The following is a 288,358-nucleotide window of genomic DNA, read 5'->3' on the forward strand; positions in this document are numbered from 1 at the left end:
GGAAAGCTAATAGAACCCAATGCAACTAAAAGTGGTACATAGAGCCCACTTACCAAGAACCTGAATGAGTAGGTTCTTCCCGGAGGTGGAGGACAGATGTGAACGGTGCCAAGGAGGCCCGGCCAACCGCACCCACATGTTCTGGTCTTGCCCCAGGCTTGCTGGGTACTGAACAGCCACCTTCGAGGCAATGTCCAAAGTGGTGGGGATGAGGGTGGAGCCATGCCCGAAAGTGGCAGTCTTCGGGGTATCAGACCAGCCAGATCTATTCCTGGGGAGGAGGGCGGACGCCCTCGCCTTTCCCTCCCTGATGGCCCGCCGTAGAATCCTGCTCGGCTGGCGGTCAGCACCACCACCCAAAGCTGCAGACTGGCTGTCCGACCCCTCGGAATCTCTCCAAATGGAGAAAATCTAATTCGCCACCTGAGGGTCGGAAGATGGCTTCCTCAAAACATGGGAGCCATTCACCCGAATGTTCCGGGACTTGTTTGTGGCCAATGTGTGTACATTTGTAAGTATATCGTGAATAAAACCCAACAAAAACATTTAAAATAAAAAGGAAAGCGAATAGAATGTTATTGTTTATTGTGAGGGGAATTGAATACATAAGTAGGGAGGTTATGCTTCAGTTACACAGGACATTGGTGAGACCACATCTGGAGCACTGTGTACAGTATTGCTCTCATTTAAGGGATGATGTCAATGTGTTGGAAGCAGTTCAGAGAAGGTTTACTGGACTCATACCTGGAATTGGAGGCTGGTCTTATGAGGAATGATTGGACAGGCTGGGCTTGTGTCCGATGGAGTTTAGGTGACTTGATTGAACCGTATAAGATCCTGAGAGGCCTTGTCAGGGTGGATGTGGAAAGGATGTTTTCTCTTGTGGGAAAATACAGAAATTTGAGTCACTTTCAAACTAATAACTCGTCCATTTAAGGCAGAGGAGAACTTTTTTCTCTGAGGGTCGCGAGTCTTTGGAACTCTCTTCCTCAAAGGGCAGTGGAAGCAGAGTCTTTGAATATTTTGAAGGCAGAGCTGGATAGATTATTGAAAAGCAAGGGGGTGAAAGGTTATCGGGGGGTCAGCGTGAGTGTGGAGTTCAGGTTACAATCAGATCAGCCGTGAACTTATTGAATGGTGGAGCAGGCTCGAGGGGCCGAGTGGCCTACTCCTGCTCCTAATTCGTATGTTATCACATCCTTTATAATAGATTGTAGCATTTTCCCTCCTACTGATGTCAGGCTAATGGGTCTGTGGTTCCCTGCTTTCTCTCTCTCTCCTTAAATATTGGGGTTACATTTACCACCTTCCAATCTGCAGGAACCATTCCAGAATCTATAGAATTTTGAAAGATGATCACCAATGTATCCACTGTCTCTACAGCCGCCTCTTTCAACACTCTGGGATGGAGAGCATCAACTTTTGGGGATTTATTAACTTTCAACCACATCAATTTCTCCAGTACTGTTTTTTCACTAATACTAATCTCTTGTAGTTCCTCGTGCTCACTGGTCCCTTGGTTCTCTCGTGTTTTTGGGATGATTTCTGTATCTTCCTCTGTGAAGACAGACACACATTGTTTAGTTTCTCTGCCATTTCCTTATTCCCCATTATAAACTCTCCTGTCTCTGCCTGGAATGGACCCACATTGGTCTTTGCTAATCTTTTCCTTTTCACATTCCTATAGGAGCTTTTCCAGTCGGTTTTTATGTTTCTCGTCAGTTTGCTCTCATATTCTATTTTCTCTTCATAAGTTTCTTGGTCCTTTGCTGAATTCTAAACAAGTTCCCAATCCTCAGGCTTACAGCTATTTTGGCCACTTTATGAGCCTCTTCCTTTGATCTAATGGAATCTTTAACTTTTCTGGTTAGCCACGGTTGCATTTTTCGTGTTGTATTTTTGTTCCTTAAATTAATCTATATTTGTTGTATTTGTGTGAAAGTTGCCGAAGTCCCAGAGGACCATAGGCTGCTCTCCCCTTTGAGAGAGAGAGAGAGAGAGAGCTGACTGGTGATGATTTAACCTGAGGGTCACCACACCTCAGGCGAGGGGCAATTTTGAGGAGGCGGGGCCTTCATGGATAACCTCAGCCGGTACGGGAGTTGACCCTATGTTGCTGGCGTTGTTCCACATCATGAACCAGCCAACCAAGCGACCCGATTCCCTTGAAAATATGCAATAATTCCTTAAATATTAGCTATTCCCTGTTTTCCATCAGTTTCCAGTCCACCTTAGAAAACTTGCCCCTCATACCCTGATAGTTTTCTACTGTGAGGAACACCCAAATAAATTGAACAAAATAAAACATGTAACCACCAGGGCCCATCTCCATGGCAATGTGGCATGCTTTGGGGGTTGCAAACAGAAATGGGAACTAAATATCTTCAAACTTCCAAACACTCTTTCAATCTGTGATCCTTGTTTAATTTAGAATCAGGTATTAGCAACAAGGCTCAAAGAGCATCAGCCCACTGGAGGTAAAGTTGTGAGACCGGCCAGTCCAGCAGAAAGAAACCCTCCGACCCTCCCACTTCACCAAGTGTCAGAATGAACATGGTTCAGTCCTGGATGTGATTAACAGCAGCAAAAACGGCAGAATCCAACCCCTGTCATCACTTGTGAACTCGCTGGTGTGTCAGCAGGTGAATTGAATCACAAAATCCCTTCCCACACAAAGAGCAGGTGAAAGGCCTCTATCCAGTGTGAACTCGCTGGTGTGACTTCAGGTTGTATAACCGTGCAAATCCCTTCCCACACTCAGAGCAGGTGAACGCTTCACCCCAGTGTGAACTCGCTGGTGTTTCTTTAGTATGGATAACTGAGTAAATCCCTTCCCACACTCAGAGCAGGTGACTGGCCTCTCCCCAGTGTGAACTCGCTGATGACCCTTCACTATGGATTGCTCAGTGAATCCTTCCCGCATACAGAGCAGGTGAATGGTCTCTCTCCAGTGTGAATTCGCTGGTGTTTCACTAGTTCAGATGAAACATGGAATCCCTTCCCACACTGGGAGCAGGTGTACGGCCTCTCCCCAGTGTGAATTTGTTGGTGTCTCTGCAGGGTGGATGAATATCTGAATCCTTTTCCACACTGAGAGCAGGTGAACGACCTCTCCCCAGTGTGAATTCGTTGGTGTCTCCGCAGGCTCGATAACTCAGTGAATCCCTTCTCACACTGAGAGCAGGTGAATGGTTTCTCCCCAGTGTGAACTCGCTGGTGTGTCTGCACGTGGGATGAATTACTGAATCCCTTCCCACACTGAGAGCAGGTGAACGGCTTCTCCCCAGTGTGAACTCGCTGGTGTATCCGCAGGGTGGATGGTTTACTGAATCCCACCCCACACTGAGGGCAGGTGAATGGCCACTCCCCAGTGTGAATTCGCTGGTGTGACTTCAGGGTGGATAACACAGCAAATCCCTTCCCACACTGAGAGCAGGTGAACGGCTTCTCCCCAGTGTGAACTCGCTGGTGACTCCGCAAGCTGGATAATTGAGTGAATGCCTTCCCACACTGAGAGCAGGTAAATGGCCTCTCCCCAGTGTGAACTCGCTGATGTATCTTCAGGTTGGTTGAATAACTGAATCCCTTCCCACACTGAGAGCAGATGAATGGCTTCTCTCCGGTGTGGACTTGTTTATGTGCCCACAGGGTGGATGATTTACTGAATCCCTTCCCACACTGAGAGCAGATGAATGGTCTCTCCCCAGTGTGACCTCGCTGGTGTGACTTCAGGGTGGATAACACAGCAAATCCTTTCCCGCACACAGAGCAGGTGAACGGCCTCTCCCCAGTGTGACTCCGTCGATGAATCTCCAGCTCTGACGGGGCTCTGTATCCCTTCCCACAGTCCCCACATTTCCACGGTTTCTCCATGTTTTGTGTCTTCTTGTGTTTCTCCAGGTCGGACAATCAGTTGAAGCCTCGTCCACACACAGAACACGTGTACGGTCTCTCCCCGCTGTGAATGATGTAATGTTTTTTCAGGCTGTGTAACTGGTTAAAGCTCTTTCCACAGTCAGTGATCTGGAACACTCTCACTCGGGTGTGTTTGTCTCAGTGCGTTTCCAGCCACACTGATGGTTAAAATCTTTTGATGTTCACAGATCGGGCAAACATTGCTCCTTCTGGATCAAAGGCTGAAGATATTCAGGCCCCGATGAATCGAGTGGCTCTGGAAGACTGAGAGGTGAGGATTGAGATTTCTGTCTGTAATCCCTCCTCTTCTAATATTCTGGAAAAACAACTTACAAACATTATCACAGTCAGCACAGGGCAGAAATTCAGAACAGACAATTCTAGTTTCTATAGAACATTCTTTCCTCTCTCATTCCCCAATACCTAGTCTTCAATACCTATTCCCTACACCTAGTCTCCAGGGAGCGGAGGAGGAGGGGCAGAGTATCGGAGCTGAGAGTATTAAAACCTTACCTCAGGGATACGCAGTCTCGTCCCCAGGAAGCGGCCTCAGAGGGGCATAATAATAGTAATAACCTTTTATTGTCACAAGTATGAAGTTACTGGGAAAAGCCCAGAGTCTGTCGGAGCTGTGAATATTAAAATCTTACCTCGGGGATTCACGGCCTAGTCTCCGGGGATACAGAGGGGCAGAGTATCAGTGCGGAGAGATTAAAACCTTACTTTAGGCATTTTGCAGTCTAGTCTCCAGGGAGAGGACTCGAAGGGGCAGAGTATCGGAGCTGTGAGTACAAAAACCTTACCTTGGGTATTCACGGCCTAGTCTCCAGGGAGACGCCTCAGAGGGGCGGAGTATCGGAGCTGAGAGTATTAAAACCTTACCTCGGGGATTCGCGGCCTAGTCTCCGGGGAGCAGACTCGGAGGGGTGACTAGCGTAGGGGTGGAGTATCAGTGCTGAGGGTATTAAAACCTTACCTCGGGGATTCGCAGCCTAGTCACTGCGAGGATGCGCTGAACAGATGCACGGAAGATCGTTCTCCTCCGAGGAAATCAAATTTAGGCAAATTCTATCCAAAATGGAACCGAGGAAAAAAACTATCACCTCCAGCCGACAAAATAGCTGCACCAGAGGCTGCAAGGAAACGAGAGGCACCAGGAGCCTGGAGAAACCGGTGAACGAGACGGCAGACCCACGAGGCGAGGAAACTCTGGCAGCACCTGAAGGAGAGGGACCAACAAGCCGTGCAAGGCCTCCCCAGAGAGCTAAAGGAGGACACACGGCTGGGAATCCAGGCAGCGGTCAACGTGGAGGTCACAGAAGCGCTGGCCGCCATGCGGGTGGCCCTCGACAAAGCAGAGAGGCAACTAGAGGCCCAGGGGAGCCCAATCAGGGAGCTGGAAGAGGCCTCCACGGACAAGAGTGCCTGGATCGTCGGCCTAGAGGCAGAAATAGCAAAGTTGGTGCCGACCCAGGGAAACAGTAAAGGGAAGGCCGAGGACCAGGAGAACCAGTCGAGGTGCCAGAACCTCAGAGTAGTGGGACTGCCGGAGGGAACTGAAGGCAGGAATCCCACTGACCACATGGCCCAGATATCGGGCCCCAACCGTGGGCTAAATTCAACAGAGCAAAGTGGGTGAAATTTGAGATGCTGTAACCAGCCAAGCTATGGGGACCTTCCAGGGCAGGGAGCATTCTTTTACAGTCCCCATAGAAGCAGACGGGTTCGTCCAAAAGAATGGGCTGGAGAAGCAGCAGCAGGAACCTAGGTGAGGATATCACTCTGAGAGATTGAAAGACATTTAACACGGGACTGTACCCCCCCTAGCTCTGAAACCGAAAGCTAAGGCCACAGAAAGGAGGGGGTGAGGGCAGCGAAACGCGGGAGAAAGAGGAAGAGGAGAGAGGGAAGAAAATCAGCGGGCGAAGGAAAGGCTCAGACCCCCCCCCCGGGAGAGGTTAGCACGCGACGGGAAAGCTAGCACCAGGAGGTACCAGTGAGGAAGGGGGAGGCTGCGGTGCATCTCCCGCGGGGGAGGGAGCGTCTGCCGACCCGGGGGGGGGGGGGGGAGAGGGAACATCACAAGAGGGGAGCTAGGCAGAGGGGTAGAAATGGGGGAGGCAGAGAGAGGGGGAGTCACTGGTAGGAGTGGGGGGAAGATGCAGATCGAGAGGGGGAACAAAGGGAGAGGGGGCAAGGGCTCAAGGCTGGCTACAACAGGCCCCACATGGCAACAGGGAACAAGATGGCACCGCAACCAGCCACTATGGAGGGTCCCCAAACAAAGCGAAACCCCGGTGTGCAGGGGCTCACCCACATGGCCTCCACATAGTTGGTGGCCATGTTGGGTGGGCCCTGGACAAAGGAAAACCCCAGAGCACAGGGAACTAGCCTCATGTGGTAAACCTCTGTGGAACCTGTATTAGGTGTTGTACGGTAGGACCTGTACTACAGGTTCGCCGGTAGTCCCTGCCTACTGGCTCCGCCCAGGAAGCGGGGTATAAATATGCGTGTCCTCCAGCTAGCAGCCATTTTGCCAGCTGCTGTGGGGGGCCTCACATCTGACAGCAATAAAGCCCCAGTTTGATTCAACTATCGTCTTAGTCGAATTGATCGTGCCTCAATTTATTGCTACTAGTTTCGAAGGATGGACCTCCGTATCAAACCGGATCGCCTGCAGCTGGATCTGCACTCAAGCGACGCCAGAAAGGACTTCCAGCACTGGCTAGCTTGCTTCGAAGCGTATATCAACGTGGCACCAACCCCTGTTCCGGAGGCTCAGAAGATTCAGATTTTATATTGCAGGTTGAGCTCCAAAGTCTTTCCGTTAATCTAGGACCCGCCGAACTAGGCCGAAGCCATGACTCTACTCAAGGACAACTACGCACAGAAAACGAACACGCTCTTCGCCAGGCAAGCACTCGCCACTCACTCTCAATTCCCTGGTGAGTCCATAGAAGACTTCTGGAGGGCCCTAATCCCACTAGTCCGGGACTGTGACTGTCAGGCCGTTACGGCCAAGGTGCACTCAGACCTCCTTATGCGGGACGCTTTTGTGACTGGAATTGGGTCGGATCTCATACGCCAGCGGCTCCTAGAAGGGGCCATGCGCGACCTCGCAGAGACTAAAACGCTAGCGCTCTCCATGACGGTTGCCCTGCGCAATGTCCAGTCCTACACCCCCGGGGGGGGGGGGGGGGGGGGGCTGCCCACCCAATACGCCTGCGCTGCACACCAACCAGCGAACCCCGGGGGGCCCCCGATGCTATTTTTGCAGCCAAGAGAAGCACCCCCGCCAGCGCTGCCCTTTGTAAAGCCTGCGGGAAGAAGGGCCACTTCTCCGCGGTGTGCCAGGCCCGCTCAGTCGCCGCTATCGCCCCCACCCCCTTCGGTCACGGACAATGCTCGCCGCCACCCCCCCCTCAGACCACGTGCGGCCAGTGGGCGCCGCCATCTTCGCCTCCGCGCAACACGTGCGTTTCATGGGCGCCACCATCTTGTTCCACCCCCGCAACGTGCGTTCCGTGGGCGCCGCCATTTTGTAACCCTCAAGCTCTTCGGGCGCCACCATCTTGTCTACCGCTCAGCACATGGGCACCACCAGTATTCCAGGATCCGGGCTCACCAGCCGCCCCATTACCCGATGACCAACCAAGGCTCGCCTCCATGTCACTCGACCAGTCTCGTCCGCATAACCTGACCAACGCATCCACCAGCGTGAAAGTCGACGGACATGTAACCTCCTGCCTGCTGGACTCCGGGAGCACCGAAAGCTTCATCCACCCGGATACGGTAAGGCGCTGCTCCCTCACGATACACCCCGCCAACCAAAAAATCTCCCTGGCCTCCGGATCCCATTGCGTAGCGATCCGGGGTACTTTACGGTCACACTCACGGTCCAGGCCGTAGAATTCACCGGCTTCCGCCTCTACGTCCTCCCTAACCTCTGCGCTGCACTAATCCTCGGCCTGGACTTCCAGTGTAACCTCCAGAGCCTAACCCTGACATTCGGCGGGCCCCTGTGTGCGGCCTCGCAACCCCAAAGGTCGACCCACCTTCCCTCTTTGCCAATCTAACTCCAGATTGCAAACCCGTCGCCACCAGGAGCAGACGGTACAGCACCCAGGACAAGACCTTCATCAGGTCCGAAGTCCAGCGGCTGCTTCGGGAAGGTGTCATCAAGGCCAGCAACAGCCCCTCGAGAGCTCAAATGGTAGTGGTTAAAACTGGGGAGAAACACCGAATGGTCGTGGACTACAGACAGACCATCAACCGATACACGCAGCTCGACGCGTACCCCCTCCCACGCATACCTGTCATGGTTAATCAGATTGCACAGTACCGGGTCTTCTCAACGGCAGACCTGAAATCCGCCTACCACCAGCTCCCCATCCGTAAATCGGACCGTCCATACACCGCCTTCGAGGCAGACGGCCGCCTATACCACTTCCTTAGGGTCCTCTTCAGCGTCACAAACGGGGTTTCGGTCTTCCAAAGGGAGATGGACCGAATGATCGACCGGTACGGTTTGCGGGCCACCTATCAGTACCTAGACAACGTCACCACCTGATGTCATGATCAGCAGGACCACGACACCAACCTTGCTAAATTTCTCCACACCGCTACTCTCCTAAACCTCACTTGCAACAAGGAGAAGTGTGTGTTCAGCACGAACCGCTTAGCCATCCTCGGCTATGTGGTCCAGAACGGAGTTCTGGGGCCCGATCCGGACCGCATGCTTCCCCTTCAAGGAGCTTCCCCTCCCCCACTGCCCCACTGCACTACGAATACAGAGACAAAGCCAGCCGGCTGCCTCACCAGCTGAGAACACAGGGAAATAGCTCAGGTTAGAGACAACAAAGGCAGACTAGTAGCAGAGCCAGGAAAGGTCAAAGACACATTTGAGGCCTTCTACTGGGGGCTGTACACCTCTGAGCCTTCAGAGGGGGATTTGAGGATGAAGCAGTTCCTCGATGGACTGGACATGCCAGTCGTGGGGGAGGATAGGAAGTGGGGGGCTGGAAGCACCATCAGAACTGGGAGAAGTCATGTAGATCATCAACTTCATGTAGGCAGGGAAGGCACTGGAACCAGATGGATTCCCGGTGGACTTCTACAAAGAATTCATGACAGCACTGGCCCCGCACCCGCGGGAGATGTTCACAGACTCGCTAACAAGGGACACCCTGCCGCCAACGCTGGCACAAGCCTCAATATCGCTGATGCCCAAGAAAGACAAAGACCTGATCGAATGCGGGTCTTACAGACCCACCTTGTTACTCAATGTAGCTGTGAAAATACTGGCCAAAGTCCTAGCCAGGTGACTGGAGAACTGCGTACCAGAGGTGGTGGCAGAAGACCAGACAGGCTTTGTCAAGAATAGACAGCAAACATTGAACATCAGGCGTCTGCTAAACGGGAAAATGACCCCATCCAGGGAGAGAACATAAGAGGTGATCATCTACCTGGACGCAGAAAAGGCCGTCGACAGAGTCGAGTGGAAGTACCTCATCGAGATACTGGAGGGGTTCGGGTTTAGAGCAGGATTCACAACATGGGTGAAACTTCTGTATGGAGAGCGTGCGGACCAACACCACCAGCTCCAAGTACTTCCCGCTGCACAGAGGCACAAGGCCGGGATATGCCTCTTGTCCCCGCTGCTATTCACCCGGGCAATCGAGCCTCTAGCGATCGCGTTCAGAGTGGCGAAAACTGGAAGGGGATCCGGAGGGGAGACAGAGAGCACAGAGTCTCGCTCTATGTGGATGACCTGCTCCTCTTATGTTGCAGGCCCACAAAGCAGCATGGAGGGAATCATGGCGCTCTTGAAAGTAAGATCTGAGCAAAAGTAAGATCTTCACGGTGAACCGCCCAAGGTAACAGGGCAGAGCTGGAGGGACTGCCGTTTAAACAAGCCCGAAACAAATCCCACTACCTGGGGATCCAAATTAGCCACGACTGGTCACGATCCACAAATGGAACCTGGCTGGAGGAAGTAAAAAAGGGCCTGCAGAGGTGGGACACACTCCCACTCTCCCTGACGGGGAGGGTGCAGACGATCAAGATGAATGTACTGCCCAGGTTCCTCTTCCTGTTCAGATCCATTCCAATCTACATCCCCAAGGCCTTCTGTAACATGGTGGAAAAAATTATTTTGGCATTCGCACCAGCGAAAAAGATGGAGACAGGACGGGGGACACACTGACAGTTAGTGACTTCTACACGGACAACAGACTGACAACGCTAGAAGAACTGACGGAGAGGCTTCAACTGACCAGGGTTACGACACATGGAGGTCAAAAACGTCCTCCACAGGGAAGCGAGGACATTCCCGCGGGCACGGGGCCAATCACCATTAGAAGAACAGTTAGACACGGGCGGGGGGGGGGGGGGGGGGGGGGGGGCTGTGGGAACTTGTATGGGTGACTGGTGGGATAAAGCATGCTTCACACTGGACAAGACATGAGAAAAATGGGAGGAAGAGCTTGGGATTGAAATAGAGTGAGGACTCTGGAGCGAAGCACTGAACAGGGTCAACTCCACCTCCTCAGGGTGGAGGTACAGTGGATGTCCAAAGAGACTTGGGGGGTTCAGGTGCACAGATCCTTAAAATACCAGGAACTAGTGCACAAAATAATTAAAAAGGCGAATGCAATGCTGGCCTTTATATCTAGAGGATTGGAATATAAAGACACAGGGGTTATGCTGCAGCTATACAAAACCCTGGTTAGATTCCACTTGGAGACTGTGAGCAATTCTGGGCACCACACCTTAGGAAGGAAATTTTGGCCTTGGAGGGAGTGCAACGTACGTTTACAAAAATCATACCTGGATCACAGCGGTTGAGTTACGAGGAGACCTTTTTTCGCTAGAATTTAGAAGGTTAAGGGGTGATCTGATTGAAATATTCAAGATATTAATAGGGAAAGACAGGGTAGATAAAGATAAACTAAAAAAGTTTTTAAAATGGACTAAACCATTCAGGAGAGATGTTAGAAAGAACTTCACTCAAAGGGTGGTAGAGGTTAGGAACTCTCTCCCACAATCGGCAGTTGAAGTTCGATCAGTTGTTCATTTTAAATCTGAGATAAAGAGGTTTTTGTTAAGCAAAGATATTGAGGGATATGCAGCACGGTAGCATTGTGGATAGCACAATTGCTTCACAGCTCCACAGTCCCAGGTTCGATTCCAGCTTGGGTCACTGTCTGTGCGGAGTCTGCACATCCTCCCCGTGTGTGCGTGGGTTTCCTCCGGGTGCTCCGGTTTCCTCCCACAGTCCAAAGATGTGCAGGTTAGGTGGATTGGCCATGATAAATTGCCCTTAGTGTCCAGGATTGCCCTTAGTGTTGGGTGGGGTTACTGGGTTATGGGGATAGGGTGGAAGTGTTGACCTTGGGTAAGGTGCTCTTTCCAAGAGCCGGTGCAGACTCGATGGGCCGAATGGCCTCCTTCTGCACTGTAAATTCTATGATATGGGCCAAAGGCAGGTATATGGAGTTAGGTCACAGATCAGCCATGATCTCATTGAATAGCAGGACAGGCATGAGGGGCTGAATGGCCTACCGGTGTTCCTATGACTCCCTATTAACTCAGCAGGTCACGAAAATTTGAACGTTTGCAAGGCAGAAGTTGTACAAGTTTGGGAATAAATACCTGGCCTGTTTGACAAAGATAAAGGCCGACTTTAGAGCGATTCCCTCTGTGCGGCTTGGGGGAGGGAAAAGGGGCGTGAAGACGGAGGAGGAAAACAGGGATTTCGAGGATTCGATGCTGGATTCTATAGATTCGAGCAGTCTGGTAATAAGTTGATGGATGTGTAACATGTTGACCCTTCCTTGAAGCTTCTGGAGGCCTCAGAAAGCCAGCGCGAGGCTCTTAATGCTCCCCTTTCTAGGGAAGAGGTGTCAAAAGCCATGAAGGAGCTGCAGCCGGGTAAAGCCCCGGGACCGGATGGCTGTGGGTGTGAGTTTTGTAGGGAATTTGTTGATGGACACGTTGCTGTGTATGCCATCACTCTTTTAACTCGGAGATGCTGCCACTGACACTTTATGAGACTAATATCTCTTTGATTCTGAAGACGGGCAAGGACCCAGAGGAGTGGGCCTCTTATCACCCAATCTCTCTTTTGAATGTGGACCTGAAACCGTTGTCTAAAGTTTTGGCGGGAAGGCTGGAGGACATCCTTCCTACATTCATGTGGGAGGACCAGACTGGGTTTATAAGGGAAGAGTTTCCAGTAACAATGCTGGAAGGTGATTCAGGCTTTTCAGAAATATGCATTGGATGGGCTGGTGATCTCCTTCGATGCAGAGAAAGCTTTTGCTCGAGTCGAGTGGAATTATCTGGTGTATCCGCTGCGAGGCTTCGGGTTGGGTGAGGATTATATTGAATGGATTCAATTGTTATATCTCAGATTTGCAGCAACAATGCTCACAAATGGTATAAGGGCTAGAAAACTCTCTGCGGGAAGAGATGATTGGAAATATATAATGTAGCAACAGTACATTATTGCAAGACTAGAAATAATAAATGTTCTTTATTACAGAACCATAAATAATGTCTAATCTGTAACATATAGCAACACTAGACATTTCTCTGTCTGATATTAATTTACTGTCCCTTAAATGTCAGCCATCTCCTGGGGAAAGCAGCCCTTTAATTGTGAACATTGGGAAAGAGACCATCCTTTTAACCAGACAAATAAATGTAACAAGCTGAGGGAGCAAAGGATGTCAATGTCTTTAAGAGAGAGAGAGAGACCTGGGTCAACCTTTGTTGAACCTTTGAAAGGATGTCCCGAAGCGTGGTACATTGGCGAGACCATGCAGATGCTGTGACAACGAATGAACGGACATCGCGCGACAATCACCAGGCAGGAATGTTCCCTTCCAGTCGGGGAACACTTCAGCAGTCAAGGGCATTCAGCCTCTGATCTCTGGGTAAGCGTTCTCCAAGGCGGAACTTATAGCCAAGTTCCGCACACAAGTGCGGCCTCAACCGGGACCTGGGATTCATGTCGCATTACATTCATCCCCCACCATCTGGCCTGCGAAATCCTACCAACTGTCCTGGCTTGACACAATTCACACCTCTTTAACCTGGGGTTACCCCATCTCTGGATCTGTAAAGATTTAATCACCTGCTAATGCTCGCATTCCAAGCATTGTCTGGCATCTTTGAATCTGTCTATATCGATGTTTCTGGAACATACCTCTTCATTCACCTGAGGAAGGAGCAGTGCTCCGAAAGCTAGTGATTGAAACAAACCTGTTGGACTTTAACCTGGTGTTGTAAGACTTCTTACTGATCTCACCCCAGTCCAATGCCGGCATCTCCACATCATGGCAACCTTTCCAGAGTCTGCACCCTCCCTGGATTCACTTCCTTTCACTTCAGTTGCTGCAAGTGACCAATTGAAGGTCAGAATGAGAAAAGAAATGGAAAGGGGGAGAAAAGAAAGTGTTTTACTCACAGATGTTGGAGACGGGGAAGTTTCAGTCTGTGTGAAGATCAATCTAAGAGCAGCAGCAGCTTTTCTGGGCTGGAATCAGGTCAACAAGCTCATTGTCCAATTTCCGCAGTCAGACAATGGGGAGCTCTGATTGGCTGACGGAGAAAAGTCCTTCCGGTCCTCTCAATTTCCCATTGGTCAAAATCTTCTCGCTCTGGCCGGAGCCGTCAGCCGGTTGCCTGGAAACCTTGTCTGGAGGACGTGGAGGGGGAAACAACGGGTGGGGTCGGGGCTCCCTTGTCTCCGCGCCGGGCCTGCGCACTGGAGCCGGGAGACGTCACCGCGGAGGAGAGTGAATCCTATTGGCTGATTAGGCAGGGCTTTATTGTGACGTCACAATGTGGAGGTTGGACAATGAGTTTCCGACTGAAACCGCCTCCTCTGGGCAACATCTGGGAGGAAATCAATGTCTCCCCCTTTCCATTTCATCCTTGTCCCCGTTAAGGAGCAAAGAAATCGAGGCTTCTGTGAGGGTCGGAGACAATGAACTCTGAGATAGTCAGTCATTAAACATATCCAATATTTAAGGTATGAGCTATTCTGAGAATCTTTTGTAAAATTCGACCGGGAAGCCATCAGGACCCGGGGCCTTGCATCAGGCCAATACATTTTAAAATCTCGTCCTGGTGTAATGGGGAATCCAATTCAAAGTTCTTGCCCACTTCCAACAGTTGGGATATGTAGACCATCCAAGAAGGCAGTCATGATCAATTTGTCTGCAGGGGGTTCTGACTTAAACAGGTTTCATTAATAAGATCGAAAAGCTGGGCTGACTTGGAGAGGGGCGGAAACAAAATTGCAGTCCTCATTGCATATCCGAGGGATCTCCCGTCAGGCTGCTTGGCATTTGAGGCGATACCGCGCGGGCTGGGACTGCGCATGTCCAAGGGAGAGGGGTAACCGCGCATGTGCGGGTGTGTGCCCACCCCCTGACCTTCACGCCAACGTGTTGACCAATGGGACGGGTGGGAGGACCGGAAGGACTCTGTATCTCCAGCCAATCAGAGCGCGGGCTTTGTGAGAATGGCGATTGCGCTCACGCAAACGGAAACTTCCTCCTGTCTCCAACATCTGTGAGTAAAACACTTTCTTTTCTCCCCCTTTCCATTTCTCATTCTGACCTTCAATTGGTCACTTGCAGCAACTGAAGGGAAAGGAAATGAATCCAGGGAGGGTGCCGACTCTGCAAAGCTTGGCCCAGGTCTCTCTCTCTTAAAGACATTGACATCCTTTGCTCCCTCAGCTTGACACATTTATTTGTCTGGCTAAAAGGAAGGGAATGGAAATGAATCCAGTCTGTATAATTTACATTTTTGTCCAGGAATATAGACATATATCTGGCAGCCTGCATCAAGATTTTCAGGCCTCTGTCCAGGACAGGAAGCAGTGAGCATGGATCTGTCAATCCGTCTGAATCAGCACCTTCAGGAGAATTGGGAGGGCGGATATTAGATACAGCAGAGTGAGAATGGAGGGAGATTTACAACTTTTGGGGAATGAGAGAGGAAAGAATGCTCCAGGGCAATTAAAAATATCTCTTCTGAATTTCTATCCTGTACTGACAGTGATAACTTTGTAAATTGTTTTACAGGATATTAGAAGAGGAGGAATTACACACACAAATCTCAAACGTCACGTCTCTGACAGAGTCTCTCAATTCATTGGGACCAGAATATCATCGGCCTTTGAATCTTGAAGGATAAATGTTTGCCTGAACATCAGTGTGCCTGGAAAAGCACCGCCGCACACCCGAATGTTCCAGTGCACTGACTGTGGAAAGAGCTTTAACCAGTTACACAGCCTGAAAAAAATCATTGCACTATTCACAGCGGGGAGAGACTGTACACGGGTTCTGTGTGCGAATCAGGCTTCAACTGATTATCCAGCCTGGAGACACACAAGAATACCAGCACCATGGAGAAACCATGGAAATGTGCAGACTGTGGGAAGGGATTCAGAGCCCCATCTAAGCTGGAGATTCATCGACACATTCACACTGGGGCGAGGCCGTTCATCTGTTCACAGTGTGAGAAGGGATTCACCCAGTTATCCAGCCTGCAGTCACACCAGAGAGTTCACACTGGGGAGAGGCCATTCACCTGCTGTCAGTGTGGGAAGGGATTCAGACATTCGTCCACCCTGCAATCACACCAGCGAATTCACACTGGGGAAAGGCCGTTTACCTGCTCTCAGTGTGGGAAGGGATTCAGTGATTCATCCACCCTGCGGAAACATCAGCGAGTTCACACTGGGGAGAGGCCGTTCATTTGCTCTCAGTGTGGGAAGGGATTCACTCAGCAATCCCACCTGAAGTCACATCGGCGCGTTCACACTGGGGAAAGGCTGTTCATCTGCTCTCAGTGTGGGAAAGAATTCAGTTGTTCATCCACCCTCCAGAGACACCAGCGAGTTCACACTGGGGAGAGGCCATTCATTTGCTCTCAGTGTGGGAAGGGATTCACTGAGTTATCCAGCCTGAAGTCACACCAGCGAGTTCACACTGGGGAGAAGCCGTTCACCTGCTCTCAATGTGGGAAAGGATTCAGTGACTCATCCACCCTGCAGAGACATCATCGAATTCACTCCGGGGAGAGGCCATTCACCTGCTCTCAGTGTGGGAAAGGATTCACTCGGTTAAGCAGTCTGCGGACACACCAGCGAGTTCACACAGGGGAGAAGCCGTTCATCTGCTCTCAGTGTGAGAAGGGATTCACTGAGTTATCCAGCCTGAGGTCACACCAGCGAGTTCACACTGGGGAGAGGCCATTCATCTGCTTTCAGTGTGGGAAGGGATTCAATAGGTTAGACATTTTGCAGACGCACCAGCGAGTTCACACAGGGGAGAGGCCGTTCACCTGCTCTCAGTGTGGGAAGGGATTCACTCACCAATCAAACCTGAAGACACACCAGCGAGTTCACACTGGGGAGAGGCCGTTCACCTGCACTCAGTGTGGGAAGGGATTCACTCAGTTATCCACCTTGCAGACACACCAGCGAGTTCACACTGGGGAGAGGCCGTTCACCTGCTCTCAGTGTGGGAAGGGATTCAGACATTCATCCACAATGCAGAAACATCAGCAAATTCACACTGGGGAGAGGCCATTCACCTGTTCTGATTAGGGGAAGGCATTCAGTGATCCATCCCACCTGCGGATCCACTGGCGAGTTCACACTGGGGAGAGGCCATTCATTTGCTCTCAATGTGGGAGCAGATTTTGTGTTTCATCACACCTGCTGAAACAACAATTTCAGTGTTTACAGGGATTAGCTTCTGCTGTGATTGTTTTTGCTGTCAATCCCATCCAGGACTCCATTTAATTCATGCTGTCAGTTGGTCAATGATGATGGTCGGAGGGTTTCTTTCTGCTGGACAGGCCACTCTCGCGACTTTATCTTCAGTGGGTTGATGCTCTTTGCGTCTTGTTGAGAATACGTGGTTTCGGATTTCATGCGGACCACCGAGTGAAAGGGTGTTTGGCAGTTAAAAGTCATTTAGCTCCCAATTCTGCTTGGAACACCCCAATACATGCCAATTTGCAATGAGTATGGGCTACGGTGGCACAGTGGGTATCACTGTTTCCTCACAGCGCCAGGAAACTGGGCTCCCTTGGGTGACAGTCTACAAAGTCTGCACGTCCTCCCCGTGTGTGTGTGGGTTTCCTCCGGATGCTCTGGTTTCCTCTCACTGTCCAAAGATGTGCATGTTAGGTGAATTGGCCATTCTAAATTGCCTCTTAGTGTCCAAAAGGTTAGGTGGATTATTGGGTTACAGGGATAGCTTGGGGGTATGGGCCTAGGTAGGAGGGTCAGTGCACACTTGACGGGCTAAATGGCCTCCTTCTGGAGTGCACCTGCTGAGACACCAACAAGTTCACAATTGATTACAGAAGTTAGATTCTGCTGTTATTGTTTCTGCTTCAATTACACACAGGACGACATTTTATTCAATCTGACAGTTGGTCAATGGGGATGATTGGAAAGTTTATTTTCGCTGGGCTGGCTGGTCTCACGACTTTGTCTCCAGTGGGCTGATGTTCTTTAACAATCAACTGGTTTCATATTTCATGAGGATCACAGAGTCAAAGGGTGTTTGGGAGTTGGAAGATTTTTAGTACCTCTTTCTGTTTGGAACACCCCAATGCATGCCAGTTTGCCACGAAGATGTCCTTTGGTGGTTACCATGGCTTTATGAAAGGGAAACCATGTCTGACTAATTTATCAAAGCTTTTCAACGCTGTCTAAACCAGAGTGGATAGAGGGGGATCAGTAGATGTGTTGTATTTAAACTTCCAGAAGGCCTTTGACAAGGTACCTCACAAAACATTAAGTCATGAGATAAGAACCCATTGTGTTGGAAGTAGTATTTTGGCATGGATAGAGAATTGGCTAATGAGCAGGAAACAGCGAGTGGGGATAAGGGGTTCTTTTTCAGGTTGGTGACCTGTAACCAGTGGGTTTCCACAGGGATCATTCCTGGGATCGCAACTGTGTACAATTTGTATTAATGACTTGGAGGAAGGAAGCGAACGTACTGTGCCCAAATTTGCAGACGACACAAAACAGGTGGAAAGGCAAATTGCAAGGGGGATATAACAGTTTGCAAAGAGACATTGGGAGGTTAAGTAAGTGGACAAAAAGTTGCCACATGGAGCATAATGTGGGAAAATGTGAAGTTTGTTTTGGAAGGGAGAACAAAAGAACAGTATTATTTAAATGCAGAAAGCTGCAACATAAAGGGACTTGGGGGAACTTGTGCACGAAACACAGAAAGGTAGCAGACAGGTGCAGCAGGTAATCAGGAAGGCTAATGGAATGTTGGCCCTGATTCCAAGGTGGTTGGAGTATAAGAGTCGGGAAGTCTTGCTGCAGCTGTACAAGGTGCTGGTGAGACCACATCTGGAGAACTGAGAGCAGTTTTGGTCCCCTTATTTAAGGAAAGATGTTATTTCATTGGAGAAGGTTCACTAAGATGATCCCTGGAATGGAGGGATAATAATCTTATTTGTCTTATGAGCAAAGGTTAAACAGGTTGGGACTCTACTCATTGGAATTTAGAACAATGGGAGGTGATCTCATTGAAACATACAGGATTCTTAAGGAGCTTCACAGGGTAAATGCTGAGAGGATGTTTCCCCTCGTGGGAGAGTCTAGGACCAGAGGGTATCGTCTCAGAATAAAGAGGTGTCAATTTAAAACAGATGAGGAGGAATTTCTTTTGAGGGTTGTGAGTCTTTGGAACTGAGAGAGCTGGGGGGGGGGGGGGGCGCAGAGTCCTTGTGTATATTTAAGGCTGAGATAGATTCTTGATCAGTCAGGGAATCTAGGCTTATGGGGAAAGGGCAGAGAAGTGGATGTGAGAAATGTCGGATCAGCCATGATCCTATTTAAAGGCCAATCAGCCTCTTCCTGTTCTTATTTCTTGGGGTATTATTCTGGTCTTACCCCCACCTACCCTCCCGATGTCCTTTCACCCACTTGCTTAACAAGAATCTATTCAGCTCTGCCTTCAAAATATTCAAAGACTCTGCTTCCACTGCCCTTTGAGGAAGAGTTCCAAAGACTCCCAATCGTCTGAGAGAAAAGAGTTCTCCTCTACCTTAAATAGCCAAGTTGGTACTTTTAAAGGGTCTCTAATTTCTAGATTCTCCCACAAGAGGAAACATCCTTTCCACATCCACCCTGTCAAGGCCCCTCAGGATCTTACACGGTTCAATCAAGTCACCTAAACTCCATCGGACACAAGCCCAGCCGATCTAATCATTCCTCATAAGACACAAGCCCAGCCTGTCCAATCATTCCTCATAAGACCAGCCTCCAATTCCAGGTATGAATCCAGTAAACCTTCTCTGAACTGCTTCCAACACATTTACATCATTCCTTAAATGAGAGCAATACTGTACACAGTGCTCCAGATGTGGTCTCACCAATGTCCTGTATAACTGAAGCATAACCTCCCTACTTTTGTATTCAATTCCCCTCCCAATAAACAATGACATTCTATTAGCTTTCCTAATTACTTGCTGTACTTGTATGCTCGCCTTTTGTGATTCATGCTCTTGGACACCCAGATCCCTCTGAGTCTCAGAGCTCTGCAATCTCTCACCATTTAGATAATAAACTTTTTTATTCTTCCTGCCAAAATGGGCAATTTCACATTTTTCCACATTATACTGCATTTCCCAGGTCTTATCCCACTCATTTAACATATACTTTTTAACCTCCTTAGGTCCTCTTCACAATTTACTTTCCTTCCTATCTTTGTATCATTGGAACATGGGAGCAGGAGTTGGCCATTCAGCCCATCGAGCCTGCTCCACCATTCAGTACGATCATGGCTGATCATCCACTTCAATGCCTTTTTCCCCACACTATCCCCATATCCCTTTGTGTTATTGTTATTTAGAAATCTGTCAGTCTCTGTCTTAAACACACTCAATGACTGAGCTCCCACAGCCCTCTGGGGTAGAGAATTCCAAAGATTCACAACTTGTAGATCAAACCATTTCCCAGTTCTATCCCGGTTCTCTTTCGGGTTATTTCCCTCAAGTACCCATTCAAATTCCTTTTGGAAACATACCATCATTTCTGCTTCTTCCTAGGGGTGAACGGTAGGTGAATTGGCCACGCTAAATTGCTCCTTAATTGGGAAAAAAAAAGAATTTACACTGTAAATTTCTATATATAAAACAAAATCTCTGTTTAAACCCCCACCATAGGAAATGGGTTCCAGGTAGTTACCACTTTCTTCAAATGCAATCGAGGCTCAGAGGGAAAATAAGGAGGCCATTTCATCCATCGTTCCCATGCTAGCTCTTTGAGGGAACTATCTATTAGTCCCATCACCCTGCAAGTTTCTTTACCTGCAGAATCTGTCCAGTTCCCTTTTGAAAGTTACAGTTGCATTTACATCCTGCACCATTGTCAGGCAGTGAACCCCAAATCACAACAACGCATTCTGGTTTAAATCTAATAATTTCACAATATGCTGTGTTTGAATTTTTACAGTGGCTTTCAATTGGAGTGGAAGGCATGGTTGTTACACAAAATCAAGATTCAGCGTTTATGAATGATCTTCATGAGTGTGATATACCCAAGCTTGGGGACTAGTTCTAAAAACAAATTGCATTTCTATATCACCTTTCATGACCACAGGATCTCCTGAAGGGTTTAACAGCCAATGAATTACTTTTGAAACATAGTCACTGTTGTAATGTCGGGAATTCTGGGTATGTCTCAGTCATAATATTTAGTTTTTAAATCAATCACTCTTCCATCTTCACTGATATAAGTAACAAGGTCAAGGAGGGCCTGTTAAACTCTTAACATGTGACTGAACCATTATTTTAAAAATTAAGACTGTACAAACCAAAATGTTTCCAGAAACTGCTGAATGAGCAGAAATTATGTAAAGTAACAAATTGTTCCAGAATTTTGTAAAGCTACAGGGCATCATATACTGCCAAAGTCTGGCTCAAGTCTCAGACTCATTGTTCAATCCAATCTAGGTTAGGAAGAAAGGAAGATAGTGGGCTGGGTTCCCCACTCCCCGACACAAAGATCGCGTTTGGCGAGGCGGCGGAGAATCCCTGATCACGCCAAATTCGGGGGCGGCACCGCTTTCGCGATGCTCCACCCCCTGAAAAGCGGGGTACTCTAGGAGTATGCCACGCCATGTATCCACGGCCTCAGGCCATTGCCTGAGCCCCGCCCCGCCCCACGACGCTCCATCCCCGACAGGCCAAGTTCCCAACGGCGTGGGACTCTCATGGTCTCACCTGTCGTGAACTCAGCGTGGCGGCTGTGGACTCAGTCCGGTGCCGCTACAATCGGGGGAGGGCCGATCCACGGGGGGGGGGGGGTTCATTTGGGGTTGGGGACACTGGGGCAGGCGGTCCAGGGTGCGTGAGCGGCCAAAAAGGGGTACTATTTTTGCGGTCCGGGTCCGCAGGCTGAGTCTGCCATGAAGCACGGCGCGGCCGCGGCAGGATGCGCGACGACGGATCCGGAAATGCTCAGGGCCGTTTCAGCAGCTGGAGCTGGGAGCTCTACGCTACCTCCCTGCTAGTCCCCAGCAAAACGGCAAATCGGTGCCCATTTTGCACCAGTTTTCCTGGCGTGAAACACCACCGTTTTCACGCCAACGTGGGGACTTAGTCACCCAAATGGAGAATCCAGACCAGTGTCTTCCACAGTGTATCTTGTATTAACCAAATGTATTCATTCGAAATTATTGTTTTAATTAGCTATCAGTCAGTAACAGATGACTGAATAAGTAATGAGCCTTAATAATGAATCAATAATGAATCAGTAGTTATAATGAAAGACTGAGTTTTATTTGCTGTAAAATAGTAAACACTTAATTGCTGTGTATAAAGAATGTGCAGTGAGGAAAAATGTACTGGCAAGAGAGACCTTCAAACTCTGATTAGCCTCAACATTTGAAATCTTATAAGGGATTGGATGGACTCAGGAAGCCATGTTAAACTCTAACATGTGACTGGACCTTTATTTGAAAAATAATACTGTTTGACCCAAAATGTTTCCAGAAACAGCTGAACTAATGGAAAATGTTTAAACTAACAAATTTTACCAGAATTTTGTAAAGCTACAGGGCATCATAGACTGACAAAGTCTGACTCAAGACTCATTATTCAATCCTGTCAAAGTTAAGAAGAAATAAAGTGAATGTTTTTCACAAAATTGTCTCTTTGAACCAATGTATCTTGTATTAATCAACTCTATTAAAGATTACTGTATTAATTAGCTACCAGTCAACAACAGATGATATAAGTAATGAGCCTTAATTGAGTTACAATTAATGAATCAATAATTAATCGATAGTTATAATAAAAGACTGAGTTGTATTTGCTGTTAAATGCTTAATTGCTGTGTATGTAAAGAATGCAATGAGGATAAATGTACTGGCAAGAGAGACCTTCAAGCTCTGATTAGCCTCAACATTTGAAACTGCCTGAATAAGGTATTGTATAGAATCAGATAAAGGGATAGTATGAAACAGTTCTATTGTATTCCTGTCTAAGATAGAGAGAAGGTGGTGTCAGTAATTGGGGATCCAATTAAATTAATCTAGTGACCAAATTGACCAATTATGTTACAACAGATTGTAGTTTAGTCGGGCAGTATGGTCGGCACGGGCTTGGAGGGCCGAAGGGCCTGTTCCTGTGCTGTACATTTCTTTGTTCTTTGTTCTTTAGACCCAACTCTGACGTGAGGTAATGGCCACTTTGGGGATAAAAGTAGAGGTTCTGAAGGTCTTCCTTGCTGGCCAAGTACTGAAGATTCCCGAGGCCGAGTTCCAAGGAAATTACTGTCAAAGAAGGAGCCTGACTCCCAAGGCTGAATGCCACAAGAATTACTGTCAAAGGAGCCAGAGAGGGTTACGCTTCTACAGACTGATCACCCACATGAAGTTGTAAAGGTCAATGTCTTAAAGTTGTTCAGTAAACCTTTTTTTATTGAATAAACTTCTTAAATCCAGATTTTGCCTTAATTGGTTATTTTATTAAATGGTAAGTTGGGGGTGGCTGGAATCATTTTCCAGATAACAAGATCAGATAACATAAACCTTTGATTTAAAAACTTGCATTTATAGCACCTTTCACAACCACAGGATGCTCCCAATGTGCTTTACAGCCAATGAAATACTTTTGAAGTGTAGTCACTGTTGTAATGTAGGAAACACAGCAGCCAATTTACACACAAGATCCCACACACAGCAATGTGATAATGAGCAGATGATCTGTTTTTAGTGATGTTGATTGAGGGATAAATATTGGCAAGGCCTCCAGGGACAAGTCCCCTGCCCTTATTCAAAGATCTTTTACATCCACCTGAAAGGGACAGACCAGGCCTCAGTCGAACATCTTATTTGAAAGGTGGCTGTTCTGACAGTGCAGCAGTCACGGAATCCTGGGACAAGGAACATTGGATTTTGTCCTCAGGGTCCTGGAGTGGGATTCGAACCCAGAACCTTCTGACTCACAGATGAGAGCTGCCCACTGAGCCACACCTTACACGAGACAATTCAAAGTTAGAAAGGGAAAGTTACCCTTTAATACCACATCCCACTTTGCCTCCATTGCCTAAATCTAATATTACAAACCCCAGTATAAATAACATGGATTTGACTGACAAATGTTGAAGTGTTGAAAAAAAGTTTAGAGACACAAGTCTCGACTTCCCATTTGAGCCTCGGGCACCTTTCTGTCTATTGGTCGTGTCAATGACAGACAGGCAATGGGCTGAATTTAGCTGAGAATAATGGGCGCTGTGCCCCAGTTGGGAAACTGCCATGGGTGTCGCACTAATAGAGAGACAGGAAGGTGCTGGAAATGGGTCTCCAACAAATTGTATCCGTCACTCAGAGCTAAAGAGAAAGCCATTTCATTAAATACATATACAGGGAAGAGGCTGCAATGAAATCTGTCCCTTTCAATCTGCACAAAAGCAGGAGGCTCAGATTCAGGATCAGGCTGCAGGACCTCATTCAGCCCATTGTGTCCCTGCTATCTCTTTGAAAGGTTTCTGATTCATTCAACTCCTCTGTTCTTTCCCCTTAGCCCTGCATATTCTTCCCTTTCAAATGTTGGGAAAGATACTATTGAATCTGCTTTCAGACAGATTTTTTTCTCCAAAAAAATATACTTTATTCATAAAATCTATCATAAACATTACAGAACATTTCGAATTGTCTTGACTGTACATTTCCATCAGAGTTACACATTCCTTTGACTTTCTTCCATTCAATTTTGATAACATTACACACATATCGCTCTTTACGTTACAATTCCTTCTTAAACATTTACATTGTCATGTTTCTTTTATACATTGGAGTGTTGGTGGTCCAGACCGAGGGGGGGTTTACACTGTTACCCGCCCCTCGGTGTACATTTGCTGGTAAGACCTTACACAGTGGTCATTCCCCATTGCACCTTGGTGGCAGCTGCCCCAAGCTTGAGTGCGTCCCTCAGCACGTAGAACAACTCGCTGTGTCAAAAAATAAAATTAAATCTCATCTCCCCCTCTGGCTCCTTTGCCAATTACCTCAGAGGGACTCACTTTCTGTTAAAGAGCCTGTCAACCCCTCTCACCCACTTTCCCTAAAGTGCATCAATCTAATCATGAAAAGGCCAGAAAAATCAAATATTTTTACTTATAAAAGTTTATTAATGAAACAGAACATGGTTAAAAAACACAAAATAACTTGATGATCAAAGACAACCAAGACCACGCTTTGATTGGCTGAAGGACCAGCGTCCTTTCAGTCCTCCAATTCTTCCCATTGGTCGGAAGCTATGAATCAAAACTGCGCATGTGCATGACTTTGACAGGCGTGCACAGGCATTCGGGAGGAATGCGCATGTGCGATGGTGAGGCTGGGACCGGGACAAAGCCGGCGCACTGACCATTGTGTGTCCGGGTCTTCCAGCCTTTCCCATTGGACAACAGCTCAGCGCGGCTGGAGGGCAAAGTCTCTCCCACCCCCACGTGGGGTTCCGCCCCTCATTGTCTGTCTGCGGGGGATTGACCAATTGGGAAATTGGGAGGACCGGAAGCACTATTCTCCTCCAGCCAATCATAGCTCCCCATTGTCTGACTGCGGAAGTTGGACAATGAGCTTGTTGATCTCATTCCTGCCCAGAAAAGCGCTGCTCCTCTGGCGAATGAAGATTGAGCTTCACACAGACTGAAAGTTCCCCGTCTCCAACATCTGTGAGTAAAACTCTTTTCACCCCCTTTCTATTTATTTTCTCATTCCGGCCTTCAATTGGTGACTTGCAGCAACTGAAGGGAAAGGAAGTGAATCCAGGGAGGGTGCAGACTCTGGAAAGCTTGGCCCAGGTCTCTCTCTCTCTTAAAGACATTGAAATCCTTTGTTCCCTCAGCTTGACACATTTATTTGTCTGACTAAACGTATGGTCTCTTTTAATGTTCACAATTGAAGATGGGCTGTGATGGTTACATGGTTCTTTTGTTTAATTTATCTGGGTGTCCAAAAGGTTAGTTGGGGTTACTGGGTTGCAGGGATAGGGTGGAGGTGTGGGCTTAAGAACGGTGCTCTTTCCAAGAGGCTGCAGACTTTATGGGCCGAATGGCCTTCTGCACTGTAAATTCTATGATTCTGTGAATTAAAGGGCTGGCTTCCCTAGGAGATGGCTGACATTTAAAGGGATAGTAAATTAACATCGGACAGTGATACTCCAATGGTGCATATTAGATATATTATTTATGATTCTGTAATGAAGCACATTTATTATTATTTCCAGTTGTGTAATATTGTGCTGTAGCTACGTTATATATTTCCAGCCATCTCTTCCCTTAGAGGGTTGTTGGTCTCAGGATTTCTCTTCCACAGGGACCAGTGGAGGCCGAGGGTCATTGAATATACTCACGGATGAGTCAGACAGATTTTTAATATTTTTGTTACGTTTTTTTGCCATTTTTTTAAACAATGAATGCGACAGAGTAACATAAAAACTGGTACAGAGCAGAACAAGAGATATTGCTGACATAGATATAAGCAACACATGGCAGAATTAATTCACAGCAGGATATTTGAGGGGCCAGAGCCTCGAGATGAAATGCCAGATCAATTGAACTAGTTAACAGGTTAACACAATGAGTGGGGAAAGAGGGTAAGATTATAGAAAACAGAAGGATAACAATGCAGGTTGCACACCCCAAAATATTACAAAACAGACTAACAGTATAATCAAACTAAAATGAATAACATGACACAGATGACATAGAACTCCAAAAGTGCAGAAGGAGGACATTCGGCTCTTCATGTCTGCACTGATCTCCAATGAGCACTCCACTGAGGCCCACTCCCTGCCCTATCCCCATAACCCCGTGCATTGATCATGGTCAACACACCGAACCGAACATCTTCGGACACTAAGAGGCAATTTAGAACACCGAACATACAGTGCAGAAAGATGCCATTCGGCCCATCGAGTCTGCAATGACCCACTTAAGCCCTCACTTCCACCTTATCCCCGTAACCCAATAACCCCTCCGAACCTTTTTGGACACTAAGGGCAATTTAGCACGGCCAATCCACCTAACCTGCACGTCTTTGGACTGTGGGAGGAAACCCACGCAGACACGGGGAGAACGTGCAGACTCCGCACAGGCAGTGACCCAGCGGGGAATCGAACCTGGGACTCTGGCGCTGTGAAGCCACAGTGCTAATCACTTGTGCTGCCCAAAATTTAGCGTGACCAATCCACTTTAGCTGCACATCTTTGGTCTGTAGGAGGAAAACGAGGAAACGCAAGGATACAGGGAGAATGTGCAAACTCCACACAGACAACCAGCCAAGGCTGGAATTCAACCTGGTCCCTGGCACTGTGATGCAGCATTTCTAACCACTGTGCCCCACTGACCTCAGTTGAATTGAATTCACTCATGGAAAGCCCAGGAGGACTAAGTCAGCCAAATTGGAGCCTATGTATTTGAGACAGGGGTCTCATAATTTAGTTCATACTTAAAATGAAGTTGAGACATTAAAAATTCCATGGGAATGCATTCCAAAATCAGCCAAGCTAGTTTTGGATAGAGGGAGAACTGACTGGCTTGCTTCTATATCAGGCTTGATGGATGTTGGGTCCATCCTAACCCAATCCCTTATTAACCTTAGACGAGAGGCCAATTAATAGAGCCTGATATTTGGAAGATCCAACCCTCCCTGAGCTCCTGATGATTGGAACTGAACAACTTGAGGCGAGGTTTCTTTTTATTCCAGATAAATGTACTAATCGTTCCATTAATTTCCTTAACGACTCTGGTCGACAGCAGTATAGGCAGCATCTGCAGAGGGTACAACAGTCTGGGCAATGCATTCATTTTAATGAAGGCAATCCTCCCTCACCATGAAATCGGAAGAGCCGACCACCGGGCAAGATCCCACCTAATAGTCACCATCAGCTGTGTAAAGTTGACCCCTTATAGCTGTCTAAAAGAGGGGGGGGGCATTGACATTCCCAGATATTTAAATCCCGAGGGGGGGGGGACCATCTGAAGGAGAACTTGGCAAGAGGAGGGGGCTTACCCCTCAACACTGCCGGTCTGTGATCTAACTATTCATTCCACTCAATATAATCCTCACCCAACCCGAAGCCTCACAGCGGATACACCAGATAATTCCACTCAACTCGAGCAAAAACTTTCTCTGCATCGAAGGAGATCACCAGCCCATCCAATGCATATTTCTGAAAAGCCTGAATCACATTCAGCAACCTTCTAACATTGTTACTGGAAAATCTTATAAACCTAGTCTGGTCCTCCCGCATGATTGTCAAAAGGATGTCCTCCAGCCTTATCGCCAAAACTTTAGATAGCAGTTTCTAGTCAACATTCAAAAGAGAGATTGGGCGATAAGAGGCCCACTCCTCTGCATCCTTGTCCGCCTTCGGAATCAAAGAGATATTCGCCTCACAAAGAGTCGGTGGCAGCATCCCAGAGTCAAAAGAGTGACAACACATATATACCAACGGGTCCAACAACAAATCCTCAAACCCCCGATAAAACTGACAGCCACAGCCATCCGGTCCCAGGGCTTTACCCGGCTGCAGCTCCTTCATGGCGTTTGTCACCTCTTTCCTAAAAAGGGCAGCATTAAGAGCCTCACATTGACTTTCTGAGGCCTCCTGGTGCTTCAGGGAAGAGAAATATCGCTCCAGACCCACTCGCACATTTGGATTTGGGTTTTGAATTTAAGTTTATTGTCATGTGTATGAGGTACAGTGAAAGGTATTGTACTGCGTACAGTCCAGACAGATCATTCCATACTTAAAAAGAACAGACGTTAGATACACAATGTAAATACATAGGCTTTGACATCGGGTGAAGCATACGGAGTGTAATGCTACTCAGTAGAGAAGATGTGTGGAGAGATCAGTTCAGTCCATAAGAGATTCATTCAGGAGTCTGGTAACAGCGGGAAGAAGCAGCTTTTGAATATGCTAGTGCGTGTTCTCAGACTTTTGTATCTACCGCCCGATGGAAGAGGTTGGAAGAGAGAATTACCGTGGTGGGACAGATCTTTGATTATGCTGCCCGCTTTCCCAAGGCAGAGGGAGTTGGAGACCGAGACAGTGGATGAGAAGCGGGTTCGCGTGATGGACTGGTCTGCGTTCATGACTCTCTGTAGTTTCTTATGGTCTTGGGCCAGGCAGTTGCCACGACATAATTCACTCCCGCAGCGTTGAGTCCCCTTCAATCGAAGCCTCGATGCTCCGTTTGTGCGGCTGCCGAAAAGTCCTGGAAGAAGGAAATCCTCACTCCCTCATGGAGCCGGGTCCCACCTCACCTTACCCGTCTCCAGGACCCTCTGGTGATCTTTCAAGTTGTGGAAGTGAATCACTACAGGCCTGGGATGAAAACTATCCCTCGGCCTCAAAGACAGATGTCCTTTCTAATTTGAAACACCCAGGCTTCACATCCAGCTTGAGAAAACGTGGCAGCCGGTCCTCGAAGAACCATGTTGAAAAGGCGGATCCACCCCTGCTGAATCCACCTTTTATCAATGGATTTCTTGATGTTTTCAGGCATAATCTTACCAAACTTAATTCTGAAGTCTTCCAGGGACATGACAACAAATATTAATTCAAGGATTAGGAAGATAAGTGCCGGGAAATTAGGATAAATGATGGACTTTAAGCGAGTGGTGCCAGAACCTGCGGAAAAGCAGCTACTCCTGCGCCCGCTTCATGTGGCCCTCCCCAGAGAGAGCTCTGCTTGACGAGGGAGGGGGTACCAGAAGATGGGGAACAGGCAGGAAAATGGAGAGAAAGCTGAGATGAGGAGGGATTTCGTCACTCGAGCAAATGAAATGAAATGAAAAATGAAAATTGCTTATTGTCACAAGTAGGCTTCAAATGACGTTACTGTGAAAAGCCCCTAGTCGCCACATTCCGGCGCCTGTTCGGGGAGGCTGGTACGGGAATTGAACCGTGCTGCTGGCCTGCTTTAAAAGCCAGCGATTTAGCCCAGTGTGCTAAACCAGCCCCTATGTGGTGAAGCTTTGGAATTCTCTACCCCAGAGGACTGTGGAGCCTCAGTCATCAAGAAGGGTTGATAGGGTTCTAGATATTGAAGATATCGAGGGGATATGGGGGAAAGTGTGGGAAAATGGTGCTGAGGTAGATCGGCCAATGATCTCACTGAATGGTTGAACAGGCTCGATGGGCCGAATGGCCGACTGCAGCTCCTATTTGTTATGGTTTCTGAGTCCAGGACAGGAAGCTGTGAGCATGGATCTGTCAATCAGCCTGAATCAGCACCTTCAGGAGAATTGGGAGGGTGAATATTAGATACAGCAGAGTGAGAATGGAGGGAGAGTGTGTGGGATGGAGATTTGGGGGAATGAGAAAGGAAAGAATGTTCCATAGAAACTAGTATTGTCTGATCTGAATTTCTATTCTGTACTGACAGTGATGTATTTTGTAAATTGTGTTTACAGGATATTAGATGAGGAGGAATTACAGACAGAAATCTCAAACGTCACGTCTCAATCTGACTGAGTCTCTCAATTCCTTGGAACTGAGTATCATCGGCCTTTGAATGTAGACCGAGAAATGTTTCCCGTTCTGTCTGCTTCAGAAGATTTTAAACATCAATGTGACTGGAAAAGCCCCGAGACACACACACCCGAGTGAGAGTGTTCCAGAGCACTGACTGTGGAAAGAGCTTTAACCAGTTACACAGCCTGAAAAAACATCGCACCATTCACAGTGAGGAGAGACCGTACACGTGTTCTGTGATTGGACAAGGCTTCCACTGATTGTCCGACCTGGAGAGACACGAGGAGACCCAAAACATGGAGAAACCGTGGAAATGTGGGGACTGTGGGAAGGGATTCAAATTCCCATCTGCGCTGGAAGCTCATCGACGCATTCACACTGGGGAGAGGCCGTTCGCCTGCTCTCAGTGTGAGAAGACATTCAGTGATTCATCCACCCTGCAAACACACCAGCGAGTTCACACTGGGGAGAAGCCGTTCACCTGCTCTCAGTGTGAGAAGGGATTCAGTCATTCATCCACCCTGAGGAAACACCAGCGAATTCACACCGGGGAGAGGCCATTCACCTGCTCTGACTGTGGGAAGGGATTCTCTCGGTTATCCATCCTGCAGACACACCAGCGAGTTCACACCGGGGAGAAGCCGTTCACCTGCTCTCAGTGTGAGAAGGGATTCACTCAATTATGCAACCTGCAGACACACCAGCGAGTTCACACTGGGGAGAGGCCATTCAACTGCTCTCAGTGTGGGGAAGAATTCACTCGCTTATCCAGTCTGCAGACACATCAGCGAGTTCACACTGGGGAGAAGCCGTTCACCTGCCCTCAGTGTGGGAAGGGATTCACTCAGTTATGCAACCTGCAGACACACCAGCGAGTTCACACTGGGGAGAGGCCATTCACCTGCTCTCAGTGTGATAAGGGTTTCAGACATTCATCTGCCCTGCAGATACACCAGCAAGTTCACTCTGGGGAGATGCCGTTCACCTGCTCTCAGTGTGGGAAGAGATTCAGATATTCATCCACCCTGCAGATACACCAGCGAATTCACACTGGGGAGAAGCCATTCATCTGCTTTCAGTGTGGGAAGGGATTCAGTGTTTCATCACGCCTGCTGAGACACCAACAAGTTCACAATTGATTATAGGGGCTGGATTCTGCTGTTAGTGTTTCTGCTCTCAATTAATCCAGGACTGCATTTTGTTCATTCTGTCAATGGGGAAGGTCGGAGTGTTTCTTTCTGCTGGACTTGCTGGTCTCACGACTTTGCCTCCTCTGGGCTGCTGTCCTCTGAGCCTTGTTGCAAATACCTGGTTTCAAATGCGTTTGGAAGTTGGAAGGTATTTTGTCCCCATTTCTGTTTGGAACACCCAGAATTATGCTACATTGCCATGAAGGTGGGCTATGGTGGTCACATGGTTCTTTTGTTTAATTTATCTGCATGATTCTCACAGAAGAAAACTGAGGGGCAGGTTTGGACTGGGAAACTTCATTAAATGGTATAGTGGGAGACCGGTAATAGCTAATATTTAAGGGAATGGTTCAGTTGTCTGCATGGCTGGTTCATGGTTCAGAGCGACACCAACAGCATGGGTCGAACTCCCGTACTGGCTGACGTTATCCACAAAGGCCTTGCCTTCCTTTTTAAAAATAAATTTAGAGTACCCAATTCATTTTTTCCAACTAAGGGGCAATTTAGCGTGGCCAATCCACCTATCCTGCACACCTTTGGGTTGTGGGGGCGAAACCCATGCAAACACTGGGAGACTGTGCAAACTCCACATGGACAGTGACCCAGAGCCGGGATCGAACCTGGGACCTTGGCGCCGTGAGGCAGCACTGCTAACCACTGCGCCACCGTGCTGCCCAGGCCCCGCCTTCCTAACATTGCCCCTCTGCTGAGGTGTTGTGACCTTCAAGTTAAATCCACACCAGTCATCTCTCTCTCAAAGGGGACAGCTGCCTAAGGCCCTCTGGGACTCTGATTTCACATGTACACAACAAAGATAGATTCTTTTCAGGGATCAAAATCCAACAGGAAAAGTGATGCCACCATTGCGAACAAGAAATGTTTCATCAGATTCCATTGGATTAAAGGAAGAGGCTCATAAGTGACCAAAATAGTAGTGAGCCTGAGGATTGGGAACTTGTTTGATAATTCAGCAAAGGAGGACCAAGAAACTGATAAAGAGAAAGTAGAATATGAGAGCAAACTGGGGAGAAACATAAAAACCGACGGGAGAAGCTCCTATCGGAATGTGAAAAGGAAAAGATGAGCAAAGGCCAATGTGGGTCCATTCCAGGCAGAGACAGGAGAGTTTATAATGGGGAATAAGGAAATGGCAGAGAAACTAAACAATGTGTGTCTGGCTTTATGGAGGAAGATAGTGTCACGGTGGTCGCACTGCTGCCCCACGGTGGCGAGGACCCAGGTTCGACCTCAGACCTGGGTCACTGACCGTGAGGTGTTTGCACATTCTCGCTGGGTTGGTGGGTTGACGACACTAAATTGCCCCTTCAATGGAGAAAAGTAATAATAAATCATCCAAAAACACTAGAGAACCAAGGGACCAGTGAGCACGAGGAACTAAAAGAGATTCGTATTAGTGAAAAAGTAGTACTGGAGAAATTAATGGGATTGAAAGTTAATAAATCCCCAAAAGCTGCTGCTCTACATCCCAGAGAGTTGAAAGAGGTGGCTGGAGAGATAGTGGATACATTGGTGATCATCTTTCAAAGTTCTATAGATTCTGGAATGGTTCCTGCAGATTGGAAGGTGGTAAATGTAATCCCAATATTTAAGGAGGGAGAGAGAAAACGGGGAACCACAGACCCATTAGCCTGACATCAGCAGGAGGGAAAATGCTACAATCTATTATAAAGGATGTGATAACATACGAATTAGGAGCAGGAGTAGGCCACTCGGCCCCTCGAGCCTGCTCCACCATTCAGTAAGTTCCCGGCTGATCTGATTGTAACCACAACTCCACAATCCTGCCGACCCCCCCCGATAACCTTTCACCCCCTTGCTTATCAAGAATCTATCCAGCTCTGCCTTCAAAATATCCAAAGTCTCTGCTTCCACTGCCCTTTGAGGAAGAGTTCCAAAGACTCACGACCCTTGGAAAGAAAAAGGTTCTCCTCTGTCTTAAATTGGATTGGATTTGTTTATTGTCACGGGTACCGAGGTAGTGAAAAGTATTTTTCTACGAGCAGCTCAACAGATCATTAAGTAGATGGGAAGAAAAGAAAATTCATAATAGGGCAACACAAGGTGGGCAAGTTATTACTTTTGAAGTGACTCCAATTTCTAGATTCTCCCACAAGAGGAAACATTCTTTCCATATCCACCCTGTCAAGGCCCCTCAGGATCTTATACGGTTCAATCAAGTCACCTAAACTCCATCGGACACAAGCCCAGCCTGTCCAATCATTCCTCAGAAGACCAGCCTCCAATTCCAGGTATGAGAACAGTTAACCTTCTCTGAACTGCTTCCAATATAGGAATAAGGAGCAGAAGTAGGCAATTCAACCCTTCGAGCCTGCTCTGTCGTGGCAAGGTAGCATAGTGGTTAGCACTGTTGCTTCACAGCGCCAGAGACCCGGGTTCGATTTCCGGCTTGGGTCACTGACTGTGCGGAGTCTGCACGTTCTCCCCGTGTCGGCGTGGGTTTCCCCCAGGTGCTCCGGTTTCCTCCCACAAGTCCCGAAAGATGTGCTGCGAGGTGAATTGGACGTTCTGAATTCTCCCTCTGTGACCCGAACAGGCGCCGGAATGTGGCGACTCGGGGATTTTCACAGTAACTTCATTGTAGTGTTAATGTGAGCCTACTTGTGACACTATTAAAGATTATTATTATCTCTTCCTGGTCTCAAATTCGCCCCCTACCTGTTCCCCGCATCCCTTTAACAAATTAAAATATATATATATATATCTCTATCTATAACATAGCTATCTCCTTCTTGAAACCATTTAAGACCACCGCACTATGGGGCAGCGAGTTTCACAAATTTACCACCCTCTGCGAGAAGTAGTTGCTCCTCATCTTAGTTCTAATCGACCACCTCTTAACCTATATCTATGACGTCTCGTTCTAGATAGCCCTGTAGGAGCGTTATCAGGGACCGACTATTGAGCTGACTTTTACGTGGGGGATCCTCCCTCTTGGTTATGGCTCAGCTGAACACAAAGACCCGCGGAGACAGCAACTTTGGTTAAGACGGCTTTATTTTCCAAGCTTGGTCAACGTACAAGGGAGAGTGATTTGGATAAGTGCCAAAACCACTCTGCTTTACATTGCTTTAGGTCCAACAGTTATACAATTTCCAAAAATCTGTCGCCCACCCCAGTTGGACTCGATCCAATCCTTGTAGCTGTTCATTTGACCTCGACCAAGGAATTTTACTTTATGGAGCATGGTAACTGTGTGATCAGCTCATGATTTAAACTGATCCTGTTCCTGGCCATCTTGTTTTCCAGGACTCTTGTATCCGCTATATCTTGTTCTCCCCTACTCCCATTTTCCCTTATCTCAGCCAGTTCCTGCCTGTATCATTGTTTGTCTGGGCGCAGGATGTTGAAGCTGGTTCCTCTTTGGACCATGGTTTGTCTGAGCACAGGATGTTGGGGCTACTGATAAGAACTGTTTATTGAGCTAGCTATATTATTGCTGATCACATCATTTCTACCTGATTCTATTCGTCTTGAGAATATGGGCAAGTTAGCTAGCTTATATAAATGATTTGGAGGAAAATGTAACTAGTCTGATTAGTAAGTTTGCAGACGACACAAAGGTTGGTGGAATTGCGGATAGCGATGAGGACTGTCGGAGGATACAGCAGGATTTAGATTGTTTGGAGACTTGGGCGGAGAGATGGCAGATGGAGTTTAATCCGGACAAATGTGAGGTAATGCATTTTGGAAGGTCTAATGCAGGTAGGGAATATACAGTGAATGGTAGAACCCTCAAGAGTATTGAAAGTCAAAGAGATCTAGGTGTACTGGTCCACAGGTCATTGAAAGGGGCAACACGGGTGGAGAAGGTAGTCAAGAAGGCATACGGCATGCTTGCCTTCATTGGCTGGGGCATTGAGTATCAGAATTGGCAAGTCATGTTGCAGCTGTATAGAACCTTAGTTAGGCCACACTTGGAGTATAGTGTTCAATTCTGGTCGCCACACTACCAGAAGGATGTGGAGGCTTTAGAGAGGGTGCAGAAGAGATTTACCAGAATGTTGCCTGGTATGGAGGGCATTAGCTATGAGGAGCGGTTGAATAAACTCGGTTTGTTCTCCCTGGAACGAAGGAGGTTGAGGGGAGACCTGATAGAGGTCTTCAAAATTATGAGGGGCATAGACAGCGTGGATAGTCAGAGGCTTTTCCCCAGGGTAGAGGGGTCAATTACTAGGGGGCATAGGTTTAAGGTGAGCGGGGCAAGGTTTAGAGTAGATGTACGAAGCAAGTTTTTTACGCAGAGGGTAGTGTGTGCCTGGAACTCGCTACCGGAGGAGGTGGTGGAAGCAGGGACAATAGTGACATCTAAGGGGCATCTTGACAAATACATGAATAGGATGGGAATAGAGGGATACGGACCCAGGAAGTGTAGAAGATTGTAGTTTAGTCGGGCAGCATGGTCGGCACGGGCTTGGAGGGCCGAAGGGCCTGTTCCTGTGCTGTTCTTTTCTTTGTTCTTATATCCCATCATACACTGAGGCCACTGCTTTTAGCAAGAGTTGAAATGCTTGTCACTGCTATGCTCTAAGAATACATGTTTAATGGTTAATAATGATTACTGTGTATACTTTCTATGATTAGTCTCAATCCTCAATAAACTGACTTATGTAGAACTATCCTAATGTTACCCTAGCTATCTGGTTTTATGGGGTTGGTAGATTGATAGATTGGCTGGATCTCTGTGTCTATTCAGAACCCTGGCTGTGCGTTATCCCTTCTTAGTTCCAAATAACAGAGATTCCAGACATACCTTTTTGGCAAAGTTCTTTGAAACTTTATCCATCAGCTTTTTAGTGTCCGCTGGTGATTTCAATTTCAGTACAAAAAATTTTTAATTTAAAAGAAATATTTATTTTCATTAGGGTATTTGCAATTTTTATAATAATAACGATAACAGCGACATAAACATGGTACAATAAACATTTCCACCCCCATCACAATCTTCACACACCCCAACCATAAAACAACAGTCTGCCCCCCGCCCCCAACACCTTTGGCATTCTTGCTCTTCTGACACTCCAAAATCGCCGCCCTGGATTCAGCACCACCCGTGTTTGAGTGCTGTGGTCATCACCCTAGTGAAACCTTGCCAAAACCCTCTAAGCTTCGGGCATGCCCAAAACATGTGGACATGATTTGCTGGGCTTCCCGTGCACCTCGCACACCTGTCCTCCACCCCAAAAAACGTACTCCTCTGGGCCACTGTCATGTGTGCCCGGTGGTCTACCTTGAACTGTATCAGGCTAAGCCTGGCACATGATGAGGATGTATTAACCCTGCTTAGGGCATCCGCCCACAGACCCGCCTCTATCTCTCCTCAAAGCTCGTCCTCCCAATTGCCATTGAGCTCCTACACCGGAGTTTCCTCCGATTCCAAAAGTTCCTGGTAGATATCTGATACCTTCCCCTCTCCCACCCATGTACTCTGTCCTGTATCCCCCGTGGCGGCAGCAGCGGGAAGGCCGGAACCTGCCTTCTCAAGAAGTCCCGTACCGGCAGATACCTAACCCCATTACCTGCTGGCAGTTCAAATTTATCCCCCAGAGCTTTCAAGCAAGGGAAGCTCCCGTCTATAAATAGATCCCCAATCCTCCTAATTCCTGCCCTTTGCCATTTCTGGAACCCACCGTCTAGCCTACCCGGTACAAACCGATGGTTATTATAAACCGGGGTCCAAACCGATGCTCCCTCCACTCTCTTATATCTCCTCCACTGCCCCCAGACTCTCAGAGCCGCCACCACTACCGGACTTGTAAAGTATCGGGCCGGCGAGAACGGGAGTTATCAGTGCCTCCAAACTTGTGTCTTTACATGAAGCCGCCTCCATTTGCTCCCACACTGACCCCTCCCCAACTACGCACTTCCTAATCATGGCTATATTAGCCACCCAGTAGTAAAAGTTCGGCAGCGCCAACCCACCCTCCCCCCGACTGTGCTCCAGCAACACTTTCTTCACTCGCGGGGTTTTACCCACCCCCACAAAGCCTGAAGTAACCTTATTTACCTGTTTAAAAAAGGCCCTTGGGATGAAGATGGGGAGGCACTGAAAGACAAACAGAAATCTGGGGTGAACCGTCATTTTCACCGTCTGTACCCTCCCCGCAGTGATAGCGGGAACATGTCCCATCTCTTAAAGGTCCTCTTTTATTTGTTCTACGAGCCAGGATACGTTTAACTTGTGCAGTGCCTCCCATTCACGAGCCACCTGAATTCCCAGGATTTCGAAAGCGCCTTCCTACCATTCCAAATGGCAGCTCTCCCAGCCTCTTCTCCTGCCCTCTTGCCTGGATCACGAACATCTCGCTTTTCCCCATGTTCAATTTATATCCCGAAAAATTATCAAATTCCCCTCGGATCCGCATAACTTCCCCCATCCCCTCCCAACGGGTCTGAAATATACAAGAGCAGGTTATCTGTGTAAAGTGAGACCCGGTGCTCTCCTTCCCCCCCCCCCCCCCCCCCGCCACCCCCCCGAACCAGCCCTTTCCAGTTCCTAATTTCAGTACAAAATTAAGAGAGAGTTCCAACTAGCCTTGCAGCAAGCTAGTCAGATCGAGTGTCTTTCGCAAATACGGTAGTTGTATTCGAAATACAATAATATTTCTTGGTAATTTCTTCAAATAGAGATGTACAGCACAAAATGACTGAGTGATTTAACCAGAAGAAAAATGGCGATAGCAAAGGCAGCAGCAAGATATAGGTTTCAGAAAGTGATAGATTGTTTCCAGAATGAGTGTTCTCATCCCGGCAACTGATCTTTTAAGGAGATCATTACCTTAAGGTTTCACCCTATTTCAAGCTGTGATTGGCTTTAACTAATTTACAATTCACTCAATTCGGCTGAATTGTCTGTCCGTCAATTTAAGAAATAAATGATTTGAGTGTGGTTTTGTAATTTTCCATACCCTGGCTTGCCAATTATGCCTCTAACATTAATTAGATTAACACAGTTTTCGAAACGTCATTGTGACCCTGACTGACTGTTACCATGGAAACGGAACTGTCCAGACCTGCAAAGGCAGCTGCCTACATTAAAGTCTTTTGTTACTGGCCTTGGATTCTGGCCAGTGTCGAACAATTGCAAAATATGGACATTTTAAGTCTTATCTGATTAATTCCCAGTTAGTCAGCTTCTCTTACTCTCATGGTTAGTATGATTCAGTCAATTACTCCCAATGATTTCTTATTTAAACCCCCTATCTACCTCATCTATAGCTAACCACAAAATCTGATTTCTATCAGGGTCTCATCTCAGAACCCCCCCTTTCAAGCCTCACAAGGGGGAACATTTGGTCCACGTTCACTTTATCAATCTCTTTTAGTATTTTATACACCTCGATCAAATCCCCTCTCATCCTTCTAAACTCCAGTGAGTGTAAGGCCAATCTGTTTAACCGCTCCTTATACATCAACCCTTTCATCCTCGGAATCAATCTGGTGAACCTCCTCTGAATTGCCTCCAATGCCACCACATCCTTCCTCAAATAAGGAGACCAAATTGGACACAATACTCCAGATGTGGTCTCACCAACACCCTATACAATTGCAACAACACTTCTCTACTTTTATACTTCAGTGATTTTGCAATAAACAATAAAATTGTATTTGCCTTTTTAATTACATGTACCTGCATACCAACAACGCATTTACATCACTCTGTAAATGAGAGCAATACTGTACACAGTGCTCCAGATGTGGTCTCCCCAATGTCCTGTATAACTGAAGCATAACCTCCTTACTTTTGTTTTCAATTCCCCTCACAATAAACAATAACATTCTATTGGCTTCCTAATTACTTGCTGTACCTGTATACTCGCCTTTTGTGATTCATGCTCTTGGACACCCAGATCCCTCTGAGTCTCAGAGCTCTGCAATCGCACCATTTTTTAAATTAATCCTGCCAAAATGGACAACTTCACATGTTCCCACATTATCCTCCATTAAGCAGATCTTTTCCCACTCACTGAACCTATCTATGTCACTTTGTAGTCTCCTTATATCCTCTTCACAATTTACTTTCCTACCTATCTTTGTATCATTGGAACAGAGGAGCAGGAGTTGGCCATTCAGCCCGTCGAGCCTGCTCCACCGTTCAATATGATCATGGCTGATCATCCACTTCAATGCCTTTTCCCCCACACTATCCCCATATCCCTTTGTGTTATTGGAATTTAGAAATCTGTCAGTCTCTGCTTTAAACACACTCAATGACTGAGCTCCCACAGCCCTCTGGGGTCGAGAATTCCAAAGATTCACAACTTGTAGATCTCTGTAGATCAAACCATTGCCCCGTTCTATCCCCGTATCCCTGTTGGTTCATTTCCCTCAAAAGCCCATCCAATTTCCTTTGGGAAATATTCCATCATCTCTGCTTCTACCCCCCTCGTAGGAATTGGGTTCCAGGCATTTCCCACTTTCTTCCAGTGTAACCAAAGCTCAGAGAGCACAGAAGGAGGCCATCCCGCCCATCGTTCCCATGCTGGCTCTTTGAACCAACTATCTAATTAGTCCCGTTGTTCTGCAAGTTTTATTTCTGACGGAATCTGACCAGTTCCCTTTTGAAAGTTACAGCAGAATTTACTTCCTGCACCATTGTCAGGCCGTGAATCCCAAATCACAACAACTCGTTCTGTTTTAAAACTAATAATTTCACAATATGCTGTGTTTGGATTTTCACACGGTATTTGAAATGGAGAGAAAGACATGGGGCAAGATTCTCCATTTCTGAGACTAAGTGTTGACACCGACGCAGAATTGTGGACTTTCACGACAGCAAAACGGGTGTCGAACCTGGACCGATTCAGCGACTGTGGAGGAGTTAGCACTGGCACCATGCGGAACACAATCGACTCCAAAGAAAACTGATGCGGGATTCTCCGTGTCCGTGATTGACACTTATCATAGAATCATAGAATTTACAGTGCAGAAGGAGGCCATTCGGCCCACCGAGTCTTGGAAAGAGCACCCTACCCAAGGTCATCACCTCCATCCTATCCCCATAACCCAGTAACCCCACCCAACACTAAGGGCAATTTTGGACACGAAGGGCAATTTAGCATGGCCAATCCACCTAACCACATCTTTGGACTGTGGGAGGAAACCGGAGCACCTGGAGGAAACCCACGCACACACGGGGAGAACTTGTAGACTCCGCACAGACCGTAACCCAAGCCGGAATCGAACCTGGGACCCTGGAGCTGTGAAGCAATTGTGCTAACCACAATGCTACTGTGCTGCCCCCATTTGGGAGGCTGACAAGCTGCAGCTGCACATACACATTACAAACCCCACACACACTCACCCCACCCAACAAGATGGCACTAGTCGTGCTGGAGTGCGCCCATCCAGCTGATGGGTCAGCTGGGGCCAGAGGTGGCCTGGAGGCCATATACGACCCATGGCCCTAAGTTCACAGTGAGCTGTCAGCGGCTTGCACAGCTCCATGGCTGCCGTTCCGGCTGCGGCAATGGTGTCCCGTGTTTGTTCACCCCGACCCCCACAGCCCCCTCCTGGCCATCCCCCTCTGCTCCCCCTGGCCCTGTCAGACGGTCCCTGGGCAGAGGCAAAACTGTCAGCAAACTTTGCGATTTTGGTCACTTTCTGTCCCCCTCTCCCACAGCAGGCACGATGCCAGTTTCACCATTTCTAAAAGCAGAAGTGAACTGCGCCATCGGGAACGCAGCCCATCAGGGGTGGAGGCGCGCTGGTCAGGCCCACTGATGATATGCAAAAACTGTCTACTATAGTGGGCAGCATTGTGGATAGCACAATTGCTTCACAGCTCCAGGGTCCCAGGTTCGAATCCCGGCTTGGGTCACTGTCTGTGCGGAGTCTGCACATTCTCCCCGTGTGTGCGTGGGTTTCCTCCGGGTGCTCCAGTTTCCTCCCACAGTCCAAAGATGTGCAGGTTAGGTGGACTGGCCATGCTAAATTGCCCATATGGTCCAAAATTGCCCTTAGTGTTGGGTGGGGTTACTGGGTTATGGGGATAGGGTGGCGGTGTGGACCTTGGGTAGGGTGCTCTTTCCAAGAGCCGGTGCAGACTCAATGGGCCGAATGGCCTCCTTCTGCACTGTAAATTCTATGATTCTATATGTACATTCTGGACCACATTGACGCTGCTGTCAAGGTGACGGAGAATAGCGATCTGGCGTCAAATCGGTGCCCGCTGCGATTTTAGCGTTGGAACCTATTCTCCGCCCAATTGTGTTTCACAATTTTGGCATCGGCCAACGGAGAATTCCGCCCTTGGTTGTTACACAAAATCAACACTCACTCTTTATTAGTGATCTTCATGAGGGGATCAAGTGTGATATCCCCAGTTTCAGGTCTCGTTCAAAAATGAAATGACATTTCTACAGCTTCTTTCATGACCACAGGATCTCTGTAAAGTTTTTTACAGCCAATTAAGTGCTTTTGAAATGTCATTGTTGTAATGTCAGAAACTGTCGGGATGCCTCAGTTATAAAATTTAGTTTTTAAAATCAATCACTTGTTACATTCAAATGTGAAGACGGACAAGGTCAAGAAAACGTGTTAAACTTGAATATGTGACGGGAGCTTTATTTTAAAATTAATACAGCATAAATGTTTCCAGAAACTGCTGAAATAGCAGAAATTGTCTCAAGTCACAAATTGTTCCCGAATTTTGTACAGCTACACAGCGCCATGTACTGCTAAAGTCTGGTTCAAGCCTAAGGGCGCGATTTTCCGGCTGTGTTGTGCTATTGCTTGAGCGCAATGCGGCTGGAGAATCTTGGGAGAGGCCTGTAGCGAGCCTCCTGACAGCCTCTGCGCCTCGTGGGATTCACCAATGTCCCGCGAGATGTCGGAGTTGGAACTCTGCCCTAAATGGTCGTGATCAAACACCGCTCCCGGCAGTAGGTCATAAACTTACTTGCAACCTCTATGCCCAGGATCGACTGGTCTCCCTCGATTCTTCGGCCTCCCCAGAGAGGCTGCAGCCGGGCGCCGATTAGTGCTGGTCCACACAAACGTGGACTAGGCGGAACGGCACGTGGGGAGGGGGGGGGGGTCTCCTGGGCCATCGGAGACCCCTGGGTGATCAGGGTAAGTGCAGGGTGGCTCCCTGGTCCTCCCCCTGGAATGTGGGCACCTTGGCACTGCCCAGCTGGTGCCTTGGTACTGCCAAGGTGCCTGAATGGCGCTGCCAAGCCAGCAGGAGTACTGCCTGGGTGCTAGTGCCAGGGTGGCACTGCCAAGGGTCAGGTGGGCCCATGCCCATGAAATGAGGGTGGAGGGGAAGTTTGAAGGGTGGGGGAATGCAAGGCAGGTACGAAGGGGCCTCTGGGAGGTTGGAGGCGTGATGGGTGGGGGTCCTGGAAGGGAGGGAGTGCTGTAATGGAGCTCATTTAGAGATCAGGGCACCCTTTCAAAATGGCGGCCTGATCTTGAATTCAGCTCCCCAGTGTTAAAACAAATTCTAAATGTTGGCTAAACCGGGAGAAAACTCCAAGGGCCCAAAAAAGTGTAATTGAATAGCGGTGGGGAACTCGCCGTCAGAGCCAGTGGGAAACTCCCTGAAAAACCCACCATAAATTAACTTCGAAATTTTGGGGGAGAATCGCTCCCTCAGACTCATTGTTCAATCCAATCAAGGTCGGTAAGAAAGTGATTGTCTTCCACAAAACTGTCTCTTTGAACTAGAGTATCTTGTATTACCCAAAATGTATTAATTAAAGATTGCTACAGGTGATTGAATAATGAGCCTGAATTGAGTTACAGTTAATGAATCAATAATGAATCAGTAGTTATAGTGAAAGACTGAGTTTTATTAGCTGTAAAACACTTAATTGCTGTGTATGTAAAGAATGTGCAATGAGGCTAAATGTGCTGGCAAGAGAGACCTTCAAACTCTGATTAGCCTCAACATTTGAAACTATATGAATAAGGGATTGTGTAGAATCAGATAAAGGGATAGTATGAAACAGTTCTATTGTATTCCTGTCTGAGATAATGAGAGAAGGTGGTGTCAGTAATTGGGGATCCAATTAAATTAATCTAATGACCAAATTGACTAATTATCATGTAACAACAGGCCCAACTCTGACGTGAGGTAATGGTCACTTTGGGGATAAAAGTAGAGGTTCCGAACGTCTTCCTTGCTGGCCAAGTACTGAAGACTCCCGAGGCCGAGTTCCAAGGAAATTACTGTCAAAGAGGGAGCCAGACTCCCGAGGCTGAATTCCACAAGAATTACTGTCAAAGGAGCCAGAGAGGGTTACGCTGCTACAGACTGATCACCCGCATGAAGTTGTAAAAGTCAATGTCTTAAAGTTGTTCAGTAAACATTTTTCATTTAATAAACTGCATTTTAAATTTACTATCCAGAGAATTCTGCCTTTGTCTTAATTGGTTAAAGTCTTGTCTAAACCAAAGTGAATTTATTAAATGGTAAGCTGCGGGTGGCTCTAACAAGATCAGATAACAGAAATCTTCAATTTAAAAAACTTGCATTTCTATAGCACCTTTCACAACCACAGGATGTCACAAAGTGTTTTACAGCCAATGAAGTGCTTTTGAAGTGTAGTCACTGTTGTAATGTAGGAAACGCAGCAGCCAATTTACACACAGCAAGATCCCACACACAGCAATGTGATAATGAGCAGATGATGTGTTTTTAGTGATGTTGATTGAGGGATAAATATTGACCCGGAAATCGGGGATAACTCCCCTGCTCTTCTTCAAAATAGTTGCTGTGGGAACTTTTACACCCACCTGAGAGGGGCAGACAGGGCCTCAGTTTAACATCAAACACTATCGACAATACAAAGTTAGAAAAGGAGACGGAGCTGAGTGCTGAATTTAACTGAGAATAACGGGGCCTGTGCCCCAGTTGGGAAACTGCCATGGGTGTTGCACTAATAGAGACAGGAAGGTTCTGGGGCACTGACTGGGAAATGGGCCTCCAACCAATTGTTATATCGGTCACTCAGAGCTAAAGAGAAACCCGTCTCTTTAAATACATAGACCGGGAAGAGGCTGCAATGAAATCTGTCCCTTTTAACCTGCACAAAAGCAGGAGGCTCAGATTCACAGGTTGCAGGAGGAGTCCATTCGGCCCATTGTCCCCCTGCTATCTCTTTGAAAGGACTCCAATTCATCCACCTGCTCTGCTCTTTCCCCGCAGACCTGCAAACCCTTCTCTTTCAAGTATTTACCCTTTGGAAAGATACGATTGAATTTGCTTTCAGGCAGATCAGAACAACTCGCTGTGTCAAAAAATAAAATAAAATCTCATCTCCCCTGTGGCTCCTTTGCCAATTACCTCAGAGGGACTCACTTTCTGTTAAAGAGTCTGCCAACCCCTCTCACTGCGGAGGCTCGTGGCCTAGCTCACAAAAAGTCCATAAGACTGAAATATTTTTACTGATTAACATTTGTTAATGAAACGGAACATGGCTAAAAAAAAAACACAAAATGACTTGATGATCAAAGACAACCAGAGTAAAAAGATGTTCACAATGTTTTGGAGCCAAATGGTTTCTCTTTAATTCAGCCTGTTCCCTGCCCTCTTTGTGGAACACCTCCGCTCAGTCCACAAGCATGACCCTGACCTTCCGCTTGCTGCCATTAGAATTCACCACCTTGCTCTCAGGCTCACATTTCTGTCCTCGGCCTGCTGCAATGTTCCGGAGAAGCCCAACACAAGCTGGACCAACAGCCCCTCGTCTTCCCATGAGGCACTTTACAGCCTTCTGGACTCAACATTGAGTTCAACAACTTCAGACCCTGAACTCTCTCCTCCATTTTGATTTGTTTTTTTTTGCCGCGAGCCATTGGTGCACGATCAATTACGTCGAGACGAGAGTAGAGGGTAATCGAGGCTTTATTACGCAGAGATGTGGAGCCTCCCGCAGCTGCTGCCGAAATGGCTGCAGCTCGGAGAGCCCACACATTTATACTCCGCCTACTGGGCGGAGCCAGCAGGCAGGGATCTACCCCCGTACCTGTAGTACAGGGGCCTTACCATAATACCCTCGTATGCAGTATATACAATACAACAGTGGTGACTGCCACAGCCGGTCTGCATCTTGTTTCCCTGTTTTTTGCTTCCAGGCGGAGCTGTCCTTTATTCTGCCATTAACACTTACTCTGGACCAATGCTTTGTTTCTTTACCACAACCATTACCTCTCCCTTTGCCTTTTGTAACAGGACATTTTTGTCATTTAATCTCACCCACCCTCTAACCAATCCCTGACTTTCTCTTTTGTTCTACCTGACCCTCCCTCTTTCTCACCAGCATCAAACCCATCACATTTCTCCCTCTCTTTAGTTCTGAAGGAGATACATTGGACGTGAAACGTTAACTCTGTTTCTCTCTCCACCTATGCTGCCAGTCCTGCTGCGTTTGTCCAGTTCTTTCTGTATTTAGGTGAGATAAGTGGCAGAAGGTAGAAACTCATAGAATTTACAGTGCAGAAGGAGGCCATTCGGCCCATCGAGTCTGCACCGGCTCTTGGAAAGAGCACCCTACCCAAGGTCAACACCTCCACCCAATCCCCATAACCCAGTAACCCCACCCAACACTAAGGGCAATTTATCACGGCCAATCCACCTAACCTGCACATCTTTGGACTGTGGGAGGAAACCGGAGCACCCGGAGGAATCTCACGCACACACGGGGAGGATGTGCAGACTCCGCAGACAGTGACCCAAGCCGGAATCGAACCTGGGACCCTGGAGCTGTGAAGCAATTGTGCTATCCACAATGCTACCGTGCTGCTCATAGAGGAGACATGAGGAAGAACCTTTTACACATATAATAGTGGAAGTCTGGAATTCGCTGCCTGAGTTGGTCGTGGAGGCAGAAACCCCGAAACTCTTTTGAAAAGTACCTGCACCTGAAGTGCTGTAAGATCCGGGATATGGACCTGGTGCAGGAAGATGGGGTTAGAAAGGGCACCTGCGTGTCTTCGGGCTGTAATGCACAAGTTGGGCTGAACGGACTCCTGCGCTGTAACATCTTTATGCTTCTATCTGTCTGTAGTGCAGGAAAAGCTCTATTTACTATCTAGGCCAAAATAAATGTCCTTTGTCAGCTTTTGTGGATCATTTCAGTGGAAATGTGCTCTCCCAGGCTCAAAGAGCATCAGCCCACTGGAAGCAAAGTGGTGAGACCGGCCAGTCCAGCAGAAAGAAACCCTCCGACCCTCCCACTTCACCAAGTGTCAGAATGAACGTGGTTCAGTCCTGGATGTGATTCAACAGCAGAATGCAACCCCTGACATTGCTGGTGTCTCCGCAAGTTGGATAGGTGAGTGAATCCTTTCCCACTACTGGTGTGCCTGCAGACTGGATGATTTTACTGAATCCCTTCCCACACTCATAGCAGGTGAATGGCCTCTTCCTGGTGTGAGCTTGCTGGTGTACCCACAGGTTGGATGACATTTTAAATCGCTTTGAGCAATAAGAGCAGCTGAACGATCTCTCTTCAGTGTGAATGCGCTGGTGAATCATCAGTTCCTGAGACATTTTGAAACCAATCGCACATTCAGAGCATTTAAAGAGTCTCTCATTGTTGTGAGTGACACTGGGTGGGATTCTCCACTCCCGCGCCGTCGTGAACGCCGTCGAGGTTCACGACGGCGCGAAACGGCCCCGGTCCCGACCGATTCAGGCCCTGACAATGGGCCAGGATCGGGGCCGCGTCATCGACACGCGCCAGGCCTTGTCGCCCGCGTAAAAGCGGCGCCGCATAGATGACGCGGCCGGCACCGCATAACGGGCGTCATCCGCGCATGCGTGGTTGCCGTCCTCTCTAAGTCCGCCCCACAAGAAGACGGATCTTGCGGGGCCGTGGAAGGAAGGAGGTCCTCCTTCAGAGAGGACGGCCCGACGATCGGTGGGCACCGATCGCGGGCCACCCCACATTCCAGGTAAAGCCCGGTGCAGGATCCCCCCTCGCCCCCCACCCACAGGCCGCCCCCCCCAGCGTTCACGCACCGCCCACGACTGCAGCGACCAGTTGTGGACGGCGCCGGGGGGGAACCCGCAGTTTTGGCCTGGCCGCTCGGCCCATCCGGGCCTCAGAATCGCGGGGGTGCCGGAGAATCGCCATTTTCGGTGTCTCCGGCGATTCTCCGGCCTGCGAAACTCAACCGGGCCGTTCCCGCCGCTTGGGAGAATCGCGGGAGGGCGTCGGACCGGCGTCCCCGGAAATTTTGGCAGCCCAGGCGATTCTCCCAACCGGCGCGGGAGTGGAGAATCCCGCCCACTGTGTCTCAGGAGGGTGGATTGCTGGTTAAATTCCTTCCCACACATGGTGCAGGTGAACAGTCTCTCCCCAGTGTGAACCCGTTGGTGCCTTTGCAGATTGGAAAGTTGTGATAATCCCACCTGTGGTGAATGTATTGCAGTAACCATTCACCATGTATATAACTGTGTCACGCTGTTGCCCATGTGGGCTCCACCTATGGACCATTGTAAGGTATTACCTGTAATGTATCATGTTGGTACCTTGTGGGCTCCGCCCCTGGCTCCACCCATTGAGGGGAGGAATAAATAGTAGCCCTGTAGGCGGCTCTCACTAGCAGACCAGTCGCAGGCAGGCACTGTTCTAGTTGATTTAAGCCACAGTTTACTTCTACTCCTGGTTTCGCGTGAATTGATGGTCATATCACCACCCCACAGGGAGGGATCTACACCTCCCGCTGCCTGGGGAAAGCGGGCAGCATAATCAAAGACCCCTCCCTCCCGGCTTACTCACCCTTACAGCTTCTTCCATCGGGCAGGAGATTCAAAAGTCTGAGAACACACACGAACAGATCCAAAAATAGCTTCTTCCCCACTGTTACTAGACTCCTGAATGACCCTCTTATGGAACCTCGTAGGGCGGCACGGTGGACATCGGTTAGCACAGTTGCTTCACAGCTCCAGGGTCACAGGTTCGCTTGTCCACTGGGTCACTGCCTGTGCGGAGCCTGCACGCTCTCCCCGTGTGTGCGTGGGTTTCCTCCGGGCGCTCCAATTTCCTCCCACAGTCCAAAGATGTGCAGGTTAGGTGGATTGGCCATGCTAAATTGCCCTTACGTTAGGTGGGGTTACTGGTTTACGGGGACAGGGTGCAGGTGTGGGAAGTAGGTACTTTTTCCAAGAAAAAAAAGCCGGTGCACTCGATGGGCCAAATGGCCTCCTTTTGCACTGTAATTCTATAAATTCTATGATCTATGACCTGATTAGGACACTCCTGTATGCTTCACCCGATGCCGGTGTCTATGTATTTACATTATTGCGTTGCCCTATTATGTATTTTCTTCTGATTTTATTTTAATGCACTAAATGATCTGTTTAGCTGCTCGCAGAAACATATTTTTCACTATACCTCGGTGACAATAAACAAATCCACAGTCATAGCAGGTGAACGGCCTTTCCCTGGTGTGAACTCGCTGGTGTTTCCGCAGGGTGGAAGAATCACTGAATCCATTCCTACACTCCGAACAGGCGAACAGTCTTTCCCCGATGTGAGCTCTCTGGTGTGTCAGCAGTGTGGGTGTCACTCTCAACCTTTTTGTGCAGTGGGGGCAGCTCAGTGGTCTCTCATCAGTGTAAATGCGCTGGTGGATCATCAGTCCCTGAGAGCTTTTAAATTCACTCCCACAGTCAGAGAGTATGTACGGGGTGCGTGGGGTCCTTAATTATGCTGGCTGCCTTTCTGAGGCAGCGGGAATTGTAGACAGAAGGCAGAATTGTAGTCAAAAGGCATTAAATATCAGTTTGACTGGAAAAGTGTTCCAGTGCACTGACTATGGAAATAGTTTTCACCAGTTACACAGCTTTAAAAGAACATCGTACCATTTACAGCAGGGAAAGACTGTACGCTTATTCTGTGTGATACTTCAACTGATTGTCTAAACTGCATTGACACAAGGACACCCGCACCATGGAGAAACGGTGGGAATGTGGGGTCTGTGGGAAGGGTTTTGGGTACCCATCCCAGCTCGAAATTCATCGATGCAGGCACACTGGAGAGAGGCCTTTCACCTGCGACCTGTGTGGGAAGGGATTCACTCAGTCATCCAGCCTGCAGAAACACAAAATCACTCACACCAATGAGAGACCCTTTAAATGCTCTGACTGTGGAAGTGGTTTCAGAAGCTCTCAGGAACTGATGTCCCACCAGCCCATTCACACTGAGGAGAGACCATTCGGCTGCTCTCATTGCACAGAGGTTTAGAATGCAGTACCAACTGCAGAGACACCAGCGAGCTCACACTGGGGAGAGGCCATTCACCTGCTCTGACTGTGGGTCGGGATTCACTCGGCCATCCCACCTACAGATCCACCAGCGAGTTCACACTGGGGAAAGGCCATTCACCTGCTTTGACTGTGGGAAGAGATTCACTCAGTTAACCAATCTCCTTACACACCAGCGAGTTCACACTGGGGAGAGGCCGTTCACGTGCTCTGATTGTGGGAAGGGATTCACTCACTTAGCCACCCTGCAGGCACACCAGCGAGTTCACACCAGGGGGAGGCCATTCACTTGCTCGGAGTGTGATAAGGGATTCACTCGGTCAACGCACCTGCTGAGACACTATCAGGTTCACGAGTGATCACTGGGGTTGGATTCTGCTGTTAATCACATCCAGGACTGAACCATGTTCATCCTGACAGTGGGTGAAGTGGGAGGGTCGGAGGGTTTCTTTCTGCTGGACTGGCCGGTCTCACAACTTTGCTTCCAGTGGGCTGATGCTCTTTGAGCCTGGGAGAGCACATTTCCACTGAAATGAACCACAAAAGCTGATGATGGACATTTAATTTATCCTGGATAATAAGTAGTGTTTTCTTAGCACTCCAGGGAGATCTAAAATAAATACAGAATGCAGCCGGACGGCAACCTATTAAACATCCACAAAGCATGATGAGAAAGTAATCAATCTTACATAAGCACAGGCACTGTGAAAACAGTTGCCATTGCAGTTTAATGGACCAGTCTGTTCAGCAAGCAGGGTGTGATAAGATATACTCAACATGAAAGTGCTGCAGCTGCGGGGACTGCTCGGTAAGGACAGATAAGAAGAACATGGACAACAGATATGTCTCACTTTGTAGCTGGTAATGGGAAAACTGATGACCCAGTTCATGGGTGTACATGATTAAGAACATTCTCGATGCTGGGGGAAACTGGATAAAAAGATCTAGGCCACGAGCCTCCGCAGTGCAGACCTGTGGAAACAACCATCGCGTAAGGAAGTCCTGAGTCCGGGACTCAGAAGATGATGACCCATCGAAGAGACACTGATCACCTTACCTTGCAACGTGTAGTAAGCCGTGTGTCTCGTGATTCATTGTAACAAGTAATCAGTACTTTAACAAGTGAGATAAAGAGCAGGACAGTGTTTATCTAGTGTTTTAAACATTAATAAAGAATGAGTTGTGTGAAATATCTCGTGTCAGTGTTTCTTTGTTGCCTGAGGGCAATATTTGGCGTCCCTATGTGAGCATGATTAAGTGATTGCCTTAATGTCACATCGTGTCTGAATTAAAATAATGGCTGGTAATAATCCAGATTGAGAAAGGGTGCTAGAGGATTACCTGAATGACAAATGACCTAAATGGGTCAAATGTGCCAAGAAGACATTTGAGGATCCAGGACCTTCTTGACTGCAGCACTGGGAAGAGACCAGAAAGGGGCAAGAGAAACACATCACTAAGCTGAGTATGTCTACAACGATAGCTTGTTGTATGTCAGAATTATATGAGAAGGAGGTAGAAAATGCAAGGTTATAACAGCAGTTGAGCACATAACGGTAGCCTGTTGGTTCTTCGAGGAGGTGGAGGACAGATGTGGGCGGTAGCCCGGCCAACCATGTTCATATGTTTTGGGCATGTCTGAAACGGAGGGAATTCTGGCAGGGATTTGCAGATGTTATGTCAGAAGTCCGGGAAGGTAGGGTAACTCCGAGTCCAGAATTAGCAATATTTGGGGTGTGGGAAGATCCGGGGCAAAGGGGGGGGGGGGGGGGGGGGGGGAGGGAGGCCGGTATTCTGGCCTTCTCCTCCCTGGTGGCCCGGAGACGGATCTTGCTGAGATGGAGGGACTCGAAGCCCCCGAAATCAGGAGTGTGGATCAGCGATATGGTAGAGTTCCTCAGTCTGGAGAAAATCAAGTTTGCTTTAAGAAGATTGATACAGGGATTCACCCGGAGTTGGCAGCCGTTCATCGATTTCTTTAACAAAGACCGAACCTCAGCAGTAAGGGGGAAAAGGGGGGGGGGGGAATCGGAGGCATGGTAATGTTAAATAAGGACAGGGAATTTAGTATACAGGTAATTGCGGATAGGGCGGGAGAAGTGGGGTACGTGGTCTATTGTTTGTTGTTATTTTAGGGGGTGTTTTGTGCGTCGACCCGCGCGGTTGTTTTGGAAATGTCAATATGTTAAATTGTGAAAATTACAAATGCTTCAATAAAATATTTTTTAAAAATAAATAAATAACAGCAGTTGAGTGCTGCAAAACAGGAAACTGACATGTGGGGTGTTAGAGCCTTAGAAACTAAACAGAGGAATGAAATGCAAGTGTTACAGATGAGTCACTTTCACGCACAGTGTGAGGAGGAAGATAGAGAGAGGGACGCAACTTACAAGAAGGTTCACAGAATTTACAGTGCAGAAAGAGGCCATTCGGCCCATCGAGTCTGCACTGACCCTTGGAAAGAGCACCCTACCCCAGCCCACGCCTCCACCCTATCCCCTGAACCCAGTAACTCCACCTAACCATTTTGGACACTAAGGGCAATTTATCATGGCCAATCCGCCTAACCTGCACATCTTTGGACTGTGGGAGGAAATCGGAGCACCCGGCAAAAACCCACGCACACACAGGGAGACCGTGTAGATGCCGCCCAGACAGTGACCCAAGCTGGGAATTGAACCTTGGACATTGGAGCTGTGAAACAACAGTGCTAACCACTGTGCTACCGTGCTGCATTGTGAAGTCAAACACAGACCAGAGACAAATCAGCTAAGCACACAAAGTGTCAGAAAGAGACATAGGCAGATAATGAGGGTGATACATTGAAGTCTCGATTTTCAACTCAAAGGTATGGGCCCGTAACTTCCTATATGATTTGTGACTTAAGTCATTGGTGACGACCCAGAGGTGCGGGTGTTCAGGCATGCAGCGTTCAAACCCCTGGACGTTTGTGTTTGACAGCTTGAAGTCCTGCACTGTGTGGGTGCAGCCGAATGAAAAATCCAGCTGCAGTGCTAATCTGGACCACTTACCCAGATGTTTGTAGAGTTTTTATACCTTTTTATTTACACAGATTTTTTGGTGTAGCTGATGCAGAAGGCATCCGGAGACATTTATTTTGGTCGGTTAATGTTTCAGTTAATTGAGATAATTATAAATGAATAAGATAATTGAAGTAAACAGGGCAGAAACATATTTAACACGGGTAACAAGGGCTGGTTTAGCACAGAGCTAAATAGCTGGCTTTTTAAAGCAGACCAAAGCAGCACGGGATCAATTCCTGTACCAGCCTCCCCGAACAGGCCCCGGAATGTGGCGACTAGGGGCTTTTCCAATAACTTCATTTGAAGCCTACTTGTGACAATAAGTGATTTTCATTCATTCAACATGGCACACTAGTAAGCACTGCTGCCTCACACCAGGGACCTTGGGTGAGTGTGTTGGGTTTGTACATTCTTCCTGTGACTGCATGGGTCTCCTAGAACCATGGAATAGAACCATAGAATTTCTACAGTGCAGAAGGAGGCCATTCAGCCCATCAAGTCTGCACCGGCCCTCTAAAAGAGTACCCTACCTGGGATCACTCCCCCACCCTACCCCTGGAACCTAACCTGTACATCCCTGGACACTAAGGGGCAATTAGCATGGCCAATCCACCTAACCTTCACATCTTTGGACGGTGGGAGGAAACCAGAGGAAATCCATGCAGACACAAGGTCCCTGGTGCTGTGAGGCAGCAGTGCTAACAACTGTGCCACCGCCATTTCCTCCGGATCCTTCGGTTTCCTCCCACAGCAGGTTAGGTGGATTAGCCTTGCTAAATTGCCCGAGTGTGCAAAGTTTGGGTGGTGTTATGGGGATAGAGCGGGGGCATGTGCCTAAACTGGGTACTCTTTGGAGTATCAGTGCTGACTTGAATGGCTTTCTTCTGCACTGCAGTGATTCCACAAACACTAATCGAAAAACAGCAGATGTCACAAGGACAGTGACAACAAAAAGCCCTGGGGTGCATTGAAAATCTTATGACCAGAATTTAAATTAAAGCATAAAAACATTTTTAAGCATGCCACATGTAAAATTATATAATATAGTTCAGATTTAAATAGTTACACAGATTTAAAACAAATAAGCAAACCTATGTTCACTTGTAAATAATCACCCTTCATCATATAAAAATTACTTCAAAAGAATCAACAATTCAATGTGGGCAGCACGGTAGCATAGTGGGTAGCACAATTGCTTCACAGCTCCAGGTTCCCAGGTTCGATTCCGGCTTGGGTCACTGTCTGTGCGGATCTGCACATCCTCCCCGTGTGTGTGTGGGTTTCCTCCGGGTGCTCCGATTTCCTCCCTCATTCCAAAGATGCGCAGGTTAGGTGGATTGGTCATGATAAATTGCCCTTAGTGTCCAAAATTGCCCTTAGTGTTGGGTGGGGTTACTGGGTTCTGGGGATAGGGTGGAGGTGTTGACCTTGGGTGGGGTGCTCTTTCCAAGAGCCGGTGCAGACTCGATGGGCCGAATGGCCTCCTTCTGCACTGTAAATTCTATGATAAACAATAGTATTGCTTGTTTGAACGACAGAGCAATAAAACGGTTTTAAAAAACGTCTGCATACTACTGTCTTCAAAACACTGAGTTGCCTGTTGTTTTCTATCTGTATCTGCAGTTTTAATGCCTGCCCTCAATGGACGGTCCCAAACTGGCCAGTCCTCAATGGGCATGCGCACACAGGCCGTGTCATAAGGGGGCGGTGCTGCACTGCTCCCACGCCGGAACTTGCGTCGACCAGGGCGCTGGAGGCCCGAGGCTGCCGAAGGGAAAGGAAGGTTCATCGCACAATCGGAGCGCAGGTAAGTGCGCACATTTCTGTTTCAAAATCGGCGGCCGGTCCTTAACGCCGCAAGCAAAGGGGTTACGGGCCAAGGTTTCCAGGCAACCGGCTGACCGCCCAGGCCAGAGCGGGAGGCCGCTCGGCGGTCTCCCCCTACCCCCTCCTGCCCAGGACTGCGCATGTCCAAGAGTGGAGAAGATGCGCATGTGCATAAAAGAACGCACCCTCTGACCTTGTTGTTGAGGTGTTGACCAATGGGAAGAGTCGGAGGACCGGAAGGACTCTGATCCTCCAACCAATCAGACCGCAGGCTTTGTGTGAATTAAGATTGAGTTTCACACAGATTGAAACTTCCTTCTGTCGCAAACTTCTGAGAGTAAAACACTTTCTTTTCTCATTCTGACCTTCAATTGGTCACTTGCAGCAACTGTAGGGAAAGGAAGTGAATCCAGGGAGGGTGCAGACTCTGAAAAGCTTGGCCCAGGTCTCTCTTTCTTAAAGACATTGAAATCCTTTGCCCCCTCAGCTGGACACATTTATTTGTCTGGCTAAAAGGATGGTCTCTTTCCCAATGTTCACAATTAAAAGGCTGGTTTCCCCAGGAGATTGCTGACATTCAAGGGCACCATAAGAAGTCTCACAACACCAAGTTAAAGTCCAAAAGGAAGAAATAGCGAGGCATCTGGATGGAAATTGTCCCATTGGACAGACGCAGCATGGGTTCATAAAGGGCAGGTCGTGCCTAACTAATTTAGTGGAATTTTTTGAGGACATTAACAGTGCGGTAGATAACGGGGAGCCAATGGATGTGGTATATCTGGATTTCCAGAAAGCCTTTGACAAGGTGCCACACAAAAGGTTGTTGCATAAGATAAAGATGCATGGCATTAAGGGGAAAGTAGGAGCATGGATAGAGGATTGGTTAATTAATAGAAAGCAAAGAGTGGGGATTAATGGGTGTTTCTCTGGTTGGCAATCAGTAGCTAGTGGTGTCCCTCAGGGATCAGTGTTGGGCCCACAACTGTTCACAATTTACATAGATGATTTGGAGTTGGGGACCAAGGGCAATGTGTCCAAGTTTGCAGACGACACTGAGATAAGTGGTAAAGCAAAAAGTGCAGAGGATACTGGAAGTCTGCAGAGGGATTTGGACAGGCTAAGTGAATGGGCTAGGGTCTGGCAGATGGAATACAATGTTGACAAATGTGAGGTTATCCATTTTGGTAGGAATAACAGCAAAAGGGATTATTATTTAAATGATAAAATATTAAAACATGCTGCTGTGCAGAGAGACCTGGGTGTGCTAGTGCATGAGTCGCAGAAAGTTGCTTTTCAGGTGCAACAGGTGATTAAGAAGGCAAATGGAATTTTGTCCTTCATTGCTAGAGGGATGGAGTTTAAGACTAGGGAGGTTATGCTGCAATTGTATAAGGTGTTAGTGAGGCCACACCTGGAGTATTGTGTTCAGTTTTGGTCTCCTTACTTGAGAAAGGACGTACTGGCACTGGAGGGTGTGCTGAGGAGATTCACTAGGTTAATCCCAGAGCTGAAGGGGTTGGATTACGAGGAGAGGTTGAGTAGACTGGGACTGTACTCGTTGGAATTTAGAAGGATGAGGGGGGATCTTTTAGAAACAGATAAGATTATGAAGGGAATAGATAGGATAGATGCGGGCAAGTTGTTTCCACTGGCGGGTGAAAGCAGAACTAGGGGGCATAGCCTCAAAATAAGGGGAAGTAGATTTAGGACTGAGTTTAGGAGGAACTTCTTCACCCAAAGGGTTGTGAATCTATGGAATTCCTTGCCCAGTGAAGCAGTAGAGGCTCCTTCATTAAATGTTTTTAAGATAAAGATAGATAGTTTTTTGAAGAATAAAGGGATTAAGGGTTATGGTGTTCGGGCCGGAAAGTGGAGCTGAGTCCACAAAAGATCAGCCATGATCTCATTGAATGGCGGAGCAGGCTCAAGGGGCTTGATGGCCTACTCCTGCTCCTAGTTCTTATGTTCTTATGTAAAAGGTGTATTTGAAATCACAAGCTTTCGGTGCATGGCTCCATCAGGTGAATGGAGGCAGATTAACATCACAGCATAAAAAGGAGAGGCTCAATTGCAAGATAATTACAGACTGGAATGTGAGTCTTTACAGGTAAACAGGAACAGACCGTGTGAATGGAGTGATAATCAAAGGTAAGTCATGCCGGTAGCACAAGTGGATAGCACTGTGGCTTCACAGCACCAGGGTCCCAGGTTCAATTCCCCGCTGGGTCACTGTCTGTGCGGAGTCTGCACGTTCTCCCCGTGTGTGCGTGGGTTTCCTCCGGGTGCTCCGGTTTCCTCCCACAGTCCAAAGACGTGCAGGTTAGGTGGATTGGCCATGACAAATTGCCCTTAGTGACCAACAAGGTTAGGGGGGGTTATTGAGTTGCTTACAGGGATAGGGTGGAAGTGAGGGCTTAAGTAGGTCGGAGCAGACTCGATGGGCCAAATGGTCTCCTTCTGCACGGTATGTTCTATGTCATTAAGTAAATTGAGGCAGCATGGTAGTGATGTGGTTAGCACTGTTGCTTCACAGCGCCAGAGATCCGGGTTTGATTCCTGGCTTGAGTCACTGTCTGTGCGGAATCTGCACATTCTCCCCATGTCTCCGTGGGTTTCCTCCGAGTGTTTCGGTTTTCTCCCACAAATCCCGAAAGACGTGCTTGTTAGGTGAATTGGACATTCTGAATTCTCCCTTTGTGTACCCGAACAGGCGCCAGAATGTGGCAACTCGGGGATTTTCACAGTAACTTCATTGCAGTGTTAATGTAAGCCTACTTGTGACAATAATAAAGATTATTATCAGGCAGAAATATGTCTCGTGTTGTTACTAGCGGTGGAAATTCGTGGTCCTCAAAACGTGGAATATTTTGTCGCGACTTACCTCCGCCGAAAAATTATGATGGAATTCCCAGAGGGTGGGAAGTCTGCGCAGGCTTCAGCATGGCATGGAAAGAGTGCAGCCCTGATGGTGGGGCCAGGCTGAGGACAGGCTGTGAATAGCAGTTTCAGAGCAAAGACAGAGACAGCCACAGGATTCCCTGCTGTTACCAATGTATGTTTTTTTAAAACTTATTTGTTTAATTATATATAAACTACTTTATTGCACATTGCTACACTAGGACTGTTTTTTATCTCAATATTTTCGAATATGCAGACTGTTCATGTATCTCCTCAGTGAGAAGCAAGTTGCTGATCTTCAATTCTGGTTCACTGAAGGTTGCGTACACAGACGACCTCATAGATAGGAACACATTGATCAACTTTTTTTTATTTTTCCTAATTTAAAGTACCCAATTCTTTTTTTTCCCAATTAGGGGACAATTTAGTATGGCAAATCCACCTACCCTGCACACCTTTGGGTTGTGGGGGTGAGACCCACACAGACACGGGGAGAATGTGCAAACTCCACACAGTCACGGGGAGAATGTGCAAACTCCACACAGTGACCTGGGGCTGGGATCGAACTCGAGAACTATGCACCATAGATCATAGAATTTACAGTGCAGAAGGAGGCCATTCGGCCCATCGAGTCTGCACTGGCTCTTGGAAAGAACACCCCACCCAAGGTCAACACCTCCACCCTATCCCCATAACCCAGTAACCCCACCCAACACTAAGGCCATGGGGCAGCAGTGCTAGCCACTGCACCACCGTGTTGCCCCATGAATGTATATTGAAGCTTTTTAAAAATCTTTTTTTGTCATTTGTGAAACTACTCCATAACTTTATGCGTGGCACGTTTAATATTGTTCTCATGCTTTTAGTTAGAAGATGGCATCTGAAAATTTAGCTGCGAAGAAAAGAACTCAGAACTTCACACATGGTGACCTGAATACTTTACTGCATGAGGTGGAGAAAAGGAAAATTCAGATTTTGGGCCGTGGAAAAACGAAGGCACCGAGGAAAATTCAATCAGTGGCTTGGAAGCAAGTAGCAGAGAAACTGTCAGCGAGCAGTGAAATACCGAGGACACCTGAGCAGTGCAGGAAGAAACTATGTGATTTAATGCGTTCAGCCAGAGTATGTTTATATCTTAATTTTTAAAATATAGTTAAAACTTAACTCTGTGTGTAAAAGTTTAAAAAGAAGAAAAGCAGTCACAAGTTTGCTGTGATGTCAATGAGAAGACGTCTCCTTCATCACCTGCAGAGGGGTTAAGATACCGGCCATAACATTTACTAACAATGCTTAAACTAATTAGGGGACATGCAATGTTAATAAGACTGCCTCCTTCATAATCTTAACAAATATAAAATAAATAGAAAATGCTGTTACCTTGGAGATGGTTCTGACCTGATTCTAAGTGTTAGAATGGAAGTAGGCCCCCCCCCCCCCCCCCCCCCCCCGGGCACAAACTCTCAGCTGTGATTGAGCTTCAGGATATGGTAACCTCCTGTAAATAAATTTCCGCTTCTTTTTTGCAGGCAAAACACGCACATAATGCCCGGGAGCATTCAACTGGGGATGGATTTCCATACCTGAAGGATCTCACTCCACAGGAGGACCACGCCTGGCTATTGTTGGGTCTCATAAAGCCCTTAGAAACGAGTGATGGAGATTTAGGGATGAGTCAAGGTCAGAAGAAAAGTTAATTGTCAAAACATCAAGATGACAGTCAATCTGATGCAAAAGTAATTGTGTTTTCTTTCACTTTTGCAGCTGACATGGTGACAGCAGAGCAGAATGTAGGTGAGACTCGGGCAGCAGCAGAGATACCTGAAAGAGATTTGATGGAAGTGAGTACATCGCAGCAGTGCAGTGCTGAGGCTGCAGCAGAGGAGGGCGAAGCCTTGCAGCAGGCCGAGATTTCAGACACTGACAGTGATGTTCAGGGAGATAGTGGGCTGGAGAAGGGCGAGGCCTCCGATGACTTGACTGCTGTATTGGAGGACGAGAACTCGGAGCCATCAGGAGGTGAGGAGCCATCGACATCAGTGGCACCTCCTGAACATTCATTTGAAAATCGTACAGACGTCACTGATGATTTGCGCATTCAGCAAATATGTGACGTTGTAACGGCCGTGGCTGGAGGTTTTGAAGCCAGTGCTAGGACCCAAGAGGAATCCTTAAATAAAGTCTCCCAGCAGCTCCAAAGAGTCGCTGAAGTCAATGCTGAGCACATGCAGATTTCTCAGCAAGTGCATGAGCTGGTGAGACAGCAGAATGAGCTGCTGAGGCAGCAAAACCACATTTCATTGCAGCAAAAAGATGTTTCGTTGCAGAAAAATGAGCTGCTGAGGCAGCAAAATGAGTACCTGCTGCAAATTCTTAACAAAGTGGTGACACCCTCGAGCCTGGAGCCACCCCGCTCAGAGTCAGTTGCTGCTGGGAAAGATACAGTGCCGTCGAGGTCAGGGATTCAGGAGGTTAAGTCACGTGGACGGGGAAGGGCCCGAGGGCGACGTGCGAGAAATTAGGGTCCCTTTTCCTCCAACACTTAATCTATCTCAACACCCTCCTCATCTTAGGCATGCTCATTTTGTTCATTGTTCTGTGCAGTTGGCCCCTGTCTTGATGTGTGTGTTTTGTATTATCTGATTTTTGTTTTTATTTGTGTTTTATCATTAATGGCCCCTAACTTCCGACTAGCGGCAGGAAGCCACGGGCCACCGATTGTGAAATAAAGATGTGTGCACTTACCTGCCCTCATGAAGCGTGACGAACCTGACCGCATGAAATGCGATGAATCTTCCGGCCGTAGTGGCAGCCTGGGGCCTCCAGCGGGTGTGCGCAGGCTCCAGCACGGCACAGAAGTTCAGCCCTGTCCCCTTATGGCAGTGCCAGCTTGGGAAGGCCAATTGAGGGCAGGCATGTAACAGCAGGTTTATATTGAAAACAACAGGCAACATATTTAACAAGCGTTTTAAAGGTATGTAGAAGTTTTAAAAACTTTTTTTTTTGCTCTTTTATACAGGCATTGTTGTTGCTATCGGTTCTTTTGAAGTAATTTTTTTGTGATTATTTATAAGTTAACATAGATTTTGTTTTTTGTTTTAAATCTGTGAAACTCTTTAAATCTGTACTATATTATTATTTAACTTTACATGTGGCATGCTTAAGAGTGTTTGTATGTTTTCATTTAGATTGTCGTCACCAGATTTTGAGCAGGGGCTTTTTGCTATCACTGTCACATCTGATGTGACATCTGATATTTTTTTGATTTGTGATTATAGAATCACTGCAGTGCAGAAGAAAGCCATTCGGCCCATTGAGTTTGCACCAACACTCTGAAAAGAGCACCCGACCCAGGCCCACGTCTCTGCCCTGTGCCCTCCCACAGTCCAAAGTTGTGGAGGTTAGATGGATTGGCCTCGCCAAATTTCCCCTTCGTGTCCAATGGTTAGGTGGGGTTATGGACATAGGGCGGGGGCTTGGGCCTGGGTAGGGTGCTCTTTTGGAGCTTTGGTGCAGAGTTGATGGGCCGAATGGCTTTCTTCTGCACTGCAGTGGTCCTATGGTCCCATAATCACAAATCAAAGAAATCTCAGATGTTACAAGGACAGTGACAGCAAAAGGCCCTGGGGTGCTTTTACAAACTTCTGACCATAATCTAAATGAAAACATACCAACACTTTTAAGCATGCCACATGTAAAGTTATATAGTGCAGATTTAAATAGTTCACAGATTTAAAATAAATACCAAAATCAATGTTCACTTATAAATAATTGTGGGGCAGCAGTTTGTTAGCACTACTGCCTACGGCACTGAGGACCCAGGTTTGATCCCGGTCCCAGCTCACTGTCCGTGTGGAGTTTGCACATTCTCCCCGTGTCTGCGTGGGTCTCACCCCCACAACCCAAAGATGTGCAGGCTAGGCGAATTGGCCACGCTAAATTGCTTCTTAATTGGAAAAAAAGAATTGGATACTCTAAATTTATTTTTAAAATAATTACCTTTGTTCATCAATTAAAAAAAAAAAATACTTTGAAAGAAGCAATAACACAGCAATGCCTGTATAAATAAAGAGCAAAAAAAACTGTTAAAAAAACTTCTACCTACCTTTAAAACACTTGTTAAATATGGGGGTGGGGGGGGGGGAGATGAGGGAGAGAGAGTTCAGACATATCAATTGTTAATTTTACAAGCTCAAAGTCCGAAAGCAGCAGCTGCTGAAGCAGTGTCCTGTGACACATCTCCTCTGACATCATTGCGTGATGTCCTTTGCCTGTATACTCTTAGGGGTGGGTATTTAACAAAATAAGAAATTTAGTGTCCCCAATTCTTTTTTTTTTCCATAAAGGGGCAATTTAGTGAGGACAGTTCACCTACCCTGCACATCGTTTTGGGTTGTGAGACCCACCCAGACTCAGGGAGAATGTGCAAACTTCACACGGACAGTGACCCGGGGCTGGGATCGAACCCAGGTCCTCGGTGCCGTGAAGCAGCAGTGCTAACCATAGCATCATCGTGCAGCCCCTCTTAGGGGTGGGTAGTCGATTCACTTCCTCGGCAAGCAGAGATGATGCCTGACTCTTCCGTCAAGATCCCTGCGCCTAGGTCGAAGCCTCAAAGAAACTTCCAAGGATTTTAAGAAGCCAAGTTACTAGTGTGGTGACCCAGCGGAGGTGAAACATGAATACAGATTTTGAATCTGCACTGGATTATGCAATACCTGTCAGAGAGATAGTTCACATCTCTACATACATCAACTAAGTCATTAAACTTTGTTAAAGAATTTGAAGTAATCACTGAGGCTTCTAAGGATGAACATTACATCAGGGGACTTTGAAACAACACAGCTTAAAATACTTTGCAAAGTTCAACTGTACTTTAGCTGTGAATCAGCAAACATTAGTGTCCTTGAAGGAGTCAGTAGCACCAGTATCAAGGAGATGATCATCTGAAACTAACTCCGCTGGGCCACACATAAGCTCAGAATGAGTCCTGACTGCCAAAGAAATCTTCACCCACCTCAAGGAAAGATCCCGAACCAAAAGTGCCCTAAGGAAGCTCTTGAAAGACACCTTGAAGGCTTACCTCAAGAAATACCTTAAAAGGGCAGCATGGTAGCATTGTGGATAGCACAATTGCTTCGCAGCTCCAGGGTCCCAGGTTCGATTCCGGCTTGGGTCACTGTCTGTGCGGAGACTGCACATCCTCCCCCTGTCTGCGTGGGTTTCCTCCCACAGCCCAAAGATGTGCAGGTTAGGTGGATTGGCTATGATAAATTGCCCTCAGTGTCCAAAATTGCCCTTAGTGTTGGGTGGGGTTACTAGGTTATGGGGATAGGGTGGAGGTGCTGACCTTGGGTAGGGTGCTCTTTCCAAGAGCTGGCGCAGACTCGATGGGCTGAATGGCCTCCTTCTGCACTGTCAATTCTATGATGATAAATGGAACATAGATGTCAATGCCTGGGAGACCTTTGCTCAGAGGAGACCTACTTGGAGGAACCTACTGTTTTAAGGGACATAATTTTTTTGAGGACTGCTGAAGACAAGAGGAGGCCTGGAAAAGGAGCCTGAGAAAGTAATACCCGCGCCCGAGCATCCAAGGACCGATCCCACCTTTTTCAAACTCCTACCAAGGGAGTGATTGAAGATGCAGCTCTGGGATCGGGCTCAGCAGCCACACAAGGACCCACAGAACCCGTGGCCACTAACCTGCAGTATCTTAGGTGGACCAAGCATACTCGTTAGCGAGTGATCGCCGAAGATTACATACACTGCAAAACCATTCTGTCCATTATAGATCCTTTACTGGAATTAACATCCTCTTGACAAACCAGGGCAGCTAGCAACAAGAGTAGGTGAGACTGGAGCTTGACAAAGCATCTCCGCAATGGATGAACAAAGGTGAGAGAACTGGAACTGAACGGTTTTTCAGTGCCAGGAGTACGGGTCACAACCAACGGAAGTTAAAAAAAATCTTTTTCACTTTCTGTGACTCCAAATTTACTTTACACAGTATTCTTTTCATGGAATTAACAGCCTCATTGCAAACCAAAGTTTAAAAAAATTCTTCCCTTCACTTTAGTTGCATTTTTAACATATTTATAAACGCTAAACACCAATAATAGAAAACATTATGGAATTTGCACTTTCTCCCCATGTCTGGCTGGGTTCCCTCCCACAGTCTAAAGATCTGCTGGTTAGGAGGATTGGCTATGCTAAATTGTCCCTTAGTGTCCCTTAGCACGGTAGCATAGTGGTTAGCACAATTGCTTCACAGCTCCAGGGTCCCAGGTTCGATTCCTGGCTGGGTCACTCTCTGTGTGGAGTCTGCACGTTCTCCCCGTGTGTGCGTGGGTTTCCTCCGGGTGCTCCGGTTTCCTCCCACAGTCCAAAGATGTGCAGGTTAGGTGGATTGGCCATACTAAATTGTCCTTAGTGTTGGGTGGGGTTACTGGGTTATGGGGATAGGGTGGAGGTGTGGGCTTGGATAGGGTGCTCTTTCCAAGAGCTGGTGCAGACTCGATGGGCCAAATGGCCTCCTTCTGCACTGTAAATCCTATGATTTTAAAGGTGTGTAGGTTAGGGCAGGGAGTTGGGCATAGGTGAGGTGCTCTTTGAGGATCAGAATAGACTCGATGGGCTGAATGGCCTTCTGCATTGTAAGAATTCTAATGTTCAAATGGCTTCCGATGTCTCCTGCCACTGCTCGATGATCCTGGACCAAGAAATAAAAGTGCAAATAAAAAGGTAAAAAACGTACCTAACATCAGGGCAAGTCGATCAAGTTAGCGCTGTCCCTTTAATTTGCATTTAGCCGGTTCAGCGCTTCACTCAATCTGTCAAAAAGATCGGGCCGGGAGTTTGAATGCCGTGCGATTCTAGCGTGTATTGTGTATCCGCAATTCCGGGTCATCGTGCCGCGTATGTGCGGCGGACCAGCAATTTAGGTTAAGATCCAAAAGGAAGCTACGGCCTCTGTAAATAGTTTTTGCGTCAAATACACTGTCTGTTGCTGTTATCTGCTGATGGTCGGCTGGAATTCCTGTTATTACATTGGCGACGAGGTACGGGATCCGATTGCGGGATGAGCACCAAAGCTTTTCCAGGCCCAGTTGGTAGCACAGTTGCTTCACAGCACCAGGGTCCCAGGTTCAATTCCCCGCTGGGTCACTGACTGTGCGGAGTCTGCACATCCTCCCAGTGTGTGCGTGGGTTTCCTCCGGGTGCTCCGGTTTCCTCCCACAGTCCAAAGACGTGCAGGTTAGGTGGACTGGCCATGATAAATTGCCCTTAGCGACCAACAAGGTTAGGGGGGGTTATTGAGTTGCTTACAGGGATAGGGTGGAAGTGAGGGCTTAAGTAGGTCGGTGCAGACTCGATGGGCCGAATGGTCTCCTTCTGCACGGTATGTTCTATGTCATTAAGTAAATTGAGGCAGCATGGTAGTGATGTGCTTAGCACTGTTGCTTCACAGCACCAGGGTCCCAGGTTCGATTCCCGGCTTGGGTCACTGTCTGTGCGGAGTCTGCAGGTTCTCCCCGTCTCTGCGTGGGTTTCCTCCGGGTGCTCCGGTTTCCTCCCACAAGTCCCGAAAGACGTGCTGTTAGGTAATTTGAACTTTCTGAATTTTCCCTCTGTGACCCGAACAGGCGCCGGAATGTGGCGACAAGGGGCTTTTCACAGTAACTCCATTGCAGTGTTAATGTAAGCCTGCTTGTGACAATAAAGATTCTTATTATTATTTCTAGTTATTCTCAGTGCCCGACACACGGAGCACCATCATTCCACGTTTTGGTAAGCTTCAGCCTTTCAATGTGGAGGATGAAGATTGGGTGCAAAATGTAGAGCGTGTTTTACTTTTTCAGAGCAAATGGCATAGCAGTGGACGAAAGGAAAAATATTATATTGCTCGCAGCCTGTGGCACCCAGACCAACAATGCAATACAGCCCTGAGGGCCCTGATTCCAAATCACTTAATGACTTCATGGAACTCGTTAGAGGTCATTATCATCCAAAACCCTCTATCATTCTTCAGCGGTACAAGTTCAATTCAATGGAGAGGGCCCCAGGTCAACCCGTTGCGGTTTTATGGCCGGTTTTCGGAGATTGGCGGAATATTGTGATTTTAGTACCTCCCTGAATTATTTGTTAGACTTGAAAAACTAGACAAGGATCAAGCGTGGCAGATTGGCTTTATTGAAGATCTTAAAACGGCCGGGAGGAAAAGCTTGCCTATCCTTCACGCAAGGAGTCAGTCAAACGCATCTCCCTTACAGGCACGAGAGCAGAGGTTATATACATTTTAAACCTTCTTTACTCCTCCCACTATTCTGTATCCTGGCCTTTTCCAAACAAGTGATGTTTATTCAAGACCCTAAAAGGTTTCCATGGTGACGCTATTATCCCAAATGTTCGAGGTGTCTCCTTTAGAATTGATAACAGGTCACGCCTCCAGACTGAGACTGCTTCATCCTACTGGGAAGGAATTTATGGCTGCCAATTGCTTCCCTCCATAACAGCTGATGCCGGCGACTTTGATTCCTGAAGAAACACAACCTCAGTCTACCTTTTCAACTACTCAGCCATGAGGCCCCAGGTAATTTAAACTGGGGGTCTTAAGAGCTACACTAGATCATTTCGCTTTTAGTACAAAGGATAATATAGTCACGGCTCCTAATTTACAGAATGTTTCATAATACTTCCTACAGAAAGATTACAATACAAATTATATTTGAGGTTATACAAAGTGAGTTCGTAATACAAGTGTGTAGCCATAATCACAATTTATAAAGGTTATACAGAGTGAATGCACAATATAAGTGTATGGCATTAGTCACAGTTTATGTGACATTCTACACCACTCTCCATATATCTTTAGTCAATACATTGTGTTGAATAATAACAAAGGCAGCATTTGACAAGAGTATGACATCAAGGAGACCTAGCTAAACTGGAGTCAAGGAGAATCCGGGTTGGAGTCATACCTGGCACAAAGGAAGATGGTTGCGGTGGCTGGAGAACATACATCTCAGCTCCAGGACATCAGTGCAGGAGTTCCTCAGGATAGTGTCTTAAGCCCAACCATCTTCAGCTGCTTCATCAATGACCTCCCTTCCATCATAAGGTCAGAAGTGGGGATGTTCATAGATGACAGCACGATGTTCAGCACCATTCGGAGATAATGAAGCAGTCCATGTCCAAATGCAAGACCTGGGCAATATCCAGGTTTGGGCTGACAAGTGGCAAGTTATGTTCAAGCCACACGAGTGTCAAACAATAACTATCTCCTACAAGAGAGGATCTAACCACCGCTCCTTGACATGCAATGGCATTACTCTCGCTGAATCCCCCATAATCAACATCCTGGGGGTTACCATTGATCAGAAACGGAACTGGACTAGCCACATTAATACTGTGGCTACCAGGGCAGGTCAAAGACTAGGAATCCACGGTGAGTAACTCACGTCCTGACACCCCAAAGTCTGTCCACCATCTACAAGGCACAAGTCGGGAGTGTAATGGAATATTCTCCACTTGCCTGGATGAGTGCAGCTCCAACAACACTCGAGAAGCTCAACACCATCCAGGTCTGTTTGATTGCTCCCCCTTCCACAAAATTCAAGCCGTCATCACCGATGGACAGTGGCAGCCGTATGTACCATCTACAAGATGCACTGCAGGAATTTACCAAGGTTCCTTAGACAACGCCTTCCAAACCCACGGCCACTACCATCTCAAAGGACAAGAGCAGCAGATATCTGGGAACCCCACCACATGGAGCCTCACTCACCATCCTGACTTGGAAATATAATCGGTGTTCCTTCACTGTCGCTGGGGCAAAATCATAGAACTCCCTCCATAACAGCACAGAGGGTGTACGTACACCTCAGGGACTGCAGTGGTGCAAGAAGGCAGCTCACCAGCATCTTCTGAAGGGCAACCAGAGGTGAGCAATAAATGCCCACCCATGTAAATTAATTTTTTTTAAATGTAAAAACTTGTATTATTTCAAATTAATCACATTTTGTGACAAAGTTTAGTCTAATACAAAGTTAAATGTAATAATTTCTTTGTAACACGATTTAAAAATAAATTTAGAGTGCCCAATTAATTTTTTCCAATAAAGGGGCAATTTTGTCTGGCCAATCCACCTACCCTGCACATCTTTGGATTGTAGGGGTGAAACCCACAAAGTCAGGGGAAAAATGTGCAAACTCCACACAGAGTGACCCAGGGCCGGGATCGAACCCGGGTCCTTGGCGCAGTAGGCAGCAGGGCTAACCACTGTGCCACCATGCACCACAGTCCTCTGTTAACTTTTTCTCCTGCTGGTTACAAATGCGGAACAGTCCAGTTGCCTTGACAATCCTGTGATGATTGTACTTTGTTAGCCTGGTCTCAAGCCTTCAATCAATAGTTATCACAACCAGTATTTAGTTTTAAAGAAGGCCTAATTCAGCTAGGCCATTCTGACAAATGCTGAAGTGTTGGTTGAGAGCCACAAGTTTCAACTTCCCATTTGAGCCTCGGGCACCTTTCTGTCTCTATTGGTCGTGTCAATGACAGCCAGGTGACGGAGCTGAGGCTGAATTTAGCTGAGAATAACGGGGCCTGTGCCCCAGTTAGGAAACTGCCATGGGCGTCGCACGAAATAGAGAGACAGGAAGGTGCTGGAGGACTGGGAAAGGGCCTCCAACCAATTGTTATATCGGTCACTCAGAGCTAAAGAGAAACCCGTCTCTTTAAATACATATACAGGGAAGAGGCTACAATGAAATCTTTCCCTTTTCACCTGCACAAAAGCAAGAGGCTCAGATTAATAGACTGCAGGAGTCCATTCGGCCCATCGTCCTGTTATCTCTTTGAAAGGACCCTGATTCATCCAACCGCTCTACCCTTTCCCCACAGCCCTGTAAATTCTTCTCTTTTGAGTATTTACTCTTTGGAAAGATACTATAGAATCTGCTTTCAGACAGATCAGAACAACTCGCTGTGTCAAAAAGTAAAATCTCATCTCCCCTCTGGCTCCTTTGCCAATTCTTTTCGAGGGACTCACTTTCTGTTAAAGAGCCTGTCAACCCCTCTCACCCACTTTCCCTAAAGTGCATCAATCTAATCATGAAAAGTCCAGAAAAATCAAATGTTATCAATGAAACAGAACATGGTTATAAAAACAATAGAAAATGACTTGAGGATCAAAGACAACCAGAGTAAAAGATGTTCACAATGTTCTGGACCCAAATGGTTTCTCATTAATTCATCTGTAGCCTGTTCCCTGCCCTCTTTGTGGAACACCTCCGCTCAGTCCACAAGCATGACCCTGACCTTCCTCTTGCTGCCATTAGAATTCACCACCTTGATCTCAGGCTCACATTTCTGTCCTCGGCCTGCTGCAATGTTCTGGAAAAGACCAACACAAGCTGGACCAACAGCCCCTCACCTTCCCATGAGGCACTTTACAGCCTTCTGGACTCAACATTGAGTTCAACAACCTCACACCCTGAACTCTCTCCTCCATTTTGATTCGTTTTTTTTGCCGAGTGCCAGTCTGCATCTTGTTTTCATGTTTTTTGCTTCCAGACAGAGCTGTCCTTTATTCTGCCATTAACACTTACTCTGGACCAATGCTTTGTTTCTTTACCACAACCATTACCTCTCCCTTTGCCTGTAGTTCCAGGACATTTTTGTCATTTAATCTCACCCACCCTCTAAGCAATCCCTGACTTTCCCTTTTGTTCTACCTGACCCTCCCCCTTTCTCACCAGCATCAAACCCATCACATTTCTCCCTCTCTTTCGTTCTGAAGTAGAGTTACATTGGACATGAAACGTTAACTCTGTTTTTCTCTCTCCACCTACCTGTGTTTTTCCAGTTCTTTCTGTATTTATTTTAGATCTACCTGCAGTGGTAGAAAAAACATTTACTATCCAGGATAAAATAAATGTCCTTCATCAGCTTTTGTGTATTATTTCAGTGGAAATGGGCTCTCCCAGGCTCAAAGAGCATCAGCCCACTGGAAGCAAAGTCATGAGACAGGCCAGTCCAGCAGAAAGAAACTCTCCGACCCTCCCACTTCACCAAGTGTCAGAATAAACATGGTTCAGTCCTGGATGTGATTAACAGCAGCAATAACAGAAGAATCCAACCCCTGGAATCCCTTGTGAACTTGCTGGTGTTGCAGCAGGATGGATGAATCAATGAAACCCATCCCACACTCAGTGCAGGTGAATGGCTTCTCCCCAGTGTGAAGTTGCTGATGTCTCGACAGGTGGGATGACCGAGTGAATGCCTTCCCACACACATTGCAGGTGAACGGCCTCTCCCCGGTGTGAACCCGCTGGTGTACGTGCAGTGCAGATGACGTTCTAAACCTCTTTGTGCAGTGCGAGCAGCTGAATGGTCTCTCTCCAGTATGAACTCGTTGGTGTTTCCGCAGGTTGGATGATGTTATAAACCTCTTTGTGCAGTGAGAGCAGCTGAACGGTCTCTCCTCAGTGTGAGTGCGCTGGTGGTCCATCAGTTCTCGAGAGCTTTTGAAGCCTTTCCCACAGTCAGAGCATTTAAAGGGTCTCTCGTTGGTGTGAGTAAGATTATGGCTCAGCAGGTTGGATAACCGAGCAAATCCCTTCCCACACTCAGTGCAGGTGAACGGTCTCTCCCCAGTGTGAACTCGCTGGTGTGTCCGCAGCTTGGACAACTGAGTGAATCCTTTCCCACACTGAGAGCATGAGAACGGCCTCTCTCTGGTATGAACTAGCTCGTGTGTCCGCAGTTGGGATGAATCACTGAATCCCTTCCCACACACTGAGCAGATAAATGGCCTCTCCCCAGTGTGAATGCGTCGATGAATCTCCAGCTGAGACGGCCATCTGAATCCCTTCCCACAGTCCCCACATTTCCATGGTTTCTCCATGTGCTGGTGGCCTTGTGTTTCTCCAAGTTAGACAATAGGCTGAAACCTTGTCCACACACAGAACACGTGTACGATCTCTCCCCGCTGTGAATGGTGCAATGTTTTTTTCAGGCTGTGTAACACACACTCGGGTGTGTGCGTCTCGGTGCTTTTCCAGTCACACTGATATTTAAAGACTTCCAAAGTAGACGGAAGAGAGGAACATTTCCTCTTCTAGATTTAAAGGCAATAATAGTCTCGTCCCGGTAAACTGATCGACGCTATCAGATGTTGACGTGACATCGATATTACCGTCTTCAAATCCTCACCTTCAGATATTCTGTAAAACCAATTTGCAAAATTCACCACCAGCACAGGATAGAAATTTAGAACTCTCGTTCCCCAAAAGCTGTAAATCTCCGTCCCACACCCTCCCTCCATTCTCACTCTGCTGTATCTAATATTCACCCTACCAATTCTCCTGAAGGTGCTGATTCAGGCGGATTGACAGATCCATGCTCACTGCTTCCTGTCCTGGACACAGAGACCTGAAAATCTTCATGCAGGCTGCCAGCCCAACGTAAACATATCCATATTACTGGACTCAAAATGTGCTTAATGGATAGGATTGTTTCAGTTGGTTAAGATAACATGGGGTTATGACGGGTAATGAACTTGCTGCCCATGAGGGTACTCAAGCAGAGATAATCAATGATTTCTAACTGAAATTGGATGCCCGCTGCAGGGTTACAGAAAGGGACCCACTCAAAACTGACAGAATTGCTCGACGGAGAGTCAGCATCAACTCAAATTCTCCAATGGACTCTTTTTCTGTATCAATGACTCTGTGGCTGGAAATATATAACGTAGCTACAGGGCCATATTACAAAACTAGAAATAATAATACATTCATTTTATTACAGAACCATAAATAATGTATTTATTACGTACCATATACCAACACTGGACATTTCTCTGTCAGATATTAATTTACTGTCCCTTAAATGTGAGCCATCGCCTGGGGAAAGCAGCCCTTTAATTGTGAACATTGGGAAAGAGACCATCCTTTTAGCCAGACAAATAAATGTGTCAAGCTGAGGGAGCAAAGGATGTCAATGTCTTTAAGAGAGAGAGAGAGACCTGGGCCAAGCTTTCCAGAGTCTGCACCCTCCCTGGATTCACTTCCTTTCCCTTCAGTTGCTGCAAGTGACCAATTGAAGGTGAGAATGAGAAAAGAAATGGAAAGGGGAGAAAATAAAGTGTTTTACTCACAGGTGTTGGAGACAGGAGGAGGTTTAACCGCGCCGATTTCACACAAAGCCCGCGCTCGGATTTGCTGGAGGACCAGAGTCCTTCCGGTCCTCCAAATCTTGCCATTGGTCAACAGCTCAGCAGGAAGGTCAGAGGGTGGGCTCTCCACTGCACATGCGCATTTTCCCTAATCCTTGGACATGCGCAGTTCCGGGCCGGGTGGGGGGGGGGGGGGGGTGGTGGGGAGAGATCACCGAGCGGCTTCTCGCTCGAGCCGGAGCCGTCAGCCTGAAAACCTTGTCTGTAGGGGGAGGAGCCATCGAGTCTGCGCGACGGGTCTGGGGGTTGGAAACAGGGAACGCCAGGACGGAAGAGGTTGATTCCTATTGGTGGATTCCCCGAGACGACACCACATACACCGGAAGGTTGCTGACCAATGAGAAGAGACGTAGAACCGGAAGGACTCGACCCCCGGCCAATCAGAGCTCGGGCTTTGTGTGAATGAAGATTGAGCTTCACACAGACTGAACCTTTCTCTTTCCTAATGTTCACAATTAAAGGGCTGCTTTCCCCAGGAAATGGCTGACATTTAAGGGGACAGTAAATTAATATCAGAGAAATGTCCAGTGTTATATGGTGCATATTAGATATATTATTGATTGGTTCTGCAATAAATTACATTTATTATTATTTCCAGTTGTGTAATATTGTGCCGTAGCTGCGTTATATATTTCCAGTCATCTCTTCCCTCAGAGGGTTGTTAGTCTCTGGATTTCTCTTCCACAGGGACCAGTGGAGGCCAGGGGTGGGGGTCACGGAATGACCAGCTATAACTCCCCGAACATCTGTCTCTACGCCTTCCACATTATAGCCTTCATTGAAACCCGTGAAAGGAAAAAAGTTACACTGCTCTTGTCGAAAGATGCTTTTGAATTGTGAGCAGAAATACCAGGACAATAAAGGGAACACCAGGACAATAAAGGGACTCTTAGAGATTTCCTATCTTCATTGTAAACTCCAATTTATGTGATCTTATCTTATTTGTAATGCTTAAACTTTGTGTCTGCACAAGTCAGAGCAAAAAAAGTAAGTGGGAAAAGATGAATTGCCTTGACAATTCGCATAATCAGTTGGGTGCAGGACCATACAGCTTTATGCATTTTGTGATGTTGCCAGAAAATACATTTTTCTTCACATTGCATCGGATGAGTTAGACAGATTTTTAATAAATTTTTGTGGTTTTTTTCCATTTTTTGTTATTTTTTAACCATTTTTCAAAAAAATGAATGCAACAGAGTAACAGAAAAATTGGTGGAACATGGTACAGAGCAGAACAAGAGATATTGGCAACATAAATACAAGCAACACATTGCAGAATTAATTTGAAGCAGGACATTTGAGGGACCAGGGCCTCTTAGATGAAATTGAACAACCTGGCAACAGGATAAAATAGTGAGTGGGGAAAGAGTGTCGGATTATATAAAAATGGAAGGATAACAATGCAAGTCACCCCCCCCCCCACACTAAAATATTACAAAACACTTAACAGCATAGTCGAATTTTTTAAAAAAAATTTCCTTAATATATTTTATTGAAATTTTTTTCCAAACAACAATTTTTCCCTCTTACAAAGCAAACAAAACAATAACAAAACAGAAATTTTTAACAATAAACAGGTAACAAAACCCCATTGTCTATTGACCTAAACGAAACTAACCCCCCCCCCCCCCTCCCCCTGGGTTGCTGCTGCTGGTCATCTGTCTTCCCTCTAACGTTCCCCTAGGTAGTCGAGAAATGGCTGCCACCGCCTGGTGAACCCTTGAGCCGATCCTCTCAGGGCAAACTTTATCTGCTCCAGTTTAATGAACCCCGCCATATCATTTACCCAGGCCTCCAGTCCGGGGGGGGGTTTCGCCTCCTTCCACATGAGTAGGATCCTGCGCCGGGCTACTAGGGACGCAAAGGCCACGACATCGGCCTCTTTCGCCTCCTGCACTCCCGGCTCTTCCGCAACTCCAAATAGAGCTAACCCCCAGCCTGGTTTGACCCGGGCCTTCACCACCTGCGAAATCACTCCCGTCACTCCCTTCCAATACCCTTCCAGTGCGGGGCACGCCCAAAACATATGTGCGTGGTTTGCCGGGCTCCCGCCACACCTCCCACATTTGTCCTCCACTCCAAAGAACCTGCTCAATCTTGCCCCCGTTATGTGTGCTCTATGTAGCACCTTAAATTGAATCAGGCTAAGCCTGGCGCATGAGGAAGAGGAATTTACCCTGCTTAGGGCATCAGCCCACATACCCTCCTCTATCTCCTCCCCTAATTCTTCTTCCCACTTTCCTTTTAGTTCGCCCACCGACTCCTCCCCCTCTTCCCTCATCTCTCTATAAATCTCTGACACCTTGCCCTCTCCGACCCACACCCCTGAAAGCACCCTGTCCTGTATTCCCTGCGTCGGGAGCAACAGAAATTCCCTCACCTGTTGTCTAGTAAACGCCCTCACCTGCATATATCGCAAGAAATTTCCCCGGGGCAACTTATACTTTTCCTCCAATGCTCCCAAGCTCGCAAAAGTCCCATCTATAAATAAATCTCCCACCTTCCTAATTCCCAACTGGTACCAGCTCTGAAATCCTCCATCCATTCTTCCTGGGGCGAACCTATGGTTGTTCCTGATAGGGGACCCCACCAGGGCTCCCCGCACCCCTCTCTGTCGCCTCCACTGTCCCCAGATATTCAGTGTTGCCGCCACCACTGGGTTCGTGGTAAACTTTTTAGGTGAGAACGGTAGCGGCGCCGTCACCAGCGCCTCTAAACTCGTCCCTTTACAGGACTTTCTCTCCAGTCTTTTCCACGCCGCTCCCTCACCCTCCATCATCCATCTACGTATCATTGCCACATTGGCGGCCCAATAGTAATCACCCAAGTTCGGTAGTGCCAGTCCTCCTCTGTCCCTACTACGCTGAAGGAACCCCCTCCTTACTCTCGGAACTTTCCCTGCCCACACGAAGCTCGTGATGCTCCTATCTATTTTATTAAAAAAGGTCTTGGTGATTAGTATAGGGAGACATTGAAATACAAATAAGAACCTCGGGAGGACCATCATCTTAATTGCTTGCACCCTGCCCGCCAGTGATAGAGGCTGCATGTCCCACCTCTTGAAGTCCTCCTTCATTTGTTCCACCAGCCGTGTCAGATTAAGTCTGTGCAAGGTTCCCCAGCTCCTAGCGATCTGAATCCCCAGGTATCGGAAGTTTCTTTCCACTTTCCTTAGCGGTAAGCCTTCTATCTCTCTACTCTGGTCCCCTGGATGTATCACAAATAATTCACTCTTCCCCATGTTTAGCCTATACCCCGAGAATTCCCCGAACCCCCTCAAAATTTGCATAACCTCTATCATCCCCCCCGCTGGGTCCGACACGTATAACAATAGGTCATCTGCGTATAACGAGACTCGGTGTTCTTCTCCCCCTCTAATCACCCCTCTCCATTTCCTGGAGTCTCTCAACGCCATGGCCAGAGGTTCAATTGCCAACGCGAACAACAATGGAGACAGCGGGCATCCCTGTCTTGTTCCCCTATATAATCGGAAATACTCCGATCTATGTCGACCTGTAACTACGCTTGCCGTTGGAGCCCCATAAAGAAGTCTAACCCAGCTAATAAACCCGTTCCCAAACCCAAACCTCCTTAACACTTCCCATAAATACTCCCACTCCACCCTATCAAATGCCTTCTCTGCGTCCATTGCCGCCACTATCTCTGCCTCCCCCTCCACTGGGGGCATCATTATCGCCCCTAATAGTCGTCGCATGTTAACATTCAGTTGTCTCCCTTTCACGAACCCTGTCTGGTCTTCATGCACCACCCCCGGGTCACAGTCCTCTATCCTCGATGCCAGCACCTTTGCTAGCAATTTGGCGTCCACGTTCAATAGTGAAATAAGTCTATAGGACCCGCACTGCAACGGATCTTTGTCCCTCTTCAAAATTAGCGATATCGTCGCCTCCGACATCGTCGGGGGTAGAGTCCCCCCTTCCCTGGCCTCATTGAACGTCCTCGCCATCAACGGGGCCAACAAGTCCACATATTTTCTGTAATATTCCACCGGGAACCCGTCTGGCCCCAGGGCCTTCCCTGCTTGCATGCTTCCCAGTCCCTTAATAACCTCGTCCACCTCAATCGGCGCCCCCAGGCCTGCCACCTCCTGCTCCTCCACTTTCGGGAACCTCAATTGGTCCAGGAACTGCCGCATCCCCTCCTCTCCCTCTGGGGGTTGAGACCTATACAGTTCCTCATAGAAGGTCTTGAACACCTCATTTATCTTTCCTGCCCTTCGCACCGTGTCTCCCCTTTCGTCTCTAATTCCTCCTATCTCCCTCGCTGCTGCCCTCTTTCGCAATTGATGCGCCAACAGGCGACTAGCCTTTTCCCCATATTCATACCTCCTCCCCTGTGCCTTCCTCCACAGTACCTCCGCCTTTCTGGTAGTCAGAAGGTCAAACTCCGTCTGGAGTCGTCTCCTCTCCCTGTACAATTCCTCCTCCGGGGTCTCTGCAAATTCCCTGTCCACCCTTAAAATCTCCCCCAGTAATCTTTCCCTTTCCTTGGCCTCTGTTTTCCTTTTGTGGGCCCCAATAGAGATCAGCTCTCCTCTGACCACCGCTTTTAATGCTTCCCAGACCACTCCCACAGGGACCTCGCCATCGTCATTGACCTCCAGGTATCTCTCAATACACCCCCGCACTCTTCCACACACTCCCTCATCCGCCATCAGTCCCACATCTAATCGCCAGAGTGTTCTCTGCTCCCTGTCCTCTCCTACTTCCAGGTCCACCCAATGTGGGGCATGATCCGAAACCGCTATGGCTGAGTACTCAGCTTCTTCCACCCTAGAGATCAAAGACCTTCCCAACACAAAAAAATCTATCCGGGAGTACACTTTATGGACATGGGAGAAGAAGGAAAACTCCCTAGCCCTAGGTCTAAGAAATCGCAATGGATCCACTCCCCCATTTGGTCCATAAACCCCTTAAGTACCTTGGCCGCTGCCGGCCTTCTTCCGGTCCTTGAGCTGGATCTATCTAGCCCCGGGTCCAGCACCGTATTAAAGTCCCCTCCTAAAATCAAGTTTCCTGCCTCCAGGTCCGGTATACGCCCCAGCATCCGTCTCATGAATCCCGCATCGTCCCAATTTGGGGCATACACATTAACCAACACGACCTCCATTCCCTCCAGCCTACCACTCACCATTACATATCTACCTCCGCTATCTGCTACGATGTTCTTTGCTTCAAATGCTACCCGTTTCCCCACCAAAATGGCCACCCCTCTGTTCTTTGCGTCCAGTCCTGAGTGGAACACCTGTCCCACCCATCCTTTCCTTAGCCTAACTTGGTCCGCCACCTTTAGGTGCGTCTCTTGGAGCATAACCACGTCTGCCCTTAGTCCTTTCAAATGCGCGAGCACTCGGGCCCTTTTTATCGGTCCGTTCAGGCCTCTCACGTTCCACGTGATCAGCCTCACTAGGGGGCTACCTGCCCCCCTCCCGTGTCGACTAGCCATTACCTTCTCTAGGCCAGTCCCATATCCCGCCTCCGCGCTCCCGCTCGCTCCCCCAGCGTCGCACACCATCCCCGCCCACCCACTCTTTAGCCATTTCCTTTTGGATTTCTGTAGCAGCAACCGAGCTCCCCTTCCCTGTTTACTTCTCAATTAACTTCCACCGTAACATTAACAAAAACAATAAAAATAACATTTCCTGCAGCATCAGTCCCTCAGTTCCGGTCCAATTTCTCTTCTTTGATGAAGGACCATGCTTCCTCCGCCGTCTCGAAATAATGGTGTCTCTCTTGATACGTGACCCATAGTCTTGCCGGCTGCAGCATCCCAAACTTCACCTTCCTTTTATGCAACACCTCTTTGGCTCGGTTGAAGCTCGCCCTCCTTCTCGCCACCTCCGCACTCCAATCCTGGTATATCCGTACCACAGCATTCTCCCATCTGCTACTCCGCACCTTTTTAGCCCATCTCAGGACCTCTTCTCTGACCTTAAGGTGGTAAAATCGCACGATTATCGCCCTCGGTGGTTCTCCCGCTTTTGGTCTTCTCGCCGGAATCCGATTTGCCCCTCCACCTCCATGGGGCCCGCAGGGGCCTCAGCACCCATCAGTGAGCTCAGCATCTTACTTGCGTACTCTCCACAGTCCACTCCTTCCACACCCTCAGGGAGACCTAGTATCCGAAGGTTCTTCCTTCGCGCTCCATTTTCTAGGGCCTCGATCCTTTCAGTACACTTTTTATGAAGTGCCTCGTGCGTCTGTGTCTTAACCGCCAGGCCCAGGATCTCGTCCTCAATATCTGTCACCTTCTGCTCCACCACGCGGAGCTCAGTCTCCTGGGTCTTTAATGTCTCCTTGAGCCCCTCAATTGCCTGTAGCATCGGGGTCAGCACCTCCCTCTTCAGCAGCTCCACGCACCGTCTCACGATTTCATCCTGCTCAGGCCCCCATGTCGCCTGCGCTTTCTCCGCCGCCATCTTGTACTTCTCTCTTTCTGACCCTTTGGTTGACGATTCCTCGCGCTGCAGCCGCCGCCGCCGGTTTTTTCCTCCTTCGTTTGGGGGGGACTCCCTTCTCACACACCCCACACCGGGTTGCGTCGTCGAAAAATTCCCCGTTGGGGCTCTTAAAAGAGCCCGAAGGTCCGTCGGAGCTGGAGCCGCCGAAGCGTGCGGCTAGCTAGGCATCACCGCAACCGGAAGTCCCTTCAGTGGCCTTGATGAGATCTTTTCACAGTTGTTCCCTCTGCTGCTAGAATTCACCTTTGATACAGGCCCTCAGGTCAGCTTGCAGCTTTGAGCTTGCCCTTCCCCAGCCTGCATGCTGGAAGAGGCCCTGTTTATCCTGCAGTTGCAGCCAAATCTTTTACTGTTTCTGCCGTGTCTGGCAACCCAGAGACATACCCTTCCTGGGGGACACTGTCGGGGGAATGCTGCAGCCTTCTTCCCACACCGGGAAATGTCAAACAAATGCCGTGGGGGCCCTGTAAAAGAGCCCAAATGTCCGTTCCAAGCAGGAGCTGCCGAATATGCGACCTAGCTCTGCATAGCCGCACCCGGAAGTCTAGTCGAATTAAAATTAATAACATAATAAGATCATAAGACATAGGAGCGGAAGTAAGGCCATTCGGCCCATCGGGTCCACTCCACCATTCAATCGTGGCTGATTTCAACTCCATTTACCCGCTCTCTCTCCATAGCCCTTAATTCCTCGAGAAATCAAGAATTTATCAACTTCTGTCTTAAAGACACTCAACGTCCCGGCCTCCACCGCCCTCTGTGGCAATGAATTCCACAGACCCACCACTCTCTGGCTGAAGACATTTCTCCTCATCTCTGTTCTAAAGTGACTCCCTTTTATTCTAAGGCTGTGCCCCCGGGTCCTAGTCTCCCCTTGCTAATGGAAACAACTTCCCTACGTCCACCCTATCTAAGCCATTCATTATATTGTAAGTTTCTATTAGAACTCCCCTCAACCTCCTAAACTCCAATGAATATAATCCCAGGATCCTCAGACGTTCATCGTATGTTAGGCCTATCATTCCTGGGATCATCCGTGTGAATCTCCGCTGGACCCGCTCCAGTGCCAGTATGTCCTTCCTGAGGACATACTGGACATAATATAGATGACATAGAATTACTATAGTGCAGGGGGAGGCCATTCAGTCCATCGCATCTGCACTGGCCCTTGGATAGTGTTCCCTACATAAGCCCATGCCTTCACCCCATCCTCATAACCCGACCTAACCTTTTGGACACTAAGGGGCAATTTAGCGTGACCAATCCACTTAACCTGCACATCTTTGGACTGTGGGAAGAAACCTGTGCACCCGGAGGAAACACACAAAGACCCAGGAAGAATGTGCAAACTCCACACAGAGACAGCCACCGACGGCTGGAATCGAACCTGAGTTGAAGGCGCTGTGAGGCAGCAGTGCTAACCACTGTGCCCTACTCCCGGCCTAAGTTGAATTGAATTCACTCATGGAAAGCCCAGTTGGAGCAAGCCAGGCAAATTGGAATCTATGTATTTCAGATAGGGGACTCATACTTGACTGAATGCATCAGACTTAGAATGAAGTACATACATTAACAATTCCACAGGGAGACTTCTGGTGGCAGCCATGGGGTGAGCGGTCACACATTTGATGGCTCCCGCTCAAGGAGGTATTATTTTGGTCCTTTCCCCACCTGAAGGGCGAAGTTTTGATGGAAAGAGATTTAGGAGTACCTGGAGAAGGTGTAACTCCTCTGGCGTGGCTGGTGGGTGGATCTGCGAACTAGGAGTGGGACAAGAAGAAAGGAGAGGCTTCGTGGTGCGCCACAGTTACAAATAGCAGAGGGCAAAGGGCCTGTTCTGCCCGCCCAGTGGTCAACGGAGCAGTTGGTGGAATTTTTTTCCAGCAGAGGAAAAAGGACCTGACCAAAGTGGTGGAGCCGGTGAAAGCAGGTAATGAGAGAGCCTATTAGTGGCCAAGGTGGGGGTGATGCAGGAGACTCAGAAGAAGCTGAAGGAAATGGTGGAGGATCCGGAGAATCGCTCCAGAAGGCACAATTTGAGGATTGTGGGGATGCCCAAAGGCATCGAAGGTGCGGCAGCCGGCGCGGATGTGGCCAAAATGTAGAGCGATTGATGGGGAGGGGGCCTTTGGCCGGCCCCTGGAGGTCGACCGAGCGCACAGGACGCTGGTGCGGATGCCGCAAGCGGGCGAGCCCCCCAGCGGTTGCACCACTTTCTGGATAAAGAGAAGATTCTTCGGTGGGCGAGGTAGACGAGGAAGTGCACCTGGGAAGGGGACCGAGCTGCAGGTGTACCAAGACCTGGGTGCAGAACTGGTGAAGAGGAAGGCCGGGTCAATCGGGTCAAGGCTGCCCTCTTCAAGAAGAGGCTGAGGTTCGGCCTCTGAACCCCCTGATCAGGCTGGTCATGTGGAACATGAGGGATTGAATGGGCTCGTCAAATAATCAGGTGTGTTCGCGCACCTGAGGAGTCGGAAGGCGGAAGTGGCCTTTTTGCAGAAGATGCATTTAAAGATATGGGATCAGACGAAGTTGAGGGAAGGATGGGTGGGCCAGTTGTTCCACTCGGGACTGGACATGAAGATGTGGGGGATGGCGGTGTTGGCGAATAAGCGGGTGGCATTCGAGGGGGGGAGCATGATGGCAGATCGGGGGTGTGGGGGGGGGGGTGGTTCGTGATGGTGAGTGAGAAGCTAGAGGGGATGCCGGTGGTCTTGGTAAATTGCCCCAAATTGGGATGATGTAGATTTCATGAGACGGCTTCCAGGGAAGATTCCTGACCTGGACTCACACCGGTTGATCATGGGGGGCGGATTTTAATACGGTTACAGAGCCAAGCTTGGACTGGTCGACTCCGAGGTTGGGAAGGTGTCGGCAATGGCGAAGGAGCTAAAGAGTTTATGGAACACCTGGGATTGGAGGGGGGGGGGGTGGGGGGGGGGTACCTTTGGAGATTTGGGAGGTCAAGGAGGTTTTCCCATGTGCACCGGGTGTACCCCTGGATTGACTTTGTTCTGGTGGGCAGGACGTTGTGGGCAGAGGTGGTCGATTCGGAGCATTCGGCGATCGTGCGCTGCACTGGGTGGATTTACGAGTGGACCGGGGTGTGGGGTGTGGAGGAGAGAGGGGCTCAGCGCCCACAGCGGAAGCTGGATTATCATATCATAGAATTTACAGTGCAGAAGGAGGCCTTTTGGCCCATCGAGTCTGCACCGGCTCTTGGAAAGAGCACCCTACCCAAGGTCAACACTTCACCCTATCCTCATAACCCAGTAACCCCACCCAACACTAAGGGCAATTTTGGACACTATGGGCAATTTATCATGGCCAATCCACCTAACCTGCACATCTTTGGACTGTGGGAGGAAACCGGAGCACCCGGAGGAAACCCACGCACACACGGGGAGGATGTGCAGACTCCGCACAGACAGTGACCCAAGCCGGAATCGAACCTGGGACCCTGGAGCTGTGAAGCAATTGTGCTATCCACAATGCTACCGTGCTGCCGTGGAATGCGGGGCTGTTGGGGGAAGAGGAGGTGTGCGAGTGGGTGAGGGCCGCATTCGGGGGGGGTGTGAGGCACAATGACACGGGGAGGTCACAGCCGCCAAGCTGTGGGAGGCACTCAAGGCGGTGATTCGGGGGGGGGGGGAGTTTATTTCAATTCAAGATTATAGGGAGAAGGCGGAACGGGCAGAGGTGGCAAGGCTGGTGGAAGAGATTTGGAGGATGGACAGAAGACTTGAGATGGAGTTCACGGTTAGGGTCCACGGTGAAGGCGATGGGACAGCTGCGGAGGGCCACAAGCGCAGTATTTGAGTATGGTGGGAAGGCGAGTTGGATGCTGGCTCACCAGCTGAGGAAGCAGGAGGGGCAATTAAGCACCGAAGTGCTGGGGATGAAGATGACCCCCAGTCCAGGGGTCGCGATATTGATTTGATTTGATTTGATTTATTATTGTCACATGTATTAGTATACAGTGAAAAGTATTGTTTCTTGCATGCTGTACAAACAATGCATACCATACATAGGGAAGGTAGGAGAGACTGCAGAATATAATGTTACAGCTATAGCAAGGTGTAGAGAAAAGATCAACTTAATACAAATTAGGTCCATTCAAAAGTCTGATGGGAGTAGGGGAGAAGCTGTTCTTGAGTCGGTTGGCACGTGACCTCAAACTTTGGTATCTTTTTCCTGATGGAAGAAGGTGGAAGAGAGTGTGTCCGGGGTGAGTGGGGTCCTTAATTATGCTGGCTGCCTTTCCGAGGCAGCAGGAATTGTAGACAGAGTCAATGGATGGGAGGCTGGTTTGCGTGACGGATTGGGCTGCATTCATGACCTTTTGTAGTTTCCTGCGGTCTTGGGCAGAGCAGGATCCATACCAAGCTGTGATACAATCAGAAAGAATGCTTTCTATGGTGCATCTGTAGAAGTTGTTGAGAGTCGTAGTTGACATGCCAAATTTCCTTAGTCTTCTGAGAAAGTAGAGTCGTTGGTGGGATTTCTTAACTATAGTGTCGGCATTGGGGGACCAGGACAGGCTGTTGGTGATCTGTGCAGGCTGTTGGTGATATTTGGGGTGTCGGAAGAACCGGGAGTCCAGGGGGTGGTGAGAGGCTGATGCCTTGGCCTTTGTCTCCCTGATAGGCCGTAGACGGATCCTGCTCAGATGGAGGGACTCTGAGCCAATGAAAGCGAGGGTGTGGGTGAGTGACCTGTGGAATTCCTGAGGTCGGAGAAGGTCACGTTTGTCATGAGGCCGTGGGTTGATGAGTTCACTCGGTGGTGGAAGCCATTCATTTACTTCTTTAAGGAGGATTAAGGAATCAGCAAAAGGGAAAGTGGAGATAAGGGGGTTAAAATGAGGAAGGTAGGATGGGACCAGGGGGTGAGAGTGGGGAACAGGAGGAGAGTGGATGTTGGTTATTTATAATGTTGTATAATTTTGCTTCTGCTTCAGTTTGTTTCTTTATGAAAATGCCTGAATAAAATATTTAACAAAAACATAATTCCATGGGGGTGCATTCCATAATCAGCCTGTGCCAGTTTTGGATAGAGGGAGAATTGACTGGTCTGCTTCTACATCGAGCCAGAGGGATGTTGGGTCCATCCTCACCCAATCCCTTATGAACCTTCGATGAGAGGCCAATTGATAGAGCCCGATACTCCGGAGACCCAGCCCTCCCTTAGCTCCTGATCATTGGAGCTGAACAAACTTGACGCGAGGTTTCTTTTTGTTCCAGATAAACGTACTAATCATTCCATTAATTTCCCTAACGACTCTGGTCGACAGCAGGCAGCATCTGCAAAGGGTACAACAGTCTGGGCAACACATTCATTTCAAAGAACAAAGAACAATACAGCACAGGAACAGGCCCTTCAGCCCTCCAAGCCTGTACAGGTCATGATACCAACCTTTGCCCAAACCCTCAGCACTTCCTTGTGCCCTATCCCTCTATACCCATCCTATCCATGTGTTTGTCAAGATGCCTTTTTTTTCAAATTCAGAGTGCCCAATTATTTTTCCCCCCCCAATTAAGAGGCAATTTAACTTGACCAATCCACCTAACTTACACATCTTTGGGTTGTGGGGGTGAAACCCACGCAGGCACAAGATGCCTTTTGAACGCTGTTAATGTATCAGCTTCCACAACCTCCCCTGGCAACGCGTTCCAGGCACTCACTACCCTCTGTGTAATAAACCTGCCTCGCACATTGCCTCTAAACTTTGCCCCAGACCTTAAACCTATGCCCCCTGGTGACTGACCCCTCCACCTTGGGAAAGAGTGCCTGCCCATCCACTCTATCCATGCCCCTCATAATCTTGTAGACCTCTATCAGGTCACCCCTCAACCTCCGTCATTCTAATGAAACCAGTCCGAGTCTATTCAGCCTCTCCACATAGCTAACACTCTCCAGACCAGGCAATATCCTGGTAAACCTCCTCTGTCCCCTCTCCAAAGCCTCCACATCCTTCTGGTCGTGTGGCGACCAGAATTGTGCGCAATATTCCAAGTGCGGCCTTACCAAGATTCTATACAACTGTAGCATGACTTGCCAGTTTTTATACTCGATGCCCCATCCAATGAAGGCAAGCATTCCGTATGCTTTCTTGACTACCTTGTCCACTTGTGTTGCCACCTTCAAAGTTCTGTGGACCTGCCCAGATTTCTCTGACATTCTATGAAGGCGACCCTCCCTCGCCATGAAATCGGAAGAGCCGACCACCGGGCAAGGTCCCACCTAATAGTCACCATCAGCTGTGGGAAGTTGGCCCCATACAGCTGTCTGAAAGAGGGGGGTCATTGACATTCCCAGATATTTAAATCCCAGGGGGGCGGACCATCTGAAGGGGAAGTTAGCAAGAGGAGGGGGCTTACACCTCAACCCCTCCCCACCGGCATGGTCTCAGACTCAGTAAAATTGATCTTATAACCAGAGCAGGCGCTAAATCTATCCACTACTCCAATAATGGCCGGGACTGAAACACTGGGATCGACATCATCAGCAGCCCGTCATCTGCGCACACAGTGATCTTGTGCTGCCTCACCCCACCCCCCAGTCCCGATATCAGAGACTCCGATGAAATATCCTCTGGCAAGGGCTCAATGGCCAACGCAAACAGCAAGGGAGACAGAGGGCAGCCCAGTCTAGTCCCTCTCTGAAGCTCAAACTTCGACACCCTTAAACCATTGGTGAGCACCGCCGCTGCCGGTCTGTGATGTATCAATTGAATCCACTCAATATAATCCTCACCCAACCCGAAGCCTCACAGCGGATACACCAGATAATTCCACTCAACTCGAGCAAAAGCTTTCTCTGCATCGAAGGAGATCACCAGCCCATCCAATGCATATTTCTGAAAAGCCTGAATCACATTCAGCAACCTTCCAACGTTGTTACTGGAAACTCTTCCGCGTATAAACCCAGTCTGGTCCTCCCGCACGATTGTCGGAAGGATGTCCTCCAGCCTTATCGCCAAAACATAAGATCGCAGTTTCAAGTCAACATTCAAAAGAGAGATTGGGTGATGAGAGGCCCACTCCCCTGGGTCCTTGTCGTCCTTCAGAATCAAAGAGATATTAGACTCACGAAGAGTCGGTGGCAGCATCCCCGAGTCAAGAGAGTGACCATACATACCCACCAATGGGTCTAACAACAAATTCTTCGAACTTCATCGAAGCCTCGACGCTTCATTGCTGAAAAGTCCTGGAAGAAGGAACTCCTCACTCCCTCATGGAGCCAGGTCCCACCTCACCTTACCCGTCTCCAGGACCTTCTGGTGATCTTTCAAGTTGCGGAAGTGAATCATTACAGGCCTGGGATGAAAACTATCCCTCGGCCTCAAAGACAGGATCCGATGCCCTTTCTAATTGGAAACACCCAGGCTTCACATCCAGCTGGAGAAAACGTGGCAGCCGGTCCTCGAAGAACCTAACGGGAGCCTCACCCTCCACACCTTCTGGCAGGCCGACGACTCGGATGTTCTTTCTCTGACCCTCGGTTCTCCAAGTCCTCCAGGAGTCCCCCACGCCACCCAGCCGGTTTTCCAAGGATTGAGTTTTTGCCTCTGTCGAGGAGGCATCTTGGTTAACGTCCAGGATTCTCTCCTCCGGATCATTGAGCCTCTTCATGGTGTTTTGCAGCTCGGCCTCAGGAGCTCACAGATATTGAGTCAGCACAGGCAGCCTCTGGTCAATAACACGGAGAATGTCGGCAGTCAGCTTTTTCACCGCCTCCGAGTGAGTCCCGGAGAGCGCGGGGTCGAGAGATTTCCTGAGGGTCAGGCCACCATTTTTTGGGGGGAAAAATATTTTATTAAGGCATTTATATTATAATTTTAACAAGATAGCTAAATAACAAAATAAACAACCACACACCCAACCAACAACAAGACCCAGCCAACATGGCTTACATGAACAACACCCCAATCCCAATTCCCCACTAGCCTTTCCCCACCTTACCCAACTCCCCATGCTTCCCCTTTTCAACCCCCCCCCCCCCTCCTCCCCACTGCCGACAGCGTAATTTTCCCCAAAGAAGTCGATAAACGGCTGCCACCTCCGGGCAAACCCGAGCATCGAACCCCTCAGGGCGAACTTAATCTTCTCAAGCCAGGTAAACCCAGCCATGTCACTGACACACACCCACGACTTTGTGGGCTCCGAGTCACTCCGTGACAATAAAATCCGTCTCCGGGCTACCAGGGAGGCAAAGGTCAAGACGTCAACCTCTCTCGCCCTCCCCCCCGGACTCCCAGATCTTCTGACACACCACAAATCTCCAGCTCTGGACTCGGAACCACCCTTACCCTCAGGACCTCCGACATGACGTCAGAAAACAACTTCCAGAATCCCCAAAACATATGGACATGATTCACAGGCCCCCCGCACACCGCCCACCCATCCTCCACCCCTTCAAATAACCTGCTCATCCGGACCACAGACACATGCGACCTGTGGACCACTTCAGTTGTATTAGGCTAAGCCTGGCACATGACTAGGATGCATTGACTCGCCTCAGGGCATCCTCCTGAAGTAGGGTGCTCTTTCCAAGAGCCGGTGCAGACTCGATGGGCCAAATGGCCTCCTTCTGCACTGTAAATTCTATGCTTCTATGATCTCGCAGTCCCATGCTGCCTAGTAACAACTTTCATTGGATCATTGAATAGTCAATGTATGTAATCTATAATCACAATGATTGGATCATGTCCAGCCGAAATGGGCTGTTAACTGTTTATACAGAAAATGTATAACGTTATACAGAAAATGTATAACGGATGATACTTTCTTTTGTTCTGCGGAGAGAAGCCTGGCTTTGACCAAAGGTTTACTCCCTGCTGGCGTAATCAATGAACCTTTTGACTTTTGGAACACACTCGAGTGTGGAGTGATTCCTCCAAAATTCTTTCCCCACTAACTGTTTGGCGTAGTTGGCAGGATTCGGCGGTCTTTTGATGCCATCAAGAGTACTGGGTAAGTATCTTCACTTATACATAAGTTCTATGAAACTTATCTTGGGACTGGGTGGTGCTCAGCGACTGGCAAGTTATAAAAACCTGTGAACGGGGTATGACCAACAGTCAAACACTGGTAGGTAGTTTGTTAAGAGACATAGGCACTGTCGGGCATTGCTTAAAGTATTTGGGGATTTTAAAGTACTTAAGAGATTCTATCATAAGTTTTGTTACAAGTACTAATGACAGATTTGTGACCCAACATTTGGCTACAAGTAGCGCTGGAATAAAAGCGGACCTCTGAGAGTAGATTTCTAACGGTTTTGACCCCACCCAAGCCTGGCCAGTGAAAGAAAAGCAGGGCTCAAATGGCGACAGGAGTGGTTCCAAATGTGCCAGTTGGCAACCAGACCAAAAGCTTATCGATAAGATGATTAAATCCGATTTGAACGTTACTGAGTGGTGAGGTTTCCTGCAAGGGGGACGCCCAAATTCGCACAATGGTTAGATCTTTAATCAATGTTTAGATAAAAGCGACATGTCAAAAGGAATGATCAAATAAAACTAAATCCAAGCAGACAGGCCTCCCGTTCATTGAGGAATGGGGAGGGGAAGGTACAATGTTCCTTCCCTCCGCCCAGAAGTATTGCAAACTAATTGATAAAATGTGGAAGCGGGGTGGATTTCAATAGACACTCCGATGCACAGTAGAACATAGAATATAGAAAAATACAGCACAGAACAGGCCCTTCGGCCCACAATGTTGTGCCGAACCTTTGTCCTAGATTAATCATAGATTATCATTGAATTTACAGTGCAGAAGGAGGCCATTCGGCCCATTGAGTCTGCACCGGCTCTTGGAAAGAGCACCCTACCCAAAGTCAACACCTCCACCCAACACTAAGGGCAATTTTGGACACTAAGGGCAATTTATCATGGCCAATCCACCTAACCTGCACATCCTTGGACTGTGGGAGGAAACCGGAGCACCCGGAGGAAACCTACGCAGACACGGGGAGGATGTGCAGACCCCACACAGACAGTGACCCAAGCCAGAATCGAACCTGGGACCCTGGAGCTGTGAAGCAATTGTGCTATCCACAATGCTACCGTGCTGCCCTGAAGAACAAATAAATCTACACTATATCATTTTACCGTAATCCATGTACCTATCCAATAGCTGCTTGAAGGTCCCTAATGTTTCCGACTCAACTACTTCCACAGGCAGTGCATTCCATGCCCCCACTACTCTCTGGGTAAAGAACCTACCTCTGACATCCCCCCTATATCTTCCACCATTCACCTTAAATTTATGTCCCCTTGTAATGGTTTGTTCCACCCGGAGAAAAGTTAGTAGAGGACAGGAAAGGTTCAATGAGCTTTCACAGGAATATCTGGGGAGAACAGCTCCACCCCCCCCCCCCCGCCACCCCCCCCCCCCCCCCCCACCCCCCCACCCCCCCCCCCCCCCCACCCCCAGCCCTGCCCCCACCGCGTGCTGGACACTGCAGTTGACCTGAAGGAATGAAAGGACTAAAAATAAGAGTTGAAGTTAAAATGTAACAAATGGGTTCATGAATAAAAGCTTCAATTTTGCAAGATTGCCCAAGCCAGTCCTCCTGAGATAACCTTGGCAACAACCCAATTTGAGTTTTTCAGAGCTAAAAGAAAACCTAGTAAGATTCTTTTTCAAGCACTGAAACATTGGAAATTGAAATCAGTTCAAAGGACAAGAAAGAATACTGAAACTCGAGCAGAATCAAAGTAATAAGTGAAGGGACGCAATGGTATTCCAAGTTTCTCCACCACTCTCCGCCTCTTTCGGTTCTGTTGGAAAATTACGTACCTATGATTATGTATTGGTCGATGATTCATTTATGAAAATCGCTTATTGTCACAAGTAGACTTGAAATGAAGTTACTGTGAAAAGCCCCTAGTCGCCACATTCCAGCGCCTGTTCGGGGAGGCTGGTACGGGAATTGAACCGTGCTGCTGGCCTGATCTGCTTTCAAAGCCAGCGATTTAGACCTGTGCTTTATGTAGGTTTAATTATGAATTTATGGAGGCACAACAAGGCCAGTTAATGTGGAAATTTTAAACCTAGTTTGGAGGCAATTGGTACAAACATGAGAATGGTTTTAAATCCACGAAGAATAGCCTATAAAATCAGTCATTGGAAATTGACTTAAATGGAATGAAATAACTAAAATAAATCTTGTTTAGTATTTTTGAAAATAAATTTAGAGTACCCAATTCATTTTTTCCAATTAAGGGGCAATTTAGCGTGGCCAATCCACCGACCCTGCACATCTTTGGGTTGTGGGGGCGAAACCCACACAAACACGGGGAGAATGTGCAAACTCCACACGGACAGTGACCCAGAGCCGGGATCGAACCTGGGACCTCGGCGTCGTGAGGCTGCAGTGCTACTCACTGCGCCACCGTGCTGCCCCAAACCTTGTTTAGTATTTTAATCAAGCGATTGTGAAATTGTTCTATCTGTTTTCGAATCTGTGAGCGAAGGGTTAGGGTTAGGGTTAGGGTGAGCGAAGGCTAACGGCTAACTGTGATATTTACGAGCTGTGAGAAGCTGTGCCTTTTGTTTGTTTTATGTGAATGTTTGTACATTTACTATGGTTTAACTTTCTGGGGAAGTAATTTGTGTTTTTAATTTTTAATTAGAACAGTATCCCTGACACAACAGAAGGGAACAGTCTGAGAAATACGTGTAAATGAGAGATGGGTAAATAAAATAGGTCCCTGATCATGGGCGGGATTCTCCGACCCGGTCGGAGAATCGCCGGGGGCTGGCGTGAATCCCGCCCCCGCCGGTTGCCGAATTCTCCAGCACCGGATATTCGGCGGGGGTGGGAATCGCGCCTCGCCGGTTGGCGGGCCCCCCCCCCCCGGCGATTCTCCGGCCCGCGATGGGCCGAATTCCCGCTGCTGGAATGCCTGTCCCGCCGGCGTGGATTAAACCACCTTTTGAACGGCGGGACACGGCGGCGCGGGCGGGCTCCGGGGTCCTGGGGGGGGGGGGCGGGGCGATCGGGGCCCACCGATCCGCGGGCGGGCCTGTGCCGTGGGGGCAGTCTTTTCCTTCCGCCTTCGCCATGGTCTCCACTACGGCGGAGGCAGAAGAGACCCCCTCCACTGAGCATGCAGTCATTTCCGCGCTGGCTGGCGGGGCACCAAAGGCCTTTCCCGCCAGCTGGCGGGGCGGAAATCAGTCCGGCGCGGACCTAGCCCCTCAAGGTAAGGGCTCGGCCGCTCAAGATGCGGAGGATTCCGCACCTTTGGGGCGGCGCGATGCCGGACTGATTCGTGCCTTTTTGGCGCCGGTCGGCGGACATCGGCGATTACGGAGAATCCCGCCCCATGTTTCTTGTTAAAACAAAAGAAGGGTGCGTGGCAATGCGTATATTGTAAGAATAATGAAGGGTTAACAATTTGCTGTAACTGCATCCAACTACTCGATGGTGATCAAGCACATACACGTGGATCACATGATATTCTTGATTCGGGGAGAAGGTTGTTAGGCGAGATAGAGAATAGTCGTGTTTTAGCTATTGAAGCTCAAGCAACTCTCATTGAAGAAAACCTACCTGTGTCTGGAAACAAGTCGAAGTTAATCAAAGAAGAAACAAGAAAGGACAAAACTAACCAACGAATGTTAAAGTACATGCGGGATGGTTGGCCTAAGTGAACGTGTTCCAACTACCGAAACATACGAGTAGAACCAAGCAGTGTTAATGGAGGGCAGCACGGTGGCACAGTGGTAGCACAGCTGCCTCACAGCGCCGAGGTCCCAGGTTCGATCTCGGCCCTGGGTCACTGTCCGTGTGGAGTTTGCACATTCTCCCCGTGTTTGAGTGGGTTACGCCTTAACAACCCAAAGAAAGATGTGCAGAGTTTAACAAATCTTTAAGTTTTGTCTATTGTCAGATATGTAGGATTAATTAACCCACTTTGCCTGAAGCAGAATGGATATTTTGTGTTTTGATTTGGAAGTAACTGCAACTGGAACAAGATTTGCAGTCGCTTCAAGACTTTATTTGTAGACTTTCAATTATACAGCAAGAGTCAGCCCGATTAGGGAAGCATGGTGGCGCAGTGATTAGCACTGCTGCCTCATGGCGCCGAGGTCCCAGGTTTGATCCCGGCTTTGGGTCACTGTCCGTGTGGAGTTTGCACATTCTCCCCGAGGAAATAGAAATGATAAGGTTGTAAAATATGAGAGCTACTAACACCTGAATAACAGGACGTGTTCGGCACATGCAGGAGGAACGTGAAACGGGCAAAACCGAACCCCCTGGTGATGACCAGGACCCTTTTCTTAAAATTTTCAGATGATAACCTACCCCAATGAAGGGAGCACAGTGGCTATCGGAGCCCTGGAACAGCTGCAGATACCCAAGAATGAAGATCTGCCACTGGATTTGCAACAAACGCAGGACGAATGGAACTATATGAATGGATACAGAATGGAACATATCCCCGAACAGGCGCCAGAATGTGGCGACTAGGGGCTTTTCACAGTAACTTCATTTGAAGCCTACTTGTGACAATAAGCAATTTTCATTTTTATTTTTTCAAATCTGAACTATGGGGCTTTATATAATTTTACTGACGGGATCTGTATCCTAGCTACCAAAAATTGGAACAAAGACAGGACTTATTCTAATGCATGGCTACAAGTACATTCGGGGAAAAACAGTGTGTGTGTGCAGGGTGTTCGATTGATGCAAGGATTAGCTGTATCCATCAAAAATACATTAAAAGGCCGGATAGATCTACTTTCTGGATAATCTGTTGGACCCCAAACAACAGTCCCACTTAAAAAAGGGATGCAGTTACTATGAGGAGGTAAGAGCAGCTGCATTATCTGTATATATTTGCTTCCCTCCCCCTTTGACACCATGCCCCATAAAGACCTCAACCCAGCCTGAGGAATTGCCATGCCCCGTGAGGCAATCCATGCAAACGCCATTGATCAGCTCTGATGCATGATCAATTGCACAAAGACTAAAGTCGGGTACAACTGTGGCTTTATTCCAGTCAGATGCGTGGCCTCCTGCTGCAGCTGGCGAAATGGCAGGGCACTGGAGGTTATACAGTTCTCCGTGGGCGGAGTCAGCCGGCAGGAGCTACCGGCGAACCTGTAGAGCAGGTCCTACCTTACATCTCCTATTACAGTGGTTCACCACATTCACCCCCTGTTCAAAATGAGTCCGGCGGGGGTGACGTGAAACTATATACAATGAGTGCAATTATGTCCAGTAGTAGGGAAAGAAAAGTCCATGTTGACGGTCCGGAGGGCGTCAAAGGTTCAGCCGGTCTGGTGCTTTGTTGGGATCGGCGTAACGGTGGCGGCGAAGTCGGTGCTGGCGGTGGTGGAGGTGGCACCGATGGCGGTGGTGGCGGTGCTGAAGCTGGCCAGTCATCGGGGAACTCCGGGAGCGTGCAGAAGTCCTCTTCGTCCTCTTGTTCGGAAAAGGGGAGGGGGGTGGGGGGGGTCTGGTGGGGTCAATATTGGCGGCGCGGTGGGAGATGGTGGGGGGGGGGGGTGCATTGGTGGAGGTGTGTGTTGGGGTGGAACCTGACGGTGCCAGGTCCCTGAGTGAGACAGTATCTTGGTGGCCGTCGGGGAACTCAACGTAGGCATATTGAGGGTTGGTGTGGAGCAGGTGAACCCTGTCCACCAAGGGGTCCGCCTTGTGGAGTTGGACGTGCCTACGGAGAAGGACCGGCCCTGGAGCAGCGAGCCAAGTCGGGAGCGACACCCCAGATGTGGACTTCCTGGGGAAGGTAAAAACACATTCATGGGGTGTGTTATTAGTTGCGGTGCACAATAGTGACCGGATGGAGTGCAGAGCGTCAGGGAGGACCTCCTGCCAGCGAGAAGCTGGGAGGTTCCTGGACCGTAGGGCCAGCTGGACGGCCCTCCAAACCGTCCCATTCTCCCGTTCTACTTGCCCGTTTCCCCGGGGGTTGTAGCTGGTCGTCCTGCTGGAGGCTATACCCCTGCTGAGCAGGAACTGACGCAGCTCATCGCTCATGAATGAGGATCCCCTGTCACTGTGGATGTAGGCGGGGAAACCGAACAGAGCGAAGATGGTGTTGAGGGCCTTGATGACGGTGGCAGACGTCATATTGGGGCATGAGATGGCGAAGGGGAATCTGGAATCCTCATCGACCACACTGAGAATGTACGTGTTACGGTCGGTGGAGGGGAGGGGCCCTTTGAAATCCACGCTGAGGCGTTCAAAGGGGCGGGAAGCCTTCACCAGGCGCGCACGGTCTGGCCGGTAGAAGTGGGCTTGCACTCCGCACAGACCTGGCAGTCCCTGGTGACTGTCCTTACTTCCTCGACGGAGTAGGGCAGATTGCGAGCTTTGACCAGATGGTACAATCGAGGGACCCCCAGATGACAAAGGCTGTCGTGTAGGGCCCGGAGTTGGTCCACTTGTGCGCTGGCACATGTACCTCGGGAGAGGGTGTCTGGGGGCTCGTTGAGTTTACCGGAGCAATACAAGATCTCGTAATTATAGGTGGAGAGCTCGATTCTCCACCACAAGGCTTTATCATTTTTGATCTTGCCCCGCTGTGTGTTATTGAACATGAAGGCTACCGACCGTTGGTCCATAAGGAGAGTGAATCTCTTACTGGCCAGGTAATGCCTCCAATGCCGCACAGCTTCAACAATAGCTTGGGCTTCCTTCTCGACGGATGAGTGTCGAATTACAGAGGTATGAAGGGTGCGGGAAAAGAATGCCACGGGAATGCCTGCCTGGTTTAGAGTGGCAGCAAGGGCGACGTCTGAAGCGTCGCTTTCTACTTGGAAAGGCAGTGACTCGTCCACTGCGCGCATCCCAGCCTTGGCGATGTCTGCTCTGATGCGGGCAAAAGCATGTTGTGCCTCGGCCGCAAGGGGGAAATGGGTGGACTGAATGAGTGGGCGGGCCTTGTCCGCATAGTTTGGGACCCACTGAGCGTAGTAGGAAAAGAACCCCAGGCAGCGTTTGAGGGCCTTTGGGCAGTTGGGGAGGGGAAGTTCCATGAGGGGGCGCATGCGCTCGGGGTCGGGCCCGAGAAGTCCGTTTTGGACGATGTAGCCGAGAATGGCTAACCGGGTCGTGCTGAACACACACTTCTCTTTGTTGAAGGTCAGGTTGAGAAGAGTGGCAGTGCGGAGGAATTTATCGAGGTTGGCCTCGTGGTCCTGCTGGTCATGGCTGCAGATGGTGACATTATCTAAGTATGGAAAGGTGGCCCGCAAACCGTACTGGTCGACCATTCAGTCCATCTCTCTTTGGAAGAACGAGACCCCATTTGTGACACCGAGAGGGACCCTAAGGAAGTGGTAGAGGCGACCGTCCGCCTCGAAGGCAGTGTATGGCCCGTCCGACTTCCGGATGGGGAGCTGGTGGTAGGCGGATTTCAGGTCAATTGTTGAGAAGACCCGGTACTGCGCAATCTGATTGACCATATCAGCTATGCGTGGGAGGGGGTACGCGTCGAGCTGCGTGTACCGGTTGATGGTCTGGCTGTAGTCCACGACCATCCTGTGTTTCTCCCCAGTTTTAACCACTACCACTTGGGCTCTCCAGGGGCTGTTGCTGGCCTCGATAATACCCTCCTTAAGCAGCCGCTGGACTTCGGACCTGATGAAGGTCTTGTCCTGGGTGCTGTACCATCTGCTCCTCGTGGCAACGGGCTTGTAATCCACAGTTAGATTGGCAAAAAGGGAGGGGGGATCGACCTTGAGGGTCGCAAGGCCGCAAACGGTAAGGGGTGGTAAGGGCCCGCCGAATTTGAGGGTGAGGCTCTGCAGGTTGCACTGGAAGTCCAGGCCCAACAGGAGTGCAGCGCAGAGATTCATAAGAACATAGAGGTGGAAGTTACTAAATTCTACGCCCTGGACCGTGAGGGTGACTGTACAAAAGCCTCGGATCGGGACGGAGTGGGATCCGGAGGCTTGGGAGATCCTTTGATTGGCAGGGTGGACCGCGAGGGAGCAGCGCCTTACCGTATCTGGGTGAACGAAGATTTCGGTGCTCCTGGAGTCCAGCAGGCACGAGGTCGTGTGGCCGTTGATTTTAACCGTCGTCCACGTGGTGGCCAGGTTGTGCGAGTGAGATTGGTCCAACGTCATCGAAGCTTCGGGTGGCGAGCGTGTGAGGTTCCGATGTCGGGATGTCCGGAGACCCTGTGGGGGACAAGATAGCAGCGCCCATGGTGCGCACATTGCGGGGTCTGGACAAGATGGCGGCGCCCATTGGTCGCACATGGACCCGGGAGGAGAAGATGGCGACTCCCATTGTGCGTCTGGCGTGGGGGAGGGGGCGATAGCGGGCACGATCGCAGCGCTGCGCGGGCCTGGCACACAGCCGCGAAGTGGCCTTTTTACTGCAGGCTTTACAAACGGCAGTGCGGGCCGGGCAGTGTTGGCGGGGGTGCTTCTGCTGACCGCAGAAGTAGCAGCAGGGACCCCCGGGGTGCGCGGATCGGCGTGCGGCGCAGGCGTATTGCGAAGGCAGGGCCCCGGCTGAGGAGGTCGTCGGTGGGGTCTGGGAGGGGTAGGAAGGAGTAGAAGGGTGGGCAGCGCGGCGGGAGGGGTACGATTATACGTTACGGGTTGCGACCGTCATGGAGAGCGCCAGGTTTTCGTCTCCGCCAGTTCGAGCGTGGCCCCTTCCAGCAATCGTTATCGGATGCGGTCCAACGCAATCCCCATCACGAAGGCATCGCGCATGAGGAGATTTGCGTGTTCGGCGGCCGCGACGGTCTGACAGTCACAGTCCCGGACGAGTGGAATTAGGTCCCGCCAGAAGTCTTCAATGGACTCACCAGGTAGTTGCAAGCGGGTGGCAAGTACATGCCTGGCGAAGAGCGTGTTCGTCTTCTGCGCGTAGTGTTCTTTGAGGATTCCATTGCTTTTGTGTAATTCGTGATGTCTTGGATCAACGGGAACACGCTGGAGCTCAGTCTGGAGTACAGGATGTTTATGTTCTGAGCCTCCGTTGGCGCGGGGTCCGTCGCGTTGATGTAGGCCTCAAAACATGCTAGCCAGTGAGTAAAGTCTTTCCTGACGTCGGGCGAGTGCGGATCCAGCTGCAGGCGATCGGGCTTAATTCTGATATCCATTCTGTGGCAAATCTGACTAATAAATTGATGCACGATCAATTGCACAAAGACTAAAGTTGGGTACAACTGTGACTTTATTACAGTCAGATGCGTGTCCTCCTGCTGCAGCTGGCGAAATGGCAGGGCACTGGAGGTCATACATATTTATACAGTTCTCCCTGGGCAGAGCCAGCCGGCAGGAGCTACCGGCGAACCTGTAGTGCAGGTCCTACCTTACATCTCCTATTACAGTGGTTCACCACAAGCTCCATGACCACCGACCAGATTATGAGGAGCCAGAACAGGCCCCCATCCCGCATTGAGCTGATGTTTCAAGGGAATTAAGACTTAGGGTTGGTCAGTCTGTTACACTCTACCACGCACACAGACAGGAAACAATGAAACCAGAATTGGTGGGAGAAGGTCTGGAACTGGGGAATGAATGTGATCATCCACCCCTGGATTAGGATAATATCACATCTACTGGTTGCAGCCATCTGGGATGGCCACTTCCAGAATACAAAATGGACATTTGCAAAGATTGCAGGGAAAAATGGACAATGTTAAGAAAGCAAGCAGGCACAGAGCCTGTCTGCATATTAGAGAAACAGCTCCCAGACGAGACTGAAACTGTAGGCCTATTAGTATATGGATGGCCCATCTCCAGGAACAAAGGGAGATACTTAAGTAACCGATCTGGCTCCAGACCTCACGGCGCCAGTTCCCCAAACCGAAAGCAGAAAACAAAGCAAGGCCAATGGCCACCTTGGACACGCCCAGCCATCAGGGCACCCACCCCTTTATTGGTCAGGATCAATGCGGATGGTCTAATTAATTGGGGCCAAGTTCAAGGCCCGCCCAAAAGCGCGCGAAGCCCCCTTTCAGGTATAAGAAGAAGGCCCCAAGAGAGAATCGTTCTCTTGGACTCGGCTCTCACAGCGGAGAGACCAGTCCACTAGCTGCACCAGAAGTAAGTCCAAGGTCAACACTCGCAACCAGACGGACGACCTTAGCTGTTCCCCTTCATCACTTCGACCCCAGCAGCCTCAGAACCGAACAATGGCCATTGTTCCTCTGACTGAGTGGGCGCCCAAAGCTAAGTATAGGCTTTAGCAGTAGTGATAGTTTAGTCTGTCGTACTTTGTGCATGAGTAGATATTACTGTGTGTGTAAATAAATAGTATTGTCTTTGAACTAACAAACTGGTGTATTGGCTCTTTGATCAGTATTCGGGTTTGACCCTTGTGGTGGTATCGAAAGATACCTGGCGACTCTTCAGCAAACATAATTAGGATTAAGGAAGGCGACCATATTGATTGCCATATTCAGAGCCAACCAAAGAGAGCAACATGGTACAACTGATCTTAGCACTATCATGGGGTATAATGGCAGTATGTGCGATGAAAGGTAATAGAAGCCAGTTGAGAAGCAGTAAGTAGGTTTGCATACTCGAGGGACGGGTTAAATTGGAATATATCAATTTAATCTAAATGACCGGAATTCCTGAAATCACGTGACTGGCCAGCATGAATTGAGGCAAGGAATACCGGGTGGCAGGGAAAAGCAATTAAAACTCGAGCTATGAATTACAGTTGGTGTCGGTTGATGGGGTACTCGGTTTAGCTTAGCGAAAGAGAGGATTGTTAAAGTGTATTCCCTGGGCCGAGACACCTGCAGCAAATACTAACAATTCAGCATGTATTTTTAAAGCATAATAGTAGCGGCAGCAAGTAGTAACGGTAGTCTTAAAGCATAACAGTAAGATAGCGTACAAATCTTTGTTAACAGTGAAATGTTCGGGAGGCAGAATGGGACGTAGCCAGCTAACTTGGCCATATTCTTTCGGAAGACAGGTTCACACAGAAACACTCCTTATCAGTAGTCCCCAGACAGCCGTTATGAATACGGACAATGGTTCCAGTCAGGAACAAGGTTAAGATGGGGGATTGCAGGGGCTGGTTTAGCACAGTGGGCTAAACAACTGGCTTGTAATGCAGAACAATGCCAACAGTGCGGGTTCAATTCCCGTACCGGCCTGCCCGAACAGGCGACGGAATGTGGCGACTAGGGCCTTTTCGTGACAATAGGTGATTATTATTATTATTGTATAAACAAACAAACAAGGACAAAGATAAAGGGTGTCTGGATAACATCAGAAGACCATCCACAAGTTCTCAACTGTCCAAGAGCTGATCACGCAGTGCCACGCTGCCCAATAACAAATTTCATTGGATCTAATAGTCAATGTATGTAATCTATAATCACAATGATTAGATCATGTCCAGCCGAGATGGGCTGTTAAGTATTTGAAAATGTACAAAGAATGATGTTTTTTTCTGTTCTGCTGAGAGAAGCTTGGCTTTGACCGAAGGTTTACTCTCCGCTGGGGTAATCAATAAACCTTTTGACTTTTGGAACAAACCCAAGTGCGGAGTGATTTTCCTAAGATTCTTTCCCCGCAAACAGTAGAACTCCACTAATGCTGTCCAGGCGTCAACACTTAGTCTCAGGAACCGAGAATCTGTCTGATTGTGTTTAAACTTAAAGTAAGATAATAATAATCACAATCTTTATTAGTGTCACAAGTAGACTTACATTAACACGGCAATGAAGTTACTGTGAAAAGCCCCTAGTCGCCACATTCTGGCGCCTGTTCGGATGCACAGAGGGAGAATTCAGAATGCCCAATTTACCTAACAAGCACGTCTTTCGGGACTTGTGGGAGGAAACCGGAGCGCCCAGAGAAAACCCACGCGGACACTGGGAGAACGTGCAGACTCCACACAGACAGTGAGCCAAGCCGTGAATCGAACCTGGGACCCTGGCGCTGTGAAACAACAGTGCTAACTACTGTGCTACCATGTCGCCCATTATGGGATTTGAGTGGGATGAGGATGATGTAATGAGGTTAGTGGCTCGGGGATTTGAAGAACCCTTAGGAGGTAAAGAGGTCAGAGTGGACTCGCCCAAGCGGGAAAGGTCATTTTTTATCATTCCTTTTCGTGATGTTTTCTTGGGAATCTAAGTCAATAGATAAAAAAACTGCATTACTGCTAGAGATCACCTGCAATCTCCTAAGAAGGTGCCAGATGTAGAAGGAAGACTTTGGAATACAGTTGTCTATGTTTTGAATGACGTTTCAGAGTGTATGGTACTTCTCAGTTAGATCAGTTTTGTCCAAGTCGGGTTGTCTCTACCTGAAGGCAGAAGCTGCCATGCTTTATTGGTACCATGGCGGGAAACTCTCAGGCATCTTTATGATGCATGTTGATGACTGCCTACGTGGTGGTACTAGTGAGTTCCAAAACAATGTTACTGACAGGAACAGAACAACATTTTTAAAATTAGAGTACCCAATTATTTTTTCCCAATTAAGGGGCAATTTAGCGAGGCCAATCCACCTAACCTGCACATCATTTGGGTTGTGGGGGTGAAACCCACACAGACATGGGAAGAATGTGCAAACTCCACACAGACAGTGACCCGGGGCCGGGATTGAACCCGGGTCCTCATTGCCGTAGTCAGCAGTGCTAACCATTGCGCCACTGTGCCACCCTTGGATCAGAACAACATTTAAGGTTTGGAGTCGGGCTCCTGGAACCTTTAAATAAATTGGATTGGAAATCGGACAGTGTGGGTCTGACGTGACTTTACATCAACAATCTCATGGAGACAGTATGAACCCTGTCACAGTCAATGGTGCCGGCGCCTCACAGAAAGATGACGATGTTTCCAAAGCTGGGACTGAGTAGCTGCAAACTTGAATTGGCCAATTAGTATGGCTGAGCACACGGACGAGGCTGGATACAAGCTTGGATGTCTTCGAGCTGAATTCTGAAATGAAACGTCCAAAGGTCGAGGACATTTGACAGGCTTAACATTAAAAAATTACAAGATGGAGAAACATGTGCTGAAATTTCCATCTTTGGGTGAGCTGAAGAATATAAAATGGATTGTTTTTAGTGAAGCCTCTCACTGGCAGGAGCCTTTCTCAGTGTCTGTACTCAGAGTGATGTTTACTGTGGGCGGCACGGTAGCACAGTGGTTTGCATTGTTGCTTCAGAGTGCCAGGGTCCCAGGTTCAATTCCTGGCTTGGGTAACTGTCTGTGCGGAGTCTGCACGTTCTCCCTGTGTCTGTGTGGGTTTCCTCCAGGTGTTCCAGTTTCCTCCCACAGTCCAAAGATGTGTGGTTTAGGTGTGTGGACTTATGTGTAGGGTGTTCTATCCAAGGACCGGTGCAGACTTGTTGGGCCGAATGGCCTCCTTCTGCACTGTAAATTCTATGATCTAATTTACTGTCCCCTTAATTGTCAGCCATCGCCTGGGAAAAGCAGCCCTTTTATTGTGGACATTGGGAAAGAGGCCATCCTTTTAGCCAAACAAATAAATGTGTCAAGCTGAGGGAGCAAAGGATGTCAATGTCTTTAAGAGAGAGAGACCTGGGCCAAGCTTTGCAGAGTCTGCACCCTCCCTGGGTTCACTTCCTTTCCCCTCAGTTGCTGCAAGTGACCAATTGAAGGCGAGAATGAGAAAAGAAATGGAAAGGGGGAGAAAAGAAAGTGTTTTACTCACAGATGTTGCAGACAGGAGGAGGTTTCAATCTGGGCGAAGCTCAATCTTCATTCACACAAGGCCCGCGCTCTGATTGGCTGGAGGACGAGTCTTCCAATTTTTCCCATTGGTCAACATCTCAGCTGGTCAATGGGGGGGGAGAGGGAGGCGGGGCACCACCCGCACATGCGCAAGCGCCCCTCTCCCTTGGACATGCGCCGTCCCGGGCCGGGGGGAGGGGGAGGTCACTGAGCGGAGGCTGGAGCCGTCAGCCGGTTGCCTGGAAACCTTGTCTCCAGGAGGTGTGGGGGAGGGGGAGCCCAGTGCTCTCAAAGCGGTTGTTTCCCAGGGGATGACTGACATTTAAGTGGACAAGGCAGGAAGGTCTGGGGATGTGTTGTTTTATGTGGTACATATTCGATATTTATGATTATCTGGTAAATTATATTTATTATCATTTTTAACATTGTATTGAGTACCCTTTCTGCAATTGTCTCTGGGCGACCAGCTGAGCGACTGCAGATGGGGACTTTGCAAAATGTTTAATGGGCCAAATGGCATAAACAAGCTGTTGAGGTTCAAGAAGGCAACTTAACACCAGCTTCAAGTGTGCATTCAATTTCAGTCTCAAATTATTGATCATCTCTGATTTGGTTCATGGATTATCATAGAATTTACAGTGCAGAAGGAGGCCATTCGGCCCATCGAGTCTGCACCGGCCCTTGGAAAGAGCACCGTACCCAAGGTCAACGCCTCCACCCAATCCCCACAACCCAGCAACCCCACCCAACACTAAGGGCAATTTTGGACACTAAGGGCAATTTAGAACGGCCAATCCACCTAACCTGCACATCTTTGGGCTGTGGGAGGAAACCGGAGCACGCGGAGGAAACCCACGCACACACGGGGAGGATGTGCAGACTCCGCACAGACAGTGACCCAAGCCGGAATCGAACCTGGGGGACCCTGGAGCTGTGAAGCAATTGTGCTAACCACTATGCTACCGTGCTGCCCAAAGTTTGGGAGGTTGGCCTCCCAAACAGAAAGTTCAAGGTCATGATCAGTTACTGCCGAAGAAAAGCTCTTCCTCAAAACCCCTGTATCTCTCATCAAGGGACGCAGTTTTGTATATTGCACACAGATTTAGTCCAGTAATACAGACATACATATAGCTAGCAACTGCATGGAGATTTTCAGACCCTAACCTATGACCTGTCAGGAAAAGTAAGGGATTTGTTGATCACTGTGAATCAGCACCTTCGAAGAATTAGGAGGGTGAATATTAGATCCAGCAGAGTGAGAATTGTCTGTTTTGAATTTCTATCCTGTACTGACAGGGATGACTTTTGTTTGTACAGGATATAAGAAGAAGAGTTACAGATAGAAATCTGTAATCAAACATCACGTCTATTCTGGCGGACTCACTCGATTCATTCAAACCTAAATATCATCGGTCTTTGAAGCTACAAGGAAGAATATATGTCAGTTTTGTCTGCTTCAGAAGCTTTTAAGCATCATTGTTACTGGAAAAGCACCGAGGCGCACACACACCCGAGTGAGAGTGTTTCAGAGCATTGACTGTGAAAAGAACTATAACCAGTTACACAGCCTGAAAAAACATTATACCATTCACAGCAGAGAGAGACTGTACATGTGATCTCTATGTGGACGAAGGCTTCAACTAATTGTCTAACCTGGAGAGACACAAGGACACCAGCAGCATGGAGAAACCGTGGAAATGTGGGGACTGTGGGAAGGGATTCAAAGCCCCATCACAACTGGAAGCTCATCGACGCAGTCACACTGGAGAGAGGCCGTTCACCTGCTCTGAGTGTGGGAAGGGATTCAGTGGTTCATCCCAGATGCAAGCACACCAGCGGGTTCATGCTGTGGAGAAGCCGATCAGCTGCTCTATTTGTGGGAAAGGATTCAATGATTCATCTCATCTAGATTCACATTGGCGAGTTCACACCGGGGAGAGGCCGTTTCCCTGCTCCGTGTGTGGGAAGGGATTCAGACATACATCTAACCTGCTAACCCACCAGCGTATTCACACCGGTGAGAGGCCATTTAGCTGCTATGTGTGTGGGAAGGGATTTACTGATTCATCCACCCTGCGGAACCACCAGCGAGTTCACACTGGGGAGAGGCCGTTCACCTGCTCCTTGTGTGGGAAGGGATTCATTCAATCATGTAACCTGCTCAAACACCAGCAGGTTCACACCAGGGTGAGGCTATTTACCTGCTCTCAGTGTGGGAAGGGATTCAACGATCTATCCAACCTACAGACACACCAGCGAGTTCACACAGGGGAGAGGCCGTTCACCTGTTCTCAGTGCGGGAAGGGATTCACTCGTTCATCCAGCCTGCTGACACATCAGCGAGTTCACACCGAGGAGAGACCGTTCACCTGCACTGAGTGTGGGAAGGGATTCACTGAGTTTTGCAGACTGCAGTCACACCAGCGAATTCACACGGGGGAGAGACCGTTCACCTGCACTGACTGTGGCAAGGGATTCACTCACTCGTCCAACCTGCGGACACACAAGCAAGTTCACACCAAGGAGAGGCCATACACCTGCTCCGAGTGTATGAAAACATTCAGCCGTTTGAGCCACCTCCAGATACACCAGAGAGTTCATACTGGGGAGCGACCATTTACCTGCTCGGAGTGTGGGAAAGATTTCAGTAATTCATCCCATCTGACAACACACCAGCAAGTTCACACCGGGGAGAGGCCGTTCAGCTGCTCCATATGTGGAAAGCGATTCTGTTCCTCATCAAGCCTGCTGGCTCACCAGCGGGTTCACAGTGCGGAGAGGCCATTTACTTGCTCTCAGTGTGGGAAGAGTTTTAAAGATTCATCCACCCTGATGAAACACCAGCGAGCTCACACTGGGGAAAGGCCATTCACCTGCAACGAGTGTGGGAAGAGATTCAAAGATCCATCAAACCTGCGGACACACCAGCGAATTCACACTGGGGAGAAGCCGTTCACCTGCTCTGACTGTGGGAAGAGCTTCACTCATTTATCCACCCTGCTGACACACCAGCGAATTCACACCGGGGAGAGACCATTCACCTGCTCTGACTGTGGGAAGGGATTCAGTGCTCTCTCTAATTTGTTGACACACCAGCGAATTCACACTGGGGATAGGCCGTTCATCTGTTCCCTGTGTGGGAAGGGATTCGCTCATTCATCCCACTTGCGGAGACACCAACGAGTCCACAATTGATTACAAGGGTTGGATTCTGCTGCCTTGCTGCTGTTAATCACATCCAGATGTGGACCATGTTCATTCTGACACTTGGTGAAGTGGGAGAGTCGGAGGGTTTCTTTCTGCTGGACTGGCCGGTCTCATGACTTTGCTTCCAGTGGGCTGATGCTCTTTGTATCCTGTTGCAAAACATATTGTTTAATATTTGATATGGATCATAACATCAAAAGATGGGATTAAGCTTAATTACAATTTGAATACATTTCTGTTTAGAACCTCCACAGACATGCCACATTGCCATGGTTATGGTTTGCAGGGGGATAGAATGTTCATTTCTTAAATTTATCTGTGTGTTTTTCACAGAACATAGTTACAGATTTGATCTTTGGTCAGTGATGGATCTGGACTTTGTTAATATATTTATGTGTCGCCGCACTATATATTAATCTTACAGAACTCGAGACTGAGCTTCTTGGGTGAAGTCAAGTATAGCTTTATGTCAGTTTTAAAGTCTACTGATCAAGTCAAATTTTATGCGAATACAGAATCTAGAAACTTGTTTGTCCAACGCAAATACAGATGGTTTAGTTGAATTCAAAATACAATTCAGTTTGTGGTAATTTCTTCAGATCAAAATGCACAATACAAAAATGAAACAAAAGGAAATAGCTGGTTGCAAAGTAAAGTAGGAATAGGTTTCAAAGGTTCAGTTAAAGGTGAATTCAGAGAGAGCGAGCAAAGGTATCTCCTCGCCTCTTAAGGAAATCATAATCTTTTTAGGCTCTGTCCCCTTTCTGACTGTGATTGGGTTAAAATAATTATAATTTATCTAATTGATAGAAATGTCTGTCTATCTATTAACTTTTAAGAGATAATATGGCACGGGAAAACCTCTCTATGTTTCCATAATATGGTGTGATTGAGCCACCTGTTTCCTCCCATGTTTTCTAAAACTGGGATGTTTGCCCAGTTGTAGCCATCTGGGATGGCCGCTTTCAGAATACAAAATGGACGCTCGCAAAGAATATAGGGAACTGTGGACAATTCTAGAAAACAAGCAGGCACAGAGCCTGAATGTATATTTGGGAAACAGCTCCCAGACAGAATTGAAACTATGGGTTGATTAGCATATTGATGGGCCATCTCCGGGAAACAAAGGAATGACACTTAGGTAACCGATACTATTGCAGACCTCGCGGCGCCAGTTCCCCAACCGAAAAGCACAAACAAAGCAAGGCCAACGGCCACCTAGGACACGCCCAGCCACCAGGGCACCCACCCCTTTGTTGGTCAAGATCGATAACGGTGATCGAGAAGTGGCCCAATTAATTGGGACCAAGATTAAGGCCCGCCTAAAAGCGCGCGAAGCCCCTCCAAGTATAAGCAGGAACCCCCACGAGAGATTCGCTCCCTTGGATTTGGCTCTCAGGTGGAGAGACCCATCCACCAGCATCACCAGAAGCAAGTAAGTTCAAGGTCAACGCTCGTTACCAGACGGACAACCTTAGCTGTTCTCCTGTTTCTCTTCGAACCCAACAGCCTCAGATCCGAACAACGGCCATTGTTCCTCTGACTAAGTGGGCGCCCGAAGTTAAATATAGGCATTAGCGTTAGAGATAGTTTAGTTTGCAGTACTGTTGTGCATGAGTAGATCTAACTGTGTGTGTAAATAAATCGTATTGACTTCGAACTAACTAACTGGTGTATTGGCTCTTTGATCAGTATTCGGGTTTGAACCTTGTGGCGGTATCGAGAGATACCTGGCGACTCTAAAGTAAATATAATTAGAATTAAGGAAGGCGACCATATTGACCGCCATATTTATAACCAGATAAACAGAGCAACACAGTAATGATAACAATGAGTCTATTCTGCAATTTAGATAGTCAGTTTGAATACTGACTTCCTCATCTGATCCATTCCCATGCTCTCTGCGTTCTCTGCTGTCATGACTAACATATGATTTTTTCATAGTATAATGTCACTAAATCATTTCTTCCCGAAAAGTAGGTTTCTGTCAGTCAGCTACAATTTACTTGTGTTTCACGACAGAAAAAGAAGTTGGAAAGTTTACCCAGTTTGAAGCTAGAGGAAGGAATCTCTTGGGGTCCCCACAGTGGAAGGCAGTTAGCCTTGTGGCTGAAAGCAGTCAGCTTGAACAGTGAGCTTGGAAACTGCTGTGGGAGCCGACCGAGGAAAAGCAGTTGGTCTGTCCAAAGTCAGCTGGAGAAGGCAGTGGAACATTCACGGAGAAAAATAAACTCAGTAAGTCTAAGTGCCAGACTACGAACCTGGGGAGAAATGTACATTCCAGAGGGCTGTGGCATACACTTGGGTTGGTCCCAAAAGAAAGTGAATGAACCTACAAAATTTCCGAAGAAAAGGGATTCTTGTGGAGATATTCAGAATTGCAGGTAGTTTTAAGTAAGTTAAATGTGTGTTTATTGGGAATAAGCTAAAGCTTTAAGAAGAATTTATTTCTTATATTTTGTGTGTTCGGAAAGGTGAAGCCTGGATTTTGGTTTCTCTTTAGAGTTGGGACCAGCGGGTCTGGGATTTTGTTCACAGAATCTGAATGAGGTTATCTGACTCTTGAATTGAAGAGCTGGGTTATCAAGGCGGTGAGTAGCTTACAGAAGTTAAAACAAAATAGATAAAGAAACTACTGTTGCCTATCAACAGGAGGTCCACAGCCACGTAGGGAGAAATAGAAAGGCAGTTTGAGTTCAGTTGGTATGAGAGACGGGGTGAAGACGCCTCAGTCTAAATCTCTCTCTCTCCAGCTGGACATGTTATCCAATTGCAGGGTGGCAGTGTGTCACAGTGGTTAGCACTGCTGCCTATGGCACTGAAGACCCGGGTTCGATCCCGGCCCCGGGTCACTGTCCACATGGAGTTTGCACATTCTCATCGTGTCTGCGTGGGTTTCATCCCCACAACCCAAAAGATGTGCAGGTTAGGTGGATTGGCCACGCCAAATTGCCCCTTGATTGGAAAAAAAAATAATTGGGTACTCTAAAAAAAATTTTAATTTTTAAAAATGTTATCCAATTGCTGAGAGAATAAGTTCACGGATCGTTTGTGTGTTGCTCTGAAGTTACAGTAACAGTGAATTCAGAGTGAGGGTTCTGGATCTCAGGTCAACACCAATTTTACAGCGGTCTGCCGGGAAAATAAGTCTTTTTGCAACTGAATCAGCTGCTCCCTCGATGTGGGAATAGTAACCCAACTCCAGCGGAATTGGATCTGTAGAGATTACTGCTGGGATGAAAGGGAAGAGGGAGACTGAATTATTATTCTCCTGATGTCTGAATTGAAAATCTTTCCAATGTGTTTGTTATCTAGCATAGTGTAGTTATTGTTCCTTGTTCAATAAATGTTTCATCCTTTTTGAATATTAACAGCAGACCCCTGTGCATCTGTTCAGTAAATACTCTCCACGTTTCTAAACAAAATAAAAATAGTGATCGTTCAATCCAGGTTCCATTCTGGGATCTGACTTGTTCAGTAATTACATCAGCTGGGATTGTAACAATGTGAGAGCTCTTTGCAGGATCAGAAAGCCTGGAATTTCAGAGGGATTTGTGAATCCTCGACTAATCGAGTGCTGGAGGTGGAGTTTCTGGGCACAGGAACACGATTCACTGTGAAGTAATAGACGGGTTGGAATTTCAGAATGACTTTGACCATCGCTGAGACTTTTCTGGTCAGTGGAAGATGGTCTCTCGCTCTCTGATGGCAGAATCTCTCTGATTAAAGGGACAGGGTCTTTCCCTGCTAAAGGGATAGGATATCTTCTGATTTGTTCCATGGACAGGATCTCTCTCTGATTAAAGGGACAGGATCTCTCTCTGATTAAAGGGACAGGATTTCTGTTCCGTTCCAGGGACAGGGTCTCTCTGATTAAAGGGACAGAATCTCTGTTCTGTTCCAGGGACAGGGGCTCTCTGATTAAAGGGACAGGACCGGAGTCTGATTAAAGGAACAGGATTTCTCCCTGATTAAAGGGACAGGATCTCAGCTCTCTTCCAGAGATGGGGTCTCTCTGATTAAAGGAACAGGGGGCTGGATTCTCCATTATTGGGACTATGTCCCCACGCCGGCGTCAAAACGGTAGAGTTTTACGCCAGAAAACCTGGCATCAAAGGGACACAAATTCCTAGCCCTGTAGGGGGCTAGCAAGGACCTGGCGTAGATCTCGCAGCTTTTGCTGCAGATACCTGCCCCCGCACTTCCGAGTCAGAGGCCGTGCATGGCGGTGGCCTCCAGTGGCTGCGCCGTGCTCCATAGCAGACTCAGAACGCGGAGCTAGACCCACAAAAGAGATCGCCCGATTCGGAGACTAAGTGCTGACGCCATTGTGGGAAAGGTGGCGTTTTACGACCGAAAAGACAGAGCAAATTGACCACCGATTCCCCGTCTGTTGGGGGGTGAAGGAATCTTTAATTTATGGAAATCTTAACCTGTCGAAGGACCCGGGTCCTTAGGGGGGAGGGGGAGCAGCCCCAAGTCGTGGTCCACATTGGCACCAACGACATAGGTAGGAAAGGGGACAAGGATGTCAGGCAGGCTTTCAGGGAGCTAGGATGGAAGCTCAGAACTAGAACAAACAGAGTTGTTATCTCTGGGTTGTTGCCCGTGCCACGTGATAGTGAGATGAGGAATAGGGAGAGAGAGCATTTAAACACGTGGCTACAGGGATGGTGCAGGCGGGAGGGTTTCAGATTTTTGGATAACTGGGGCTCTTTCTGGGGAAGGTGGGACCTCTACAGACAGGATGGTCTACATCTGAACCTGAGGGGCACAAATATCCTGGGGGGGAGATTTGTTAGTGCTCTTTGGGGGGGTTTAAACTAATGCAGCAGGGGCATGGGAACCTGGATTGTAGTTTTAGGGTAAGGGAGAATGAGAGTATAGAGGTCAGGAGCACAGATTTGACGTCGCAGGAGGGGGCCAGCGTTCAGGTAGGTGGTTTGAAGTGTGTCTACTTCAATGCCAGGAGTATACGAAACAAGGTAGGGGAACTGGCAGCGTGGGTTGGTACCTGGGACTTCGATGTTGTGGCCATTTCGGAGACATGGATAGAGCAGGGACAGGAATGGATGTTGCAGGTTCCGGGGTTTAGGTGTTTTAGTAAGCTCAGAGAAGGAGGCAAAAGAGGGGGAGGTGTGGCGCTGCTAGTCAAGAGCAGTATTACGGTGGCGGAGAGGATGCTAGATGGGGACTCTTCTTCCGAGGTAGTATTGGCTGAAGTTAGAAACAGGAAAGGAGAGGTCACCCTGTTGGGAGTTTTTTATAGGCCTCCTAATAGTTCTAGGGATGTAGAGGAAAGGATGGCGAAGATGATTCTGGATATGAGCGAAAGTAACAGGGTAGTTATTATGGGAGACTTTAACTTTCCAAATATTGACTGGAAAAGATATAGTTCGAGTACAATAGATGGGTCGTTTTTTGTACAGTGTGTGCAGGAGGGTTTCCTGAAACAATATGTTGACAGGCCAACAAGAGGCGAGGCCACGTTGGATTTGGTTTTGGGTAATGAACCAGGCCAGGTGTTGGATTTGGAGGTAGGAGAGCACTTTGGGGACAGTGACCACAATTCGGTGACGTTTACGTTAATGATGGAAAGGGATAAGTATACACCGCAGGGCAAGAGTTATAGCTGGGGGAAGGGCAATTATGATGCCATTAGACGTGACTTGGGGGGGATAAGGTGGAGAAGTAGGCTGCAAGTGTTGGGCACACTGGATAAGTGGGGCTTGTTCAAGGATCAGCTACTGCGTGTTCTTGATAAGTATGTACCGGTCAGACAGGGAGGAAGGCGTCGAGCGAGGGAACCGTGGTTTACCAGGGAAGTGGAATCTCTTGTTAAGAGGAAGAAGGAGGCCTATGTGAAGATGAAGTGTGAAGTTTCGGTTGGGGCGATGGATAGTTACAAGGTAGCGAGGAAGGATCTAAAGAGAGAGCTAAGACGAGCAAGGAGGGGACATGAGAAGTATTTGGCAGGAAGGATCAAGGAAAACCCAAAAGCTTTCTATAGGTATGTCAGGAATAAGCGAATGACTAGGGAAAGAGTAGGACCAGTCAAGGACAGGGATGGGAAATTGTGTGTGGAGTCTGAAGAGATAGGCGAGATACTAAATGAATATTTTTCGTCAGTATTCACTCAGGAAAAAGATAATGTTGTGGAGGAGAATGCTGAGCCCCAGGCTAATAGAATAGATGGCATTGAGGTACGTAGGGAAGAGGTGTTGGCAATTCTGGACAGGCTGAAAATAGATAAGTCCCCGGGACCTGATGGGATTTATCCTAGGATTCTATGGGAGGCCAGGGAAGAGATTGCTGGACCTTTGGCTTTGATTTTTATGTCATCATTGGCTACAGGAATAGTGCCAGAGGACTGGAGGACAGCAAATGTGGTCCCTTTGTTCAAAAAGGGGAGCAGAGACAACCCCGGCAACTATAGACCGGTGAGCCTCACGTCTGTAGTGGGTAAAGTCTTGGAGGGGATTATAAGGGACAAGATTTATAATCATCTAGATAGGAATGATATGATCAGGGATAGTCAGCATGGCTTTGTGAAGGGTAGGTCATGCCTCACAAACCTTATTGAGTTCTTTGAGAAGGTGACTGAACAGGTAGACGAGGGTAGAGCAGTTGATGTGGTGTATATGGATTTCAGCAAAGCGTTTGATAAGGTTCCCCACGGTAGGCTATTGCAAAAAATACGGAGGCTGGGGATTAAGGGTGATTTAGAGATGTGGATCAGAAATTGGCTAGCTGAAAGAAGACAGAGGGTGGTGGTTGATGGGAAATGTTCAGAATGGAGTACAGTCACAAGTGGAGTACCACAAGGATCTGTTCTGGGGCCGTTGCTGTTTGTCATTTTTATCAATGACCTAGAGGAAGGCACAGAAGGGTGGGTGAGTAAATTTGCAGATGATACTAAAGTCGGTGGTGTTGTCGATAGTGTGGAAGGATGTAGCAGGTTACAGAGGGATATAGATAGGCTGCAGAGCTGGGCTGAGAGGTGGCAAATGGAGTTTAATGTAGAGAAGTGTGAGGTGATTCACTTTGGAAGGAATAACAGGAATGCGGAATATTTGGCTAATGGTAAAGTTCTTGAAAGTGTGGCTGAGCAGAGGGATCTAGGTGTCCATGTACATACATCCCTGAAAGTTGCCACCCAGGTTGATAGGGTTGTGAAGAAGGCCTATGGAGTGTTGGCCTTTATTGGTAGAGGGATTGAGTTCCGGAGTCGGGAGGTCATGTTGCAGCTGTACAGAACTCTGGTCCGGCCGCATTTGGAGTATTGCGTACAGTTCTGGTCACCGCATTATAGGAAGGACGTGGAGGCTTTGGAGCGGGTGCAGAGGAGATTTACCAGGATGTTGCCTGGTATGGAGGGAAAATCTTATGAGGAAAGGCTGACGGACTTGAGGTTGTTTTCGTTGGAGAGAAGAAGGTTAAGAGGAGACTTAATAGAGGCATACAAAATGATCAGGGGGTTGGATAGGGTGGACAGTGAGAGCCTTCTCCCGCGGATGGATATGGCTGGCACGAGGGGACATAACTTTAAACTGAGGGGTAATAGATATAGGACAGAGGTCAGAGGTAGGTTCTTTACGCAAAGAGTAGTGAGGCCGTGGAATGCCCTACCTGCTACAGTAGTGAACTCGCCAACATTGAGGGCATTTAAAAGTTTATTGGATAAACATATGGATGATAATGGCATAGTGTAGGTTAGATGGCTTTTGTTTCGGTGCAACATCGTGGGCCGAAGGGCCTGTACTGCGCTGTATTGTTCTATGTTCTATGTTCTATGTCGAACTACGCCAAGTTTGGGGGAAGCTTAATTGATGAATCAAGTCCTGGCACAATACGACAAGTTGTAAGATTTGTAGTATTTCTGGACTTTGCCAAGTTGTTCGATTCCTTGTATTATTCGACTGTGTAAAGTTGAAGGAATTTATATCAACTCTGCTATTCGGTTATCAGTAGCACTTTGCGAATACTGGAACTCAGCAGAAATTTGCAGTATAAACTTCTCAGGTGCCAAAAGGAATTGTTTTATTTGTAGTCGCTTGATTACAATTTGAAAGTCATTTAAAAGGCAATTCGTAGACAATTCGAAGCTTTCAGAGAATTACAGACATTATCTTTCTTTGCTTAGGCAGACAGCTCAAAAGTAACTTTTAAAAGGTCAAAGTCTGGCAATGAAACATGAAGAGAGAGAGAGAGAGCTAATCTTCAGCTAAACTCAAACTCAAAGTCAAAAGTGGACTAACAGACTGACAGAACCCCCAAAAGACATCTCTAAAATGGAGACTATAAAGGACAAAACTGACTAAACTAACAGAAAGACAACACAAAGACATCTCCTCAACACACACCCCCCCCAAAAAACAACACAAAGACAATACAAAAATGGCGGGCGGAAACTTTTCAGTTATACACTTTCATATCTGTCTTAAGTCATCTAATCACACCCCAATATAATCCTAATTGGTTTGGGTTAGACTCAAACACATTTGATTTGATGGCAAGCCGTCCATCTTCAATGTGTAACATCAGCTTTTTAATTGTTTCATGTCTACATGTTATGTAATGTGATATTTTGCTAATCTTTTAGCTGGCTTGGCTAATGTAACAATTGAGACTTCATATCGAGAATATATATGATTCAATGCTCTTACAAACTGCATTGGACTCTTGCCACCTAGTTGCCATGGAACTCAGTCCTTGGCCTTGACAATTAGCACAAGCAGTGTCAAATTGTCTTGCAACTGTGCTGCTATAATCTTATAATGGAATTTTATGCTGTTTCATGTATCATATTGAAGTCCTGAATTTATGTGTGCTGAAATTCTCATTTTTAAAAATGAGTACTTAAACAGCTATCTTTTACCTATACTAATTGTATTTGAAATACCTGGCTTCTACAGGGGGCTAGCTGACACGCAGCGTAGAGCATCCGGCTCTTGCTGCGGGTACGGCCAGAGAATTGCCGGGTCCGTGGCAGTGCATGGCAGCGGCCTGCAGTGGCTGCGCCGTGCAACATGGCGTCCGCTGCGCACAGACCTGGCCTGCCATATAGTGACCCCTTTTGGCCAAGTTCACCATTCCCTGGACCACCCCCCACCAGTGCCCCAGCCCCCAACCAAAGCTCCCCGTGCCCACGGATCAGAGTAACCCGAAAATAAATACCACACGCGGCCGACGCCGTCAGGGGCGGAGCATCGGGCAGCCCGGTAGCATTGTGGACAGCACAATTGCTTCACAGCTCCAGGGTCCCAGGTTCGATTCCGGCTTGGATCACTGTCTGTGCGGAGCCTGCACATCCTCCCCGTGTGTGCATGGGTTTCCTCTGGGTGCTCCGGTTTCCTCCCACAGCCCAAAGATGTGCAGGTTAGGTGGATTGGCCATGCTAAATTGCCCTGAGTGTCAAAGGTTGCCCTTTGTGTTGGGTGGGGTTGCTGGGTTGTGGGGATAGGGTGGAGGTGTTGACCTTAGGTAGGGTGCTCTTTCCAAGAGCCGGTGCAGACTCGATGGGCCAAATGGCCTCCTTCTGCACTGTAAATTCTATGATAATCTATGATCGGGGGGGAGGGCCTCAGGAACAGGGTCTTTCTCTGATTAAAGGGGCAGGATTTCTGTTGTGTTCCAGGGACGGGAAAATTGTCGTGAAACAGCCCCTGATTCTCCATTCGGTGGGCAGTGGGGGGGGGGGGGGGGGGCTAGCAGCCAGGCAGCGGAAAGCTCCCAGCTTATGCTGCCGATGTGACTTCAGAATTGCCGGGTCCGTGGCCTTGCATGCGCATGGCGGTGGCTGCTCATGGATTCAGCCAAACATATAGTGTCCTCCCTGTAGGTCCCCTCGCCGTCCCCGGAAGAGCCCCCATGTGTCCGCAGTCGCCACGCCGGGTTCCCGACGGAAAATAGCACACGTGTCCCACGCCATCGGAAACTCGGCCAGATGGGAGTGGTGCATCAGGGGGCGGGCCTCAGCCAACTGTAATGGGGTCAGGGTTCAGAGAACCCCAAAGTGGATCATGGAGTTCACCTGACCCACAACTTTAAATAGATTTTGGTTTTGGGGAGCACAAGGGCCGACTTTATAGGTGTGATGCAACAGAAAACTAAGAGTATTTTTAAACAAAAAAGATGTTTATTCTATGAATCCCATTAACATTTTTAAAAACACAGTAAACATCTTAGCAACCATCAACTAAAATACTCCCCCCAAAGAATACAGTACTCTATAAGTAACCCTTAATCTTTCCTTACAACATCCATAAGACAAAAGACCTTTTTTAACACCGAGATCAGATTTCAATTCTCTACTGAGAGCAGTTATCACTTTGAAATCCTCAAATCATCTGGAGACAGTCTTTAGATTGCAGAGAGGTCCTTATACAGTTGTTTGCTTTTCCTGCAGCTATCCAGCTCTCAAAACAAAACTAAAACACACCCTGTAGCTGCCTGTTCAAAAACGAAAGTGAAAGACAGACAGCCCAGCTCCACCCACACTCTGACATCACTGCAGCTATCTGACAAACACCCATTTCTTAAAGGTACACCCACTGCAGCCATTCGATAAACACCCATTTCTTAAAGGTACTCACACATGACACCTCCTCCCAAGAATAAAAACCCCATCAACTTTAAGATGGTTTCATTTTACACCTTTTCACTTTCCTTTAAGAAATATGGACAGTGAATATACGTTTTTTTAACAAAACAAAACACGCAAATATTTAATAATAACATTGTCCATTTTAGTTCTTCTTCCTGCAACTGGAATCCTTCTTGGTTGACAGTCTCTTTGGACAAGAAGGTCTCTGCACGATCCATCCATTTCTGTATGCCTCGGCATTTCTCTTTAAAGTCACATACTTTAGTTCAATCTGATCACAGAGCCCAATGTAATTCTCCAACACAGGAGCATTGGTTATCACAGCTTTCAGGCAGTCAAATGCCTGTTGAAACTACGCTGTCCACTGAAATTGTCAACGTTTCTTCAGCAAGTCCATCAGTGGAGCAACCACGCTGCAAAAAAATGTGGCACAAATGTTCGATCAAATCCACTCATACCAAGAACTTGTATTTCCCTTTGTGTCGAGGGTATTGGAAACTCCCCAATAACTTTTGTTTTCACATCCCGTGGGACCATTCGACCCTGTCCGATTGTATGGCCAAGGAAAGTGACTTGGGTTTTTCAAAATTCATTTTTGGCTAGGTTTACCACCAAACCTGCCTCCTGAAGTCGATCGAATAACTCCATCAGATGCTTGAAATGTTTTTTCCATGTCTGGCTGAAAATTACCAGAACGTTGATATACCGCACAATTGGGTAATCCTGAAACAACTTTGTTAGTTAACCGTTGAAATGTGGCTGGGATGTTTTTCATGTCAAATGGCATAACTTTGAATTGGTGTATACCATCTGGAGTCACAAAAGCTGAAATCTCCTTCGCCTTTTCGGATAAAGGTGTTGCTAATTGTGTTTCTCTTAATTTGGCTCTGAAGATGGCGGCCAATATGGTCGCCTTCCTTAATTCTAATTATGTTTGCTCAAGAGTCGCAAGGTATCTCTCGATACCGCCACAAGGTTCAAAACCGAATACTGATCAAAGACTCGATACACCAGTCAGTAAGTTCAAAATCAATGCTCGTTTATTTACACATGCAGTCAAATATACTCATGCACAAAACTCTACCGACTAAACTATCACTACTGCCAAAGTCTATACTTAGCTTCGGGTGCCCTCTCAGTCAGGGGAACAATGGCCGTTGTTCGGTTCTGAGGCTGCTGGGGTCAAATTGGTACAGAATAACAGCTAGGAGCGTCTGTCTCGTAGTGTGCGTTGACCTTGGACTTACTTGTTCTGATGCAGCTTTGGCAGGTCTCTCCTTGGTAAGAGCCGGAGCCACAAGAGAGCGATTTTCTCTTGAGGGATTCTTCTTATATCCAAAAGGGGCTTCGCGCGCTTCTGGGCGGGCCTTGAACTTGGCCCCAATTAATTGGGCCGTTTCCCAATCGTTCCTATCGATTTCCTCCAATAGAGGGGTGGGTGCCCTGATTCTGGGCATGTCCTAGGTGGCTGTTGGCCTGCTTTGTTCTGGTCTCCTCTGGCGCCGGGGTGTCTGTCTTGGTATTGTTTAGTTAATGTTACCTTTTTGTTCCCGGGGATGGCTCATTAGTATGGAAATGGTTTGCAGTATCGGTCTTGTCTGGGAGCTATGGTTCCAATCAACAGACAAACCTTGCACCTGCTTGCTTTCTTAGTATTGTCCATTTTCCCTGCAATCTTTGCAAAGTGTCCATTTTGAAATCGGTAAGTGGCCATCCCAGATGGCTACACGCCCTCCTTGTGATCCTCAACGCGAATCGTGAAGGATCACATTACTGCGTTGTCTTCGTTCTCTGACCAAGCGGGACATCCATAAGCAATTCACACATAAAGAGAAGCGAATGCACTTTAATTCATGTCAAGTGGTTCGGGGGTTTGGTGAAGTCCGAAAATAGGGGACCTAAATGTGTTTACCGGGGCGCTAGAGCGGTAGGCTCTCCTTCGCAATTTTCTGATTCTAAGTGTCTTCACGACACTGCAATGTATCGCCAGTACTAAGAGGGCTTCTACTATGTAGGATAGTGAATACCAGGTGATAAACTTATCACACCAAGTTGGGGTATCGTTAACTGTCTTAGGACTAACTATCTCGGGGTTCTCTGTATGGCAGGGGTGGGAATCATTCACGACCTGTGTGGTAGGGGTCAGGGGGGTAGCGTCCGCGCGCAACTGAAGGGATCCCGCTAAATCCAGGTGAACATGAATGTTGTCTTTATCTTTCCGTCTTTCTGTCTTCTTTTTCTACCTCTGGGGTTCCTGAGGTTCCGGAGTTCTATAGACGCAAGCATAATTTCTGTTATTATCTTTCTTAAGATCTCGTATGTCTGTCTGTCTGTCCTTTGTTGCCAATTTCCCATTATGTTTGGTCACCATCTGTGACTCCCTCATTTTTTTTTTTTAAACCAAATATTTGGGACAAGACATCCGAGAAAATACTGACATAGTGAGAGCCATCTCGCAGCCTGTGCGATCTACCATTCTAGTGTTTGAGGATGTAAATAGCATACGGAAGCAATCTAAGGGTTGCCAAAAACAAACAAAAGGATTTCGAACTGAAAGTGCCAAAATGGGGTGCGTATGGGATGCGGGGTAAGGAATGGGTGGAATCCCCGGGTAGGACGGTTATCAGTGCCGTATGTGCTCTACCCGAGGGTAGCTGACCAGAGGGGGGGCCCTCAGACAGGGCGGGGACCAGTGCCGTTTCTCCACTGCCTGAGCGACCGGCAAGAACGGGTAAGAATGTGGTCGTCTTGGGGGCTGCCTCTCGTGATTGAATTAGGAGAGTAGCTATGAGTTGTGTTCTGTCGACAAACTAGTTCCTCTGAACGGTTGTCTGGGGACAAACTTGTTCCATTAACAGGCATTGGGCGTCAAAAGGGTGGTGGCGTGGGGCCATGAAAAACTTCCAAATTTAAACATGTACATTAAACGAACAAACATACAACAAACATGGTGCAGGTTCCATTATCTGGACACCGTATCTCTCCATCGGTTCCTTTTCTTCATCATCTGGACATCTCACTGCTCAGTAGCGAATAGGGTCGCAAAGGGATTCGTTTGGTGGGAGTCAGACTCAATGTCATTATCTTCTCCCGGCTGCCATACTCTTGACTGGAGTAGTTTGGCTAAAGCTGCTTGGGATGAATTGGGGTCCATCTCATCATTCCGGATGAGCCTGAACGAATTGTCTCGGTGCCAGAATCGTGTCGAGGTTGGAGTTGTTAGGTTGTAATCCGTAATCGTCGGGCGGTGGATCTGGGTCAGGGGCTTTGATGTACGTGATTTCGAAGGGGTCACTGGAATCATGCTCGGATTTGCTGGGAGTGGGGCCTGCTGGGAGTGGGGCCTGCTGCGGGGGTATAATTATAACGTGGTGTGCTGTGGCTGTCGTCATTGCTGTCGCTATCAATGTCGCTGCCGCTGCTGGTTGAAGGAAGGGAAAGGCGAAGTCATGCCTCTATCAAGCTGGTTTATGTGAAACCACGCAGACTTGCCATTGGGATATGTGATTTTGTATACCGAGGGGCTTACTTTGTCCAAAATGGAGTACGGTCCAGAAAATTTGGGGGAAAGGAATGAACTGGGGTTGTATACTTGCTGCCCTACTACAAACTCGGTGGCGTGTACCTTTTTGTCAAAACAAGCCTTGCTTTGTTTCTTCCTGGTTTCAAGTCTCACAGCTGCTGTGAGCTGGGCTGCCTTTATGTTCTCTATTAACTGTTGTACAGCATTTTCATGCGTGAGGGCGGTGACTGCGGGGCTGGCCAAATCCAGTCCTAATAAATACTCTGTCCCTGTCCCTTTCATGGGGCGTCCGGTCATGAGGGTGTGAGGGGTGTATCCTGTGGACGTGGATACCGTGTTTCTTAGGAACATTAAAGCAAAGGGGAGAACTGAGTCCCAGGTGCTGTTGTTCTGTTGCACCATTTTCCTGAGAGTGGCTTTTAGAGTTTGGTTCATCCTCTCTACAATGCCGCTTGACTGGGGGTGGTATGCTATGTGAAATTTTTGCCTGATTCCGAAAATTGAGAGGACGTCTTTCATTACTCGTCCTGTAAAATGAGAGCCTTGATCAGATTCTATACTGCGTGGGAGGCCCCATCTTGTAACAATGTGCTGTGTTAGTATTTTAGTTGTTGTCTTGGCCGTATTCGTTTTCGATGGAAAAGCTTCCACCCATTTTGTGACGGTGTTGATGACCATCAGCACGTACTTATAACCGTTTCTGCAGTGGGGGTAGGGGTCCTATGTAATCTATCTGCAAATTCGTCCAGGGGCCATTAACGGGGTGGGTGTGACTAAGCTGAGCCTTTCTTGCATATCTGTCCGGATTGTTCTGGGCACAGATCAAGCAATTTTCAATGTAGTGAGTAACATCGGCTTTTAAATCAGGCCACCAGCAGAGCGGTCTGAGGTGGGCAGGGTGGGTTCAATGCCTTGGTGTCCATGATTGTCATGGAACTGACAAATAATCTGGTTCCTGTCCTGGCTGGGAACTACATAAATGCCATCTTTCAAAATCACACCGTCGTGTGTGGTGATTGTGTTCTTAAACGTATCATACGGGGTTGGGACGGTTACTTTTAAAACCTCCCTGAGTTTTTCATCTTCCTTCTGTGCCTTGGCTAGATCCTGAATATTGGTCTGTGAGAGCTGAACCGCGTGTACTGGGGTGCACTCGGAGGGGTTCCAAAAGTAACCATGCCTGGAACCTGCCTTTGCTAGGGCGTCTGCTTTAACGTTACCAGGGGCGGGGGGAAGAACGGTGATGACTGCGAACCTTAATTATGCCGTATTTCCTATTTTTGGCTGTGAGATACCTTCAATTACGACTCAGGAGAGAAGATTGATAATTCAAAGGCTTTAATTACCAGAGAACCAGACAGCTGCCGAGAAGTGTGCTCACTGCATGCTGCACACTGAACGTAACCTTATATACAGTTCCCTGGGGGCGGAGCCGGAGGCGGAGTCCCCCAGGGTTCTTAACCCGGTCTTAAAGGGGCCTACACATTAAAGGTACATGTGTATAAAGATATCATTCATCACATTCACCCCCTGTTTTTAAAAAAACGCAGTCCGTCGGGGGTGAAGTGGAATTACATGTTCAGTCTTTTGGGTGGTCTGATTGTCCGTGTTGACCTTCTCAGCTCCGGTGGTGGTGCGGTGGATACGGTCGTCCTCGGTGGTGGTATATCCGGGAGCACGGTTGTCTGAGCCTTTGCCCGCGTTGAAGCAGGGGGTGTATCCGGGGTGACTAGGGTGATTGGTGCCGGTGCCGGCTGGGGGGATGGGGCACTATGGGGGGGGCGCTGTCGGAGTCGACAGCCGGTGCGGGGAGGGGAGCATCGGTAGAAGGGGGGGGCGTCAGTGGGCGAGCAAGCGGGTGCCAGGTCTCGCAGGGAAACGGTGTCCTGTCTGCCGTTGGGGTGCTCAACGTAGGCGTATTGAGGGTTTGCGTGTAGTAGTTGGACCCTCTCGACCAGTGGATCTGTCTTATGACTCCTCACGTGCCTCCGGAGTAGAACTGGGCCTGGAGTCATCAGCCAACGTGGAAGCGAGACCCCAGAGGTGGACTTCTTGGGGAAGACAAACAAACGGTTGTGAGGGGTCTCGTTTGTGGCCGTACAGAGGAGCGACATAATGGAGTGTAGGGCATCGGGTAGGACCTCCTGCCAGCGGGCGATTGGGAGACTTCTTGACTGAAGGGCTAGAAGGACAACCTTCCAAATTGTCGCGTTCTCCCTCTCCACCTGCCCGTTTCCCCGCGGGTTATAGCTGGTTGTTCTGCTCGAGGCGATGCCCTTGTTGAACAGATACTGATGCACCTCATTGCTCATGAACGATGTAGCCCGGTCACTGTGGATATAAGCGGGGAAACCAAACAGGGTGAAGATGCTGTGCAGTGCCTTAATTACGGAGGCCGAGGTCATATCGGGGCAGGGGACAGCGAAGGGGAAGCGGGAGAATTCATCGATGACTGTGAGGAAATAAATGTTGTGGTTGGTGGACGGGAGGGGCCCTTTGAAGTCCACGCTTAGTCGCTCAAAGGGCCCAGAGGCCTTTATCAGGCGGGCCCTGTCTGGTCTGTAGAAGTGCGGTTTGCAGATCTGGCAAGCCTTGGTCATGGCCTTGACCTCCTCGGTGGAGTAAGATAGGTTGCGGGATTTGATGAAATGGGCAAGCCGGGTGACCCCCGGGTGGCAGAGGTCATCGTGGATGGCCCTCATGTGGTCCTTTTGCACGTTGGTGCACATGCCGCGGCAGGACAGGGCATCTGGGGACTCGTTGAGCTTCCCCGCCGTGTAGGTGGAGAGTTCGATCCTCCACCTCAGAATTTTATCATTCTTTATTTTGCCCCGTTGTGCGTTATCGAACATAAAGGCGACCAACCGTTGATCGGTGACAAGGGCGAACCTCCTACCGGCTAGGTAGTGCCTCCAGTGCCACACAGCCTCCACTATGGCTTGTGCCTCCTTCTCAACTGCAGAGTGTCAAATTTCCGAGGCGGTGAGGGTTCGGGAGAAGAACGCTACTGGTCTGCCTGCCTGGTTGAGGGTAGCCGCCAGGGCGACGTCTGATGCGTCGCTTTCTACCTGGAAGGGAATGGATTCGTCCACCGCGTGCATGGCGGCCTTGATGATATTGGTCTTGATACGACTGAAGGTCGACTGAGCCTCAGCCGTCAGGGGAAAAACCGTGGTCTTAATGAGTGGTCGGGCTTTGTCCACATATCTGGGGACCCACTGGGCATAATAGGAAAAGAGCCCCAGGCACCATTTGCGTCCCTTGATGCTACGGGCGAGGGGTCTGGGCCTAGGACCCCGTTTTCCACGACGTAGCCGAGGATGGCTAGCCGGGTTGTGGGGAACGCGTATTTCTCTTTATTTATGTCAGATTGAGGGCCCGGGCGGTCTGGAGGAACTTCCTCAGGTTTGCATCGTGGTCCTGCTGGTCATGGCCGCAGATGGTGACGTTGTCTAAGTATGGGTATGTAGCCCATAAGACGTACTAGTCCACCATTTGATCCATCGCCCTTTGGAAAACGGAGACTCCGATTGTGACGCCAAAAGGGACCCTGAGGAAGTGGAAGAGCCGACCGGCTGCTTCAAAGGCCGTATAGGGGCGGTCCTCTGGGCGGATAGGGAGTTGATAGGCATATTTTAGGTTGACCGTGGAGAATACTCAATACTGGCCAATTTGGTTCACCATATCTGCTATGCGGGGAGGGGGTACGCATCGAGTTGCATAAAGCGGTTTATGGTCTGACTATAGTCCACCACCATACGTTGTTTTCTCCGGAGCGGACTACCAGTACTTGTGCCCTCCAAGGGCTGTTGCTAGCCTCTATGGCCCCTTCTTTTAGTAGCCGCTGAACCTCTGACTTGATGAAAGTCATGTCTTGGGCACTGTACCGCCGACTCCTGGTGGCGACGGGCTTACAGTCGGGGGTGAGGTTCGCGAAGAGGGGGGCTAGTGCAACTTTGAGTGTCGCCAGGCTACATATCGTGAGTGGGGGTAGGTGTCCGCCGAACTTCAGTGTCAGGCTTCGGTGGCTGCACTGAAAGTCCAGACCGAGCAGCAGGGGGGCGCAGAGGTGAGGGCGGACATAAAGTTTAAAATGGGCGTATTTAGCGCCTTGAATAGCGAGGTTCGCGACACAATACCCCGTGATTTGGACTGAATGAGACCCAGATGCGAGGGCGATAGTTTGGGAGGTGGGATAGGTGCGCAGGGAGCAGCGTCTTACCATGTCTGGATGGATAAAACTGTCCATGCTCCATGAGTCAAAAAGGCAGGGGGGTGTCGGGGCTGTTGATTTGAACCTGCATCATTGAGTTTCGCAGGTGCTTCGGCCGAGATTGATCGAGCGTGATCACTCCGAGTTGTGGGCAATCAGAGTCCTCGGTTGAATCGGACTCGCAGAATGGCCGCCGCCGTCGGTCGCACGTGTTGGGTTTTGAAGATGGCCACCGCCAAGATGGCCACCCCCATTGTCATAATATACATCAGTACATTATGGACATGCAGTAGGACCAACCAGCATACATAACACCGCAGCCAATCACCAGTGAGAGCACTATAAAGCACTATAAAGACAGGGGACAGGAAAGTTCCCGCTCATTCTAGCAGCAGCCAGCTCAGAGCACAGAGCTCACAGCCTGCATCGCAGACATTCACCATGTGCTGAGTGCCTCACCGAGGCTAGTGATAGGAAAGGGTCCACAGTTAAGCTGGTATTGCTTATACCCACATTTACAGTATGTGAGCATAGTTGAACAGTTGATAAAATAGCGTTACACCACTTCCAGTATTGTTGGCTTGTTTGTGAACCAGAACACCCAACGCGACATGGTACAAGGAGTGGCCGCAATCTAGCACTTGTGAGACCTACCTGCAACTTCTCAGCATTCCGGCATCCTACAGCATGGAGAAAGTCAACCCGCCGCCGCCGCTCCGCATCGCTGGCAATCTCGGGGTAAATTGGAAGATATTTAAACAGCGCTTCCAGCTCTTCCTCGACGCCACGGACCGGGAAACTGTATCGGACACCAGGAAGATAGCCCTTCTTCCCTCCACGGCTGGGCAACATGCCATCTACATCTTTAACTCCCTGACATTCGCGGACGACGAGGACAAGACCAAGTACAAGACGGTGCTCCTCAAATTCGACACACACTTCAGTGTTGACGTCAACGAAAGCTTCGAAAGGTACCTGTTCCAGCAGCGCTTTCAGGGTAAGGACGAGCCTTTCCAATCCTATTTAACACACCTCCGCATCCCCGCGCAATCCTGCGGCTACGGGCCCACCTCCGACTCCATGATACGCGACCAGATTGTTTTTGGGGTCATGTCGGACACCCTGCGTCAGCAGCTCCTTAAAGTTAAGCAACTAACCCTAGCGACTGCCATCGAGACCTGTGACCTGCATGAGAATGCCGCCAGCCGGTACTCCCACATACAGGCAGCTGAAACGGCGCGTCAAGGGCCCCATGAGGCGGAACGGGTCCAAACGATCGAACACCTCCCGGGCCGCCGTCTGGAAGAGGGCGGCCATTTCGCGCACTTTCTGAGGCCTTCCGTGCTTGTACGCGCCAAACGAGGGGACGGTGACGTGGAGGAACGCGATGCGCAGGCCAGCACCACGAAGACCGTACCGCGCATGCGCGGTGGCGCAACAAATGCACTGACATCATGACGTGCGGCAACTGTGGCTCCGCCCACTTAAAGCGGCACTGCCCTGCAAAATCGCGACAGTGCCTACACTGTGGCAGGCTTGGCCACTATGCTGCCTGCTGTCGAGCAGCCCAGCCTGCCAACTCGCAACGATTTAACCAGCCTCGCAGGACTGTTCGGGCAATCCAATCCACCTTCACCGAGTCCAATCCTGACTTCATGCAGACCAGTGCCACCGAGGACAGGGAGCTTTTTCGAGTCGCTGTCATAACCAAGAACAGGCTGTCCCCGAATCGAAGGCACCAGCTGCTGTTGGTACACAGCATTGATCCAGACGATGAGTGGTGTGCCACCCTGACGGTCAACCGATCCCAGATCAGATTCCGTCTGGACACTGGTGCTTCCGCCAATCTCCTCGCATGGTCAACATTTCAAATCCTGGGGGGTCAAACCAACAATTCTTCCATCCAATTGCCAACTGGTCGACTATAATGGTAACGTCATCCCCGCCACCGGGTCATGCCAACTCGAGGTGACGCACAACTCGTGAAAAGTCACCCTACCCTTCGAGATCGTGGGCTCCTCAAAGGACTCCCTCCTAGGCGCACAGACGTGCAAGCTCCTCAACCTCGTGCAGCGCGTACATTCCCTCTCTCCAGAGGACACATCTGACTTCCAAGGTGTGGACTTCAGGGCGCAACTAAGTGCCATCATCACTCAACACCGAGATGTCTTTGAAGGCATGGGCACACTTCCCTACACATACAAAATCCTGCTCAAATAGGACGCCACGCCTGTGTTTCATGCACCTCGCAGAGTCCCAGCACCCCTCAAGGACCGCCTCAAGCAGCAGCTGCAGGGCCTCCAGGACCAAGGAGTGCTTTCCAGAGTGACGGAACCAACCGACTGGGTCAGTTCCATGGTGTGCGTCAAGAAGCCTTCCGGCGAGCTCCGGATCTGTATCGACCCGAAGGATTTAAATCTTAACATCATGCGGGAGCATCACCCTATCCCCAAGCGTGAGGAGATCACGTGCGAGATGACTCGAGCCAACATATTCACCAAGCTGGATGCATCAAAGGGCTTCTGGCAGCTTCAATTGGACAAGTCCAGCAGAAAGCTGTGTACTTTCAACACCCCATTTGGCAGGTACTGCTACAATAGAATGCCATTTGGAATCATATCAGCATCTGAAGTGTTCCACCGTATCATGGAGCAGATGATGGAGGGCATCGTGGGTGTGTGCGTCTATGTGGACGACATCATCATCTGGTCCACCACCCCGCAGGAGCATATCAGTTGCCTCCAACGCGTTTTTAAGCGAATACGGGACCAAGGCCTGCGCCTCAACAGAGCCAAATGTTCTTTCGGCCAGACCGAACTCAAGTTTTTAGGAGACCACATCTCCCGGTTGGGTGTGCGGCCGGAAGCGGACAAGGTGGCAGCCATCACGGCCATGCAGAAGCCGGCGGATAAGAAGGCGGTGCTCCGGTTCTTAGGAATGGTCAACTTCCTAGGAAAGTTAATCCCTAACCTCGCTTCCCACACCACGGCTCTCCGCAACCTAGTTAGGAAGACGACGGACTTCCAGTGGCTTCCCGCCCACCAGCGTGAATGGGAGGAGCTCAAGGTCAAGCTGACCACCGCCCCGGTATTGGCGTTTTTCGATCCTGCAAGGGAGACGAAAATATCAATGGACGCCAGCCAGTCCGGCATTGGGGCGGTGCTCCTGCAACGAGATGACGCCTCGTCATGGGCCCCGATGCCGATGCGTCACGGGCCATGACCCCCACAGGGCAGCGCTGTGCGCAAATCGAGAACGAGTGCCTAGGCCTGTTGACCGGTGTTGACAAGTTCCATGACTACGTGTATGGCCTTCCCCAGTTCACTGTGGAGACCGACCATCGCCCGCTGGTCGGCATCATCCAAAAAGACCTCAATGACATGACCCGTCGCCTACAACGCATTCTGCTCAAGCTCCAGAGATACGATTTCCAGCTCGTGCACACACCGGGTAAGGACCTGATCATAGCCGATGCTCTGTCCAGGGCAGTCACCACTCCGTCCGACCCAGAGGGTTTCGTTTGCCAAGTCGACACCCATGTGGCCTTCACGGCCGCCAATCTGCCGGCCACAGATGAACGCCTAACCCACATTCGCCGTGAGACTGCGGCTGACCCCCTGCTACAACGTGTGATGCGCCACATCAAGGGACAATGCTCGCAGTTCTATAATATTCAAGACGATCTGGCAGTCGTTGATGACGTCCTCCTGAAGCTGGACCGCATCGTGATCCCACACAGCATGCATCACCTGGTTTTAGAGCAGCTGCACGAGGGCCATCTCGGCGTAGAGAAGTGCCGACGGAGGGCCCGAGAGGACATTGCCAACACTGTGCTCAATTGCCCCACCTGTCAGCGGTTCCAGCTGGCCCAACCACGGGAAACCCTTCAGCCCCATGAGTTGGTCACGTCCCCTTGGTCTAAGGTAGGCGTGGACCTGTTCCATGCGCTTGGCAGGTTCTCTTGGTTGATTATTTTTCCAGCTATCCCGAGGTTGTACGCCTGCACGACATCACGTCATCGGCTGTTATCCGTGCCTGCAAAGAGACCTTTGCTCGTCACGGCATCCCACTCACTGTGATGTCGGACAATGGCCCCTGCTTCGCGAGCCAGGAATGGTCTAACTTCGCCAGCAGGTACAACTTTGTACACGTGATGTCCAGTCCCCTGCACCCCCAGTCAAATGGCAAAGCAGAAAAGGGCATCCACATCGTAAGGAGGCTCCTCTGCAAGGCTGCTGAAGCAGGATCTGACTTCTGCCTCGCCTTGCTGGCCTATCGCTCGGCTCCACTATCCACGGGCCTGTCACCAGCCCAGCTGCTGATGGGTCACACCCTCAGGACCACTTTACCGTCCATTCACGTCCCAGACCTCGACCATGCTCCGGTCCTTCAGCGGATGCAACAGTCTCGCGCACAGCACAAGGCGGCGCATGACGCTCGAGCGACTGATCTTCCTGCTCTGGCGCCAGGTGACAACGTCCGAATCCATCTTCCGGAGGGTGGCTGGTCTGCGACTGCTGTGGTTCTTCGGCTGGTGGCTCCCCGCTTATTCCTGGTTTATTTGCCTGATGGCTCCATTCGCCGCCGCAATTGGCGTGCCCTTCGTCTGGTTCCACGCTCGCTACGCGATCCTCCACCGGTGCCACACCCTCCTGTTGTCCCCGACCTGGACTTTGTAGAGCTCCCGGATACTCTGCATCCTCCTCACTTGGCCGTGGCCCGGCCCGATCCTCAGCCGGTGGCTCCTGACCCCCCTTGAGGCGGTCAACCCAAATTCGTCGCCCACCTCAGAGACTTGATTTATGAGCCTTACAATGTTGGACTCAATGCTTTGTTCTCTCATCCTGTTTCAGCATTTCACTAGTTTGTTTATAGCATTCGTTAGTAGTTTTGTTGTTGGTGTAACACCTTGCTTTTCTTTTCTCTGCACCAGGCACCTTCCCGTATATATAGACTAGCCTCATGTACATAGTTATGTTAATACTGCACACACATGGTCAGATACACTCATTACACATTATTTTTCCTCACATAGGCGCATGTTCTTTGTAAAAAAGGGGGATGTCCATAATATACATCAGTACATTGTGGTGCAATCACATACACACACTGATGGACATGCAGTAGGAACAACCAGCATACATAACACCGCAGCCAATCACCAGTGAGAGCACAAGCACTATAAAGACAGGGGACAGGAGAGTTCCTGCTCATTCTAGCAGCAGCCAGCTCAGAGCACAGAGCTCACAGCCTGTAACACAGACATTCACCATGTGCTGAGTGTCTCACCATAGCTAGTGATAGGAAAGGGTCCACAGTTAAGCTGGTATTGCTGAGACCCACGTTTACAGATTGCTAGCATAGTTGAATTCGCACAAGGCCGATGACGCGTCGGAAGTAGGCGTGCCCGGCCGCCGCGCGGCTGCGTTGCGGGGCCTGTGGTCCCAGGAGTTCAATTTCTGGGCCCGATGAGACTTTTATTTCTGGCCTTTGGGCCCAGCCATGCAGACCTTCGCGAAGTGCCCCTTCTTTCCGCATTCGTTGCAGATAGCGGAGCGGGCCGGGCAATGCTGGCGTGAGTGTTGGCCTTGCCCACAGAAATAACATGGGGGGCCCCCGGTGTGAGTGGGTCGCCGCGCGGCACAGGCCTGTAGCATGGCCGAGTCTGGAGGGGATCGAGAGGGGTTCGCAAGGTCCGCGGAGTACGTGCGTAGATTATGGTGGGCCACTTCCAGAAAAAAGGCGAGTGTTACCGTGCCCTGGAGGTCCTTCGCTCCGTCTTCTAGGAGCCGCTGCCAGATGTACGTGGATCGGATACCGGACACGAAAGCATCACGAATATGTAAGTTCACGTGGACTTTTGCCGTCACCTCTTTATGATCGCAGTTCCTGGCGAGCGCGGTGAGCCTCTCCAAGTATTCATCTAGCATTTCCCCGGAGCGCTGGCGGCAGGTTGAGAGGAAATGTCTGGCGTGTACCTCGTTTATCGGCTTTACGAAGCGCTTCTGTCGGATTTTGACCGCCGTTTCGTACTTTCTCGATCACGGAGGAGAGTCTGTGGCCCACCCGGGCATGTAGTAAGCTCAGCTTGCGAGGTCCGTCAACTTCAGTCACTGAGGAATTCAGATAGGCCTCAAAACGCCGGAGCCAGTATTAAAAAATTTCAGTGGCCTCGGTGACCGAGCATCCAAATTGAGCTTCTCCGGCTTTAGACCGCTGCCCATCTTGATGTAGTCTGGTTATTAAAATGAGATACCCTCAATCATGACTCAGGAGAGAAGATTAATAATTCAAAGGCTTTAATTACCAGAGAACCAGACAGCTGCCGAGAAGTGTGCTCACTGCATGCTGCCCACTGAACGTAACCTTATATACAGTTCCCTGGGGCCGGAGGCAGAGTCCCCCAGGGTTCCAAACCCGGTCTTAAAGGCGCCTAAGCATTAAAGGTACATGTGTATACAGATATCATTCATCACAGACTGTCTCTAGGATATGTCGGAGTAATGAGGCTGAGCATAGGGGCTTCTCAGTCTGCGGAAACGAATCCTCTAGTTTCCCACAGGGGTAGGAATTCCGTCAAACTATTACAGACATACAAGCTGTCCGAATAGATGTCTGCAGGGGTCGGAAACGAGCCGGGGTGGTCTACAATATACGGTATGGCTGCCAGTTCTGCTGCCTGCGAGCCTAAGTGTCCTGGCAACTTTAATGAAATCTCATCTAGGGCACGTCCCTGCACGTCCTCTACATAAATACCGCAACCGGTAATTCTCTTTCCGTTCAAAACTGTGGAGGAGCCGTCCACCTAAATTTTCAGGGGTGCGCACGTGTCTGTGGGCTGGGGTCTCTGGGGTATATTACCTGCTTTCCTGGGAGCTGACTTAGGTATAAATGGGCCTGTGTTGTGTTTTGTGGTGATGATCTCACACTCATGTGGGGTACCTGCATATTGCAAATTATCGGCTAGGAAGGTGTGGGTCTTGGTTCTTTTGTCTGTAATGTCCCGTCCCTGTAAAAGAAGGGTCCAGCGGGCTGCGCGGATTTGGCTGACTGTGCCATCTTTAAGTCGACCGTCTAATAATAGCTGTGTTAGGGTGTGTTCAGTGAGGATGGTGATGGGGTTGAGTCCTGTAATGTCTGCGAAGTACTGTACTGCCCAAAAAACTGCGAGCAGGTGCCTTTCGCAGGCAGAAAATCCTTGCTCGACAGGATCTAACACGCGTGAGGCGTATGCTAAGGGGCGTAATTGGTCATGGCGTTCCTGGAGGAGTACGGCCGAAAGGGTTCGGTCAGTGCTTGCAACCTCAATTGCGTACGGGGAAAGTGGATCTGGGACCTGTAATGCGGGAGCTGTGCTGAGGGCTCTTTTTAAAGCATCCATGGCATCCGTATGCTGTGGAAGCCATTTCCAAGGTGCTTATCATAGAATTATTTTTTACAGTGCAGAAGGAGGCCATTCAGCCCATCGAGTCTGCACCGGCTCTTGGAAAGAGCACCCTACCCAAGGTCAACACCTCCACCCTATCCCCACAACCCAGTAACCCCACCCAACACTAAGGGCAATTTATCAGGGCCAATCCACCTAACCTGCACATCTTTGGACTGTGGGAGAAAACCGGAGCACCCGGAGGAAACCCACGCACACACGGGAAGAACGTGCAAACTCCACACAGACAGTGACCCAAGCCGGGAATCGAACCTGACACCCTGGAGCTGTGAAGCAATTGTGCTAATCACTTGTTTCATGAGAAGTTCGGATAGGGGCACTGCTTTTGTGGCGAAACCGTCGATGTGGTTTCTGCAGTAGCCAACCAGTCCTAAAAATGACCGGAGGGCTGAGACATTATGGGGAAGGAGCAATTTGACGATAGAGTCAATTCTCTTTTGCTCGATCTCGCGTTTACTATGAGTGATTACTGTACCCAAGTAAATCACTTTTTCCTGCAAAATCTGGGCCTTCTTGGGGTTGACTTTACAACCAATTTCTTTTAGGAGTGCAAGGAGTTCGGCGAGAAGCGAAATGTGCACTCCCCTTGTGTCTGTCTGTAGTAGCAAGTCATCTACATACTGGACCAGCCAATCGGGGCGGGAACATTTTGCTACTCCATTTGCCAGCCGTCGGTGGAAAATGGAGGGGGAGTTGTGGAAGCCTTGTGGAAGGCACATCCACATATATTGTTGTCCCTGGAATGTAAAGGCGAATTTGTACTGGCACACTTTATCCAATGGAATAGACGAAAAGCCATTGCTAATGTCCAGAACCGAAATTTTTTTTGACTGGAGTCCCTGTTTGAGCATGGTCTCGGGACTCGTGGCTATGGTGGGGGCTGCTACTGGGGTTACTTTGTTCAGTTCCCAGTAATCAATGGTCAGTCGCCATGATCCATCGGGTTTCCTGACGGGCCAAATTGGTACGTTGTTTGTGGAGCCTACTGATCTGAGTACGCCTTGATCAAGCAAACTCTCTATTACTTTGGAGATTTCTCCCTCTACCTCTTGGGGAAAACCATACTGCTTTTGGGGTCTGGGGGTCGGGACCTGTAATATTTACCAAGCCAGCTATTTTGCCTCAGTCGTGCTTGTGCTGTGCAAATGCTGCTTTGTGTTGCTGCAGGACTTTCCTAACCTGTTTGTCCTGACGAATGGCTCGAGGGTCAAACCAGAAGTCGCCTACTGAGCTAATCCTGTTTTCATAGTCTCCAACTGTGAGCGTGGCGGGGGCTCGTGCTGCCTTTGCCATTCTCCAAACACATTTATTAACTGGATCAAAAGAGAGGTTATGGGAGCTCATAAAATTGATTCCTAGGATGTGTTCTGCTGATTGGGGTAGATCGACCAAAACTACGGGGTGTTTAGTTGTGATGTTCCCTATTTGTATCGCTACAGGGACTGTGATGTGTCCTTGTTGTAAATGACCTGTAAAGCCGCTGAGTGTGATGGTGTCTGTTGTGGGCCACGTGTCTCACTGAAACATAGTGGAGGAATTGAGTGTGGTCTGGGACCCTCTTGTGTCCCAAAGAAATTCTACGAGGTGTCCCCAGACGCCTGCTACGACCGGTCTACCGGACTTGTCCCAAAGGGTGTCGCAGACCCAAGTTGGGGAGCCCGAACACCGTCAGTCGGTGCCGTTCATGTCTATGTTCTCTGAACGGGCGCCAACACTATGGATTGGCTTTGCCCTATTCTTATTTAGGGTGCCTGTCTGTTGGTTTCTCTGCTGCTTTTGGGGCGCGTTGCACTCTCGTGCAAAGTGTCCTAATTGTCCACAGTTGTACCATTCCTGGGATTTTGGCTGTGGTGGGCTGTTCCTGCCCTCATTTACCCATGCGGGGTTCTGGTGCGCTTTAACTGGATTCATATCTGCCTGCTCTTCATCTGGTTTTATAAATGCGGTTTTGCCTTGGAGTGATTGCTCCCAATCTCTTCAAAACCCAATTCTCGTTGTGGGCCTCGTCTGAGGGGTCATAATTTGCGCAAACCCTTTGTCCTGCGTCATTTCATTTCATTTCAGGATTCAAGTCCATTTGGCCATGTTATCTGGGGACAAATTGGCGCGGGCTAACTCTCCGAAAACTGCTGTGAAATGTATCCACAAGCGTCCAGCAAACGCTGTGGGGTGCTCTGTTTTCTTTTGCCTACACTTGTTTAGGCCTTCTACGGGGTCTCCTCTGTTATAGCCGATCACATCTAGGATCGCTATGTGCATCTCTTGGGAGTGTGCCTCCTCCTACATTCTGTGGGTCGAGAAGGGCTGCCATGACTGAAGGGTCGAGGCTTAAAACTGTGAGCTTCACTTGCTCCTTTTCATCCAAGCCGTACATGGTAGCCTGCTGTTTAACTCTAGCGAAAAACTGGTGGGGGTATGATGTGAGAAGGAACGGTGTAATCTTTCCACACGCGTTCCGTAATTGGGTCACGGTTAACGGGGTTGTATATAGGAAATCTGCGTTTCCTTCTGCTGCGGCCCTGCGGTGCGTGGTTACAGGGTTCATGGGGGTGTGATCTGCCTGTTCAGTCGGGGGTTGGGGTGCTTTTCTCTTTTGGGGTTTTTCTTGCGTACATGTCCCATGTACATATCTGTGGGCATTCTCATTTAACTCCTGCCAATCGGGGCCGTTTTCCTGGTCTAATTGGGTCCAAACATAATTTGAAACCCATTCTGGACAGAAAGCAGAGATTGCAATTCTGCAATTTGCTTCCGGCACTTTGCGTGATCCACTGAGCTCTGCCTTTGTTCCGTCGTGGAAGTGTGGAGTACTCGTGGGGCTGCTTTTAAATCATTGCACTGTTTCTGCAATTTCTCTACCTGTTGCTCGGTTTCTTGTCTTACCAAGACCGCACGTTGCGTGTCCTGGTAGGCCTTATCATACTGGGTCTGAAAACTACTCAAATGGCGAGACAAAACTGGTGTGCCCGCTTGGCATCATCCACCTCTCTGTCCCTCGCTGCTAACTGTTCTCTCAAATCTTTTATCTTCTTTCTCAAACTCGCTCACATCCCCCTCACTATTTCTGTCTCTCTCCTCTATCTCTCTCTATGGAGCGTCCTAACGACCTCCTCTGTGCCTCGCAATTGTGCCAAGCAGGACACGATTGCCATCGGCTTGCGAGCTTTCCCTAAGCTCTTCTTGTGGATCTCTGACAGGTTCTCCCACCAAGTATGTCCTATACTCCCGGGACCTGTTTCGTCATTCGTGCAGAATTCGCTCCAAAGGGGCCATCCTTACCCTTTGAGGTACTTTCTGATTTCCTCTTCCCATACGGGACACAGTCCTACTCTACTGGTCGCTGCAACCTCAAATTCCTGGGGGTTCATAAGGCGTCCCATTGCCATTTTCTCTATCTGGGTTCTGTACTGAATTTGGAACAGGGGGTGATAAAGTGGTAAAGTGAATCCAGTTAAAGCGCACCAGAACCCCGCAGTGAGTTCTCCCAGTGAGCCAGGGAAGACACAGCCAGAGTGAGACAGCAAAGAGTGAGTTTGGGAATTTGAATCTAGGTGGGAATTCAAAGCTGGGTGGGGAGGAGGTGCTTTTTATCCCTGGTAAGTGACTGGTAAGTAGTGTTTCTGTTTTCTTTTTCTTTTCATTTGTATAAATTTTTTTTTTCTTTGTTGTTTATTTATTTATTGGGGGAAATTGTAATTGTTGAAGTTAACCAAAGGTTTAAGACATGGCAGGAGATCTCAGACCCGTGTCATGCTCCTCATGTGCGATGTGGGAGCTCAGGGACACGTCCACTGTCTCTGGCTCCTTCACGTGCAAGAAGTGTGTCCAGTTGCAGCCCCTGCAAAACAAATATACCACTTTGGATACTGTTGAGGGGGATGGCTCACCAGGGGAAGGCAGCAGCAGCCAGGTTCATGGCACCGTGGCTGGCTCTGCTGCGCAGTTGGGCAGGAAGAAGAATGGCAGGGCTATAGTGATAGGGGACTCAATTGTAAGGGGAATAGACAGGTGGTTCTGCGGACGCAATCGAGACTCCAGGATGGTATGTTGCCTCCCTGGTGCAAGGGTCAAGGATGTCTCGTAGCGGCTGCAGGACATTCTGGGGGGGGGGGGGGGGGTGAACAGCCAGCTGACGTGGTGCACATAGGCACCAACAATTCAGGTAAAAAACGGGACGAGATCCTACAAGCTGAATTCAGGGAGTTAGGAGTTAAACTAAAAAGTAGGACCTCAAAGGTAGTAATCTCAGGATTGCTACCAGTGCCACGAGCTAGTCAGAGTAGGAATGAGGAGCGTGGCTCGAGAGATGGTGCAAGAGGGAGGGATTCAAATTCCTGGGGCATTGGAACCGGTTCTGGGGCGGTGGGACCAGTACAAACCAGACGGTCTGCACCTGGGCGGGACTGGAACCGATGTCCTAGAGGGGGTGTTTGCTAGAGCTGTTGGGGAGAGTTTAAACTAATGTGGCAGGGGGATGGGAACCGATGCAGGAAGTTGGAAGATAGTAAAACAGGGACAGAAACGAAAGGCAGTAAGGGGGAAAGTGTAAGGCAGAGAAGCCTTAGTCAAAAATCAAACAGGGCGACAGTACAAGGTGCAGTGACTGAGGGGAGCTCAGTGAATAGGACCAGGAATACTAAAATGAATAAAACGGGAGTGAAAACATTAATGGTAAGCGACGCGGCAGGTTGTTACATGAAGATATGGGTTCAATGACAAGGAAAATTAGGACAAAGGCTAAGAGGAAATATAACTTAGGCGAGGTTACTGATCGAGGTGTTAAGATTCAGAACAGAGGTAAAAAAGCCAACAGAAGATTACTTTACCTGAATGCTCGTAGTATTCGGAATAAGGTGAATGAGTTGATGGTGCAAATCATCGCGAATGACTATGATTTAGTGGCCAGTACTGAAACATGGCTAAACATGGCTCCACGACTGGGAGTTAAATATCCGAGGGTATCAAACTATTCGGAAGGACAGAGTGGATGGTAAGGGAGGTGGTGTAGCTCTGTTATTTAAGGATGACATCCGGGCAACAGTAAGGGATGACATCGGTGCTATGGAGGATAAGGTTGAATCCATTTGGCTGGAAATCAGGAATAGTAAGGCGAAAAAGTCACTGATAGGAGTAGTCTATAGGCCACTAAATTGTAACATTATGGTGGGGCAGGCAATAAACAAAGAAATAACTGATGCATGTATAAATGGTACAGCAGTTATCATGGGGGATTTTAATCTACATGTCGATTGGTTTAACCAGGTCGGTCAAGGCAGCCTTGAGGAGGAGTTTATAGAATGTATCCGCGATAGTTTCCTAGAACAGTATGTAATGGAACCTACGAGGGAACAAGCGGTCCTAGATCTGGTCCTGTGTAATGAGACAGGATTGATTCAGGATCTCATATTTAGGGATCCTCTCGGAAGGAGCGATCACAATATAGTGGAATTTAAAATACAGATGGAGAGTGAGAAGGTAAAATCAAGCACTAGTGTTTTGTGCATAAACAAAGGAGATTACAATGGGATGAGAGAAGAACTAGCTAAGGTAGACTGGGAGCAAAGACTTTATGGTGAAACAGTTGAGGAACAGTGGAGAACCTTCCAAGCAATTTTTCACAGTGCTCAGCAAAGGTTTATACCAACAAAAAGGCAGGACGGTAGAAAGAGGGAAAATCGACCGTGGATATCGAAGGAAATAAGAGAGAGTATCAAATTGAAGGAAAAAGCATACAAAGTAGCAAAGATTAGTGGGAGACTAGAGGACTGGGAAATCTTTAGGGGGCAACAGAAAGCTACTAAAAAAGCTATAAAGAAGGGTAAGATAGATTATGAGAGTAAACTTGCTCAGAATATAAAAACAGACAGTAAATGTTTCTACAAATATATAAAACAAAAAAGAGTGGCTAAGGTAAATATTGGTCCTTTAGAGGATGAGAAGGGAGATTTAATAATGGGAGATGAGGAAATGGCTGAGGAACTGAACAGGTTTTTTGGGTCGGTCTTCACAGTGGAAGACACAAATAACATGCCAGTGACTGATGGAAATGAGGCTATGACAGGTGAGGACCTTGAGAGGATTGTTATCACCAAGGAGGTAGTGATGGGCAAGCTAATGGGGCTAAAGGTAGACAAGTCTCCTGGCCCTGATGGAATGCATCCCAGAGTGCTAAAAGAGATGGCTAGGGAAATTGCAAATGCACCAGTGATAATTTACCAAAGTTCACTAGACTCTGGGGTGGTCCCGGCGGATTGGAAATCAGCAAACGTGACACCACTGTTTAAAAAAGGGGTGGGTGCCCTGATTGCTGGGCGTGTCCTAGGTAGCCGTTGGCCTGCTTTGTTCTGGTCTCCTCTGGCGCCGGGGTGTCTGTCTTCGTATTGTTTACTTAAATGTTACCTTTTTGTTCCAGAGGATGGCTCATTAGTATGGAAATGGTTTGCAGTATCGGTCTTGTCTGGGAGCTACGGCTCCAATCAACAGACAAACCTTGCTCCTGCTTGCTTTCTTAGTATTGTCTATTTTCCCTGCAATCTTTGCAAAGTGTCCATTTTGTAATCGGGAAGTGGCCATCCCAGATGGCTACAAAGGTACCTGCCAGTAACCTTTGTGTAAATCCAGGTTGGAAATAAAAGCTGATTGTCCCACCTTCTCAATGCAATCCTCCAAAAGTGGGATAGGATAAGAGTCCATTCTAGTAACTGCATTAATCTTTCTATAGTCCACACACAACTGTTGAATTCCATCTGGTTTTGGTACCATCACTATGGGTGAGCCCCATTGGTTGCAACCCACTTCAATTATGCCATTTTTAAGCATACTCTCAATTTCTTTGTTAACCTGTGCCAATTTTAAAGGGTTAAGTCTATATGGATGTTGTTTGATAGGAACAGCATTTCCTACATCTACATCTTGTACAGCCATTTTAGTACTTCCCAATTTATCTCTACAAACTTGCCCACGTGATATCAATAACTCTTTCAGGTGAGTTTGTTTTTCCTCTGGAAGGGAACTTAACAATTCATCCCAATTTTTAAGAACATCCTCGTTTTCCAATTTAATTTGAGGGTTGTCAAATTCACAGTCATCTGGATTTGGTTCGTCACTTTGAGTTAGAATTATTAAAACCTCCTCCTTTTGCTCTCCTTCCCTTTCAAAGTACCTTATAAGCATATTCACATGACACACTTGGTGAGTTTTCCTTCTATCTGGCGTTCTTACCACATAATTCACCACACTTAATTTCCTTTCAATCTGATAAAGTCCACAAAACCTTGCTTTTAAAGGTTCACCTACCGCTGGTAACAATACTAAAACTTTATCTCCAATGGCAAAACTACGAACTTTGGATTTCTTGTCCGCTACCCGTTTCATCACAAGTTGTGCAATTTTTAACTGCTGTCTAGCCAATTCCCCTGCTCTATTTAATCGTTCCCTAAAATTTGACACGTAATCCAATACTGTAAGTTCCGATTACTCACTCTCCAATTTTTCCATCATCAATTTAAGTGGTCCTCTTACCTCATGACCAAAAATTAGTTCCAACGGACTGAATTTGGTTGACTCATTAGGTGCATCCCTAATTGCAAACAGTACGAATGGAACTCCTTTATCCCAATTCTCTGGATAATCTTGACAATAAGCCTTTAATGTCTGATGCCACCTTTCTAACACTCCCTGCGATTCTGGATGGTACACAGTTTAATTAAATTGTTTCATTCCAAAACTATCAATAACTTCTTTGAATAACCTAAAATCCAAAAACATTTCTATTGGCCTGGACTACATAAAGATGTAGTTAAATTTTGTCGATCATGTCACACATGTCTAGTGATATGGAAATCTCAAGCAGTGATAAAACCAGCGCCCTTAATACCCATTTCAGCATTTGAGGAACCTTTTCCAAGGGTCTTAATTATAATAATATGAATAATCGCTTGTTGTCATAAAGAGACTTCAATTAAGTTACTGTGAAAAGCTCCGAGTCGCCACATTCCGGGCCTGTTCGGGGAGCCAGGTACGGGAATTGAACCCGCGCTGCCGGCCTTGTTCTGCATTACAAGCCAGCTGTTTAGCCCACTGTGCTATCACTTTTAAATTAGCAAGTGATTGGAAGACATTCCTTTCATGTAGAAAGAAATCAGAATTACACCTGGTTTTGCTGGCTGCAGCTCCAAATCTACAAACCGAAATCAAACACACCCTGTCGCTGACAGCCCAAAGCGAAAGTGAAGCAGACAGCCCAGCTCCACCCACACTCTGACATCACTGCAGCTATTTGACAAACACCCAGTTCTTAAAAGGTACACCCACTACAGCTATTTGATAAACACAGATTTCTTAAAGGTACATCCACTACAGCTATTTGATAATCACCCATTTCTTAAAGGTACTCTCACATGACGCCGGGAATGACCACAGTAAAATACAAGTTATGGTTTTCCAGGTGTCCAGAGTCCAGAATCCAAATTCTAATGGAATGTTCCTTCAGAGGGAGGTTTATTGTTGCGGGAGATCCGTCTTTCCAGCAGTGAGACTTCCACGATGGGGGAAGACACGGAGAGTGAGTCAGTCTGGGAGGCACAAGTTCCAATGTTTCAGCACTTTGCAGGTTTTTTAAATTATATTTTTATTGAAGTTTTTCCATTTTAACAAATATCCAACAAAAGCTCAGGATGAAATGAATGAAAATCGCTTATTGTCACAAGTAGGCTTCAAATGAAGTTACTGTGAAAAGCCCCTAGTCGCCACATTCTGGCGCCTGTTTGGGGAGGCTGTTACGGGAATCGAACCGTGCTGCTGGCCTGCCTTGGTCTGCTTTCAAAGCCAGCGATTTAGCCCTGTGCTAAACAGCCCCTAGGATTGGTGCAGCACAGCAGAAATGTCTCAGCAATACAGAAATACAGGAGAGGACAGGAGGCCGACAATACAAATGGGTCAGTATAATCATTAAGCTTGGTGCCTCCATATGTACCGATGGATATACTGGAGAACAACATCCTTATGTCCCCATCTCGGGTACAAGTCTTGTCTGTACCTTTGCAGGAACCAGTCAACGGTTCTTCAACCGCAAAATAACAGAGACACATAAATTTCAGAAAAAAATCAGTGAGGACGCTGATCCTAAAAAGGATTTATTCAATAAACCACCAGATGCAACAAATCCCCCAACTCCGGCACAGCACAGAACGATCATCGCTCCACACAATTACACAGAGAAGAGCAGCAAATATTCACACAATTGGTTCAGATTCTAATCGATGCAGTCAGCGCCTCCCAAGAGACTAACAGGATTTAAAAAGTACGATCAAAAGCAGAGGGCCTCAGCATAACAGGGACCAAGATATAGCCCAGATACATCCCCTGGCGCACGCCACTCACCACAAGCCAACAAGGGAAAATCTGCTCATTCGAAACTTCACTTAGCCTCTCAGGACACCCCGGCTAGGAAGGAACCTCCTAAGCAAAAGGGGGCAATGGGAAAACGACCACATTACAAGACCTGGCCCGGCCCTGTCCACCCTCGTACACAGGAGTCAGGTAGCAAGGATAGTCACACCATGCCAGGACTCACTACACACCCAACCTCACTCCTCTCCCACCAAAACCGAGGGCAGCGCAAGAAGATTCAGGCCGTCCTCCACCAAGGAAATTCCACCCACAAGGAGAGGAAAATTCGTCAACTCGGCATCTCGGGAGGGGTACGATCCTTCCCCCGATACGGTAAAGGAAACATCAGCACGCTACGCCGAATAGAGAGGAACACCAGGATTAGCCAAAGAATAAAGGATGCCAGACAGGGATCAGCACCGTACACCATCACAAAAAGGATATCCGGGGCAGGGCAGCATAGCCTCATCGAAGACAAAACACTGCCTCCCCAGGGGAGCCCCAGCTTCAATAAGGAGGGCATTCAGGAAGTCACTATATAATACAAGTTGAAGGAGGATGTCTATCCCCCCCCACTCAGCCTCACCCTCTGACAGAAGAAGGGCTCCAACATTATTGATCCACAACACTCAAACTCTCACTCAAACCCTCCAACCCACAGGTTACTACCTCCCCAGTGAAACCCTATCCCAAGAGGGGGGGGGCAGACCAGGAGCCCCCAAAAGGGGGTAACTTGGGGAAGGGAGACTCATTCCACCCTCCGCCCGACACAGTTACTCCTGCCCTACCCGATCAAGTGACCACTGCCACTACCCAGGCAGCCAAGAGAATATTGAAGAAGATAAGTTGAACAAGGATTAACCGACCACACCCAGGCGTGCGCCATTACACATTTCCCCCGACTCCAACAAGTCCAGTGGCGCCAACCACAGGGAAGAATCACCAGGAACCCAGTCCTCTTCAAGATACATGTCCGGACTATCATAGGAAATAAGCATGGATTACATTAACCCACAATCGCAAAAATACAACAAAAAACACAATGCAGATAGTTCAAACCGGGGGCTTTCCTCATCCATGGTGAGGACTTACATAACCATACCACCCACCACCACACCGACCATCCACCCACCACCCTGCCGTGGGGCTACTCATCTTCTCTAAAATACGAGGTGAGGGGTATTGAAAATGTCGTCCCCCTTTGTAAATACAAACATTACAGCACATCAGAGAAAAAATTACAAGACTCTGCACAAACTTCATGTCACCCTCCAGGCTCGAGGGGCCGAGTGGCCTACTCCTGCTCCTAATTCGTATGTTATCACATCCTTTATAATAGATTGTAGCATTTTCCCTCCTACTGATGTCAGGCTAATGGGTCTGTGGGTCCCCATTTTCTCTCTCCCTCCTTAAATAGTGGGGTTACATTTACCACCTTCCAATCTGCAGGAACCATTCCAGAATCTATCGAATTTTGAAAGGTGATCACCAATGTATCCACTATCTCTACAGCCGCCTCTTTCAACACTCTGGGATGTAGAGCATCAGCTTTTGGGGATTTATCAACTTTCAACCAATACTACATTTTCACTCATGCTAATCTCTTTCAGTTCCTCGTGCTCACTAGTCCCTTGGTTCTCGAATGTTTTTGGTACAATTTCTGTATCTTCCTCTGTGAAGACAGACACACATTGTTTAGTTTCTCTGTCATTTCCTTATTCTCCATTATAAACTCTCCTGTCTCTGCCTGGAATGGACCCACATTGGTCTTTGTTAATCTTTTCCTTTTCACATTCCTATAGGAACTTTTCCAGTCAGTTTTCAGGTTTCTCACCAGGTTGCTCTCATATTCTATTTTCTCTTTATCAGTTTCTTTTGCAAAATTCCAAAACAGGTTCCCAATCCTCAGGCTCACTATTATTTGGGCCACTTTTTGAGTCTCTTCCTTGATCTAATGGAATCTTTAACTTTTCTTGTGAGCCACGGTTGCATCGCTTTTCCTGTTGTATTTGTTTCTTAAAGGAATCTATATTTGATGTAAATATGTAATAATTCCTTAACTGCTAGCGATTGTCTGTCTATCGTCATACCTTTTGTTGTAAGTTCCCAATCTTCCCAAGACAACTTGCCCCATATATCTTGACAGTTTCCTTCTGTGAGAAATACACAGATAAATTAAACAAAAGAATCATGTAACCACCATAGCCCATCTTCAAGGCAACATGGCATGATTTGGGAGTTCCAAACAGAAATGGGAACTAAATACCTTCCAACTTCCACACATCCTTTCACTCTGTGATCGTCGTGAAAATTGAAGCTAGATATTCACAACAAAGCTTAAAGATCATCAGCCCACTGGAGGCAAAGTCGTGAGACCGGCCACTCCAGCAAAAAGAAACCTCCGACCATCCCCATTGACCAACTAACCGAATGAATGAAATGCAGTCCTGGATGTAATTGAGAGCAGAAACAAGAACAGCAGAATCCAATCCCTGTAATCACTTGTCACCTTGCTGGTGTCTCAGCACATGGGATGAATCACAATATCCCTTCTCACACTGAGAGCAGGTGAATGGCCTCTCTCCACAGTGTGAACTCGCTGATGCTTCTGAAGGGTGGATGAATGTCTGAATCTTCTCCCACACTGAGAGCAGGCGAATGGCTTCTCCCCAGTGTGAATTCGCTGGTGTTTCTGCAGGTTGGATAAATGAGTGAATCCCTTCTCACACTGAGAGCAGCTGAACGGCCTCTCCCCAGTGTGAACTCGCTGGTGTGCTTGCAAGGAGGATGAATGACTGAATCCCTTCCCACACTGAGAGCAGGTGAATGGCTTCTCCCCAGTGTGAACTCGCTGGTGTGACTTCAAGCTGGATAAATGAGTGAATCCCTTCTCACACTGAGAACAGATGAATGGCCTCTCCTCAGAGTGAACTCGCTGGTGTGACTTCAGGCTGGACAACCGAGTGAATCCCTTCCCACACTGAGAGCAGGTGAATGGCTTCTCCCCAGTGTGAACTCGCTGGTGTGTCTGCAGGTTGTCGAACCGAGTGAATCCCTTCCCGCACACAGAGCAGGTGAATGGCTTCTCACCAGTGTGAACTCGTTGGTGACTCTGCAGGTTGTCAAACCGAGAGAATCCCTTCCCACAATGAGGGCAGGTGAACGGTCTCTTCCCGGTGTGATCTCGCTGGTGTCTCTGCAGATGGGATAACTCAGTAAAGTCCTTTCCACACTGAGAGCAGTTGAACGGCCTCTCCCCAGTGTGAACTCGCTGGTGTCTCTGCAGGTGGGATGAATGACTGAAACTCTTCCCACACTGAGAGCAGGTGAACGGCCTCTCCCCAGTGTGAACTCGCTGGTGTGACTTCAGGCTGGATAAATCAGTGAATCCCTTTCCACACTTAGAGCAGGTGAACGGCCTCTCCCCAGTGTGAATGCGTCGATGAGCTTCCAGCACAGATGGGGCTCTGAATCCCTTCCCACAGTCCCTACATTTCCACGGTTTCTCCATGTTTTGGGTGTCCTTGTGTCTCTCCAGGTTTGACAATCAGTTGAATTCTCACACAGAACACAGGTGCCGTCTCTCCCACTGTGAATGGTGCAATGTTATTTTTCAGTCTGTGTAACTGGTTAAAGCTCTTTCCACAGTCAGTTCACTGGAACACTCTCACTCGGGTGTGTGTGTCTCAGGGCTTTTCCAGTCACTCTGATGTTTAAAATCTTCTGAAGCCAACAGATCGGGAAACAATTCTTCAAGATTCAAAGGCCGATGATGTTCACGCCCTGATGAATCGAGTGACTCAGTCTGATCTAGTCATGATGGTTGAGATTTCGGTCTGTAATTGCTCTCTTTTAATAGCCTGTAAAAAAATATAGAAATTCAGAACATACATAACATTCTTTCCCCTCTTATTCCCCATCCCACACACTCTCCTTCCATTCTCACTCTGTTGTATCCAATATTCACCCACCCAATTCTCCTGAAGGTGCTGATTCAGGCTGATTGACAGATCCCTGCCCACTGCTTCCTGTCCTGGACACAGAGACCATAACAAATAGGAGCTGCAGTCGACCATTCAGCCCATCGAGCCTGCTCAACCACTCAAAGGGATCATTGGCCGATCTACCTCAGCACCATTTGCCCACACTAACCCCCATATCCCTGGATATCTTCAATATCTAGAAACCTATCAATCTCTGTCCTGAAAATATTTGATGACTGAGGCTCCACAGTCCTCGGAGGTAGGGAATTCCAAAGCTTCACCACATCCTCGAGTGAAGAAATCCCTCCTCATCTCAGCTTTCTCGCCATTTTCCTGCCGGTTCCCCATAATCCTTGACTCCCTCATCAATCCCTATTGTTTCAATCCCAGCCATTGTTGGAGCAGTGGATAGATTTAGTGTCTTCTCTGGTTCGAAGATCAATGTTACTGAGTCTGAGGTCATACCGGTGAGGAGGGGTTAACAGGTGAGCGCCCTCCTCTTGCTAACTTCCCCTTCAGATGCCCCTGCTGGGATTTAAATATCTGGGAATGTTAATGACCCCCCCCCCCTCTTTTAGGCAGCTGTATCATAGAATCATAGAATCTACAGAGCAGGAGGAGGCCATTTGGCCCATCGAGTCCACACCGACCCTTGAAAGAGCACCCTACCTAATTCCATGGCTCCACCCTATCCCCGTAACCCCACCTAACCTTTGACACTAAGGGGCAATTTAGCATACATATGTCTCATATTGATAATAATCCTTATTGTCACAAGTAGGCTTACATTAACACTGCAATTAAGTTACTGTGAAAAGCCCCTTGTCGCCACATTCCGGCGCCTGTTCGGGTCACAGAGGGAGAATTTAGAATGTCCAATTTATCTAATAGCACGTCTTTCAGGACTTGTGGGAGGAAACCGGAGCATCTGGAGGAAACCCACGCAGGCACGGGAAGAACGTGTAGACTCCACACAGACAGTGACCCAAGCCGCGAATCGAAACTGGGACCAATGCACTGTGAATCCATAGTGCTAACCACTGTGCTGCCCCTCCTGTCTCAGATTAATTTACTGTCCCCTTAAATGTCAGCCATCTCCTGGGGAAATGAGCCCTTTAATTGTGAACATTAGGAAGGAGACCATCCTTTTAGCCAGACAAATAAATGTGTCAAGCTGAGGGAGCAAAGGATGTCAATGTCTTTAAGAGAGAGAGAGAGAGACCTGGGCCAAGCTTTCCAGAGTCTGCACCCTCCCTGCATTCACTTCCTTTCCCTTCAGTTGCTGCAAGACACCAATTGAAGATCAGAATGAGGAAAGAAATGGAAAGGGGGAGAAAACAAAGTGTTTCACTCACAGATGTTGGAACAGGAGGAAGTTTCAGTCCGTGTGAAGGTTCAACCAGAGAGAGGAGCAGCAGCAATGAGCAGGTGAACAAGCTCGTTGTCCAACTTCCGCATTCAGATAATGGGGGAACGCAGATTGGCTAAAGGACAAGACTCCTTCCGGTACTCCGACTCTTCCCATTGGTCAACAAACGTCCAACGCACGCAGTGGAATGACTCTGCTGCGTGGTGACGTCTCCGGGTTCTAGTGCGCACGCCTAGCGCGCCCTCCCCCTCCCCCTCCCCCTCCCCATCCTCGAGACGAGGCTTCCAGGCAACCGGCTGATAGCGCCGGCCAGAGCGAGAAGCCGCTCGGTGATCTCTCCCCTCCCACCCGGTCCGGGACTGCGCATGTCCAAGGGAGTGGAGACGTTGCGTGTGTCCAAGGGAGAGCAGAGGTTGCGCATGTGCAAGGTGAGCCCACCCACTGACCTTCCTGCTGAGGGTCTCTTGTCCTCCAGCCAATCAAAGGGCTGGTTTCCCAAGGAGATGGCTGACATTTAAGGGGACAGTAAATTCATTTTTTTTTAAAATAATTTTTATTGGGGTTTTCACAAAACATCAACAACAGAATGAAAAAGAAACCCAATAGAATTAAATACAGAACAAAGTAAAACAACCCCCTGCCCCCCTCCCCCTATACAAAGAACAAAGAAATGTACAGCACAGGAACAGGCCCTTCGGCCCTCCAAGCCCGTGCCGACCATGCTGCCCGACCAAACTACAATCTTCTACACTTCCTGGGTCCGTATCCCTCGATTCCCATCCTATTCATGTATTTGTCAAGATGCCCCTTAAATGTCACTATCGGCCCTGCTTCCACCACCTCCTCCGGTAGCGAGTTCCAGGCACCCACTACCCTCTGTGTAAAAAAACTTGCCTCGTACATCTACTCTAAACCTTGCCCCTCTCACCTTAAACCTATGCCCCCTAGTAATTGACCCCTCTACCCCGGGGAAAAGCCTCTGACTATTCACTCTGTCTATGCCCCTCATAATTTTGTAGACCTCTATCAGGTCGCCCCTCAACCTCCTTCGTTCCAGTGAGAACAAACCGAGTTTATTCAACCGCTCCTCATAGCTAATGCCCTCCATACCAGGCAACATTCTGGTAAATCTCTTCTGCACCCTCTCTAAAGCCTCCACATCCTTCTGGTAGTGTGGCGACCAGAATTGAACACTATACTCCAAGTGTGGCCTAACTAAGGTTCTATACAGCTGCAACATGACTTGCCAATTCCTATACTCAGTGCCCCGGCCAATGAAGGCAAGCATGCCGTATGCCTTCTTGACTACCTTCTCCACCTGTGTTGCCCCTTTCAGTGACCTGTGGACCTGTACTCCTAGATCTCTTTGACTTTCAATGCTCTTGAGGGTTCTACCATTCACTGTATATTCCCTACCTGCATTAGACCTTCCAAAATGCATTACCTCACATTTGTCCGGATTAAACTCCATCTGCCATCTCTCCGCCCAAGTCTCCAAACAATCTAAATCCTGCTGTATCCTCTGACAGTCCTCATCGCTATCCGCAATTCCACCAACCTTTGTGTCGTCTGCAAACTTACTAATCAGACCAGTTACATTTTCCTCCAAATCATTTATATATACTACAAACAGCAAAGGTCCCAGCACTGATCCCTGTGGAACACCACTGGTCACAGCCCTTCAATTAGAAAAGCATCCTTCCATTGCTACTCTCTGCCTTCTATGACCTAGCCAGTTCTGTATCCACCTTGCCAGCTCACCCCTGATCCTGTGTGACTTCACCTTTTGTACTAGTCTACCATGAGGGACCTTGTCAAAGGCCTTACTGAAGTCCATATAGACAATATTCACTGCCCTACCTGCATCAATCATCTTTGTGACCTCCTCGAAAAACTCTATCAAGTAAGTGAGACATGACCTCCCCTTCACAAAACCATGCTGCCTCTCACTAATACATCCATTTGCTTCCAAATGGGAGTAGATCCTGTCTCGAAGAATTCTCTCCAGTAATTTCCCTACCACTGAAGTAAGGCTCACCAGCCTGTAGTTCCCTGGATTATCCTTGCTACCCTTCTTAAACAGAGGAACAACATTGGCTATTCTCCAGTCCTCCAGGACATCACCTGAAGACAGTGAGGATCCAAAGATTTCTGTCAAGGCCTCAGCAATTTCCTCTCCAGCCTCCTTCAGTATTCTGGGGTAGATCCCATCAGGCCCTGGGGACTTATCTACCTTAATATTTTTTAAGACACCCAACACCTCGTCTTTTTGGATCTCAATGTGACCCAGGCTATCTACACACCCTTCTCCAGACTCAACATCTATCAATTTCTTCTCTTTGGTGAATACTGATGCAAAGTATTCATTTAGTACCTCACCCATTTCCTCTAGCTCCACACATAGATTCCCTTGCCTATCCTTCAGTGGGCCAACCCTTTCCCTGGCTACCCTCTTGCTTTTTATGTACGTGTAAAAAGCCTTGGGATTTTCCTTAACCCTATTTGCCAATGACTTTTTGTGACCCCTTCTAGCCCTCCTGACTCCTTGCTTAAGTTCCTTCCTACTTTCCTTATATTCCACACAGGCTTCGTCTGTTCCCAGCCTTTTAGCCCTAACAAATGCCTCATTTCTCTTTTTGACAAGGCCCACAATATCTCTTGTTATCCAAGGTTCCCGAAAATTGCCGTATTTATCCTTCTTCCTCACAGGAACATGCCGGTCCTGAGTCCCTTTCAACTGTCACTTGAAAGCCTCCCACATGTCAGATGTTGAGTTGCCCTCAAACATCCGTCCCCAATCTATGTTCTTCAGTTCCCACCTAATATTGTTATAATTAGCCTTCCCCCAATTTAGCACATTCATCCTAGGACCACTCTTATCCTTGTCCACCAGCACTTTAAAACTTACTGAATTGTGGTCACTGTTCCCGAAATGCTCCCCTACTGAAACTTCTACCACCTGGCCAGGCTCATTCCCCAATACCAGGTCCAGTACCGCCCCTTCCCTAGTTGGACTGTCTACATATTGTTTTAAGAAGCCCTCCTGGATGCTCCTTACAAACTCCACCCCATCTAAGCCCCTGGCACTAAGTGAGTCCCAGTCAATATTGGGGAAGTTGAAGCCTCCCATCACCACAACCCTGTTGTTTTTACTCTTTTCCAAAATCTGTCTACCTATCTGCTCCTCTATCTCCCGCTGGCTGTTGGGAGGCCTGTAGTAAACCCCCAACATTGTGACTGCACCCTTCTTATTCCTGATCTCTACCCATATAGCCTCACTGCCCTCTGAGGTGTCCTCCCGCAGTACAGCTGTGATATTCTCCCTAACCAGTAGTGCAACTCCGCCACCCCTTTTACATCCCCCTCTATCCCGCCTGAAACATCTAAATCCTGGAACGTTTAGCTGCCAATCCTGCCCTTCCCTCAACCAGGTCTCTGTAATGGCAACAACATCATAGTTCCAAGTACTAATCCAAGCTCTAAGTTCATCTGCCTTACCCGTAATACTTCTTGCATTAAAACATATGCACTTCAGGCCACCAGACCCGCTGTGTTCAGCAACTTCTCCCTGTCGGCTCTGCCTCAGAGCCCCACTGTCCCTATTCCCTAGTTCTCCCTCAATGCTCTCACCTTCTGACCTATTGCTCCCGTGCCCACCCCCCTGCCATACTAGTTTAAACCCTCCCTTGTGACACTAGCAAACCTCGCGGCCAGGATATTTATGCCTCTCCAGTTTAGATGCAACCCGTCCTTATATGGGTCACACCTGCCCCGGAAGAGCTCCCAGTGGTCCAGATAACGGAAACCCTCCCTCCTACACCAGCTGTTTAGCCACGTGTTTAGCTGCTCTATCTTCCTATTTCTAGCCTCACTGGCACGTGGCACAGGGAGTAATCCCGAGATTACAACCCTAGAGGTCCTGTCTTTTAACTTTCTGCCTAGCTCTCTGAACGCCTGCTGCAGGACCTCATGCCCCTTCCTGCCTATGTCGTTAGTACCAATATGTACAACGACCTCTGCCTGTTTGCCCTCCCCCTTCAGGATGCCCTGTACCCGTTCGGAGACATCCTGGACCCTGGCACCAGGGAGGCAACATACCATCCTGGAGTCTCTTTCACGTCCACAGAAGCGCCTATCTGTGCCCCTGACTATAGAGTCCCCTGTTACTATTGCTCTTCTGCGCTTTGACCCTCCCTTCTGAACATCAGAGCCAGCCGTGGTGCTACTGCTCTGGCTGCTGCTGTTTTCCCCTGATAGGCTATCCCCCCCGACAGTATCCAAAGGGGTATACTTGTTCAAGAGGGGGACAACCATAGGGGATTCCTGCACTGACTGCCTGCCCTTTCTGGTGGTCACCCATTTCTCTGCCTGCACCTTGGGTGTGACCACATTTATATAACTGGGATCTATGACGCTTTCCGCCACCTGCATGCTCCTAAGTGCATCCAATTGCTGCTCCAACCGAACCATGTGGTCGGTGAGGAGGTCCAGTTGGGTGCACTTTCTGCAGATGAAGCCATCCGGGACGCTGGAAGCCTCCCGGACCTGCCACATCTCACAGTCAGATCACTGCACCCCTCTAACTGACATTGCGTCAATTAATTAAAATTAAAAGTTAAAATTTTTAAAAATTTTTTTAAAAGTTACTGTTAACTATCTGTTTCCTAGCACTAGATTTCTAATATAAATGCGAAAGCTAAATATAGTACTCTCCGATCTCTGGCTTAGATACCCCTCTAAATTATAATTAAGTAATTATGTTTAATTAGTTATCAATGCTTAATGTTTTTTAATTTAGTGTAGATTCCCAACCAGCCACTCAGGTCACAGCTTTTCTGTGATGTCACTTCAGTTTCCCCCCCGACACACACAATTTGAAAAAGGTATAAAAGTAAAAATAAGTAAAAAGCACTCTCTTACTTTCTGAGTGTCTTGGATGTTCTCAGGTTCTCTCCCTGACAGAGACTGCTCCTCCTCCTCCGAACGGCTCCCGAAACTAGGCCCGCTCCCGAAATCTCCGCTCTGACTCGCAGCTCCTGCGCTTTTAAAATCTCCCGCGCTGTTTTCAATGTCCCGGCTCTCTCTCTTCTCGCGCTGTTTTCAATGTCCCGGCTCTCTCTCCACTCGCGCTGTTTTCAATCATAAACAATAAATTAACACCCCGAGTTAACACAAAGCAAACATAGCAAATATATACACACCCTCCTCAGATCCCCCAGGGTAAGTAAACAAAAATAAAATAGAACCCCCCCCCCCCCTCCCCGCCCCCGGGTTGCTGCTGACCATTGTCTGCCGTTCTGTCAGGAAGTCCAAGAACGGTTGCTGTGGCAGTACCAGGTATTGCGGTACCCAAGAGGCTGATGACCATTGGTTAGACCCAGGAGTCTACCATTGGCTGTTGTTACGTAGCTCCGCCCTGTCAGGCGGAGTATAAGAGATGGTGCCGTCCCAGCAGCCTTCACTTTCTGTACCGAAGCTGCTGGGGAACAAGTTCTAGTAGATTAAAGCCTTCAGTTATGAAATCACTTCGTCTTGAGTGTAATTGATCGCACATCAATTTAATCTGCTCGATTTAAGCTGGAAGGATGGATCTCCGAATCAAACCGGAGTGCCTACAACTCAACCCCCACGCGGAGAACTCGGCTGCAATATTTAAACACTGGCTGGCGTGCTTTAAAGGCTACCTGGAGACGGCCGGAGGCACTCCCTCAGAAGGACAGAAAATGCATCTTCTGCGCTCAAGGGTCAGCCCTGGGATCTACACCCTTATTGAGGAGGCAGAGAACTATGATGCCGCGATCGAACTGTTGGAAGGACATTATATCCGCCCTGTAAATCAGGTCTACGCCCGTCACCTGCTTGCTACGAGACGGCAAAGCCCCGGGGAATTGTTGGAAGATTTCTACCGGGCGCTACTGGTGCTGGGCCGAAACTGTGGCTGCCCGCAAGTTTCAGGAAGCGAGCACATGGAACTTTTAGTCAGGGATGCTTTCGTAGCAGGTATGAGCTCCTCAGATATCCGCCGAAGACTCCTAGAAAGGGACACCCTGGGACTTAGAGAGGCACGGGCCCTGGCAGGGTCCATGGACGTTGCCTACAAAAACGCGCAGTCCTATGCGCCCAACCGCGCGGTGGCCCCCTGGGCTGCGTGGCACCCCGCAGCGGCAGCCCCACAGACCTGACCCCACAAGCCTGCACTACGAGACGGCCCGCTAACGCCGCCGTACCCCGCTGTTTCTTCTGCGGGCAGGCGAATCATCCCCCCCCGCGCTGCCCTTCCCGCACCGCCACCTGCAAAGGGTGCGGCAAGAAGGTTCACTTTGTGGGGGTCTGCCAGGCCCGTGGCCGCGGTCTCCAGCGACTCCGGACCGCCGCGGCAACCCCTTCAGGCCCCGACCGGCCAGCGCTCACCGCCACCCCCTATCCTAGGGCCACGTGCGACCCATGGGCGCAGCCATCTTACCCCCCGGACACCACGCTGGACGGGTGGGCGCCGCCATTTTGTCCATCCCCGCCGCCATCTTGTTCATCCCCGGACACCATGTGCGACCCATGGGTGACGCCATCTTGGATGGGGCCCCAGGCCCCCAGCTCGGCCGACTACACGCTGCCCGATCAGAACTCACAACTGTTTCATCTGGCCTCGGTGACACTGGACCAAAGTCGACCCCGGACACTTGCAACGGCTACAATGACGGTCTTCATCAAAGGCCACGAGACGTCTTGCCTGATTGACTCTGGGAGCACGGAAAGCTTTGTTCACCCCGACACGGTAAGGTGCTGTTCACTTGTAACCCACCCTGGAAACCAAAAGATCTCCCTGGCCTCCGGGTCACACTCGGTGGAGATAAAGGGGTTCTGCCTAGCGAACCTCACTGTCCAAGGCAGGAAATTCGACAATATCCGCCTGTATGTCCTGCCGCACCTCTGCGCGGCAATCCTCCTGGGGCTGGACTTCCAATGCCACTTGCAAAGCCTGACCTTTAAATTCGGCGGCCCTATACCTCCCGTTACTGTCTGCGGCCTCGCGACCCTTAAGGTCGACCCGCCTTCCCTGTTTGTGAACCTCACCCGGATTGCAAACCCGTCGCCACCAGGAGCAAGCGGTACAGTGCCCAGGACCAGACCTTCATCAGGTCAGAGGTCCAAAGGCTACTGAGGGAAGGGGTCATTGAAGCGAGCAACAGTCCCTGGAGAGCTGAAGTAGTGGTGGTAAAGACCGGGGAGAAGCATAGGATGGTCATTGACTACAGCCAGACCATCAATAGGTTTACGCAGCTGGACGCGTACCCTCTCCCCCGTATAGCCGACCTGGTAAACAGGATCGCACAATACAAGGTCTTCTCCACAGTGGATCTCAAGTCCGCCTACCACCAGCTACCCCTCCGTAATAGTGACCGCAAGTACACTGCCTTCGTAGTAGATGGGCGACTCTATCAATTTTTAAGGGTTCCTTTTGGTGTCACTAATGGGGTATCGGTCTTCCAGCGAGAGATGGACCGAATGGTTGACCGGTACGGCTTACGCGCAACGTTCCCGTATCTGGATAACGTCACCATCTGCGGCCATGACCAGCAGGACCACGACACCAACCTCTGCAAATCCCTCCAGACCGCGAAAATCCTCAACCTGACATACAATAAGGATAAATGCGTGTTCAGCACCGACCGTCTAGCCATTCTAGGCTACGTAGTGCGAAATGGAGTTATAGGCCCCGACCGCGAACGCATGCGCCCCCTTATGGAGTTCCCCCTCCCTCACTTCCCCAAGGCCCTGAAGCGCTGCCTCGGGTTTTTCAGCTATTACGCGCAGTGGGTCCCCAACTAACCAGACAAAGCCCGACCCCTAATCCAGTCCACAATCTTCCCCCTGTCGACGGAGGCCCGCCAGGCCTTCAGCCGCATCAAAGCAGACATTGCAAAGGCCACGATGCGCACCATCGACGAGTCCCTCCCCTTCCAGGTCGAGAGCGATGCGTCCGACGTAGCTCTGGCGGCCACCCTCAACCAAGCGGGCAGGCACGTGGCTTTCTTCTCCCGTACCCTCCATGCTTCCGAAATTCGCCATTCCTCGGTCGAAAAAGAGGCACAAGCCCTAGTAGAAGCTGTGCGACACTGGAGGCATTACCTGGCCAGCAGGAGATTCACTCTCCTCACGGACCAACGGTCGGTTGCCTTCATGTTCGATAATGCACTGCGGGGCAAAATTAAAAACGACAAGATCTTGCGGTGGAGGATAGAACTCTCCACCTCCAACTACGAGATCTTGTACCGTCCGGGGAAGCTAAACGAGCCTCCTGATGCCCTGTCCCGCGGCCCTGTCCCGCCTCCGAGCCCTCCACGAGGATCTCTGCCACCCGGGCCCGGTCACCCGTTTCTTCCACTTCATCAAGACCCGCAACCTGCCCTACTCCATCGAGGAGGTCAGGACAGTCACCAGGGGCTGCCAAACCTGCGAGGAGTGCAAACCGCACTTCTACCGGCTAGAGAGGGCGCACTTGATAAAGCCTTCCACTTCAAAGGCCCCGTCCCCTCAACCGACCGCAACACGTATTTCCTGAACGTGATTGACGAGTACTCCCGGTTCCCATTCGCCATCCCCAGACATGACCACAACCACCGTCATCAAGGCCCTCCAGGGTATCTTTACACTGTTCGGTTTCCCCGCGTACATACACAGTGATAGGGGGTCCTCCTTTATGAGCGACGAACTGTGTCAATTCCTGCTCAGCAAGGGCATCGCCTCCAGCAGGACGACCAGTTACAACCCCCGGGGAAACGGGCAGGTAGAGAGGGAGAACGGAACGGTCTGGAAGACCGTTCTACTGGCCCTACGGTCCAGGAATCTCCCAGTCTCCCGCTGGCAAGAGGTCCTCCCGGAGGCCCTCCACTCCATCCGGTCGCTGCTCTGTACAACGACCAATCAGACACCTCATGAGCGTCTCCTTGTTTTCCCCAGGAAGTCCTCCTCCGGGACCTCGCTCCCAACCTGGCTAGCGACACCCGGACCCATCCTGCTTCGGAAGCACGTGCGGGCGCACAAGTCGGACCCGTTGGTCGAGAGGGTCCACCTGCTGCACGCTAACCCCCAGAACGCCTACGTGGTGTTCCCTGACGGTCGGCAAGATACAGTCTCCCTTCGGGACCTGGCGCCCGCCGGAACCCCACGCGCTCCCGAACCATTACCCCCACCCCCAACCCCCCCCACAGTCAGTACACCCGCCGCTCCTGCCTTGGCCCGCCCACCCACCGACGCCCCCTACAGGCGCCCCCCCCTCGTGTCAACCGTTTGCCCCAACAGCACCGCCTAGGGGTGACAAAGCTGCCAGGGAGGCCGAAACCACGCTCCCGGAGTCGCAACCACCGGGATCCCCACCAGAATCACCACCGAAGCCCAGACGCTCCAGAAGGACGACCAGGCCACCCGATCGACTGATTGCTTCGCTGTGACTTTAACTGTTGTAAATATCCTCGACTGCACGGTACCTCCATACCTGATCATACCATGTTAAAGGCGACTGTTACCACTGGCTACCACCCCCGCCCAATTCTTTTTTAACAGGGGGTGAAAGTGGTAGTACCAGGTATTGCGGTACCTAAGAGGCTGATGACCATTGGTTAGACCCAGGAGTCTACCATTGGCTGTTGTTACGTAGCTCCGCCCTGACAGGCGGAGTATAAGAAGCAGTGCTGTCCCAGCAGCCTTCACTTTCTGTACCGAAGCTGCTGGGGAACAAGTTCTAGTAGATTAAAGCCTTCAGTTATAAAATCACTTAGTCTTGAGTGTAATTGATCGCGCATGAGTTGCCACCGCCTAAAGAACCCTTGTACCGATCCCTTTCAGGCGAATTTCACCCTCTCCAATTTAATAAAGCCGCCATATCGTTGATCCAGGATTCCACGCTTGGGGGCCTCGCATCCCTCCACTGAAGAGGAATCCTTCGCCGGGCTACCAGGGACGCAAAGGCCAGAATACCGGCCTCTTTCGTCTCCTGCACTCCCGGCTCCCCTGCAACCCCAAATATTGCGAGCCCCCAGCCCGGCTTGACCCTGGATCGTACCACCCCCGACACCGTCCCCGCCACACCCTTCCAAAATTCCTCCAGCGCTGGGCATGCCCAGAGCATATGGGTGTGATTTGCTGGGCTCCCTGAGCACCTGACACACCTGTCCTCACCCCCAAAGAACCGGCTCATCCTTGTCCCAGTCATGTGTGCCCTGTGCAGCACCTTAAGGGGACAGTAAATTAATATCAGACAGAGAGATGTCCAGTGTTGTTATATGGTGCATATTAGATATATTATTAATGGTTCTGTAATAAAGTACATTTATTATTAATTCCAGTTGTGTAATATTGTGCTGTAGCTACGTTATATATTTCCAGTCATCTCTTCCCTCAGAGGGTTGTTAGTCTCTGGATTTCTCTTCCACAGGGACCAGTGGAGTCTGGGAGTCACTGAATATATTCACTGCTGAGTTAGACAGATGTTTAATAATTTTTTGTGTTATGTTTCTTTTCCATTCTTAAAATAATGAATACAACAGAGTTTTGGGGCAAGGTAGTACAATGGTTAGCACAATTGCTCCAAAGCGCCAGGGTCCCAGGTTCGATTCCTGGCTTGGGTCACTGCCTGTGCAGCGTCTGCACGTTCTCCCCATGTTTGCGTGTGATTCCTCCGGGTGCCCCGGTTTCCTCCCACAAGTCCCGAAAGACGTGCTGTTGGGTGGATCGGCCGTGTTAAATTGCTCTTAGTGTCCGAAAGAAACGTCCGGTGGGGTTACGGGAATAGGGTGCAGGTGTGGGCTTAAATGGGGTGCTCTTTCCAAGGGCCGGTGCAGACTCGATGGGCCAAATGGCCTCTTTCTGCCCTGTAACTTCTGTGATTCCATGAGTAACATGAACACTGGTGAAAAAAGGGTACAGAGTGGAACAAGAGATATTGCCGCATAAATACAAGTAACGCGTTGAAGATTTAATTCATAGCAGTATATTTGAGGGACCAATGAAATGCCAGATCAATTGAACAACCAGTTAACAGGTTGAAATAGTGAGTGGGGAAAGCGGGTAAGATTATATAAAAACAGCAGGATAACAATGCAGGTCACACACCCCAAAATATTGCAAAACAATACCAGCATAGTCAAAATAAAATTAATAGCATAACACAGATGACATAGAATTCCGATAGTGCAGAAGGAGGCCATTCGGCCCTTCAATTCTGCAGTCCCCCGAGGGCAGCACGGTGGCGCAGTGAGTAGCACTGCTGCCTCACTGGGCTGAGGTCACAGGTTCGATCCCGGCTGTCCGTGTGGAGTTTGTCCATTCTCCCCGTGTTTGCGTGGGTTTCGCCCCCACAACCCCAAAAGATGTGCAGGGTAGGTGGATTGGCCACGCTAAATTGCCCCTTAATTAGAAAAAATGAATTGGGTACTCTAAATTAAAAAAAAAAGCTTCTGCACTCACCCTCCGAAAGAGCACTCCACTGAGGCATACTCCCCACCCTATCCCCGTAACCTCGAGCAGTGATCATGGTCTACCAACCTAACCTACACATCTTTGGATACTTGGGGGCAATTTTGCATGACCAATCCACTTAACTGCACATCTTTGTGCTGTGGGAGGAAACCGGAGCATCCGGAGGAAACCGACGCAGACATAGGGAGAATGTGCAAACTCCACACAGACAGTGACCCAAGGCTGGAATTGAACCTGAGTCCCTGGTGCTGTGAGGCAGCAGTGCTAACCACTGTGCCCTACTCATGGCCCAAGTTGAATAGAATTCACTCATGGAAAGCCTAAGAGGAGCAAGTCAGTCAAATTGGAGCCGATATATTTGAGACAGGGATCCCATACTTTACCCAATGCATCAGACTGAGAATGGAGTACAGATGTTAAAAATTCCATAGGGATGCATTCTGTAATCAGCCTATGCCAGTTTTGGATAGAGGGAGAATTGACAGGCCCGCTTCTACATTGAGCCAGATGGATGTTGGGTCCATTCTAACCCAATCCCTCATGAACCTTAGACAAGAAGCCAATTGATAAAGCCTGATATTCGGGAGACCCAACCCTCCCTTAGCTCCTGGTGATTGGAGTTTAACAAACTTGAGGAGAAAAGGCGATCTCGCCTCGCCATGAAATCGAAAGAGTCGACCACCGGGCAAGGTCCCACCTAATAGTCACCATCAGCTGTTGAAAGTTGGCCCCATATAGCTGTCTGAAAGAGGGGGGTGATTGACATTCCCAGGTTTTTAAATCTCAAGGGGGACCATCTAAACTGGAAGAGGGCCATCGGCATGGTCTCGAACTCGGTATATTCGATTGTATAACCAAAGGCGGCACTAAATCTATCCACTATTTCAATAATTATGTTGAGCCTGCACGTTCTTCCCGTGTCTGCGTGGGTTTCCTCCGGGTGCTCCGGTTTCCTCCGACAAGTCCCGAAAGTTGTGCTTGTTAGGTAAATTGGGCATTCTGAATTCTCCCTCTGTGTACGCAACAGGCGCGGAATGTGACAACTCGGGCATTTTCACAGTAACTTCATTGCAGAGTTAATGTTAGCCTACATGTGACATTAAAAGATTGTATTATTATAATGGCCAGGATCAAAGCACTACGGTTCCACACAAACAGCAGCCCGTCATCTGCACACAGAGTGATCTTGTGCTGCCTCACCCCACCCTCCAGTCCCGATATCAGAGACTCCGATCTAACTCAATGGCCAACGCAAGCAACAAGGGAGACAGAGGGAAGACTTCCGGTTGTGGCTATGCCTAGGTAGGTCGCACGGTCGGCAGCTCCCGCCGATAACGGACTTTTGGGCCCTTTTAAGGAGCTCCAGCGGCACTTTGACGACGATTCCCGGTGTGGGAAGGAAACAGTGAGGATCCCCCAGCGCTGTATGGAGTGGACCAGGAGTGGGGAGATCAAAAAAGTGGCTTTGGAGAAGAGAGGAGAACGGGCGTGAAAAAGCAAGATGGCGGCCGGCGGGGATCAGGCAACGTGGGCCCAGTGGTCACGGGAGCAGCAGGAGTTTCTCAGAAGCTGCTTTGCCGAGTTAAAGGCGGAGATGCTGGCCCCTATGAAGGCTTCTATTGAAAGGTTGGTGGAGACCCAGAAGATGCAGCGGCGGCGATTAAGGAGGTGCAGAAAAAGGCCTCTGAAAACGAGGATGAGATTTTGGGCCTGGCGGTTAGAGTGGAGGCGCACGAGGCACTGCACAAAAAAATGGCAGGAGAAGCTGGAGGACCTGGAGAATAGGTCGAGGAGGCAGAACCTGCGGATTCTGGGTCTCCCTGAAGGCGTGGAGGGGTCGGATGCTGGGGCGTATGTGACCACGATGCTGGGAACGCTGATGGGGGCCTTCCCGTGGCCCTTGGAGCTGGATGGGGCGCACAGAGTCCTGGCGAGGAGGCCGAGAGCAAACGAGCCGCCGAGGGCTATGGTGGTAAGGTTCCACCACTTCACCAATAAGGAGTGTGTCCTGCGATGGGCGAAGAAGGAGCGAAGCAGCAGGTTGGAGAACTGCGAGATCCGTATTTACCAGGACTGGGGTGCAGAGCTGGCCAAGAGCCGTGCGGGATTCAACCGGGCCAAGGCAGTCCTCCACGGAAAGGGGTGAAATTCGAGCTGTTACAACCGGCGAGGCTGTGGGTCACATATCAGGACCGGCACCACTATTTCGATACGCCGGATGAGGCGTGGACCTTTATAAAGAACCGGAAGCTGGACTCAAACTCATGGACTGCAGTATGTTGTTGGGGCATGCTGGTGGGGTGGTGGGGACTGGGGCGGGGGGGGCGGTGTTACGTTGGGTTTTTCCCCCGTGTTCTCTTTTGTTTTTGTTGCCTCCTTTGCCCTGGGCCCTCGAGGTTCTGGGCTGGGTCGCAGTTGGGAGGGAGCTGCGTCACAGGTGATGAGGTCGGGCCAGAAAGTGAGAGCAGTTTAGTCGCTCAACGTTGGGGGTAGCACACAAAAGTTTGTTTGTTTGAGAGAGTTGTGTTTTCTCTCTGTACACACGGAATGTCAGGGGGTGTCATGATATCCACATCAGCATATCATGGTGCAATCACACACACACTGATGGACAGGCAGTTGGACCAACCAACACACACACAACATCGCAGCTAATCACCAGTGAGAGCACACGCACTATAAAACAGAGAACACCACAGTTCCCGCTCATTCTACCAGGAGATAGCTCAGAGCACAGAGCTCACAGCGCGTCACTCAGACATAGACCATGTGCTGAGTGCCTCACTAAGATAGTGATAGGGCTGGATCCACATGTTAGCTGGTGTAGCACGTACCCAAGCCAGTAGTTAGTTACTGTTGGTTAGACAATAAAACAGAGTTGTACCATCTACAGCCATGTTGGATCATTTGTGCATCAGGACACCCAACACGACAGGGGAGACCCTCTTTACCTCACTTAGCTGAGGTGGGTGGGGGGGGGGAGGGGGGGGGGGGAGGTTGGAGACTCGTAGAGGGAGCCAACAGGGGAATTGGAGGTAGAGGCGGGAGAGGCGGGGTCAGCATGAGTCAGCTGACTTGCGGAAGTGCAATGGGGGCTGGAAGGATGGGTTAAGCAAATGCTTGACTAGGGTGGGGGGGGCGGTTTGAGCGTGGGGGGGGGGAGGGCTGGGATGCTGCTTTGCTGACTGGAGGGGAATCAATTTTCGGAGTAAAGGGGAGAGTCGGGGAGCCTCCAGCTGGGGGGCTGGAGTGTGCGGAAGGCGCGGGCACGTGGCTGGCCTAAAAAAGGAGATGGCTAGTCGGCAGGGGGGCGGTAATTAACCCCCCGACCAGGCTGATCACGTGGAACGTGAGGGGCCTGAATGGGCCGGTCAAGAGGGCCCGTGTGTTTTCGTACTTAAGGGGGTTAAAGGCAGACGTAGCCATGCTACAAGAAACACATCTGAAGATCGCGGATGAAACCAGGCTGAGGAAGGGATGTGTGGGGCAGGTCTTTCACTCGGGGCTGGATGCGAAGACCAGGGGAGTCGCAATCTTGGTGAGCAAACGGGTGGCATTTGAGGCAGGGGATATTGTGGCGGATAAACGGGGTAGATATATTATGGTGAGTGGCAAGCTGCAGGGGGCCCGGGTGGTGCTAGTGAATGTGTATGCACCGAACTGGGACGATGCAGGGTTCATGACGCAGATGTTGAGTAAAATTCCGGATTTGGAGTCAAGCAGTTTGGTAATGGGGGGGGGGGACTTCAATACGGTCCTGGACCCGGCACTGGATCGGTCTCAGTCGAGATCGGGTAAGAGGCCGGCAGCGGCCAAGGTCCTGAGGGGGTTCATGGACCAGATGGGGGAGTGGACCCGTGGAGATTCGCTAGGCCAAGGGCAAAGGAGTTTTCTTCTCCCATGTTCACAAAGTGTACTCACGGATTGACTTTTTCGTGGTGAGTAGGGCACTAATCCCGAGAGTGGAGGGGGTGGAGTATTCGGCCATTGCGAACTCGGACCATGCTCCGCACTGGGTGGAGTTGGGGCTGGGGGAGGAGAGAGCCCAACACCCTCAGTGGAGACTGGACGTAGGACTATTGGCGGATGAGGAGGTCTGTGGGCGGATTCAATGGTATCCAAAGCTATGTGGAGACCAATGATATGGGGGAAGTTTCAGTGAGTGTGGTCAGGGAGGCGCTGAAGGCAGTTGTCAGAGGGGAGCTAATTTCTATCAGGGCCCACAGAGAGAAGAGGGATAGGATGGAGAGGGAGAGGTTGGTGGGGGAGATACTTAGGGTGGACAGGAGGTATATGGAGTTCCCCCGAGGAGGGTCTGTTAAAAGAGCGTCGGAGTCTGCAGGACGAGTTTGACCTGCTTACCACGGGGAAGGCTGAGGCTCAGTTGAGGAAGTTACAAGGAGCGGTGTACGAGCATGGGGAGAAGGCAAGTAGGATGCTGGCGCACCAACTGCGGAAGAGAGAGGCGGCCAGGGAGATTGGGGGAATTAGGGATGGGGGGGTAATACGGTGCTGAGCTCGGCAAGGATCAATGAAGTCTTCAAGGATTTCATGGTAAACTGTATGAGTCAGAACCCCCGGAGGGGGGGCGGGGAGGGGATGAAGCGATTCTTGGATCAACTGAGGTTCCCTAAGGTGGAGGAGGGGCGGGTAGAGGGATTGGGGCCCCCGATTGAGATGGAGGAATTGGTTAAGGGTTTGGAGGGTATGCAGCCGGGCAAGGCCCCGGGACCGGACGGATATCTCGTAGAATTTTACAGGAAATTCTCAGAGCTGTTGGGTCCGCTATTGTTGAGAACCTTCAACGAGGCTAAGGAAAAGGGAACCCTTCCCCTGACGATGTCGCAGGCTCTGATCTCGCTTATCCTTCAGCGAGGTAAGGACCTGTTGCAATGTGGCTCCTACAGGCCGATATCGCTCCTTAATGTAGATGCCAAACTGTTGGCCAAGATCCTGGCCACCACAATTAAGGACTGTGTCCCGGGAGTGATCAATGAGGATCAGACGGGGTTTGTGAAGGGCAGGCAGCTGAACACGAATGTGCGAAGGCTCCTGAATGTGATCATGATGTCCTCGGAAGGAGAGGATGCAGAAGTGGTGGCGGCAATGGACACAGAGAAAGCCTTCGATCGGGTGGAGTGGGAATACCTGTGGGAAGTGTTAGGCAAATTTGGATTTGGCGAGGAATTCATAGGGTGGGTTAAATTGCTGTATCAGGCCCCTGTAGCGAGTGTGTCGACGAACCGGCTGTGGTCGGAGTACTTTAGGCTACATCGAGGAACGACGCAGGGGTACCCTCTGTCCCCCCTCTAGAAACTGGAGGGGGCTGGTTCGGGGGGGGGGAGGAGCATCGTGTTTCACTGTATGCGGATGACCTGCTCCTGTACATTTCGGATCCGGTGGAGGGGATGGGGAAGATCTTGCAGATCCTTAAAAATTTGGGGGACTTTTCACGGCATAAGTTGAATGTTGGGAAAAGCGAGCTTTTTGTGATACATGCGAGGGGCCAGGAAAAGAGACTGGGAGAGCTACCGCTTAAGATGGTGGAGAGGAGCTTTTGCTATTTGGGCATTCAGGTGGCTAAGAGTTGGGATGCCCTGCACAAGCTCAATCTAGCTTGGCTGGTGGATCAGATGGAGGAGGACTTTAAGAGGTGGGACATGCTGCCGCTTTCCCTGGCGGGCAGGGTGCAGTCCATGAAGATGGACGGTCCTCCCCAGGTTCTTGTTTGTCTTCCAGTGCCTTCCCATCCTCATCCCCAAGTCCTTCTTCAAGCGGGTGAACAGGATTATTGATGCGACCATCAATTCACTCAAAGACACGAGGAGAAGTAAACCGTGGTTTTAATCAGCTTCGAGCAGTGCCTGCCTGCGACTGGGACAATACTGGGAACTGCCTGCAGGTCAGCTGCTCTTTATACTTCCTCTTAAGGGGAGGAGCCATGGGCGAAGCCCGTACATGCCCCAACATATCCCCCTATGGGTGAAGCCACACAATGGCCCATAGGTGGAGCCCACAGGGTTAACAACGTAACACAACAGCAGAACATGATACAAATGCACTGGTGAATTATTAGCACTATACATTCACCACAATTATCACAGGATTTGTGTGGGCAAACAAGACCCCGCGTGTTAAGAGACTGTTCTTAGATCGCAGTAGGGATGAGGGTGGGCTGACGCTGCCGAACTTCTGCAGCTATTATTGTGCAACGAATATATCCATGATTCGGAAATGGGTAGTAGAGGGAGGGGGGGCGGCGTGGAAACGGTTGGAGGCGGCGTCTTGCAGGGATACTAGCCTGGGGACACTGATAACGGCACTGCTGCAGCTCCCGCCGACCCGGTGGTGATGGCGACATTGAGAATCTGGGGTCAGTGGAGACGGCAGTGGAGAGGGAGGGGCCTCAGTCTGGACCCCGATACGAAACAACCATAGGTTCGTCCCAGGTAGAATAGACGGAGGGTTCCTAAGCTGGCACAGAGCGGGTATTAAAAGGATGGGGGACTTGTTTATAGACGGGTCTTTTGCTAGCCTGAGGGCACTGGAAGAGAAATTTGGGTTGCCCCCCCCCAGGGAACACCTTTAGGTACCTGCAGGTCCGGGCTTTCGTGAGGAAGCAGGTGGGGGAATTTCCGCTGCTAACGGCCCAGAGGATACAGGACAGGGTGCTCTCGGGCGTGTGGGTAGGGGACGGAAAGGTATCGGACATATACCAGGAGCTGCAGGATGGGGAGGAGCTGAAGGGCAAGTGGGAGGAGGAGCTGGGTGAGGAGCTGGATGACGGCCTGTGGGCGGACGCCCTGGGCAGGGTCAATTCCTCCTCATCTTGTGCCAGGCTTAGCCTGATCCAGTTTAAGGTGGTGCACCGGGCGCATATGACAGTGGCAATAATGAGCAAGTTCTTTGGGGTGGATGACAGGTCTGTGAGGTGTACAGGGAGCCCAGCAAATCATGTCCATATGTTTTGGGCACGCCCGGCACTTACAGAATTCTGGAGAGGTTTTTACAAAGGCTATGTCCAAGGTTTTGGACACTCGGGTAAAACCGAGCTGGGGGATAGCGATATTTGGGGTGTCAGAAGATCCGAGAGTGCAGGAGTCGAAAGAGGCCGGAGTTCTGGCCTTTGCCTCTGTGGTGGTATGTATTAGGGGTAATGTGGTACCTGTGAAGCCGAGAGGCTATTGGCTGTCTGGTCCCGGGTCCTGGTTGGATCTGCCGACTTCTGGCTCCGCCCTGATGGCGGAGTATAAGAGCCCGAGCTTCTCCCCGCAGCCTTATTCTGTTGCTGAGCTGCTGGGGACAAGTCTCGCTTAATAAAGCCTAGATCGACTTCATCGCTTCTCGTCTCGCGTAAGTCATTGTGCGCTACAATTTATTAAGCGAGCTTAAAAGACTATGGAGCTTCGGATCGCCCCGGAGTGCCTGCGGATCAGCCCCCACGCAGCGAACCCGGCAGCAGTATTCAAACACTGGCAAGCATGCTTTGAAGGCTACCTCCGAACGGCCCCCGGCCGGATCACGGAAGAGCAGAAAATGCAGGTCCTGCATTCGAGGGTAAGCCCGGAGATTTACTCGCTTATAGAAGACGCAGAGGATTTCCCGACGGCGCTCGCATTGTTGAAGGGCATCTACTTTCGGCCCGTTAACCAGGTCTACGCGCGCCACCGACTCGCGACGAGACGGCAAATTCCCGGAGAATCGCTCGAGGAATTCTACGGCGCGCTGCAAATTTTGGGACGAGGCTGCAACTGCCCGCCGGTGAACGCGATCGAACACACGGACCTGCTAATTCGTGCTGCATTCGTGGCAGGTATGAACTCTCCCCAAATCCGTCAGAGACTTTTAGAAAGAGAGTCACTAGGACTCTCAGATGCACGGGCCCTCGCAGCCTCCCTTGATGTGGCCTCCCAAAACGCCCGCGCCTATGGCCCCGACCGCGTGGCAGCCCCTTGGGCTCCGTGGACCCCTGTCGCGACCAACTCCCCGGCACCCCCCCCCCAAGCTTGCGCGGTTAAAGCAGCAGACCATCCCGGGGGAGGCCCGCTGCTATTTATGCGGACAAGTGAAACACCCCCGGCAGCGCTGCCCGGCCCGCGCAGCTACTTGTAAAAGCTGCGGCAGAAAGGGCCATTTCGCGGCAGTGTGCCGATCCCGGGGGGTCGCCGCAATCCCTGGAGAAGAATGAGGACAACAGATCCCGAACACCCCCCAACCCCCCTAGCGCCCCGTGTGCGACCCGCGGGCGCCGCCATTTTGAGTCCCGGGCACCACGAGCGGAGGATGGGCGCCGCCATCTTGTGACCCCCCAGCCACGTGCGATTCATGGGGGCGGCCATTGTGTCTACCCCGGCCGCGTGCGATTCATGGACACCACCATCTTGGTTGACAACAAAGGACCCCAGCATCGACGGCTCCACGGGGTCCGACGAAGACGCCGCGACACTACTACCACGACTGGCTTCGGTGACACTGGATCAATCGCGGCCCCGGACGCTCCAGACGACGACAACAACGGTGCTGGTCAACGGATACGAGACGCCATGCCTGATCGACTCCGGGAGCACTGAAAGTTTTATTCACCCAGACACGGTAAGACGCTGTTTTCTGACCATCCATCCAAGCACGCAAAAGATTTCCCTAGCTGCAGGATCCCACTCAGTGGAGATCAAAGGGTTCTGCATCGCAAACCTAACGGTGCAAGGGAGGGAGTTTAAGAACTACAGGCTCTGAAGTCCAGCGGTTGCTGAAGGAAGGCATAATCCAGGCCAGCAATAGTCCCTGGAGAGCCCAGGTGGTAGTCGTAAAGACCGGGGAGAAGCAAAGGATGATCGTAGACTATAGTCAGACCATCAACAGGTACACGCAGCTAGATGCGTACCCTCTCCCCCGCATATCCGACATGGTCAATCGGATTGCTCAGTATAAGGTCTTTTCCACCGTGGACCTCCAGTCTGCCTACCACCAGCTCCCCATCCGCCCAGGTGACCGCAAGTACACCGCCTTCGAGGCAGACGGGCGGCTATACCACTTCCTAAGGGTCCCATTTGGCGTCACGAACGGGGTCTCGGTCTTCCAGCGGGAGATGGACCGAATGGTTGACCAGCACGGGTTGCAGGCCACGTTCCCGTATCTCGACAACGTAACCATCTGCGGCCACGATCAGCAGGACCACGACGCCAACCTCCAAAAGTTCCTCCAGACCGCTAATGCCCTGAACCTCACATATAACGAGGAGAAATGCGTTTTTAGCACAAACCGTTTGGCCATCCTGCGATACGTAGTGCGCAATGGAGTAATAGGCCCCGACCCCGAACGCATGCGCCCCCTTATGGAATTTCCCCTCCCCCACTGCTCCAAAGCCCTGAAACGCTGCCTGGGGTTCTTTTCATATTACGCCCAGTGGGTCCCCCAGTACGCAGACAAGGCCCGCCCGCTAATACAGTCCACTACCTTCCCCCTGTCGACAGAGGCTCGCCAGGCCTTCAGCCGCATCAAACCGGATATCGCAAAGGCCACGATGCGCGCCATCGACGAGTCCCTCCCCTTCCAGGTCGAGAGCGACGCATCCAATGTAGCTCTGGCGGCCACCCTTAACCAAGCAGGCAGACCCGTGGCCTTTTTCTCTCGGACCCTCCACGCCTCAGAAATCCGCCACTCCTCAGTGGAAAAGGAAGCCCAAGCCATAGTGGAAGCTGTGCGACATTGGAGGCATTACCTGGCCGGCAGGAGATTCACTCTCCTCACCGACCAACGGTCGGTAGCCTTCATGTTCGATAATGCACAGCGGGGCAAAATTAAGAATGACAAGATCTTAAGATGGAGGATCGAGCTCTCCACCTTTAACTATGAGATCTTGTACCGTCCCGGAAAGCTGAACGAGCCGTCCGATGCCCTATCCCGCGGCACATGTGCCAACGCACAAGTAGACCGCCTCCAAGCCCTCCACGAGGACCTCTGCCACCCGGGGGTCACTCGATTCTACCATTTTGTAAAGTCCCGCAACCTCCCCTACTCTGTGGAGGAGGTCCGTACAGTCACCAGGAACTGCCACATCTGCGCAGAGTGCAAACCGCACTTTTTCAGGCCGGATAGAGCGCACCTGATCAAGGCCTCCCGCCCCTTTGAACGCCTCAGTTTGGATTTCAAAGGGCCCCTCCCCTCCACCGACCGCAACGCGTACTTCCTGAACATGGTGGACGAGTACTCCCGTTTCCCCTTCGCCATCCCCTGCCCCGACATGACAGCGGCCACAGTCATTAAAGCTCTGGGCACCATATTCACGCTGTTCGGTTTCCCCGCATATATCCAGAGCGACAGGAGGTCCTCCTTCATGAGTGTCGAGCTGCGCCAGTTCCTGCTCAGCAAGGCATAGCCTCGAGCAGGACGACCAGCTACAACCCCCGGGGGAACGGGCAAGTAGAGAGGGAGAACGGCATGGTCTGGAAGACCGTCCTACTGGCCCTACGGTCCAGGGATCTCCCAGTTTCCCGGTGGTAGGAAGTCCTCCCGGATGCTCTTCACTCCATCCGGTCGCTGCTGTGTACCACCACTAACCAAACGCCTCATGAGCACCTCCTTGTCTTCCCCAGGAAGTCCTCCTCCGGATCGTCGCTGCCAACCTGGCTGGCGGCCCCAGGACCCATCTTGCTCCGGAAACATGTGCGGGCGCACAAATCAGACCCGTTGGTCGAGAGGGTCCACCTTCTCCACGCGAACCCGCAGTATGCCTACGTGGCGTACCCCGATGGCCGACAGGGCACGGTCTCCCTGCGGGACCTGGCACCCGCCGGCAACACACACACACCCCCGACACCGATCACCCCCTCCCTGCCACCGGCGCACCCCGCGACCGCCCCCTTCCCGGGGGGATCGGTCCTCCTCCCGTGCCCGCCCAGGAGTAAAACAGGAACAAATAGCGAAACGCTCCCGGAGACGATAACGCCCGAGCAAGCACCTGCACCACCACCGGGGCTGAGGTGATCGACGAGAAAGACCAGACCGCCCGCTCGACTCGTGAAATCCGCATGACACCAAGAAAAACAAGAATGTTGTTGTAACAAAATTTTTTTGCTCGTATTGTAAATAGTTCTCACAAACTTGTACATAGTCCAGTGTAGGGCTAAAGCTGTATTAACAGTCCGAAATTTGTTCCAGGGCCAGCCTTGTAAACCCTTACCACCATGCGAACCACCACCTCGCCGGGTTCCTTTTTAACAACGGGTGAATGTGGTGGTATGTATTAGGGGTAATGTGGTACCTGTGAAGCCGAGAGGCTATTGGCTGTCAGGTCCCGGGTCCTGGTTGGATCTGCCGACTTCTGGCTCCGCCCTGAAGGCGGAGTATAAGAGCCCGAGCTTCTCCCCGCAGCCTTATTCTTGCTGAGCTGCTGGGGACAAGTCTCGCTTAATAAAGCCTAGATCGACTTCATCGCTTCTCGTCTCGCGTAAGTCATTGTGCGCTACAGCCTCCTTGGTACGAACTTAATCCGCTCTAGCTTTATAAACCCCGCCATGTCATTTATCCAGGTCTCCACCCCCGGGGGCTTGGCTTCTTTCCACATTAGCAATATCCTGCGCCGGGCTACTAGGGACGCAAAGGCCAAAACATCGGCCTCTCTCGCCTCCTGCACTCCCGGCTCTTGTGCAACCCCAAATATAGCCAACCCCCAGCTTGGTTCGACCCGGACTCCTACTACTTTTGAAAGCACCTTTGTCACCCCCATCCAAAACCTCTGTAGTGCCGGGCATGACCAAAACATATGGGTATGATTCGCTGGGCTTCTCGAGCACCTCGCACACCTATCCTCCACCCCAAAAAATTTACTGAGCCGTGCTCCAGTCATATGTGCCCTGTGTAATACCTTAAACTGAATCAGGCTTAGCCTGGCACACGAGGACGACGAGTTTACCCTGCTTAGGGCATCTGCCCACAGCCCCTCCTCGATCTCCTCCCCCAGCTCTTCTTCCCATTTCCCTTTTAGTTCATCTACCATAGTCTCCCCTTCGTCCCTCATTTCCCTATATATATCTGACACCTTACCATCCCCCACCCATGTCTTTGAGATCACTCTGTCCTGCACCTCTTGTGTCGGGAGCTGCGGGAATTCCCTCACCTGTTGCCTCGCAAAAGCCCTCAGTTGCATATACCTGAATGCATTCCCTTGGGGCAACCCATATTTCTCGGTCAGCGCTCCCAGACTCGCGAACTTCCCATCCACAAACAGATCTTTCAGTTGCGTTATTCCTGCTCTTTGCCACATTCCATATCCCCCATCCATTCCCCCCGGGGCAAACCTATGGTTGTTTCTTATCGGGGACCCCCCCAAGGCTCCAGTCTTTCCCCTATGCCGTCTCCACTGTCCCCAAATCTTCAGTGTAGCCACCACCACTGTGGTGTAGTTCCTCGGTGAGAACGGCAATGGGGCTGTCACCATAGCCTGTAGGCTAGTCCCCCTACAGGACGCCCTCTCTAATCTCTTCCACGCCGCTCCCTCCTCCTCTCCCATCCACATACTCACCATTGAAATATTAGCGGCCCAATAATACTCACTTAGGCTCGGTAGTGCCAGCCCCCCCCCTATCCCTGCTACGCTGTAAGAATCCCTTCCTCACTCTCGGGGTCTTCCCGGCCCACACAAAATCCATGATGCTCTTTTCAATCCTTTTAAAAAAAGCCTTCGTGATCACCACCGGGAGGCACTGAAACACAAAGAGGAATCTCGGGAGGACCACCATCTTAACCGCCTGCACCCTCCCTGCCATTGACAGGGATACCATATCCCATCTCTTGAAATCCTCCTCCATCTGTTCCACCAACCGCGTTAAATTTAACCTATGCAATGTGCCCCAATTCTTAGCTATCTGGATCCCCAGGTAACGAAAGTCCCTTGTTACCTTCCTCAACGGTAGGTCCTCTATTTCTCTACTCTGCTCCCCTGGATGCACCACAAACAACTCACTTTTCCCCATGTTCAATTTATACCCTGAAAAATCCCCAAACTCCCCAAGTATCCGCATTATTTCTGGCATCCCCTCCGCCGGGTCCGCCACGTATAGTAGCAAATCGTCCGCATACAAAGATACCCGGTGCTCTTCTCCTCCCCTAAGTACTCCCCTCCACTTCTTGGAACCCCTCAACGCTATCGCCAGGGGCTCAATCGCCAGTGCAAACAATAATGGGGACAGAAGGCATCCCTGCCTTGTCCCTCTATGGAGCCGAAAATATGCAGATCCCCGTCCATTCGTGACCACGCTCGCCACTGGGGCCCTATACAACAGCTGCACCCATCTAACATACCCCTCTCCAAAGCCAAATCTCCTCAACACCTGCCACAAATAATCCCACTCCACTCTATCAAATGCTTTCTCGGCATCCATCGCCACTACTATCTCCGTTTCTCCCTCTGGTGGGGCCATCATCATTACCCCTAACAACCTCCGTATATTCGTGTTCAGCTGTCTCCCCTTCACAAACCCAGTTTGGTCCTCGTGGACCACCCCCGGGACACATTCCTCTATTCTCATTGCCATTACCTTGGCCAGGACCTTGGCATCTACATTTAGGAGGGAAATAGGTCTATAGGACCCGCATTGTAGCGGGTCCTTTTCCTTCTTTAAGAGAAGCGATATCGTTGCTTCAGACATAGTCGGGGGCAGTTGTCCCCTTTCCTTTGCCTCATTAAAGGTCCTCGTCAGTACCGGGGCGAGCAAGTCCACATATTTTCTATAGAATTCGACTGGGAATCCATCCGGTCCCAGGGCCTTTCCCGCCTGCATGCTCCTAATTCCTTTCACCACTTCTTCTACCTCGATCTGTGCTCCCAGTCCCACTCTTTCCTGCTCTTCCACCTTGGGAAATTCCAGCCGATCCAAGAAGCCCATCATTCTCTCCCTCCCATCCGGGGGTTGAGCTTCATATAATTTTTTATAAAATGTCTTGAACACTCCATTCACTCTCTCCGCTCCATCTCTCCTTCCTCATCCCTCACTCCCCCTATTTCCCTCGCTGCTCCCCTTTTCCTCAATTGGTGTGCCAGCAACCTGCTCGCCTTCTCCCCATATTCGTACTGTACACCATGTGCCTTCCTCCATTGTGCCTCTGCAGTGCCTGTAGTCAGCAAGTCAAATTCTACATGTAGCCTTTGCCTTTCCCTGTACAGTCCCTCCTCCGGTGCTTCCGCATATTGTCTGTCCACCCTCAAATGTTCTTGCAGCAACCGCTCCCGTTCCTTACTCTCCTGCTTCCCTTTATGTGCCCTTATTGATATCAGCTCCCCTCTAACCACCGCCTTCAACGCCTCCCAGACCACTCCCACCTGGACCTCCCCATTATCATTGAGTTCCAAGTACTTTTCAATGCACCCCCTCACCCTTAGACACACCCCCTCATCTGCCATTAGTCCCATGTCCATTCTCCAGGGTGGGCGCCCTCCTGTTTCCTCCCCTATCTCCAAGTCCACCCAGTGTGGAGCGTGATCCGAAATGGCTATAGCCGTATACTCCGTTCCCCTCACCTTCGGGATCAATGCCCTACCCAGCACAAAAAAGTCTATTCGCGAGTAGACTTTATGGACATAGGAGAAAAACGAGAACTCCTTAGGTCTGCTAAATCTCCACGGGTCTACACCTCCCATCTGCTCCATAAAATCTTTAAGTACCTTGGCTGCTGCCGGCCTCCTTCCAGTCCTGGACTTCGACCTATCCAGCCCTGGTTCCAACACCGTATTAAAATCTCCCCCCATTATCAGCTTTCCCATCTCTAGGTCCGGAATGCGTCCTAGCATCCGCCTCATAAAATTGGCAGCATCCCAGTTTGGGGCATATACGTTTACCAAAACCACCGTCTCCCCCTGTAGTTTGCCACTCACCATCACGTATCTGCCCCCGTTATCCGCCACTATAGTCTTTGCCTCGAACATTACCCGCTTCCCCACTAATATAGCCACCCCCCTGTTTTTCGCATCTAGCCCCGAATGGAACACCTGCCCCACCCATCCTTTGCGTAGCCTAACCTGGTCTATCAGTTTCAGGTGCGTTTCCTGTAACATAACCACATCTGCCTTAAGTTTCTTAAGGTGTGCGAGTACCCGTGCCCTCTTTATCGGCCCGTTCAGCCCTCTCACGTTCCACGTGATCAGCCGAGTTGGGGGGCTTCCTACCCCCCCCCCCCCTTGTCGATTAGCCATCCCCTTTTTCCAGCTCCTCACCCGGTTCCCACGCAGCTGTATCTCCCCCAGGCGGTGCCCCCCCGCCCATCCTCTCCCATACCAGCTCCCCCCTCTCCCCAGCAGCAGCAACCCAGTAATTCCCCCCTCCCACCCCCCCCGCTAGATCCCCTGCTAGCGTAATTACTCCCCCCATGTTGCTCCCAGAAGTCAGCAAACTCTGGCTGACCTCGGCTTCCCCCCGTGACCTCGGCTCGCACCGCGCGACGCCCCCTCCTTCCTGCTTCTCTATTCCCGCCATGATTATCATAGCGCGGGAACCAAGCCCGCGCTTCTCCCTTGGCCCCGCCCCCAATGGCCAACGCCCTATCTCCTCCACCTCCCCTCCTCCCCCCATCACCACCTGTGGAAGAGAGAAAAGTTACCACATCGCAGGATTAGTACATAAAACCCCTCTTTGCCCCCCACATTCGCCCCACCACTTTGTTCGAACGTTCTTTTTAATAACCCGCTCATTCCAGTTTTTCTTCCACAATAAAAGTCCACACTTCATCCGCCGTCTCAAAGTAGTGGTGCCTCCCTCGATATGTGACCCACAGTCTTGCCGGTTTCAGCATTCCAAATTTTATCTTGTTTTTATGAAGCACCGCCTTGGCCCGATTAAAGCTCGCCCTCCTTCTCGCCACCTCCGCACTCCAGTCTTGATAAACGCGGATCACCGCGTTCTCCCATTTACTGCTCCGAGTTTTCTTCGCCCATCTAAGGACCATTTCTCTATCCTTAAAACGGAGGAATCTCACCACTATGGCTCTGGGAATTTCTCCTGCTCTCGGTCCTCGCGCCATCACTCGGTATGCTCCCTCCACCTCCAACGGACCCGCCGGGGCCTCCGCTCCCATTAACGAGTGCAGCATCGTGCTCACATATGCCCCGACGTCCGCTCCCTCCACACCTTCAGGAAGACCAAGAATCCTCAGGTTGTTCCTCCTTGCGTTGTTTTCCAGTGCCTCCAACCTTTCCACACATCGTTTCTGATGTGCCTCCTGCGTCTCCGTCTTCACCACCAGGCCCTGTATATCGTCCTCATTCTCGGCTGCCTTTGCCTTCACGACCCGAAGCTCCCGCTCCTGGGTCTTTTGTTCCTCCTTTAGCCCTTCAATCGCCTGTAGTATCGGGGCCAACAGCTCTTTCTTCATTTCCTTTTTGATCTCTTCCACACAGCATTTCAAGAACTCTTGTTGTTCAGGGCCCCATGTTAAACTGCCACATTCCGACGCCATCTTGGTTTTTGCTTGCCTTCCTTGCCGCTGTTCTAAAGGATCCACTGCAATCTGGCCACTCTCTCCTCCTTTTTCCATCCGTATCCAGGGTGGATTCCCTTCTGGTTTACCGCACAGTGTTTTTAGCCGTCAAAATTGCCGTTGGGGCTCCTATCAAGAGCCCAAAATTCTGTTTCACAGGGAGCTGCCGAAACGTGCGACTTAGCTGGTCATCGCCGCACCCGGAAGTCGATAACATCCATTCTTATACGTTTTTCAAAACAGCTACACAGCCCATTCCGGCCGGACCTTGTCCAATGGTACTGATTATAGATTACATACATTAGATATATATCCAATTAAATTTGACATTATGTAAAGTGGGTTGGTACCTTACCGGCCCCTGACTTCATGAAGAAGTCACTCACACTAACTGTTGAAGTTATCTCTCTTGTCTGCATCGGTGACCTTGGGCTGGCGAGGGTGAATAATGATCCTTGTATTTCTCAGTGCCTGCCTCCCGAGAATCTCCCATGTCTGTTTCCCATTCAATGTCTTACGTTATTTATACCAGTTTAGTAACTTAACCCAGCTAATGGACGTTCAGGAATGTGGCTAACTCAGCTAACAGCCATTTTGTGCAACATCTTTTTTTAATGTAAATTTGGAGCAGCCAATTATTTTTCGTTTCCAATTGAAGGGGCAGTTTAGCGTGGCCAATCCACCCAATCAGCACATCTTTGGGTTGTGGGGGTGAAACCCACGCAGACACGGGGAGAATGTGCAAACTCCGCACGGACAGTGACCCAAGGCCGGGATTCGAACCAGGGTCCTCAGCGCCGCAGTCCCAGTGCTAACCACTGTGCCACATGCCGCCTATAACTTCTTTTTTAATTATATGTCTGTCCTTTCTGATATTAGTAATTCTTAGCTTATAAAATCACAAACATTGTTTATACACTCTCTATTCCGACAAATTGCCTTTTTTCAGGCATCTAAACCAATGGGTACCTTTCGTATAAAAACCTTTTTCTTTAAAAAAAGGGGCTGGTTTAGCACAGTGGGCTAAACAGCTGGCTTGTCATGCAGAACAAGGCCAGCAGCGCGGGTCCAATTCCCGTACCGGCCTCCCCGAACAGGCGCTGGAATGTGGCGACTAGGGGCTTTTCACAATAACTTCATTGAAGCCTACTCGTGACAATAAGCGATTATTATTATTCTTTCTGAATCTGACTTCAACAGAGGGTGACGTTTCTACAGGCTGATCCCCCACAAGAAGTAGTAAAAGTCAATGTCCTAAAGTTGTTCAGTATTTCAATTTCTAAAAAATAAATTAGAATACCCAATAATGTTTTTCCAATTAAGGGGCAATTTAGCGTGGCCAACCCACCGACCTGCACATCTTTGGGTTGTGGGGGTGAGACCCACGCAGATACAGGGAGAACATGCAAACTCCACACGGGCAGTGACCCGGGGCCGGGATCAAATCCAGGTCCTCAGCGCTGAGGTCCCAGTGCTAACCCCTAGTAAACATTTCAATTGAATAAGTTTTTAAATTTATTACCCAGTCAATTTAAAACTTGCATTTCTATAGCACATTTCACAACCACAGGACGTCCCAGTGCTTGACTGCTGATGACTTTTGAAGTGTAGTCATTTTTGCAATATCGGAAAAGCCACTTCCTATTTACACACAGCAAGATCCCACACACAGCATTGTCATAATGAGCAGATGATCTGTTTTTAGTGATGAGGTACCCTCAATAACGACGCTTAGAGTGTAAACGGTAAAGGCTTTATTAGATTAAGAACTATGCTAGAACTGAGACATGTGCTGACTGCTGCACAGCCCTTGAGGCAGCCCTTTATATATGGCTCACAGATGGGCGGAGCCAGAGGCGGAGTCCCCAGGGTTCCAAGCCCGGTCTTAAAGGGGACATCATCTTACATGATGATAAGGCAGTAACCGTTCATCACAAGTGATGTTGACTGTGGGATAAATATTGACCAGGACACCGGGGATAACTCCCCTGCTCTTCTTCAAAATAGTGGCTGTCGGAACTTTTACACCCACCTGAGAGGGGCAGACAAGGCCTCAGTTTAACATCTTATTTGAAAGAAGGATGTTCTGACAGTGCAGCACTCCCTCAGTGCTGGGACAAGGCATGTTGGATGTGATTTTTGTCCTCAGGTCCCTGGACTGGGATTTGAACCCACAACCTTGACTCCGAGGTGAGAGAGCTGCCCACCGAGCCACGGCTGACACCAGGGACAATAACACTGCGCCCCCGCCCCCCCCCCCCCCCGACAAACACACCCTTTGCCTCCAGTGCTCAAATCTAATAATAAAAACCCCAGTATAAATAACATGGATTTGACTGACAAATGAAGAAGTGTTGGTTTAGAGCCACAAGTTTTAACTTCCCATTTGAGCCTCGGGCACCTTTCTGTCTCCATTGCTCGTGTCAATGACAGCCAGGAGACGGAGCTGAGGGCTGAATTTAGCTGAGAATAACGGGGCCTGTGCCCAGTTGGGAAACTGCCATGGGCGTCGCACTAATAGAGACAGGAAGGTGCTGGAGGACTGACTGGGAAATGGGCCTCCAACTAATTGTTGTATCGGTCACTCAGAGCTAAAGGGAAATCCGTCTCTTTAAATACATAGACAGGGAAGAGGCTGCAATGAAATCTGTCCCTTTTAACCTGCACAAAAACAGGAGGCTCAGATTCACAGGCTTCAAGGGGAATCCATTCGGCCCATCTTGCCCCTGCTATCTCTTTGAAAGGTCTCTCTGATTCATCCAACTGCTCTGCTCTTTCCCCACAGCCTTGCAAATTCTTCCCTTTACCCTTTGGAAAGATACTATCGAATCTGCTTTCAGGCAGATCAGAACATCTCATCGCATCAAAAAATAAAATACAAGCTCACCTTCCCCTCTGGCTCCTTTGCCAATTACCTTAGCGGGAGTCACTTTCTGCTGAAGAGCTTGCCAAGGGGTGGCACAGTGGTTGACACTGCTGCCTCACGGCGCTGCGGTCCTGGGATTGATCCCGGCCCGAGTCGCTGTCCGTGTGGAGTTTGCACATTCTCCCTGTGTTTGCGTGGGTTTCACCCCCACAACCTAAAGATGCGCAGGGTCGTTGGATTGCCAACACTAAATTGCCCCTTAATTGGAAAAAAGGGTACTCTAAATAAAGAGCTTGTCAACCCCTCTCTGTCTAAAGTGCATCAATCTAATCAGGAAAAGTCCAGAAAAATCAAATATTCTTTACTGTTAAGAACCCTGCTGATGTTAAATGTGAGCGTTTCCCCAAACCCAGAAGGGTCGCTGGAACACTGGTTGGTCGTGGTGTTTATTTACAATTTGGTGAACTGCAAAAATATTGAACCAGGGAGAAATAGTCCAGTCGTGAGAACAATTCATTCAGAATATTTATTAACTTTAGATAAAAGACACAAGGACTATAATGCACAACAACACTTAATTACACTAATGGCTACACACACCATAGTGGGAATGACTCGACACTCTGATTTGCTCCAATCGTCAAACAGTTTATTGATTTAACACCGGTGGGGAGCGAGTCACTGGGCTCACCATGCGCTTCTCCACTGAACAAAGAAAATCATCAATATTTATACAGTTACTCAGCCCACCCCGGCTCGACACAAGCTAATCCTAACGATTATAGATTACATATGTTAAATATTGATCCAATGAATTGAATAACTAAGCATGATGGGGCTGCGTGATCAGCTCATGAACAGGGGCGCCGTCATGATGTTTCACAGACACCTTATCAACCATCCTTGGGTCTTCTTGGGTACATCACAAGACTATCTTATCTTAACCTGGTTTCCGCCTGGTGCAGTTAGTAATTATCCAGAGGCAGATGCCTGGGGCTGATAAGAGAGGCCCTGCTGAGCGAGCTGTTCTCTGTGTCTGTGTCACTAGACCACAGGAATGTGGTCAAGTCAGCTGAACCCCATGATGCTTCACAAACCGTTACACTCCATTTTTAGTTAGTATCGTACATTGTCAGTGTGTGTGTACATAATATATATATATATATGTTTATATAGTGCAGGTGCCTTTATTTCTGGCCCACTGCAACAATCCCCCCCTTTAGGTAATGGACTAGCCCATGTCCCATGAACCAACACTATTAGTTCATCATTGCTCCCTCTTTTGTTAAGTTGTCCGGTAATCGCTGCCTCTGATGTGCTGGCCAGTCAGGTGATTTCCAGAATCGCAGTTGTTCAAATCTAATGAATATGCCACAAGTTAATATGTCCCTCTGAGATAAGCACCTTCTGATTCTCTTTGATCGTAGCTGTGGCTTTCTTTCACAAAGTGTCTCGTCTAGAGGATCTACAGGCCATCACGTCCCATGTCAGCGCCAGGATTAATTGTGCCTTGACTTGTATGTGTGATATTATCTGAATTCAGGAGTGGGTGTTCACATTCATATCCCAATCCCAGATCCTCTCCCACCAGCTCTGGCTTTGCAGCCCTCGGTCTGTATCCTGCTCCAGAGTTTAACTGACTGGCCGACCCAAAGTCTCAAGTTTCCTCAGTACCTCTGCTAAATACGGGAAGGGAGATGGCTCTGGCTCCTCATAATCCTGTAAATGTTCATGAAGCTGATCTGAGGCAGCGATAGTTTCAGCTCCTCATCATTTAACATGGACTATCCGGGCCTGCCCTATATTAGCTAGTCGCTGGGGTGTAAAGCAAAGATTTGGATATGGATAGGGTATGGTAATACCAGGTATTGCAGTGCCTGAGAGGTGGATGCCCATTGGCTAGACCTAGGAGTCTACCATTGGCTAACGCACATAGCTTCGCCCTGAGAGGTGGGGTATAAGAACCAATGCCGTCCCAGCAGCCTTCACTTTCTGTATCAAAGCTGCTGGGTACAGTTCTAGCTGATTAAAGCCGATTAGTATGACTCTTCTTGTCTCACGAGTAATTGATTGTGCATCATAGGGCATCGCAAACTAGTGTAACAATATGACCCTTGGGTAGTGGAGGTGCCCCCCTCCACTATTGCCCCCTATTGCAGTATTGCCCCCCTCCCCCCGGAACCTGCTCTGGGGAAAGGTATGGGCGGAGGGGCGATTTGTGAGACACACCCCTCAGTGTGACTGAATCCACATTCATCCAGCTCCTCTTTCCCACCAAGTGAGGACACACCGTAATACCATCCTGCTGCTTACACCCAGTGAGGGAGATTCTATACAACGTATCATTCCTTTGTACGGCAGCAGTCTCAGTCAGATCGTAGCAGAGGGAGGCATTGCCTCACTCAACTCCAATATTTTCCAAAATGGTGGAGTGGGAAAGGCCTTGTGTCCCGGGTAACTAAGGGGATTATGAGGACCACCCCTATTCCGATTGCCTCACCAATTTCACAATCGGGGATTTGTGGGTTTACCCTGGTAAGACCCTTCAGAGTACAATTGCCCAGTATCCCCTTCCCGTGGCCAGCTGGGCTAGATGTCTGTCCAATCTGGCACCTCCCCCTCTGTATCAGATCAAGGTTGTGTCATATTTGTCCCACCTTCCACTGACCATAGGCATGACATGGTTGTCCTTGTCTGAGCCTTTTGGCATCCTCGTGCTCTCTGCCATCAAGATGGTTCATTGTTTTGGCAGGGGCTTCCAACTCCGAGATCCCATCTAACTTTCCGTACACCTCCCTCACCCAGGTTGGCTCGTTTCGCCTGGTTTCTCTCTGCTCGTTCTAGGAGTTCCTTCATCACTCCTCCAAGTCAATATACTTTTTCATTTAACCCTTGTTTGTCTGGCGAGTTCACTACAGAGGCCCCTATATTAAAGCCGGTGAAAATATCACTAACTATTTCACTCTTACTCCTGCGAAATTCACTACGTCCTCAAAAGCTAGTGCGCCCATGGCATCAGCACTCTGCTGCAGGAGAATAATACTTAACAAACGATACTTATTCCTCACTTGCTCTGAGCAATATTCCGGCATTTGAATTTCTGAGATATTAAACAGCACAGATACAATTTCAGGCTTGACGTTGTCATACAATATTTCACCCTTATTAAACAGTATAATCCCTTACTCGGTCCATTAATTGTTGGTGGGCGGAGCAGTTTTCCTGGTGGGATGAATAGCATTATGGGGTGCGATATCGTAGGAGAAAGCCATACATACAAGGACAACGTTGGTGTACTCCCTCCTCAAAATGCCCGCAGACTGTCACCCCTTTTCCATAGGTAACCGTTGCCTGGGGTCCAACAGGGAGCCCGCAAATGATTCTGAAAACATACCCACCAGCTCTTCTCACCTCCTTTCTCCAGCACAGCTGACATGTGCATCAGTGGAACAGCGTGCGCGCATCCCGTCTTTCCATTTGAAGCTGTGCATTAAAGTATGTTCCACCTTTGCTCCAGTCTTCGGCTATTGGGATGTATATCGAATCAGTGAGACAGGGCTAAATCGCTGGCTTTGAAAGCAAACCAAGGCAGGCCAGCAGCACGGTTCAATTCCCGTAACAGCCTCCCCGAACAGGCGCCGGAATGTGGCGACTAGGGGCTTTTCACAGTAACTTCATTTGAAGCCTACTTGTGACAATAAGCGATTTTCATTTTCATTTCATTATATGAACTATGGGGCTCTGTATAATTACGTTCCTCGTGTATCTGCTGTGACTCCAATGACAGGTCTGCATTCTCGTGTGCTCACAGTCACCCCAAGGTTCCGAATACTGGCACGAGCCCCACGGCCATTGTCGTCCCATCCTTTTGGTTGGTTAGTCTGAAGATTTAAACAGAGTCCTGGTCGTCACCAGGTGTTAAGATTTCGCCGACACATCTCTCCTCCTACATTGACCGAATGCGTTCTGTTATTCAGGTGTTGGTAATTGTTTATATTTTACAACCTTATCATTCTATCTCTTCGAGGTCATGCGCCTGCTGTTGTGTCTGAACCCGACCCTGATGTAAGAACATAAAAACTAGGAGCAGGAGTAGGCCCATCTGGCCCCCCGAGCCTGCTCCGCCATTCAATATAATCATGGCTGATATTTGTGTGGACTCAGCCCCACTTACTCACCTGCTCACCATAACCCTTAATTCCTTTACTGTTCAAATATCCATCTACCTTTGCCTTAAAAACATTCAATTGAGGTAGCCTCAACTGCTTCACTGGGCAAGGAATTCCACAGATTCACGACCCTTTGTGTGAAGAAGTTCCTCCTCAACTCAGTCTGAAATTTGCTCCCCCTCAATCTGAGGCTGCCCCCTAGTTCTATTTTCACCCGCCAGTGGAAACAACCTCTCTGCTTCTATCTTATCTATTCCCTTCAAAATTTTAGAAGACCCCTCCTTCATTCTTCTAAATTCCATGATTATAGTCCCAGTGTCTCCTCCTAAGCCAATTCTCTCACCTCCGGAATCAACCTAGTTAATCTCCTCTGCACCCTCTCCAGTGCCAGTACATCCTTTCTCAAGTAAGGAGACCAAAACTGTACACAGTATTCCAGGTGTGGCCTCACCTGCACCCTATACAGGTGCAACATAACCTCCCTGCTTTTAAATTCCATCCCTCTAGCAATGAAGGACAAAATTTGCCTTCTTCATTACCTGCTGCACATGCAAACCAATGTTTTGCGATTCATGCACTAGTTCACCCAGGTCCCTCTGCACAGCAGCATGCTGCAATTTTTTACTGTTTAAATAATAGTCCATTTTGCTGTTATTCCTATCAAAATGAATGACCTCACATTTACTAACATTGAACTCCATCTGCCGGACCCTTGCCCTCACTTAAACTATCTATATCCCTCTGCAGACTTTCAGTGTCCTCTGCACACTTTGCTCCACCACTCATCTTAGTGTCATCTGCGAACTTTGACACATTACACTCGGTCCCCAACTCCAAATCCTCTTTTGTAAATTGTAAACAACTGTCGTCCCAACACTGGTCCCTGAGGCACACCACTAGCCACTGATCGCCAACCAGAAAAACAACCATTTATCCCCACTCTTTGCTTTCTGTCAGTTAACCAATCCTATATCCATGCTAATACGTTACCTGTAATGCCATGAACCTTTTATCTTATGCAACAGTCCTTTGTGCGGCACCTTGTCGAATGCCTTCTGGAAATCCAGATTCACCACATCTACCAGTTCCCCATTATCCACCGTGCTCGGAATGTCCTCAAACTGTGCTTGCACCAGTTTAGTTATCCATCTATATATTACCCAGATCCCTGTCAATACCAATATTTTTAGTTTTATTCGTTCATGCGATGTGGGCGTCGCAGGCTTGGCCAGCACTTATTGTCCATCCCTAATTGCCCTTGAGGGGGTAGTTAAGAGTCAACCACATTGCTGTGGAGCTGGAGTCACATGTAGGCCAGACCAGGTAGGGATGGCAGATTTCCTTCTCGAAAGGGCATTGGTGAAGCAGATGGGGTTTGACAACAATCGACAATCTCTGGTTCAGCCATTATCCTTTGGGTTATCTACCTTCAGTTGGGATCAGTGTTTCCACTGGCCCTCCCCTTTCATAGCGACACATTCACATGTACCACTGGTCATGATGATATTGTACAATCCGGTCCATTGTGGGGCAAAGCCTGCCTGTTCAGGGATGACTCACACTGGCATCCTGTCACTTATTTGTGGCATAACTTGATCAGTTTTGAACACTTGTGGATTTCTAAATCCCATATCACTTGTCAGTCCCTTACCTCCCGTGCCTACCATGGGAACCTTCAGATACCTAACACAATTTTGAATATGGCGTAACACACTGGAGAATGGATTATTTGGAGGGTCAGAGCTCTCTTCCTCAAAGGGCAGTGGAAACAGAGTCTTTGAATATTTTGAAGGCAGAGCTGGATAGATTCTTGGTAAGCAAGGGGGTGAAAAGTTATCGGAGGGTCGGCGGGAATGTGGAGTTGAGATTACAATCAGATCAGCCGTGAACTTATTGAATGGTGGAGCAGGCTCGAGGGGCTGAGTGGCCTACTCCTGCTCCGAATTTGTATGTTATCACATCCTTTATAATAGATTGTAGCATTTTCCCTCCTGCTGATGTCAGGCTAATGGGTCTGTGGTTCCCCGTTTTCTCTCTCCCTCCTTAAATATTGGGGTGACATTTACCACCTTCCAATCTGCAGGAACCATTCCAGAATCTATAGAATTTTGAAAGATGATCACCAATGTATCCACTATCTCTACAGCCGCCTCTTTCAACACTCTGGGATGTAGAGCAGCAGCTTTTGGGGATTTATTAACTTTCAGCCACATTAATTTCTCCAGTGCTACTTTTTCACTAATACTAATCTCTTGCAGTCCCTCGTGCTCACTAGTTCCTTGCCTCTCTAGCGTTTTGGGACGATTTCTGTATCTTCCTCCATGGAGACAGACACACATTGTTTAGCTTCTCTGCCATTTCCTTATTCCCCATTATAAACTCTGTCTCTGCCTGGAATGGACCCACATTGGTCTTTGCTAATCTTTTCCTTTTCACATTCCTATCGGAGCTTTTCCAGTTCTCCCCAGTTTGCTCTCATATTCTATTTTCTCTTAATCAGTTTCTTGGTCCTCCTTTGCTGAATTCTAAAACAAGTTCCCAATTCTCAGGCTCACTACTATTTTGGCCACTTTATGAGCCCCTTCCTTTGATCTAATGGAATCTTTAACTTTTCTTGTTATCCACGGTTACATCACTTTTCCTGTTGGATTTTTAAATGAATCTAGATTTGATGTATATATGTAATAATTCCTGAACTGTTAGCGATTGCCTGTCTGTCATACCTTTTAATGTAATCACTCAAACTATTTCAGCCTACTTTCCCCCAGAGCTCGACAATTTCCTTCTGTGAGAAACATCCAGGTAAAATAAACAAAAAAAAAACATGTAACTACCACAGCCCACCTCCATGGCAACATGGCATGCTTTAGAACGTGACAAACAGAAATGGGAACTAAATATCATCAAACTTCGAAACACCCTTTCACTCTGTGATCCTTGTAAAATCTGAAACCAGGAATTCGCAACAATTTTCAAACAGCATCAGCCCACTGGAGGCAAAGTCATGAGACCGGCCAGTCCATCATAAAGAAAAGCCCGCTGGCCATCTCCATTGACCAACTTTCAGAATGAACAAAATGCAGTCCTTGATGTAATTGACAATAGAAACAGTAAGAGCAGAATCCAACCCCTGTAATTACTTGTGAACTTGTTGGTGTCTCAGCAAGTGCGATGAAACAATGAATCCCTTCCCACATTTAGAACAGATGAATGGCCTCTCTCCAGTGTGAACTCGCTGGTGTCTCTTCAGTGTGGAGGAATCACAGAATCCCTTCCCACACTGAGAGCAGGTGAACGGTCTCTCCCCAGTGTGAACTCGCTGGTGTTTCCGCAGGGTGGCTGGATCAGTGAATCCCTTCCCACATTTGGAGCAGATGAATGGCCTCTCCCCGGTGTGAACTTGCTGGTGTACCAGCAGGCTGGAAGACTGGATGAATCCCTTCCCACACACAGAGCAGGTGAATGGCCGCTCCCCAGTGTGAACTGCCCGGTGTATCCGCAGGTGGGAAAACTGAGTGAATCTCTTCCCACACTGAGAACAGGTGAATGGCCTTTCACCGGTATGAACTCGCTGGTGTATCCGCAGGTGGGGTAACTGAGTAAATCCCTTCCCACACTGCGAGCAGGTGAATGGCCTCTCGCCAGTATGAATTCGCTTATGTGTCCGCAGGTTGGATGAATCACTGAATCCTTTACCACACTCGGAGCAGATGAACGGCTTCTCTCCGGTGTGAACTCGCCGGTGTCTCTGCAGGGTGGTTGAATGACTGAATCCCCTTCCACACTCCGAGCAAGTGAATGGTTTCTCCCCAGTGTGAACTCGCTGGTGTGTCTGCAGGGTGGATAAATCACCAAATCCCTTTCCACACTGAGAGCAGGTGAAAGGTTTCTCCCCGGAGTGAATCCGCTTGTGTTTCAACAGGTGAGATACCTGAGTGAATCCCTTCCCACACTGAGAGCAGGCGAAGGGTCTCTCCCCGGTGTGAACCCGCTGGTGTTTCTGGAGGTTGTCTAACCGAGTAAATCCCTTCCCACACAGAGAGCATGTGAATGGTCTCTCCCCAGTGTGAATTCGCTGATGTATCTGCAGACTGGATGAATGACTGAATCCCGTCCCACACTCAGAGCAGGTGAACGGTCTCTCCCCAGTGTGAACTCGCTGGTGTGTCCGCAGGTGTGATGACATGGTGAATCCCTTCCCACACTCAGAGCAGGTGAATGGTCTCTCCCCTGTGTGAAATCGCTGGTGTGTCTCCAGGGTGAATGAACGATCGAATCCCTTCCCGCATTGTGAGCAGGTGAATGGCCTCTCCCCAGTGTGAATGCGTCGATGTATTTCCAGTTCTGATGGGGATCTGTATCCTTTTCCACAGTCCCCACATTTCCACGGTTTCTTCATGTTTTCAGTCTTGTTGTGTTTCTCCAGTTTGGACAATTAGTCGAAGCCTCGTCCACACACAGAACACGTGCACGGTCTCTCCCCGCTGTGAATGGTGTGGTGTTTATTCAGGCTGGTTAAACTGGTTAAAGCTCTTTCCACAGTCAGTGCTCTGGAACACTCTCACTCATGTGTGTGGGTCTCGGTGCTTTTTCAGTCACACTGATATTTTAAATCTTTTGAAGCCGATAGACCTAGTAAATAATTCTCCTTTTAAAATCCAAGAGCAATGATATTCCGGTTCCAAGGAATGGAGCGACTCTGTCAGATTGAGACGTGATGTTTGAGATTTATGTCTGTAATTCCTCCTCTTCTAATATCCTGTAAAAATAATTCACAAAAGACATCACTCTCAGCACAGGATAGAAATTCAGAACAGACAATTCTAGTTTCTCGGGAACACTCTTTCCTCTCTCGTTCCCCAAAAGCTGTAAATCTCCATCCCACATGCTCTCCCTCCATTCTCACTCTGCTGTATCTAATATTCACCCTCCCAATTCTCCCGAAGGTGCCGAGTCAGGCTGATTGACAGATCCATGCACACTGCTTCCGATCCAAGGCACATAGATCATAACAAACAGGAGTTGCAGTCCACCATTTGGTCCATCGAGCATGCTCAAACATTCAATGGGATTATTGGCCGATCTACCTCAGCACCATTAACGCCCATACCCCTTGACATCTTCAATATCTAGAAACCTATCAATCTCGGTCTTGAAAATACTTGCTGACTGAGACTCCAGTCCTCTGGAGTAGAGAATTCCAAAGCTTCACCACATCATTTTGTTCTTTCGGGTTTGGGCCAAGGGTGTTATCATGACTGGTACGGGCTTGAAGGCCAAAGGGCCTGTTACTGTGCTGTATTGTTCTTTGTTCTATCCTTGAGTGAACAAATCCCTCTTCATCTTGCCTTTCTCTCAATTTTACAACCTGTTCCCCATAACTCTTGACTCCCTCATCAATCATAAATCAGTCCAACTTATCCTTGAATACATTCAATGACCCCCAGACTCCACTTGAAGAGCAATCCAGAGATGAACAACCCTCTGAGCGAAGAGATGCTTGGAAATATATAACGTAGCCACAGTACAATATTACACAACTAGAAAAAATAATAAATGTATTTATCACAGAACCATAAATATATGAAATATGTTCCATGTAACATCACTAGACAGATCTCCCTCTAATATTAATTTGCTGACCCCTTAAACGTCAGCCATCTCCTGGGGAAAGCAGTCCTTTAATTGTGAACATTGGGAAAGAGACCATCCTTTTAGCCAGACAAATAAATGTGAGAAGCTGAGGGGGCAAAGGATGTCAATGTCTTTGAGGGAGAGAGAGACCTGGGCCAAGCTTTGCAGAGTCTGCACCCTCCCTGGATTCACTTCCTTTCCCTTCAGTTGCTGCAAGTGACCAATTGAAGGTGAGAATGAGAAAAGAAATGGAAAGGGGGAGAAAATAAAGTGTTTTACTCACAGATGTTGGAGACAGGAAGAGGTTTCAGTCTGCATGAAGATCATCTTTCATTTACACAAAGCCCACGCTTTGATTGGTTGGAGGACAAGAGTCCTTCCGGTGCCAGTTCTTTCCATTGGCCAAGACATCAGCAGGAAGGTCAGGCGTGGGTGGGCGCTCCCCCTGCACATGCGCAGTTTCCGCTCTCTTCCTTGGACATGCGCAGTCCCGGGCTGGGGGCGAGGGGGAGACTACCGAGTGTTTTTTCTCTCTGGCCGGAGCCGTCAGCCGGTTGCGTGGTTGTCTCGAGGAGGGGGCGGGGAAACGGGTGGGGGCGAGGCTCCCGTGTCCACGCGTCGGGTCTGCGCACTGGAACCCGGGACGTCATCAAGGAGTAGCGTGATTCCTATTGGCTGACTCAGGCAGGGCTGCATTGTGACGTCACAATGTGGAGGTTGTACAATGAGTTTCCGACTGAAACTTCCTCCTCTGGGCAACATCTGGGAGCAAATCAATGTCTCCCCCCTTTCCATTTCTTATCTCATTCTGGGGGGACATTGATGACTTGCAGCAACAGATGAGAAAGGAATGGAATCCAGCCTGTAGATTAAATACATTTTTAGTTCAGTAGATCATAGAATTTACAGTGCAGAAGGAGGTCATTCGGTCCATCAAGTCTGCACTGTCCCTCGGAAAGGGCACCATACTTAAACCCACGGTAACACTCCGCCCCCGTAACCCCACCTATCCTTTTGGACACTAGACGGCAATTTAGCACGGCCAATCCACCTAACCTGCACATCTTTGGACTGTGGGAGGAAACCGGAGCACCCGAAGGAAACCCACGCAGACATGGGGAGAATGTGCAGACTCCACACAGACAGTTACCCGAGGCTGGAGTTGAACCCAGGGCGGTGGGAACCACAGCGTTTGCTTAGAAGGTGTCATGACTGAAGGGGAAATAGAGAACAAAAATAAGAGAACAACATCACCCTCAGGCAGAGCAAAAAAGGTGGCAACTGAAAAGGGAGGTGGTCAATGCAGGACTGAGGGTGTTGTACCTAAATGTGCGCAGTATACGGAACAAGGTAAATGAGCTTGTTGAGCACATTGAAATTGTTGTGGGAAACCCCTTATTTTTAAACTGTTCTATAGTTCCAGTCTCTGCCACAAGGGGAAACATCCTCTCAGCATTCTCTCTGTTAACTCCACTCAGGATCTAATGTGTTTCAATATGATAATCTCTCATTCTTCTGAACTGCAATGGATACAGTCCCAACCTGACAAACCTTTCCTCAGAGGATAACCCCCTCATTCCAGGAATCCGGGGGTCAACCTCCTCTGGACTGCTTCTAATGCAACTATCTCATTTCTGAAATAAGGTGACCCAAACTGTACACAGTACTCCGAATATAGGTTGGGATTCTCTGCCGGCCAATACAAATCGGGAAAGGCATTTCGGCAGAGAATCGGTTTTGACGCTGAAATCGTGGCGGACGCCAAATCACAATTCTCCGGTGCCTCGACAGCGGCATCAATGCGTGGGCCTGACCTGGTATTCCCTGGAGGCGCCGCGATTCTCCGCCTCCAGCAAGGTTCCCGATGGCAAGGTTCACTTGTGCTTTCAAAGATCGTGAAACAGGTGCCGCGGCTGCTGAGGAGGAGAGAGGGGGCACGGAAAGTGTCCAACCTCGCCACAGTTTGCTTACAGTTGTGTCGCTGGCTGGAGTTGGGGGGTGGGGGTGTGTGGCTTCTGCTGGGGAGAGTAGCAGGGGTGGCCAGGGGGTGGGCTATGGGGTTGGGGTGGACGGACACGGAACACCATTGCCGCCGCCTGCAAGGCAGTCATGCAGCTGCGCCTGCCGCAGACTACCCATTGCGAACTTAGTGCCATGGGCAGCACGGTAGCATTGTGGCTAGCACAATTGCTTCACAGCTCCAGGGTCCCAGGTTCGATTCCAGCTTGGATCACTGTCTGTGCGGAGTCTGCACATCCTCCCCGTGTGTGCGTGGGTTTCCTCCGGGTGCTCCGGTTTCCTCCCACAGTCCAAAGATGTGCAGGTTAGGTGGATTGGCTATGATAAATTGCCCTTAGTGTCCAAAACTTCCCTTAGTGTTGGGTGGGGTTACTGGGTTATGGGGATAGGGTGGAGGTGTTGACCTTGGGTAGGGTGCTCTTTCCAAGAGCTGGTGCAGACTCGATGGGCCGAATGGCCTCCTTCTGCACTGTAAGTTCTATGATTCTATTTGGGTGTTCCCCCCAGGCCACCCTCCCTAGCTGCCCTTTGGTCCCAGCCGACCCATCAACGGGCTGGGGGCGTTCCATCTTGTTGGCTGGGATGAATGTGTGTGGGAAGTGAGGTGTGTATCTGCGGCTGCAGCTTGCCAGCTCGTTGGACACCGTTTTTCATTGGAATCGGCCGTGTTCCACGAGGCGCCGGTGCCAGCCCCTCAATGGTCGCTGAATCGGTCCCGGTGTGGCGCCAGTTTTGCTGTCGTAAAAGTCCATGAATCCTGCCCCGGCGTTAACACTTAGTGGCAGAAACAGAGAATCCTGCCCATGGTCTCACCAAGGCCCTGCACAACTGCAGCAAAACATCCCGACTTTTATATTCCAGTCCCTTTGCAATAAACAACGATATTCAATTTGCCTTCCTAATCACTTGCTGTACCTGCAAACTAACTTATTGTGGTTCCTGTACCAGGACACCCAGATCCCTCTGTACCTCAGAGTTCTGCAATCTCTCTCCACTTAAATAATGTTGTTTTATTAAATCCTTCCTGCCAAAGTGGACAATTCACATTGTCCCACGTTATGCTCCATCTGTCAGTTTTGACCACTCACTTAACCTATTTGCAGTCCTTTGCAAACTCCTTGGAATCATAGAAAAGTTACAGCACAGGAAGAGGCCATTCAGCCCACCTTGTCTATGCCAGCCCGAGGACACCCAGGTTCCCTTCCTAATCCCATCTTCCTGCACCCGATCCATAGCCTTGTAGCTTAGATCACCTACGGTGCAGGTCCAGGTACTTTTTAAAAGAATTTAAGGTCTCTACCTCCACCACCAACCCGGGCAGTGAATTCCAGAGTCCCACTACCCTCTGCGTAAGTACGTTCTTCCTCATGTCTCCTCTACACCTGCTGCCACTTATCTTGAATCCATGTCCCCTGGTTCTAGAATTCTCCACCAAGGGAAACAATTTTACCCTGTCCACCCTATCTCTTCCCCTCACACTTCAATTAAGTCACCCTCAGCCTCCTTTGTTCCAAGGAAAATAACCTCAATGTATCTTATCTCTCCTCGTCGCCACACTTTTCTAGCCCTGGGAACATTCCTGTAAACCTCCTCTGCACTCTCTCCAGAGCAATAACATTCTTCCTGTAATGTGGCGACCAAAACTGCACACAATATTCCAGTTGTAGCCTTACCAGTGTTTTATACAATTCTAATATTATACCCTTAATTTTATGTTCTATACCTCTGCCAATGAAGGCAAGTATTCCATATGCTTTCTGAACAACCTTGTCTACTTGAACTGCTGTCTTTAGGGACCTGTGTACCTGTATGCCAAGATCTCTCACTTCATTTGCCCCACTTAGTATATTCCCATTTGTTGTGTACTCCTTACAACTATTCAACCTCCTTAAATGCATGGCCTTACACTTGTCTGTGTTAAATTCCTTCTGCCACTTTATTGCCCACTCCACCAATCCATCTAGATCGTTTTGAAGATTGTAGCTATCCTCCTCACTGTCCACCACTCAGCCAATCATTGTGTCACTTGCAAATGTCCCAATTGTGCTCCCATGTTCACATCCAAATCGTTAATATATAACACCAATAGTAAGGGTTCCAACACCGAGCCCTGTGGAACACCACTTGCAACAACTTTCCAATTGCAAGGGCAGCCATCGACCATTACCCTTTGTTTCCTGTTACTAAGCCAACGTTTCATGCAGTTTGCCACATTCCCCTGTATCCCATGGGCTTCACTTTCTTGACCAATCTACCATGTGGGCCTTGCTAAAATCCATATACACCACATCCACTGCACTACCTTCATCAACCCTCCTTGTCACTTCCTCAAAGAATTTGATCAAATTTGTGAGGCAAGACCTTCCTTTAACAAATCCATGCTGACTATCCCTGACGAGTCCATGCCTTCCGATGTGACTGTCAATCCTATCTCTCAGGATTGATTCTACTAATTTGCCCACCACTGACGTAGATTAACCGGCCTATAATTGTTCGGCATTTCCTTTTATCCCTTTTTAAAAAAATGTATTTTATTCCAAACGTATATGAAAAGTTACAACACATAAACAATTCAAGAAACAAACGTCCCAACACACAACTATACAGTTTGTACAGATGTTTCCCCTTCGTCGCTCTCCCCCTCCCTCCCCCCCTCACTCATATGCGATGAAAAACTCCTCAAACACGGTCACAAACATCCCCCACCTTACCTCGAAACCCTCCACTGAACCCTTTAACTTGTATTTGATCTTTTCCAGCCAAAGAAAGTCACATAAGTCACCCAGCAAGGCTGCTACCTCTGGTGGTGTTGCTAAACACCACTCCTATAAAATTAGTCGCCGGGCAATCGGAGAGGTGAAGGCCACAATATCGGTCTTCCTCCCTCCATCAGCTCTGGCTTCACTGATATCCTGAATATCGCCACCAAAGGGTCCGGCTCAATCTCCTCCCCCACTATCCTTGCTAGTGCCGCGAACACTCCTGCCCAGAACCTCTACAACTTTTCACAACCCCAGAACTTATATGCGTGGATCGCTGGTCCCCGTCCACACTTCTCACACTGGTCTGTCACTCCCTGAAAGAACCCACTCATTCTTGCCCGTGTCATATGCACCCTGTGTACCACCTTGAACTGTATCAGGCTCATCCTTGCGCATGAGGAGGTTGCATTTACCCTTCGTAGCGCCTCACTCCATACTCCCCAGTTTATCTCCCCACCCAATTCGCCACCCCCCCCCACCTCTCCTTAATTTTCACCAATCGCTCACCTCCCTGATCCAGCAGGGTGTACCTCGGCAACCTGGGGAAATCTTTCCAAACATTTTGCGCAAAGTCCCTTACCTGCAGGTACTTAAACTCACTTGCACTCGGGAGCTCTCCTTCAATTCATCTACACTGGCAAAGTCTTCTTCCAGATACAAATCCCTCACCTTAACCAGCCCCACTTCTCTCCACTTCCTATACGTGCCACCTATCCCCCTGGCACAAAACCGTGGTTTTCACACAATGGTGTTAACACTAATATCCCCTCTATCCTGAAGTGCCTCCTCAGCTGGTTCCAGATCTTCACCCTGGACTGCACCACCAGGCTCCCTGAGTATCTGCTCGGTGCCATTGGCAATGCAGCCGTCACCATAGCCTTTATGCTGGACCCCCTACAGGACTCCTCCTCCATCCTAACCCATCCTACCCCCTCTTCTTCCCACCATCGCCTCACCATCTCCACGTTCACCACCCAATGTAGCAGGTATGGCAAAGCCAACCCTCCCCTCTGCCTCTGTAACAGGGTCCTCTCCATCCCTGCCCATACAAAGTCCAAAATAATTGTCCAGTTTTCGAAAGAAGGCCTTCGGTACAAAGATCGGGAGTGTCTGGACTATGAATAGGAACCTTGGCAGAATGTTCATTTTCACCACTTGGACCCTCCCCGCCAAAGTCAAATGTAACGTGTCCCACCTTTTGAGATCCTCCCGAGCCTACTCCACCAATTTTGTTAAATTTGACATGTAAAGCATCGCCCATTCCCTCGCTATCTGAATACCCAAATATGTATATCTGTCTCTGGCCACCTTAAATAGCATCCTCCCAAATTGGCTCGATGACCCAACTCATTCACCGGCAACACTTTGCTTTTCCCGACATTTAACTTGTATCCCGAGAACGCCCCAAACTTCCCCAACAGGCCCATGATCCTCTCCATGCTCTCCAGCGGGTCGGAAATATACAATAGTAGGTCATCAGGACTTCTCCAACTTCATACCCCTTATACTGTCCAATATCTTCCTCAGCCCCAGGGGCTCCTCCAGCGCCTGTCCCTTCTCTTCCTCCAGCTGTGGATACTCCAGTTCATCTAAAAACCATCCCATGTCCCCTTCTTCACCGTGACCCCCCATTTCCACCTTGTACATCTTATAATAATCCTTAAACGCCTTGTTTATGTTCCCTGGCTCCGACCCACAACCCCTGCCCTAGTCCATATCTTCAATATTTCCCTGGACGCAGCCTACCTCCTAAGCTGATGTGCTAACATTCGACTCGCCTTCTCTCCATATTCGTACTTCACACCTGTTACCCTACACAGCTATCCTACCGCCCTCCCCATTGTTAGCTTACCAAATTGCCCCTGTAATTTTTTTCCTCCTCGCCAATCCCTCCGGGGTGGGCACCCTCGAGTACTCCCTATTTACCTCCACTATCTCATTCATTAGCTGTTGATATCCCTCCCTCCTTTCCCTATCCGCATGTGCCTTGAATGAGATAATCTCCCCGCGGGCCACCGCTTTCAGCGCTTCCCAAAAAGTGGCCACCGACACCTCCCTGTTTTGGTTCAATTCTACATAATCTTTAATCACAGCCCGCACTTTGTCACAAACCCCTCTATCTGCCAACAGCCCCGAATCGAGCCTCCACCCCCGAATCGAGCCTCCACCCCGGCCTCTGCTCCCTCCCTATCTAAGCTGAATCTCCAGCCAGTGGGGCGCATGGTCCGAAATTACTATTCCCGTTAACTCTGCCCCCTCCACCCCAACCAAAACCTCCCGGTTCACCACAAAAAAGTCAATTCTGGTATACACCCTGTACACATGCAAAAAAAATGAATATTCCATTTCCCCTGGGGTCTTGAAGTGCCATGGGTCCACCATACCATCGTCTCCATAAACCTACCCAGCTCCTTTGCCATTCGTACCCTACCCATTGACCTGGGCCTGGATCTATCTACTCCCGGCTCTAGGACACAGTCTCTTTCCATAATCAACTGGTGCGTGGCCAAGTCTGGGATCGCTGCCATCAACCCCCTCATAAAATCTACGTCACACCAATTTGGTGCCTACACATCACCAATACTGCCAGTGTCCCTTCTAATACCCAACTCACATCATCCCAATTTGGTGCATACACATTCACCAATACCACTGGCATCCCTTCTAATACCTCACTCGCAATCCATATATCCCACCCGGGTCCCTCACTTCCACCGCACTCACAGATCTCGGTTTCTTACTCATCAAATTTGCCACTCCCTGAGTGGAAAACGTGGCCCATCCTTAGCCTAACCTGGTCCTTCACACGGAGGTGCATCTCCTGCAGAAAGACCACCTCCGCTTTCAAGTTCCTAAGGTGCACAAAGACCCGAGAACTTTTGATCGGTCCGTTGAGCCCTTGCAAGTTCCACGTTATCAGCCTGACCAGGGGCTTACACCTCCATTCCCCTCTACCATCCGCCATCCTCCCCTTTTGGTTCTATCCCCCGTTAATTTCACCCTATACTTGGCCCATCCAAGGTGGCCCATTTCTCTGTCCCTGATCATGTTTCTTCTCCAATCTCACCTCGTTGATATGGATTGTACATATTTGAGAGCCCAGCACTGACCCTTGTGATGCTCCACTCGTCACATCTTACCAACCCAAACATAACCCATTTATACCTACTTTCTGTTTTTTGTTATCTAACCAATCCTCTTCCATTCTGACATGTTGCATCACCCCCCCCCCCCCCCCCCCCCCCCCCGGGCCACCCCCCAACATCATGAGCTCTTATTTTGTGCAGTGACCTTTGATGTGGCACCTTGGGAAATACCTTCTGGAAATCTAGATAAACCACATCTATAGGTTCCCCTTTATTGACATCCCGTGTTCCTTCCTCTAAAAACATTGATAATTTAGTCGATCACGACTGACTCCCTTTTCTTTTAAAATATTTTTTATTCTCCTCCTTTTTCACATTTTCTCCCAAATTTACACCCAACAATAAACAATAATCAGTAACAAATGTGTCAATCCCCATATCAATAACAACGATCCCATCCTCGCACCAAACCTCAAATATTGGCCCGCATGTTAACATAAACAAGTGACAAAAAGGAGCACAAACAAATGACAGAAAGCAACATAGACAAATGACAAAAAGGACACGGCTGACTCCCTTAACCATATTTTCAAACATTGTGTGGCAAAAGAAAAATAAAACCTCACCTCCCCCTCTGGCTCCCTGCCAATTATCTTAGAACCATAGAATTCCGACAGTGCAGAAGGAGGACATTTGGTCTATTGGGTCTGCACTGATCCTACGAAAGAACACCCAACCTAGGTTCACTCTCCGCCCTATCCACGTAACCCCACCTAACCTGCACATCTGTGGACTGTGGATGGAAACCAGAGCACCTGGAGGAAACCCATGCAGACACGGGGAGAACGTGCAGACTCCACACAGTCACGCAAGGCTGGAATTGAACCTGGGTTGCTGTGAGGCAACAGTGGTAACCATTTTGCCACCATGTTACAAGATAACAGCTACCTTTGATGTGGCACCTTGGGAAATACGTTCTGGAAATCTAGATAAACCACCTCTACAGGTTCCCCTTTCTTGACATCCCGTGTTCCTTCCTCAAAGAATCTTGATAAATTAGTCAATTATGATTGAACCGCATTTTCAAACATTGTGTATCAAAAGAAAAAGAAAATCTCATCTTCCCCTCTGGCTCCTTTGCAAAATTACTTTCGAGAGACTCGCTTTCTGTTAAAGAGCCTGTCAACCCCTCTCACCCACTTTCCCTAAAGTGAATGAATTTAATCAGAAATAGACAAGAAAAAATCATTAATAAGTTTATTCATGAAACAGAACATGGTTTTTAAAAAAAAACGAAAATGACTTGAGGATCAAAGACAACCAGAGTAAAAGGATGTGCAAAATGTTCGGGACACGAATAGTTTCTCTCCGGCTCCTCTGTACCTTGTTCCCGTGACTTCCCGCTTTGGACACAGGGGCACAGAACCCCTGGGGCCACGACACCATCAGCCCCGGTCACCCTCCTCCAATGCCTCGATTTCCCAGTCAGTCCTCCAGCCCCTTCCTGTCTCTCTATTAGTGCGACGCCCATGGCAGTTTCCCAACTGGGGCACAGGCTCTGTCATTCTCAGCTAAATTCAGCCCTCAGCTCCGTCGTCTGGCTGTCATTGACACGAGCAATAGACACAGAAAGGGGCCCGAGGCTCAAATGGGAAGCCAAACCTTGTGGATTACGATCTCTGTAAAGATCAGTAACTTCTTAAAAAGAAATCAAATCCCCAGTCAACAAATTAAAGGGTCACATGACAGGACTTCAGGTTTTATGACTTTTACTGCAACAAATGGGCTGCATGGTAACAAATGGGCAGCACGGTAGCATAGTGGTTAGCACAATGACTTCACAGCGCCAGGGTCCCAGGTTCGAATCCCGGCTTGGGTCACTGTCGGTGTGGAGTCTGCACGTTCTCCCCGTGTGTGCGTGGGTTTCCTCCGGGTGCTCCGGTTTCCTCCTACAGTCCAAAAATATGGCGGTTAGGTGGATTGGCCATGATAAATTACCCTTAGTGTCGAAAAAAAAGGTTAGGTGGGGTTACGGGATTGGCCCCATCCACACACAGAACAACTTAGTGTTGCTTCTAATTTGTTTAATAGAATCATAGAATATACAGTGCAGAAAGAGGCCATTCGGCCCATCGAGAATGCACCGGCCCTTGGAACGAGCACTCTACCTAAGCCCACACCTCCACCCTATCCCCACACACTCCACCCTATCCCCGTAACCCCACCTAATCTTTTTTGGACACTAAGGGCAATTTATCATGGCCAATCCACCTAACCTGCACATCTTTGGGCTGTGGGAGGAAACCGGAGCACCCGGAGGAAACCCACGCAGACACGGGGAGAACATGCAAACTCCGCACAGACAGCGACCCAAGCCGGGAATCGAACCTGGAACCCTGGAGCTGTGAAGCAATTGTGCGAACCACTTCCATGCTGACATGTTGCATCCCCCCCCGATCGCGGACCAGGCCACCGTGGGGGCAGCCCCCGGGGCCAGATCGCCCCGCGCCCACCCACCCCCAGGACCCTGGAGCCCACTCGCGCCGCCTGTTCCCGCCAGTAAGGGACGGGGTTTAATTCACACCGGTGGGACCGGCATTACAGCAGCGGGACTTCAGCCCATCACGGGCCGGAGAATCGCTGGGGGGGGGGGGGGGGGGGCGCTGACCGGCACTTGCGATTCCTGCCCCCGCTGATTCTCCGGTGCCGGAGAATTCGGCGGCCGGCGGGGGCGGGATTCACGCCGCCCCCCCCCTGCCGATTCTCCGACCCGGCGGGGAGTCGGAGAATCCCGCCCCTGATGTCTGGTGTGTAGCTATCAATCACCTTCCTTCCTGCTCACAGTATGGATGCTATCCATCACTTCCCCCTGTCGTTATCGGCACACCCTGGAACCAGAGCAAATGGTAAACTGTCCCATATTCATAGAATCATAGAATTTACAATGCAGAAGGAGGCCATGTAGCCCATTAAGCTTGCACCTGCCCTTGGAAAGAGCACCCTACTTAAGCCCAAACCTTCACCCAATCCCCGTAACCCCACCTAACCTTTTTGGACACTAAGGGCAATTTATCATGGCCAATCCACCTAACCTACACATCTTTGGACTGTGGGAGGAAACCGGATCACCCGGAGGAAACCCACGCAGACACGGGGAGAACGTGCAGACTCCGCATAGACAGTGACCCAAGCCGGGAATCGAACCTGGGACCCTGGAGCTGTGAAGCAACTGTGCCAACCAATGTGCTAACTTTGAGTTTTAACACCTGCAGGGTTTCTGCCTGGAAACTGGCCCCACTGTTCCATGTAATACCATTGTGTCCTTGTGGTATCGTTTTACAATTGGCAGCTTGTCTCTGACAGACAGTGCTGAAGATTTTAACTTCTCCAGTAAATAATGGAACTAGAGCGTTTAAACCGGCTGCAGTGTAACATCTAAAGGTGCCCAGATTGCTCTCTTGTCCCTCCTGTTTAGCCTTTGGTTTTACCCAGATGGGGCAATTGTTACTATGTTTGGTTTAAATGGTTTCTGGAGTTTATGGTCATTTATTGATGTCAATTACTTCTGGGACCATCGCTCTGATTAAACTTTGTTTCTGTAAAAGTTTGGGCTGGCGAGGGGAAACAAATTCAGATATTTGCAGGTGCGGGACTTCCTTCATAAACAGGTGGCAACCTTCCCGCTCCTACCGCTGAGGGGGATTCAGGATAGAGTAATTTCCAGAGGGTGGGTAGGGCAGGGGAGTGTCTCGGACATCTATAAGGAGCTTATGGGGTCGGAGGAGACGCAGACCGAGGAGCTGAAGCGTAAGTGGGAGGAGGAGCTGGGAGGTGAGATAGAGGATGGTTTATGGGCAGACGCATTGAGTAGAGTCAACGTGTCTGCAACATGTGCCAGGCTCAGCCTGATACAGTTTAAGGTCGTTCACTGGGCTCACATGACAGTGGCCCGGATGAGCAGATTCTTTGGGGTGGAAGACAGGTGTGCAAAATGTGCGGGAGGTCCACATGTTCTGGACACGTCCGCAGCTTAGGGGATTTTGGCAGGGGTTTGCAGATGTCATGTCCACGGTGTTAAAAACAAGGGTGGCGCTGGGTCCAGAGGTGGCGATTTTCGGGGTATCGGAGGATTCGGGAATCCAGGAGGAGAAAGAGACAGACGTTCTGGCCTTTGCTTCCCTGGTAGCCTGGAGACGGATACTATTAGCTTGGAGGGACCCAAAGCCCCCGAAGTCGGAGACCTGGCTGTCGGACAAGGCTAGCTTTCTCTGTATGGAGAAAATTAAGTTCACCTTGAGAGGTTCACTGTTCGGGTTCACCCGGAGGTGGCAACCGTTCGTCGACTTCCTTGCGGAAAATTTATAACACAGTCCATTCAGTAATTTGAAGGCCTGAAGAATTACAGAAGTTAATTACAGAAGTTAATCCTAAATTTACAAAATCAAAAATATTTTCAAAATGTAAAAATAAAGTGACTTTCCTGAAACACCACAAGTTAAACTGCACAATTCAAACCACAAGGCTGAATGTTTGAATACTTGTAATTCGCCCAATTTAGTAATAGATGCTCCCCTTGAGCCTTTCTAGTGTCTGAAGTTGTTTGCAATCTTCCCATGTTCAGAATCTGCGCTGAGGGTGCTGCTGTGCAGAGGGAGCTGGGTGTACTGGTGCATGAGTCGCAAAAAGTTGGTTTACAGGTGCAATAGGTGATTAAGAAGGCGAATGGAATTTTGTCCTTCATTGCTAGAGAAATGGAGTTTAAGACTAGGAAGGTTATGCTGCAATTGTATAAGGTGTTAGTGAGGCCACACCTGGAGTATTGTGTTCAGTTTTGGTCTCCTTACTTGAGAAAGGACGTACTGGCACTGGGGGGTGTGCAGAGGAGATTCACTAGGTTAATCCCAGAGCTGGAGGGGTTGGATTACGAGGAGAGGTTGAGTCGACTGGGACTGTACTCGTTGGTATTTGGAAGGATGAGGGGCGGATCTTATAGAAACATATAAGATTATGAAGGGAAGAGATAGGATAGATGTGGGCAGGTTGTTTCCACTAGCGGGTGAAAGCAGAACTAGGGGGCATAGCCTCAAAATAAGGGGAAGTAGATTTAGGACTGAGTTTAGGAGGAACTTCTTCACCCAAAGGGTTGTGAATCTATGGAATTCCTTGCCCAGTGAGGCAGTAGAGGCTCCTTCAGTAAATGTTTTTAAGATAAAGATAGATAGTTTTTTGAAGAATAAAGGGATTAAGGGTTATGGTGTTCGGGCCGGAAAGTGGAGCTGAGTCCACAAAAGATCAGCCATGATCTCATTGAATGGTGGAGCAGGCTCGAGGGGCCAGGTGGCCTACTCCTGCTCCTAATTCTTATGTTCTTATGTTCTTATATGGATTTTCTATATCCAGCAGCAACTGCTGATTGCTTGTTCGAGGAACAGGCTACAGGTTGCTTATAATCTATATATTGTTGGGTCACTACATCAATGTAGTAATTCCCATTGTTATGGTTGTATATGTGGAGGGGGGCAAGACAAATCTGGCAGTCTCAATGCTGGTGTTGTTGTTCGGAGTTGTTTAAAACTGGTGATTGCAACCTTGCACTCCACCATCTCTTCTGTCTTTCGCCACTCCACACTAGATGCCTGCCCTCCTTTCACTCGATTTTAAATTGGGCCAATTATTGCTCCAATATTGAAAGTCTACAAATAAATTCTCAAATTCTTGAAGCTACTGCAAATCTTGTTCCATTTGCAGTTACTTGTAAAGTAAAACGCAAAAGATCCATTCCTCTTGGGCAAAATTAATCTGAACATATTTGACAATTCATTTTGTAATTCCTGTAAAATATAAATATATCTTCAACTGTTGACGGGCAAAAGTTAATTCTCTGCTAGTTTGGAACGGGATGGAGTAAAGATTTTCAATTGGACATCATTACGTCACCACCCTTCTTTGTTTCGACCCAGCCAGAGACACGATCAGGGCCCTATTCTATTTAATAATCCCTGCACCCTTTTTTTCCCGATCTCAGAATTTTTTTTTCTTTTCGTTGTGGCACCTTTGGAACCTGACAACAAGTTTTAGCACAAGATCAACACCGGATTGACTATAATCATTTCAAATATCCCAAATTCCAATCAATCCTATTGAATTAAAATGATCTCATTCTTACATGTGTGAATTTGTATCCAGATTAAAATTCCCACATGTTTATCAAAATATATCCTGGAATCATGTCAGAAAGCCTGACTCCAGGTTGAGAACTTTATTTTCAAAAGTTTGTTAACTATACCTCGCTTTGCCAGCTGTTTGACTTAAATCACTTAAACTGTGATCTCAAAATCACAATATCAGACAGAAAACATTAAACCTCAAAACAGACACCACACAAATATCATTCATCCACAAGCAGCAAAACATATCAAGTCCTTCCAAGCAACAATGACCAAAATTACTTCAGCAGCCTGTAATAAATTTCCAGTGTCTGTAATTAAAAACTCCAGACAATGAAAATGTCCCAGAAGAATGAACCTTAACCAATGTCGTCCAAAACAATGAAAACACAAATATACGAACATCCACATTGAACAAAACACACAGATTCTCAGTGTTTATAAATTCCAAACCGTTAATCATAAGCCTTCTCTTGCAGCTACAGATTATTAAAGAAGCAGAGAACTGCAAACTCAAAATCAATTGGTTAAAATAATAAACAAGATCCTCCATTCGTCTTCATTATAAACTCAAATTATATATTTGATTCATCACATTTTTAAAATTCTATTTAAGCCAATTTCTAACAACTGATTTCATAGGCACATTTATTCTTTGTTAAATTCAAATCTCAAAGACGTTCTCATTGAAACACATTACGACCTGCAAAACCTCTGTTGTCCAACGTGGCTGATGTGATAGCACAATAGAATTCTCACATTTGCCGTCTATGTGGAGTTTGCACAGTCTCCCCGTGTTTGCGTGGGTTTCACCCCCACAACCCGAAGATGTGCAGGGCAGGTGGATTGGCCACGCTAAATTGCCCCTTAATTGGAAAGAAAGTAATTGGGAACTCTAAATTTATCAAAACAAAAGCTCACATTTGTTCCAATGGGATGTGGGCATTGTTGGCTAGGCCGCATTTGTTGCCCATCCCTAATTGCCTTTGAACTGAGTGGCTGCAGTTAAGAGTCAACCACATTGCTGTGGATCTGAAGTCCCAAGTAGGCCAGACCAGGTCAGCATGGCAGATTTCCTGCTCTGAAGGACATCAGTGAAGCAGATGGGTTTTTACAATAATCGGCAATGCTTTCATGGTCATCGATAACCATCTGCCGAACCTGGATCTCTATTGCATTACCCTGGGTCTCTGGATTACTGGTCTGGCTATTGTTTTCCTGGATGTGTTTTGTCAGAGATGAAGTCACGATAGCCGATAAGTGAGCTGTTATCGAGTTGTTTCCTTGACATCCTGTACTTTCCCACTAACCTGCAGACAAAACAGCAGCAACTGTACTGTGTATAAACGTGTGTTATTGTAACTACTCCCAGAGATGCTTCGGTTCGCTGAAGCATTCCCTGCATGTTTGTAATAAAGATTCCCAAACTTTAACCAACTCTAGACTCTGAGTGACATTTGTCCCACAACAACCTGGTGTCAGGAACAGGATCCACTGACGGCTCTGATTAAAGGAAAGTCCCCGTGGACAGCAGATACCGGGGTGAGTATTGTTTGTTTTATACCACCCGTGTTTAGTTCAGTTTGACTGACCACTGGGGCCTCCTCAGAACCTCAGGGAGCTGTTTCTGGTCTGTTTCTTTGATGTCCATTCAATGTCATTTCAATAACTGGAACATTTCAGACAGGAATTGTCGGTTTTATACCAAGGATGTGTTTGGGGCAATGCTGAAGTCCCCGTGACCGAGAGGGTTTTGTAGCTGCCGACAAATGAGGGGATAAAGCCGTACGGGAGGCTAAACAGAGAGTGTTAGGCGGTTGGACAGAGTTTGGCGTGTTCAGAGGTCCCAGATAGGGGTCAGCCAGCATCATCACATCGATGGATCTGCACAGAAAAGGTCCAACCGGATGGAACTTATAAGGCCCAAGGTGGAGTTAGTGGCGCGGGGATTTGAAGAAGTTTTGGGAGATAAAGAGGTCAGAGTGGACTCGCCCACAGCGAGAAAGGTCATTTTGAAAATTCTTTGGCCCTTTTGGGACGTTTTCTTGGGAATGTAAGTCAAAAAACATAAAAGCTGCATTTTTGTTGGGATCGAGGGCAGTGTTACTGTAACCTCCTGAGAAGGTGCCAGATTTAGGCAGAAGACTTTAGAAGTTAAATAAGTTTGTCTATGTTTTGAATGATTTTTCAGAGTGCATGGCACTTCTCAGTGAGATCAGTTTTGTCCAAGTCAGGTTGTCTCCACCTGAAGGCAGAAGCTGCCGTGCTTTATTGGTACCGTGGCGGGAAGCTCTCGGGCATCGAGGTACAAGGAATGATTGGAGAAATTGGGCTTATTCTCCGTGGAGCAGAGACGATTAAGAGGTGACCTTATTGAGGTGTTCAAAATTATGAACAATTTTGACAGGCTAAAGGAGGATATTCTGTTTCCACTAGTTGGCAAGTCAGTGACTAAGGGTCACAATTTCAAGATGGGCAGCACGGTAGCATAGCGGTTAGCACAATTGCTTCACAGCTCCAGGGTCCCAGGTTCGATTCCCGGCTGGGTCACTGTCTGTGCAGAGTCTGCACATCCTCCCCGTGTGTGCGTGGGTTTCCTCCGGGTGCTCCGGTTTCCTCCCACAGTCCAAAGATGTGCAGGTTAGGTGGATTGGCCATGCTAAATTGTCCTTTGTATCCAAAATTGCCCTTAGTGGGGTTACTGGGTTATGTGGATAGGGTGGTGTGGGCTTCGGTAGGGCGCTCTTTCCAAGAGCTGGTGCAGACTCGATGGGCCGAATGGCCTCCTACTGCACTGTAGATTCTATGAAAAATTATGCGACAGAGCAAATTGCCAAACCTCCTTATCAGTGCAGGTACAGTGACAAACAGCTGTTCAACCCAACAAAGCAGCTGCAGCATTGAATAAATGCTGAGATTCATCATAATAGTAATAACATTTAAAAGGGGCAGCACGGTAGCCTTGTGGATAGCACAATTGCTTCACAGCTCCAGGGTCCCAGGTTCGATTCCAGCTTGGGTCACTGTCTGTGCGGTTTCTGCACATCCTCCCCGTGTGTGCGTGGGTTTCCTCCGGGTGCTCCGGTTTCCTCCCACAGTCCAAAGATGTGCAGGTTAGGTGGATTGGCCATGATAAATTGCCCTTAGTGTCCAAAATTGCCCTTAGTGTTGGGTGGGGTTGCTGGGTTATGGGGATGGGGTGGCGGTGTTGACCTTGGGTAGGGTGCTCTTTCCAAGAGCCGGTGCAGACTCGATTGGCCGAATGGCCTCCTTCTGCACTGTAAATTCTATGATATCTATGAGCAGGAGAGCGAGATAAGGAGAAACCTCTTTGCTCAGAGAGTTGTTGGGGTTTGGAATGTGCTGCCCAGGACAGTGCTGGAGGTGGATTCCAGAGGATGTTTCAAAAGAGATCGGGATATATATTTGAAGCTGATGCATTTAGAGGGCTACAGAGATAGGGCAGGGGAATGGGACCAGCTGGGTAGCTCTTTTGGGAGCTGCTGCAGGAACAATGGGCCGAATGGCCTCCTTCTATGCTGTAAAATTCTGGGGCCTCAAATCAATTGGAAATCGGGCAGTGTGGGTCTGACGTGACTTTACATCAACAATCTCAGGGAGACAGTATGAACCCTGTCACAGTCAATGGGGCCGGGGCCTCACAGAAAGAGGAAAGTGTTTCCAAAGCTGGGACTGAGCAGCTGCAAAGTCAAATTGGCCAATTGGATTGGCTGGGCACACAGACAAGGCCGGACACAAGTTTTGATGTCTTTGAGCTGAGTTCTGTAATGAAACGTCCAAAGGCCGAAGACATTTAACAGGCAAACAAAACATCAAAAAAATACAAAGGGCAGCACGGTGGCACAGTGGTCAGCACTGCTGCCTCACGGCACCGAGGTCCCAGGTTCGATCCCCGTTCCGGGTCACTGTCTGTGTGGTGTTTGCACATTCTCCCCGTGGTTGCGTGGGTTTCGCCCCCACAACCCAAAGATGTGCAGGCTAGCTGGATTGGCCATGCTAAATGGGCAGCACAGTAGCACAAGTGGATAGCACTGTGGCTTCACAGCGCCAGGGTCCCAGGTTCGATTCCTTGCTGGGTCACTGTCTGCGTGGAATCTGCACGTTCTCCCCGTGTGTGCGTGGGTTTCCTCCGGGTGCTCCGGTTTCCTCCCACAGTCCAAAGACGTGCAGGTTAGGTGGATTGGCCATGCTAAATTGCCCTTAGTGACCAAAAAGGTTAGGAGGGGTTATTGGGTTACGAGGATAGGGTGGAAGTGAGGGCTTAAGTGGATCGGTGCAGACTCAATGGGCCGAATGGCCTCGTTCTGCACTGTATGTTCTATGTTCTATAAATTGCCCCTAAAATTGGAAAAAATGAATTGGATAGTCTAAATTAAAAAAATACATAATGGAGAAATGTGTATTGAAATTTCCATTTTTGGGTGAGCTGAACAATATAAAATGGTTTGTTTTTACTGATGCCTCACTCGCAGGAGCCTGTGTCAGAGTGATGTTTCAAAGCCTCTTTCAGCAGAAGAACAGGCAAACATTTCTCATTCTGGATTTAAAGGTCGATGATATTCAGCTCCCCTGAATTGAGTGACTCAGTCAGTTCTTGATGTGGGTCACCAATCTGTGACAATCACCGGTTCGGTCCGAGGGGCGGGGGGCGGGGAGAGGGGGGGGGGGGGGTGGTGGGCTGGATGAAGGCTTTGGGAGGTGGCAGCGGGCGGGGATTGAGAGATTTGGGGACCTTTTTATTGAGGAGGGTTTCCCGAGCCTGGAGGAGCTGGAGAAGGAGTTTGAGTTGCCGGGTGGGAACGGGTTCCGGTCCCTTCAGGTACGGGACTTTGTCCGGAGGCAGGCTCCCTCTAAGGGGACTACAGGATAAGGTGATGTCAAAAACAGGGGTTGGGAAGGGGGGGGGGGGCGGGGGGTGGTCTCAGAAATATATCAGGAATTGATGAAGTGGGAAGTCGTCCCAATCGGAAATTTGAAGAGGAAGTGGGAGGACTGTCATGATATTCAGGTAAACATCATGGTGCAAGCAGACATACATACTGATGGACAGATCAACGGACCAATCAATACACACACAACACCACAGCCAATCACAGGCAAGAGCTTACACACTACAAAACAGGGAACACGACACTTCCCAAGCATTCCAGCAGGAGACAGCTCAGGGCACAGAGCTGATAGCAAGCCACTCAGACATCCACCATGTGCTGAGTGCCACTCCAAGATAGTAATAGGAATAGGTCCACAAATTCAAGGGTTATGATCGAACCTCAGTAACCAGTTTACCACTGTAAATAAATGTTAGTAATAAAACTGAGTTGCACCATTCGCAACCGTGTTGGTTCGTCTGTGTAGCAGAGCACCCAACACAACATAGTACCAGGATTGGAACCCGGTTACTGTGGGACCTACCTTCGAATCCTCAGGAATCTGCCATCCTGCGCCATGGACACCATCAGCACGCCGCAGCCGCTACAAGTCGCTGGAAACCTCAGCGTCAATTGGAAGCTGTTCAAACAGCGCTTCCAGCTCTTCCTGGAAGCCAACGAAAAGGAGAGCGCTTCGGACACCAGAAAGATCGCCATCCTCCTCTCCACGGCAGGTCAACACGCCATCCATGTCTACAACTCCCTGGTGTTCGCGGAAGGTGAGGACAAGACCAAGTACAAGACGGTCCTTCTCAAACTCGACCAACACTTCAACGTCGAGGTCGACGAGAGTTTCGAGAGGTATCTCTTCCAGCAGCGCCTGCAGGGTAAGGATGGGCCCTTTCAATCCTTCCTCACACACCTCCGTATCCTCGCGCAGTCCTGCGGTTACGACGCCACCTCCGATTCAATGATTCGGGACCAGATTGTTTTTGGGGTCAACTTGGCCACCCTACGCCAGCAGCTCCTAAAAATTAAAGGCCTCACCCTTGCCTCCGCAATCGAAGCCTGTGTCCTGCATGAAAACACGACCAGCCGCTACTCCCAATTTCAAGCGGCCGAATCGACGGGGCAGGGGTCCTGCGAGGCCGAGCGGGTCCAGGCGATCGAGTTCCTCCCGGCCCGCGGCCCAGACGAGGGCGGCCATTTCGCGTGCTTTCCGGGGCCTCCCACGTTTGTGCGCGCCAAAAAAGACGTCGACACAGAGGGACCTGATGCTCGACGCAAGACCGAACTGCGCATGCACGGTGGCGCAACGAACGCCACGACGACATGCGGCAACTGCGGAGCCGCACATTTAAAGCGGCAATGTCCGGCAAGAAACCGACAATGCCTCCGCTGTGGCAAGATGGGCCACTGCGCTGCCTGCTGTCGAGCAGCTCAACCTGCCAATGTTCCCCAATTCCAACAACCTCGCAGGGATGTGCGGACCATTCAGCCTCCTTACTACGAGTCGTGCCCAGACGATATCCAGACCAGTGACACAGACGACCGGGATGCCTTCCGTGTTGCGGTCATTGATGGGAACCGGATGTCTCCAGCCAGGACCCACCAGCTGTTGCAAGTGAACACTGTCAATCCGGCTAATGAATGGTGTGCCACCCTAATGGTCAATCGATCACCGATAACATTCCGTCTGGACACTGGCGCCTCCGCCATCCTCATAGCATGGTCAGCCTTCTACGCCATGAAGGTCAGACCACCAATTCAGCCATCCCGTTGCAAGATGGTCGACTACAATGGAAACGTTATCCCGGCTATGGGATCCTGCCAGCTCCAGGGGACACACAACACACACACGGCCACACTCTCATTCGAAATAGTCGGATCATATCCCGGTCAGGGGTCTGTCTGGATGCAGACAAGGTGAGCGCCATTGCAGCCATGCCGCAGCCGGCAGACAAGAAAGCAGTGCTACGCTTCCTAGGCATGGTCAACTTCCTGGGGAAGTTCATTCCCAACCTTGCCTCCCACACGACCGCTCTTCGCCACCTAGTCAAGAAGTCCACGGAGTTCCAGTGGCTGCCCACACACCAGAAGGAATGGGAGGAGTTCAAAATTAACCTCACCACAGCCCCGGTATTGGCGTTTTTCGACACATCTCGTGACACTAAAATTTCGACTGATGCCAATCAGTCCGGCATTGGGGCGGTACTCCTACAGCGGGATGACACTGCATCATGGGCCCCGGTCGCCTATGCCTCACGGGCGATGACCCCCGCAGAACAGCGCTACACGCAGATCGAGAAGGAGTGCCTGGGCTTGCTAACCGGAATAGACAAGTTCCATGACTACGTGTATGGTCTCCCCCAGTTTACCGTTGAGACTGACCATCGCCCCCTGGTCAGCATCATACATAAGGACCTGAACGAGATGACCCCTCGCCTCCAGCGCATCCTACTTAAACTCAGGAGGTGTGACTTCCAACTGGTCTATACCCCGGGAAAGGACCTTATCATTGCGGATGCCCTGTCTAGAGCAGTGAGCACACCGCCCGATTCGGAGGGGTTCAGCTGTCAGGTCGAAGCGCAGGTGGTCTTCACATCGGCAAATCTGCCAGCTGACGACTCCAGTCTGGCCCGTATTCGCCGGGAGACTGCGGCTGACCCCCTTCTACAACGGGTGATGTGCCACATGACGGGAGGGTGGCTCAAAGGACAGTGCCCGCAGTTCTACAATGTCCGAGATGACTTGGCCGTCATTGACAGTGTGCTCCTAAAGCTGGACCGGATTGTGATTCCGCACAGCATGCACAAGCTGGTCCTCGACAAACTACACGAAGGCCATCTGGGGGTCGAGAAGTGCAGACGGAGGGCCCGAGAAGCTGTATACTGGCCGGGCATCAGTGATGACATTGCCAACATGGTGCTCAACTGCCCCACCTGCCAAAGGTTTCAACCGGCGAAACCTCCTGAGACGCTTCAGCCCCATGAGCTGGTGACGTCCCCCTGGGCGAAGGTGGGTGTGGATCTTTTTCACGCGCTTGGCAGGGACTATGTAATCGTCATTGATTACTTTTCAAACTATCCAGAGGTCATACGCCTGCACGATTTGACATCGTCCGCTGTCATAAGGGCTTGCAAAGACACCTTCGCTCGCCACGGCATTCCGATTACTGTCATGTCGGACAATGGGCCTTGTTTTGCCAGCCAGGAATGGTCGTCCTTTGCTGCTTCATTTGGCTTCACACACGTGACATCCAGCCCTCTGCATCCCCAGCCCAATGGAAAGGCGGAGAAGGGCGTTCACATCGTCAAGCGGCTCCTCTGCAAGGCTGCTGCTGCCGGATCGGATTTCTGCCTAGCCCTGCTGGCCTATCGCTCAGCCCCACTAGCCATTGGCCTCTCACCAGCCCAGCTGTTGATGGGTCGCGCCCTCAGGACCACTGTGCCATCCATTCTGGTACCCACAACCAACCATGCTCCGGTACTACACAGAATGCAACAGCAGCGCGTTTGCCAGAAGATGGCATATGACACACGGGCAACTGATCATCCCGCCCTGGCGCCTGGGGATGACGTCCGCATCCACCTACCAGAAGGTGGCTGGTCAGCACCTGCCGAAATTCTCCGACGCGTGGCTCCCCACTCGTTCCTGGTTCGCATGCCTGATGGATCCATTCGCAGGCGCAATTGCCGGGCTCTTCGCCTACTTCCACGCTCGCTACGGGAACTTACACCGGCACCGCGCCCTCCTGTTGTTCCTGATGTCGACTTCGTGGAGCTTCCTGCCACCATGTCCCTTCCGTCGTCGCCCGTGGCCAGGCCCATTCCTCAGCCGGTGGATCCTGACCCACCCTTGAGGCGGCCAACCAGAATTCGTCGCCCACCTACTAGACTGGACTTATGAGCCTGTTTGTACATTGAACTCATAATATCACTGTGTTAATATGTTTCTGTTCTTCCTTGTCGTTACAGGAGTTCATTTTGTCGTTCAGCATTTCCCCGTTCTTTGTCTATGGTACAACCTCGTTGCTATGTCGCACCCGACATCGCCCCGTGTATATAGTTTAGCCCCATGTACATGCTGTTGATATTGCACACACACACATTCAGCTGCACTCAGTATAAATCTCTATTTATAACCACATAGGCACATGTTCTTGTAAAAAAAGGGGGAATGTCATGATATTCAGGTAAACATCATGGTGCAAGCATACATACATACTGATGGACAGATCAACGGACTAATCAATACACACACAACACCACAGCCAATCACAGGCAAGAGCATACACACTATAAAACAGGGAACACGACACTTCCCAAGCATTCCAGCAGGAGGCAGCTCAGGGCACAGAGCTCACAGCAAGCCACTCAGACATCCACCATGTGCTGAGTGCCACTCCAAGATAGTAATAGGAATAGGTCCACAGATTCTAGGGTTATGATCGAACCTCAGTAACCAGTTTACCACTGTAAATATATGTTAGTAATAAAACTGAGTTGTACCATTCGCAACCGTGTTGGTTCGTCTGTTTAGCAGAGCACCCAACACATCAAGGACGAGTTGGGGAGGGGGGGGGGGGGGAGTTGGAAGTCGGGCTATGGGAGGAGGCCCTGAAAAGAGTCAATGCATCCTCGTCGTGTGCCAGGCTCAGCCTGATCCAGTTCAAGGTGGTCCACAGGGCTTATATGACTGTGGCCCGGATGAGTAGGATCTTTGAGGAGGTGGACAGGTGTGGGAGGTACGGGGGAAGTCCGGCGAATCGTGTACATACGTTCTGGGCGTGTCCGAAGCTGAGGGGATTCTGGCGGGGATTCGCAGATGTCATGTCTGAGGTCCTGGAATGGAGGGTGACTCCGGGTCCAGAGGTGGCAATATTTGGAGTGTTGGAAGATCTGGGAGCCCGGGGGGAGGGGGGGGGGGGGGAGGAGGAGGAGGGGGGCTGGGGGGAAGAAAGGCTGATGTTTTGGCCTTTGCCTCCCTGGTGGCCCGGAGACGGATTTTGCTGGGATGGATGGATTCGGAGCCTCCAAAGTTGGGGGTTTGGGTCAGTGACATGGCAGGGTTTCTCAGGCTAGAGAAGATTAAGTTTGCCTTAAGGGGTTCAATCCAGGGGTTCGCTCGGAGGTGGCAGCCATTCATCAACTTCTTTAAGGAAAACTGACCGTCAGCAGAAGGTGGTTGCGGGGGGGGGGGGGTATCCTAACAAAAAAAGATCTTGATGTGCTGTTTGGTGTGAAATTTCTGTCTGTAACTCCTCCCCTTCTAATATCCTGTAAAAGGAGTTTACAAAAGCCATCACTGTCAGTGCAGGATACCCGGAATGTGAAATTCGATCCTATTGTAAGGTCCGGGTTTGGCTCCAATCTCAATTGTAACACTCAAATCAATTACACGTCAGACTGTGTTGTGAAAGTTACCCAAAAGGAAGCTGCAGCTCCTGACTAGCTACAGATCATTCCGGGCACAAGAATGTTGTCACAGAATTTATTAAGTTAATTGTAATAAGTACAAAATCACAATAATTAACAAAGGCAGTGAATCAGTCCGCTCACTCTGGATCACCAGCTCTCAACTTCCGGGTGACTGTGGAACTGTCTCTTGTTCTGTTGACTGAAGTCTATCTTCTTACTTCATGTTGTGTTGTGCACCGAGCTCCAGAGAATTGTAGCTCATTAACCTTTTCCAAAAACTACCTCTAGATATGGTCGGCAGTATCCTGCAGTTCTGATTGGCCTGAGCAGCACATGATCAGTCCCCCATTGGTTAAATGGTGCACAATCAATGCCTGATTGGTCTCTGAAGGAGGTTGGTCATCTTGCTGATTTCACTTCCCATTAACTTAGTAACTTTGCTGATGTCACTTCCCATTAACTCCTAATTGGTTGCCCAGGATCTCAGTCACTTGTGGTAACCCTTCAGCAGTCAAGGGCATTCAGCCTCAGACCTTGGGGTAAGCGTTCTCCAAGGATGCGCGACATCTCAGAATCGCCGAGCAGAAACCTATAGCCAAGCTCCGCACACATGAGTGCGGCCTCAACCGGGACCTTGGATTCATGTCGCATTACATTCACCCCCCACCATCTGGCCTGCAAAATCCTACCAACTGTCCTGGCTTGACACAATTCACACCTCTTTAACATGTGATTATCCCTCTCTCCAGTTGCTCCGTCTGGACCTGTAAAGACTTAATCACCTGCAAAGACTCGCATTCAAAGTATCGTCTTGCATCATTGAATCTGTCTATATATGTGTTTCTGGAACATACCTCTTCATTCACCTGAGGAAGGAGCAGCGCTCCGAAAGCTAGTGACATCGAAACAAACCTGTTGGACTTTAACCTGGTGTTGTAAGACTTCGTACTGTGCTCACCCCAGTCCAACGCCGGCATCTCCACATCATAACATCCTTTTTGTCATTGCTGTCCCCTGCTGTTTTATAGTTTCTAGCTTTTTGCACAAAGTTAACAAGGAAACACAATGTAATTTGTGTCTGCATAATTGTAATAAGAGGATTGATGTTCATCAGGCTCATCATCCCAACTGATACCATTGAACCACACAACTCCTACAGTGCAGAAGGAAGCCATTTGGCCCATCGGGTCTGTACCAACCCTCTGAAAGAGCAACCAACCTAGGCCCACTCCCGTGCCCCATATCCATAATCCCACCTAATCTACACATCTTTGGACAATAAGCTGCATGTCATTGGACTGTGGAAGGAAAACAGAGCACCCCTGAGGAAACCCACACAGACATGGGGAGATTTGCACAGTCACTCAAGGCCGGAATTGAACCCGGGTCCCTGACAATGTGAAGCAGTAATGTTAGCCATTGTGCACCATGCTGAGATGATACATCTCAGGCGTTATGTGTAGCTTTTCAGTGACTGAATCAAGTTACTTAAATACAAAGAACTGAAAGTAGAAGAGATACACAAACTTAAACTAATACAGCAATTACTAATACAGGGCAGCATGGTAGCACAGTGGTTAGCAATGTTGCTTCACAGCTCCAGGGTCCCAGGTTCGATTCCGGCTTGGGTCACTGTCTGTGCGGAGTCTGCACATCCTCCCCGTGTCTGCGTGAATTTCCTCCGGGTGCTCCAGTTTCCTCCCACAGTCCAAAGATGTGCAGGTTAGGTGGATTGGCCATGATAAATTGCCCTTAGTGTCCAAAGAAAAAGATTAGGTGGGGCTACTGGGTTACGGGGATAGGGTGGAGGTGTGGGCTTGGGTAGGGTGCTCTTTCCAAGAGCTGGTGCAGATTAGATGGGCTGAATGGCCTCCTCCTGCACTGTAAATTCTATGATACTACAGAACATAGAAAATAAATCCATAAAGGTGACTGGTGTGCTCAAGTCCAGGTAGCAAGATACACATTACAAAATAATAATAATAATAATTGCTTAGTGTCACAAGTAGGCTTCAATGAAGTTACTGTGAAAAGCCCCTAGTCGCCACATTCCAGCGCCTGTTCGGGGAGGCCGGTATGGGAATTGACCGCGCGCTGCTGCCTTGTTCTGCATTACAAGCCAGCTATTTAGCCCAGTGTGCTGAACTAAACACCATTTTTTATTAATAAATTACATGTTCATAAGAAATTAAAGTCACAGGACTTCTGGGTGCGGCTATGCAGAGCGAGGTCTCATGTTCGGTAGCTCCCGCTTGGAACGCACTTTTGGGCTCTTTACAGGGCCCCCACGGCATTTGTTTGTCATTTCCTGGTGTGGGAAGAAGACTGCAACATTCCCCCGACAGTGTCCCCCAGGAATGTTATGTCTCTTGGTTTCCAGACCCGGCAGAAACAGTAAAAGATTTGGCTGTAACTGCAGGATAAACAGAGCCTCTTCCAGCATGCAGGCGGGGGAAGGGCAAGCTTAAAGCTGCAAGCTGACTTGAGGGCCTTTATTAAAGGTGAATTCTAGCAGCAGAGGGAACAACTGTGAAAAGATCTACCAAGGCCACTGAAGAAGCGGGGACGAGGCTTCCGGTAGCGGCCATGGAGGAGTAGGTCGCGCATTCGGCAGCTCCCGTCTGGAACGGACTCTGAGACCTTATTCAGGAGTTCCCAGAGACCTTTTGGGGCAGATTGGTGAAGCGAACACTGCCAAAAGGATTCCCTCTCGAGACTTCCGGTTGCGGCTATGCGGAGCTAAATCGCACATTCGGCGGCTCCCGCAAAAACTGACTTTTGGGCTCTTTTCAGGGTCCCCAAGGGCACTTTTTCGATGTTTCCCGGTGTGGGAAGGAGTTAATAATAGCTCCCCGGCAGCATATGGCTTTAACTAGGAGTGGGGCGACAAAAAAGGTGGTGGTGGACCAGAAGAAGGGAGGGAGGAAGGACAAAATGGCGGCGGGCGGAGACCAGGCAGCGTGGAGGCAGTGGGCGGAGGAGCAACAGGAGGGTATCCAGCGCTGCCTCAGAGAGATTAAAACGGACCTGCCAGAGCCGATGAAGGCTTCTATTGATAAGCTGCTGGTGACACAGACGGCCCAGGGGGTGGCGATCCAAGAGGCTCAACAAAAGATCTCTGACAATGAGGACGAGATCTTAGGCCTGGCGGTAAAGGTGGAGGCGCACGAGGCGCTCCACAAGAAATGGCAGGAGCGGTTCGAGGAGATGGAGAATCGGTCGAGGCGGAAGAATCTGCGGATTCTGGGCCTCCCGGAGGGGCTGGAGGGGCCGGACGTGGGGACCTATGTGGTCACCATGTTGAACTCGCTGATGGGAGCGGGGTCCTTCCAGGGGCCCCTGGAGCTGGAATGGGCCCATAGCGTGTTGGCGAGGAGGCCCAGGGCTAACGAGCCTCCGCGGGCGGTGCTGGTGCGGTTCCATCGGTTTGTCGATTGGGAGTGTGTGCTCAGGTGGGCCAAGAAGGAGAGGAGCAGCAGGTGGGAGAACGCGGAGGTTCGGATATATCAGGACTGGAGTGCGGAGGTGGCGAAGAGGAGGGCCGGGTACAATCGAGCGAAGGCGGTGCTGCACAGGAAGGGGGTGAAGTTTGGCATGTTGCAGCCGGCGCGATTGTGGGTTACCTACAAGGACCGGCACCATTATTTTGAGTCTCCGGAGGAGGCGTGGGCCTTTGTTCAGGCCGAGAAGCTGGACACAGATTGAGGGTCGGGATGGGTGATTGGGGACTGCGGTGGATATGTTATGCCTATTTTTGGTTCGGGGGGAGGGGGGCCTTTGCAGTGTTTTGGGTATCTTTTTCTCTGCCAAGAATCGAGGGGTGGCGATCTTGGTGGGAAAGAAGGTGTCATTTGAGGCGTCGAGCATTGTGGCAGATAATGGCGGTAGGTACATAATGGTAAGTGGTAAGTTGCAGGGAGAGAGGGTGGTACTAGTCAATGTGTATGCCCCGAACTGGGATGATGCGGGTTTTATGCGGCGTATGTTGGGTCGGATCCCAGACTTGGAAGTGGGGGCCCTGATAATGGGGGGAGACTTTAACAAGGAGTTGGATCCGGCACTGGATCGCACCAGGTCTAGGACGGGTAGGAAGCCGGCGGCGGCTAGAGTGTTGAGGGGATTTATGGACCAAGTGGGAGGGGTGGACCCTTGGAGATTTGCAAAGCAGAGGGCTAGCGAATTTTCATTCTTCTCACATGTCCATAAGGCTTATTCTCGAATCGACATTTTCATTTTGAGTAGGGCGCTGATAGTGAGAGGTAAGGATACCGAGTATTCGGCAATAGCCATTTCGGACCACGCCCCGCATTGGGTGGACTTGGAGATGGGGGAGGAGAGGGACCAGTGCCCGCTGTGGCGCTTGGAGGTGGGGCTGTTGGCGGACGAGGAGGTGAGCGAGCGGGTCCAAGGAAGTATAGAGAGGTACTTGAAGACCAACCACAACGGAGAGGTCCGAATGGGGATGGTATGGGAGGAACTGAAGGCTGTGGTGAGGGGAGAGCTGATCTCCATTAGGGCCCACAAGGAGCGGAGGAAGCGCGGGGGAGAGGCGGAGGAAGCGCGGGGGAGAGGGAGAGGCTGGTGGGGGAGATGGTGAGGGTAGACAGGAGGTATGCGGAAGAGCCTGAGGAAGGATTGTTGAGGAAGAGGCGCAGCCTCCAGGCCGAATTCGACCTGGTGACCACCAGGAAGGCGGAGGTGCAGTGGAGGAAGGCCCAGGGGGCGGTCTACGAGTATGGGGAAAAGGCAAGCCGGATGCTGGCGCATCAGCTTTGGAAGCGGGACGCAGCTAGGGAGATCGGGGGAGTTAAGGACAGGGGAGGGAGTGTGGTGCGGAGTGGGGTTGGCATCAATGGGGTCTTCAGGGACTTCTACGAGGAATTGTACCGATCCGAGCCCCCACGGGAGGAGGGAGGGATGGGCCGTTTCCTGGACCAATTGAGGTTTCCAAAGGTGGAAGAGGGGCGGGTGGCGGGACTGGGGGCCCCGATTGGACTGGAGGAGCTGATCAAAGGGATAGGAAGCATGCAGGCGGGGAAGGCACCGGGGCCGGACGGTTTCCCGATCGAGTTCAATAAAAAATATATGGGTCTGTTGGGCCCGCTGTTAGTTGGAACCTTTAATGAGGCAAAGGAGGGGGGGCTTTACCCCCGACGATGTCCCGGGCACTGATCTCCTTGATCCTGAAGCGGGACCAGGATACCCTGCAATGTGGGTCTTACAGACCGATTTCCTTGCTAAATGTAGATGCCAAGGTGCTGGTGAAGGTCTTGGCCCGATGATTGAGGATTGTGTGCCGCAGATCATCCATGAAGACCAGATGGGGTTTGTGAAGGGGAGACAGTTGAACGCGAATGTGCGGAGGCTTTTGAACGTTATCACGATGCCGGCGAGGGAGGGGGAGGCGGAGATAGTGGTGGCGATGGACGCTGAGAAAGCCTTCGATAGGGTAGAGTGGGGGCACCTGTGGGAGGTGCTGAAGAGGTTTGGGTTTGGGGAGGGGTTTGTCAGGTGGGTTAGGCTGTTGTATGAGGTCCCGATGGCGAGTGTGGCCACAAATAGGAGGAGGTCCGAGTACTTTCGGTTGCACCAAGGGACGAGACAGGGGTGTCCCCTGTCCCCCCTGCTCTTCGCACTGGCGATTGAACCCCTGGCTATGGCACTGAGAGAGTCGAGGAACTGGAGGAGGTTGGCGCGGGGTGGGGAGGAGCACAGGACGACCTGCTGCTGTATGTGGCGGACCCGGTGGAGGAATGCCAGAGGTATTGAGGATCCTTAGGGAATTCGGGAACTTTTCGGGGTACAAGCTCAATATGGGGAAGAACGAGCTGTTCGTAGTTCAGCTAGGGGACCAGGAGAGGGGGATTGGCGAGCTCCCACTAAAAAGGGTGGAGAGGAGCTTAAGATATTTGGGGGTCAAGGTGGCCAGGAGCTGGGGGGCCCTGCATAGGTTTAACTTTACAAGGCTGGTGGAGCAAATGGAGGAGGAGTTCAAGAGGTGGAACGCGTTGCCGCTGTCCTTGACCGTTAGGGTGCAATCAGTCAAAATGACGGTGCTCCCAAGGTTTTTGTTCCTGTTCCAGTGTCTCCCCATGTTTATCCCGAAGGCTTTTTTCAGGCGGGTTAACAGGAGTATAATGGGGTTTGTGTGGGCGCGAGGGACTCCGAGGGTAAGAAGGGTGTTCCTGGAGCGGAGTAGAGATAGGGGGGGGGGCTGGCGCTGCCTAACCTCTGTGGGTACTACTGGGCCGCCAATGCGACGATGGTGCGCAAGTGGGTGATGGAGGTGGAGGGGGCTACATGGAAGAAGCTGGAGACGGCGTCTTGTGTGGGTACGAGTCTGGGGGCGCTGGCAACAGCGCCGTTGCCGCTCCCTCCAAGGAGGTATACCATGAGCCCGGTGGTGGCGGCTGCCTTCAAAATCTGGGGGCAGTGGAGGCGGCACAGGGGGGACCCCAATACGGGGGAACCACCGGTTTGTCCCAGGGAGAATTGACGGAAGGTTTTCGGGGTGGCACAGGGCAGGGATACGAAGGTTGGGGGACCTGTTTGTGGACGGGAAGATCGTGAGCATGGGTGAGCTGGAGGAGAAGTATGGGCTCCCCCCCGGGGAACACCTTCAGGTACTTACAGGTAAGGGCGTTTGCCAGGCGGCAGGTGGTGGAATTCCCACGGCTGCTGCCACGCACAGTACAGGACAGAGTGTTCTCGGGGGGGGTGGGTGGGAGTGGGGATGATCTCGGAAACTTACCAGGTGATGCAGGAGGAGGAGGAGGCCTCGGTGGTGGAGGTGAAAGGTAAGTGGGAGGAGGAGTTGGGAGAGGAGATCGAAGAGGGAACGTGGGCAGATGCCCTAGGGAGGGTGAATTCTTCCTCTTCGTGCGCGAGGCTCAGCCTCATACAGATTAAGTGCTGCACAGGGCACACATGACCGGGACACGGATGAGCCGGTTCTTTGGGGGCGAGGACAGGTGTGTTAGGTGCTCAGGGAGCCCAGCAAATCACACCCATATGTTCTGGGCATGCCCAGCGCTGGAGGAATTTTGGAAGGGCGTAGCAAGGACGGTGTCGAGGGTGGTAGGATACAGGGTCAAACCGGGCTGGGGGCTCGCAATATTTGGGGTGGCAGAGGAGCCGGGAGTGCAGGAGGCGAAAGAGGCCGGTATTCTGGCCTTTGCGTCCCTGGTAGCTCGGCGAAGGATTCTCCTTCAGTGGAAGGATGCGAGGCCCCCAAGCGTGGAATCCTGGATCAGCGATATGGCGGGGTTTATTAAGTTGGAGAGGGTGAAATTCGCCTTGAAAGGGTCGGTAAAGGGTTCTTTAGGCGGTGGCAACCATTCTTAGACTTCCTGGCAGAACGATAGACATTGGTCAATGGCAGCAGCAGCTCGGGGGGGGGGGTTACTTTATTTTTGTTTATGTTATTTACACTGGAGGGTCTGAGGGGGTGTATATACCTGTTGTGTTAAGTCGGGGTGTTAATGTTAATTTATTATTTATGTACAGGGGGGAGGGGGGTATGGAGGACTGCTTTTTTGGACTGTGTTTTGTACTTAACCATGTTGGGTTCCTTTTTCATTTTGTTAATGATATTTTATGAAAACCGTAATAAAAAGTATTTAAAAAAAATAAATAGTGTCAATGCTGGAGAAATGCTATGCCTTAAATTGTACTCACTTTTTAACTTATTGCGAAATAGTCACTTTCCTTCAAATTCTACAACAGATTTTCTGCATTATTGTGGTTTTATTATCAGTTTCTGTAGTGGTGTTGTAGTTATGTCATTTCTGTGACTTTCATTTCTTTTTTTTCTTCTTTTTCAAAAAATAATTTTTTAAGTACTCGGACCTCCTCCTATTTGTGGCCACACTCGCCATCGGGACCTCATACAACAGCCTAACCCACTTGACAAACCCCTCCCCAAACCCAAACCTCTTCAGCACATCCCACAGGTACCCCCACTCTACCCTATCGAAAGCTTTCTCAGCGTCCATCGCCACCACTATCTCCGCCTCCCCCTCCCTCACCGGCATCATGATAACGTTCAGAAGCCTCCGCACATTTGCGTTCAACTGCCTCCCCTTCATGAACTGATGCACGATCAATTAAACTCAAAGACGAGGTTGTAACATAACTGAAGGCTTTAATAGACTAGATTTGTTCCCCAACAGCTTCGGTACAGAATGAGGGCTGCTGGGACGGCACCGGTTCTTATACCCCGCCTGTCAGGGCGGAGCTACATACCAAACAGCCAATGGTCAACTCCTAGGTTTACCCAATGGTCTACAGCCTCTCGAGTACTGCAATACCTGATAATACCACATTCACCCCCTGTTAAAAAAGAGTCTGGCGGGGGTGGTGGCCAGTGGTTACAATTGCATTTGACATGGTTTGATCAGATATGGAGGTACTGTGATACCTCCTTACAGGGTTGTCGAGAATATTTACAAGCGTGGAAGATATATACAGTCAGTGTTCATTTACAGTTACAGTTACGCTGAAGCAATCAGCCGGTCGGGTGGCCTGGTCGTCCTCCTGGATCGTCTGAGCCTCGGTGGTGATTCTGGTGGGAGTCCGGGCACCTGCGACTCCGGGAGCGTGGCCTCGGCCTCCATGTCAGCCTCGTCACCCCTAGACGGCGCTGGTGGGACAAACGGTTGACACGAGAGGGGGGCGCCTGTCGGGGGTGTCGGTGGGTGGGAGGGCCTAGGCAGGAGCGGCGGGAGGACTGACCCCCCTGTGAGGTGCTGTGGAGTGGGGGGGGGGGGTAATGGTTCGGCTGCGCGTGGGGTTCCGGCGGGCGCCAGGTCCCGGAGGGAGACTGTATCTTGCCAGCCGTCAGGGAACACCACCTAGGCGTACTGGGGGTTAGCATGCAGCAGGTGAACCCTCTCGACCAACGGGTCCGACTTGTGCGCCCGCACGTGCTTCCGAAGCAGGATGGGTCCGGGTGTCGCTAGCCAGGTTGGGAGCGAGGTCCCGGAGGAGGACTTCCTGGGGAAGACATGAGGTGTCTGATTGGTAGTTGTACAGAGCGGCGACCGGATGGCGTGGAGGGCCTCCGGGAGGACTTCCTGCCAGCGGGAGATGGGGAGAGTCCTGGACCGTAGGGCCAGTAGAACGGTCTTCCAGACTGTTCCGTTCTCCCTCTCTACCTGCCCGTTTCCCCGGGGGTTGTAACTGGTCGTCCTGCTTGAGGCGATGCCCTTGCTGAGCAGGAATTGACGCAGTTCGTCGCTCATAAAGGAGGACCCCCTATCACTGTGTATGTACGTGGGGAAACCAAACAGTGCAAAGATACCCTGGAGGGCCTTGATGACGGTGGTTGTGGTCATGTCTGGGGATGGTGAATGGGAACCGGGAGTACTCGCCAATCACGTTCAGGAAATACGTGTTGCGGTCGGTAGAGGGGAGGGGGCCTTTGAAGTCTATGCTGAGGCGTTCAATAGGACGGGAAGCCTTTATCAGGTGCGCCCTCTCTGGCCGGTAGAAGTGCGGTTCGCACTCCGTGCAGATTTGGCAGTCCCTGGTGACTGTCCTGACCTCCTCGATGGAGTCGGGCAGGTTGCGGGTCTTAATGAAGTGGAAAAAACGAGTGACCCCCGGGTGGCAGAGGTCCTTGTGGAGGGCTCGGAGGCGGTCCACTTGTGCGGTGGCACACGTGCCGTGGGGCAGGGCATCGGAAGGCTCGTTTAGCTTCCCAGGACGGTACAAGATCTCGTAGTTGTAGGTGGAGAGTTTTATCCTCCACCGTAAGATCTTGTCGTTCTTTATCTTGCCCCGCTGTGCATTATCAAACATGAATGCCACTGACCGTTGGTCAGTGAGGAGAGTGAATCTCCTGCGGGCCAGGTAATGCCTCCAATGTCGCACAGCTTCAACTATGGCTTGCGCCTCTTTTTCGACCGAGGAATGGCGAATTTCTGAAGCATGGAGGGTACGGGAGAAGAAGGCCACGGGTCTGCTCGCTTGGTTGAGGGTGGCCGCCAGAGCTACGTCGGACGCATCGCTCTCGACCTGGAAGGGGAGGGACGTCGATGGCGCGCATCGTGGCTTTAGCAATGTCTGCTTTGATGCGGCTGAAGGCCTGGCGGGCATCCGTCGACAGAGGGAAGGTTGTGGACTGGATCAGGAGACGGGCTTTGTCTGCGTAGTTGGGGACCCACTGTGCGTAATAACTGAAAAACCCGAGGCAGCGCTTCAGGACCTTGGGGCAGTGCGGGAGGGGGAATTCCATAAGGGGGCGCATGCGTTCAGGGTCGGGACCTATAACTCCATTTCGCACTACGTAGCCGAGGATGGCTAGGCGGTCGGTGCTAAATACGCATTTATCCGTATTATACGTTAAGGATTTTCGCGGTCTGGAGCAATTTGCGGAGGTTGGTGTCGTGGTCCTGCTGGTCATGGCTGCAGATGGTGACGTTATCGAGATACGGGAATGTTGCGCGCAAGCCTTATCGGTCAACCATTCGGTCCATCTCTCGCTGGAAGACTGAGACCCCATTAGTGACACCAAAGGGAACCCTTAAAAATTGGTAGAGCCGCCCATCTGCTTCGAAGGCAGTGCACTTGCGGTCACTAGTGCGGAGGGGTTGCTGATGGTAAGCGGACTTGCGATCCACCGTGGAGAAGACCTGGTATTGCGCGATCCTGTTCACCAGGTCGGATATGCGGGGGAGAGGGTACGCATCGAGCTGCGTAAACCTGTTGATGGTCTGACTGTAGTCGATGACCATCCTATGTTTCTCCCCGGTCTTCACCACCACTACTTGAACTCTCCAGGGACTGTTGCTAGCTTCAATGACTCCTTCCCTCAGTAGCCCTTGGACCTCTGACCTGATGAAGGTCCGGTCCTGGGCACTGTACCGTCTGCTCCTGGTGGCGACGGGTTTGCAATCCGGGGTGAGGTTTGCAAACAGGTAAGGCGGGTCGACCTTAAGGGTCGCAAGACCGCAGACAGTAAGGGGGGGGGGTATAGGGCCGCCGAATTTAAAGGTCAGGCTTTGCAAGCTACATTGGAAGTCCAGCCCCAGGAGTGTAGCCGCGCAGAGGTGCGGCAGGACATAAAGACGGAACTTGTTGAATCTCCTGCCTTGGACAGTGAGGTCTGCTAGGCAGAAGCTATTTATCTCCACTGCCAATGTGTGACCCAGAGGCCAGGGAGATTCTTTGGTTTACAGGGTGGGTAACAAGTGAACAGTGCCTGACCGTGTCGGGGTGTATAAAGCTCTCTGTGCTGGCAGAGTCGATCAGGCAAAATGTCTCGTGGCCGTTGATGAACACCGTCGTCATTGCAGTCACGAGTGTCCGAGGTCGATTTTGGTCCAGCGTCACCGAGGCCAGATGGAGCAGTTGCGGGTTGTGATTGGGCAGCGTGTAGTCGGCCGTGCTGGGGGCCTGGGGCCCCATCCAAGATGGCGTCTCCCATGGATCGCACATGGTTGTCGGGGATGGACAAAATGGCAGCGGGGATGGACAAAATGGCGCCGCCCATCCGTCCAGCGTGATGTCCGAGGGGCAAGATGGCCACGCCCATGGGTCGGACGTGGCCCTAGGATAGGGGGGTGGCGGTGAGTGCTGGCCGCCTGGGGCCCGAGGGGAAGATTGCCGCGGCAGTCCGGAGTCGCTGGAGACCGCGGCCACGGCTCGTGCTTGGCAGACCCCCCACAAAATGGCCCTTCTTGCCGCACCCTTTGCAGGTGGAGGTGCAGGCCGGGCAGCGCTGGCGGGGTGCTTCGCCTGCCCGCAGAAGAAACAGCGGGGCCCGACGGAGTTAGCGGGCCGTCTTACAGTGCAGGCCTGCGGGGACACAGGGAAGGTCAGTGGGGCTGCCGCTGCGGGATGCCACGCAGCCCAGGGGGCCCCCGCGCGGTCGGGCGCATAGGACTGCGCGTTTCTGGAGGCAACATCCATGGACCCTGCCAGGGCCCGTGCCTCTCTCAGTCCCAGGGTGTCCTTTTCTAAGAGTCTTTGGTGGATCTCTGAGGAGCTCATACCTGCTACGAAGGCAACCCGGATTAGAAGTTCCGTGTGCTCACTGCCCGAAGCTTGCGGACAGCCACAGTTTCTGCCCAGCACCAGTAGCGCACGGTAGAAGTCCTCCAGCGATTCCCCGGGGCTTTGCCGTCTAGTTGCAAGCAGGTGACGTGCATAGGCCTGGTTTACAGGGCGTATGTAATGTCCCTTTCACAGTTCGATCGCAGCATTATAGACCTCCGCCTCCTCGATGAGGGTGAAGATTCCAGGGCTTACTCTCGAGTGCAGGAGATGCAGTTTCTGTTCTCCTCAGGGGGTGCCTCCGGCCGTTTGGACGTAGCCTTTAAAGCACGCCAGCCAGTGCCTAAATATCGCCGCCGAGTTCTCCATGTGGGGGCTGAGTTGTAGACACTCCGGCTTAATTCGGAGATCCATTCTTTCAGCTTCAGAGTAGTCTATTAAATTGATGCACGATCAATTAAACTCAAAGACGAGGTTGTAACATAACTGAAGGCTTTAATAGACTAGATCTGTTCCCCAGCAGCTTTGGTACAGAATGAGGGCTGCTGGGACTGCACCGGTTCTTATACCCCGCCTGTCAGGGCGGAGCTACATACCAAACAGCCAATGGTAAACTCCTAGGTTTACCCAATGGTCTACAGCCTCTCGGGTACTGCAATAACTTATAATACCACACGAACCCCGTCTGGTCTTCGTAGATGACCTGCGGCACACAATCCTCAATCCTCATTTTTAACAGGGGGTGAATGTGGTGATCCACTGTAATTGGAGATGTAAGGTAGGACCTGTACTACAGGTTCGCCGGTAGCTCCTGAAGGCTGGCTCCGCCCACGGAGAACTGTATAAATATGCATGACCTCCAGTGCCCTGTCATTTCGCCAGCTGCAGCAGGAGGCCTCGCATCTGACTGTAATAAAGCCACAGTTGTACCCAACTTTAGTCTTTGTGCAATTGATCGTGTATCAACCCTTGACTCCCCCGTCAATCAGAAATCTGTCTGACTCAGCCGTGAATATATTCAATAACCACCAGACTCCACTGGTCCCTGTGGAAGAGAAATCCAGAGACTAACAACCCTCTGAGAGGAGATGACTGGAAATATATAACGTAGCTACAGCACTATATTACACAACTGGAAATAATAATAAATGTACTTTATTACAGAACCACGACTAATATATCTAATCTGTACCATATAATAACACTAGGCATATCTCTGTCTGATATTGATTTACTGTCCCCTTAAACGTCAGCCAACTCTTGGGGAAAGCAGCCCTTTAATTGTGAACCTTGGGAAAGAGACCATCCTTTTAGCCAGACAAATAAATGTGTCAAGCTGAGGGAGCAAAGGATGTCAATGTCTTTCAGAGAGAGAGAGAGAGAGACCTGGGCCAAGCTTTGCAGAGTCTGCACCCTCCCTGCATTCACTTCCTTTCCCTTCAGTTGCTGCAAGTGACCAATTGAAGGTGAGAATGAGAAAAGAAATGGAAAGAGGGAGAAAAGAAAGTGTTTCACTCCCAGATGTTGGAGACAGGAGGAGGTTTCAGTCTGAGTGAAGCTCAATCCCCATTCATAACAAGCCCGCGCTCTGATTGGCTGGAGGACCAGAGTCCTTCCGGTACTTCAACTGTTCCCGTTGGTCACCTCAGATGAAAGGTCAGAGGGTGGGCACGCCACCGCACATGCGCAGCTTCCCCCACTCCTTTGGACATGCGCGGTCCCGGGCCGGGGGGAGGGGGAGGAGGGCGTCATCACTGAGCGGCTTCTGGCTCTGCCGGAGCCGTCAGCCTGTTGCCCAGAAACCTTGTCTCGAGGAGGTGCAGGGGGAACAATCCGCGCGCCGGGCCTGCGCACTGGAACCCGGAGACATCACCGCGGAGCAGAGTGGAATCCTATTGGCTGATTCGAATTATTGGGATACTGAGCTAGATTGGATTTGGTTTGCACTCCCTCCTGATATGCATATGGTACGTTTTCTGGAATTATAGAACATACAGTGCAGAAGGAGGCCATTCGGCCCATCGAGTCTGCACCGACCCACTTAAGCCCTCACTTCCACCCCATCACTGTAACTCCTCCGAATGCTTTTGGACACCAAGGGCAATTTAGCATGGCCAATCCACCTAACCTGCACGTCTTGGGACAGTGGGAGGGAACCTGAGCACCCGGAGGTAACCCGCGCAGACACAGGGAGGACGTGCAGACTCCGCACAGACAGTGACCCAAGCCGGGAATCGAACCTGGCACCCTGGCGCTGTGAAGCCACAGTGCTATCCACTTGTGCTACCCGTGCTGCCCAATTGGAGGATAAAATACAACCGTTTCCCTTCCAGGAAAGTCAGACATGAGTCTCGTCTTGAGTACATTGAGTTAATTCTGGGGTGTGATATTGTAATGACCTCCAATTGGCATTATTGGTTGGCCAATTGGAGTATGAGCTCCCTCAATGAGAGCTCATTTCGGGGGCCCATATAAGCACCTGTGTTGGCTTTGTGAGGCAGTCTTAAGTTGACTGGAATGCTCGCAGCACTGTTTGGGAGCTGCTCTTGTATATAGTGATTGCAAATATATACTGGTGTAGTGACGGTAGCCCTGCCTCCTGTGGATTATTACAGATATTCTCGAACATAAGCCCATTCAGGTTGTCTGCGGGATTTCCTGTGGAGCTCTGTCGATATCCAGCCTTCAACCAAGCTCCAATGTTGAACTTGATGGTCACCCACGACCAATTCTCATAGGTTAGCCAGATTGTCTGAGTTCTGGAACTCAGGGGAATCCAGGGATTCACTTTATCCTTTTCTCGGGGAACGGGAATAGAAGAGAGACTTCAATCTCGAGAGTTCTCTATCACAATGATCACCTTTAAATTGCAGCATGCAACACAGGAATGGCTTTATTTCTTTCTGGCCATTCTCTTGGTGACTGATTAAACATTTGGTCTTCTGAAGAGAATGTACAGTATTGTTACATACAACAGCAAGGAAGTTTCCTGGTCATTAATTAACATATTATGTTTGTACACTGCGGCTTGGATTGTACATACCTCAAAGTATCCTGATCTTAATTCGATCTTGACAGTTTTGTAGCTTTGTAATGCAGTCCTCCCTTTGAAAGTGAGGACAAATCTTTCTTCATAATTTTCCTAAAATAAGATTCAGACTTTTTTGTTCCTAAAATTCATATTTGTGGTATTGGTAATAGGTTGTTTCAATTCCTGGTGAGAGGGTCGAGGTTTCCGGGCTCCCTTTGATTAAACGAACCGTAGGAATAATAACTGTTCCTCATTATTAATGGGAACAGATAGTCAGTTAAGGACTGTTGGTTCCAATAATGTTGGACTTTGTGATACCTGGATGATGATAGAACCAAAAGGGGGTCTGATTGTTTCCGAACACTTCGTCTGTCGATGTTCTTGAGCAATATCTTGCCAGAGGTGAGCTTGGTTGATACAGGGACAGAGCGTTCTCCATCTTTCCGATGAGGTTGTGATGAACTGTTTTATCACATGGAGAGAACATAATAATAGATTGTACCATCAATCTTGGTATCTGTACTGAGTTCAAGATATTTCTATCATCTTGCCTGTTAGAGGGTCATTGTTAAGGATGGGCCTGAATTTCTGTTTGGGGTAGTCTCAATTTCTAAGCAATCGGATCAGTAAGATTTTCCGGGCTTTGTGGTTATTTGTCAGTTTACGTGGGACATGTGAGGATAGCATTGAGGTTTTCTTCGACGTCAGTGGCAGACCCCCTCGATAAAGGTTGGGAATTCCAACATCGTTGATGTTCGCCATGGCATCCGCGTACATAAGAGGAGAGAATTCCGAAGGTACCTCGGGACGCGTGCGCCAATCCTCACTGAAACATCCAACTGTCCAAGATCATCTTCTGTGCTGTAATTCAAGACAGATAAGGGTGGAGGCGATGAACGAGCAGCCGGCTCACTTTCCACATCAGACATCATCTCCAGACAAGGGAATGAGGAAGTTGAAGACAGTGGTCCCAGTATGAGACCAATCTTATCGCTATGGAGGCATGAAGGAGCGATAACCGGAGGTGACTTTCGAGGGAGAAGCCCTAAGAGATGTTGATGAATCAAGAGATCGGTGAAGGTTGGGGACACCGTGGCTGTGAAATGACGTGGTCGCCAAGTGTAATTGCTCAGACTCAGATTAGGGAGGAGGTAACCCTGACAGTTCCCGAGTCCTGTTAGGGACCATACCATGACGGTGTAGGCAGAGAGTATGATGTGCGCAGCCTGTAGACCTCAAAAGGGTTGCCGTGTCTCCTAAGTACAGTAAAAATAGATCGAAAGAGGCCTCGTTGATGGCAGCGTGGATACATGGCAATTGCCATTGAAGTGCAGATCAATATTCCTGTAGGGATTCCTATTAGGGCTGGTTTAGCACAGTGGGCTAAATCGCTGGCTTGTAATACAGAACAATGCTAGCAGCGCAGATTCAATTCCCGTACCAGCCTCCCCGAACAGGCGCCGGAATTTGGCGGCTAGGAGCTGTTCACAATAAGTTCATTGAAGCCTACTCGTGACAATAAGCGATTATTATTATTATCTGCTTGTTGATGAGGCGTCATTATGAAGATGTCATGTGCCGTAGGGGCTGCTAAATCTTTAAAAACAAATTTAAAATTTAAAAATAAATAAATTTAGAGTACCCAATTATTTTGTTCCAATTAAGGGGCAATTCAGCGTGGCCAATCCACCCAACCTGCACATCTTTGGGTTGTGAGAGTAAGACCCACGTAGAAACGGGGAGAATGTGAGAGCCATGACAGGAAATGAGTCAATTTAAACCAACTTCCCTGTGTCTGCGTGGGTCGCACCCCCCACAACCCGAAAGATGTGCCGGGTAGGTGGATTGGCCATGTTAAATTGCCCCTTAATTGGAATTTTTTTATTTTTAATAACGCAAACAAACCGTTCCACCGATAGGTAGTGCGTAACGTAGAAAAATCATAAAAGATCTGAAGACTTCTGTAAAATCGGGAATAACATCAATAGCGGTGTGCGGAATTCCTCGAAAAATGGAACCCATTGCGGGAAAAACACCTTGAACAGCAAAACCAAGGGCGCATATCCAGTCCAGGGCACAGGCAGGATCGACGAACTGAGCTTGGGATAATAAATGTTTGGCATGTCTGATGTGCTCAGCCACTTCATAGTTAGTGAAGGTGACTGTAAGGTGAGTGTGATACATGGGTGTTAGGAGAACGGTCAGTTTGGAAATCCGAATGGTGGATGGAACGTGATTTCCCGGGAATATGGAGACCAATTTCCCGAGCTGGGCACGGTTATGAAGACGGAAATACATTGGTCTGGTTGTGTATTAGACATGGACGCCATTAAATAAATTCTCCATACTCTATATTTGAACCACCACAGAGTATCAACTCTGTCAGGTTTGCGTTGTTCAATTCCGCTCACTCTTGAGTAACATGAACCTAGAAATGGATTTCTGCAGTGCCTTTATCTGCTGAACAGGAGAGAAGTATTTAAATATGGCGGAAACAAGGGGATCTGGAAGTTCTCCTTTGACTATTTGGTGTTGAGTTCTTTTAATTACTTCAGCCATATAGTTAACCTTGATGAGTTCTTCATTTGCCATGTCCGATCTCGAAGCACCACAAGTGAGTCAGTGGTCAGACTCGCCATTATAGTGACATAGGAAGGTATGTTTTGTAGAGTCGACGCGGTCTCACTTAACCACTGGGAGAAGATTTCGAAGGCCTGTACCACTGACAAAGTGGCCAAGGTTAGAAATTTCGTGTTTTTTTTAACTACACCGATCAGGCTCTTCCGGGTGGATTATGATGCCAAATATGTTGTAATTTTTAAAAAAAAATTTAATTAAGGGGCAATATTTAGCGTGGCCAATCCACTTACCCTGTCCATTTTGTATTGTGGCGATGAGACCCACGCAGTACCCAGTTCTTCAATCTCCGATTCCACCACAGACGATGCTCTCTGTCAAACAGTGAGACAGCTTCAGTCATTCATCTGTTCTTCCGGACCAGATTTGAGTGACATCACTTCCTGTGCCACCATTATGACAGGAATTTGACTGCTCTTGGAGCTCCAGAGTTCCTGCAGTTCCTTTCACTTCAACTGGTTCACTAATGTCCTTTAGGGAAGGAAATCTGCCATCCTTACCTGGTCTGTCCTATATGTGACTCCAGACCCACAACAATATGGTTGACTCTTAACTGCCCCTCAAGGGCAATTAGGGATGGGCAATAAATGCTGACAAAGCCTGCGATACCCACACCCCATGAACAAATATTTAAAAACTGTCTTGTGAGTATCTCTCTCCCTATTTGTAGATGTTGTCACTCCTCTCTGATCTCATGCGGATGATTGCTGGTATGCTGGAGTTCCTGTGTAATCTGATGCTGGATCTCAGCTTTCGTCTGAATCTGCCTTTCCAGACTAGCTTTCTCTTCCGTGCTTCCTAGCATTCAGCTCTCCATTCACTTTGTCAAGTTCTATTTTTCATTGGATTGAAGCAAAGTACTGCGGGTACTGGACTCTGAAACCAAAAAGAAATTGCTGGAAAATCTCAGCATCTGCAGGGAGAGAAAAGAGCTAATGTTTCGAGCCCAGATGATCCTTTAGTAGGGGCTGGTTTAGCACAGGGCTAAAGGGCTGGCTTTTAAAGCAGACCAAGGCAGGCCAGCAGCACAGTTCAATTCCTGTACCAGCCTCCCCGAACAGGCGCCGGAATGTGGCGACTAGGGGCTTTTCACAGTAACTTCATTTGAAGCCTACTTGTGACAAGCGATTTTCATTTCATTTCATTTGTCATAGCTTTGACAAAGGTTCATCTGGACCTGAAACGTTGGATAGTCAGAGCTTTTTCGCAGGGTAGAGGGGTCAATTACTAGGGGGCATAGGTTTAAGGTGCGAGGGGCAAGGTTTAGAGGAGATGTACGAGGTAAGTTTTTACACAGAGGGTAGTGGGTGCCTGGAACTCGCTGCCGGAGGAGGTGGTGGAAGCAGGGACGATAGTGACGTTTAAGGGGCATCTTGACAAATACATGAATAGGATGGGAATAGAGGGATACGGACCCCAGAAGTGTAGAAGATTTTAGTTTAGATGGACAGCATGGTCGGTTCAGGTTTGGAGGGCCTGTTCCTGTGCTGTACTTTTCTTTATTCTTTGTTCTTTGGGAGTTCAGGGACACGTCCACTGTCCCAGGCTCCTTTAAGTGCAAAAAGTGTGTCCAGCTGCAGCTCCTGTTAGACCGCTTGACGGCTCTGGAGCTGCGGATGGACTCACTTTGGAGCATCCATGATGCTGAGGGAGTCGTGGATAGCACGTTTAGCGAGTTGGTCACACCGCAGATACTTTTCTTTGTTCTTCGTTGGCTCTTTTCTCTCCCTACAGATGCTGCCAGACCTGCTGAGATTTTCCAGCATTTTCTCAATAATTTATCCCCATTTTTGAATGCTTCCTCATTGTCCAATTTAATTTGAGGAATGTCAAACGCAGAATTATCTGGATTTATTTCTTCCCCTTGAGTTGCAATGACTAACACTTCTTCCTTCTCTGTCAAAATACCTTTTGAGCATATTAACCTGACACAATGAGTTTTCCTTCTGTCTGAATTCACCTCATTCAGTTTCCTTTCAATCTGATAAGGCCTACTAAATCTTGCTTTCAATGGCTCCCCTATCAGTGGTAACAAACCTTCTCCCCACGCACACAATTACAAATTTTTGATTTCTTATCGTCCTCTTTTCTTCCATCACCTGTTGTGACAATTCAAAATGTTTTCTGACAAACACACCGGCCCCAGTTAATTTCTCCCTAAAGTTTGACACACAGTCCAACAACGTCGTCTCTGACAGCTGGCTCGGCTGGTTTAGCACAGTGGGCTAAACAGCTGGCTTGTAAGGTAGAACGAGGCCAGCAGCGCGGGTTCAATTCCCGTAACGGCCTCGCCGAACAGGCGCTGGAATGTGGCGACTAGGGGCTTTTCACAGTAACTTAATTGAAGCCTACTTGTGACAATAAGCGATTACTATTATTGTTATTATTCTCTGATCAATTTAAGTGGTCCTTTCACCTCACATCACCTCATGACCAAAAGCAATTTGAATGGACTGAATTTAGCTGGTTCATTAGGCGCATCCCTAATTGCAAATAGGACAAATGGGATTCGTTCACCCCAATCCTCTGGATAATCCTGACTACAAGCCCTCAACATGGTCTTTAGAGTTTGAGCCATCTTTCAAATGCCCCTTGTAATTTAGGATGATGAGCCATTGAGTTAAATTGCTTTGCTCCTAATCTATCCATAGCTTCCTTGAATAACTTTGACAGAAAAACTGGATCCCTGTTCTTCTTGAATTTCTTTTGGTAGTCCATGCCTAGTAAAAAATGTGGTTAGCTCCTCCAACCCGCTTAGATGTAATGTTTCTTAATGGAATTGCCTCCAGGAATCTAGTCGACACATCCATTATAGTCACCATAATAGGTTTCGTGACAGCACAGTGGCGCAGTGGATAGCACTGCTGCCTCACGGCGGCGAGGTCCCAGGTTCGATCCCGGCTCTGGGCCACTGTCCGTGTGGAGTTTGCACATTGTCCCCGCATTTGCGTGGGTTTCGACCCCACAACCCAAAGATGTGCAGGGTAGGTGGTTTGGTCACGCTAAATTGCCCTTAATTGGGGGAAAAAAAAATTATTGGGTACTCTAAATTAAAAAAAAAAAACATAATCTGTTTCTAGATATTGAAGATACCGAGGAATATAGGGGACAGTGTCGGAAAATGGTGCTGAGGTAGATCGGTCAATGATCCCATTGAATAGTTGAGCAGGCTCGATGGGCCGAATGGATGGCTGCAGCAGCTTTGTTGTGGTCTCTGTGTCCAGGACAGGAAGCAGTGAGCAGGGATCCGTCAATCAGCCCGAATCAGCACCTTCAGGAGAATTGGGAGGGTGAATATTAGATGCAGCAGAGTGAGAATGGAGGGAGAGTGTGTGGGATGGAGATTTGCAGCTTTTGGGGAATGAGAGAGGAAAGAATGATCCAGAGAAACTAGAATTGTCTGTTCTGAATTTCTATCCTGGACTGACTGATGATTCAAATTGTTTTTCCAGGATATTAGAAGAGGAGGAATTACAGACAGAAATCTCCAATGTCATGTATCACTTTGACTGAGTCTCTCGGACCCGAATATCATCGGCCTTTGAATCTAGAAGAAATGTTTGCCGGATCTGTCAGCTTCAAAAGATTTTAACCATCAATGTGACTGGAAAAGCCCCGAGACACACACACCCGAGTGAGAGTGTTCCAGAGCACTGACTGTGGATAGAGCTTTAACCAGTTACACAGCCTGAAAAAACATCACACCATTCACAGCGGGGAGAGTCCGTACACGTGTTCTGTGTGTGGACGAGGCTTCAACTGATTGTCCGACCTGGAGAGACACGAGGAGACCCAAAACATGGAGAAATCGTGGAAATGTGGGGACTGTGGGAAGGGATTCAGGGCCCCATCTGTGCTGGAAGCTCATCAGCGCAGTCACACTGGGGAGAGGCCGTTCATCTGCTCTGTGTGTGAGAAGGGATTCACTTGCTTATCCAACCTGCAGGCACACCAGCGAGTTCACACTGGGGAGAGGCCGTTCACCTGCTCTCAGTGTGAGAAGGGATTCAGTCAGTTATCCCAGCTGCGGGCACACCAGCGAGTTCACACTGGCGACAAGCCATTCACCTGCTCTCAGTGTGGGAAGGGATTCAGACAGTCATCCACCCTGCAGAGACATCGACGCGTTCACACTGGGGAGAAGCCGTTCACTTGCTCTCAGTGTGACAAGGGATTCACTCAGTTACCCAGCCTGCAGTCACACCAGCGAGTTCACACTGGGGAGAGGCCATTCATCTGCTCTCAGTGTGAGAAGGGATTCACTTGCTTACCCAACCTGCAGAGACATCAGCGAGTTCACACTGGGGAGAAGCCGTTCACCTGCCCTCAGTGTGGGAAGGGATTCACTCAGTTATCCAACCTAAAGTCACACCAGCGAGTTCACACTGAGGAGAAGCCCTTCACCTGCTCTCAGTGCGGGAAGCGATTCAGTCAATCATCCAACCTACGGACACATCAGCGAGTTCACACTAAGGAGAAGCCGTCCACCTGCTCCCAATGTGGGAAGTTATTCAGAAATGTATCCATGCTGCGGAAGCATCAGCGAGTGCACACTGAGGAGAAGCCATAATGTGGGAAGGGATTTTGTGATTCATCGCAGCTGCTGAGACACCAACAGGTTCATAAGTAATTCCAAGGGCTGGATTCTGCGGTTATTGGTTTTGCTCTCAATTAAATCCAGGACGGCATTTTATTCATTCTGACAATGGGGAGGGTCGGAGGATTTCTTTCTGCTGGACTGGCCAGTCTCATGACTTTGCCTCCAGTGGGCTGATGCTGTTTGAGCCTTCTTGCAAATACAAGGTTTCAAATTTCACAAGGATCACAGAGGGTGTTTGGAAGTTAGAAGATATTTAGTTCCCATTTCTGTTTGGAACCCTCCAAAACATGCCAGGTTGCCATGAAGATGGGCTATGGTAGTTGCATGGCTCTTCTGTTTAATTTATCTGAGGGTTTCTCACATAAGGAAATTCATGGTATGAGGGGCACGTTGTCTGTGGTAGATTGGGAACTTACAATAAAACGTATGACAATAGACGAATCACGAACAGTTAAAGAATTCTTACATATTTACATAAAATATAAATTCCTTTAAGGAACAAAAATCCAACAGGAAAATGATGCAACCATGGCCAACAGGTTTAAAGATTCCATTAGATCAAGGGAAGAGGCTCATAACATGGCAAAAATAGCAGTAAGCTGAGGACTGCAGCATGTTTCAGAATTCAGCAAAGGTGGACCAAGAAACTGATAAAGAGAAAATAGAATATGAGAGCAAACTGGCGAGAAACATAAAAACTGACTGGAAAAGCTCCTATCAGAATGTGAAAAGGAAAAGATTAGTAAAGACCAATGTGGGTCCATTCCAGGCAGAGACAGGAGAGTTTATAGTGGGGAATAAGGAAATGGCAGAGAAACTAAACAATGTGTGTTTGTCTTCACGGAGGAAGATACAGAAATTGTCCCCAAAACACGAGAGAACCAAGAGGCCAGTGAGCACGAGGAACTGAAAGAGATTAGTATTAGTGAAAAAGTAGCACTGGAGAAATTGATGTGGTTGGAAGTTATTAAATCCCCAAAAGCTGCTGCTCTACATCCCAGAGTGTTGAAAGAGGCGGCTGGAGAGATAGTGGATACATTGGTGATCATCTTTCACAATTCTATAGATTCTGGAATGATTCCTGCAGATTGGAAGGTGTTAAATGTAACCCCAATATTTAAGGAGGGAGAGAGAAAACTGGGAACCACAGACCCATTAGCCTGAAATTGGTCAGATACAATCTATTATAAAGGATGTGATAACATACGAATTAGGAGCAGGAGTAGGCCACTTGGCCCCTCGAGCCTGCTCCACCATTCATTACATCCTGGCTGATCTGATCGAAACCTCAACTCCACATTCCCGCTGACCCAACAATAACCTTTCACCCCCTTGCTCATCAAGAATCTATCCAGCTCTGCCTTCAAATATTATGCTTCCACTGCCCTTTGAGGAAGAGAGTTCCAAAGACTCTCAACCCTCTGAGAGAAAAGGTTCTCCTCTGCCGTAAATGGGCAAGTTATTACTTTTAAAGTGACTCCAATTTCTAGATTCTCCCAAAAGAGGAAACATCCTTTCCACATCCACCCTGTCAAGGTCCCTCGGGATTTTATACGGTTCAATCAAGTCACCTAAACTCCATCGGACACAAGCCCAGCCTGTCCAATCATTCCTCATAAGACCAGCCTCCAATTCCAGGTATGAGTCCAGTAAACCTTCTCTGAACTGCTTCCAACACATTGACATCATCCCTTAAATGAGAGCAATACTGTACACCGTGCTCCAGATGTGGTCTCACCAATGTCCTGTGTAACTGAAGCGTAACCTCCCTACTTTTGTATTCAATTCTCCTCACAATAAACAATAACATTCTATTAGCTTTCCTAATTACTTGCTGTACCTGTATACTCGCCTTTGTGATTCATGCTCTTGGACACCCAGATCCCTCTGAGTCTCAGAGCTCTGCAATCTTTGTTTTTATTCCTCCTGCCACAATGGCCAAGTTCTCATTTCCCCACATTATTCTGCATCTCCCAGATCTTTTCCCACTCACTTAACCTATCTATATCCCTTTGTCGTCTCCTTATGCCCGCTTCACAATTTACTTTCCGACCTACCTTTGTATCATTGGAACTTGGGACAGGAGTTGGCCATTCAGCTCGTCGAGCCTGTTCTGTCATTCAATACGATGATGACAGATCATCCTCTTCAATGCCTTTTCCCCCACACTGTCCCCATATCCCTTTGTGTTATTGGTGTTTAGAAATCTGTCAGTCTCTGCTTTAAACACACTCAGTGACTGAGCTTCCACAGCCCTCTGGGGTAGAGAATTCCAAAGATTCACAACCCTCTGAGTAAAGAAATGTCTTTTGTATTCCTCCGAGACCGGACCCAAGTGGCTTCCCCCTTATTTTAAAATTGTGTCCCCTGGTCCCAGACTCTCCAACCAGGGCAAACGTCTCACTTGCATCTCCCCTGTCTATTCCTTTAAGGATTTTATAAGTTTCAATGAGATCTCGCGTCTCATTATTCGTAACTCTAGAAAATACAGGCCCAGTTTCCCCAATCTCTTTCTTCATAGGACAGTCCTGCCATCCCCGGAAGAAGCCTGGTGAACCTTTGTTGCATTCCCTCTGTGACAATGATATCTTCTGAAGGTGCGGGGAATAAAACTGCACACAGTACTCCAGCTGTGGTCTAACCAAGGTTCTGTACAATGGGTATATCTTGACCGGTCTCATGACTTAGCTTCCAGTGGGCTGATGCTCTTTGAGCCTGGGAGAGCACATTTCCACTGAAATGATCCACAAAAGCTGATCAAGGACATTTATTTTATCCTGGATAGTAAATAGTGTTTTTCCCCCATTACAGGTAGATCTAAAATAAATACATTTGTCTCTGTTCCATTGAGTCTACAGCACAGGGCCAGGCCAGTCGGCTCAATTGGTCTCTGTCAGTATTGATGCTCCACATGAGCCTCCACCCAGCCCTCTTCATCTCCCCCCATCAGCATCTCCTTCTATTCCTTTCTCCCTCATGTATGTATCTCGCTTCCCCTTCAATGTATTCATTTAAAAAAATATATATATTCAAGTTTTTCAACAAACCCCCCCCCAACAAGAAGAAAGAAACAAGAACACAACAAGTAGAAATTATACATTGGATTTCCCCCATATACAGTAACCCCCCATATAACAGTAAAAAGCACAAATAGGGAAAAACCCCCACCTTAACCCAAACCCCACCCCAAGAGAAACCCCCCCTCCCTCCCCCCACTCCTGAGCTGCTGACCTCCTAACGCTCCGCAAGATAGTTTAGGAACGGTTGCCACCGCCTGAGGAACCCCTGCACAGACCCTCGCAAGGCAAACTTTATCCTCTTCAGCTTGATGAACCCTGCCATGTCATTGATCCAAGCTTTCACACAAGGGGGCTTCGCATCCTTCCATAGTAGCAAAATCCTCCGCTGGGCTACCAGGGATGCAAAGGCCAGAATACCGGCTTCTTTCGCCTCCTGCACGCCCAGCTCGTCCGATACCCCAAATAATGCTAATCCCCAGCTCGGCTTGATCCGGGCGCTCACCACCTTGGACATAGTCATCGCAAAACCCCTCCAAAACCCATCCAGCGCCGGGTACGACCAGAACATATGGACGTGATTTGCCGGGCTCCCCGAGCACCTCCCACATCTGTCCTCCACCCCAAAGAACCTACTCAACCTCGCCCCTGTCATATGCGCTCTGTGAGTAACTTTGAACTGTATTAGGCTGAGCCTGGCGCAAGAGGAGGAAGAATTAACCCTACTCAGGGCATCAGCCCACAGACTCTCATCTACCTCCTCCCCAAGCTCCTCCTCCCACTTGCCCTTTAACTCCTCCACCGAGGCCTCCTCCTCTTCCTACAGCTCCTGGTAAATCGGCAAAATCTTGCCTTCTCCAACCCATACACCCGAAATCACTCTGTCCTGAATCCCACGTGCCGGAAGCAGCGGGAATTCCCTCACCTGCCGCCTCACAAACGCCCTCACTTGCATGTACCTGAAAGCGTTTCCCGGGGTAGCCCAAACTTCTCCTCCAGCGCCCCTAGGCTCGCAAACGTCCCATCAATGAACAGGTCCCCCATTCTTCTAATCCCTGCCCGATGCCAGCTCCGAAACCCCCCATCCATCCTTCCCGGGACGAACCGATGGTTCTCCCAAATCGGGGACCAAACCGAGGCCCCCAACCTCGCCCCTGTGTCGCCTCCACTGCCCCCAGATCTTCAGCGTCGCTGCCACCACCAGACTCGTGGTGTACCTTGTCGGCGAGAGCGGCAGCGGTGCCATCACCAGAGCCCTCAGGCTCGTGCCCACACAGGACGCCATCTCTAGCCTCTTCCACGCCGCCATCTCTTGCCTCTTCCACGCCGCCCCCTCTCCCTCCATTACCCACTTACGGATCATCGCCACATTGGCTGCCCAATAATAGCCACACAAATTCGGCAGCGCCAGCACCCCCCTGTCCCTGCTACGCTCCAGAAACACCCTCTTCATCCTCGGGGTCTTATTCACCAATCAAATCCCATGATGCTCCTGCTTACCCGTTTGAAAAAGGCCTTGGGGATCAAAATGGGAAGGCACTGGAACACAAAGAGAAACCTCGGAAGGACCGTCATTTTGACCGACTGCACCTACCCGCTAGTGAGAGTGGCAGCATATCACATCTTTTAAAATCCTCCTCCATCTGCTCCACCAACCGCATCAAATTGAGCTTGTGCAGGGCCCCCCAACACCTAGCTACTTGGATCCCCAGGTACCGAAAGCTCCTTTCCACCCTCTTCAGCGGTAACTCGTCTATCTCCCTTACCTGGTCCCCTGAATGCACCACAAAGAGCTCACCCTTCCCTATGTTGAGTTTATACCCTGAATAGTCCCCAAACTCCCTAAGGATCCGCATGACCTCGCCATCCCCTCCACTGGATCCGCAACATACAACAGGTCATCGACATACAACGACACCCGGTGTTCCTCTCTTCCCCCCCCATCCCCCCGAACCAATCCCCTCCATTTCCTGGACTCCCTCAGTGCCATGGCCAGCGGCTCAATTGCCTGTGCAAACAACAAGGGGGATAAGGGGCACCCCTGCCTCGTCCCCGGTACAGCTGAAAGTACTCCGACCTCCACCGGTTCGTAGCCATACTCGCCACCGGGGCTCTATATAGCAGTCTGACCCAACTGATGAACCCCTCCCCGAACCCAAACCTCCGCAACACTTCCCAAAGATACTCCCACTCCACCCGATCGTAGGCCTTCTCCGCGTCCATAGCTGCCACTACCTCCGCTTCTCCCTCCACCGAGGGCATCATAATCACATTGAGGAGCCTCCGCACATTTGTATTTAGCTGCCTACCCCTCACAAATCTTGTCTGGTCCTCATGAATCACCCCCGGGACACAGTCCTCAATTCTCGCAGCCAGCACCTTCGCCAGCAACTTAGCGTCAACATTGAGGAGCGAGATCGGTCTATACGACCCACATTGCAATGGATCCTTGTCCCGCTTCAGGATCAAAGAAATCAGCGCCCTGGACATTGTCGGTGGCAAGGTAGCCTCCTCCCTCGCCTTATTAAAAGTCCTCACTAGCAACGGGCCCAGAAGGTCCACATATTTCCTGTAGAATTCAACCGGGAACCCATCCGGCCCCGGGGCCTTCCCCACCTGCATGTTCCCCAATCCTTTAACCAGCTCCTCCAGCCCAATCGACGCCCCCAAACCAGCCACCTGCTCCTCCTCCACCCTCGGGAACCTCAACTGATCTAGGAATCGTCGCATCCCCTCCTCCCCCGCTGGGGTCTCAGACCTGTACAGATCCCCATAGAAGTCCCTAAATACCTTGTTTATTCACAGTGCACTCCGCACCGTATTCCCCTCTCTATCCCTAACTCCACCAATCTCCCTCGCTGCCTCCCACTTACGAAGATGATGTGCCAGCATCCGACTTGCCGTCTCCCCATACTTATACGCCGCCCCTTGCGCTTTCCTCCACTGTGCCTCTGCTTTCCCCGTGGTCATCAGGTCGAATTCCATCTGGAGGTTCCGTCGCTCCCTAAGTAGCCCCTCCTCGGGGGCCTCTGCATAACTCCTGTCCACCCTTAAAATCTCCCCCACCAACCTCTCCCTCTCTCTCTTCTCCCTGTGGGCCCTAATGGAGATTAACGCTCCCCTGACCACCGCCTTCAACGCTTCCCGGACGACCTCCACCTGCACCTCCCCGTTGTCATTGGCCTCCAAGTATCTTTCAATACACCCCCGCACCTGCCCGCACACCCCCTCACCCGCCAACAGTCTCACATCGAGGCGCCACAGCGGGCGCTGGTCCCTCTCCTTCCCCAACTCCACCCAATGTGGGGTGTGGTCTGAGATGGCTATGGCCAAATATTCCGTTTCCTCCACTTTCGGGATTAGCGCCCTACTCAAAGTGAAAAAATCTAAACGGGAGTAGGCTCTATGGATGTGGGAAAAGAAGGAAAATGCCCTGGCCTGCGGCCTGGCAAACCTCCAAGGGTCCACTCCCCCCATCTGGTTCATAAACCCCCTGAGCACCTTGGCCGCAGCCGGCCTCTTACCCATCCTGGACCTAGAACGGTCCAGTGATGGGTCCAGCACCGTGTTGAAGTCCCCCCCCCCCCCATTATCAAGCTTCCTACCTCCAGATCCGGAATCCGACCCAGCATGCGTTTCATAAATCCGGCATCCCAATTCAGGGTATATACGTTCACCAGTACCACTCACCATCACATATCGACCTCCATTATCCGCTACAATATTCAGTGCCTCAAACGACACCCGCTTCCCCACCAGTATTGCAACCCCTCTGTTCTTCGCATCCAGCCCTGAATGAAAGACCTGCCCTACCCATTCCTTTCTCAGCCTAACCTGATCTGCCACCTTCAGATGTGGTTATGCTCCAGGAGACACGTCTGCCTTCAGTCCCTTTAAGTGCGCGAACACCCGGGCCCTCTTGACCGGTCCGTTCAGGCCCCTCACATTCCAAGTAATCAGCCGGATCAGAGGGCTACTCCTTTTCTAGGCCAGCCACGTGCCCGCGCCTCCCGCACCCTCCAGTCCCCCAGGCGGTGGACCCCCGCCCCGACTACCTCTCCTACTTCCAGCTCCCCTTTGGCCAATGCAGCAGCAACCCAGTCCCCCCCCCCTCCCCCCCCCCCCCCCAGCTAGATCCTCATCTAGCCATTTTGCTCCCCCCATGACACTCCCGTTAGTCAGCTGACTCCTGCTGACCCTGGCCTCCCGCCATTCCATCGACCCCCCAGTGTGAGAATCCCCCCACCCCTTGGCAGTCAGTGTGCGCTCCTCTCCAGCACCACCCTTCCCCCCCCGGCCCCGCCCCATCCTTCCCTCATGCGGGAAAGGATGTTCTCTGAGGCTTTTTGCTGCACCTCCCGGATCGCCGCCCCTTGGGCCTTCTGGGTCTCCACAAGCTTCTCAATCACCGCCTTCATTGGCGCCAGCATTTCTGTCCTCAGCTCCACAAAGCAGCGTTTAAGGAACTCCTGTTGCTCCTGCGACCACTGCGCCCATGCTGCTTGGTCTCCTCCCGCCGCCATCTTGCTTTTCCTCCCCCGCACTTTCCGCTGCACCAGGATCACTTTTTTAACCGTTCCACTCCTGGTCCAATCCATATAGTGTCGGGGGAACTTTGCTGTCACCTTCCCACACTTGGGAGCCGTCGAACAATTGCCGTTGGGCCCCTCTGAAGAGCCCAAAAATCCGTTCCCGGCGGGAGCTGCTGAACGTGCGACCTACCTGGACATAGCCGCAACTGAAAGTCCCCTTCAACGTATTCATGTTGGTCAACCACTCGTAGCAAGTTCCAGATTCTCATCCACTCAAAGAACAAACAAAAGTACAGCACAGGAACAGGCCCTTCGGCCCTCCAAGCCTGTGCCGACCATGCTGCCCGTCTAAACTAAAATTTTCTACACTTCCGGGGTCCATATCCCTCTATTCCCACCCTATTCATGTATTTGTCAAGATGCCGCTTAAACGTCACTATCGTCCCTGCTTCCACCACCTCCGGCAGCGAGATCCAGGCATCCACTACCCACTCGGTCGGTAAAGAGGTTTCTCATGAAATCCTTATTGGAATATTGAACCCCTGAAAGCATTTGTAACAAAGGGATTAATTGTCAGCGCGGGTAGAGATAAATGTGTGTCCCCTGATAGACATTACAGAGACTTGGTTGAAATGTGACCCAAGGCTGGGTTCTAAATGATGACCTATATTCGGAATGCAGGAAGCTAATAAAAGGTGACGGGGTCACTCCTGTTAAGTAAGGATTACATTAGTTTGGTACTGAGAGAACATCTTAGCCTGAAAGAACAGGATGTAGAATCAGTTTGTGTCGAGACAAGAAATAGTAAAGATACAATGTCTCTTCTGGGAGTAGTTAATGAGCCTCCTAACAGTAGTTACACTATAGGTAGAGTGTACAGGAAATATTAAGTAAGGCTTGTAATTAATGTACCACAATAATCATGGGTGACTTTAATCAAATGTTGATTGAGAGAATCAGATTGGAAAGATGTCCTGGAACATCGGTTCATAAATGTTTTTGGAGAGAATTTCTTAGAGCAGTTCCTTCTGGAGCCAACCAGGGAGCAGTCTATCTGAGGCCTCAATGTGTAGTGAGACAGGATTAATGATCAAATACGTGGTGATAAATCATCGAGGTAACATTGATCATAATATTGTAGCAAAGTCCATGTTTAGTCATTTTAATAGTTTTGGTTCAGTTATCACAGAGTCAATGTGCATCATAATAATATAATAATCTTTATTGTCACTAGTAGGCTTACGTTAATACTGCAATGAAGTTACTGTGAAAAGCCCCTAGTCGCCACATTCCGGCGCCTGTTCGGGTACACAGAGGGAGAATTCAGAATGTCCAGATTACCTTTCGGGACTTGTGGGAGGAAACCGGAGCACCCGGAGGAAACCCATGCAGACACCGGGAGAACGTGCAGACTCCACACAGACAGTGACCCAAGCCGGGAATCGTACCTGTGACCCTGGCGCTGTGAAGCAACAGTGCTAACCACTGTGCTACCATGCTGCCCAATCAATTCACTCAATATAGTATCATGCTATGTGAGTCTCTGTCTTCGGGTGCACTCCTCCTCGACAAGTGACTTGTGCCACATTGTCTGAGCCCAAAGCAGGGTTACGTTATGGTTTTATCACAGCACTAATGCTGAATGAGAATCTATGTTACATTTTATGGCAGGATCATAATATTTATTGTCACAAGTAGGCTGAAATTAACACTGCAATGATGTTACTGTGAAAAGCTAGTCGCCAGATTAGTCGCCCGATCGGATTAGGGAATGTGATGTTTCCTGTAGTTTAATTGTGTCAATGCTGGAGAAATGCTATGTCTTAAATCATATTCATTTTTCAACTTAAAAGTGAAATAGTCACTTTCCTTCAAAGTATACACCGATTTTCTGCATTGGTGTGGGTTTTATGATCAGTTTCTGTAATGGTGTTGTAGTTATGTAGTTTCTGTGAACATGTAATTTATGAATAGAAAATGATGTTTTGTTTTGTAATGTGTATCTTGTTACTTGAACTTCAGCACACCAATCACCTTTATGGATTTATTTTCTGTTTTATAGTAATTGCTGATGTAGTTTAAGTTTGTGTATTTCGTGTACTTTCAGTTATTTGTGTTTAAGTAACTTGCTTCAAGCATCAGCAGTCACGAAGAGGTTACACAGAACACCTGAGATGCATCATCTCGGCACAGTGACACAGTGGCTAGCACTGCTGCTTTACAGCACCAGGGACCCAAGTTCAATTCTGGCATTGGGTGACTGTGTGGAGTTTGCTCTTTCTCCCTGTGTCTGCGTGGGTTTCCTCCGGGTGCTCCGATTCCCTCCCACAGTCCAAAGATGTGCCGGTTAGGTGGATTGGCCGTGTAAAATTACTCATTCATGTCCAAAGATGTGCAGGTTAGGTGGGGTTATGAAGATAGGGTGGGCAGAGGTCGGGTACTCTTTTAGAGGATGGGTGCAGCCTCGACGGGCTGAATGATCTCCCGAACCGTGTGGCACTCTATGGTTCTATGGTACCATTAGGATGATGAGCCTGACGAATATCAATCATGAAGTGACACCAGACATCCTCCTATTACAACTACGTAGACACACAAATTACCTGTGTTGCCTTGTTATCTCAGTGCAAAAGCTGTAAACTTAATATAAAGCAGGGGACAGCAATCAGGGGCGAAATTCTCCGGAAACGGCGCAATGTCCGCCAACTGGCGCCCAAAACGGCGCCAATCAGATGGGCATCGCGCCGCCCCAAAGGTGCGGAATGCTCCGCATCTTTGGGGGCCGAGCCCCAACATTGAGGGGCTAGGCCGACGCCGGAGGAATTTCCGCCCCGCCACCTGGCGGAAACGGCCTTTGTTGCCCCGCCAGCTGGTGCGGAAATGACATCTCCGGGCGGCGCATGCGCGGGAGCGTCAGCGGCCGCTTAGTTTCCCACGCATGCGCAGTGGAGGGAGTCTCTTCCACCTCCGCCATGGTGGAGACCGTGGCGGAGGCGGAAGGGAATTAGTGACCCCACGGCACAGGCCCGCCCGTGGATCGATGGGCCCCGATCGCGGGCCAGGCCACCGTGGGGGCACCCCCCGGGGCCAGATCGCCCCGCGCCCCCAGAGGACCCTGGAGCCCGCCCACACCGCCTTGTCTCGCCGTTCAAAAGGTGGTTTAATCCACGCCGGCGGGACAGGCAATTTATCGGCGGGACTTCGGCCCATCTGGGCCGGAGAATCGAGCGAGGGGGCCCGCCAACCGCCAAGCGGGGGGTCGGAGAATGACGCCCCACTTCTTGGCCTTTTGGCTAAGATCAAACCCAAATTGAGATGCAATGCATTTTCTTGTCAGCTTGGATCTTGTATGTCTCTCTTGTGGAGACTTTAAATTGGATTCAATTTGAATTGGGTTTTGGAGCAAGCAATGAGAAGGATGAAGGGCTCCCCCTGTCCACTCTGTGCATTGGATTTGTAACTTTAAGGATGGGATCAAAAAGATTCAAAGAAAAGGATGTTGTCACAAGTGACTGAGATGCTGTGCAACCAATTAGGAGTTAATAGGAAGTGACATCTGCAAAGTTTTTTTAAAAAAAATGTTTTTATTCTCCATTTTCACATTTTCCTTCAAAATTTACACCCCACCCACAAACAGTAAACGGTAACAAATACAAAATCAATCCCCTTAACAATACCAACGATCCCATCCTCCCACCACCCCAAACAACGGCCCACCTGTCAATATATGAATCCAATAAAACAAACCCTCCCACGGTGGAAACAAAAAACAAAAGAGAAAAAGAAAAAGGAGTCGGGGACCGCCCTTGGTCACCATTGACCTATAGAGTTCACTCCCCCCCCCCCCCCCCCCTACACACAACGCCATCCAGCCTCTGAAAGAGTACTGTACATGATACCCAAGAGTTGTACACCTTCTCCTTCACACTGTACCTACGGAAGCACAGAGTCACTACCCTTGGTGGCTCACTCGCCTTTGGTATAGGCCTCCACGACTGATGAGCCCGATCCAGCTCATATCGGGAGGGATCCTCCCCCTCCCCCAATAGTTTCGGCAGCATCGCGGCAAAATATTCAATCGGCCTCGGTCCTTCAACTCCTTCGGGCAGCCCTACAATCCTCAAATTCTGTCGCCTGGATCTGTTTTCCAGGTCTTCCATTTTTCCTCGCAGATCCTTGTTAATGTCCATCACCTTCCGCATCTCCTTCCCCATCGAGGCAAGTTGATCACCGTGCTGCAATAACGTCTCCTCCACTTCCTTCAGCGCCTCCCCTTGCTCTCGCACCTCCGCCACTGCGCTCGCCACCGCCGTCATCACTGGGGAAATCGCCTCCTCCACCAGCGCACTCAAAACGTCTCTCATCTTCCTCACCGTCTCCATGTATCTTGTAAACTGCCTTTCGAATTCCACAGCCATCACCTTAGTTATTTCTACAGCCGTAAGCAATGCGGCCTCCACTGGTGCTCCAGCCTCCATTTTCCTTGGTGACCCCGCGGTGACCTTTCCACCCCCCGACGGACCTTCAGCTGTTTTCTTTACGGACGATTTTTTGCTTACCCTCGACATTTTCCTTCACTGTGCCTTCACTGTTTCTTCCTGCTTTTGCCACCTCCGTGGACCCTGGGACCGGGCTTAAAGCCCCGAAAATACCGTTCCCGAACGGGAGCCCTCCATTGTGCGGCCGCCTCCCGCCCGCCGTCATTGGAAGTGAGGGTGACCAAGTTAATGGGAAGTGACATCAGCAACGTGCCCATGTTAGTGCAACGTGACATCAGCAAGGTGACCAGCATCCTTCGGAGACCAATTAGACATTGATTCTGCATCATTTAACCAATCAGGGACTGTTCATGTGCTGCTTGGGCCAATCAAAACTGCAGGATTCTACCAACTTCAATAGAGGCAGCTGCTAGAAAGGGTTAATGAGCTATAATTCTCTGGAGCTCAGTGCACAACACAACATGAAGTAAGAAGATAGACTTTGGTCAACAGAACAAGAGATAGTGCCACAGTCACCCGGAAGTCGAGAGCTGGTGATCCACTGCCTTTGTTAATTATTGTGATTTTGTACTTATTGCAATTAACTCAATAAATTCTGTGACAACATTCTTGTACCCGGAATGGTCTGTAACTAGTCAGGAGCTGCAGGTTCCTTTTAGACACTTGATACTTGATACTGCCTGCTGCAGATGCATCTGTCCATGACGGTATCGGTAGAAGTGACCACTGCACAGTCCTTGTGGAGATAAAGTCCCGTCTTCACATTGAGGATACCCTCCATCGTGTGTGGCACTAGCACCGTGCTAAATGGAATAGACTTTGAACCGATCTAGTAATTCAAGAATGGGCATCCATGAGGGGCTGTGGGCCATCAGCAGCAGCAGAATTGTATTCAACCACAACCTGGAACCTCATGGCCCAGCACATCCCCCACTCTACCATTACCACCAAGCCAGGGGATCAACCCTGGTTCAATGATGAGTGCAGGAGAGCCTGCCAGGAGCAACATCAGGCATACCGAAAAATGAGATGTCAACCTGGTGAAGCTACAGGACTACTTGTGTGCCAAACAGCATAAGCAGCAAGTAATAGACAGCTAAGCGATTCCACAACAAATGCATCAGATCTAAGCTCTGTAGTCCTGCCACTTCCAGCCGTGAGTGGCAGTGGGCAATTAAACAACTCACTGGAGTAGGAGGCTCCACAAATATCCCCATCCTCAATGATGAAGGAGCCCAGCATATATGCACAAAAGGATGAGGTATTCGCAACAATGTTCAGCCAGAAGTGCCGAGTGGATGATCCATCTCGGTCTCCTAGCATCACAGATGTCAGTCTTCAGCCAATACGATTCACTCTGCGTGATATCAAGGAACGGCTGAAGGCACTGGATACTGCAAAGGCTATATGCCTGACAATATTCCGGCAATAGTACTGAAGACTTGTGCTCCAGAACTTGTCGCACCCCTAGCCAAACTGTTCCAGTGCAGCTACAAGACTGGCATCTACCCGGCAATGTGGAAAATTGTCCAGGTGTGTCCTGTACATAAACAGGGTGAGCTGACTGGTGGTGATTTAACCTGAGGATCACCACATCTCAGGTGAGGGGCAAGATTGAGAAGGCAGGGCCTTCATGGATAACCTCAGCTGTTACAGGGAATCCGCGCTGTTGGCGTTTCTCTGGATCATGAACCAGCTGTCTAGCCAAGTGAGCTAAACCAGCCCTCCAAATCAGCAGCGCGGGTTCAATTCCTGTACCGGCCTCTCCGAACAGGCGCCGGAATGTGGCGACTAGGGGCTTTTCACAGTAACTTCATTTGAAGCCTACTTGTGACAATAAGTGATTTTCATTTCACTTTCGCTTAGCTTCCCGTATGGCAACTCATTTAATAATAATAATCTTTGATCATCTTTATTGACACAAGTAGGCTTACAATAACACTGCAATGAAGTTACTGTGAAAAGCCCCTAGTCGCCAGAGTACGGTGCCTGTTCAGGTACACGGAGGGAGAATTCAGAATGTCCAATTTCACCTAACAGCAAGTCTTTCGGAACTTGTGGGAGGAAAAGCAGACACAGGGAGAACGTGCAGACTCCGCACAAGCAGTGACCCAAGTCGGGAATCGAAGCTGGGACCCTGGCGCTGTGAAGCAACAGTCTTCATACACACAAACAGGACGACTCTACTTTCACACAATTAAAATGCATGAATGCCTCCACTCTAATTCCCATGACCCATTAACCCCACCTAACCATTTGGACATGGAAATTTAGCATGGCCAATCCACCTAACCTGCACATCTTTGGACTGTGGGCGGAAACCAGAGCACCTGGAGGAAACTCGGGGAGACGCCTCACAGATAGTCATCCGAGGCTGAAATTGAACCTGGTCCCTGGAGCTGTAAAGCAGCAGTGCTAACCATTGTGCCACCGTGCCACCCTGAATACTTGAACTCTGTTAGACATCCCCTGTTCCCAAACATCTAAGTTAAATAACCAGCTATAGTTACCACACAATACAGGGATGATACTCAACTCTGGGAAAACGTCCTCCTCTGGTCCAACGAAGAATTTTGAAAATGCCGTTACGAAGGTTTTCTGCACTCCCTTGGCTCTAAGACGTAGAAACTTGTTTTGCTGTAAACTTGGTCTTCAGGCTGGGTGGCTGGAACCTGCCTGTCTTTCTCTCTGAGACTCCCAGATGTTAACTGCCTCTCTTTGCCTCTCAGGGTTTGGTTAATAGTACCTTTTTGGTTCTTTGATTGCACTTTGTGTGTATTCAGCTGTCTGCCCCGATCAACTTCCTTGTCTACACATCCCATGGATTCTCTTCTATAAACCATTCACATTTGATTCTGATCTAAACGGCTGCTCTATACAAGTTATCGGGCAGTGATGCATATCAATTGAGGACTTTGAATATTGTCTACTGCTGTCTCCAGGCAGGTTTATTATTTTATTTAACAAACATTTTTTGAAGGCATTTATGGTTTCACAGCAACGAAAGATACAAACACAAATGTGAACAGAATTCAGTGCGTAACACGCTCTCCACCTCTCACTGTTCCCGCCTAAGCTGCACAAAACTAACGTAACTCCCCCTGCCCCTTTACTCCCCAACCCCGCCCCCCCCCCCAACCCCACCACCCCATTGAACCTGCTAACCCATAACCCTGATTTTGGGAGCTCCAGGCAGGTTTATGAAGTCGGAGCAGGGTCAATGGGCTGAATGGCCAACTCCTGCTTCTATGTTCCAATGGTACAAGGATAGGTAGGAAAGTAAGTTGTGAAGAGGACATAAGGAGACTACAAAGTGATATAGATAGGTTAAGTGAGTGGGAAAAGATCTGTCAAATTGAGAATAATGTGGGAAAATGTGAACTTGTCCATTTTGGCAGGAAGAATAACAACGAGGCATTTAATCTAAATGGTGAGATTGCAGAGCTCTGAGATTCAGAGGGATCTGGGTGTCCAAGAGCATGAATCACAAAAGGCGAGTATACAGGTACAGCAAGTAATTAGGAAAGCTAATAGAATGTTATTGTTTATTGTGAGCGGAATTGAATACAAAAGTAGGGAGGTTATGCTTCAGTTATACAGGACATTGGTGAGACCACATCTGGAGCACTGTGTACAGTATTGCTCTCATTTAAGGAATGATGTAAATGTGTTGGAAGCAGTTCAGAGAAGGTTTACTGAACTCATACCTGGAATTGGAGGCTGGTCTAATCAGGGACGGCACAGTAGCTCACATCGCCAGGAACCCGGCTTTGATTCTGATCTTAGGTTACTGTCTGTGTGGACTTTGCATGTTCCCCCTGTGTCTGCGTGGGCTTCCTCTGGGTGCTTCAGTTTCCTCCCACAGTCCAAAGATGTGCAGGTTAGGTGGATTGGCCATGCTAAATTTCCCCTTACTGTCCAAAGGTTAGGTGGGCTTACAGGAATAGAGTGGGTGTGAGTCTAGGTCGGGTGCTCTTTGAGGGTCAGTGCTGACTCGATGGGCCAAATGACTTTTCCTGCACTGTAGGGATTCTATGATTGTATGGTAGTTATGGAAAAGGACAAAGACAGCCCAAAAATTAAGGTTCTGAATTAGGGGAGAGTGAAGTTTGATAAAATAAGACAGGATCTGTCAAAAGTTAACTGGGAACAGCTACTTGTAGGAAAATGGCAGGAAGTACAGATGCTGGCGCTGGATTCGGTTGGGCACAGTAAGAAGTCTCACAATGCCAGATTAAAGTCCAACAGGTTTGTTTGAAATCACAAGCTTTTGGAACACTGCTCCTTCATCCAAAATTTCCACGTCCTTCTGATAATGTGGTGACCAGAACTGGACGCAATACACCAAATGCGGCCTAACCAAGGTTTTATATAGCTGCAACATGACTTCCCAACTCTTGTACTCAATGCCCCGGCTAATGAAGGCAAGCATGCCGAATGCCTTCTCAATCACCTTGGCCATCTGTTTTTTTTTTAAATATCTTTATTTTCCCTTTTCACATTTTCTCCCAAATTTTCACCCGCCAACAATAAACAATAATCAGTAATGAATATAATGTCAATCCCCATATCAACAACAACAATCCCATCCTCCCACCAAACCCCAAACAACTGCCCGCATATTAACAGAAACAAATAACAAAAAGGAATAAGGAATCACCCATAGTCACCATTAACACACCGAGCCCCCCTCCCCCCAACCCTCCCAACCCCCTTCCCCACTAATGTTCGATGTTATCCAATTCTTGAAAGTGCATTATGAATAACACCCATGAATTGTAGAACCCCTTCGAGCTTCCCCTCAGTTCAAACTTAATCTTCTCAAGAGTCAAGAATTCCAGCAGGTCCCCCCGCCACACTAGGGCACAGGGTGGAGAGGTTGGTCTCCATCCCAACAGGATCTGCCTTCGGGTGATCAACGAGGCGGAGTCTACAACATCTGCCTCCGCTCCTGTTTCCAACCCCGGCTGGTCCGACACCCCGAATATGGCCTCCTGGGGGCCCGGGTCCAGTTTCACGTGCACCACTTTAGAGATTACCCTAAACACCTCCTTCCAGTAATCCTCCAGCTTTAAAAAACATGATGTGCGGCCCGCGCCCCCCCCCCCCGCAAATCTTCTACGCCTTCAAAAAGCTGTCTCATCCTTGCCCTTGTGAGGTGTGCTCTACATACAACCTTCAGCTGTATCAGCCCCAACCTCTCACACGAGATGGAGGCTTTCACTCTCCGGAGCACCTCACACCGGAACCCCTCCTCTATAACCTCTCCCAACTCTTCCTCCCACTTTGCTTTGATCCCTTCCAGTGGTGCCTTCTTCTCTACCAAAATAGCCCAGTAAACCGCCGACACTACCCCCTTCTCCAGTCCCCCTGTCGTCAGCACCTCCTGCAGCAATGTGTAGGCCGGCACCACCGGGAAGCTCTGCATCTCCTTCCTGGAAAAGTTTCGAACCTGCATGTATCGAAACATTTCTCCTTGCACAAGCCCATACTTCGCTTCCAGCTCCTTCAATCCTGCACACCAACCCCCAAGAAACAAATCTTTCCGTGTCTTAATCCCCTTCTCCTCCCATTTCCAAAATTTTCCGTCCCACCTCTCTGGCTCAAATCTGTGGTTCCCCCGAATGGACATTTCCCTTCACCCTGCCCCAACGTGTTGGCAAAACTGCCTCCAAATTCTCAATGAAGCTATTATTACCGGACTCCCTGAGTATTTCCCTGGGACCATCGGGAGCGTCGCTGTTGCTAGCACCTTCAATCCCGACCCCCGACACAAACTCTCCTCCATTCTGACCCACATGGGAATCAACCCCTCTGACCCAGCTCCGTACCTTCTCCACATTCGCTGCCCAGTGATAGTACATGAGGTTCGGAAGACCCAAACTCCCTGCCTGCCTTCCCCTCTGTAGCAGCACCTTTCTAATTCTGGCCACCTTCCCTCCTCATGTGAACGAGGTAATCATTCCTTCAATCTGAAAAAATGCCTTTGTTAGGAAAATCGGCAGGCATTGAAAAATAAACAGAAATCGCGGCAACACGTTCATTTTAACCGCCTGTACCTGACCCGCCAGTGACAGAGGGAGACCATCCCACCTTGCCAGATCAGCTTTCACTCTCCCCACCAAACTAGAAATGTTGTAACTACGGAGCCTCCCCACTTCCGATCAACTTGCACCCCCAGGTATCTAAAGTGAGTCCCTGCCCCCACCCCCGGCCGAGACACCACAAAATATTCACTCTTGTCTAGATTTAGTTTGTACCCCGAGAAAGACCCAAACACCCAAAGCAGCTCCAGTAGTCCCCCTATCGACACACTCGGTTCCGACACATATAACAAGTCATCAGCATATAAGGACACCCTATGCTCCCCCCCCCCCACCGCCCCGCACTAAGCATGGCCACCTGTGATTCCACTTTTAAAAAATGTTTTAAAATAATTTTTATTAAAGGTTTTCATAAAATATCAATAACAAAATGAGAAAGAAAAAAGAACCCAACAGGGTTAAGTACAAAACACAATCTAAAAAAGCAACCCCCCAAACCCCTCCCCCTGTACATAAATAATAAATTAACATTAACACCCCGACTTAACACAACAGGTGTATACACCCCCTCAGACCCTCCAGTGTAAATAACATTAACAAATATAAAGTAAACCCCACCCCCCGAGGTGCTGCTGCCATTGACCAATGTCTATCGTTCTGCCAGAAAGTCTAAGAACGGTTGCCACTGCCTAAAGAACCCTTTACCGACCCTCTCAAGGCGAATTTCACCCTCTCCAATTTAATGAACCTTGCCATATCGCTGATCCAGGATTCCACGCTTGGGGGCCTCGCATCTTTCCACTGAAGGAGAATCCTTCGCCGGGCTACCAGGGACGCAAAGGCCAGAATTCCGGCCTCTTTCGCCTCCTGCACTCCCGGCTCCACTGCAACCCCAAATATTGCGAGCCCCCAGCCCGGTCTGACCCTGGATCCTACCACCCTCGACACCGTCCTCGCTACGCCCTTCCAAAATTCCTCCAGCGCTGGGCCCGCCCAGAACATATGGGTGTGATTTGCTGGGCTCCCTGAGCACCTAACGCACCTGTCCTCACCCCCAAAGAACCGGCTCATCCTTGTCCCGGTCATGTGTGCCCTGTGCAGCACCTTAAACTGTATGAGGCTGAGTCTCGCGCACAAGGAGGAAGAGTTCACCCTCCCGAGGGCATCTGCCCACGTTCCCTCTTCGATCTCCTCTCCCAACTCCTCCTCCCACTTACCTTTCAACGCCACCACCGAGGCCTCCTCCTCCTCCTGCATCACCTGGTAAGTTTCCGAGATCTTCCCCACTCCCACCCCCCCCCCCCCCCCCCCCCCCCCCGAGAGCACCCTGTCCTGTACTGTGCGTGGCAGCAGCCGCGGGAATTCCACCACCTGCCGTCTGGCAAACGCCCTTACCTGTAAGTACCTGAAGGTGAGCCTGTACTTCTCCTCCAGCTCACCCAAGCTCGCGAACTTCCCGTCCATAAACAGGTCCCCCAACTTTCGTATCCCTGCCCTGTTCCACCCCGAAAACCCTCCACTTGTTCTTCCTGGGGCGAACCGGTGGTTCCCCTGTAATGGGGTCCACGCTGAGGCCCCAACTTACCCCCCTATGCCGCCTCCACTGCCCCCAACACACCGCCACCACCACCGGGCTCATGGTATACCTCCTTGGAGGGAGCGGCAGCGGCGCCGTTGCCAGCGCCCCCAGACTCGTACCCACACAGGACGCCGTCTCCAGCCTCTTCCATGCAGCCCCCTCCCCCTCCATCACCCACCTGCGCACCATCGTCGCATTGGCGGCCCAGTAGTACCCACAGAGGTTGGGCAACGCAAGCCCCCCCGCTATCTCTACTCCGCTCCAGGAACACCCTTCTTACCCTCGGAGTCCCTCGCGCCCACACAAACCCCATTATACTCCTGTTAACCCGCCTGAAAAAAGCCTTCGGGATAAACACGGGGAGGCACTGGAACAGGAACAAAAACCTTGGGAGCACCGTCATTTTGATTGACTGCATCCTACCCGCCAAGAACAGCGGCAACGCGTCCCACCTCTTGAACTCCTCCTCCATTTGCTCCACCAGCCTTGTAAAATTAAGCCTATGCAGGGCCCCCCCAGCTCCTTGCCACCTGGACCCCCAAATATCTGAAGCTCCTCTCCGCCCTTTTTAGTGGGAGCTCGCCAATCCCCCTCTCCTGGTCCCCTAGCTGAACTACGAACAGCTCGCACTTCCCCATATTGAGCTTGTACCCCGAAAAATCCCCGAATTCCCTCAGGATCCTCATTACCTCTGGCATTCCTCCCACCGGGTCCGCCACATACAGCAGCAGGTCGTCCGCATAAAGCAACACCCTATGCTCCTCCCCACCCCAACCCCCTCCAGTTCCTCGATTCTCTCAGTGCCATAGCCAGGGGTTCAATCGCCAGTGCAAAGAGCAGGGGGGACAGGGGACACCCGTCCCGTCCCTCGGTGCAACCAAAAGTACTCGGACCTCCTCCTATTTGTGGCCACACTCGCCATCGGGACCTCATACAACAGCCTAATCCACCTGACAAACCCCCCCCCAAACCCAAATCTCTTCAGCACCTCCCACAGGTACCCCCATTCTACCCTATCGAAGGCTTTCTCAGCGTCCATCGCCACCACTATCTCCGCCTCCCCCTCCCTCGCAGGCATCGTGATAACGTTCAAAAGCCTCCGCACATTCGCGTTCAACTGTCTCCCCTTCACAAACCCCATCTGGTCTTCATGGATGATCTGCGGCACACAATCCTCAATCCTCGTGGCTAAGACCTTCGCCAGCACCTTGGCATCTACATTTAGCAAGGAAATCGGTCTGTAAGACCCACATTGCAGGGGATCCTTGTCCCGCTTCAGGATAAAGGGGATCAGTGCCCGGGACATCGTTGGGGGTAAAGCCCCCCCCCCCCCTCCCTTGCCTCAATAAAGGTCCTAACTAACAGCGGGCCCAACAGGTCCATATATTTTTCATAGAACTCGATCGGGAAACCGTCCGGCCCCGGTGCCTTCCCCGCCTGTATGCTTCCTATACCTTTGATCAGCAACTCCAGCCCAATCGGGGCCCCCAGTCCCGCCACCAGTCCCTCTTCCACCTTTGGAAACCTCAATTGGTCCAGGAAACGGTCCATCCTTCCCTCCTCCCGTGGGGGCTTGGATCGGTACAATTCCTCGTAGAAGTCCCTGAAGACCCCATTGATGCCAACCCCACTCCGCACCACGCTCACTCCCCTGTCCTTAGCTCCCTCGATCTCCTTAGCTGCGTCCCGCTTCCGAAGCTGATGCGCCAGCATCCGGCTTGCCTTTTCCCCATACGCGTAGACCGCCCCCTGAGCCTTCCTCCACTGCACCTCCGCCTTCCTGGTGGTCAACAGGTCGAATTCGGCCTCTTCCTCAACAATCCTTCCTCGGGCACCTCCGCATACCTCCTGTCTACCCTCACCATCTCCCCCACCAGCCTCTCCCTCTCCCTCCGCTCCTTGTGGGCCCTAATGGAGATCAGCTCTCCCCTCACCACCGCCTTCAGTGCCTCCCATACCATCCCCACTCGGACCTCCCCGTTGTCGTTGGTCTCCAAGTACCTCTCTATACTTCCTCGGACCCGCTTGCTCACCTCCTCATCCGCCAACAGCCCCACCTCCAAGCGCCACAGTGGGCGCTGGTCCCTCTCCTCCCCCATCTCCAAGTCCACCCAATGCGGGGCGTGGTCCGAAATGGCTATCGCCGAATACTCGGTATCCTCTACTCTCGCTATCAGCGCCTTACTCAAAATGAAAAAGTCGATTCAAGAATAAGCCTTATGGACATGTGAGAAGAATGAAAATTCCCTAGCCCCTGGCCTTGCAAATCTCCAAGGGTCCACCCCTCTCATTTGGTCCATAAATCCCCTCAACACTCTAGCCGCCGCCGGCTTCCTACCCGTCCTAGACCTGGAGCGATCCAGTGCCGGATCCAACTCCTTGTTAAAGTCTCCCCCCATTATCAGGCCCCCCACTTCCAAGTCCGGCCCCTCCAGCCCCTCTGGGAGGCTCAGAATCCGCAGATTCTTCCGCCTCGACCGATTCTCCATCTCCTCGAACCGCTCCTGTCATTTCTTGTGGAGCGCCTCGTGCGCCTCCACCTTTACCGCCAGGCCTAAGATCTCATCCTCATTGTCAGAGATCTTTTGTCGAGCCTCTCGGATCGCCACCCCCTGGGCCGTCTGTGTCTCCAGCAGCTTATCAAGAGAAGCCTTCATCGGCTCTAGCAGGTCCGTTTTAATCTCTCTGAGGCAGCGCTGGATACCCTCCTGTTGCTCCTCCGCCCACTGCCTCCACGCTGCCTGGTCTCCGCCCGCCGCCATTTTGTCCTTCTTCCCTCCCTTCTTCGGGTCCACCACCACCTTTTTTGTCGCCCCGCTCCTAGTTAAAGCCATTTACTGACGGGGAGCTATTATTATCTCCTTCCCACACCGGGAAACGTTGAAAAGGTTCCCTTGGGGGCCCTGAAAAGAGCACAAAAGTGAGTTTTTGTGGGAGCCGCCGGATGTGCGGCCGAATTAGCTCCGCATAGCCGCAACCTGAAGTCTCGAGAGGGAATCCTTTTGGCAGTGTTCGCTTCAACAATCTGCCCCAAAAAGTCTATGGAAACTCCTGAAAAAGGTCTGAGAGTCCGTTCCAGACGGGAGCTGCCGAATGCGCAACCTACTCCTCCATGGCCACCACCGGAAGCCTCGTCCCCGCTTCTTCAATGGCCTTGGTAGATCTTTTCACAGTTGTTCCCTCTGCTGCTACAATTCACCTTTAATAGAGGCCCTCAAGTCAGCTTGCAGCTTTAAGCTTGCCCTTCCCCCGCCTGCATGCTGGAAGAGGCTCTGTTTATCCTGCAGTTACAGCCAAATCTTTTACTGTTTCTGCCGGGTCTGGTAACCAAAAGACATACCATTCCTGGGGGACACTGTCAGGGAAATGTTGCAGTCTTCTTCCCACACCGGGAAATGTCAAACAAATGCCGTGGGGGCCCTGTAAAAGAGCCCAAAAGTCCGTTCCAAGCGGGAGCTACCGAATATTCGACCTAGCTGTGCATAGCTGCACCCGGAAGTCATGATTCCACTTTTAGGGAACCGTGGACCTGCACGCCTCTGAATGTCAATGTTTCTAAGGGTTCTGCCATTTACAGTATAATTCATACCTAGATTTGATCCTCCAAAATTCATCACTTTGCATTTGTCCGGATTAAACTCTACCTGCCATTTCTGTTCTCAAATCTACAATCTACCTGTTACATCATCTGACAATTCTCGGCACTATCAGCAACTCCGCCAATCTTCGAGTCATCCGCAAACTTACTAATCAGACCACCCACAGTTTCCTCCAGATCATTTATATATACGACAAACAACAGAGGTCCCAGCACTGATCCCTGCGGAACACCACTAGCTGCATATCTCTATTCTGAAAAACACCCTTCCACCGCTTCTCTCTGTCTCCAAAAACCAAGCCAGTTCTGGATCCACCTAGCCAGCCTACCGCCAATCCCATGTGATTTTAGTTTTTATACCAGTCTGCCATGTGAGACCTTGTTAAACGCTTTACTAAAGTCCATATAAACTGCTTCCACAGCCCTTCCCTCATCAATTTTCTTTGTTATCTCTTCAAAAACTCAATCAAGTTGGTGATACATGACCTTCCCCGTACAAAACCATGCTGCCTGTCAGTAACTAGTCCACTTACCTTCAAATCTGCATTTTTCTGTTCCTCAGTATCTTTTCCAAAAGCTTCTCTACCACTGATGTCAGGCTCACCGGTCTATAATTTTCTGGATTGTCCCTGCTTCCCTTCTTAAACAAGGGAAGAACATTGGTTATTGTCCAGTCCTCTGGAACCTAGCCTGTCGTCAAAGAGGATGTGAAGATTCTGTTGAGGCCCCAGCTCTTTCTCCCCGTGCCTCCCACAGTAACCTGGGATAGATCCACAAAGAACAAAGAAATGTACAGCACAGGAACAGGCCCTTCGGCCCTCCAAGCCCGTGCCGACCATGCTGCCCGACTAAACTACAATCTTCTACACTTCCTTGGTCCGTATCCCTCTATTCCCATCCTATTCATGTATTTGTCAAGATGCCCCTTAAATGTCCCTATCGTCCCTGCTTCCACCACCTCCTCCGGTAGCGAGTTCCAGGCACCCACTACCCTCTGCGTAAAAAACTTGCCTCGTACATCTACTCTAAATCTTGCCCCTCTCACCTTAAACCTATGCCCCCTAGTAATTGACCCCTCTACCCTGGGGAAAAGCCTCTGACTATCCACTCTGTCTATGCACCTCATAATTTTGTATACCTCTATCAGGTCTCCCCTCAACCTCCTTCGTTCCAGTGAGAACAAACCGAGTTTATTCAACCGCTCCTCATAGCTAATGCCCTCCATACCACGCAACATTCTGGTAAATCTCTTCTGCACCCTCTCCAAAGCTTCCACATCCTTCTGGTAGTGTGGCGACCAGAATTGAACACAATACTCCAAGTGTGGCCTAACTAAGGTTCTATACAGCTGCAACATGACTTGCCAATTCTTATACTCAATGCCCCGGCCAATGAAGGCAAGCATGCCGTATGCCTTCTTGACTACCTTCTCCACCTGTGTTGCCCCTTTCAATTACCTGTGGACCTGTACTCCTAGATCTCTTTGACTTTCAATACTCTTGAGGGTTCTACCATTCACTGTATATTCCCTACCTGCATTAGACCTTCCAAAATGCATTACCTCACATTTGTCCGGATTAAACTCCATCTGCCATCTCTCCGCCCAAGTCTCCAAACAATCTAAATCCTGCTTTATCCTCTGACAGTCCTCATCGCTATCCGCAATTCCACCAACCTTTGTGTCGTCTGCAAACTTACTAATCAGTCCAGTTACATTTTCCTCCAAATCATTTATATATACTACAAAGAGCATCTGGCCCCGGGGACTTATCTACCTTAATGCAATTTAGGATACTCAACAAATCATCCTTTGATATATTGATGTTCTCCAGAACGTTCACACACCTATCCTTGACCTCAACATCCATCATGTTCTTCTCCCTGGTGATTAACGATACAAAGTACTCATTAAGGATTTCACCCACTTCCTGCGGATCCACGCATAACTTCCCTCCATTGTCCTTGAGTGGGCCTACTCTTTCTCTTGCTACCCTCTTGCTCCAAATGTATTCATAAAAAGCCTTGGGATTCTCCTTGACTATGTTTGCTAAAGTCATTTCATGGCCCCTTTTAGCCCTCCTAATTCCACGTTTAAGTTCCTTCCTATTTTCGCTATACTCCTCAAGCGCTATGTCAGTTTTTAGATGCTTAGACTTATCATATACTTTTTCCTTTTGACTAAGCTTAAAATTTCCCATGTCACTCATGGTTCCTTGAGTCATTGGAGCTCTCTTCCTCAAAGGGCAATAGAAACAGAGTCTTTGAATATTTTGAAGGCAGAGCTGGATAGATTCTTGTTAAGCAAGGGGGTGAAAGTTTAACGGGATGTCGGCAGGAATGTGGAGTTGAGGTTACAATCAGATTAGCCGTAAACCTATTGAATGGTGGAGCAGGCTCGAGGGACCGAATGGCCTACTCCTATTCCTAATTCGTATATTAGCACATCCTTTATAATAGATTGTAGCATTTTCCCTCTGACTGATATAAGGCTGAAATATTTATTCTACAGAAAGTTCTGGTGGATCTTGACCGCCACTAGAGGTTTCAGACGACATCTCAGCTGCCATTTCCAACTTTGAAACTGTATTTCTAATCCCGGGCCTTCAAGTCATAGATTATTCCTGTCAGATCGCAGCACGGTAGCATTGTGGATAGCACAATTGCTTCACAGCTCCAGGGTCCCAGGTTCGATTCCGGCTTGGGTTACTATCTGTGCGGAGTCTGCACATCCTCCCAGTGTGTGCGTGGGTTTCCTCCGGGTACTCCGGTTTCCTCCCACAGTCCAAAGATGTGCAGGTTAGGTGGATTGGCCATGATAAATTGCCCTTAGTGTCCAAAATTGCCCTTAGTGTTGGGTGGGGATACTGTGTTATGGGGATATGGTAGGGTGCTCTTTCCAAGCGCCGGTGCAGACTCGATGGGCCGAATGGCCTCTTTCTGCACTGTAAATTCTATGAATTCTATGATATATATACTTCTAACACCGTAGAATACATATATACCATCTGAGACTTGAGACGATTTCACTCCGGACGGGTTCATAAGGAGAGCGTAGGGAGTCACCCGATTCTAAACGGTCACAGATCTGTAGGCCTCCTACCTAGTTTCTGCCAAGACACTGCTGATTCTTCAGTAAAGCATTTGGTATCTTCTCTGTTGCCCTTGGGATTGGCTCGTCAATTGTAGGATCTCTTATTTATCTTCCGAATAAGATGCAACAGTCCAGTTGATTAGAGGTGTCCAAAATACAAATTTATTGCTAAAGTGCAAGTACACTTTAGTACACTTGCATAAGAACTGAATCAGAACTTGGATCAAAATAACACATAAACTTGTCAAGACAGAGCGAAAAGCGTTAAAACATAAACATAAGAAAAATATAAAGGAATCACTTTAATTTAAAAGATGCTTCAAGAATACTGGAAATCAAGAATTCAAAACAGAACAATTGATCAAACAATCTTACTCTTAAGGAAATCCTTATCCTTATTTAGTCCCTTGTTTATTTTGAATTGGTTCTAATTCTCAGCTGAGGCTTCGTGATTTGTTCAAAAAGGTATCTATCTCTTAAAAGGTGATTAGTTAATTAAACATTAATCATTTACTGAAGATTAATTAATGTTGCCATGGCATAGTCTAATATCTCCATACACTTTCTCATGGCTAGAGTCTTTGCATCGTGGCTAGCCATTAATCTTGCTCTAGTTACTTATTTATTGCATTTTTTGTTACATGTCTCTTCAATACAATGGTTTATTCATATTATGTTTCTTCAGGTAGAATTCACATGGAACATTCATTGAAACAGTGTCCGTACCTTGAGACATGACCTGAAAGTTCAACAGTTCACTCTTTATCTAGAACATTGACTATATTTTTGCAGACTAGGTGTTTTCTTTGAAAATCATTCTTTTTCCTTGTCACGTACTCAGTTAATTTCTTAATGATTCCAAACAATTAACTAATCTACCATTTCTCCCCTATTGATTATTCTAAACTTAATAGAATAGATCAACTAAAATTAGTAATGGTAAAATAATAAAATAAAGAGAAAGATATAAGCGAAGGAAAACAAATTCACAGTTGTCTTTAATGGTCCCTTTGTTTAGGAACAACCGTCAACACTAGAATGGGCACTTTTTAAAAAGGGTTATAACATTTAAAGTTCGTAAAGAAATAAAAGGTTTGTAGGAAAAAGTTAATACTAAGAACTCCTCATGTCCTGGAAAGGTAATACTGTTTCAGGACTTTTTGACATCCTCTTACAGATACGTTTGGTTGTCGTAAATACAAGTACGGTCACCTCAGCACTTCACTTTACCGCAAACCCACGGATAACCTCACGATGCTCCACTTCTCCAGCTTCCACCCTAAACACATTAAAGAAGCCATCCCCTATGGACAAGCGCTCCGTATACACAGGATCTGCTCAGACGAGGAGGAGCGTAACAGACATCTACAGACGTTGAAAGATGCCCTCGTACGAACGGGATATGACACTCGACTCATCGATCGACAGTTCCAACGCGCCACAGCGAAAAACCGGACCGACCTCCTCAGAAGACAAACATGGGACACAACCGACAGAATACCCTTTGTCGTCCAGTACTTCCCCGGAGCGGAGAAACTACGTCATCTTCTTCACAGCCTTCAACACGTCATTGATGACGATGAACATCTTGCCAAGGTCATCCCCACACCCCCACTACTTGCCTTCAAACAACCGCGCAACCTCAAACAAACCATTGTTTGCAGCAAACTACCCAGTCTTCAGAACAGTGACCACGACACCACACAACCCTGCCATGGCAATCTCTGATCATCGACATGGATACCACTATTACACGTGAGAACACCACCCACAAGGTACGCGGTACATACTTGTGCGACTCGGCCAACGTTGTCTACCTCATACGCTGCAGGAAAGGATGTCCCGAAGCGTGGTACATTGGCGAGACCATGCAGACGCTGTGACAACGAATGAACGGACATCGCGCAACAATCACCAGGCAGGAATGTTCCCTTCCAGTCGGGGAACACTTCAGCAGTCAAGGGCATTCAGCCTCTGATCTCCGGGTAAGCGTTCTCCAAGGCGGCCTTCAGGACGCGCGACAACGCAGAATCGCTGAGCAGAAACTTATAGCCAAGTTCCGCACACATGAGTGCGGCCTCAACCGGGACCTGGGATTCATGTCGCATTACATTCATCCCCCACCATCTAGCCTGCGAAATCATACCAACTGTCCTGGCTTGACACAATTCACACCTCTTTAACCTGGGGTTACCCCATCTCTGGATCTGTAAAGATTTAATCACCTGCTAATGGTCGCATTCCAAGCATTGTCTGGCATCTTTGAATCTGTCTATATATATGTTTCTGGAGCATACCTCTTCATTCACCTGAGGAAGGAGCAGCGCTCCGAAAGCTAGTGACATCGAAACAAACCTGTTGGACTTTAACCTGGTGTTGTAAGACTTTGTACTATAAATACAAGATATATAGCAAAAATAACTACAAAGAACATGACCAAGCCTTGCACCACTGGGCTCCCAAGGACCACCCCGTAGTCCAACCCCAAAGAGTATTAGACTTGGGTTGTTTAAGTTTTTCAACCGCCTTCTAGATGTGGTTTTGCCAGATCAGTGATCTCTTTGGAACTATCTGGGATGCAAGAACAGCATTCTGGCCCGATCAGGGCACACGTCCCACCTTTTTCAGCAAGAATATAATCAAGAATCATTCGATTTTGTAAAGTCACAGTATGGTTTCAGCAGAAATTTTGAGTAAGGCTGTGGAGGTGTCATTAGCTACTTTTTCCATGATGTTTGTTATTTTATTAAATTCCCCAGCCACTTTTGCATCCCAATAAAAAGGAATAAACTGAACAAGAAATCTATCTCGTGCAGGGAGAGCACGTTTACTTCTTGCTCCTGGTACCTCTAATTAAGAAGGGAACTGACGGATGGCCAGTATTACGTATCCTAAATAACATGATCCTGACCAAAATCTTGGAAGCCCAGGGTATGCTCTATGGTTACAAATAAAATAAGTACCATTGTAAGAAGTGAAGTGGGCAACTTCCTCTGGGTACCAGCGATCGGAGAATCTTTAACCATTCATAAAAGTTAGTGAATCTGTCAATAAAGAGGACCCAAGAGCCATCTCTAATAACGTTGGAGTGCATTTGTAAGCTCTAGTGACATTAAAATAGTGGGTACAATTACTATATCCCATTTCTACTCCTTTCGGGTGATAGCTCGTCAAACATATTAATCCTTCCTGATTAAAAGTAGCTGGGAGGTTTATATGGAGAAGATTTTGGTTCCTGTTGTAATTAGGTTGATACCATCCTGAAAATGTGTTCAGTGAATAACCTGCAGACTTCTGCAACTGAAACTTTTTTAAAAAAATAGACCTGGTACTTGGTTTCCCTGCATGTAGTAGCTCCCTCGCGATTTTGGGAAGAGCGGGTGATCCTCTGAAAAATATAGCACTCCACTGTTTCTGAAGTGAAGGAAAAGGAAATACCTTTGCCTGAGTCAGTTGGGATTGCAATACGTACCCCACATTTGGAAATATTGAACTCTTTGCCATACACCTTGGACGTAGAAAGAAAAGTGTACTATTTAACTCCTTGCGAGCCTTTGTGAAATGGCTATAGTCTGTTAAATTAAAAAGGCATCCAAGAATCAAAATAGCGAGAAACACTTTATAGGAATCCAATTTCGTCATAATGAGCTTTTTAACATGTGAAGCATGGATCCAGGACTACTTTCCCTGAACCTTCACAGCCGCTTATAGGAATCCGACTTGGACCCCCAATGGTTCCTTCTGCAATTTCTTTATATTGTTATGGGCCAGGGTTTAGAAAACTCCAAAGTGTCTCATGGAGTTCACCTGACCTACAATTGTTTATTGATTTTGGTTCCGATGAGCACAAGGGCCTACCTTTCAGGTGTTATTCAACAGAGGCCTTAACCACTTTTAATCAAAACAAGCTTTATTCTACGAATTAAGTTAACATTTTTATAAACACACACAGTAAGCATTTTTATCAACTACCAACATAAATACCCCACACAGCAACAGCACTCTATGTATAACCCTTAATAAATTCCCCCCTTTAACTGTTCTAATTTAATAACAAGATCCCATAAACCGGAAAACCCTTTTTAAAGGTATGGCCCAGCACACAGCACTCAAGACCTGGTTTGGATGCTCCTGTTTCATTTCCAAATCAGCAGGTTTGAATTTCTTCCAGGAAACAGTTATTTATTTTCAAGTTATCAAGCAGTCTGGAAACAGATTTAAATTGCAGATAGAGGAAAAAACGTTCTTTCAACCTGTACAGAACAAACTCAAGGCAAAAGTAAAACTAACTCCCAGAGCCACAGCCCAGCTCCACCCTCACAATGACATCACTGAAGCCATGTGATAAGACAAAAACATTACTTAAAGGGACACTCCCATGACAATATAGACTTGAATTTCTGGCACACAGTCGTGTCCGCCTTTGGGAGGATCACCCCATGCTGCTGATACCTGTAAGGAAGCAGAACTGACGGCATTTATTAGATCCTGACAATATTTAGGTAATGCGTCACTCATTAAATGACAAACATATTTTCATAAGTCAATGGTTCCTGGTAAGGACATGGGTCTGTAGTAATTACTTCAAATAGACTCAGACCGGTGGTTCTGTTTGGTATTGCTCTGATACTGCACCGGACTAATGGCTAAACCTGAGGCCATGGCATCCCCTCTTGGTGACACTTTGAAAATCGTTCTTTCAAGATTTGATTCATGCGTTCCACTTGTTCTGATGATTGTGGGTAGTAAGGACAATGTAGTTCCCATTGTATATTTAATAATTTACAAACCTCTTGATGCACGATCAATTGCACAAAGACTAAAGTTGGGTATAACTGTGGCTTTATTACAGTCAGATGCATGGCCTCCTGCTGCAGCTGGCGAAATGGCAGGGCACTGGAGGTCATGCATATTTATACAGTTCTCCCTGGGCGGAGCCAGCCGGCAGGAGCTACCGGCGAACCTGTAGTGCAGGTCCTACATTACATCTCCTATTACAGTGGATCACCACTCCTCTTTACAAACAGCTCCTGTAAAATGAGTTTCTTTGTCTGAGTCTATGGTGACTGGTACTCCCCATCTGGGGACATAGTCTTTGCATAAAACCTTAGCTATGTGGCTATCTGTGGCTCCTCTGGCCGGAACAGCCTCCATCCATCTGAGAAATGTGTCCATTATTACTCGGACTTCAGAGTATCCTTGACATGGTGGAAGGGCAATGTAGTCAATTTGTATATGCCGGAATGGACCCGATGGGGCAGGGACTTTTAACTGCGGCAAGGATGTTATCAGTCCCAAATTGTTCTTCTGCCAGGCGACACACAGTCTGCTACTACCTGAGCATGTTTATTAAAGCTTCAACCCCACCAACTCTTTTGGAATTGAACCATCCTCTGTTGAGGAGCTATGAATGGATTTGTTGGGCTAAATAAGTCATCAGTGACTGTGATGCACTCGGTTAACTCTCAGCTTGTCTCCAAATGCCACCCTCACAGAATTTGATACCTGCTTCCATCCAGGTCCATTTTTTCTTCCTGTGGACACTCACTCTGCATTTTACGTAGATCTTGTAGCAGGCTGCACACTCCCAGTCGGCAGATTTGTTTTGATTCTTTTGGAGGATTGCATAGTGAGGCAGCTTCTTTTGCTGCTCGATCTGAGAGGGCATTTCCCTGTGCTTTTGTGGTGTCTTCTTTAGTATGGGCCTTACATTTCAAAACGGCTACTTCTTTTGGCAATTTTAGCATCTCCAATAGGTTCTGCAACTCATTTTCATTTCAAATAGGAGTTCCTGTGGCAGTGAAGAACCCTCTTTTCTTCCATATCTGACCAAAATCATGAGCTACCTGAAACCATACCTTGAATCTGTATAAATGTTAGCGGTTTGGTCTTTTGCCACATGACATGCTTCAGCTAGGGCCCTCAACTCAGCTTGTTGGGTTGATGTCGCTGAAGGCAACCTTCCCTTTGCCATAACAGTATACAGACTTGTGACTGCCCGTCCAGCCTTCCGAGTACCATTTTCAAGAGGACCCATCTGTAAAAGAAAATTAGGCCTGGATTCTGTAATGGGCCTTCCTCTACTTGACATGCCTCCTCCGTTCCCTCTGTTGGTTCAACACAGTCATGCCCTTCTTCACCCCCCCTTTTGTTCCCCAGGATGCGGGAGGAAGGATGATGGATTTACTGGGCGTACCTTTTGAAAATGAAGTTTGGCAGCATCCACGGTTGTTGACCATTAGCGACGAGGGGCCTTTCACGGTAACTTCATTTGAAGCCGACTTGTGACAATAAGCGATTTTCATTTCATTTCATTTAGTCCACCTAGCTGAGGCGACTTGAGTGACTCTATTTATTGAATGTCATGCATGAACTGCAGGAGGGAATTTAATGATCAGTTTTTGTCCAGAACAATGCCTGCAGTCACTATCATGGCTTTACATATAGCTTCTACAGCTCTTAGGCAACTTCCCCATCCAAGGGCCACTGGGTCCAATTTTTCTGAATAGTATTCAATTGGTCTCTGTTTATCCCCATGATCCTGTATTAAAATTGCCATCATATATCCTTCTTTTTCATGAACAAATAATATAATCCCACTATTTGGGATGCCTAGAGCTGGTGCTGAGCAGAAAGCCTGTTTTAAATCTAGGAAGGCTTTTTCCTGTTCTGTTGTAAGAACATAGAACATACAGTGCAGAAGGAAGCCATTCGGCCCACCGGGTCTGCACCGACCCACTTCAGCCCTCACTTCCACCCTACCCCCGTAACCCAATAACCCCTCCTGAACCTTTTTGGACACTAAGGGCAATTTAGCACGGCCAATCCACCTAACCATGCCTCTGGATTGTGGGAGGAAACCGGAGCACCCGGAGGAAACCCACGCAGACACGGGGAGAGCGTGCAGCCTCCGCACAGACAGTGGCCCAGTGGGGAATCGAATCTGGGACCCTGGCGCTGTGAAGCCACAGTGCTAACCACTGTGCTACCGTGCTGCACAGAATGATTTCCTCTTTTGATTTCCGACTTCCTTTGAAGAGGTCATTAAGAGGTTGTGCTACCTGTGTATAAGAGTCAATCCAATTTCTATTAAAGTTACATGAACGCAAAAAAGATCTCAGCTCTTCAATAGCGGTAGTTTTTTTGGCAGTTCGAATTGCCTCTGTTCTATCTTGAGTAAGTTCTCTTTTGCGCTTTGAGATTTTCTGACCTAAATAGATTACTTCATTCTGATCAATTTATGTTTTGCCCATATTTGCTTTCTGACTGAGATGATCCAGCACAACACGTAAATCCTTGTCATGATCTTCTTCCTTCATGGTAGCTAACAGAATGTCATCTCCATACTGGATAACGGCAGAGGGTAACTCAGATAACTCCCTCAAATGATTTTGTAAAGCCATATGGAATGCGGAAGGACTGTTGTGAAAACCCTGTGGTAATCTTGTTCAGGTATACTGTTGCTGTTGAATAGTGAATGCAAACCAAGGTTGAACCTCCTGTGCTATTGGTACTGACCAAAAACCATTAACTAAATCGATAACTGAAAGCCATTCAAGTTCTAGCATTAAAGCATTGAAAATAGTTGAAGGGTCAGCCACCAGAGGGGCTTTCTTATCAATACACTGGTTTGCCTTTCAGTAGTCAATGGTCAGACGTTATGTATCATTTGCCTTTTTTACCAGACAAACTGGATTATTTGATGAGCTGTGTGTTTTAATCAACACTCCATTTTCCTCCAGTTGCTTTACTATTGGTAGGATCCCTCCAATTGAAGACGAGTTAATGGGTATTGTTTGGTACACGGTAGAGCATGATCAGTGAATGATGCTGGTTCCATCTGTAATAGGCCACAATCATTCTTATCTTTAGCCCAGATTAGATGTTCGTAAAGCTGATCTTTTCTGAATGTTCTAATTGACCATGTTACTTACCCTTTTCAAAGCTTAAGGGAGAATTCAATTGGGATAGAATATCCAGACCCAGAATTGCCTGGTCCACTGGGCCTATCCGGACTGAAGAAATTAATTCCGGCAGACCAGGTTCTATTGTCATGGGTTGAGTTATTTCAATAGTCAATAGATCACCCCCAATACTGTGGGCCAGTTTTTTTGTAATCCAGAGGAAATACTTTTTCATATTCCAGAGGAAAGCATGTTATCTCCGCTCCTGTATCAAAAAGACAATCTACTTCTACACCGCCCACCCTCATTAATACATACGATCCATCCCTCCTATTGTCAATTAAGGTGTGAAGAGAAGCATGGATGGAGGAACTGAGGGTGGGCTTTCCTATTTTTTTGACAGCTCCATGCTGCGGTGATAATTTCCTGAATGCATCCATTGTATCCGACTCTTCCTTGGTCTTATATGGTGGATAGAATATAGGAGTAGAGGTGGGAGCAGGCACAGGAGCTTAAACGGGAGTCTATACTGAAGCAGGAATGGGTGGAGTCGGAGGCACATAAGGTCCTTGGAAATACATTCCCCCTGGTTGTATCATGTATGAGATGCTGGGTACGGCCCGTGAAATGGCTCTCCTTGTGTAGCGTCCTGTCCCTCACGCCCCTGTTGTTTAGCCCAGCGTGACCTAGCCCAATGTCTTTCCTTTCTACAATATTGACACTTTCCTCTTAAAAATTTTGACTCCTGCGGAACATTCAAATTAGACAAAGCAATATTTATTGATTGGACCTTTAGGTTGTGCTTGTTTGGAAAGCACAGATATTAGTATCCAAATCCCGATCGATTTGAGCACATCGATTTACGAACATCGCATATGTTATTGCTGTTTGATCCCATTCAGGAAGCACCAATTTCAATGCATTAGACACATCTGTTCTTAAACCAGCAATAAAAGCAGACAAATGGTTCAAGGGTGCTTAAATAAAAACTAGGAGCAGGAGTAGGCCATCTGGCCCCTCGAGCCTGCTCCGCCATTCAATGAGATCATGGCTGATCTTTTGTGGACTCAGCTCCACTTTCCAGCCCGAACACCATAACCCTTAATCCCTTGATTCTTCAAAAAACTATCTATCTTTATCTTAAAAACATTTAATGAAGGAGCCTCTACTGCTTCACTGGGCAAGGAATTCCATAGATTCACAACCCTTTGGGTGAAGAAGTTCCTCCTAAGCTCAGTCCTAAATCTACTTCCCCTTATTTTGAGGTTATGCCCCCTAGTTCTGCTTTCACCCGCCAGTGGAAACAACCTGCCCGCATCTATCCTATCTATTCCCTTCATCATTTTATATGTTTCTATAAGATCCTCCCTCATCCTTCAAAATTCCAACGAGTACAGTCCCAGTCTACTCAACCTCCCCTTGTAATCCAACCCCTTCAGCTCTGGGATTAACCTTACAACCCAAGACTTCTGATCCTCTGGCAATTCCATTCCTGAGTGCTCTGTCCATACTTACCTAAACCTTTCTTCATAGTCTGATACTTCTTGTGCCCTCTATTGTATACACGCGGTGACCTTTGTCCGATCAGATTTTGGTGGGTTGTATTTTAACAACCATTGTTTAATTACAATCCATCCATCATCTAATCGCTGCTCGTCATCCCCTAATGCTTCTTTAACATCTCTCGAGAGCTTTCTCGTCGAGGGGGACTTGAACTCCATCCAGGGGGTGGAGGTTTTACATCTGTTGCAACCATTCGAGCCCTTCCCATGGTCCCAGGCCTGTCATTCTTTAGATCACCTGTCAGTTCTGTCTGGATCAGTTGGTGAATGTTCCAATCGTTGGGTATATTTGGCTCGAGTGACCCTTCTATGCCCGTCCAAAGAGACTGCTTTTATTAGCTCAGACTTATTCACTTCGATTTTAAAATAGCTAGCCGTATACCTTTGGCCCCTTTGGACTTGTTTTTTTCTTTTTCCTCAGCTTTTTCCTTTATAATTTCCTCATCAGAATCGGATTTTGATGATTCTGAAAAATCCGGCTCAGTCACCCACTCAAATTCCTTAAAAAAAAATTTTTTTTTTTTTTAAGAGTATCCAATTATTGTTTTTCCAATTAAGGGGCAATTTGGCGTGGACAATCCACCTACCCTGCACATAGAAAATACAGCACAGAACAGGCCCTTCGGCCCACGATGTTGTGCCAAACTTTTGTCCTAGATTAAGAACAAATTAATCTACACCCCATCATTCTACCGTAATCCATGTACCTATCCAATAGCCGCTTGAAGGTCCCTAATGTTTCCAACTCAACTACTTCCACAGGCAGTGCATTCCACGCCCCCACTACTCCCTGGGTAAAGAACCTATCTCTGACATCCCCCGATATCTTCCACCATTCACCTTAAAGAGTTTATGTTCCCTTGTAATGGTTTGTTCTACCCGGTGAAAAAGTCTGTCTATTCTATCTATTCCCCTGATCATCTTATCAACCTCTATCAAGTCTCCCCTCATCCTTCTCCGTTCTAATGAGAAAAGGTCTAGCACCCGCATAAGACCTACTCTCCATTCCAGGCAACATCCTGGTAAATCTCCTTTGCACCTTTTCCAAAGCTTCCACATCCTTCCTAAAATGAGGCGACATCTTTGGGTTGTGGGGGTGAAACCCACAGACACGGGGAGAATGTGCAAACTCCACACGGACAGTGACCCAGGACCAGGATTTGAACCCGGGTCCTCAGCGCCGCAGTCCCAGTGCTAACCACTGCCCCACCAACTCAAATTCTAGGGTTCCTTTTGGGGTTTTCTTTCTTGAATGTTTTCATCCAATTATTTGTCCTTTAAAACAGGGTGGACCGGTCAAAAAGTTTCTGTACTTGAGCCGAGTTTTTCTTTCGTCGAGACAGTGTGCCTTACGTTGGGGGTGGCCCCTGCGACCTCACTGGCTGGTAGAGGCGGGGCTTCTGTAGCTGAACCTGCTGTGCTAGGGATGGGCTTTTGTGGTACGGGTGTTGGGGACCCATTGAAAATATGTTCCCGCCAGATTAGACGTTCCACTGGTATTCCATTTTTGAATTCCCAATTCGGATTCAGAAGCTTGCCATTTTCTAATGCTAACTCATTCTTGTCAAATCGTAATTCATTTTTTTCTAAGCTCAGCCCGCTTATTTCACATTTTCTTCCCCCAGGTTTTCGAGTCTGGGTTATTTCACATTTTCTTCCTCCAGGTTTTCGAGTCTGGGTTTCTCTCTTTAATTCTTCACAGACTGCTCGTAACTGCTCCTTCTGTTTCGTAATCTCACAATCATAGTTCGTACTCGGTATATTCTCATTTCTCCATCGGATCTGACTTATGATAATCAGACACCACTTGATTCGATCTTTCTCTCTTATTATTAGCCTTTTCCCAAACTTTCCTTATGTCATTAACGGACCATTATCCTTTGGAAACATTTTAGGACTGGCCTTAGCCAGATTGAGTCGCTGTTCTATATATGCTGACTGAAATATTTCTTCTACAGAAAGCTCTGGTGGATCTTGACCACCACTAGAGGTTGCAGACTGTCATAATATGCAAACATGCAGCTAATGAACACATAGAATAGGACATGACCAATAAGCAGTCAGGACACTCAGGGGTGGTATCTCACTATAAAAGGGATGAGGCACTCACACCCCGCCTCTTTCCACAGACCAACATCTACAGGAGTGAGACAGGGTGTATCCTCAGCATCACACCCCAGCACGGGGCTTAGAGCAAGGCTGGTTCAGTCAGACTGAGTTACTACATTTAGATTAGCAGAGAGTCGAACTCATTGAGAACTGTGCTAATAGTTCAATAAAACACACTGAACTCACTTCAAAGTCTGGAGCATCTTTTACTCAAAACTACATCAAGTGGCAGCTTGTGTTCTTCCAAATTACGTAACACAACACGGACTACATCTTGGCTGCCATTTTGAACTTCAAAACAGTATTTCTAACCCTGGGCCTTCAAGTCGTAGATTGTTCCTTTTAGTCGAGAAGTTCGCAATATATATACATATATCTCGAACGCCGTAGAATACATATAAACCATCTGAGACTTGAGCCAATTTCACTCCGGATGTGTTCATAAGGAGAGTGTAGGGAGTCAACCGATTCTAAACAATCGCAGATCTGTAGGTCTCTTACCTCATTTCTGCCAATCCATATTAATAATAATATTAATAAAAATCTTTATTACTATTATCTGCTGCCGATTCTTTGGTAAGGCATTCGATATCTTCTCCGTGGCTCTTCTGACTGGCTCGTCAATTGTAGGATCTTGTATTTATATTCCGAATAAGAGGCAACAGTCCGGTTGATTGGAGGTGTCCAAAAGACATATTTATTGCTAAATATTCACTTTAATACACTTGCATAAGAACTGAATGAAAACATAGATCAAAATAATACATAAACTTGTCAAGACATAGCGAAAAGCGTTAAAACATAAACATAAGAAAAATATAAAGAAACCACTTCAAAACAAAAGTAATTTAACGGATGCTTCAAGAGTTCCAGAAAGCATGCGGCACTATGGCAGTGGTCAGCACTGCTGCCTCACAGCGCAGAGGTGCCAGTTTCGATCCCGACCCTGGGTCACTGTTCGTGTGGAGTTTGCATTCTCCCTGTGTCTGCGTGGGTCTCACCCCCACAACCCAGAAGGGCGGCACGGTAGCACAGTGGTTAGCACTGTTGCTTCACAGCTCCAGGGTCCCAGGTTCGATTCCCGGCTTGGGTCACTGTCTGTGCGGAGTCTGCACATCCTCCCCGTGTGTGCGTGGGTTTCCTCCGGGTGCTTCGGTTTCCTTCCACAGTCCAAAGATGTACAGGTTAGGTTGATTATCCATGCTAAATTTTCCCTTAGCATCCAAAAAAAAAGTTTAGGTGTGGTTACGGGTATAGAGTGGAGAAATGGGCTTGAGTAGGGTGCACTTTCCAAGGGCTGGTGCAGACTCGATGGACTGAATAGCCTCCTTCTGCACTGTAAATTCTATGATTCTATACGCAGGGTAGGTGGGTAGGCCATCCTAAATGACCCCTCAATTGGAAAAAAATAATTGGACACTCTTAATTTTATATTTTTTTTAAAGAATTCCGGAAAGCAACAATTCAGAACAGAACAATTGATCATACAATCTTACTCTTGAGGAAATCCTTATCTATGGTTTAGTCCCTTGTTTATTTTTCATTGGTTCTAATTCTCAGCTGAGGCTTCATGATTTGTTCAAAAAGGTATCTATCTCTTAAAAGGTGATTAGTTAATTAAACATTAATCATTCACTCAAGATTAATTAATGTTGCCATGGCATAGTCTAATATCTCCATACACTTTCTCATGGCTAGAGTCTTTGCATCTTGGCTAGCCATTAATCTTGCTCTAGTTACTTATTTGTTGCAATTTTTGTGAAATGTCTCTTCAAAACAATGACTTATTCATATTATGTTTCTTTACGTGGTATGCACATGGAACATTCATTGAAACAATCTTACAGACATGACCCTAAAGTTCAACAGTTTACTCATTATCTTGAACATTGACTATATTTTAATAATAACAATCGTTTTATTGTCACAAGTAGGCTTCAATGAAGTTACTGTGAAAAGCGCCCAGTCGCCACATTCCGGCGCCTGTTCGGGGAGGCCGGTACGGGAATTGAACCCGCGCTGCTGGCCTTGTTCTGCATTAAAAGCCAGCTGTTTAGCCCACTGTGCTAAACCAGCCCCTGGTTTTTGCAGACTAGGTATTTTCTTTAAAAATCATTCTTTTTCCTCGTCATATACTCAGTAAATTTCTTAAAGACCCCAAACAATTAACAAATCTACCACGATTTATTAACTTTCAACCACATTAATTTCTCCAGTACTATTTTTTCACTAATACTAATCTCTTTCAGTTCCTCGTGCTCACTGGTCCCTTGGTTCTCTAGTGCTTTTAGGGTAATTTTTGTACCTTCCTCCGTGAAGACATACACGCATTGTTTAGTTTCTCTGCCATTTCCTTATTCCCCATTATAAACTCTCCTGTCTCTGTCTGGAATGGACCCACATTGGTCTTTGCTAATCTTTTCCTTTTCACATTCCTACAGGAGCTTTTCCAGGTCTCCCCAGTTTGCTCTCATATTCTATTTTCTCTTTAGCAGTTTCTTGGTCCTCCTTTGCTGAATTCTAAAACAAGTCAATCCTCAGGCTCACGACTATTTGGGCCTCTTTATGAGCCTCTTCCTTTGATCTGATGGAATCTTTAACTTTTCTTGTTAGCCACGGTTGCATCACTTTTCCTGTTGGATTTTTATTTTCCCCAAGGAATATTTATTTGATGTAAATATGTAATAATTCATTTAACTGCTGGCGATTGCCTGTCTATCTTCATACCTTTAATTCCAATTCACCACCGGCAACTTTCCCCTCATACTGTGACAGTTTCCTTCTGTGAGGAACACCCAGATAAAGTAAACAAAAGAACCATGTGACCACCATAGCCCATCTTCATGGCAACGTGGCATGCATTGGGGGGTTCCAAACAGAACTTTCAACTAAATATCTTCCAACTTCCGAACACCCTTTCATTCTGTGATCCTTGTGAAATTTGAAGCCAGGTATTTGTAACAAGATTCAAAGAGCATCAGCCCCCAGGAGGCAAAGTCATGAGACCGGCCAGTCCAGCAGAAAGAAACCCACCGACCATCTCCGTTGACCAACTGTTAGAATGAACAAAATGCAGTCCTGGATGTAATTGCGAGCAGAAACAATAACAAAATCCAACCCCTGTAATCAATTGTGAACTTGTTGCTGTCTCAGTGGGTGTCACGAATCACAAAGTCCCTTCCGACACTGAGAGCAAGTGAATGGTCATCCCCAATGTGAACATGATGGTGTATCTGCAGGGTAGATAACTGAGCCCATGCCTTTCCACACTTTGAGCAGGTGAATAGCTACCCAGTGTGAACTCGTTGGTGTGACTGCAAGGTGGATGAATGACTGAATCCCTTCCCACACTGAGAGCAGGTGAACGGCCTCTCCCCAGTGTGAACACGCTGGTGTGACTTCAGGTTGGATAACTGAGTGAATCCCTTCCCACACCAAGAGCAAGTGAACGGTCTCTCCCCATTGTGAACTCTCTGGTGCGTCCGCAGGCTGAACAACCGAGTGAATCCCTTCCCACACTGAGAGCAGCTGTACGGCTTCTCCCCAGTGTGAACTCTCTGGTGTGTCCGCAGGCTGGATAACTGAGTGAATTCCTTCCCACACTGAGAGCAGGTGAACGGCTTCTCCCCCGTGTGAACTCGCAGATGTGTCTGCAGGTCAGATAACTGAGTGAATCCCTTCCCGCACTCCGAGCAGGTGAATGGCCTCTCTCCACTGTGAATTCGCTGATGTGACTTCAGGCTGGATGATTCACTGAATCCCTTCCCGCACTCAGAGCAGGTAAACGGCCTCTCCCCAGTGTGAATTTGCTGATGCTTACGCAGGGTGGATGAATGTCTGAATCTCTTCCCACACTGAGAGCAGGTGAATGGCCTCTCCCTATTGTGAATTCGCCGATGTGACTTCAGGCTGGATAACTCAGTGAATCCCTCCCCACACTGAGAGCAGGTGAATGGTCTCTCCCCAGTGTGAGTTCGCTCGTGTGACTTCAGGCTGGATAATCGAGTGAATCCCTTCTCACACACAGAGCAGGTGAACGGCCTCTCCCCAGTGTGAATGCGTCGATGAGCTTCCAGCACAGATGGGGCTTTGAATCCCTTCCCACAGTCCCCACATTTCCACGGTTTCTCCATGTTTTGGGTCTCCTCGTGTCTCTCCAGGTCGGACAATCAGTTGAAGCCTTGTCCACATACAGAACACGTGTACAGTCTCTCCTCACTGTGAACGGTGTGATGTTTTTTCAGGCTGTGTAACTGGTTAAAGCTCTATCCACAGTCAATGCTCTGGAACACTCTCACTCGGGTGTGTGTGTCTCGGGGCTTTTCCAGTCACACTGAAATTAAAATCTTCTGAAGCCGACAGAATAGACAAACATTTTTCCTTCTAGAATCAAAGGCCGACGATATTCAGGTCCCAAGGAATCGAGTGACTGTCAGGTGTTGATGTGATGTTTGCTGAGAGATTTCTGTCTGTAATTCCTCACCTTCTAACGTCCTGTAAAAACAATTTACAAAAGTTAGCATTGTCAGTACAGGACAGAAATTCAGAACAGACAATTCTAGTTCCTCTCTCATTCCCCAAAAACTGTAAATCTCCATCCCACACACTCTCCCTCCATTCTCACTCTGCTGTATCTAATATTCACCCTCCCAATTCTCCTGAAGGTGCTGATTCAGGCCGAAAGACAGATCTGTGCTCACTGCTTCCTGACCAAGACAGAGATCATAACAAATAGGAGCTGCAGTCAGCCATTTGGCCCATCGAGCCTGCTCAACCATTCAATTAGATAATTGGCTGATCTACCTCAGTTCGATTTTCCCACACTATCTCCCATATCGCTCGATATCTTCAATATCTAGAAACCTGTCAATCTCCGTCTTGAAAATACGATGACTGAGGCTCCACAGTCCTCTGGGGTAGAGAATTCCAAAGCTTCACCACATCCTCAAGTGAGGAAATCCCTCCTCATCTCAGCTTTCTCCCCATTTCCCTGCCTGTTCCCCATAACCCTCGACTCCCTCGTCAATCAGAAGTCTGTCTGGGGGGGGGGGGAAAACCATGTGATGCGGGCGCGAGTAGTTGTTTTACCGCAGGTTCTGGCGCACTTGCCTATAATCCATCATTTATCCTGGTTGCCTGGCACTCATCTACATCGTACTTGAATCAATATTTGTTGTCACGTCGCTGGAAGACTTTGGGATTAGCTTTGGTAAGATTTTGCTGAAAAAAGGGCCAGCACGATGGCGCAGTGGTTAGCACTGCTGCCTCACGGTGACAAGGATCCGGGTTCGATCCCGGCCCCAGATCACTGTCCGTGTGGAGTTTGCACATTCTCCCCGTGTCTGCGTGGGTCTCACCCCCACAACCCAAGGATGTGCAGGGTAGGTGGGTTAGCCACGCTGAATTGAACCTTAATTTAAAAAAAACAAAATATGTCAAGAAATCCGTCGATAAACGAGCGCAGGAGGATTCAGTGGGGGTGGAGCCGCCTTTTCAACGTGGCGGCCTGACCCTCTGGCGGTCTCTCGACCCCGCCCTCTCCTGGACTCTCTCGGAGGCGGTGAAAATGATGACTGCCGACATTCTCCGTGTTATTGACCAGAGGCTGAGTGAGCTGACTCTATATCTGTGAGCTCCTGAGGCCGAGCTGCAAAACACCATGAAGAGGCTCGATGATCCGGAGGAGAGAATATTGAACGTTGAGCAAGATGCCTCCTCGGCGGAGGCAAGAATTCAATCCTTGGAAAACCGGCCGAATGATGTGGTGGACTCCTGGAGGACTTGAAGAACCGAGGGTCAGAGAAAGAACATCCGAGTCGTCGGCCTGCCAGAAGGTGTGGAGGGTGAGGCTCCCGTTAGGTTCTTCGAGGACCGGCTGCCACGTTTTCTCAAGCTGGATGTGAGGCCTGGGTGTTTCAAATTAGAAAGGGCATCGGATCCTGTCTTTGAGGCCGAGGGATAGTTTTCATCCCAGGCCTGTAATCATTCACTTCCACAACCTGAAAGATCACCAGAAGGTCCTGGAGACGGGTGAGGTGCGGTGGGACCCGGCTCCATGAGGGAGTGAGGATTTCCTTCTTCCAGGACTTTTCGGCAGCCGCACAAACGGAGCATCAAGGCTTCGATGAAGTTTGAAGGGAACTCAAGGCTGTGGGAGTGAATTCTGTCGCTTTATCCTGAGACCCTGAAAATTATATCCGACAACTCCGTCAAGTCTTTCGATAATCCGACTACTGCCTCGGCCTTCGTTAAATCCATGAAGGGCAACAATAATAATAATAATGAAAATCCCTTATTGTCACAAGTAGGCTTCAATGAAGTTACTGTGAAAAGCCCCTAGTCGCCACATTCCGGCGCCTGTTCGGAGAGGCCGGTACAGGAATTGAACCCGCGCTGCTGATTTGGAGGGCTGGTTTAGCTCACTTGGCTAGACAGCTGGTTCATGATCCAGAGAAACACCAACAGCGCGGATTCCCTGTAACAGCTGAGGTTATCCATGAAGGCCTTGCCTTCTCAATCTTGCCCCTCACCTGAGATGTGGTGATCCTCAGGTTAAATCACCACCAGTCAGCTCACCCCCTCAAAGACGTCCACAAAGGCAAGGATTTGGAGGGATGGTTTGCTGCTCAGACTAACTCAGGCTCTAATCTGGACTCTTTCCTTATCACTGTTTTGTTGTCTGAATTTGTTATCTTTTATCCTGTTGAAGGGAGTTGTTATTCTGTGAGCGCCGATTGAATGTCTTCTTCTCCTCGAGTGTTGCAGGGACTCGGATTATCTTATCTCAGTTATGGTAGATGTGCCGTGTCCTTATTATCCGTCATCTTTCTTCTATTATCCGAGCGTTAATCATGGCAGAACCTAGTGGCGCCATTGCCGAAGGGTGGGTGGTGGTGGATGCAGGTCTTCACGTGTGGGTCTAAAATGCGAGAGGGACATTCGATTCCCATTCCCTTGTTGGCCCTTCTTTTCTTCTCCTCAGTTTGGAGAAGGTATCCTGAGGGTAACGAAAGTCTGGCCGTGGGGTTAATCCTCCGGGTCCTCAGTCTTATTGAGGAATGTCCCCTTGGATCTATGGTGGTGGTGATTCTTTTGTATTTTTGTTATTATGGGAGGGTTTATGTGTTGTTGACTTTATCCTACTCTGGTACAGACGGGGCTTTTATCTGTGAAAGGAGCAGTTTGGGGAGACTTTGGTGCCTCTGGTGTAAAGTGAGTTGGAGGAGGGGGTAATGGCGCACGCCCGATCGTGGCACAAAAATCTGTTCCTGTTCATCGAATCATAGAAAGATTACAGCACAGACAGAGGCCATTGGGCCCAACTTTTTCACGCCAGCCCGAGGACACCCAGGTATCCTTTCTAATCCACCTTGCTGCACCCGGCCCGATAGCTTAGAGCACTTAAGGTGCATAGCCAGGTACTTTTTAAAAGATGTGGAGATGTCGGCGTTGGATTGGGGTGAGCACAGTAAGAAGTCTTACAACACCAGGTTAAAGTCCAACAGGTTTGTTTGGAATCACTCACCTAATGAAGGAGCTACGCTCTGAAAGCTAGTGATTCCAAATAAACTCGTTGGACTTTAACCTGGCGTTGTAAGGCTTTCGAAAAGTGTTTAGGGTCTCTACCCCCACAGCCAACTCGGGCAGCCAATTCCAGACTCCCACAGCCCTCTGTGTAAAAAGGTTTGACCTCATGTCCCCTCTACACCTTCTGCCACTTATCTTGAATCTACGTCCCCTGGTTCTAGAATTCCCCACCAAGGGAGACAGTATTATCCTGTCCATCCGATCTCTTCCCCGCTTAATTGAATACACTTCAGTTAAGTCATCCCTCAGCCTTCTTTGTTCCAAGGAAAATGACCCCAACCTATCCAAACTCTCTCCTCAGAGACACACTTTTCTAGCCCTGGCAACATTCCTGTAAACCTCTTCTGTACTCTCTCCAGAGCACTCTTTGGGCAGCACGGTAGCACAGTGGTTAGTACAATTGCTTCACAGCTCCAGGGTCCCAGGTTCGATTCCCGGCTTGGGTCACTGTCTGTGCGGAGTCTGTACATCCTCCCCGTGTGTGCGTGGGTTTCCTCCGGGTGCTCTGGTTTCCTCCCACAGTCCAAAGATGTGCAGGTTAGGTGGATTGGCCATGATAAATTGCCCTTCTTGTCCAAAATTGCCCTTAGTCTTAAGTGCGGTTGCTGGGTTATGGGGTAGGGTGGAGGTGTGGGCTTGGATAGGGTGCTCTTTCCAAGAGCCGGTGCAGACTCGATGGGCCGAATGGCCTCCTTCTGCACTGTAAATTCTATGATTTCTACAATAACGTCCTTCGTGTAATGTGGCCACCAGAAATGCACACAACATTCCAGTTGTGGCCTCATCAGTGTTTTATACAATTCTAACATCCTCTCCTTACTTTTACTTTACTGTTCCCTCTGTCGCCTACTTAATGGAGTCAGGGTCAACCCGCTGAAAGAGCACCCTACCTAGGCCCACTCCCCAGCCCCATCACGTAACCTCATCTAACCTGCATATCCCTGGCCACGAACGGGACAACGTAACACGGTCAATCCACCTCACCTGCAGATATTTGGACTGTGGGAGGAAACCAGGGCACCAGGAGCAAACCCACGCTGACACAGGGAGAATATGTTAAACTCCACACAGACCCAAGGCCAGAATTGAACTCGGGTCCCTGGCGCTGTGAGGCAGTGTGCTAACCACTGTGCCACCGTGCCGCCCCAAGTTTTGCTTTCCCAGACCTTGGTTCTGGACAAAGAACAAAGAAAAGTACAGCACAGGAACAGGCCCTTCGGCCCTCCAGGTCTGTGCCGACCATGATGCCCTAACTAAAAAAACCTTCTGCTCTTACTCGGTCCGTATCCCTCTATTTCCTCCCCATTCATGTATCCATCCAGATGCCTCTTGAATGTTGCTAATGTGCCTGTTTCCACCACATCCTCTGGCAGCCCGTTCCAGGCTCTCACCACTCTCTGTGTGAGAAACTCAACCCACACATCTCCCTTAAACTTCCCCCTCTCAACTTCAACCTGTGCCCCCTTGTAATTGACACTTCACCCTTGGAAAAAGCCTCTGACTATCCACCCTGTCTATGCCTCTCACAATTTGGCTGACCTCTATCAGGTCTCCATTCAGCCTCCATCTTTCCAGTGAAAATAATCCCAGTTTATTCGACCTCTCCTCATAGCCAACCCCCTCGAGACCAGGCAACATCCTGGTGAATCTTCTTTGCACTCTCTCCAAAGCTTCCACGTCCTTCTGATAACGTGGTGACCAGAGCTGCCCGCAATACTCCAAATGCAGCCTCACCAAGGTTTTATATTGCTGCAACATGATTTCCCAAATCCTGTACTCAATACCCCGGCTGATGAAGGCAAGCATGCCATTTCCTTCTTAATCACCTTGGCCACCTGTGTTGCCACTTTTAGGGAACTGTGGACATGCATGCCCAGATCCCTCTGTATGTTAATGTTCCTCAGGGTTCTGCCATTTACAGTATAATTCATACCTAGATTTGATCCTCCAAAATGCATCACCTCGCATTTGTCCGGATTAATCTCCATCTGCCGTTTCTGTGCCGAAATCTCCAACCTATCTATATCCTGTACTGTCCTTTGACGATCCCCGGCACTATCAGCAACTCCGCCATCTTTGTGTCAGCCACAAACGTTCTAATCAGACCACCCACATTTTCCTCCAGATCATTTATATATACTACAAACAACAGAGGTCCCAGCACTGATCCCTGCGGAACACCACTAGCTACAGATCTCCATTCTGAACACCCTTCCATTGTTACTCTCTGTTTCTACAACCAAGCCAGTTCTGTGTCCATCTAGCCAGCCCATCCCGAATCCCATGTGATTTTAATTTTTGTACCAGCCTGCCATGTGGGGCCTTGTCAAACACCTTACTAAAGTCCATAAAAACTACATTCACAGCCCTTCCCCCATCAATTTTCTTTGTCACCTCTTCAAAAAACTCAATCAAGTTGGTGAGACATGACCTTCCCTTTACAAAACTATGCTGCCTTTCACTAACTAGTACATTTTCCTCCAAATGTGCAGACATCCTGTCCCTCAGTATCTTTTCCAAAAAGATACGCGCCCACCACACCCCTGCCAAATCTCTCCCGAGTTCCCACCCAACCTCAACCCTCCACCTGACTCTACTACCCTAACAGAAGGAAAAATATCCTCTCCTTTCTTAAGGAGAAAGTCGACATAGCTTTATGACAGGAAACCCATCTGGATGATGAGGAACACTTTAAATTGAGGCGGGATTGGGTGGGGCAGGTTTTAGCCTCCTCCTCTTCAAGTAGCAGGGGTGTGGCAATCCTTATTAATAAAAATATCCCTTTTAAGGTTGAAACCTGCACCAAGGACAAAGGAGATGGATATGTGATCATTAGAGGTTCGGTGCTGTAGGATCTTCTTATTTTTCTTCCAAAAATAAGGTACTCAGTCCGGTTGATAGAGGTGTCCAAAACATGCTTTATTACTAAAAATTTACTTAATACACTTGCTAAGAACTGAATCAAAGCTTAGATCAAACAGTACATAAACTGGACAGAACATTGCGAAAAGCTTTAAACATAAAAGCATAACTAAATCACTTTAAACACTTGGATAGGGGCTGATTTAGCACACTCGGCTAAATCGCTGGCTTTGAAAGCAGACCAAGGCAGGCCAGCAGCAGGGTTCAATTCCCGTACCAGCCTCCCCGAACAGGCGCCGGAATGTGGCGACTAGGGGCTTTTCACAGTCACTTCATTTGAAGCCTACTTGTGACAATAAGCGATTTTCATTTCATTTCATTTTCAGATGATTCAAGAACTCAGGAAGGATGGAATTCAAGAACGAAACCTCACCCACGAGCTCTTACTTTTTAAAAATAAATTTAGAGTACCCAATTAATTTTTTCCAATTAAGGGGCAATTTAGCGTATTCAATCCACCTACCTTGCACATCTTTGGGTTGTGGGGGCGAAACCCACGCAAACACGGGGAGAATGTGCAAACTCCACACGGACAGTGACCCAGAGCCGTGATCGAACCTGGGACCTCGGCGCCGTGAGACTGCAGTGCTACCACTGCACCACCGTGCTGCCCACAAGGTCTTACTTTTAAGGGAATCCATATCTATGGTCTAACCCCTTATCTACTCTCTTTGGTTAATAATTCTCAGCTGAGGCTTTCTGATTTATTCAAACAACTGTCTGTCACTTAGAACATGATTTGTTATCCAGGCATTGGTCATTACTTAAAATTCGCCAATGCCCATCAAATTAAGTAAATGTCTGCGTGCATCTGCCACCATTGCCATTCTGACAAAGATAAGATGCTTGCATTAACCTTGCTTTTGATATATTTTAAGCAATAAATGTTTCTGTTGCTAGGCTGTGGTACTTTCTTATTACTAAATGTTTTGTGGAACAATGGTCAACTCATTACGAAGGCTATTATGCAACTTTTCTTTTGAAAAAATGTTAACTTTGTGCAGCAATTCTCATATTTTTATCTGAAACCATGACTTTGGCTTTGTGGATATTCCATTTTCTGTCTAAGTACTGAATTTAAAATATATAAAATCAATTCTTCAAAGTCCCAAATAAATCAATGAAGCAATCAGTACATCAATAAATCTGTAATCTATCGGTGCATGCAGATGATGTTTCAATAATGAATGTTTATGGATCCCCGGATTACTCCCTGGAGTTCATGACAAAGGTTTTTGTGGATTTTGCAGAGTTAGCTTCAACTAACTCTTTTGTGGTTGGTGACATCAGCTGTCCCTTAAATCCTCTGATAGAGAAGCTCCCGGTTACCAGGAACCCCCCACGCTGCAAGTTAGGGTGTTGGTCTTGGCTTGTGATTTGATGAATGTAGGAATTTCAGAGATATTGTAGTCTGGGTATTTGGTGCAGTAAGGGTTAAAAGCCTGCATTAGTGTGTGTGACTGCTGCAGTCATGTTTCTAAAACAAATCCTAGTTTGAAAGATAACTAAGTTTTGGACAGTACGAAGTCTTACAACACCAGGTTAAAGTCCAACAGGTTTGTTTCGATGTCATAAGTTTTGGAGGCAGAGGTGCAATTTTTTTTGATAAACATTTTATCAAGGCATTTATGGTTTTATAATAATAAAAGACACAAGTACAGATATAAACATAGTTCAACGCGTAACACACACCTCCATCTCCCACAGTTCTTGCCTAAGCTAGGCCGACATAGTCCAACTCCCTCCCCCCTCCTCCCCCCCACTTGCTCCTTAACCACCCCCCACTATATTGAATCTGCTGACAGTTCAATTTTCTCCGAAGAAGTCGCTAAACCGCTGCTACCTCCGAATGAACCCCAATGATGAACCTCTCAGGACGAACTTGATTTTCTCAAGCCTGAGAAACCCAGCCATGTCACTAACCCCTACCCCTGCTTTCAGGGGCTTTGAGTCCCTCCATGCTAGTAAGATCCCTCTCCGGGCTACCAAGGAGGCAAACGCCAAAACATCAGCCTCTCTCGCACCCTGGACTCCAGGGTCTTCCAACATTCAAAAAATCGCCACCTCTGGACTCGGTGCCACCCTCACATTTAACACCGTGGACATGACATCTGCAAATCCCTGCCAGAATCCCCTGAGCTTCGGGCATGCCCAAAATATGTGGACATGATTTGTGGGACCTCCTGCACATCGCCCACAACCTGTCCTCTACTCCAAAAAACCGGCCCATCTTGGCCACCGTCACGTGTGCCCGGTGGACCACCTTGAATTGTATCAGGCTGAGCCTGGCACATGATGACTCTGCACAGGGCATCCCCCCACAGACCCGCCTCTAACTCCTTACCCAACTCATCTTTCCATTTACATTTTGTCTCGCCTAAGTGGGTTTCCTCCCACTCCACGAGTTCTTTGTAAATTTCCGATACCTTCCCCTCCCCCAATCCCGTTCTAGAAACGATCTTGTCCTGTATCCCCTGTGACGGAAGGAGCGGAAAGGTAAAAACCTGCCTTCACACAAAATCCCTTACCTGGAGATATTGGAATCCATTCCCTCCTGGCAGTTCAAACTTCATTTCCAGATCCTCCAGACCGGGAAAGCTCCCATCAATAAACAGATCCCCCAGCCTCTCAATGCCTGTTCTCTGCCACCTCTGAAACTCCCCCATCCATCAATCCCGGCACAAACCAGTGATTACCACAGATTGGAGCCCCTCTACTCCCATATGCTGCCGCCATTGCCCCCAGACTCTCAGGACCGGCACGCCATGGTGCAATTAAGTGTCGCTAAAAAGGTTGGGCTAATGGAATGCGGTTTGGATTAAGGGGCTTCCCTGTGGAGTTAATTGGATTTCAGTTTGGCAAGTTGATGTCATTACAGGGAGGAGCCACGGTATCAGGATTTTACAGAAAAGCTGTGTTTTAGTTGATAGTTCAAGATGTGAGCAGAGGTCAAGCACCTCAGTTCAGTTAAAAAGATATGTCTGTAGCTAGATTAGCAGTTTCTTTCCAAGCAGTTCAGAAGAGTGGAATTAGAAGCTGAGCTGAAACAGATGCCGAGGAAATACAGCCAGAGTTTCTGCATGGTTCTCACAGGATTCAGATCTTTTCTTTAAAGCGGTGACACAAGATCTCTCTTTCTCAAAGAACACCCCAAGGGCTAGCTGTGTTTAATGGTGGATTGGGAGCGGAGATTTATTTTGTTGTTTGAGTGGGAATAAAGGTAGCAGTTAAGGATTACTGTATTCACTATATTGATTAGCCTTGGCTAAGGGCTAATTGTCAGCTGTTTTCTGGTGTGATGATAAATATATTTAAATACTGTGTTAGTAAAGTTTATTTTGATCTACCGTCTGCATATTTTTCATGAAATCACCTGTCTTAAATAATAAAATAAAATATTGGGGGTTGTGTCCAGTATCCGAGCCACTGTTGGGGTCTGGTCCGGGATCATAATAGTGAGGACGTGGGTTATGTGGATGTTTAGAGAACTTTGCAACCGAGGGGCGGAGATTTTACCTTCTTTCCAGCCCCACATCAATGTCATACTAGAATCGATTACCTTTTTGTGCCAAGAATGGTCCTACACCTGGTGTCCTCTTGCACACAGGGAGCATCGTAATGGTGGACCATGTCCCCTTTTTTCCAGCATGTTTGGTCGAGGGTTCATCCCCAGGTCAAGAATGTGGAGGTTTGATGCCTCCCTCAAAAGAGATACTTGATTTACTATGCACTTTAAGAAAGAGTTTGAGTTCTTCCTTTCAGTAAACTCGACTCCTGGTATTTCCCCCTCCATTTTGTGGGAGACGTGTAGTTTATGCTCGGGGCTGATCATTTCTTACACTGCGAATAAAAGGTGCAGAATGCTGGAGAACCGGCGGCATCAGGAGGTTTGTCTGGAGAAGGAGAATTATAAGAAGGCCCCGAGTAAGCTATTTCTGAAGGAGGTTAATGTAGCAAGAGTGGCTTTGGACTCCCTGTTGAGTCAGCAGGCCGAGAAACGTTGCGAGATAGAGGTCGTGCGAGTTTGGGAATAAGCTGAGCAAATACTTGGCCTGTTTGACAAAGAAAAAGGCCGACTTTAGAGCGATTCCCTCTATGCGACTTGGGGGATGGATAAGGGTCATGAAGACAGAGGAAATCAACAGGGATTTTGGGAATTCTATGCAGGATTATACAAGAGGACTGATGATGTGTTGGTGGGTGTGGAACATTTTTTCTCTTTCCTGATGCATCCGGAGGCCTCAGAAAGCCAGCGTGAGGCTCTTAATAATCCCCTTTCTAGGGAAGAGATGTCAAAGGCCCTGAAGGAGCTGCAACCGGGTAATGTGCTGGGACCGGATGGTTGTGGGTGTGGGTTTTATAGGGGGTTTGAGGATTTGTTGTCAGACCTGTTAGTGGGCATGTTTTGTCACTCTTTTGACTCGGGATGCTGCAGTGACTCTTTGTGAGGCTAACATCTCTTTGATTATGAAGGCGGACAAGGACCCAAAGGATTGGGCCCCTCATCACCCAATCTCTCCTTTGAATGTTGACTTGAAACTGCTATCTAACGTTTTGGTGATAGAGCCGGTGGACATTCTTCCGCCAATCACGCGGGAGGACCAAGCTGGGTTGATAAGGGGAACGTTTTCCAGTAACAATGTTGGAAGGTTGCTGAATGTGATTCAGGCTTTTCAGAAATATGCATTGGATGGGCTGGTGATCTCCTTCGATGCAGAGAAGGCTTTTGCTCGAGTTGAGTGGAATTACCTGGTGTATCCGCTGTGAGGCTTCGGGTTGGGTGAGGATTATATTGAGTGGATTCAGTTGTTACATCACAGACCGGCATCGGTGGTGCTCACCAATGGTTTAAGGGTATCGAAGTTTGAGCTTCAGAGAGGGACTAGACTGGGCTGCCCTCTGTCCCCCTTGCTGTTTGCATTGGCCATTGAACCCTTGCCGGAGGTTATTAGATCTGATCCTCTAAAATCAGGACTGGGTGTTGGGGTGTGGCAGCACAAGATCATCCTGTGTGCAGATGAGGGTTGCTGTTTGTCTCAAACCCTAGAGTTTCAGTCCCGGACATTCTTGAAGCAGTGGATAGATTTAGTGCCTGCTCTGGTTATAAGATCAATTTTACTGAGTCCGAGCCCATGCCAGTGGGGAGGCGTTGAGGTGTAAGCCCCCTCCTCTTGCTAACTTCCCCTTCAGATGGTCCCCCTTGGGATTTAAATATCTGGGAATGTCAGTGGTATAGACAGCTATATGGGGCCAACATTCCACAGCTGATGGTGACTATTAGGTGGGGCCTTGCCCGGTGGTCAGCTCTTCCGATTTCCTGGTGAGGGAGGATCTCCTTCATTAAAATGAATGTGTTGCCCAGACTGTTGTACTTAGGTGGATTGGCCATGATAAATTGCCCTTAGTGTCCAAAATTACCCTTAGTGTTGGGTGGGGTTACTGGGTTATGGGGAGAGGGTGGAGGTGTTGACCTTGGGTAGGGTGCTCTTTCCAAGAGCCGGTGCAGACTCGATGGGCCAAATGGCCTCCTTCTGCACTGTAAATTCCATGAAACTCTACAGATGCTGCATATACTGCTGTCGACCAGAGTCATTAAGGAAATTAATGGAATGATTAGTACGTTTATCTGGAACAAAAAGAAACCTCGCGTCAAGTTTGTTCAGGTCCAATTTTCAGGAGCTGAGGGAGGGGTGAGTCTCCCGAATATCAGACTCTATCAACTGGCCTCTCGTCTAAGGTGTCAAGCCGAGAGAGCAAAGGATGTCAATGTCTTTAAGAGAGAGAGAGACCTGGGCCAAGCTTTCCAGACACTGCACCCTCCCTGGATTCACATCCTTTCCCTTCAGTTGCAAGTGACCAATTGAAGGTCAGAATGAGAAGAGAAATGGAAAAGGGGTGAATGGAAAGTGTTTTACTCACAGATATTGAAGATGTTGCAGTCACACAAAGCCCGCGCTCGGATTGGTTGGAGGACGTCGGTCCTTCCGGTCCACCAAGTCTTTCCATTGGTCAACACGTCAGCAGGACAATCAGGGGGCGGGCTCTCCCCCGCGCACGCGCACCAACCTCTCCCTCTTCGACGTGCGCATCAGCTGGTTGCATGGAAACCTTGTCTCCAGGAGGTGTCAAGGAGGGTGGGTAACAATGGGAGGGTCCTCGCGTCGGACGGTTGTTGACGGCACCGGCCAGAGAGAGAAGCCACTCGGTGATCTTCCGCTTCCGCGACCGGACTGCGCATGTGCAGGAGGGGAGGGGGACGATGCGCATGTGCAAGGGAGAGTCCACTCTCTGACCTTCAAGCTGAGGTGTTGACCAATGGGAATAGTCGGAGGACTCTTGTCCTCCAGCCAATCAGAGTACTGATTTTGTGTCATTGAGGATTCAGCTTCACACAGACTGAAGGTTCCTCCTGTCTCCAATGTATCGAATTTAGAGTGCCGAACATAGAACATACAGTGCAGAAGGAGGCCATTCGGCCCATCGAGTCTGCACCGACCCACATAAGCCCTCACTCCACCCTATCCCCGTAACCCAATAACCCCTCCTAACCTTTTTGGTCACTAGGGGCAATTTATCATGGCCAATCCACCTAACCTGCACATCTTTGGATTGTGGGAGGAAACCAGAGCACCCGGACAAAACCCACGCAGACACGGGGAGAACATGCAGACTCCGCACAGAGTGACCCAAGCTGGGAATTGAACCTGGGACCCTGGAGCTGTGAAGCAGCTGTGCTAACCACTGTGCTATCAGTGCAGAAGGAGGCCCATCGAGTCTGTACCGGGCCTTGGAAAGAGCACCGTACTTAAGCCCACACCTCCACCATATCCCCGTGACCCAGTTACCCCACCTACCCATTTTGGACACTAAGGGGCAATTTACTTGGGCAATCCACCTAATGGACATTTTTGGACTGTGGGAGGAAACCGGACAGTGACCCACACCAGGAATCGAAAATGGGACCATTTGCGAGTAAAACACTTTCTTTTCTCCCCCTTTCCATTTCTTCCCTCATTCTGGCCTTCAATTGGTGACTTACAGCAACTGAAAAAAAAGGATGTGAATCCAGGGAGGGTGCAGACTCTGGAAAGCTTGGCCCAGGTCTCTCTCTCTCCCTTAAAGACATTGATATCCTTTGCTCCCTCAGCTTGACACATTTATTTGTCTGGCTAAAAGGATGGTCTCTTTCTTAATGTTCACAATTAAAGGGCAGATTTACCTGGGAGATGGCAGACATTTAAGGGGACGGTAAATTCACGTAGGACAGAGATATGTTGAGTGTTATATGGTACAGATTAGATATATTATTGATGGTTCTGTAATGAAGTACATTTATTATTATTTCCAATTGTGTAATATTGTACTGTAGCTATGTTATACATTTCCAGTCATCTCTTCACTCAGAGGGTTGTTAGTCTCTGGATTTCTCTTCCACAGGGACCAGTGGAGTCTCGGGGTCATTGAATATACTCATGGATGAGTTAGACTGATTTCTGGCTGATGAGGGATTCAAAGGTTATGGGGAACAGGCTGCAAAATGGAGAGAAAACTGAGATGAGGAGGGATTTCTCCACTCAAGGATGTACTGAAGCTTTGGAATTCTCTACCCCAGAGGACTGTGGAGCCTCAAGTATTTTTAATGAAATGAAAATCGCTTGTCACAAGTAGGCTTCAATGAAGTTACTGTGAAAAGCCCCTAGTCGCCACATTCCGGCACCAGTTGGGGGAGGCTGGTACAGGAATTGAACCGTGCTGCTGGCCTGCCTTGGTCTGCTTTAATAGCCAGCGATTTAGTCCAGTGAGCTAAACCAGCCCCTGCAGAGATTGATAGGTTTCTAAGGGATATGGGGATGGTGTGGGAAAATGTTGCGAAGGTAGATCAGCCAGTGATCTCATTGAATGGTTGAGCAGGCTTGATGGGCTGAATGGCCAACTGCAGCTCCTATTTCTTATGATCTTGTGTCCTGGACAAGAGGCGGTGAGCAAGGGTCTGTTGAGAGAGTGTGTGGGATGGGGATTTACAGCCTTTTGGGAACAAGAGGGGAAAGAATTTTCCATAAAAACTAGAAATCTCTGTTCTGAATTTCTATCCTGTACCGGCAATAATGTATTTTCCAAATTCTTTCACAGGATGTTAGAAGAGGAGGACTTATAGACAGAAATCTCAAACGTCACGCCTCAATCTGACAGACACTCAGTTTATCATGACCTGAACCGCACCCCTGACCGCAGCTTGAATATCTGTTTTTGTCTCTTCCCGACGTTCTCTCAGTCCCCTTGAGAGAAACCTCCTCTCCCCATCCTCTGGTGTGTGTGAGAGCTCCTTGCGCGATGGGCTTGTCCTTCTCGCCCTGGCGAGGCACAAGCCTCACTG

General features: G+C 49.0%; 7 protein-coding genes across 10 annotated transcripts; 4 read left to right on the top strand and 3 right to left on the bottom strand.

Moving 5' to 3' along the window:
* Positions 1–2,693: 2,693 nt before the first annotated feature.
* LOC140418066 (uncharacterized) lies at positions 2,694–185,556 on the bottom strand. The gene is given in 7 exon segments (XM_072501493.1): positions 2,694–2,773; positions 2,776–2,913; positions 2,916–3,906; positions 69,295–70,125; positions 141,060–141,122; positions 182,360–184,057; positions 185,216–185,556. Coding segments are annotated over 6 exon segments (3,441 nt in total). The 5' UTR covers positions 183,698–184,057; positions 185,216–185,556.
* On the top strand, positions 13,662–21,278 carry LOC140422511 (uncharacterized). Its single transcript, XM_072507521.1, has 2 exons — positions 13,662–13,954; positions 15,018–21,278. Exon 2 carries the CDS (start codon positions 15,341–15,343, stop codon positions 16,544–16,546), a length of 1,206 nt encoding a protein of 401 aa, XP_072363622.1. The 5' UTR covers positions 13,662–13,954; positions 15,018–15,340; the 3' UTR covers positions 16,547–21,278.
* On the top strand, positions 24,827–59,932 carry LOC140422513 (uncharacterized). 2 transcript variants are annotated; one of them, XM_072507526.1, is made up of 6 exons: positions 24,827–25,159; positions 54,090–54,273; positions 57,125–57,345; positions 58,058–58,313; positions 58,718–58,868; positions 58,953–59,932. In XM_072507526.1, exons 4-6 carry the CDS (start codon positions 58,065–58,067, stop codon positions 59,708–59,710), a joined length of 1,158 nt encoding a protein of 385 aa, XP_072363627.1. In that variant the 5' UTR covers positions 24,827–25,159; positions 54,090–54,273; positions 57,125–57,345; positions 58,058–58,064; the 3' UTR covers positions 59,711–59,932. The 2 variants fall into 2 exon arrangements, with proteins under 2 accessions (XP_072363627.1, XP_072363626.1); XM_072507525.1 differs by lacking the exon at positions 57,125–57,345.
* Positions 100,796–105,454, top strand: LOC140422509 (uncharacterized). 2 transcript variants are annotated; one of them, XM_072507518.1, is made up of 2 exons: positions 100,796–100,926; positions 101,901–105,454. In XM_072507518.1, the coding sequence occupies exon 2, from the start codon at positions 102,264–102,266 to the stop codon at positions 103,776–103,778; it is 1,515 nt and encodes a 504-aa protein (XP_072363619.1). In that variant the 5' UTR covers positions 100,796–100,926; positions 101,901–102,263; the 3' UTR covers positions 103,779–105,454. The 2 variants fall into 2 exon arrangements, with proteins under 2 accessions (XP_072363619.1, XP_072363618.1); XM_072507517.1 differs by having other exon boundaries at positions 100,798–100,979.
* On the bottom strand, positions 138,672–144,510 carry LOC140422520 (uncharacterized). Its single transcript, XM_072507536.1, has 2 exons — positions 144,308–144,510; positions 138,672–142,829 (listed from the first exon to the last, which is right to left on the bottom strand). Exon 2 carries the CDS (start codon positions 142,478–142,480, stop codon positions 141,491–141,493), a length of 990 nt encoding a protein of 329 aa, XP_072363637.1. The 5' UTR covers positions 142,481–142,829; positions 144,308–144,510; the 3' UTR covers positions 138,672–141,490.
* A 37,459-nt stretch (positions 185,557–223,015) lies between the features above and the next one.
* On the top strand, positions 223,016–241,085 carry LOC140422536 (uncharacterized). 2 transcript variants are annotated; one of them, XM_072507560.1, is made up of 3 exons: positions 223,016–223,239; positions 230,393–231,558; positions 240,324–241,085. In XM_072507560.1, the coding sequence occupies exon 2, from the start codon at positions 230,740–230,742 to the stop codon at positions 231,508–231,510; it is 771 nt and encodes a 256-aa protein (XP_072363661.1). In that variant the 5' UTR covers positions 223,016–223,239; positions 230,393–230,739; the 3' UTR covers positions 231,511–231,558; positions 240,324–241,085. The 2 variants fall into 2 exon arrangements, with proteins under 2 accessions (XP_072363661.1, XP_072363660.1); XM_072507559.1 differs by lacking the exon at positions 240,324–241,085 and having other exon boundaries at positions 230,393–231,981.
* A 29,060-nt stretch (positions 241,086–270,145) lies between these two features.
* On the bottom strand, positions 270,146–286,674 carry LOC140422528 (uncharacterized). Its single transcript, XM_072507551.1, has 2 exons — positions 285,904–286,674; positions 270,146–273,969 (listed from the first exon to the last, which is right to left on the bottom strand). The coding sequence occupies exon 2, from the start codon at positions 273,606–273,608 to the stop codon at positions 272,763–272,765; it is 846 nt and encodes a 281-aa protein (XP_072363652.1). The 5' UTR covers positions 273,609–273,969; positions 285,904–286,674; the 3' UTR covers positions 270,146–272,762.
* Positions 286,675–288,358: the final 1,684 nt, after the last annotated feature.

This window comes from Scyliorhinus torazame, chromosome 5 (assembly GCF_047496885.1).
Source record: "Scyliorhinus torazame isolate Kashiwa2021f chromosome 5, sScyTor2.1, whole genome shotgun sequence".
NCBI lineage: Eukaryota > Metazoa > Chordata > Chondrichthyes > Carcharhiniformes > Scyliorhinidae > Scyliorhinus > Scyliorhinus torazame.

Excerpts from the sequence above, each read along its gene's own strand:
- LOC140422509 (XM_072507518.1), top strand. The coding sequence starts at position 102,264 with ATGGAGAAACCGTGGAAATGTGGGGACTGTGGGAAGGGATTCAAAGCC.
- LOC140422520 (XM_072507536.1), bottom strand. The coding sequence starts at position 142,480 with ATGGAGAAACCGTGGAAATGTAGGGACTGTGGGAAGGGATTCAGAGCC.
- LOC140422528 (XM_072507551.1), bottom strand. The coding sequence starts at position 273,608 with ATGGAGAAACCGTGGAAATGTGGGGACTGTGGGAAGGGATTCAAAGCC.
- LOC140422511 (XM_072507521.1), top strand. The coding sequence starts at position 15,341 with ATGGAGAAACCATGGAAATGTGCAGACTGTGGGAAGGGATTCAGAGCC.
- LOC140422513 (XM_072507526.1), top strand. The coding sequence starts at position 58,065 with ATGGCATCTGAAAATTTAGCTGCGAAGAAAAGAACTCAGAACTTCACA. Across the intron at positions 58,314-58,717 it reads ATTTAATGCGTTCAGCCAGA|GCAAAACACGCACATAATGC; the intron begins GTATGTTTATAT and ends TCTTTTTTGCAG. Across the intron at positions 58,869-58,952 it reads AGATTTAGGGATGAGTCAAG|CTGACATGGTGACAGCAGAG; the intron begins GTCAGAAGAAAA and ends TCACTTTTGCAG.
- LOC140422536 (XM_072507560.1), top strand. The coding sequence starts at position 230,740 with ATGGAGAAATCGTGGAAATGTGGGGACTGTGGGAAGGGATTCAGGGCC.